At 38.4% G+C, this 260348-nt stretch overlaps 11 protein-coding genes and 2 non-coding genes across 15 annotated transcripts; 9 read left to right on the top strand and 4 right to left on the bottom strand.

The window, feature by feature from the left end:
- Window positions 1-9160: 9160 nt before the first annotated feature.
- On the top strand, window positions 9161-12226 carry LOC145774862 (C-type lectin mannose-binding isoform-like). The gene is made up of 3 exons (XM_082586194.1): window positions 9161-9487; window positions 10756-10912; window positions 11725-12226. Exons 1-3 carry the CDS (start codon window positions 9217-9219, stop codon window positions 11975-11977), a joined length of 681 nt encoding a protein of 226 aa, XP_082442320.1. The 5' UTR covers window positions 9161-9216; the 3' UTR covers window positions 11978-12226.
- A 22579-nt stretch (window positions 12227-34805) lies between these two features.
- Window positions 34806-35153, bottom strand: LOC145773915 (protein GVQW3-like). Its single transcript, XM_082585040.1, has one exon. The coding sequence runs from the start codon at window positions 35151-35153 to the stop codon at window positions 34806-34808; it is 348 nt and encodes a 115-aa protein (XP_082441166.1).
- A 15016-nt stretch (window positions 35154-50169) lies between these two features.
- Window positions 50170-77679, top strand: LOC145774647 (potassium/sodium hyperpolarization-activated cyclic nucleotide-gated channel 3-like). The gene is made up of 15 exons (XM_082585939.1): window positions 50170-50291; window positions 50641-50775; window positions 62168-62327; window positions 65580-65711; window positions 66463-66624; window positions 68998-69130; window positions 69451-69536; window positions 70387-70533; window positions 70744-70864; window positions 71973-72098; window positions 72649-72813; window positions 73231-73340; window positions 75328-75404; window positions 75959-76040; window positions 76946-77679. The coding sequence occupies exons 1-15, from the start codon at window positions 50170-50172 to the stop codon at window positions 77558-77560; spliced, it is 2373 nt and encodes a 790-aa protein (XP_082442065.1). The 3' UTR covers window positions 77561-77679.
- Window positions 77680-93638: 15959 nt separating this feature from the next.
- Window positions 93639-116036, top strand: LOC145774880 (uncharacterized). Of its 3 annotated transcripts, none has more exons than XM_082586211.1 (22): window positions 93639-94805; window positions 95123-95274; window positions 95556-95676; window positions 96099-96266; window positions 96975-97127; window positions 97431-97577; window positions 98374-98499; window positions 98718-98888; window positions 99181-99273; window positions 100000-100119; window positions 100452-100643; window positions 102131-102222; window positions 104093-104192; window positions 104785-104928; window positions 105054-105203; window positions 105567-105869; window positions 106231-106389; window positions 106875-107033; window positions 107938-108123; window positions 108492-108609; window positions 109138-109238; window positions 109598-116036. In XM_082586211.1, exons 1-22 carry the CDS (start codon window positions 94511-94513, stop codon window positions 109612-109614), a joined length of 3267 nt encoding a protein of 1088 aa, XP_082442337.1. In that variant the 5' UTR covers window positions 93639-94510; the 3' UTR covers window positions 109615-116036. The 3 variants fall into 3 exon arrangements, with proteins under 3 accessions (XP_082442337.1, XP_082442338.1, XP_082442336.1); XM_082586212.1 differs by having other exon boundaries at window positions 100449-100643; window positions 105054-105191; XM_082586210.1 differs by having other exon boundaries at window positions 100449-100643.
- A 2219-nt stretch (window positions 116037-118255) lies between these two features.
- Window positions 118256-122813, top strand: LOC145774379 (uncharacterized). Its single transcript, XM_082585617.1, has 3 exons — window positions 118256-118440; window positions 119304-119594; window positions 120959-122813. The coding sequence occupies exons 1-3, from the start codon at window positions 118375-118377 to the stop codon at window positions 121202-121204; spliced, it is 603 nt and encodes a 200-aa protein (XP_082441743.1). The 5' UTR covers window positions 118256-118374; the 3' UTR covers window positions 121205-122813.
- A 5703-nt stretch (window positions 122814-128516) lies between these two features.
- Window positions 128517-145813, top strand: LOC145774544 (uncharacterized). Its single transcript, XM_082585809.1, has 12 exons — window positions 128517-128615; window positions 129073-129159; window positions 129255-129346; window positions 130185-130275; window positions 130931-131011; window positions 132258-132563; window positions 133144-133181; window positions 134131-134283; window positions 137693-137892; window positions 138063-138098; window positions 143652-143756; window positions 144957-145813. The coding sequence occupies exons 1-12, from the start codon at window positions 128547-128549 to the stop codon at window positions 145019-145021; spliced, it is 1323 nt and encodes a 440-aa protein (XP_082441935.1). The 5' UTR covers window positions 128517-128546; the 3' UTR covers window positions 145022-145813.
- Window positions 145814-148054: 2241 nt separating this feature from the next.
- On the top strand, window positions 148055-160497 carry LOC145774565 (somatomedin-B and thrombospondin type-1 domain-containing protein-like). The gene is made up of 5 exons (XM_082585832.1): window positions 148055-148445; window positions 156361-156540; window positions 156750-156852; window positions 157429-157565; window positions 158916-160497. The coding sequence occupies exons 1-5, from the start codon at window positions 148193-148195 to the stop codon at window positions 159050-159052; spliced, it is 810 nt and encodes a 269-aa protein (XP_082441958.1). The 5' UTR covers window positions 148055-148192; the 3' UTR covers window positions 159053-160497.
- Window positions 160498-162860: 2363 nt separating this feature from the next.
- LOC145774912 (U5 spliceosomal RNA) lies at window positions 162861-162972 on the top strand. The gene has a single exon (XR_014290085.1). It is a non-coding gene; the product is annotated as a U5 spliceosomal RNA (small nuclear RNA).
- Window positions 162973-168894: 5922 nt separating this feature from the next.
- On the bottom strand, window positions 168895-195568 carry LOC145773914 (uncharacterized). Its single transcript, XM_082585039.1, has 17 exons — window positions 195305-195568; window positions 192086-192207; window positions 191676-191809; window positions 190169-190334; window positions 189589-189762; window positions 187631-187728; window positions 185556-185770; window positions 184131-184252; window positions 183262-183364; window positions 180119-180220; window positions 178816-178884; window positions 178452-178617; window positions 175667-175821; window positions 173714-173868; window positions 173107-173272; window positions 170462-170640; window positions 168895-170057 (listed from the first exon to the last, which is right to left on the bottom strand). The coding sequence occupies exons 1-17, from the start codon at window positions 195549-195551 to the stop codon at window positions 169641-169643; spliced, it is 2790 nt and encodes a 929-aa protein (XP_082441165.1). The 5' UTR covers window positions 195552-195568; the 3' UTR covers window positions 168895-169640.
- LOC145774909 (U5 spliceosomal RNA) lies at window positions 176832-176943 on the bottom strand. Its single transcript, XR_014290083.1, has one exon. It is a non-coding gene; the product is annotated as a U5 spliceosomal RNA (small nuclear RNA).
- Window positions 195569-213137: 17569 nt separating the features above from the next.
- Window positions 213138-236411, top strand: LOC145774694 (uncharacterized). Its single transcript, XM_082585986.1, has 28 exons — window positions 213138-213231; window positions 213387-213447; window positions 214388-214514; window positions 214774-214884; window positions 215270-215345; window positions 215909-215988; window positions 216223-216360; window positions 218536-218666; window positions 219293-219382; window positions 220253-220330; window positions 221319-221442; window positions 221688-221797; window positions 222379-222532; window positions 223355-223631; window positions 224258-224397; window positions 225467-225578; window positions 226509-226581; window positions 228085-228319; window positions 228956-229028; window positions 229614-229740; window positions 230267-230445; window positions 231080-231243; window positions 231986-232118; window positions 232441-232567; window positions 232851-232946; window positions 233450-233525; window positions 234285-234431; window positions 235022-236411. The coding sequence occupies exons 1-28, from the start codon at window positions 213179-213181 to the stop codon at window positions 235051-235053; spliced, it is 3324 nt and encodes a 1107-aa protein (XP_082442112.1). The 5' UTR covers window positions 213138-213178; the 3' UTR covers window positions 235054-236411.
- Window positions 236412-241360: 4949 nt separating this feature from the next.
- On the top strand, window positions 241361-251272 carry LOC145774654 (protein dcd1B-like). Its single transcript, XM_082585950.1, has 12 exons — window positions 241361-241494; window positions 241907-242039; window positions 243322-243419; window positions 243719-243792; window positions 244703-244811; window positions 245316-245445; window positions 246773-246877; window positions 247304-247419; window positions 248269-248379; window positions 248802-248919; window positions 249631-249847; window positions 250347-251272. The coding sequence occupies exons 1-12, from the start codon at window positions 241429-241431 to the stop codon at window positions 250399-250401; spliced, it is 1332 nt and encodes a 443-aa protein (XP_082442076.1). The 5' UTR covers window positions 241361-241428; the 3' UTR covers window positions 250402-251272.
- Window positions 251273-253443: 2171 nt separating this feature from the next.
- LOC145773913 (galanin receptor type 1-like) lies at window positions 253444-258762 on the bottom strand. Its single transcript, XM_082585038.1, has 6 exons — window positions 258615-258762; window positions 258142-258365; window positions 256171-256468; window positions 255483-255675; window positions 254921-255035; window positions 253444-254275 (listed from the first exon to the last, which is right to left on the bottom strand). Exons 1-6 carry the CDS (start codon window positions 258691-258693, stop codon window positions 253901-253903), a joined length of 1284 nt encoding a protein of 427 aa, XP_082441164.1. The 5' UTR covers window positions 258694-258762; the 3' UTR covers window positions 253444-253900.
- Between the last annotated feature and the right edge of the window lie 1586 nt (window positions 258763-260348).

Below are 260348 nucleotides of genomic sequence, written 5' to 3'. Positions count from 1 at the left end.
AGCTGTAGGCTACTACAAAACTTTCTGCAATTTTAAAAAGAATCGCGTGTTTAACGCGCTACAAACAACCGCCCTGGTAGTGTCATCAGAATAAGACGGTCGCTGCGAGCCTTCGTATCCCCTTCTCTAGATATCCCTGGGCTGGGTATATAAACGAAAAACTGATCATGGGAATGCTTCTTTGGAACTTCAATACAATGCCAATTCCTTTTGCCGATAGCTCCAGTGACTGCGATTTAAGTGATACAGAAATTGTAGAAGGAGACTTCACTGTAGTAAATATTACCGGAAAATCGAGAGTAGTTCCATATATCGCGAGGATCGACTCTTTTGAAGATGGCGAATACGAGGGAGTATTTTTGAAGAAAATGCAGTGCTTACCAGGAAATTTTGAAAAGTTTCTCTTTGTAATTGATGAAGATGATAGTGCTTCATTCACAAGGTGTTAGAAATGGTTTTGAGAAAAAAGCTTGACTTTGCTCCAAAACATTACTGAAGGTATTGAGGTTACTCTCAGTCATGCCTGTTTTCCTATTGTTTCAAGCAAATCACTACTTGAAACAAGAGAGGGCAAACAAAAAACAGAAATAGCAACGTCCTCGCAATGACTGCCTTGCACATTCCATGTAAACATGATGTTCCAACTTCCTTCGAACATGCTCACCGTACAGAAGTATCAATTTTCATGGTGATTCCACGGCTCTGTTTATGCCATGGCACTCTGAGCTTCTTAGCCTTGAGCACAGAAACGGGTTTGAGTGCAATGTTTGCATACTTTAGGAGGAACCCAGGACTTATCTTGATCACCCAGTTTCATGTCAAAGTAATAATACCGTAATGCTTGTTTTTATATAGCAAAATTTATGTAGCGGTATCTATCGCAGAATGCGTTGCCTCATGCAGCAAAATATATCTGGGTTGTTTGTACAGCATCCTACTTGTCAAAGGCATTTTTTATTAGCCTATACGTCATTTATTTAGCCTATAGACCAGAAAAAAAACTTCTTGCAGCAAAGACTTGGCCTTAGCAAAGGCTTAGAAAAAAAATTTCATTTGTACAGTATCCATTTCAGTAGGCCTACTGTCACAATCAAGGTGCAATGCCTCGCGATGGCTTGCTTTGTATCTTCAACGAGCGTGTTGTTTTGGTTGTAGAATTCTGGTGCGATGTGTTATTATCGGTTATGACCTGAAGTAACCTCTGATTACGAAATCTGTATTATGTAAAATGTGTTTTCTGGAATCATTTTTCCCTACGTGACATTCTAGAGACTTCTGTTGTTTACATTTAAATGCTGCTTGATAGAACAATGGTTCTTTATGATGTAACCTTACGTAACCTTCTCGAAGTTACTGGACTGAACAACCAACTATAAGTAGTGGTGTAGTTTGTGTAATGTTTATTATTATTATGATGATTATTATTATGAGTTGATTATGAGAGTTGTGCTATGAGTTGTGGATTGGTAGTTGATGCAGAAATTATTGGTGATTGAGACTTGAAGTAATTGAATACAAGTAGATGAGAATTGGTGCTGATATAAATTGAGTTCGAAATTAGAGTTATTTGAGAAGCCGTTCGTTAAAGTTCTTCAAGAAGTCAGATTATTATTTCACTAGTAGAATTATTCGACATTTAATTGACTGCTTTTCGGTTTGACCCATTAAACTACGTCACTGAACCTTTCCAAGTCTTTTTCCTGGTAAGAGATAGAAAGAAATCGTGACACCTACCTTTTCTATATAAAGCTGCGTTCATAAACACATGACTTTCTGGATATTTTTCTTGTGATGTAGGCCTACTGATTCACAACTGTTTTCATTGAATATTTATGTCTCCCTTACATTAAACACAGTTCATTTCAACCTTTGCTTGCGTTTTGAACTTCAATATGAACCAATTGAACTAGACAAGTGGCCGAGTGGTTAGTGCGTTGGGCTCGCAGTCGAGAGCCTGCATGTTCGACTCCAGCCACCCGTACCTGCTGTTGTTTCTCTGGGCAAGAAACTTTACGATAATTGCCTCTATCCAGTGATCGATTTCAAGTAATGGGTAGTACCAAATTTAAGTCATAAGTAGAGTAGACAACCGGAAACAGACATTGCCGTCAGCTGCAGCGTGGGTCAGGTGTATGCCGGAAGGCGTACACCGATGCATAGCGCTCAAGTCCGCTTTCCCGCAATGCAGGATAAAGATAAACAAACAAACAAAACAAACAATGATGACATCATAATGGTAAACAGGGCTGAAAATAAGTAATTTGCTAATTGAAAGCTTTTGAGTAACGACTTCAAAAATATGTTCATTGTCGAATATCTCGAAAACTAGAGCCAATTCGAAAAAACTAAGTGCATTTTCGGAATCAGGGGCCCTGAAATACTCTAAAGTGACTCTCATCTTTTGTGCCAAAAATTTTTGTTGGTCTATATATGTTATAGATTCAATGACTGCGAAAAGGCTGTAAAATCAACTGAAATGACACTAAAAGCATGCACTATTAGTGACTCTCATACTTGGAGTAGGGTGAAGATGTTCCACGTGGAAGTTAACAGAGGAAGTGACGTCAAAATCACATGGTCAAATTTTGAGAAATCCCCTCTTGATACCACTTCGAAATTTACTAATTTTTCAGAAAAATTCAGAATTTCTCCTTGGGTGAACCAGGGTCAAAAGTCAAAACCCAACAAAAATTTTTGGTTTGCAAATATCAGTGAGCAAAATTGAACATTATTCCAAACTGACAAAAATTTTAAAGAACATCAAGGAAAATGAGCCACCCTAGTGATCATCTTGCCCCAGTACCGGGGGCAACTTTCTAAAAGGTACCATTAAAAAATCCCTTTTAAGCAACAAAGGAAAAAGGCAAATAATAGCATAAATTAACTCATCAGTTTGCCACTGCCTGACTTAGCGCAGAGGGTTAGGGCGGTGGTAGTCATTGCATTCACGTGGGTTTGATTCCCACCACTGCTATGCTCATTTTTCTTCCGTAATTACCAAAACAACTTCGAAGGGGATTTTTTAATGGTACCTTTTCAAAACTTGCGTACCGGGGCAAGTTGATCATCTTGTCCACATTTTTTCAAAAGGCTATAGATTCTAATGCTGTTGGCTTATAATGCAAAGCATGTTACCATTAGATGTGCTGATGAACACATACTTTTGTAATGCTAAGAATTTGTAAATATTTTTTAAACTTTGAATTTTATGGAGATTTTAACCTTACGATGATCATCTTGCCCCACCTTCCCCCTACGGTCTGCCGAAGCAAGTACAAGTTGAGTGAAAAAAAAAATCGATAATGAAAACGACTTCAGTCGCGTTCTGCGCAGTGAGAGCGATTGTTTTGAATGACTATACTTGTGATACCCATTCAGGTTAAGGTAAGTTGAGCTGAACTTTCATGTAACCAATATATATGTTTGACTGTTTGTCGATCAATTAGAAGCCTTCTTTGTTATGTAATAGTGACTTCTATGATGATCATACAATCTTAATTGTGCATGTTGTGAGTAAAGAATTTATGAAAATTTCAATTTGAATTGTTATAGAAGCGATGTAAAGACATTACGAAGACAGCATGTCAATGAAAAAGTAAGTAAATTGTATGGCAACACACACAACACAACTTCTCGTAAAACGTTGCCACTTTGACTTTCACAATCGTGGCTCCGTGATCCATTAAGTGCCAGCAAAGCATATTTGGCTAATTGTAAAGTGCCGTTAAACACGTACCACCTATCTTCAGCTTTCCACAATGTCATATCGTGACAGAGAACACAGCAGTTATGAATCACTGCGCATTTATCTCTGACAGTGCAACCTACTGTATAGGCCTACGTGCTGTACATTGTAAGCTACATGGTTGATGTTTTCAATTTTGCTTGCTGAAACGTTATAAAGCTAATGCAATGTTGAGTCACAAATGTTTCTTTGTTCGGCAATATTGGCTCAGTTTCAACCCGGAACAAATCACTAAAGCATTTCCGTTCCATTTGATGTTTTTTCTTCCGTTTTATGTGATGTGTAGTACTGCATTAGTTTCTTTATGATTTCCGACGCTGGATGAAAAATACAAAATTGTGCCAACTAATGGAAACTCTTTTACTTTAGTTTTAAAGCCATCTAACGTTGTAACGCAATAAGGAATTGTGTTGCATTGAAAGAAAAAGTGCAGTTGACACGTGACGTCAATAGTAAAAAGGCAATATTTCAGATTCGTTCATTCAGAATTGGCTTACGTTTGGATAGCAACGTTACATATTTGTTGATTTCCAAAACGTTAAATTCTTAAGAAAACATGTTTGGTTTAAATAAGAACACTGATCTACAAATTTCAACTTTTTTTTCAGGTTTGGGTTTTGACAACTGATTTTGGCTAATTTTGGGGCGCTGAATCCGAAAATGAACTCAGATTTTCTCTATCACATCAAGTTTTCTTTCTATCGTTGCCATTATTTTATAAAATTGACCAATTTTTACCCTTTTTAGTGCGGTAAAATGTCAAATATAATTATTTTCTGACAGCTATAAACTTTCAAACATAGAGATATTTTTACACTAAATTCATAAATTGGTTCAGATTTCCTCTAAAATAAAAAAAAATTCCTGTTGTGATAATCGTAATAGGACATAGTTGAGATTGGTAGCGTTGAGTTTTTCCATGCTGGCTTGAACTCCCTGTCTTGGCTTCTCAGGCGTTATCTGTGGGTCAGCTGCTATCTCTGTGCACTGGTGCAGAAGGAATATCTTAGGAAGACAACTGGTGGGAGTAGATTTGACTTAGTAATAAATTCATTTCGATTCAAAAATTTCATTTCATTTCGATTGGAAATTCATTTTAATAAATTCAAAAATGCTTGTTTAGTAAGGAAGATTTATTTAGAAGTTTCATAAAGCACATATACATTGTACAGACCAACATCAGAGTTCAAGCTGAAAAGTGGTTTGAAGAAGGAAAAGGTATTTTCATACTTTATGAGTTTGAGTTCAAGTCGGTTAGAGTTTTTGGTATAGTGGTGTTTCTGTGGAAAAACTTGCTCTTAGAAAACTACCAACAAAGAAAGGTTATATTTGATCTCAAGCTATGTCTGCTTCCAGCAAAAGAAGAAAATATTGCAATGATCCGGATATATTTTGTTACATTTGTGGATGCTTCATGTTGAAGTCTCAACAATGCAATATTACCACGTTTGTAAAAAGGGCATATCTTGCTTACTTTAAAGTCAAGTAGGGGGACCAGGACAAAAGCTGGGCTCCTCATAAAGTGTGCAAGACCTGCGTTGAATGTTTGAGAATTTGGTTGCAAGGAAAAGGTTCACAAATGAAATTTGGAATACCCATGATTTGGCGAGAGCAACGAAATCATGTTGACAATTGTTATTTTTGTCTTGTTAGTGTGAAAGGGTATAACAAAAAGAGTAAACATCGTTTGAAATATCCAAATCTGGATTTGGCATTGCGGCCAGTTCCTCACAGTGATGAAAAGCCATTGCCAGTATTTACATCACTTCCACAACTACACCAAGAGGTTATTTCTTCTTCAGAAGCATCGTTTAGTGAAGGAGAAAGTGAAAATTTTCAACCAGCACCCGAGGATCTGTCAGACAAGCCTTCCCAGTTTCAGATGGAATTAAATGATTTAGTGAGAAATTTGTATTTGCCTAAGCAATCTGCGGAGTTATTGGCATCAAGGCTACAGGAAAGGAAACTTCTCAAAGCTGGTACAAGCGTGACATTTTATCGCAAACGAGAAAAACTGCTTCCATATTTTGCTTCCCACAATGATTTCGTTTATTGCAACAATATAGAAGGGCTTCTTCTAGAAATGGGGTTACCACAGTATGATGCAGACGAATGGAGACTTTTCATTGATAGCTCCAAACGAAGTTTGAAGTGTGTTCTACTTCACAATGGTAACGTGTATGGTTCTATTCCGATAGGACATTCGGTGACAATGAAAGAAGAGTATCAGAACATCAAAACCGTTCTTGAAAAGTTAAAGTACCATGAGCATTGTTGGCTCATCTGTCTAGATTTACAAATGGTGAACTTTTTGCTGGGGCAACAAAGTGGCTACACCAAATACCTATGTTTCCTATGCTACTGGGACAGCAGGGCCAAGGATCAGCACTGGAACAAAGAAGAGTGGCTTCCAAGGCTCACCTTGACACCTGGAAACAAAAATATCATACGTGATCAGTTAGTTGATATCAAAAAGATCCTCTTGCCTCCTCTTCACATCAAACTTGGTCTCATGAAACAATATGTAAAAGCTTTGGATCATGAAGGAGAGTGTTTTAAGTATATATGTTATGCTTTTCCTGGTCTCAGTGAAGAGAAAAAAAGAGCTGGGATTTTCAATGGACCACAAATCAGGCAATTGTTAAATGATGAAAATTTTCTAAAATCAATGTTGCCATTCGAGGCTAGAGCTTGGAGTGCTTTCGGTGCTGTTGTGAGAAATTTTTTGGGAAACAGAAAAGCAGAAAATTATAAAGATCTCTTAAGGGAGCTACTGCTTAGTTTTGAAGATTTGGGATGCAGGATGAGCATCAAAGTTCACTATTTGAAGAGCCATGCGGATGAGTTTCCAGAAAACCTTGGGAAAGTTATTGAAGAACTGGGTGAACGTTTCCACCAGGATATTAAAATTATGGAGGAACGTTTAAGTTATTTTGGCAGCCGATTGTAGCATCGAATAGACAGCGATAGACACGTGTAGACCTGCTACACATAGACCTACACATAGACCTACACATAGACACATAGACCTACACATAGACACATAGACCTGCTGGTTTTGTTGGCTCTTTCTTTCCACAAAGATAAGAGTTAAACTGACTGGTAAAGCGGCGGTCGATTACTCAAGTGGCGAGCCTCTGCTCCACATTTTTATTGAATATTCGTCTGCCACGAGAGCCAAATTATCCTTAAATGGTTCGACTCTCTTCCTCGTGGGAGACCCCAATTTTATCCGCTCTGCCTACTGGCAGACCGGGTATAAGAGTCAAAGTACCTGCGCGAGGACGCGTGAAGGAGACGTGGGCGCTGCCCGGCGGTCAATTACTGCCGGTTCCAGCGTCCACACACGACGGGTCGCCCGGTTCGTCGCAGGGCTTCTTTCTGGGCTATGCAGAAAGAGCCTGTCTCCCTGGCCCGCTCCGCCATTCTAAATTTGCGGACGGGCCATATAGTTTTTCGATCCACACTCTCCCTCCACAGGTACCTCGACTCCCCAGCCTGGCCCTCGCGACCTAAGCTGGTGGACTTAACCCTCCGGGTGCATCGTCACCCCATAAATCACGCCGCTCCCCGCCGCCGCGGGGTGTGGCAGGCCGGTTTCTTAAAGTCTTCGACCTGGCTATGTTTGTTTGTGCTCTCTCGTCGTGTCAATTATTTGTACCCGTGCGCTGTTGATGCAAATAAAACAGTTTAACACATACGGTGCGATACTGATGAGCCCAGCCTCATGGGCGAAACACGTGTCTATCGCTGTCTATTCGATGCTACAATCGGCTGCCAAAATAACTTAAACGTTTAATTGGAGGTCTCAATGGCTGGCGTGGAAGCTACACCTGGTTAGCGAAGCGTCACTGCAGCTCGCTGTGCTAGTGAGTAATCAGCCTTGTGCTGATAGCCGGGAAGAACGCCTTTCTTCACATTATGGAGGAACGTTATCAAGGTCGGTGGGATTGTCATATGATGGCCGACTATTGCTGGAGTTTTAAAAGAGAAATTCCAGATGCTGCTCATAAAAGAAAGTCCATCAAAAGAGCATTTTAAAGCTTATAAGCTTATATTTTTAAGCGTTCATATTTTATGAAAACTCTTTTTTTGACTGTTTCTGAACTCGCCCTGCCCTTTGAGTCAATCTTTATTTTGGCACTTTGCTATTTCTGTGTGTGTCTTCAGAATTTCTGCACTCCATTGGAATGTCTATGTGCATATTGTGTGAACTGTAGGCTATAATTTAGATAATACCTTGTCACTGTCCTATCGACATGTTCGTCAGCATAATGTAGCGTTTGATGTTATTATGGTTGCTCTTTTGCATGCCTATTTTTTATTCCAAGGCATAAAATTTTAATAAAGACAACGCAAATTTGTGTGAATATAATATAGAATGCTTGTTTGCTAATTAAAGCTAGATTATTGCAGGTAAAACAGTGTTTATTGCATCAGAATTCCTTGTTTTGACAACAGAGGGGGGGCAAACATTGATTTTTTTCAAAAATAAGGGATATTTCATATCTCAAAAACGTGATGTGATAGAGAAAATCTGAGTTCATTTTCGGATTCAGCGCCCCAAAATTAGCTAAATTGAGTTGTCAAAATCCAAACCTGAAATTTTGTGTAGACCAGTGGAATCTTTGGAAAATAAACGGTTTCCTTTATGAAATTAGATTAAAAAAGATAATGGGTGGGACGCTCTATGTTTTTCTACCTTATCTAGCATTCGAAGCATGGAGATAAGCAATAGTTAGTGCGTTCACATTCTAAAATACCATTTTATTAGGAGCAATATAGCGTAGCCTACTATAGCAGTCGTTTGAAATTCGTCTTTACCGTAGGCTACTAGTTCTTACAATATACTGTAATTTTGATCAATCAAGGGCATCCGCTACTTCGAAAGTGACGTGCTTCCGCTACAATATGCTAAAAGAGCGACGTTCCCGCTACTCGCTACCAGTCGATGAAAAGCAACGCGCTACCGCTGCTCCTATGTTCCCGCTACGCGCTACCGCTGAACAAAATTAGCGCTGGCTGACATTGCTTCTAAGTGTGACATATCTTCTAAGCGCGACTAATATCTTCAGCTAACACTGGAAAGTTAAAGTCAGGCACCTTGTGAAGTCAAAATGATCTTGAAAATGAGTGATATCACGTTTCAGTACTTCATTCGCTCACTACTATTTCAAATAAAACACGTATCATGTGAAATTTTATTCATATGCTCCAATGTTTCCATCCAAAATTGTTAAAAAAGTATTTATTTTTTGTACTTTTAAATTGGAAAGTAGCGAATAGCGGAAGCACAACTGAAATAATGCAACGCCTATTTGCTACCGCTACATTGGGAAAAAAAGTAGTGTCGCTACTGCAATCGATACTCTAACCAAAAAACTCTTGTTATTGCTACCAAAAATTAGGGGCACCACAAAAGTAGCGCGTTATTGCTTCTCTTTGATGTTGATCATTAAAAGCTTGAAGTGATGATTAATATGAAAACTATTATTTTCTCTGCAATTTCATCTATTTCAATCTTTGGTTGCGCATCTTCCATTGGAGAATCCGATGAAGTCTATTTGGCTGTGAAACGTGTCTCTAATGATGCAGTAATCACCCAAGGACGCCCTGGAAAGCAAGGAGTGGCGGGACCAATCGGACCTGCTGGAACAAAGGGAGAGAGGGGAGATGTTGGAAGATGCACTTGCGATCTATCAGAAGTGATGGAGCTGAAACAACAAATTCAAGCACTCAGAGGTATGAACAATCTAGAAGTAGACTTGTGATGTTTAGCCATAAACATCGCTTGTCCTAGTGTTGTTCATCCGGCTGTAATTTTACACTGATATAAATAATGCGAAAGATGCTGCTAGATTCAACCATTCCTTCTTCCTATTTTTATACCGCGCGTCAAACATGATATAATAGTAAAGCGAGTTGCCGCAAGCGTTTTTAGTATTATTTTTAGGGATGCATAAAGAATGCATAATTCCAGCAAAGAATTCATTTCTCTTGTTTGTTTTGTTTATCAGAGGCGCTGTAGAGATCACAGTAGTTACAAGTGTTTGATTGGATATGGCTTAATATTGTCATTCGTTTGATTGTCTTCGTATGAGCTTTTGTGGCCGACAGTCGAACATTTTACTATCCATGTATATGATGCTTTTCGGACTACACAGAGACGCTACTGGAGAGCAACCAACAAGCCCGTTGAGAGTATAATTTGGACCTGGTGCCAATAAAATCCTCAACCCCTAAATCAAGACACTTTGTATAAAAAAACATTATAAAAAAACCACTAAAAAAACATTAAAAAAACATTAAAAATTCATTAAAAAAACATTAAAAAACCATTAAAAAACATTAAAAAACCATTATATACAAAGAACACGAGGTGGTTTGTTCAAGTTCCCGGGCCCTTTGGAAAGCTTACAAGCCCCTAAAATCATCTGCTTGATGGGAACAAAATTACCACCTGCATCCCCTTATCAGCGCTACTGGCAATCAGCCTTCACCTTTCTACTTCATGACACCCCCTTCTGGTCCAGTTGATGAACGCTATATTGTAGAGTCATAAATGATGAGATCTCCGGTAGCGCAGCGTGACCATTTTTGGGGGTGTTCACTTTTTTTAGTAAACTTTAGTCTTCTTGTACTTTAAAAGCCTTGGGTGTGGTTCAAACGAGCCACCTCCATTGTTTTTTTAATGCACGTAGACTATACGTGCTTAAACTTTTCTGAAAAAGTAAACACCCAAAAAAATGGTCACACTGCGCTACTGCTGATCTGTTTCTTAACACTACGCGCGTAGAAAGAAGACTGTAGTTATTTTTACCCCACCTGAATTGTTACCACGTTGATTAAGATTCTTTATGTCACTTCCTGTTTTGTTTTGTATCACCAAGAATTCAACTAAATAACACGATAAAGCATTGATGGTTAGATTTTGACCTATCCTTCACGCTTGATGACATAAATCTTATTCTTCATTAGCCCTTTGTAGCATGACATGTTTCTATTCTCAGATCAACTCTTACCAGACGAAGGTTGGTTTGCACCAGGAAATGGTCACCAATATCTGATAACATCATCCACACAGAACTGGAACGACAGTCGATCATTGTGTCAAAGCATGGGAGGTGATCTAGCGACAGTTGGAGTGCGAAACTATGATACACGAGTGTAAGAGTAGAAAAAATACTTTTAAATATTGTTTTAAAATTTTAACACTATCGTTTCGTTTGCAACATCGATCTCACTCACAAAACACATCGTTGATGTAAAATTGACGTTCTGGACATGATAATGAAATACATTTGCTTGATGACCTCATCACTTTGCTCATAAGCAAAGTCAGTGTGGAAAGCTGAGTTGGTTAGCGCGTGGAAGAAGCTAAAGATCAAGCGGCGCTGGTTCGACTCTCGGGATGTGCGCTTGAGCAACGCATTCTTCGGACTGCTCTCCATTCAGCGGCATCTAATAGATGGAATAATTCTCCAACAACAGCACTGCAACAATCGGAAACTTCACTCTGTCAATCTCGGTAACCGGCCAGTTTCAAAGGCCTCTATAAGTATGTGAAACTACCAGGAATAACATATCAAGGCTTTGGTTTGTTTGTTTGTCGTATCCAGGCTTACACCCGGTGGTTGAAGGTTTAAATTAAGTGGAAGGGAAGGCAAAGAAGCCAATCTTCGTGACCACCTTCAGGCATGCCTTTAAGTGTCCTGCCACAGACACAGCCGCATGCTCGAGCGGTGTCGAACCGGCTTTGGTAGTAAGAGGATAAACGGACACAAAAGGAGTACCGGTAGGTGAAATCCTTCTCGTTTCGACGGTTACTTGTTAAACTGGGCCCATCCATTTTTAGCTTACTATAAATGTTGTATTTGCTTGAAAACATTGCAGATAACATCAAAATATTGCAGTAGTTGCATGATCTTCTCCTTTCATAGGGCAAGGTAGCCTACACATTAAGGGTAACTTATGTTTAGCATCATACTTCGTTCCTATCGACGTAATGCGTTACCTTGGATTGGACTAAATGACTTCGCGAGTGACAGGACCTTTGTGTGGATTGATGGAGTAGCAGCAACTCCTGAAAACATCCATTGGTATAGACAGCCAGACGATTATGCGGGTCGTAAGGATTGTGTGCACTTGTTAGGTGGTCACTACCATTTTAAGTCTATTGCTAAGCCTTGTGACCTCTCCATCCACGCAATGTGTGAGAAGAGACTTGGCTAAAGCTTAAATGTAAATTCTTTTGTTTAGTCATGTTTGGTCACCTGAGTTTTCAACTGTTTATCATAAATAAACAAAAACTGTATTCAGTACAAGAGCTGTAACTTTCGTGTTGCATGCGTAATAGCTTGTTGCATGTTTGTGATTTCGCATAATTCAAATGCTGCTTCTTAAATTTTGTGGTTTTTATATGTGTTGTTTAATCGTAGTCATTAAATTTAAAGTCTCACAGTAAACAAATGATCGACACCACTTTAATTGTGTTGAATAACGTGACATCAACTAATGTTACAACGAAACCACAGAAAGATGAATAGAATTATGAAACACTCCCACATGGAAAGACGAATCCATCAAGTAGCCTTAGGGTAGACAATTTCAATAAAACACTATGTTGTGTAGGTCTACATTAATCCGACCTTGAAAATAGGTTATTCAACTATAGCAGGCTTAGTTGTTATTACATTGGTTTTATGTAGATATTACATCAAGTGAATTGACATTCTTTGATTTTACGAATCGTTATCTTCGGACAGTGATATATTTAGTGATGGTAGCCCAGCATAATAATAGTTGTAAATTTAATCTACATACAGAACTTACGACAAAAAAATTATAAGATTCATCACTTGACACATGATGCTTATAATCCTAAGACGTGGTTTTAATTTTCTTTTTCGTACCGTAGTTTCAAAGATTTAGCAAAGTGCTTTTTTAACCTGTAGTTTCTTTTTAGATCAAATAAGTTTACAAATATTATAGCAACACGAGTCGATGACAAATTGGTTTAGAATCAGGGGTTCCCAACCTTTTTTGCTGCTCGTACCCCTTTGTCAGGTCAGAGCATTCTTCGTACCCCCCAAAAAATTCGGATTGAATTTTTCAGGTATACATTGCTAAATTAAATTGCTTTTTAAGCTCAATTAAACGTTAAACCACACAAAAATATTTCACACAAATATGCAAAAATTACCAAAATAAATTAAACGTCAGTTATTTTGTTTGTCACTTCTCAGTGAGATAATTGTTGCTGCTTCATTGATAAAATTCGCTCAAACGATGGTTCAATTTTACTCAAGGCAACACGTAAATCATCTTCCAGTTGCAGACGATTTCTGTACTTATTCTTGATATTCATCATGGTCGAAAAGCCACTTTCACAGTAATACGTTGTTGAGAAAAGAATTAACACTGCCATGGCTTCCATAGCAAGACATGGGAAGGCTTCATAGCAACAAACCAAAAATCTTCTATTTTTGATTTGTCAAATAGCAGTTTCAATTTTTGGCAGCTTTTCATTTCGATGATGTTCTCCTTTAAATTATCCTCATCCGACATTTTTGTTAGGTCAAAAAGAAATGGATTTATTATAATCCAATGCTGGAAATAATTCAGTTCACCAGCAAAAAAGTAACTATCGAAAGAATCAACCAGCATCTTTACATGGGAAATAATTTCACTTTTGACATTATCAAACTCTGCCTGACAGGCGATGACCGCAAGGCGATATTAGAAACGTTACGATTGAGATCGGGTCGGCCTACATATGGCAGCCGTCTTAACAAGTCGATCGTCCCGTAACGCTCTCTAAGTCCCCGCATGCAACCTACGACTCACAATGTAGTGTTATGTGTGTTTTATTGATTCGTTGTAGGCTATATGGCGCTGTTGAAACAAATAATTTAATTTATCATCGCTCCAAACATTTCAAAGTTTAAATCGTGGCTATACATGAATCGGTGGCATTTAATATGCTACAGGCCTTAATGTACCGTGCAAAGTTTGCATTTGAAGGCTGACTTGTTAGCCGGTGGTCTTGAGTTGGAGTTGACAAACATAGTCTTTGACTACCGTATATTTTATGTATTTCATGAAAGATAAAACCAAAGTTTTCTAGTGAATGAAGCACTGAGTCTATTTTTGGTCTGGTTTTTCATAACTACCGTTTTGAAGAAATATAAAGTAACTTAGGCTACATGTAGGCCAACCGGTAGTCAAAACGCCATCAACCTTCAGTGAGTATGCTATCACAGTCTGACACGCGGGGAAGGCTTTAACTTTTACGAAAGTGTTGAACACTTTGAGATTCCAATGAATTTCCGTTGGACTCCCATCGAAAACACGTGGCACGAAACTTATTAAAGTTAAGAATAATGGTTTCGTGGTGAGAATATTTATCCTTGGGATTCATTTTTCGCATACTTGCAGAGGGTTTAATCTACCGTACGGTAGGCTACTAACCAAGTTTAAACTTTTTTTCAAAATTTTCAGTCCATATACAAGTTTTCCCAAACGAATTTCGAAAAAGCACACCCACTTACAATATAGCAGCAACTTCTGGACTGCTTCTGCGGCGTTGCAGTCTGGAAGTTCCTGTCAGTCTAAAAGTTACCAGGGGTGCCCAGTGTTTTCGCAATCGATAGAAAAGCGAAAATTGTTTTAACTAAGTGTAACGATTCATTGCTCTCAAACTAATGCAAGCTTTTCAGTTAACATTACAAAATACTTATAATTATTAATCTGACCTTTTGAGAAGAAATTTAATTATTTTTTAAAACAAAATTACATAAAATTTAAATGAAATATTTGGCAACCCTTGTAACTTTTGGCCTGCAGTAACTCTTGGACTGCTACACCGGAACGACTGACAGTCTCACCACCAGAAATTAACCCAACGCTCTGTCATCCTACATAGCCAACTTGACTTCAAAAATGAAAAGTTCTTCTTGAGTGAGTGAGAAAAAGACTGAGACCGGGAAAAAAATTACATAAACACAAAGAAAAAATTAGTTACATAAAAAGGGCCTTAGTCTTGATTTGAAAAACGCAACTGTAAGCACTGCAATAGCTAAACACAACCACACAATGTAACATAACGGCAAGTCTACGTGTGTATGAACACTAGTAAGAATGCGATTAGGCATTCTTACAAAATTCAGTGCTTACAATCCCCTAAATTCAATTCCCTCGATTTTTAAGCGAGACGCAGAATTGCACTAAAGGCCCGCCTATTTGTACAAACTGTGCGTGACGTCAGAGAAAGTTTTTCGGACGCTACACGTCTCAACGATTTACAAAGCAGGCAGCGCAGCCGTAGGCTATAGAGGCGCAGCCAAATTGGCTTTGAATCAGACCAATTCAAAACCGATTATCTTGAATCTTTTTTTTTGTTTTGAGTGCCAAAAAACAAGCATTAGTAGGCCTATCAGCAGGGGCGCCTGAAGCGGGAGGACAAGAGAGCGGATGCCCTCCTGCCCTCAATTTTTCTGTGGATGGAGGAGAGGGGGCAATGATGCCCTTTTGAGGTTATGTAAGCTACTGCACATTTTGCAATAGGCTATAACAATTTCTGCTATTCGCTTTTAACCTAATTGTAATCTTTCATTTTTACCTTTTTTACCTGGCTTTTCCGCTCAACCATGCACCAATGGGGAATGGCCTCTTCTCCGCCTGTGAATGTGGTGCCGAGGAACAGACCGCGGACCACATCATCAATGAATGCTCCATCTTCAAGCCGCCTAGCGGAGTGGAAGGTCTGCGTGTCATGGATGATGAAACCAAAGACTGGCTGCTCTCTAGTAGCCTTCCAGTGTAGTTCGGGAACGTCGTGAATCTGGGGTGGTAAAAGGATAGACCCACGGCCCCAGCTGCTCACACGACGACGACGACGATTTTTACCTCAAACTAATATTCACGACACAAAATTCTGTACCACAGTCCACAGTATAGGTTACATCATTATTACATAGCATGATGCCCTTCCGTGCCATTGTTCTTTCTATACCGGACACTTGCATTATTACTCGATAATGAGCTGATAGATGAGCATTATCGCTGTATGTTATCTTAAAACTTAAATAAAATGGGCTTTTCAGCAAAAAAAAGCTCTTTTTTCATAATCCTGCCTCCCAGTCAAAAATTGTTCCGGCGCTCATATGCCTATCAGTCTATCGCTTTTAAAAAGATTTGCCATGACCCGATATGGGCATCGAACCTATGCTTAGCTACCGATTCAGAGCCGAACCACACTGAGTCATCGAGCCGGTTTACAATAAAATAACAAAACCAGTGAAATAACAATATAACAGCAAAATAACAAAACAAGAAGCAAAAACATAAAGACCGGGGTCAAAAAGATAAACAAATATCCATAGTCATTAACTGGCTACAAAAAAATACCCCTTGAAGTTGGCAGTATGTTAGATTTGAATGTTCAGTTCAGTTGTTTTTACTTCTGACCATCACAGCAAAAACAATACACGTCAACATAGCAATGGTCAAAAAAAGGTAGAAGCGACAACACGCGAACGTAAAAACGTGCTTGTGACCGAAGTAAATTATAAGTTGAGAAATTATTTGGCTCGGGCTTAACACATTCAGAAAAATTTAAGTCATAATGACATTATAAATTTGTCATGGTCAACCAATGAGAGCCAGCAGGATATTTATTTTCCATGATTTACGAAGATATGGGAATATTTGCGAAGAAGATTTAATCTTTTAGCTCAGTGGTTGCGCGCCCGGCTCACGATCACGCGGCGCAAGTTCGACTCTCGGTGTGTGCGCTTGAGCAACGCTCCTTAAGGACTGTTCTCCATTCAGCGGCACCTAGTGAATGGAATAATGTTACGGACAATTTTCATTTCAAACGTCATATAAAACCGTTCAGGTCTACTGAATCTTGGCGTTTGACGTAATGGACTATTGCAAAAAATGAGCAGATTGCAGAGTCGTTTGCAAGACCTGTAAAACATTGCAGCTGCAGATCACATCATCGTTGAATCTTTAATTACGAAACAGCTATAGACCAGCCTTGAACAGGTGTAGGCCGAACTTGAACAGATGTTGGCCAGGCTTGAACAGGTGCTTGAATAACTTATCATTGCTTATGGATTATTACGTCACATAATTGCTTACGTGCCTTTGAAATATCGTAATTTATTCTCGTCATTTTAAAATTGTTGATTCGAAGGTCGGTCGCATATTTAACTGTTTGCTTGGTGCTTGCTGGCTGGACAAAATATCCGTCTTTATCTAAGTAGTTTGTTCTGTAGTGACAAGTTTTAGTGGTGTACGGTGTTGCATCCCGATATTCGATAGCCGCGGGCTAATTTTACAGAAATACAATTCTCGAATAGACGTTTCGGTGGAGTGTTTCTTTTCGGTCATTACATACAGATGAACTGATTCGGGAATCTTATGTTACAATTTTCCCACGAAGAGATTATGGTTTGCCGCTGTGACCATAAATAATAAAGACGTTGATTGTTAGTTGGAAGGCCAAGAAGCACATAAATAATAAAGACGTGGCTTGTTAGTTGGTAGGCCAAGAAGCACTTAGAAGCATCTATAATAAAGACGTTGTTGTCAGTTGGAACTTAGAAGCACAAAGAATAATAAAGAAAATTGTTGTTGGTTGGTGTCTACAGAAGCAAAAGATTAAAGTCGTTTTCTTCTCAGTTGGTGCAGAAGAATTAAAGTACAAGAAAATTAAAGACTTTTCTCGGTTGGTACTGAAGAACTTCAACCAAAAAATTAAAAAAAAACAACATTGACATTCATTGGCAAGATAGAAGATTAAAGACAATCGATCTGTGCTTGAGATTCAAGTGGACGAATCCAAGCAAGTTTTGTGGAACTTTAGGACTTCATATACCCGTACAACTACGGTATCGTGCATTTAAATTCTTTTTGTATTTTTATGGTCTTTTGCAGTTAATGTTTTATAACTACTGTTATAATTTTGTGTGTTTGTGTAACTTAATTTTTTTAATTGTTAAATTTAGCCCAATATTTAATATGTCTACACTCGGTGGCGACAGGGACTCGGCCGCCGTCGACTCGACTGAGTTTAGGCCTGATGATGTTCTTTGCGGTCGGGCAGGCCATTCTGGGGAGGGACCCAGTAACGATGAGGCTGTCAGTTCGAGAGGCCCGGCATCTTAGAAGGGATATTTTGACTCAAATTGGAGAACTTTCTGTAGCCCTAGGTTCTTTGGGTGATAAGCAAGAATTGTTAATTTTTAGATCAAAGTTATCTACTTTAGAAAAGGAATTACGGCATTTCGATGCTTTTTTGAGTAAAATTTTTAACACTGCAATTTTGGCAGAACTTCGTGATAGGGTAGATCCCGAATTTAACTCCTTAAAAAATAACTTCGAACAAAAAGAAAGTGAGTACTCCGAAATGTTGAATGCTGACATACATCCTGAGGATAGCGCCTCAAATGTAAGCACTAGGATGTCTAAGAGCTCGTCACGGAAAGTTGCACAAATCAACCTGCAGCTAAGACGAGAGGAGCTCCAGATACAAGCTGAGGCCGAAGCAAGAGCTGCTGAGGCCATGGCGAGAGCTGAGGCCATACGAGCAGAGGCTGCCGCGAGAGCTGAGGCCAAAGCGAGAGTTGCTGAGGCCGCGAGAGCTGAGGTCATACGAGCTGAGGCTGCCGCGAGAGCTGAGGCCGAAACGAGAGCTGCTGAGGCCGCTGCGAGAGCCGAAGCTAGAGCTGCTGAGTTCGCACTCAAAGACGCTCAGTTGAGGGCTGAACAACGTAAAGAGGTAGTTTTAGCTGAATATCGTTCAGAGTTGGGCTCCCGGCGTAGTTCTAAGAAGGGCTCTTCTAGGCATTCCAGAAGTGAACATCAATCGCAGTTAAATTTACATAACCTTTTCCAGACGCCCGTTCAATCTGTAAGTGGACCAGTACAATCCACATGTTTTCAAGCTATTTCAGGAGGTCTCGGGGCCGCAGCTAAGGATCTTCCGAAGAATCTAAAGCCAAGGCCTGCAAATTATCACCGAACTCCTCCCCCAGAGCGTACAGGTCACGGGGCCGCCATTAGCACTAATGCTTTGCCCTCTTCACAGTTTTCTGCGCCGCTAGTTTTTGATCGCCCAGCTATACGTAATTTGCGTGATTGTGAGAGGCGTATCGCGTCTCCTGATTTTAACATGTGTGAGGATCGTGATCGGGCTGTGCATGTGACTCAGCCCCCTCAGCCCCTTAAGGGATATAGCTTGTCTTCTCCCGCTAAATTGAGTTCTCAACAGCAGGATTGCTTTTTTGAATACCAAAATAGTAGGACGTTTTTCGATAAGGCGGCCTTGATTGGTTACGATGGTAATAATATGCCATTTGTCTTCTTTAAAAATCGTATTACGGCCTTGATGGCAGCTTCGCCCTTTAAGGGGACTCGTTTGACTTTGTTACAAGCAGCTTGTGTTAGAACAGCTGCGCAAACGATTGCTAATTTGGTTTCCGACACTCCTGGCTTGTCAGAGGAAAACAGTACAGAAATGTCGTTAGCTCGCTTGTCCCAACGTTTTGGAGTTCGTGGAGGTCTTTTCGCCGAACCGGAAATTAGAAAGTATCGCTATGGTAGCAAATTGAATTCAATCTCTTCCAATGATTTGAAAGAGTTTAAAGATGAATTGTCGCAGTGTTTGCTTTACGCGCAAGCTTATGGTCAGCGTGATAAATTAGAAGGACGTTTTGTTTTCGATTTGGCTAAGCGACTCCCGTTTGACGCTAAGCAGCGTTATCTTGACTTTTTAGGTGATCAGTGTAGTGGCACTGATGAGCCTACTTTTCAGAGTTTGTTTGAATTTGTAGTACGGGAGGAAACGCGTAAGTCGACTGATTTTAGCATTATGCTAATGGGCGATTCTGGTGAGTCGCAGCATTTTAAAAAGTTTGGCAAAGGAAAATTGCCTTCATGTCCGGTTAGGCAGACGTCGGTAAAACCCCATGATGATGTGGTGTCGGGGAGTTCGCAGTACTCGACTGCTGTTGGCGCACCGCGCGGTGGTGTGGCCAGACGTAGAGACATGCCGGCATGCATTTGTTGTTCGTCACGTGGTCAAGTTGAATATCATTTTTGTCTAACTGTAAAGAATTTTTGCGCTTGACACCTAAAGATCGGAGAGATGTTATTGTGAAATCTGGAAAATGCTTGAATTGTTTGCGCCAGCATATATGTTAGAGACTGTAATCATGCAAACAACTGTCGTCAATGTGGGCCTAACAACGATAGGAAACACTATTTTCTTCTGCATGATTTTTATGTGACGTCACGTGATTCTCTGGATTCGATCGGCAAAGATGATGCTGGTGCCAGAGTTCCTGTGCGTAATGTTAAGATTGGAAATGTTAAAGCAGCTTTTAACCGCATTACTGCTGCTTGTGTTTTGAATCCAATGACTGGCAAATCGAAGTTGGTGTATTGTCAGCATGATCCTGGTTCGCAGTTGACGTTTGTTTCGAGTGATTTGGTGTGCAAACTTGGCCTTAAACCGTATGATAAAGCGTCGTTTAAGATGGATACTCTGGCTGGTCAGAAACCTACTTGTGCTAACCTTGTCAAACTCAACACCCAGTCGTTAGAGACAAATGGACTGTTTTGTGATATAACTTCGGTGGTTAACCCAGCTTGGGCTGACGATGTTAAAACTTTACCACATAAGCAGGATTTAAGTGGTTTCCGTCATTTTCATGACGTGAATATGTTTCATTTGAATGATTGTGGTACTGTAGATGTACTGATTGGTAACGACAACGCTTATTTGATGTGGGCAAAAGAAGAACGTGTTGGTGAAAATCGTAGTGAACCGCATGCTTTACTCACTCCTCTCGGTTGGTTGGCTTGTGGTGGTAAGTCACCCTTAGTTGAAAGCGTTGCTAAAGTGTGCAGAGTGCAGACGTCTTCAGAGTCGGATGTCATCTTTGGCTTTCAGAGTAAAATTGAGCCTCGTGATATGGAAATAGCAGACCTGAATAAAGTCATTCAGGATTTGACGTTGCAAAATGAAACCTGTGAATTGTCTCGCAATGACAATTTGGCTAGAGAACTTGTTGAACCGAATATTGAGTTGAAAGATGGTCGATTTGAGATACCTGTTCCGTTGAAGGAAGATATTGATCTACCTAACAATTTTGTGTTGGCGTCAGATAGAGCTGCTGCTTTAAGGAAGAAAGCTTTAAAACAACCTGAACTTCGTGATTTTCTTACTGACACCATGAAAGATCTTAAATCTAATGGTTATATTGAGCGTGCTGGTGAAGCAGAAAATGTAAAGGGTTTTCAGTGGTATTTACCATACTTTGTGACGTCACAATTAAAAAAGCGCATTGTTTACGATGGCAAGTCTGAATTTCGAGGAACTTGTGTTAATGATGTAATGTTTTCGGGTCCTGATTTGTTAAACCCTCTGGCAGATCTCTTGGCTAGATTTCAGCTGGAAAGGTTTGGTTTCATGGCTGATGTGATTAAATACTTTTTTCACATTTTGGACTCTTCAGTACGCAAGCCCAATTTCATTAAACTGCTTACGTACACAGGCAGTGCCGTTCGGATCGTGGACGAACGCCCTTTGGTACCTTTGAGTGACGACCCTAGGGATTTTAATGTCATCACCCCTGCTTCACTTTTGACCCCATACTTAGACCCATACTGTGCTGTTGGGCAACCACATGATCGTGACCAACTAAGAAGGGATTATCGGTTCAATTTGTCACTTTCTCAGCAGTTTTGGAGTAAATGGATCGATTTTTACTTGCCAGGGCTTCAGGGCCGGAAAAAATGGTTAAAAATGGCCGAGAATTTGGAGCCTGGTCAACTTGCAGTGGTAGGTTCTCTCCAAGACATTGGTAAACGTGGGAAGTATCAACTTGGGAGGGTGCATGAGGTGGTCCCACAAATTAGGAAAGGGAAGCCTGTGGTTCGTAGAGCTAAAGTTGCCGTCTGCAACTATGATGAGAGTACGGGGAAAGTGAAAGTAGACTACGTGTTGAGGGATATTTCGTGCCTCGCCCCCGTAAAGAACACTTAAGTGTTAGGGTTTGAGCCTGGTTTTGTCTGCGGTGGCCGAAACTTGTCTGAGCCCAGAACAGTCGGTTATTATCGCAACTATTGTATATAGCGTCATTTTAGCGTGTACCTATGGTACCAATTTCATGTATCGTCGTGTTTATTCTTATTGCTGTTCATTCTTTGCATGCCTTAGTATTTGCGTATTAACTTAAACGTGAGTGACTCAAACAATTTGTGTATCGTGTGTTTTATTCATTGGCTCATGATTGTCCTTAAATTTATTTTAGTTATGCCATGTTAGACTGTCATAACTAGGGTCCGCTATGTTACGGACAATTTTCATTTCAAACGTCATATAAAACCGTTCAGGTCTACTGAATCTAGGCGTTTGGCGTAATGGACTATTGCAAAAAATGAGCAGATTGCAGAGTCGTTTGCAAGACCTGTAAAACATTGCAGCTGCAGATCACATCATCGTTGAATCTTTAATTACGAAACAGCTGTAGACCAGCCTTGAACAGGTGTAGGCCGAACTTGAACAGATGTTGGCCAGGCTTGAACAGGTGCTTGAATAACTTATCATTGCTTATGGATTATTACGTCACATAATTGCTTACGTGCCTTTGAAATATCGTAATTTATTCTCGTCATTTTAAAATTGTTGATTCGAAGGTCGGTCGCATATTTAACTGTTTGCTTGGTGCTTGCTGGCTGGACAAAATATCCGTCTTTATCTAAGTAGTTTGTTCTGTAGTGACAAGTTTTAGTGGTGTACGGCGTTGCATCCCGATATTCGATAGCCGCAGGCTAATTTTACAGAAATACAATTCTCGAATAGACGTTTCGGAGGAGTGTTTCTTTTCGGTCATTACATACAGATGAACTGATTCGGGAATCTTATGTTACAATTTTCCCACGAAGAGATTATGGTTTACCGCTGTGACCAAATAATTCCCAGCAACAACACTTCAACAATCGCAAAACTTCACTCTGTCAATCTCGGTAACCGGCCTTGTGTCAAGATCCTCTACATGAGTATAGGCTACAAGTATGCGAAACTACCAGGTATAACCAATCAAGGCTTTGTCAGTCCGAGGATAAAGATTCAAAACCAACCAACCATATATAACAGTGGTCTCCAACCTGTGGGTCGCGACCCCAAATGGGGTCGCCTTAATTTTTCCTGGGGTCTCCAAAACTCACCATATTGAATTTATTACCGAAAAAAAAAGACTACGATGCTAGTTTAGATTAACTTTTTGTTATTCATGGTGACTCTAGAACGAGCGAATAGTTATTTATGCAGGTGTAGTGTGCAGACATTTCATCGGCTGTTTTTGGTTTGCTTTGCAGTTAGTAATGGTAATTTGTAGCTAGTAAGTATAGCTAAATGTTATACAAAAATTGCAGCAAAAAATACCATAAAAAAATGCTATGACGAGGCTTTTTTAAAACTTGGTTTTACTGATTCAAATCGCAAACCAAAGTGTCATAAAGTTCTCGCAGAAGAATCGATGAAGAAAAATAAACTTAAACGTCATTTTGAAAAAAAATCATCCAGGCTGCTTGCATGGATAAACCATCTGAGTTTTTTGAACGTAAATTGCAATCTCTTGAATTCAATTTCACTATCAGTAAAACGTAGGATTGAAGATATGTCCAATGACGTTCTTGACCAAATTGAAATCATCGCATTAACAGTGCAAATTAAATGTTGAAACAAATTGACAATTTTGTGTTCGTGAAATCACGTTCATGTGTTATGTAAAACTTCTTAAAAACAATCATTTGGAATACTTTTGTGTAGCCACATTTCTATGTAATTCTGCAAACTTACTCGTATTAGGCCTATTTAGTTTCAGCATTACTTAAAATATTTTTCTCCGTATTGGAAAATTGTTTCTCTGGGCAAGAAACTTTACGATAATTGCCTTTACCCAGTGATCGATTTCGAGTAATGGGTAGTACCAAATTTAAGTCATAAGTAGAGTAGACAACCGGAAACAGACATTGCAGTCGGCTGCAGCGTGGGTCAGGTGTACGTCGGAAGGCGTACAGCGATGCATAGCGCTCAAGTCGCTTTCTCTCAATGCAGGATAAAGATAAGAAAAATAAACAAAAACAAAAATGGGGTCTCATGTAAATGCTGATTTCGTTTTCGCTTAAATTGGGGTCGCTTCTTAAAAAGGTTGGAGACCACTGATATATAAGACTCCATTGTACAGTAATTTGTTGCCAAGCTTAGGTAGCCTCTCCTGAAGCTTTGGAGAGCATGCTTGATGCTTCATGGAAGATTTCGATAAGTTTCAGCTGGAAAAAGCTTTGCTCGCCGTATCAAATCACTCTCAAGGCAAACCAGGCCTACACTTAGCTACATCTAGCTTAGCCTACAGTTGTGTTTATGAAAAGAAATCATGCCCCTCAGATTAAAACTACAGTAGACTATATGGAGCTGCTGTATGAATTGCAATAGGCTGCATATAATTAGCCTACATTACTGGTGTGTTCTTCAGTTTAGTTCAATTTATTTTTATTCAGGGCATCACAAAAAAAAACAAATATACCGTAGCCTATATAAGTTATCAAACATAGCAATGGATCTAAAAAAGTAGTAGGCTAACGACCAATCACAAAGGTTACAAGGTGTTTTGAGACCAAAGCAGGATAATCAGTTCAAAATTTATACCTTTTTTATTAAATTTTGTTATGTGTTTGTTTCCTCATAAATTTGTAGCTTTGGGCTACATATTGTAAACATTTTTCATGAGTGTAGTCTACGACACACACATGTGATGAAGTGGTAAAATGAAGGAGCGGCAATTTGTACGATATCTATCCGATAGCGGAAGATGGTGCTGCTGCGACATCATTGTGACTGCTTTTCGTTGATCAGCAATGGGTCAGTGAAAAGCCAAACAAGGGGCAATATAGAGACAATGGAATACCAGTAAATATGGAAAGTTTAAAAATCTTTTGTCACTTGATTTTGAGGCCATTGTTACTGCCAATTTTCTTAAGTTAAGCCCTCTGCATTCATTTGTGACTCGTTCGTTAATTATTTGGCTTTTTCCTCATTTGCAAGTCTACTGTACTAAAAAAGCCACCTGTTTTATAATGTTTTGGCCTCTGTCGCACCTGTGTTTTGCACGTGTGGTTTCTTTTCGTTAAATCAATAACTTATTAGTCAACGATATAACGTCAGTTTTTATTGAATTATGCTACCATTATGACCTATTCGTTTTTCAATAATTGCCAATCCTTGAGAAAGAGAATTTGTAATTTGTACTGTCAATCGTTTTGTTTCATTCTTAAATTTGCTATTCTCAAGAGTCAAGACGGTCAGAAAGTAAAACTAATTCTCAAAGTTACCTGTTTATGAGATTGTCTAAAAATGCACATTAAAAGAACACGTGAAAACCAATTCAAATTCATGTGTCGTGTTGTTGGAAGCAATCCAGGCAGAAGAAACTGACCAGGCAGTTCAATAGAGCAAAGGTCAACAATAAATAAAATTCGTCACTGTAACGTCGCAAACAAAATAAACAAAGCGGGCGTTACAGCCATGTCTAAAGCAACGAAATGGGAACCTATCTAATTTTTATGGAACTGTGAAGATTTCATAGAGTCATTTAAGACCCCGACTAAAATTGAAGACGCGAGACTCTGGCTTGGGATCATCAGTGGCACATATCTACGTTGTCTTGAGCGGGAATCAAGCTTCTAACTTCATGGAAATTGAAATCGATCCTCCGTCGAGATTTTACTTCGGTGCCCAGTGTGCGTTCACTTACCACGTCTCAACACAATGAAGTTGTTAACTTTAGTCTTTATGTTACGTTTGCATGAGACGCAGGGATACCAGATATATTTTTAGATATCCCTGATGGGAGGATATCTGAATTTTCAAGTACGCAGAGCCGCATGAACATGCTTATAACTCTACCTACGCGAGGTCATTACAACTAATAGACAGTGACGATCGGTGAGGGAAAGCAAGGAAAGCAGTGCTTACCTGAGCGAAAACTATGCAAAGTATAATGACTGAATTCTAGGTTTAACTTCTTATTATTTTTATCATGTCTATTTTAACTTGAAAATTACTGTATTCGTGACTAGAATTACTCGTAACGCTTGTGAGTAGTCTAAATCCTCACCAAACCGCATGTCTTGCCTATAAATGCCAATTAACGCAAATGCTCCTGTCAGAAACAATCACTGAGGCTCCAAGGTAAGCAACTATCAAAGTTGCTTACCCAGATTCAAAAATGTCAAAAAACGCCTTCGTTTTATCCAATCATCACTCGTTTTGCAAAACGTCACCAGCTGCTTAGCCAATCAGATGTGTTATGGTGAGACCAGGTGAGTCTTGCTTTCCCAGTGACGTCAATGCATACATTCGCTAGAGCGGCTATAAACTAACTCGTCAGAATGGTGTCTTGTCACGGTACACAGCACAAGCATCATAATGCCGAAATAATTGTTGCTGTTTTTTGATGTCTCCTCGCCATGTAGCCTACTGTACTTTAGCCTACTAGCTTTCATAGTCATGCCTTTGCCCTTTTTACAGCGTTGATGTAACGTTACTTCGCCAATGAACGTTCAGGTGCGGATGCAATATTTAGTTTGTTAAGCTTCTATACGCAGGAGGCAAACTTATCCAGCTTTTTGTACAAATTGCTTGCGGTTGTAATGTTTAGACCTAAGTGTTAGTTTTTGTAGTGTAGGCCTAACTGAATATCTCAGAATGAACATTCATGACGAATTAAATATTTAGACAACTATTATTCCATGTCTAACACTGGATTTTGGTCCTGCAACGTTAAAATTAAGATTGTTCATGACTTCTAAACATTAAATGGATGTATGATCACGACATAGGCGAAGCACAATTTGACAGATTTTTATGTTTAATTTGTTTTGAAAATACTCTCAGAGCGCACCAAATTGGAAGTGTTTTTCAAAAATTTCTGGGGGAGGCCCCCCAGACCCCCCGCTGGAAGTGTTGCCTTCGGCAATTGCGTTACGCCCTTCGTGCCTAGGCCTACTACCTTGCTGCAGCATATTTACAAGTTGCTTTCCCAACGGTTTAAGCCACCGAACGTCACTGCTAATAGAGTAATAGTCTACTTAATTTTTTGCCTCGGTTTATTCATCTTTCTTTTGTCGAGTTGCTATTTCTATAGCCTATAGCTTAGTGGTTAGTTCAGCCTCAGTGGTTACGCGCCCGGCTCAAGATCACGTGGCGCTGGTTCGGCTCTCGGGGTGTGCGCTTGAGCAACGCATTTCAGGGCTGCTCTCCATTCATCGGCATCTAGTGAATAGAATAATTTCCCTGACAACAACACTTCAACAATCGAAAAACTTCACTCTGTCAATCTCGGTAACCGAACCTTAGTCAAAAGCCTCTACAAGTATGCGAAACTACCAGGATTAACCTATCAAGGCTTTGTCAGTCCGAGGATAAAGATTCAAAACCAACCAACCAAGCTTACAGCATTTAAAACAAAAAAAAATTCACAGAAAAACAGTTTAAAAAAACTGCGATATGCTATACTGATACATTTAAAAAGTGAGATCAACGTCCCTTGAAAGCTGCGACCCATACGGATGCCTTAATTGTTTGCCTCATAGATGCTGATCCATCTTGCTTTTTAATTTATCGATATCGCAGCTTTTTTAAAACTATTTTTCTGTGACTAATTTTGTAAGCCTCTGGGTGTAATAAGACCCATAGTGTCTCATACTTGACGCTAGGTGTATGATGAAATCTTTGCCTTTTTGTGTTTTTCTTTCACCGCAATCCGTTTAATATTTTGCTTTAAAGCTTACAAATAACACTTGAGATGAGTTGGTGCGCTTTCCAGTTTATATTTATTAAAACATAATTGTAATCTCAAGCAAAGAGGACTTTTAAAAATAAATTCATTAAAACCTGATTTTAAAATTCGCTTCCCTTTTTCGGTTTTCACTCAATGATGCTAGTCCGCTTCGATAGCTCGGTTAGCGCGTGACTTCTTGAACGAAGCAGCTTCAAGATCAAGCGGCGCTGGTTCGACTCTCGGGGTGTGCGCTTGAGCAACGCATTCTAAGGACTGCTCTCCATTCAGAAGTAGCCTAACCAATGGATGGAATAATTCCTTGGCAACAACATTTCAACAATCGGAAACTTCACTCTGTCAATCTCGGTAACCGGCCCTGCGTCAAAAGCCTCTACAGTCTACAAGTATGCGAAACTACCAGGAATAACCAATCAAGGCTTTGTCAGTCCGAGGATAAAGATTCAAAACCAACCAGGTAAACCTCGTCAATCCACTTGCTTTGCAATGCACAAAAGCAAGTAGGAAGTAGCCTTGGTCAAAATAACGAGGTCAAACTGTATGAAGACGTCGACCAAGTCTTACCACAATAATCATCACTTTTATCATGCCACATCAACGTCTAAAGAAGTCAAAATGATGTGATACCGACATCTTTGTAAGAAGCATTAAAAGAAGATTTTCATTTATTATCGACTGATGCCTTTCTTGCGTGAAATTACTTTGAACCTAGACGACATAAGGAAAAGCGTTCAATAACTCGGTGACAGCAACAATTGCAATACGTCCACTCTTTATCCAATTGACTCAAGGTTAAAAGCCTTTTATCTTATCACAAAAAGACACTGAATGTATTTGAACTGAATGCATTTTACTGAAGAATTGTATCGATTTTTAAAATGCTTTTTTGAGATAAAGATAAGCTATGTCTGACAAAAGAAGTATCGGTTGATGAAGATTCATTTATACAAAAAAATCAAGTAAGCTTGTTCCAATGCAATGGAAACAAGGCTTAGTTGCCGTGATTGCTGATGGTTATGTCATTGTGTGAAGAAACTTGGATTAATGTTTAGTGGTAGGTAGTATAGCCTACAACAGTTTTTAATATTTTAGAGCTATAATGCCCACTCTGGAGCCGTAGAAAGTTTTAAATGAATGCATCAATGCATTATGCGAAGAAACATTAAAAGTTTCAACAATATAGCCTACAGTTAAACTAGTAGCAGGGGCGCTGAAACAATTTTTGACTGGGGGGGAGGGGGGGGCAAGATTATGAAAAAAGGGCACTTTTGTTTCTGAAAGGCCACTTTTTTTTAAAGTTTTAAGATATATAAGATATGGGCTAGCGACAATGCTCATCTGTCAGCTCATTATCGAGTATTGATACAAGTGTCCGGTATACGAAGAACAGTGGCACGGAAGGGAATCATGCTATGATATAATGATGTAACCTATTGTGATACAGAATTTTGTGTCGGGAATATTAATTATTTTGAGGCAAAAATGAAAGATTACAGTGTAATTAGGCTAAAAGCGAATAGCAGAAAATGCTATATCGCAAAATGTGCAGTAGCTTACTTGACCTCATAGGGCACCATTGCCCCCCCTGCCCCCTTCACAGAAACATTGAGGGCAGGGGGGCATTTTGCCCCCTGCCCCCCCCCCCCGCTTCCGGCGCCCCTGACTAGTAGGCTATTAAAATCGTTTAAGCCAACTCATTTTGATACATATTTTAGCAATTTTGCAAAGTTTTTACCCAGGGTCGGTCGGTGACAATCAAAAGTGTGGGAACCATTGTTTTAGAAAGCAATAAATGATAAATATTTGTACGGTAATTCTGGGTTTCTGGATTATAAAATCATTCAGTGAAAATATGTGATACTTCAAGCATTTGTTACCGAAGATCTGCTGAACAAGTTTGAGCAGCACCTTAATCAGGTCTGTGGACTTGTGGAGTCGAGCATAAAACTACACGATTTCGACTCCTCTATTTTCAATTGGTCGACTCCGACTAAAGTGTTGCCATTTGTTTTTTAATTTTTGTCCTTTTTTATTTTTTTGAAATTTATTTCTCTTAAGTTGTGATCGAAGTTGAAAAGGCAACTTTCACAAAAACTGACAAGAACAAAAACTTCTATTTTCTGCTATCGTTGTAGAGCGCAACACGGAGAACAAGCAACAAAATTTAAAAAAAGACTGCAAACAAAATTTTTATTGTTCATCGTTTTACTGTATATCAAGCCGAAGTCAGAGTCGGTCTTCTTTTTAACAACTTCGACTCCGGATACGCAAAAACTCCTCCTATTCTACAGCTCTGAGTTTACCGTCGAGTAGTTATGTTATATAACCATAACTTAGTGTTCTTCATTGTGTGTGAAAAAAAAAATAACCATATAGTTAGCCCATGTATATAACACCGTCTTTACGATATAAAAGAAACAAACTAGTAATCAATTTTTTGTTTGTTTACGGTTTGTTTGTAGAATTGATTTTATTACTTTTGTGCTTCTCATAGATGGGTGAGATAAAACGCAGTGTTTCCCAAACTCGATTTGACGAAAACAACATTCTTGCAATAAACCACACCGAAAGTTAAAAAAGAAAACAGGGCATCTGAGGCAGCAGCTAGGTGAGTCGCTGTAAAGTTGTCATATTTATAAAGTATAGGCTAGGCCTATCTGGAAGCATTGAGTCAAACAAAAATTTAAGTAGATTTACACAGAATAAATGACACGGGCTGCATAAAAGCCAGAGCATGCACTGAGAGAGCGCTCGAGGTTCCGATTATTATTGTTTGACAATGATAATAAGTTATTTCGTAAAACTAACACATCAAACCTGCTCATCTGCTTCAGTAAACAAGGGGTTCCGTTGACAAAATGAGAAATCGTTTTGCTGCATTTTGTAAGAGTAGCCTATTAGCTTGTTGTGAGAAACCAGAAAAACTTGTTGGAAGACGTGCTTACTTTTTATAATAACCACTTAGGTTACAAAGCTGCTTGTGGGGGTTTTATTTCTTTTGTCAATGGCCATCTCTCTGTGACAATGGTTTTACGATGGAAGTAACATAGGGTTTGTGTTTTAGAACTCTAGTCATTACAATGTTGTTTCTGTTTTGGAATAAAAAAGTCATTTGATAAATTGTGACATAACTAATGATAAGAGACGGCGTGTCGCGAAGGATGCGTTTAATTTATTATCGATTGCAAGGTAGGCTATGCTACCGTTCTAGTGTTACGCAACTTCGAATAACTACTGCTTTGCTTCGAAGCAAAATAACTTATCGATTAGGCTGACGATTGCATTTCGGACACAAGCTATTCCACGAACTCAGTGGTTTTCAACCTGGGCTCGCAACCCCTGTGAGGGTCGCCACTGATTTTTCTAGGGTCGCGAGGCGTCTTAAAATCCAATGTGTTGTTTTCATTTTGTTTGGCAGAAAAGATTAAACATCGTGTTTTTTTGCAATCGACCATTCCTCGACCTGATGTTATCGTTTAATCTTTCAGACGTTGCAAGGCTTCAACAATAGGAAAGCACTTGATATTTTTCACCGAGTTCTTGTACCTTGCTTTGTGAAGGCTACATTGATTGCTCTGAGAGGGTCGCGGTGGAAAAAAGCTTGATTCATTTTTTCTTGATTTTATTATTTTATTAATTTCGATTTATTTTTTGCAATATCTTCAAAAAATGATACACATCACAATCTTTCAAAGAGATAGTCTGCCCGCATTTAGAGGTGAGACCGGGACATAACAAGGGATCACTAAATCCCCTGGGTGAGAGCAAAAGTAGAAGATATAGAATTTTAATTTTGCTTTGGTTGTAACGCTTCACATAGTTAGGCTACCGTACTTTTAAAAATAACCCAGCAGTGAGCAACAATTGTCAGAATAGCAAATGTTTCAATTCATCACAAAATGAGACTTGGAGGTCGAAGTAGAGAATTGAAATATGATTTGCTTTGGCCAGTCAACGGTTTTACGCCACAACCTATTTGACACGCGTCAATGATCATTGTTGTGAACTTGCTGCCCTTTCTTTTTATGACATCACTTATCCAAAAGTCGATTTAGTTTAAGGGACCAGAGAAAGCTCTGCAAGAGTACAAACATTTTATGGGCAAAAATTGTATTTTCAAAAGCTTTTGATTTTTTTTTCAAAAGGATCTCGTTGTACTATTATGGAAGCTACGGGCCTCTCTGATCCCTGGTTTCAGCACCTTTCCAGGGAGCTATTTTTTTTCACACCAATTGAAAAGGAAGACGTAAAAACCGCTATGCGTACTGCGTAGCCTATAGTATTTATTTTCTATCAAAATGCACTGTTGTTTCCTATGACACGCAGCAACAAAAATAACAGTATTTAGTTTTTCATCATGGTAGCTTCCGGAATGTTAGCCGGTCGCCAATTCGGAGTGGTTTAACCACTTTTACGAACCTGCTTTTCCTCTTCACAAGTTTTCGTAGCCTATTGGATACACTATTACCGCGATTGGATTAAAATTTTCGGAAAATGATAACAGCAGTCGTGTCTAGAAAGTTTGAAATCATTTCTGATAATTTGGATAAGAGCTCAGGCTCAGTTCAGTTGTTCAGTTCAGTTCAGTTGTTTTTTTATTTCTGACCATCATATCAAAACAATACACGTCAACATAGCAAAGGTCAAGAAAAAGGTAGAAGCGACAAAACGCGAACGTTAAAACGTGCTTGTGATCGAAGTAAGTTATTGAGTTGAAAAAAATTTGGCACGGTCGCAACACCTTCAGAAAAATTTAAGATATAAAGGGAAAATAAAAAAATAAAAAATGTTACAAAACAAATAAACATATATAGGCTATAACTTTATTAGCCTACATAACTTTAGCTGATATATTGAAGATTTGTATGGACAGTTGCTGTGAAGATCGGCCATGGTGCGTTATCAAGAGTGCTGATGGTCGTAAGGGGAACACGTCTTGATGCGTTTAGCTCATAGCAAAGAGCAAGGCAGGCAAAGAAAACCCCACAAAGAAATCCTACCACGGGCAAAGCCATTTCAAGCGCAACGCACCAGGCCTTGCACGACTTACAAAATAGATAGGCTATAACTTGACGACATGAAACAATGACAAAAAACAAATAAATCAAACTAGCAAAAAACAACATCATCATCTTGCGGAAATTCAATTATACCCAGGGAAGTTATGTCTTAAAGATATCAAGCGTGCTTTGATAAAAGTTGCGTTGATAAAGCGATAATTTTAGACCCTAGTCAGCTAAACTCGCCACTTCCACATCTATCCAACGTTGGCTAACGTTGTATTAATGCAAAAATGACAGGCATCGCCAGCTGGGATGTAGTAGGGGTATGCCCCAGTAATATGATAAATTTGGGTTACCGTATGTTTTACACGTTAAACCATATTAAAGTGACAAAAAATATCCAATTTGGCATATTACGTTAAAAAAATAAATAAACAATCAGACAATAGCATGACGATCCAGTCCAAGATATTGAAATAAAACAACTGGTTGGAGCACATGGCCACCGCTTCACCGAAAGATGGAGATTGGTCAAAAAGGATGGAAAAACTTCTGCAGACTCTGTAGAACTTCTGTGGACAAAAAACACAAGAACCAGAAGGCCAGTAGGAGTACTTACAATCTTACTATTTTGCTAATAAATCTACACACATTGGCTTATCATTGCTGGGCAATAAAAAAAAAATATTAGTATGTTTGGTGCATGATGTAAATGTAATGCTTAGATGGGATTATTTCAAGGAAGATTTAGCTTGTTTATTTTTGATTTAAAGCCTTTTACAGTTTTACATTCATTTCTTATAGTAAGGGAGACTGGGGTAAAGTGTGCAATGGGGTAAGATGAGCAACCCCTGTTTTTGGAAAAACGAGTCGGCGGAATTATTATTTTTTTATTCTGGATATATCACTCATAATACCACTTCATTCAATGTATTTGTTATGTCCACTGCGAGTTGCATTTTACAATGGCACGCAATTATATTGTTTATAATAAAAACAGAGAGAGACTGTTCACCAGGCATTTGGTAATAAAATTAATTTGCGTTCTTCTGGTGACTATTTACTAGGTTACCTCGTGATGTTAAAGATGATAACTAGCTTTTTTTCCGACGTTTCGTCAGTCAGCACGACTGACTTTATCAAGGTGGCTAAAACAGGTTAATACAACCTGTTCAGCAACGATGGCACAACACAAAAACATACTGATAAAATGAGTAAAGTAAAGCAGCAAGAATCAGAATTAAAACACGCAACAAGATACCTAGAGGTTAAACTAAATGCAGTGAATGCCTAAAACCAGTAGGCTACTTCCCGCAGCATAAATTTATCTATCTATTGGGCCACTGTCAAGAAACGTTGAAAAGACATCAGACAAGACAGAAAGCAATGGGATTAGCAATAACAATGGTACATAAACCAGAAGGCACAACATGCTCTTAACCAAAAAGATGGTCAGAATTTCCCCTCTGTGTACAACAAATTACTTTAACTTTAGCTTCACCTTTTCCATTCTCAGTGCGTCTTCTCTACCATTGTTATTGCTAATCCCATTGCTTTCTGTCTTGTCTGATGTCTTTTCAACGTTTCTTGACAGTGGCCCAATAGATAGATAAATTTACGCTGCGGGAAGTAGCCTACTGGTTTTAGGCATTCACTGCATTTAGTTTAACCTCTAGGTATCTTGTTGCGTGTTTTAATTCTGATTCTTGCTGCTTTACTTTACTCATTTTATCAGTATGTTTTTGTGTTGTGCCATCGTTGCTGAACAGGTTGTACGAGGTCCGGCTAAAAAGAAACGAGACTGGTGAATTTTAAAGTTTATTAAAACCCATAGCAAGTGAAGTTCACTTTGAATACGAAGTACAACTCTAATGTGACCTCTAACAGTCACCTTCAAAATATTTGCCATCGGCTTCCACGCACTTTGTCATTCTTCTTAACCATGCCCTGAAGCATTCTTCAAATTCCCCTTTTTCTATGGATTTGATGTGTGCCATCACGTTAGTTTTGATATCATCAACCCCTTCAAAGCGTGTTCCCTTTATTATCCCCTTCAATTTAGGAAACGGAAAAAAATCACAAGGAGCAAGGTATGGAGAGTAAGGTAGATGGTACAATGTGGTGATTTGCTTGGAGACCAAAAATTGCTTCACCATGAGGGATGTGTGAGCAAGTGCAGTGTCATGGTGCATTGTCAATGCCCAACTTTTCTACCAAAATGCTTCGGACTGTTTCTTTGTCAAGTCCAAGTTCGCCAGCCATAATTTGAATAGTGAGCCGGCGGTCACTGCAAACCAACTGACGAACCTTTTCGATGTTTGCATCTGTCTTGGAAGTGGAAGACCTTCCTGATTTGGGATCATCATCCACATCCTCCCTGCCCTCCACAAATCGCTTGTGCCATTCAAACACTCTTGCTCTCGACATGCAAGAATCACCATAAGCCTCACGCAACATCTTCAAAGTCTCTGTTGCTGTTTTTCCAAGTTTAACACAAAATTTGATGTTGATTCTTTGTTCAGTTGTCATTTTGCAAAATTGAAAACAAAATCACTTTATTCAATAAAAAAGTTTAATGGAAATTGTTGACAGATACTTTACCACCTTCACTTAACTTTCCCTAAAAACAAACGCAACAATATCATGGTGACAACACATCTGTTGAACACTTAACAGATGTTATGAAACTCTGTGAAAGCATTGCTTCGAGTGAGACTTTTGTATTAGACAATATGTGGCAACAGTCTCGTTTCTTTTTAGCCGGACCTCGTATTAACCTGTTTTAGCCACCTTGATAAAGTCAGTCGTGCTGACTGACGAAACGTCGGAAAAAAAGCTAGTTATCATCTTTAACATCACGAGGTAACCTAGTAAATAGTCACCAGAAGAACGCAAATTAATTTTATTATATTGTTTATGTCGAAAAATCGAAATTTTTATTTTTTTGCCAAAAACTGAATAACTTTATTGTTACACTATGTAAATCAAATCTGTTTTTTTGTATTGGTAAGTATAAAGTGTGAGAATATTCAATAAAACCTTCAGGTTGGTTAGTCTTGTAGTTTTTTAAATATTTGTAATTTTGTCAAAAAAATCATGATGGGGTAAAATGTGCAATGCTAGTTGACGTATCTTGGAGCAGTTGCTCAACTTACCCCAAAAGAAATAGCCTTAGCTTATTTAATGTTTGAACTGCTGAATTTGTGTCTTTTTAGGTTCGTATTCGATAAAAAAGCAGTGTTGTGTTGTAAAGCATAATGCCTCGTAATAATACAAACAAACTGACAGGGGAATGCTTCAACTTAATCGAATTGCACAACTTACCCCAGGTCATTGCTCAATTTACCCCATACAATTTATGCCGGGGTAAGTTGAGCAACACGCAAATAAGTATCAATATAAAAAAATATAAAAATCGCAAGGTGATAAAACTCAATTTAAAATGTAGCTGATTCATTAGTGCTTTAAGTTCACCTTCTTAAAATTTTCCAAAACAAACCGTTCTTTTGTAAAAGTGACTTAAGCAAAAAGCTGCTCATCTTACCCCACCCTCCCCTAGTTGGAAGCTTGTTCCAAACTGTTGGCCCCATGTAGCGTATTGATTGTTTGCAAGTGTTAATTCTACAATATATCGGAATATAAGGAGAATTACTTCTTGTTGTTAGGCTACTTGATTGTTTACACATAATTATATCATTGAATGTTGTGGGAAGCAGCTTTTTTGAATATTTAAACATGAAAGTTGCAATCTCTGTAGTTTTCATGTGGTTAATTGATTTTAAATTATTGAGTTCCATTACACCTTTTATGCTTTCTCTGCGGTCAATGTCAAATACAGTACGAAGAAAGTTATTGCATGTACGTTGTAGCTTTTGCAATGTAGTTTTGTTTTCATGACACCATGTTAAGATACAATATAATATGACCATCATAGCAAAAACAATACACGTCAATATAGCGACAAAACGCAAACGCTAAACGTGCTTGTGACCAGATTCCAAACGCTCCTGAACAAACTTCCAATTGAAATGAATTTGAGTTTGTTTAATCATATACTGGTAACTATAACTATGTGCAACATATTTAGTTCTGAAAGTATGATGCTTTTGCAGTTTAACTTCAACCTGCGAAGAAATTAAGTCTACTTAAAAACAACTAAGAAAAAGAATGAAATAGCTGCCTTCCCAATCCCAGTTAGATTGACTTGGGTTAACTTAATCAAGTTCAAATTTCCTCCAGAAATTTGTTTTTCTTAATTGGAAATCGGTTTTTCTTATTGATCGGCGGTCAGGCAACCCGCAATCAAGGTTGAGATGGCAGACAAACTGGATAATCCCAGTTGGTTTCTGCTGCAGTATAAGAAAGATGGAAAAGACTTGTTAGTGAATTTCTGAGTCGCCTCGTTACAGAAAGTTGTAGAAATAACTTCTTAAAGTGCAATGTGCTGTTGGAGACGACGAAACCGTTTTAGGACCGCAAGACCTGCACTTGGAATGCTAGCATGGTAAGGATTTTAAATTTGTTGTCCCTCCACATCAAGTTTAAGACAACAATCTCAGAATTGTTAATCTTTTTAAAAAAGTATTTTTATTTCTATGATAATTATTAAATGCAGTTGAATGGCAAAAAATATTGAAAGAGAGCCAATCTTTAAATACAGTTAAAACTTTCATTTTGATTAAATCTGTTTAAAAAGTTTACATTGATAGACCATTTAACTAGAAATCTGTTTAAAAAATAAAGAACATACGACAGCCTACCCTTTCTTGTTACGGCCATAGCATCGCGAAACACAGGCCGGATTTAGGGGGGCAGAGGGTGCAGGTGCCCCGGGCCCTCCGACTTTTGAAGGGCCCCCTACGCGGAAAAAATGTAATTTTGTGTTATTTTTTCTTTCTTTCAGCCTTTGAAGTTTCTGAAAAATGCTGTGCAGTACTGGATTAATGCTACTGTAGACGTAGAGGTGGGTTTTCGCGCCGTAGACGCAAAAATTTTTTTTGCACCGGGGCCACCATTAGCTAAATCCGGCCCTGGCGAAACATATCAATTGTTTCAAGCTTCTTTAAAAGTTGATTAAATATCAATTTTAATTTGAGAACAGCATCAGCAGTACAAACCAGTCAGAAAATGTAATATTCTTCATTGTGTTTTAATAATCGCCTGTTGCTTTTGCCCAATTGGCGCTGGAAATCGACAAAAAGTAGACTCAAAACTATTTCAAATATGGACAAAAATTGAAAACGATTTTCCCGCGTTGATTATGAAAATACAAAATTTACAACTGTCTCAGACCTTTATGGTTGCTGCAAAAGCTTGTAGCCTAGCTTACAAACCATGTCGTTGATTCATGCATTTATTTGATTGACACAAAATGAAAGTAAAGGGGCTTGGGGGGCTTAGGGAATTTCTTTTTTAGAGGATTTTAGTTTTTCGTGGGTGAGATACTCCCGCTATCTCGCCTGTAATTATTGTGCAATTTTTGCTGTAGCACAGGGTTACTCAACTAATCTTAACAAAGATCCAGTTTGACAAGTTGAATATTTTTAGCGGTCCGGTGAATAAGTTATTTCACACACAACCACGAAAGTTAAACTATCTGCACCAAACCATTTTTTTTTTTTTGTAAAATGTAGAATTGGATTTCTGAGAAAGTGTTGGGGAGTGTGGGAGTCGAAGCCCCCCAGAAATTAGGATAATCACAGTAAAAATTGCTTTCTCCCAGTAGAAATCTGTAGAAGCCCTGAAACGTGGCATGAGGTTATTCTTCCAAAAGCTCAAGGTCCACCACCAACACCCAGAAGGTACGGATTCGGACCGCGGTCCGCCAGTTGAGTAGCCCTGCTGTAGCGTATTCAATGCAAAACCAACAAAGGCCCATAAAATAATAAAAGAGTAAACTTTAATTTCAAAATAATTCTGACGTTCTTGTACAATTATATGATTTTTGCAAGATGCAGGGTCCTTTTCTTTGTGATGTTATTGAATAAATAATTTATATCATTAAGCGCAGGATAAAAGTTGTCTGGCCAGAGGAAAAGTTTGCAGAATGGTATCACATTAATCATTACCCAAACAGTAAAATCCGTCATTTTTACATTGATTTAATGTTTTCAGACATTAACTGCAATATCTGCAGATATTGAATCAATGTAAAAATGACGAGTTTTGCTTTCTAGATATGCTTGCTTGCTGCCTCTGTAGCCTTGCTGCACATCACAATTAAACGTAAATCAAGGAATGATTTATTAGATATCTTAGTGCGCTAGGTTCATTAAATTAAAATTAAATCAGTAAAACGTAGTCGCTTTTGTTTTACAATTTAAGTTTCTTATACATTAAACTTTTGAAAGTTAGATAAAGAAATGCAGGTCATTGTAGAAGCAAAAAAGTGTAGGTTTAGTCTACAGGCTTTCTAAGTAGGCTATAGGTGTGGTTAAAATAGGTATTTAGATCGCTCATCACATCTTTTAGTGAACTAGTATCTAATCTTGATGTAGCCTAATTCGCTCTGCTTCGCTTTTCTCTTGGCATTGAGCAATTTTTGTCGTATTAATAGTATTTATTGTTTAGATTGCTCAATGAATTTTTTTAGATTTTTAATCCGTTTATGATATTTCGATACCACTATAGCCCACTGAGAGTTTGTGCGGTGAAAATCAAGATATGTTTTCAAAATAAAAACGTTCTACAAAATTTTTTAAGAGTTCCTGAGAAATTTATGATATGTGACAAAGTTGTTTTTTTTAAGTTATTTGAGAAGCTTTTTTTAAGTTATTAAAAACTTCAAAACACAATACATGCGGTAGTCAGAGCAGCATACGTTCAAAGTAATGCTTTCTGTCGAGAAAGAAAGGAAAGAAAGAAATGAGCTTGCATTCTTCTTTGTTGTGAAATGTTATTTTTGGGCTACTAAACACAAGGCAGCCTAATCATCCTTTCAAAGGTAATCGATCGCTCTGCCTTCGTTAGCAAGGTGTTGCCATTAATTTGTCTTCTTTTGGGCTACCAGATGTTCCTGTTAAATTGCTGTTTTCCTCATTGTTAATTTAGTTTTGCATTCCCAAAACCTAAAGCAACGTCGCGAACTACCGCAAACGCAGCAAGGTTAGATCTGAGCAGTTCCAAGTTTGTCTTAGTACGTATCAAGCTCGCAGCCTATCAACAAATTTCAAAGGCGACAGATGGAAAAGATACGTTGAGATTTGCTTTAATTAACACAAATGTTACTGCAATGTAGCTAACAGTGTAGGCCGACCTATTAAACTTTAAAGGCAATTGAAGAATATACTGTGTCCAGTGATGGGCATTATCGGCGATAATTTATCGGCGATAATTATCGGCGATAAATTTTTATCGCTTATCGTTATCGCTCAATCATTTTTTCAGTTATCGTTTATCGTTATCGCCAAAGGCAATATTTGATTATCGCCGATAATTAATCGCCGATAAATTTTATTTCGGATCAACGCACAAGTGGAAAGACCATGAAAAGTAATACTTTTACTAGCCACCTAGTTAATGAAACTAAAATTAAAACCAGTTCTTCTTCAGTGCCTGACGTGTATGTGCATAGGTCGTTGTCAAGGGAGGGGGCACGCCCCCTGCAGCGACGGCCCTCACAACACAATAATTTTTGGAGTTGCAAATTGCAATGCAATGAAATGCATGCAACAAGTCTCTTGTTGTTTTGCTGCAATCAGCAATCGCGAGTGAATTTTACAATTAAAATGTAAGCGCACAGACAGCACAGATTCCTTTGAAGGGAAGCGAAAGAAATTGGCAAGTGGTTTGTGAAAGTGTCGCAATGCGAGGCCGCTTTTACATCGGAAACATGGTCTTTCGCGCCACCTCACGATCAACTATTGTATTCTTGTGTTTTCTTTTTTCGTTGGAAGTGTTAGTTTTTAGTAATTGTCGTAAAAAAATAAAATCCCTCTCGTCAAAACATGAAACTTACTGTTTTAAGCGCGTTAAATCTTTAGATGAGTAGATTAACTAAAATTGCAAGAACTTGCCTTGAGACTTGCGATTACGTCACAAACTCAGTTTAAAAGACAAAATTCACACACAATAACAACACAAGATCGGTTATAGACTATAAGATCGATTTTTTTCTAGCTTGGCGATATAACTTTAATCCAAAAATAATAACCAAATTCCTAAGTGCCATTTAACTTATAAAGTTAACCCATTTGTGCCGAAAGTGAAAGTACTTAAAAATGTTTTCGGAAAATTTAAATATTGCATAATTATGACCTAAAGAACATATCACAATTATTTTTTTCCTAATTGTGTTTGTACTTTTTGAGAAAAAAAACGTCCTATGACGCTTGGCAAATCCGTTAACAAATTTCACAAGTTTCTTGTGCGTAATGCGCGTTATTACATTTTACTTATCGCTCAAAGCATAGTTAATATTATTAACTATGCTCAAAGTGATAAATGGGAAATGTCTTGTTCATGTCTTGTCATGTCATTATTGTCATCAAGCATTTTATTAAAATGAAAGTTCAAAAAATATGAAGATGAAAATTAGCAAAGTAACACAATATCACTGAAACAAGTCATTGCGGAATATGATATTGCTTGAAGCATTTAACATGCAGACCGACATCACATTTTTGCATCTTGTAGTAGTTTTTGCATGACAATAGGCCAGGTATATCTAAAGAAGGGGATACGAAGGCTTTTATTACGTCTGACAATAGAAGGGCTTTTGTTTATCGTAAATAATCTCTGTTTATCGTAAAATGACAATTGGCACCGATAGTAGTTTAATAAATCTTGTTATGATAACTTGCATTGCGTTATTAGAATCAGGCCTGGATATTCACAGCATGCTCATGGTTGCTTGTTAATTCAACTACCCATATACTTGCTTTACATCTAGCCTACTGCAAAGATTTTGTTAAAAAAAAACAGCTAGCTGGTAACTTTTCAACTGTCTTTGTAAACAAGTATTCTTTAAATATGCTCTACGCAGTGTTGTACGCGTCATTGAAATAATTTGACGGCGTCAGCGTCAGCGCGAATTGCCTAAAAACTTTACGGCGTAAAGGACTGCGTAAGCTCTTGAAGAAATTGACGGCGTCAGCGTCAGCGCTAATTTCTAGCGCTATTTTTTGCCAGCGTCTCATAAAACGGAAATATTTCAACCAAGTTCAGGCTAACAATAGCTATAAATAAAGAGCAGGTAGCCTATTATGTTTTGAGACTGTATTGTAATTAGCTGCTCAGCCTATTAGTTATTTCCTTGCAGAAAAACAAGCATTTCAAAACGTTTGTCTGACAATCTGCTGCGTTTAGGACGCATATTCAGGGGCGCCGGAGCGATTTTTGACTGGAGGGGCAAGAGTATGAAAAAGGGCACTTTTGTTGCTGAAAGGCCAATTTGTTTTTAAGTTTTAAGATAAGATATAGCGATGATGCTCATCTATCAGCTCATTATCGAGTAATGATACAAGTATCCGGTATACAAAGAACAATGGCACGGAAGGGCATCATGCTATTTTATAATGATGTAATATAACTTACTGTGATGGAGAATTTTGTGTCGTGAATATTATTTTGAGGCAAAAATAGAACATTATAATTAGACTAAAAGCGAATAGCATAAATTGTTATATTGCAAAGTGTGCAGTAGCTTACATGACCTTAAAAGGGCACCATTGCCCCCTCTTCCCTTCCCATCCACAGAAATTTGAGTGCAGGGGGGCATCCGCTCCCCCCCCCCGCTTCCGGCGCCCCTGCGCATATTGTCCTTTCCAAGTGAAAACATGCGTTCCACAGCAGCGCTGCTGGTTTGGTATTGGTGTGTTGTATTTCCAAAACAAGTTGAAAACGTTTAGTCGGAAAAGTAGGCTGTCACTGTTCCAAGCGTGCTGTGATAGTTTAGCATGTATAAATCTTTTAACGAGGTCCACTGCACCAACATCGCTCTTTTCAGGGGCATAGAGCTCTTGAAATAAAGTATATTCAACGTCCGCGATGCCATTCATGGATTTTTCGCTTTCTGTCTCTGATCCCTCGTTCTCAATACATGGGTGATCACCATTTGGCGAACTTCTTCCGCATGTATTCCAGGAAGCCATTCCAACCAACGCCAAAGCCAGTAATTCGGATGAGTCGCGCTGGCCAGAATATATTGTGAAACTCTTATTGTGAAACGAGATTTTCCATGAAAACAAAAAATGACGCTTAGCGCTTGACGCTTAAAATCGGCAAAATATTTGACGGCGCCATCATTTCCGTCAACTGAAAAATAAATTGACGGCGCTAGCCTCAGCGTCAACAAAAAGTTGACGCCGTCAAATGACGCCGTCAAATTGACGGCGTCAACGTACAACACTGGCTCTACGTAACATTTGCTAACTGTCTTTTGTAGCTCATTGCACCAGCTGCACTACAAAACTTTCTAAGATTTAAAAAAGAACAACAAGTTTAAAGCACTATACAAACTACCGCCCTGGTAGTGTCATGAGAATAAGGCAATCGCTGCGAGCCTTCATATCCCCTTCTCTAGATATCCCTGCAATAGGCGCATCGAGTTGCGTGGTAAAATTATGCTAAATACAGTATAACTAGGGATTGTAGATCATAGGGATGCGAAACTTCATCCGCTTTTGGCTTATACGCAACACTAGAAGGGTTACGTTTTTTTCTAATTTACAAAATATTTTACTTTTTATGGGTTATAAACTTATAAGAAGAGTTAAGTTGGTTTTAAAGTAATTTAAGGTTTTTAGTTGAAAGCAAGCCTGCAGTAAAGCGTAAAAAAAATGTTAAATTGGCAATTGACCCTTCTAATGTTGAAGGAACAACGGAGTTGCGCGTCCCGTAATGTACCGTCCCTAAGTATAACCTTTCTCATTTACCTATGCGACCTAGCCTACCTCAATCAAATTATTTTTATTCTCACTAATACAGTGCCTATATTGTAATTCTTATCTCAACAACTCAGCGTTCTGCCATTGCTTTAATGAAGGTGTTCACAAAGAAAGCAAAAAAAATTATCTGAAATTATCAGTAAATTACGATAATTATGTTATTGTTCTTAAACAAACACGACTAATTTGACAAGCTTGATGGATTTCACAGTATGCACATTTTTACTACCAATAACGTTTAAGATTACTGATAAATTTTCAAGCATTTTGCGTTTTTAGGAATTTTTTCAATTATTGCTAAATTTGCTGTAAACAGCCCTTTAAGCAGGAAGCAAAATACAAAGCTTGGAATTTTTTATGGTATATTCATTTGATTTAATTATTTTTCCTACTGCACGTAAGCGGCAGTGTAACTCAATTGATAAAAGCATCCAACTGGTATCTGAAGGTATAATTAAATCAAATATAGTTATTACTACCTGAAGCCTTTACAAATTGTTTCACCTAACGGATCATCAGAAGGTCTTATTCAAATAGAATGAAGGTATAATTATTCAAATAGAATGAAGGTATAATTATAAGCACGGCGGTTACCTCAGTGGTTTGATTCTGGATCAAGAGGTTGAAGATTAGATACCTACTGCCGCTGTTGCGATTCTATTCATGCATAACTTACAAAAAGTTTTGTCCCTTTACAGTATATTATGTTCGATTTTTCGTCATGTTGATGAAAACAGTTCGTGCTGCATGGGATGGGGCAGCGCTAATCAAGAAAAAAAAATTATCGTTATCGGACATTATCGGCGATAATTTATCGCTTATCGTTATCGCTTAACTTTTTTTTGATTTATCGTTTATCGTTATCGCTTTAGGCATTTTTCGTTTATCGATTATCGTTATCGCTTAACTGAAAAATGAGTTATCGCGCCCAACACTGACTGTGTCAGGAATGCCAGTAGCTCGACAGAAACAACTGTCAGTTGTAATTCACTTCGCTCCCTTATTCTTCACTTAAACTCCTAATTTTCTAATATTTGAGAGCCTTCCAAGTTGTGACTTGTAGATTTAATTCATAAATACGACGAAAGGAATTAAAACACGGAAAAATTAAAGCTAAAAAAATACCAGTGCATGCTTTCAGCAACTTTTTCAAGTTTCAACAGTTGCTGTCTCAAACGATTTGTCTCTGACTGATATGATATGAAATGTGATGCAAAATTGAAATTTTTAATATTTATTTACATCGGACAAAGCTGTCCATATCCAAAAAAAATGAAATAATGTACAAACTGCAAATGCACAAAGATCACAAAGAACCATTTTAGATGTCGTCAGTTTAAGAGCTGACTGAACATCTATGGTTACAAACAGTGGCATAGAGTGACTCATTTGATTGCATGGGGGGGCTGGGGGGCAATCCGGAAGCATAAATATTTAACTCGACATGAAAAATTAGCTACAGGCAATTCTTAGTAGCCTATGTCACATTCCAAATTTTACCCATTATCCAATAAATGCGTTTGTAATAAACCTGGCCATTTTCCTTTTTCTAATTTAACCTACAGTATTTGCAATAATACTGGGCTATATGCAATTTTGCTCATAATAGACAAAAATGAAGACATATGCGAAATTCCTCACGGTTTCTTGATTTGCGTAATTTGGCAAACGGGTTTTGAAAGGTGAATTGCTTTGAAATTATAAATTTTCAATGATGTGAAGATCAGAACTATCATGGTCACTCTGCAGCAGAAACAAATCTGGGATTTCAAAAGTTAAAAATGTAGGCTTGTAATTATGCTCATGATCAGAGCTGCTAAATTGTTCATTGAATCTAACCGAACTTACGTTTTTTGTTAAAGATATTCGTAAACTTTCTTTGGTTCTGTAAGCAATGTAGCTTACAGGCTGAGAATACAATTCACTGTCCACAAATATTTTATCGCACGCGGTATTTGGTGGTCTTTCCTGTGGAGCAGCCTACAAAAAGAATTCTCATTGGTGTTAGGATAAGATTACATCACAAATCTTGTTGGAGTGATCGGTTAACTTCTTTTACTCTGTGTCAGAGCGAAAAATATAGTTTAATGATGATATTAACTTTTGCAAATATCTTACAGTTTTACACCCTTGTTGATACAGCGTTTTTTGACTGCTCATGTCAAATTGTTAACCAGTATTAGACTACGAAATGGTTTTTTCAACAATATTACAGATATACCTTCAATAATTTGAACAAGCATCCTCATTGGAAACAACGCAATCAAATCAACAAATATTCACGGGCAAAATTAATTTGGATCGAACTGATCCATAGGCGTAGCCAGGGGGGGGGGGGGGGGGGGCGAAAGGGGCCATGCCCCCCCCCCCAAATTTTTAAATTTGGATTCCGAAGTTGAGCCCTTTGTTGTAAATATAATAAAGTTTGTAGAAATTTATAACGTTTTCCAAGACATCTGGCCATTAACACCCCCAAGGACTTGTTTTAGACACACAGAAAGACATCAATAAATTTTGCAAATTTTAGAATGGCTTACTTTGTTGGGTTTTTGTGTAGTTATTGAGTTTTTGTGTAGCTGAGTTTTTGGTGTTCTCTAATTTTAGACGCAGTTTTTGCCCGTTTGTGTGTAAGAGCTACCTTTAATAAGTTGATAGCTATTTATCTGCTAATAAATTTCATACAAATATCACCCAAAAAGTGTTTCCAGAAAGCGCTATTATGCATTATTTGAGTGTAAATTTGCAAAAAAATTCCGGGGGAGCATGCCCCCGGACTCCCTTAAAGTATGCGTGCCTTCGGCACGCTCTAACCTCCCACCACTGCACATCAGGTGGCGATGGCTTAATCAAACACTTCGTCGTTCTCATCATTTCACGAAATATTTGGCCCTCCCCCAAATTTTTTTCTGGCTACGCTACTGAACTGATCTACAATTTTACTATATGTGAAGTTCGTTGAAAACAAAATTTGATTGCTTTTGCTGAAATGTGATGAAATCGCTATAAACTAGAGGTGTTTGAGGCAAATCGGCCAAAGAACTTTATTTCGTATGAGAAGTTTAACTCGAAAAGAAAATCAATGCCTAGGAATTAAAAACAGAGAGAGACTGCAAATCTATGGTAAACTATGGTTCACCAGGCATTTGATAATTAAAGTAATTTGCATTCTTCTGGTGACTATTTACTAGGTTACCTCCTGATGTTAAAGATGATAACTAGCTTTTTGTATTTCCGACGTTTCGTCAATCAGCACGACTGACTTTATCCAGGTGGCTAAAACAGGTTAACACAACCTGTTCCGCAACGATGGCATAACACAAAAACATACTGATAAAATGAATAAAGTAAAGCAGCAAGAATCAGAGTTAAAACACGCCACAAGACACCTAGAGGTTAAACTGAATAAAGTGAATGCTTAAAACCAGTAGGCTACTTTCCAACGGCGTAAATTTATCATCTTTAAGGCCACCGTCAAGAAACGTAGAAAAGACATCAGACAAGACAGAAAAAAAGGGCATTAGCAATTACAATGATAGAGAAAAAGCACAACAGAAATGAAGCAGAAGTTTGAAAGGAACCATATTTTTCTTAAAACACCCCCACACGAAAGTATTGTGCATACCGTGTCCGTATGCCTTGACTAAGCAGTAAGCACTTTATTTATACGCAAGCTCGCTCAATTTTCACTTCATAAATCGTTCTGCGTTGAAACATTCTCCTGCATTTCATATTTTTTTTCAAGCGCGCAGCAAAACCAACTTGCTAAGATTTTGAGATGGAAGACAAAGATATTTCCGACTTCATAAAATGACATTATGTATTAAAAACTTTTTACATAAAAGTAGACCTAATAGCTAACTCACCCAAATCAAATCGCATTGAAAATCCAAGTTTGTCGCTAAATCAAAGCGAGTGTACCTAATATAAGCTATGTGAAAACTGCAGTCTATTAAAATTAGATTAGCATAGCCCATGAATAGCCACCAGTGAAAAATAGACCATGTCAGTCAATTCAAATCGGTTGGTTTGCCTGGATCGATGTTAGCCTAGTTTGCTTCATGCAGCCCAACTATGGTTAATGTAGGCACAAAATGGAAATTTTGGTACTAGCTAGTATCTTTTTTGTATGACATCAAATTTTGTATAGGCCTAACGTCAAATTTTGTGTAACGTCAAACTGATTGGGGGGGACACGTGCCCGTGCCTCTTAGACGCTACCCTAGTGCTTACAAATTCAAATACAATGAGCGTTGGAAGAATTAAAAGTATTTAAAAAAAAAAAACGAAATTGTTCAATCTTACTCCTCTTTTAATAAAAAACTTTGTTTCGTCTCAAAAATTAAAAAAAATGTTGTTATTCTGGTTTCTTGGTTTAGACTAGTAGGCCTAAGCTTGTTTCAAAAAGAAAAAAACTTCAGTCAGGCATGTCCAACCCGTGGCCCGCGTTGGACACCCCTGACTTAAGCTAACATGACTTTGCTTTTGCGTGATCGCAGTGATTGGATTTAGTTTGTCACTATAAATCAGTTGTTAACTGTCCTTGCCTATTGATACTGTTTCTTTCTGACTTGATTTCGGTCCATGCTCAATGCTCAGGTCATTCCAAAGATTTTTAGAGTTGTTTTGATTGCACTTTTACAAAAAAAAATGGAATAAATTTGGGACAAACATGAGTTTGCGTCATCGACTAAACAATGACTCAGAATTGAAACCGTAAGTTGCTGAAAACTCTTAGAAATTTACTGATGGAAAAGGGGTTTTGAAAATTAAGTCTGGCAATAGCTTTGACAGGGGAATCCAGGGGGTACTTTTGGACCCGGGATAATTTCAAGGGCCCAAAACCTTTTCAAAGGGCCCCGGAAACATGAGAAACCAGTGGTCACAGCGGTAAACCATAATCTCTTTGTGGGAAAATTGTAACATAAGATTCCCGAATCCGTTCGTCTGTATGTATCGACCGAGAAAGAAACACTTCTTGAAACGTCTATTCTTAAAGTGTATTCCTGTAAAATTAGCCCGCGGCTATCGAAATCGAAATGCAACGCCGTACACCTCTAAAACTGTCACTACGGTACAGATTACTTGGATAAAAGACGGAGAATTTGTCCAGCTAGCAAGCACCAAATAAACCAGTTAAATGTGCGACCGACTTCCAACAAACAACTTCGAGAATGAATCAGAAAAATTTGTGATAACTCAAAGGCACGCCAGCAGTAGCGCGACGCAGCATTTCATGTCCAAACAGTATTCAACTGAAACAGGTTTAAACAGGTTTGACACGAGTCTTACGGACGATGGTGCAATTTTGGCTCATGTTTTAGGAATTTCCATGACGTAATATTCAGTAGACCCGAACGGTTTCTACATGACGTTTGACCAGGCGAACAACCGTCTGGAACAACCAGAGCGAATTCTTTTTTCTTATAAAATGTCTTGATTTGAGGAAAGGATCTCATTGGTAGGCTACCTGGCCAAAATATCGCCTCAATGGCCCTGAACTTTAATAGCCTTGAGTTTGTGTCGAAGAGGGAAAACGAGTTGAAAGGGTCACTGACCATATTCATGACACAAATGCAATAGTTTTATACCTCACTCGATGGCCTGAACCGTTGGATGGACCTTCCCCGCCGACTTGAGTAAAGCTAACTAAAATTAGAACAAGAGTTGAACGTTTCCTTTCTAATATGCACAAACAGGCCCGGATTTAGGGGGCAGAAGGTGCAGGTGCCCCGGGCGCCGAAAATGTGGTAAGTTATGGAAAAATGTGGTTTTGTGTTTTTTTTCAGTCTTTGAAGTTCCTGAAAAATGCTGTGCAGTGGTGGATTAATGCTACTGTAGACGTAGAGGTGGTTGTTCTCACGGGGGCCCCTATCTAAAAGTGCCCCGGGCCCCCATCAGCAGTGTGCACAAGTTGGATTTGGTTTGCTCAACGGCCTATGAATGCGGCGCGGAGGATCAAACTCCTGATCATGTAGCTGTTGAATGTCTCATTAAAAGGCGCCAAATGGAATGCATGATATAGCAGCACTGGATGAAGCTACACTCGCCTGGCTTCCCCTTATGACCTCTGAAATCTAAATAATTAGTCTCATACGAATAGAGAGTTGGTTGGTTTGGTTTTGAATCTTTATTCTGGGACTGACAAAGCCTTGATCGGTAATTCCTAGTAGTTTTGCATAGGCTACTTGTAGAGGCTCTTGACGCAGGGCCGGTTACCGAGATTGGCAGAGTGAAGTTTTCCGATTGTTGAAGTGCTGTTGCCAGGGAATTATTCCATTCACTAGGTGCCGCTGAATGGAGAGCAGCCCTGAACATGCGTTGCTCAAGCGCACACCCCGAGAGTCGAACCAGCGCCGCGTGATCTTGAGCCGTGCGCGCAACCACTGAGCTATTGGGGCGGAGAGTCATTTTGCATAAGCACGACTACACCTCTAGGGATTAAACAATATAGCCTAATATTCACCATAACTTTATTTCACAATCAGTCTATCGACTTTTACGAGGCCTATTTATAAAACAACTGGGCCTGTAGGCTAGTAGCTTCGCATCATATCAGCTGTAATGTCTTCGTTACGGTATTTTAAATTTCCGGAATAAGTGTTCCAATTGGTATCAATCGAATTGCTTAACTGTCACAATTTCTTAGGACCTCAAGTTCAATGTCAGTGCCAGTGACGCGGTTTTCCATGAAAATGTATGGCAGCCAAATAGCTGTGGAAAAGGAGCAGGAAAGACAGGAAAACACGAGCAAATGGGTCATTCATCCTTATTCCAACATGAGGTAAATGATGACAAAACAATAAGTACGTTAATGAAACAATGTTTAAACATGTGTTCCTCTAATTTCACAATAATTGCATCCATTATTGTGAAATAATGTTACAAGTAGATTTCTTGTTAATCTTAGAGCTTATAAATATAATGTACATCAACAGACCTTTCCCGCAGCTCTGTGCAATGAAGCGTGACGTGGAAAACAATTACCCTGGCTGCTTCATTGATGGCTTTTGCTATCCTTTTGACATGGCTTTTGCTATCCTTTTATCAAATAGCCAACAATGCAACTAGCCCACACCAACTTCTTTTGCTTGCTTTGCTGTAGGACAAAAAGGTAACCTGGTTCTTTTCAGATTTTATTGGGATCTCGTCAGTCTGATCCTGTTAATCATCAGTATGCTGACGATCCCGATAGCGATCACATTCTTCAACGAAGAAATGACGTCACATTGGCCGTGGGTCGTGTTCAACCTTTGCTTGGATTGTTGGTGAGTTTCAATAAAAAGCTCTCTGCTAAAGAAGTAATAATTAATCAGTCTAACTTCAACTCGGTTTTCAGCAGCTTAGCTAATCGGTGACACCCCAGACAGTAAAATTCGCTACTTTTGCATTCATTCAACGTCTGGAGACGTTAAATCGATGTAAAACGACAGATTTTGCTGTTTTGAACTTGCTTGGCTTAGCTTGCCATGACACTCGAAAAGGCGCCGGTTCGAAACCGTTCAAAAGTACACGGCAGTGTCCTCGGCAGGACAATTAACTGAAATTGCGCCCAATGTTGCAGAGGAGATACACTTCACTTTAACCCTGCAGTAGATTATTAGATCATTTAACGGTAACTAACGTTTAATTAACATTAACGGACGATATTTTTATAAATCATTCTATATGAAAACAAAACAATTGACAAAGATTTTCAAAAGCATACGATAATGAAACATTGAAACAACGTAACGAACAAACTACGATGAAAGCAAGTTTGCAATCATTAAAATAATTTTAGTGTAATTGCTTGATAAGATCTGTCATTGAACATTCGTATCCCCTTGAATTGGAGTTTTTATTGTAGGCTATTGTATTTTTTGTAGGGTCATCAAATCCTCAATACATGACATAGCACATAATATCGAGTTGTTTTTGTAAATCAATTTGTCAAATTATATGTTGTTCAGAAGAAAAGTCAAGCAAGAGTGAATTCATTTATAACTGTACTTTGATTGTATTCATCTTACTGACATAAGTCCATTCATCAGTTGATGGATCGTGCTTTTTAACACTGTTCAGCCGAGTATCAGCACTTTTATCAGCTTGCCTACCAACTGGATAAATGAAACCTTTACAGCAAACAACTGGTAGCCATAGTTCTCATTTGTCAGGCGATTGTCTATTTTGTTTCAAAATTTTGCAAACATTTGACAGAAAATCAACATTCAACAACCAGCAATCTTTGTAGCCTACACTACAAGTTCATTACCATATACTGATCCTTGTTGGAATAGAGGCATGCTTTTCCATGAATTGAAAACTGATGAATAATATTTATCCAGTCGGAGTCCTTTGTCACAGACAACAACTAGATTTCCATCAAAAACAGTTGCTCCTCCGATTGCAGACCTTATGCCGTTCATCAACTTGATTTATTCCCATTTCACCTTCTGTTCAGATAAGTTCATTCACCAAACAGTAGAAGTTATTTTGGTTTCTGACAAGTCTTTACCAATATGAATATGATACAGACAATATCAGATTGACAAAGCAACCACACCATTGACCATCTGCAAGATCAGGATAACTTTTTGCAGATTTATTCAAGTCACGTAATTGTAAACTTCAAAAACTTTAGGCAAGGGGTTCTGGCAACCCAAATTCAATATTTTGGTACCAATCTCCCAGTCATTTCTTTCCAACCTCCATTTTTTTAAATAAGCTAATACATTCAACAATATGTTTGAGCAGTTGGTGAGTTGCAGCAAATGAAGAAAGTTTTTGACACGATTTTGTTGATCCAACCTACCACAGCATTGTAGAGATGTCATTGCGTGTGCCTTGTTTCTCTTGCTCTTAAATGCCATGTTTCCAATACTTCTTTATTCAACAGATGTTGCAGCTTGAAATTCATCAACAACTTATGTTTCTCCATTAAATTGTCTTCATAATAATTATCTCTGTTAAGCAATACGAAGAAACTGTTAGGTGTTCGAGGTTCAAGCTTTAACAAGACTGCAAATAAAACTGTTCTTGATGTTCACGACATGCAATGCAGATAAAAAATCACAAATATTGTCCTGGTTGATTACTTTTAATGTTGCCAGAATTAATGAAATTGATGATGCTCTACATGGATGGACAATCCAGGTTTTCTTTTCTATCTGTACAGATTCCTGATATTAACCATTCTTTTGATCCAAAAACAGGTTTTCAAAGAATTTCGAAAAACATGATAACACCATTCAGTTGGTCTCGAGGCAGTGATCCCCACAGTAAATGAGTACGGTACATTGTTGAAAAACCCTGATCTTTGTTTGTGTGTAATGAAGTAGACTAGTGATCTCTTCTCTTTTTCTTGAAACTTCTTTTACATTCATTCTATTTTCACACTAAAAACCGTTTTTAATGATTTAGTTTACAGCAACTAATTATTTTAACAATGTAGTTATAATCTGCAAACCAAATTGTAAAATCAGAATAGCCTATTATGAGTTTGTTTAAGCTATTAGCTTAAAAAAGCGCTTTCGGGCAATATCGAACTCATATCCTTGGGAATACCAGCCCAATAAACATCGTACACGCCACTGTTCAGTTGAAAAAAAGTTGTTGAATTTAGAATTTATATAGGCACCTTTTTTGTTTGTTCTCCTCTTGTTTTTTGTTTTGAAAAAGAAGGGGACAGAAAAGAATATGTCATGCTTAAGTGGACGACGTGTGCATATAGCCTCTTAGGCCTAAGAGACTATATGGACAATCTGGGGTTTTTTTTTCGGTCATTGACCGATTTTTTAGCAAAATATCCGAAAAAAAATAGAGTCAAATCGGTCAAAATGTCTGAAAAAAATAGTCAATTTGGTCAAAATGTCCAAAAAAAATTTTCTCAGATAAAACACGACGTTTCTCAGCGAAACTTAATGTTGTAGCTAACCAGGAAGTGCAAATGTTGGTTTGTATCAGTTACTTGAAAGGAAATACTGTATTTTCATCAGAAAAAATGACCGAAATAAAAAAAAAATGATCGAATTTTTTCAAGTCATTTCGAACAATTGACCGAAAAGTCTCAGCAAAAAAAAAAAAACGCAGTGGACAATATATGGTAAGAATGGGCAGTGGGCACTGCATACAATAATAACGCAGTATGTATTACATTGTCAATTACGGTACATGTGCATTGTGCAACACCTGCCATGCCAGGCCTGCGAGTAAGTGTGAGACCAGAGTTGCCAGACCCAAAATTCAAAAAGTCCCAATAAGCAAGGGTGAGTATCGTACTCAATACAAAATTGAGCATTGTGATTTGCTAACCAATTAACCATACAAACATTGCCTCAAAGATAGCCATGAAGACTTTTCTAATCAACAAATGTTTCTCAATGAAGTGCACCAAAAGTTAAAACACACATGTTTCGCCCTTGACACTGCCATATCAGTACATATGACCTCACTAATTCATGCCAAAGAGCTCTCGACCGCTGCTACACTGTGATTGAGTCGAGTTTTATCAGCAAAAATTGTGTCTATCGCTGATCATTTTTGTTAAACTCGACTATCGAAAAACATTTGTTACATACAAAAGTATTATACAGTATATACGGCTACACCGGCAGGCTATATAGTCATCAATTGACTAAAACAATAAATACAATTAATACTACAAAGAGCTCAATGCCAAGTAAAAAGTCAGGCAGAGCAAATTACATCAAATATAGAACTACTACAGTATGGTACTCTATAAAATCTCTGCAGCCTGTTTCACCTTAAAAATAGGATCATGACTCATGAGAATGTCCTTATTCACTTGATGACCACCTTTTTAGGGTTAAACAGGCTGTAGAGGTTTTAGAGAGTAGTAACTATATTTAATGTAGTCATCGACTTGATGTTTCAATTATTTTGGCATGCCATTTAGTTCTCGAGATGCCATTTTACCATGTCGAGACCTTCTCACCACTCGGCCAAGCAGCTGAGCAGTGACCATGATATAGCCTACAGGTGCCATCCTCTGCACACTTGGTACCAGGGTTGCCAGATGTTTTCAAAATTTCCAGCCCAAAAGCAATTTCAAACTAGCCCAAAATAGCCCAATATTGTTGCTTGTATAAACTATCCCAAAATTAGAAGAATTCGTTCACAAAATCAGTCCAAATTGACGAAACACAATCAATCATCAAAGATCTTATTTCTCACACTTAAAAAAACACCTAAACAGCAAGGCACAGTCCTAAATGTGCAATAATGCAAGATATATATATACAATAAGGATTTAAAATTAATTGTATCAAGAAACAACAAAAACGTTGCCCAAAAAAAACAATGATGAAGGGAACATTGAAACTATTTTTTCATTCTGTTTACTTCTGCCTAATTGCTTGTACCACTAAATGATTGTTCAACAGATTAGTTGCTGGAATATTATGTTGTTTGATGCTACCTTCGAGTCTTCGACCTTTGTATTAAATACTGTAAAAGTAACGATTTACACTCAAACTGCAATAAATGCAACGATTTACACTCAAACTAACACATTAAATTGTTACACTTTGGAAATCACATCAGCAGTTCAAAAACAGTGTCTGCATTAGTTTCTAAATCACTAGTGTTAGCTTGGGAGTCGCTTTCAATGGTGTACATATCCAAGGTAAACAAACAATACATGGCTCGTGTCGGTTGAAATTTGTTGCAACAAACACCACAACGAGCCATGTAACCCCAAATACCCCAATGCGTTCCACTGCTGCATTGCTGAAGGGCAATGGAAGCAGGGAGAGAACAAATTGTGCCACTCTGGTAGTAGACAGTAAGACAGAGCACTGGGAGCAGGTAATAATTAATAGATCAAACAAGCAGCCATACCATTCCTCCTTCACAGTGCCGGATTAACTATAGTAGTAGATGTAGCAGGTGCTACGGGCCCCGCGCTTGGTGAGCAAAACATTTGTTTTTGCAAAAAAGCTGTCGAACATAGTTGGTAAGTAATTTTTGGCTTGCGAACTGGAATGGCATGGGAGAATATTATAGTTGTAGGATTAAATTACTTAGTCCCAACGTCTTATCCCTTCCTAATTATTGTAAACTTTAAAAACTGGTAATTTCCGCTGGAGGCAACTGCCTGTTCTGATCAACCTTCTATACAACATCTAACTACAGTATTTCACTTCGATTAAAGAAAACAACATTGACACCACGTTTCCTAACTGACAATTTGTTATGCATTTATCTATGTATGATGGTATACTAATTGTAGGCTACAGGAAAGAGATCATTTTCAAAATTGAAGTTGATTAAAAACTAGCCTATCTGCGAAACACGATGGGGCAAGAGCGGCTACACTATAATCAAAAAGTATCAAATCTATAAAATATTTAATTACTTTCCAGTCATTATCTGTACATCAAATCAATCTGCTACAGGCCCGGCACTTGTTTAATCCGGCACTGCTCCTTTACGTGACGTTTTCGTCACTTTTCCGCTAAGGCGCTACGTAATCCAGTTTAACAGAAAAAAGTTCACCTAAAATTCACTCTGATTCATTCACTGTAAAGCGAAATTTATAGAATTTCATTGAAAACTGTTGTGATTTTTTGCTATCTTATGCTTAATATTGCACCAAAAACAAGCCCAAAAACCCGCAGTAAAAAACAAAAACAAGCCCAAAAACCCGCAACCCGCGACTACTCAATTTTTCCCGCACCTCTTCAACCAAACTAGCCCAATTCCGCGGGAAAACCGCGGACCTGGCAACCTTGCTTGGTACCTTAAAAAAATTTGGCAGTGGCTATTTGACCGGTGCCGGTCTTTGAATCTGAAACACTATTTAACCGGTCATGACGTCACTATATACAGCTACCGCAAAATGACTTCGGACCTTTCCAAATTTTCAAGAAAAACTAACATTTTGTATACAATGAAACCTTTCAATAAAAACAATTGATCATTCTTAATAATTTGTTATTATTAAAATCTTCTTCACATTTTTCACAATCTTTGCATTGTTTGTCATCATTGCTTAATGTTAGTCGTATGATCTGATGTAAAACGCACAGCTACAAACTGGCATAAATTTTGCTGTACGTAAAAAGGTCCGAAGTCATTTTGCGGTAGCTGTAGGCATTCTTTTTCTTTTTCAACGCAAAAGACGAGAAGAGTGCCAATATAAGTTCTAAATTCAACACTTATGTTCAACTGATTCTGTGGCGCGTAGGATATGTATCGGGCTGGTGCTCCAGAAGGAATGAGTTTAATACTACGCGGAAGCGTTTTTTTTTACAAAAAATGTAATGCGTCAAATGTAATGCGTAAAAATGTAATTACAAAAATGTAATGCGTCGTTCGGCAAACACGGTCACATCCTCTTATGACGAACGGAAAATTATCCAGAGAAATTCTTAAATGTAAGAAAATTAAAAAACTCTAACTTTATTACTCATATCATATTTGAAAAGACATAAAAAATTGGGCTGTAGGCTACTCAAATTAAAAATTGACCACAAAAATGCAGAAGCCTAATGAATGAGTCACTTCGGGTCAAAATTTAGTTAAAAATTAAAAAAAAAAACGCTTCGGCGAAGTATCGAACTCATTCCCTCTGGAGCATCAGTCCGATACGTATCCTACGCGCCACAGAATCAGTTGAACATAAGTGTTGAATTTAGAACTTATATAGGCACTCTTCTCGTCTTTTGATTTGAAAGAGAAAAAGAAAAAAATGCCTATATAGTGACGTCATGACCGGTCAAATAGTGTTTCAGATTCAAAGACCGGCGCCGGTCAAATAGCCACTGCCAAAAAATTAACAAACGCTTTATCAGCATCTTCACCTGAGCTTTTACTATAGTAGTTATACAAGATCAGTTACTTTTTGTTTATTGACTCAATATATTGAACATATTATTTTTTTAACTGTTTGCTGGTAGGGGAAGGTCGGGTTAGTTGAGCCACTGGGTTAGTTGATCCACCCCTTTTAATTCTTAAATGTGGTGAGGTAACCACGGTCTCTCATCTGGTTTGAGTTGACGATTGATATTATATGTGGTGCTGAAGTGAAAAAGTTGTGTTTTGACCTTGGAAAGTAGATTTTGAAAATAGAGCTATGTCCAATAATATTTTTTATAGGCTACTTGGTTACTGAGACAGTTTCATTTAATTTGTTTGGTAGCTTACCAAACAAGCTACGTTCTGAATAAAAATCGGCATAGTGTGCCATGAAGTTTGGCTGTAGTTTTAACATTGGCTCAACTAACCCTTACCGTGGTGTTAGTTGAGCCATTTGACTACTAGTTTTTATACACCTGTGGATCCGGTTGTCGTTGTTCGATAAGGCTTGTATTTCCTACAAATATTGTTTAATATACCCAGAAGGTAGAGCACTGTAAATGAAGAAATAAAAGCAACTCATATAAAAAAAATTGCAAAAATGCAAAAAGTGGCTCAACTAACCCGACCTTCCCCTACTGTATTTATAAGCAAAATATTTGCTTTTTGGCATGTAGGCTATCTTTGCTTTAGCCTATGCCTTAACAACCAACAGGGGCTTACAAATAAAATCAGCTAGGCTATCAGCAAATGATGGTGTTGACTATTGAAAAATATCAGCTCAAAATGTTAGCACATGAGTTTGTGAATAAAGGGCTTCAAGATCAAGCAATGCTTGTTCGACTCTTGGGCTGTGCACTTGAGAAACACATTCTAAGGACTGCTCTCTATTCAGTGACATCTAATCATAAATGGATAGAATAATTCCCCGGCAACAAGACTTCAACGATCAGAAACTTCACTCTGTCAATTTCGGTAACTGGCCCTGTGTCAAAAGCCTCTGCAAGTATGCAAAACCACCAGGAATAACCTATCAAGGCTTTGTCAGTCCGGCTCCCAGGATAAAGATTCAAAACCAACCAACAGAATTTGGAAAGAAAAGACTGCCTGTAAAAATTAAAAATGCCTAATTTCTCGAATTTAGCAATAAAAGCGTCAACGAGGCAACCAACCATGTGTGAGACAACTGAACTAAGGCTACGTTTACATGACGTTTCATTGCGCCCGAAATGAAAGATTTCCATTTCGGTTCGTTTGGTGGACGCGTAATCTGTTTACACGCGGCGACCAAAGTGAGATTCATGGCGGTCTGGCTTTCACATCGGTAGTTTTGACAGAAATGAAACCGATATCAAGTGGTTGCGGCTATGTAAACACGCCGCAATGAGATCCTAGCAATGAAATTAGCCCCAGTAGTTTGATTATAGTCAGTTAACTGGTAGTGTAATAATCTGTAGTGTAACACGTAAAAAGAACTTGAATATAACATAAATAAAATAGTTTTGTTTTTGAAGTCATAATAATAGAATTTTTCCACTGGTTTAGAATGTTGGTTGCGCTTTGGAACCAGCCATCTGCATGATATACCGGTAGCCTACATTTTCAACTGGGACTAGTCTAGAATGTTGGCTGTTTTTTAGACTGAACACAAAGACTTATTGTCAATGTCATCTGTAATCATTTGAGACATGCATTGGACTGGTGCACTAGTAAAGAGCAAATAATTAGTCAATAAATTAAGCTAGTCCATTCTTGAAGAACACAAGTAAATTATTGGCTCTGAACTTGTGATGTCAGTCTATTGACCCAAAAGAATTTTGAAAATACTTGTGATATTTCAGTAGTGGTTAATGTACCCTTCCCCTTTGGAATTGCACGTTTTATTGTAGAATCTATGTTGTTGCTTTTTTGGTGGAAGAACTAGCTTTATTTTCAGCGTACCCAGTTAGCCTAGTTACAGCATACAGCCAGGCGCGAAAATCACTCATGCGTAGAGGCTGTATTTCTTTCGCCCGAAATCAAAAGGAGCCGCAATGAGATGGCATGTGAACAAAACTTTTTTCACGCCGCTTTGAGATTTCATTTCGGTCATTTTCATTTCGCCTATCATGTAAACGTAGCCTAACACTAAGACAAGACTGCAGGGTTGTCAGATTATCCTGATGAATCTCAGACAGTGTTCAGTTCAGTTTACTATTATTTCTGATGAAAAACTATATATGCCAAACATAACAGAGGTCTAGACTCTAGATAAAAGTAGAATCGATAAAAGGAAGACGTTATAATGTGTATGATAAAGCAGGACTATGAAATAAAAATATGGCACGATCGCAAAACCTTGGTAGAATTTTGAAAAACAAAGAAAGAGAAAAATGGTATTTGTTTGTGTGAAAATTCAGACATTTTGAGACAAATAGTTAAAAAATGCTTTATTTATGTTCTAACAATTCCTTGGTCTCATAGGAAGTGAAATATTGGCACAAAATAATGTGTTAAGGACTTTTCGTTGTTGGACTTGGACACAGCATGCGAATATTATGAAATGTCCTAATTTTATGCTAACTGGCAACTCTCGACAAGAATACTCCCGCGGTTGTAGCAGAGCAGTGCTTTCCAACATTTCTCAACTTTTGTTTTACCCAATCTTTATACGAGCTGTTTTCGTACGCGGAAAGCACGTCACGAAAACTAGGGAGGCACGGAGGCTATCTTAGCTCCGTGCTAATTTAATCACTAATAACGGGAGCTATGAATATGGGTGTTCAATTTCGATTTTCGATTTCGATTAAGGTGATATTCGAAATTCGTTTTTCGTATCGGACATATTCGAAATTATAGCCGCCTTTTCGGCTGAACGAGGTTGAAAGTAACGCGAGTGGCGCGAAAGCTGTCTTGTCGGATTTTGCAAGGGAAAAAAGACTTCGACACATGCGCATCGTCTATCACGTAACTATCACATCACACGCTCTCGCGGGTCCAACCATGGTCCAACGGCCAGTCCTGCACCAGGGATGCCAGGTTGGCATTTTTAATGCCAAATTTCACAAATTTCTCTCAAGAATGAAGATAGCTAGGTTGTGCAATAGCAGAAAGTGTAGGCTGAGCTTTGTCGCAGTTTTATCCATTTTTTACCGAATCCATAGGCGCCTAAGCCGTGTCGTGGGAGCAGGGCCGTTGCCAGACCGCAGAGCAAGGGGTAGCCATACCGCAGAGCAAGGGGGGGCAACTTTTTTTTAGGGGGGGGGGGGCAAAAAAATTGATATGGGCAAAATTATTATTATTGCAGCTGTTTCCCGAGAATGTTAAGATTTTGCCAAGAGGGGGGCGAAAATTTTTTCAGGGGGGCGAGGCCCCCCTGGCTACGAGCCTGCGTGGGGGCCTGGCCCCTACGCATATTTCTGTGTGAGGGCAACTTTTTATGCTGTATTGATACATAAAACAATAGATGAACTAGCGATCGGCAGTAGGAAAACACTTTTTGAATGCAAACCGCAACAGCTTCGCGATAAATAATCACTAGAACGAGTTGCGATGCTACAATCCAACACCAGACAACAAAATCTGTCATTTTTACATTGATTTAATGTCGGCAAACGTTGAATCAATGTAAAAATGACTGATTTTGCTGCCTGGGACATAGCAAAAATCAACCATTTTGTGTTGATTCAATGTCATCAGATGTTGAATGCACCCAAAAACAACATAATTTGCTACGTAGACGGAGCGTGCGTTTAGCTTTATGCGCTTGCAAACATACTCGATGTCACTTTCGAGTCGAAACCTCTGCACTCTGCAGTAAAATGTTGCGGCAGTGAATCGCTCGCTGTGAAAATGAACTTGAAGTGTTTGGGATCCCAGCAACCTCGGCTGCAGCGGAGCGATCGTTTTCAAAAGCTGGCCTGACCGTCACGAAGCTGAGATCCCGACTGACGGGTGACCATGTCGATCAGCTTGTGTTCATAAACACCAACATGGGCCTGGAGCTGTAGACGTTATTTTGTGTTCTTTTTTCGCAAATTTTCATGGCTTTTGTTTGCGTTTTCTAGCGAATTTTCATGTCGTTTCTTTCAATAAAATCACATTTTGCAGTTTGGTGAATAGTTGTGATATTCGAAATCGAAATTCGAAAATCGAAAATAAATTGAATTTCGAATTTCGAATATTCAAATAATCGAAATTGAACACCCCTAGCTATGAATGATTTCAACGATGTGTAACATTGAGTCGCTTTCAGAAGACAATCTTTAAATTCTTATGAATTTTTTTATGATACAATAATAGCCTACCTTAGTAATTTGACTTTCCTCATTTCGTTTTGCTCTTTTTTACATGTTACTCAAACCTGCAAGTAGTCATACTTTGTTGGGTCCGTTTCCCAAGGCTCGGCCCGAGTCGGCCGCCTATAGAAAAGCTATTCCGAAGCATCCAATAGCTTGCTACGCCACTACACCGGCTACACTAAAATTCATGGGACTTTATTATCTTGAATTATCAACGCATTTTAGATTGTACATACTATAATAGCCCAGGAGCGTTGGCAGAAAGGTCCAGGGGGTACTTTTGGATGCGTACTCGGCATGATTTTAGGCGCCCGTAAGTAGGCTAACCTTTTCATTAGGCGCGGGACTTTGAAAAACCTCCTCATTCTTTGGATATGATGCATTTTTCTGATAAGTGTTTTATGCTAATCTGGGGCCAAAAAATGTAATTGATACGGTAGCTTACCGGGTCTGTTGCCCTGTAATAGCCTAAACGTATTTACGTTAAAAGCAAGTTGTAGTGTAGCCTACGGTAACTAAAGATAGATTTTGTAGCCTATTTGAAATTTTTACTTTTAATAATTTCATATCATTATTCCAGGTTTTTGTTGGATATTCTACTAAACTTTCACACTGGAATCATAATGGACAATGGAGAAACTGACATCTTACTTGACTTGGACAGGATCAGAATTAAATATTTTAAGTCGTGGTTTGTGATCGATCTCCTCTCCACATTGCCTATAGACTATATTCTTCAGGTTAGTGCAAAGGACATTGTCTCGACACCAGGTGGGGTATAAAGGTGTTGTATGGCCTACAATGGCAAACGCGATTTTTTTTTTCAATAAAGCAAATGAGCCCGCCCCGTTAGCTCAGTGGTTACGCGCCCGGCTCAAGATCACGCGGCGCAAGTTCGACTCTCGGGGTGTGCGCTTGAGCAACGCACTTCAGGACTGCTCTCCATTCAGCGGCCATTAGTGAATGGAATAATTTCCTGGCAACAGCACTTCAACAATCAGAATACTTCACTCTGCCAATCTTCGTAACCGGCCCTGCGTCAAGCATGCGAAACTACCAGAAATAACCAATCAAGGCTTTGTCAGTCCGAGGATAAAGATTCAAATCCAACCAATCCAAATGAGATGACTTAGTTTTTATGATGCGTCCAAACACATTTGATAAAATTACGTGAAATAGGTTTTAAAATGTTTAGTCAATGTATAGGCTAAAAGACGGACTTTTAAGTACGGTACATTTGTGCCCAACTGAATGATTGTGCAGTGCACTAATCTGGCACAATAGTAGCCTAGTCCATCAAGCATTGTGACGCTACAAAGATAATTCTGTCATTGACAATACACCGTTTTACTGAGTGGTCAGTATCTTCTGGCGTTTTTAAAAGTCGAAAATAAAATTATTCAAATCTAAGTTAGCAGCTCACAAGGAATCAACTCATCTCAGTTAAGCAAAATACTGTAGAAACTGTTGGTGTTATAAGACTTAGGCCTGCACTGCAGAGAAGGTTTCATTATCGAGCTCCTCATTGGTTGTCGACCATCGGAGTTTTTATGACGCAACATCGTTTTATTTCAGAATAAGATTTCATGAGCGACTCATTCAATTAAAATGGTTTTCTATCCATGCTTGGCACAGCAGTGGCGTAGCTAGGGAATGTGCCGCCCGGGGCGGATTCAGATTTTGCCGCCCCTTCAAGAAAAAGCATGTGAAAATGAAATGCGTTTTTTTATCAGATTATAATCAAAATCAAAAATCTTATTTATGGGCCAATCCTATAGATGTTTGCTGGTACACCCCTTCATTTTCTTTGAATTTTTATACTTATATGTGCCGCTTGTATCTAATTTCTTGCATTTTAGATCCATCTCAGATGATTGTTATGTCTTAGCTCAGTTGCAAATTCTTGTCTTTTTTTCTAGTTTTTATTTTTAACAAATTCCAGTCATTCCTTAGCACAAATTCTCTCAAAAAAATCACACCTTCCAATAGGCTGTAAAATTAGGCTACGTTTCGCTCGAGTCCGAAATTAAAAATTAAATCCAGTCACATTGTCTCACAACAATCACTCAAGTTTCAAATCATCATCTCAACCAACGCTTCAAGACAACTTTCCACTTTCACTTTTACTACGCTGAAGAGATCGGAAGATCGAAACACTGGCCTTTGTCCGTAGTTACTTTTCATAATGTCTTTTTAGACATTCTTTTTCGGTTAATAATGTTTTTTTAGACATTACTTTTAAAGAAATAAAAAAGAGTCAAAAGGCATGTAAATTTCACTCTGTGTGGAGCTACATGTACTTGAGAGGTTAACTGTTATTTTTTTTATTCACTTGTTGATTCATTCATATCAGTTTGTATCCTCTGTGGATCCTTCTCTAGTATCATGGGCCAATCCTATAGATGTTTGCTGGTACACCCCTTCATTTTCTTTGAATTTTTTTAAAAAATCTTAGTCTGATAGTAGGCTACCGCCCCCAGACGTGCCGTCCGGGGCGGTCCCCCCCGCCCCTCTAGCTACGCCACTGTGGCATAGGAATGATTGCTTTGAGTTTGTGCTTTTGAACTGTCATATCTTGTTTGTTTAATTTTTTGTAAAGTTTTGTGTAAAGGATTTAGCCTACTTCACAAAAGTTGGTCGAAGCACATTTTTCAATGCCTCGGCAAATGCAGCTAAACTTTTCGCAGAAGTTCGAAACATATCCATTTAATCAAGATATCTCGGCTAATTCTCTAGCGCAGGGGTTCTTAACCTTTTTTGTCTCGTTTCCCCTTGCCGAATGAAAAAAGTAAAATTTACCCCGACCATTTTGGTGGCCCCTTGTGATGTCATCGTGTCCAGTCAACCATGCGAAGAAATGCAAAACATCCTGTTTTGTCTGGATTTACCTTGGCAAATATCAAAAACAAGCTGTTTATTTGCCATCTAGAGTTGCAATCCACTTTGTGGTCGAAGTCCTAATTAGGTCGTGTACAGTAAAAATGTAGCATACATACGCTGCTGAAATGAAACTGGTAGTCTACTTGCGTGGAGATAATAGACAAAGACGAAAACTTACATTAAGCATAAATTTGAATTAAAATCGAGTGCAGCACTACCAGTTTTTTAATAACTGAAAAAATGAAGTTTGCTTTAATTTATGATTCAGTAAATTTACCCCCTCAGTAGGTGAAATTTATCCCCGGACCCGGTTAAGAACCCCTGCTCTAACCTATACCGTACTGTATATTTACAGGCGTAGCATCAACCAAACAACACCTTTAAGTTTGTTTGGCGATTGCCTACATGCACTCTAATTAAAAAAGACCTAATTCGCCATCAATTATTTAACTCCCTAATTTCTTGAGCTGGATCTTGCTCAAAGAAGCAGCAAGTCTTTACACCAAACGAAGTGAATATAAAATGATCGTTGCAGCACACGAAGAGGGAAAAATCCATATTTGCGCATTATTCAACTCATGTCAACACAAAAAACTACATTTCACGTTAGACCTTTGCACCATTTCGGCACTCGTTAAATCAATATCAAAACAACAGATTTTACGAGCTGGGTTTGCTGAGTTCAAGGAGGTTTATCATAATAGGCTTAGGCTACTATAGCCTACCATAAAGGGATGAGCGACTAATCTATTTTCTTCTTCCTGTTTCTCTTGATAATCATGAAAACTGATTGTCTATAGCAAGGAAACAAGACTTCGACAATCGGAAAACTTCACTCTACCAATCTCGGTAACCGGCCCTGCGTAAAGAGCCTCTACAAGTAGCCTATGCAAAAAAAAGTATGCAAAACTACGAGGAATAACCTATCAAGGCTTTGTCAGTCCGAGGATGAAGATTCACAACCAACCGACCAACCATATCGCTAAATGACTAGCCGTTAAAATACATTGTAGCCTACAACTTTCCTGGATATGTAGGCTACAGTAGGCCACCTACCGAAAAAGCTTCTTTCGGATTTCCTGTCCTTAGGCTATTTATTGCCTGTTACGTAGGTGACAAGCGGGGAATCCCCTTCCGGAAACGCGTCAAGAGCGGTAAAGTTGTTTCGTTTTTTGAAGCTGATCAGTCTTCTGCGTCTGCTCCGTTTCTCAAGACTTGTGCGCTACGTACACCAATGGGAACAAGTAGGCGAACAACTTTGTCTTAGATTTATTTTAAATTTAGTTAGGATTAACATAGCCTACTGTAGTTTCGGTAGAGGGTAGCCATTACAAGGCATTTCATGTGTGGATGCTTTTGTAAATTGACTTTGTTAAATTGACATAAACAAAAATTCAGAAAATGACTTTCTCCTGAAATTTATTTACGTTGTTCTTTTAAGAAATGGGCAAAAAATAATAATTTTCTCCTGTTTTTTTTTTATTTTGTTATAAACAGAAAAAGATGTTAGCGAGACTCCATAACATGATACAGTTTTGTAAAACTTTTGAACATTCTCTATTTTCCATTGAATGCAATTCAATATTATTCTTCGTATCAAACTTTATCTTCTTCGCCACTCCAGGGGTAGAGAGGCTTTGCCTTTTAGGCTTCCACACTCAAGCAGTGGCGGCGCCTCGGTCTAGATCAGGGGTTCTTAACCAGGGATGCACGCACCACTAAGGGATGCGAAACCTGGGCCTATAGGCGGTACGGGGATGCTAAATTATCAAGGTTTGTTATAATATGACGTAAAAAGCAAAGTTGTTTTACCAGGTTTCAACAAAAATTTCGAACTGTAGGCGACTATTAGCTTTCAGCCAATCCTAGGAGGGGGTGCGAGAACTGGTTGGTAATTTTAAGGTGGTGCCGACAAGGCGAAAGGTTAAGAACCCCTGGTCTAGATGTTTGGACAATACTTTGTGCAGTACTAAAACTTTGGTCTCGTTTTCACAGATAGTGGGAATGCAATACGACTTGGCCGTTTCGGCTGTGAGAATTTTTAATCTGGTTTGTTTAATGCTATTGATTGGCCACTGGAACGGTTGCCTCCAATTCCTTGTTCCGATGCTTTACGGATTTCCAGATGATTCCTGGATCATCCTCGACCAATTACTGGTGATTTTCTAATATTTGGTTTCTAAATGCACATACTTGTCAGCAGTGATGTACGCGCATACAAAAAATATTGATGCCGTCAGCGTAAACGCAAACGTTCGAAAAACCATACGCATATGCGTCAACGTAACTTGTAAAAAAAGTTGGCGGCGTCAGCGCATACACTAGCGTAAACTCATTTTGTTTGCTAGGTGCCAAACATTCACACGGTATAAACCACTCGAAACAAACAAGTTTTATTTTAAATTTCCACGAAGAAACACAAGCATCTGAAAGTGTTCATCTGACATTTTGCTGCGTTTTGGTTTCAATATGTCTTTGCCCATTGAAAACATTCTTTCAACTGCAGCGCTGGAAGGTATTGGCGTGTTGTAGCTAAAAAATACATTAAAAAGTATGCGTTGACGCTATGCGCTAAACAATCGCGAAAACTTTACGGCGTAGCCTCAAGCGACAACTATCCAAAAAAATGTGGCCGTAAGCGTTAGCGCAAACAAAAAGTCTACTCCGCAAGTCTTACGCCGTAGAATTTGCAGCGTATAGGATACGTACATCTCTGCTTGTCAGTTAGTAGCCGATTATGGGAATTTTGGTCAAATAAGTAACTAGCCTACTCAGTGACGTGCGGTGAGGTTCCTAGATGGTGAGGCACCAATTTTTTCAAGTCACTTTTACAATAAAATTTTTTAACAACAAAAATGGTATCATACTAATCAAAAAAATTAGCAGCATGCTTTCACATTTATTAAAAATAAAATCCATGCGCCTATCTTTTTGGACTAAAACATTTGTGTCTTTGTTGTATAAACCCTTCTTTAGTCCTAATATTATCACTAGATATTGAAAATACTGTATTGAAAACAAGAGACAGAGAAAGCAGAAAAGGCGATTTTTAAAGCATAGCCACACAGCCACTTCTTTTTTGAGCAGCAATCTCTTTGAAAGTTGCAAGTTATTTTTTTTTTTGTTCAGTCGTTTGATGCAAACCTTATAAATTTAGAACCGGTCTTCCTTTATTTATGACTTCAACTTTGGATTGAAAGTTTATTTTTTAAAAATCTCTCAGATTTGATACTAAATCTTCCTTCATTTTTTAGTTAAATTTTATAAGAAACAATCCTTTACACTGCAAGAAGTCACATACCACGTACTATGCGGGCATTCCAGCTGGACGAAAAAGGTTTCATGCTGTGACGTCACTTTTGAGGCAAGCCTCAAATCGTAGCTAAATCGTTCAGGATGATTTCTGGGCGAGTTTGCGAAAGAAAAAGGCACGCATAATGCAGTGTATGGAAGTTTTCTGATCTGAAGTGAGGCAAGGCTTGGCGTTGCCTCTCCTCGCGTATTTCAACGATTTTGACCACGTGAACGCTCGATATGAATATGGCCACAGAAACAGAAAAAATTAAAGCACAGTTTGGGTGTAGAAACGTAAAATCTGGGGGAAAGGGGGCACGACTACAGCAATTCACACAAATAAATGCACCTAAAAACGTGCAATATTTACTACTTTTAACAAATAATATTTATTCTGTGATAACCATATCTTTGATATAACTTTTGCTTTGCCAGATGTTGGCAGGTGAGGCACTGCCTCACCTGCCTCCCCTGACTGCACGTCCCTGAGCCTACTGTACATAGTAATTTGAATAATAATAGTAAAAACAATGACGATTATTATCTTTATTATCAAGTTCTATCTGACGGATTCATAATAGCCCCAGGCAAAAACAATTAGGCCTACCTGTTGTTTTCAAATTTTAAATTATCAAAATTAGCATACGCTTAAAAGATAGTGATCAACAGGCCAGCTGGTCTACATAGAAGTATATAGGCCACATGGAAGGTCTGCGTGTCTTGGATGATGAAATCGAAGATCGTCTGCTCTTTAGTAGCCTTCCAGTAATGTAGCCCGGGAATATCGTGAATCTGGGGCTGTTAGAGGATGTACTCTCGGCTTCAGAAACTTATGCGACAAAGAAGAACACTACCTCTTTAATGTGCAAATTATGGAAGCTACTCAGATATTGATTCGGTGTGTTTGTGTCGAGAGTGAATTCTTACGGTGACTATAAAGACGCCTGTCTGGTGCCTCTTATCGCGAGCATGCGGGTGTGTCTTTGGCAAGACACTTAATGACATGCCCGAGAGTACAAGTTGGATTCACTTGATCATCTCGTTCACTTGATCTCGATCATCTCATTGGAGAATGTTCTTCAATCCAATTACTTTGTCACCATAATAGGCTACAATAAAATAACTCCTTTCCAAAATTTTACACTACTTTTCTTTTCCATTTTTTTTACGTCGACTATATTCAAAACAAGTTTGACAACAGTGTAAAACAATTATTAAACTTGGTCTTCATTGCAGGATAAGAACTGGTTCGATCAGTATTCTTGGTCTGTATTTAAAGCAATGTCTCATATGCTGTGCATCGGGTATGGCCAAACTGCTCCTAAGAATCTCATGGATCTCTGGATGACAATGCTTTCGATGGTATCAGGTAATCCCAAATTATTATCAATGTAAATTAAGTAACCCAAAAGTTGTAACTTGTAAGCATCGATTTGCTTGTATCAGATCTTGCCCTCCTTGTCTTCTCCAGAACTGACTATGATATGAATTAAGTTGAAGCAGTCTGCATTGCTTGTTTAAGTTGGTTAGCAAGTGGGCGTAGCATACTTCGTTAGGCGATGATGTTTTTTTTTCAAGCCAGGAGCTTAACTTTTAGTTCTAATTTTGTTAGAATTAAGTTTGTTCCTGAAGCTCTTCTTCCATAAGATTGAGATGAGTCTTTACATCTTGCTCCGATTCCTCTTGCAGGAGCAGTGTGCTTCGCTATGTTTATCGGCCACGCCACGGCATTGATCCAATCCATGGACTCTTCAAAACGGCAATACAAAGAAAAGGCAAGTGGTGTATCCTAATTATAGATAATATGTCTCCTGCATACATCTTCCATGGTAAAGTTTTTTTCATGTAGGAGTTTTACCTTTCTCATAGTATTTTTTTCTGGAGAGCTTCTATTGTACTGTGGGAGGATTTTTATTTTAGTAGATTTTCACTTTCCAAGGTGTTTGTATTTTTTTGTACAAGAATTTTTTTATTATAATTGTTTTGAAATATTTTTGATGCAATGTGGTACTTGTAACCTACCGTGTCATTGTAGACTATGTAGAGATGTAGCCTATACATCTTTGACACTTCTTTTATACAACTGAGTAGCAAGACGTTGAAAACACAACAGGTCGCCACTTTCCACATGTAATGGTAACTAACCTAATAACAGTTATCGGAATAACAAAAAAGCTCGATGCATAAATACAATTTATAAGCTGGTGATTGATGATAAAGATTAGGATATATAGCTTTCAGCTGCATAGCCGAGTGGTGAGAGCCTTGGTTTGACGTTCGAATGGGCGCCGGCTCGACACCGCTTCAGAGCATATGGCCGTGTGCCCGTGTCTATGGCAAGACACTTTAGGCATGCCGTCGATTGGAAGCGGCTGTGTCTTTGACAAGACACTTAATGGGAGTGCCGTGTCGTCGATTGCTCTTCGACTATACCCCTTGACGTCTCTCATGATAATACACAGAACGCTGCTCTAAAGAGAAATGCCTACAGCCTTTCTCGGGCCTATGGTCTGCTGAACAGACATGAACATCTTTGCTGATGTATGAGCTGATGATGATTGTGCAAATGATGATGATCAGCCAGCAAGTAGCGTATAAACCTAGCGTCGTGTTATTGTGCTGCAGTACATGCAAGTGAAAGAATACATGAGATATCGTCGCCTGCCAAAAGTTCTTCGGGATCGAGTCTACAAATATTACGAGAATCGTTTCCAAGGGAAGATGTTTAATGAGCAAGGAATTCTAGATGAACTATCAACCAATCTACGAGAAGTAAAATAAATTTTTATAATTTTGTGTTTTGTCCGCAACCATAAAAAAGTTGTCATTTTTTCTTGAAGTAATGTTGTGTCATGGATGCTGTCAAGAAAACATTATTGCTAAAGGCAAAATTAATTAATTTTAAAACTGTGACAATCTTGTCATGACAATAAAGCTAAAACAATAATCAAAAAACACAAATTTTAAAGCCATTTTCTGCAGGACCTGGTAAATTACAATTGTCGCCACCTGGTAGCTTCGGTTCCTTTCTTTAAAGGGGTGGATTCTGATTTTGTAACAGAAGTTGTTCAAAAGCTTAAGTTTGAAGTTTTTCAACCGGAAGGTAAGTTATTAAAACTTTTATAAAATTAAATTATTATAACTTTTATTAAAACCTTTCCTAAAGCAAAAACGTAAAATGCAAGTTACGTTAATTCATAATGTAGATCACTGTTAGATAACTTTTTATTGAAAATTTCAAAGGCATCACAAAATTATAAGCCAAATGTTGTAATTCAAACCAAAAGTAGGATCTACAATTTTGTCGTATCCGGGCTTACGCCCAGATTTAAATTAAGTATATGGGAAGGCACGGAAGCCACTCTTCGTGTCCACCTTCAGGCATGTCTTTAAGTGTCTTTCTGAACACACACTCACACAGTCATATGCTCTTGAGCGGTGTCGAACCGGCGCCCTTCCGAACGTCGAGCCAGGGCTTTCACCGCTTGGCTTTGCACAGCAGGTTACTACAGCAGCGTTGAAAAGAGGGTGTTCGGGGGTGCACGAACTTGCAGAAACTACAATGCATTTTTCAGATATAATGCTTCATATGAAATGCACTTTTTAGAAACAACTTTCTGATTTTTGACGAGAAACTCTATCTTATTTTTTAATGTTATTAACATTTTTTCTACATTTTTCGTTCTTGAGTTTGTACTATCGAAACGATTTCATTCACCACAGCAGATCGTCTTCCTCAATTTAAACATCCCTACATGTTTTTTAACCACAATCATTCAATCAATTATTATTTCTTTAATTCCAACCATACGCCTCCTTTTCAGTTTTGTCTTTTTATCATGCTTTTGCATAATGTAAAAGTAAACGCATTTTTATATTTTCTTTTGCAATCCTGAGTGGCACTGGCTTTGCGTTAACTGAGTGATCATCTTTTCCAAAGGAAAGTGTCTTTTGTTTGACCGATAGAGCCGGTGTTGCGTCACGGGTTTGATTGGAATCGCGCTGTTAAGCTAAAATCGATGATTTCACGCGGTGACGAATTACAGTAAAGCCAAATTTATTTTTTTGCAACTTCATATCATAAATCATTGTTCAAAAAGAAAAATTATTCCCAGAAACGCTTTGCGATATTTAAAAAGAGTTAAAATGTTTAATGAAGAAATCTACAAGTTTCAGCATATTCAAATAAACACTGACCGTTGCAACAACAGATGTCATAATAAAGGAAGGAACATATGGAAAGAAGATGTATTTCATCCAACATGGCTCAGTAGAAGTGAGGAATGTGGAAAAGAAGAAGTTTGCAAAAACTCTTCAAGATGGATCATACTTTGGAGGTGAATAGAAAGTATGCTTGGTGTTGTTTCGTATCCAGACTTTCTCCCGATTGTTAAAGATTTAGCTGAGGAAGCCAATCTTCGTGTCCACATGAAGGCCTTTAAGTGCCTTGCCAAAGACCCAGCCCTATGCTCTTGAGCGGTGTTGAACTGATGCCCTTCCGAACGACGAGCAAGGTTTAATAAGAGGTGAATAGAAAATATGCTTGTTTTGTATCCAGGTTTACGCCCGGTAATTGTAGATTTAGATTAAGTGAACGGGAAGGCAAGGAATCCAATCTTTGCTTCCACCTTCAAGCATGCCTTTAAGTGTCTATCAAAAGGGTTAGGGGTACTTTTGGACCCGACCCGGGATGATGTTAGGGGACTGTAAACTTTCCAAGGGGTGGGTAACTTGAAGAAACTACCGCGTGTCGTTGGACATAGTGCGTTTTTCTTAGAAATGTTTTGATTCGGAGACCGAAGACCATTTTGGTACTGGACCAATGTTATTCTCTCAACGACCCAGCATATTACACACAAATGTACGTTCGAATTTGCTCAATTTTAGAAATTTGCCTCCTCATCCACGAGCGCAGAGTTGCATCAGTTATTGCCAAAGGTTACTGTCAGATATATTCACTTCACGTTGACGACTTCAATGCTATTCTTGAGCAACATCCAATGATGAGGAGGACGTTGGAAGAAGTTGCAGCAGAAAGATTAAGTGTGATTGGTGAGATTTTTTTATTTCTTTGTAACGTATTGCAACTGAAATAGAACGATAGAGGCGGAATTTGCGTATTGTCACTTCTACCTTTTTCCAGACCTCTGCTATGGTAAAAGACATTGTTTTTTTTGCTTTGATTGTCTGAAATAAAGACATGATGATGTTGAAGTCTGAAGCAGTCTAGTGTATTTGTAGGTGGGGTCAGTATCGGGTAACTTATGGTCTAACTCCAAAAGTTTGTTGAAAGTTATAATTTGTCCGAGTACGGTTCAAAATCCACCTAGCCTACTTTCGTCATAGAGATTTTGTTTAACAGTTGAAATTCTCTCGTGCAGACATCTCGACTACGTGCCTAGTTAATGGGTATGTTAATCCGTTCAAGTTTTATTCACTTTTTATATCATATGAAACAATATTTTTCAGGCAAGCAAAGTGAACAACTGAAAAAAAAGCTCGGGGAAACCGATGATAGTTCGTCTGGAGCGAAGAACCTTGCAGCAAGAATTGTCCAACACGACGAAACACAAGAAAAAGTAAACACTCATTGTTATATTTAGGACCGACTTTGCCAACCCAAAATTGCCAATGTGTCTTCGGTCGCATCTTTCGAAAAGGTACCGTTAAAAATTCTCTTATAAAAAAATTGGACCAATCAGAACGGCGCTACTCAGTGGAGTGTGATATGTTGTTTGCAAATGAAATCAACAAGCGTGACGCCAAAGTGTTGAAACGTTGGGCTCCTGCTGTTCAACTACTAAGAGCAAAAACATATCATGCCCCACTGATCAATCAGCGCCGCTCTGGTCAAAGTTCAGCCTAGGAGAATTTGTGATGATGTCTTTTCGAAAGTTGCTTCTCGGACTACTGCAAGAAGCTAGCCTACTTGACAGCAGCCTATTGTGATCTCATCTTACTGACAATGCTCTTTTCTGCAGGCCGGTAGCCAGACATTTTCAAGGGGGTTTCCAAAATCCAAAAATACGGACCTTTTGAAAAACACTTTCTTCTTGGCGTGTCCACAAGCAGGCAATCAAAATATAAGAAGCTGAAGTACATAATATATATAAGCCTACCAACAAACAAAGCAAACTTCAAATTGTCAACATTACAAATACGAAATAAATACCGGTACAAACAATTTTCGTATTAACAATAGCATATCCACAGTGGAACTGACAGGGGCGCCGGAAGTGGGAGGGAAAGATGCCCTGTTAAGGTCATGTAAGCTACTGCACAATTTGCAATATAACAATTTGCGCCACTGGTGGTCCACCAGGAATGTTTAGTGGTCCAAAGAGATTTTTTAATGTTGAAAAGTCACCATCAACTTCAAGCCACCATAAGCCATAGCCCACTTTGTTGGTTCACATAATGGACATCAGCTGCAATGGTCTATGGAATTTTTTTCTTAAAAAAAAAGGTCCATGGGACAATGGGATTAATACATGTAAGTTTCAGCGAATTTCACTGTAATTCAGCATAAAGTATATCTCACACTATCCACTAACTAAACCAATATACGTCCACAATTCCGTTGCCTGTTCTCACTTCAACTACCTTTTCCCACGAGAACTGTATTCATATTTATAAGATGTTACCAATAGAATTATCCAGAAGGTAGAATGCAAGAAAGATTAACTATTATGTAAACTCTGTAACCGAGAAAATACAAGTTAAACGACTTACGTCAAATTCGCTAGAGCAACACAAGGCATTACGACGCAGCAATGATCAAATTTTAAGACTTTACTATTGCACAATCAATCATTTTATTTTTCGTCATTAACGCGTCCGAGACGAAAATGTTTTCAATCTTCCAGAAACCTTTTATTTAGAACTATATGCAAGGTTTCAGCTGATCCTGTGATCGTATGTATACTACACCTTCTCCAAAATGTGGACCTTTTCAGCTCAAGGGGGGGTTCTCGGGAACCCTGAGAACCCCCCTGGCTACGGGCCTGTTTCTGTATCCGAAACTGGCGTGACAAGCTATGAATGGATCTATCAACACGCAGATCTTCTGGAACGTTTGGTTGACAAAAGACAGTGCTTTCGGTGATAATATCGTCTGTGGTCTATCCCTCACTAAAGAATAGACTATTTTTTGAGAATTTGTTATTGAAATTAAATCAAACTACAGTGATTATAAACTCAAACAGCAACCACTACGTTTCAACAAGAGGAGAGCCGTCTTTGCTCTGTGTGCATACAAAGCGTGGAGCCATCGTATGCTTATGTTGTTCTCAGTCCTATTCTATGCTTACTGTCATTCAGTTGATTTTGAAGTTAATTAAGTTTTCAGCTTCCAAACAAAGCTGAAAACTTATGACGTTTTTAAGTGATTGCGTAGCTTATGTAATAGACCCTTGATTGGATAGTCTATTTACAAAAGTACAGCTGAACAAAAACCATGAGCTAACCATTTAAGTACTTTAATTGAGAAAATTCAAAGGGCAAATGCTCTTAAAGTCAATTCAATAAATTATATTTTACTTATTAAATACCTTTTTAATTATTTAGAAAACTCCCAGACCCAAGCGAAACGTGAAGCAAAGAAACAAGTTTTTCGATTTCGACAAGTCGCTGTTGAGACACAGGTTTGTTAACAAGTAAGTTACGACAATGTAACGTAAGAATAACGTACATGTGATATTTCTAACTACCTTGCAAATTCGATCTTTTTTACGTTAAAGAGTGAATTACACAAAATTGCAACCTGGAATAGGAAAAGGTGTTTGCGTAACGCGCATGACAAACGATTAAACAAGGGAAAAACCAAGCATTCATAGATTCACATTTAAATCAGCTACCTCCAGCAACCTGACATTGTAGATGCTTCTCCAAGAGGCTATAATTTTTGAAACTATGGTCGCTTTTGTACATAATTAGTGTGTTTATGATGATATCCCTGCTTGCGTATTCGCAAAGCACACTCTGTTTATTTTTTGTTTGTAAGCTATGTTGACTGTTACATCAATTAGCGCCTGTTCCAAATAAACTAACGAAAGTCTTCGTTGAGCCATTCAAATGGTGCAATGCTCCATGTCTTGTATGTACTTCATAATTTTTTTTCCAATTATGTGAAATTATTGTGCTTGTACATTAGTTTTGTTTTATCAAGACTAATGATTTAGTGAGTTTTCTATCGCAGAAAATCACTGGCTTCCTTTGCAAGGTCAGCATCTTATCAAAGTCAGTCTTCTGCCAACGCGTCAAAAGCCGGACCAGCTAATGTACGTACATAGCATATAGCATACGAAGATGTATCGTGTGAGCCGCCATTTAGGACAGCTGCGTTTGTCACGCTAAACACACACATACATCTTTTAACAAAATCGATAGTGCACTGTAATGGAGTTGAGGCTAAAACGAATGTATCGTTGGTCTTCAAATAAGCAAATAGTTTCTGTACTTCTCGCAAAATAGCAACTTTTACACAGGCAGCAAATCAGTTTTACGCTTATTTAACGTTTGTCATCATTGTTGTTTGTACTCAATGTCTGCATACGTTGAATCAACATAAAAAGGACTGATTTCTTGGATGGCTAACCACTTATAAAATGATTTTCCTTTTTTTTACTTTATGGTTGCCATTAAAGCCACGTGTTGTCTACCGCATGTACGTCATTTATAAAATAATCAATATATTTAGATAAATGTGGATTAATATACATGCAATCTATTACTTTTGATAATGTTTATTTAGACAATATACGCAATGCCATTGGAATTTACTTTTATCAAAACACACGTGGTTTTATCCATCAGCAGCAGCTTAAGATATTTAGGGTGGCAATAAAAATAGAATGATTATCCAATAGATTGAGTTAGCTTTTAGCAGCATTATTGATGTTGAATGATCATTGTTTTGCAAGGACAAAAGCCATGTTTAATTTTGTTTTGCAAAAACAACATTTTACTCTAAAACCGAAATCTCTAAAAAACGGGCTGAGTTTTTTCATAATGTGGAATACAATTGCTTTGAATTAGGTTAACATTGATTTTTGATTTATTTAATTTTTGTTTGCTTTTGGATTACTTTTTCCTGGTAGCTGACAAGGTTATGAATTGTTTTATAAATCTTCAAATTACCGAGACAAATTTGCACAAGCTTCACAGATTAATCTATTGCTATCAGACCAATAAAGACCACGATGGGGAATCACCAGCTTTTGGTTCATCTGCAAATGCTACATCATCTGAACATCACATCATCCCTCCCTGCAACAGTCGGTTGTGCTTGGAGAAGAAAAAACAAAGGAGGATGTCCAGGCCAAAATTGCTGCATTTTGGTTTCACAAAGAAGTTTTCAAAACGCTGTAACGAATCCATTCCGCAAAAGTCTCAGCTCTCAAAAAGATCACTGTCAACTCCTGACAGTCAGTTCATGAACTTGGCAGCAGTTAACAATAGCGACCAGATGCCCCGGTCCGCTACCCCTGGCATAAAGAGGATAGACCGCCCGTGCGACGAGAAAAACCAAGAAAATTGTGATGACGTCTTGTTTCCAACGTCAGAAGAAAGAACAACTTTCTATGACAACAGTAAAGGAAATGGTAATGCTTACAACAATAAAGAATATATTGTGATGATGCCTATTTCCGAAAACAGAGTCTTTGAAAGTTTTAAAGATACCAACGTTGCACTGCCCTCTTGCGATGAAAATGATCAGTCTCCTAGCAACAGGTCAACATCATCCCCATGGCAACATCAAGATCCTAGAAATGATTTTGTCATAAACCATTTAGTCTGAAAGTAAACAAAATACTTTTTAGTTAAAGTTCTCAAGTTGTAGGTCAAAAATGCATTACAGATATATTGTACACTGCCATATGAACAACAAATGTCTGAAGTTTTAAATAAGGTTGTGAAGTAGGTTTAAAATTGTTCTAGTCTGTGATTTTCAGGGGTGGACACCTGGCTTGGATCAACTGTAATTTGTATTTGAGCTAAATGTAATAGATTAAATTTTTCATGTAATTGTAATTAAAGTATTTTTATTTTGTGTAAGTGTAATTTCCTAAAATGTTTGCCTAGTTAACCTTTCAATTATATTGAGACCTGACAGGCACAACATGAAATATTGACATTTTATATTGACGTCATTGCTTATTCACTAGTGCTTGGCAAGCTAAAGAGCGACATGCTTGCAATTCTAGCTAAGCATTATTTGGGAAGTAGTCCTCGCTTATTAAATCCACGGTAAAGAGACCCACCCGCTTTTTAACCCAATTCGGTCCAGTCCGAAAGTACTGCTATTCGTTGTTATTATGATCTATTACAAAGAAGAACATCTGCCGATGAAGCAGATGTCCGATTAAGTAGCTTAATTCGCGGACTAACTTTTTTAAACAGAGCACCAACCGATATTCGCTGATTAAAATGACCGATTAGCCTACTGACCTCCTGAAATAAACTTCACGCAAACTGATCCTCAATTAGCTTATAAGACGATTGACTGATGAAAATGTTTTTTCTCGGACTGAGGAAGCTTTTTTGAGAGCCTAATCTAGGCAGTTTCCATACTTGATAGAGGCTTTGAATCATGGACGTGTCGTTTTCTGTGAGCTATTTCATTCATTAGGTGCCGCTGATTGGAGAGCAGTCTTTGAATGTGTTGCTCAAACGCACACCTCGAGAATCTGAAAGTCCAACTCCGAATCTTCAACTTCAGTTGGGACACTTTCCTCTTCAAATTTTAGCCTTTTGGCTACGGTACTTTTAACCTTGACAGTTTAATGTCTAAATGTTAATTTCGCTTGTAGGCTTACTGTAAAGTTAAAGAAATTTAACTGTTTGTAATATTCACAATGTTGGCTTTCATTGCAAAATGAGATGGATTTGAAATTCCAGATGTATTTGTACAAAGTTTCATTTATTTTAGGTAGAAAAGAATTCCATCATAGAGGTTTGGCATTTGGAAACATTCCATTTTTAGCCTATACACTCCAAAAACTTTACTACATCCAGTCCTGAATACCATTTCAAACTGAAACTTTAAGATAACAGTAGAATTGAGGAGGAAAACGGGAGAGCAAGATAACAGGTTACCACATACGAAAACCATTAATTACGAAGTGAAGCGAACAGTGTAGGCTGCACAACTGCCACCGAAAACGGAGTTTCTTTCCATCAGACCCCAGGGGTGAACCCTGGAAATAGCAGTTGAGGCGACCGCTGCGTAGAGCGCTGCATACTTCGCCAATATGCGTTGCTTTCAGCGCTTTACAAACCAAATAGTATAGTCTTAACTTGAACACGCCGAGTTATTTAAAAAAAAATTGATATAGTAGAATAGCCTAGAGATACATTTAGATTCGAAGTAGCTGACTAATCTAAGTTAGTCTTTCGCTGCTTCCTGTCTGTTCAAGAATCTAGATTGATATGGTGCTATTTTATTCGCATTTTTTATTTGGTGTGGTGTCTCGTTGTTTGGTGTAGAGGACGAAGAGCTTCAAGTTTATGCAGATACTTTTATAAATATTCCTGATCAATTAGATCGTTCAATATTGCTCCTGACCAGGATAGGCTACGAACTGTTCATTTCTTGAAAATTTCCGAAATGGCATGATCCAATTTTTCTAAGGTGTTTAGACCCTCTTCCAGTTCGATGCGAGGTTGCTCATGAATTGTGTTTATTTCAGTTGGTGGAAAACTTTTTTTCGTGCCTGTTAAAACGTCAAAACAAAATAATTATGACGGCTCTTCCCTCTGTCTCCAAACAAGTAGGCTACTCTTAGTAGGCTAAGCGGGTCACATTTGAGCGCAGTCTGTAGTGGAGGTAGTGGGCATTGAGCCATAGATTTGGTATTTGCTTAATCCATAACATGTTATTTGCTTTGACAGTGTTATCCACAAGATGTTAAATGCCGTACTACTTCGTTAAACTACTGCATTTTTTTTTAAATGGGAGGGACAGCTCAATGCCCCTCCCCCCGACGTACGTCACTGTTTGAGGGTATTCTAAGGGGACACTCCTGATGGAAAAAATTTATTATTTTCTGATAATTGATTATTTTATTTATTATTTAAACATTTATTATTTTTTAGAAAAATTTTTCAAAAATTTTTTTGTATCTAAAAAGGAATAAATTTCATCAGGATTCTGAATATGATAAAATTTTGAGTCTATTCAATGTCTGTGTGTTAAAACTTGGGCTACTTAGAAATAAAGCACTCGACATTCTTCAATGAAAAGTTGCTAGAAAAATCAGTCCAGTTTACAATCATTATTTTCAATTTCCTTCCGGAAAAATATTAATATAAAAGAAAAACATGTAGCCTACCAGGCCAAGAATGGCATTTTAATTCTTCAATTAGCTGTAGCCTACTCCAGAAAAAAAAGTTAGATAGAATTAAGGCTACTACATAATTTTTCAGGTTTGGTGGCCGTGCTTAACTATATTTATTGATGCATATACCGCAATATTAGATCCTTTCACGCACGTCTTAAACCATTGAGGTTTTGCCACCTTTTCCTTTTGTTAGTTTTGTTACTGTATTTCTTTTTCTCAATATCATTTCTTTTGCATTCTGACAAAGAAAAATAAATTGAATTGAATTGAATTGAATTGAAACATTTCAGGACCAATCTTTGATAAATATGATTAGCCTAATGTAGTTTGTGTTTTAATGGGTATTTTTCAAATGCTGTTTTTTTTTTCGAAAGTCATTTTGATGTTTTCTAGTACTCAATATACAACTACTCATTTATTTCTTGTCAGAAAGGCATGAAATTTCGCAGGCATCACCAATATACAGTATACTGAAGAGGTGATAGGATTTTTGTTCTTTTTGTGTATTTTCACTTAAAATTAAAAAACCATTACAAATACATCAAGTTTTTCTAATACATAAATTCAAAATTCATTTATTTCTTAAATATACACCAGTGGAAGAAAATGTAGGCTATCATTATATCGGTAAGGAATGGCGACTATGCCAGCAAAAAGTTAGGAATGATTTAAGTTTTCCCTTGAGAGTTGTTAATTTTTTTACCTGTGGTAAAAGTTAAAAAAAAAAGGAAAAAATTTTTGCAGTTTTCATATTTTTTCCAAAGATATAATATGTAGGCTTTTCTACAAGTTAAGCACATTTTTTTACCAATTTATTAAGGGCAGTGCTAAAATTGATATTCCATCTGAAGTTTCCTCTTAGGCTATATGACTTAACTTGATTAAGTTGTTTGTAAAGATCACCTAAGGTCCAATAGCCTAATTGATCTTTTTTAAATTAACATAGAAAGAGAAAACTATTTGATGTAAAAAGGAGTGAAACTCGCTTACCAAGACTTTCAGCCAAAGCTACTTCCAGTAGACGAATGTCTGTGTCGTCTTTATTTTCATTAGATGTTCGGACTTGTTGTTGTGAACTACCACTACAAACAGTAACTACAAACACTACAAACAAAAACGTAACATGTAAAATTAAACAAAAGAAAAAACAAAAGAGTCTATAACTTTTATCAAATAAAGTAAAAGATAACTAATAAGTTATTTCACTGTAGATTCGACATTCAAGAAATAAAAGATTTAAAAAAATTGAGGAATTTTATCTCTATTTTTGCTCTTGACATGATCATACTGAGGATGCTGTCATAGCGAAATCAATTTATGATTAAAAAATGAGGCTGGTAAACTGTTTGTTGCTTTGAGTAACAAGTCAAGTCAGTTATAACACAATCCATTAGGTTAGCTTTCAGTGAAAATTTCATGCAAGATCGTCAAAAAAAATTAGGTGAAAACTGAAATTGTTTGTTTTGAATCTTTATCCTCGAACTGGCAAAGTGTTTGATAGGTTATTCCTGGTAGTTTCGCATACTTGTAGAGGTTTTTAACGTAGGTCCGGTTCCGGGGTCCGGTTACCGAGATTAGCAGAGTGGAGTTTCCTATTGTTGAAATGTTGTTGCCTGGAAATTATTCCATCCACTAAGTGTCACTGTATGGAGAGCAGTCTCGAATTGCGTTTTTCAAGCGCACACCCCGAGAGCCAAACCAGCGTCACTTGATCTTGAGTTGAGCGCATAACCATTAACCACTGAGCTAACGGGGCGGACGGAGCAGTTAAAAGTGAGTCTCATACTTGAATGCAAGCATCGAGGAAGAGAGGATAAGGTTCAGCCTTTGGCACTAACGAGAGTAGAGTGGCAAGTTCCTTTCTCTATGCCATCTTTCCTCCAGCAACCACGCCCACCCTGGGTAGAGGTGGGCGGTGTTTTTCAACAACCAGCTTAAACAGGGAGTCGAACCAGGATTGCATGATGTGAAAACGATCGCTTTTTGCGCTGCTCTCTCATCGCCAAAAATCTCATATAAGAAATAAATTATATTTTTGCATTTACAAATTGAACAATCTTACTCGGAATTGTTTTCCTCCGGACTTGACACGAATCGCAATGATTTCTGCGATTCTTCAGCCATTTCAGGAAATAGATGTTTTGAAATTCACCTTCATAGAAAAAGAATTGATTGTAGGCCTAAGCAAGTCAAGTAAAGTCAAGTCAATTTATTTTGTTTCAACAGCGCCATATATTAACAAGCAAAGTCAATGTAATTGTCAAAACAATGCATTGTACAACTGTTGGTTAGATTATGACACAATCAGGATGGTAGCGAAAGACCATAAGCAGTCATCTAAGCCACCACCCCATCACAGTAAATCTAACTAGCCTACACATTAATACACGCAGGTGTGCAGAGGCAGGCACACTACTATAAGTAAGTCACAAATCCACTATAACCGGTCATAACTCATAAGCCATGACCATGCGTGACTTAGGCCCATGAGATTCGGATTACATGCTAGGGTTACTGGGCCTACACGATTCTCTTGAAGATTCAAAACTTGTAAAAGTAAACAAAATCTGTAGTATTTTGTAAACAGTGGCTTACACTCCTACATCCTACAAGCGTTAACGGATAGGAAGCACTTTGTCACGAGTTTTTTTCCAAAATTACTTTGATGACAAGCTCCTGAAGAGAGTCAGAAAAAACGCACTGCAGCTTCTCGCAACATTAAAAAGTCACTGTGCCGACAACAATCCAAATTTTATGAAAAATACATTCTCCAAACCTCTAAACACATACACAAGTCCTTTTTGCGTTGAGGGAACGAACTCGTCTTCCGATTTATTCATAAGTTTCAGAAGATTTATTCTTAATGTATTTATAGATTTATTCTAAATATTTATTCTTAAGATAAGATTTATTCATTAGATTTATTCTTTAGCTTGTTCGATTGAAATCAAAAACTAGAATAGGCTACCGGTATATCAAAAGTTTTAAAATGAATTTCTTACCTGAAAGAAAACAACCTTTCTTTTGAAGCAAAAAACAACTCAATTGACATGGAGCGTTGAATATTTCAACTTTGTTCACTGCCGCTGAGACGCGGGTTGTCACGAGGCATATTGTTACAAATCAACGTCTCTCGAAAACCTGAACATTTGCCAGTTGCTTCAATTTCAGAAGAAACAAGCTCATTGTCGTTTTAAAAAACACTATTGAAATTGACAAATTTATTTTGCTATCAGCAGTGTGGCGAAGGAGTGAGTAACTATGCCCTATACAGTATATGAGGTTGCTTTTGCTAACGATTCCAGGTCCACTGATAAGCCGAGGTTCGACTCCAGGTAGGGTAATACAAAACTAGAAAAATTAGGCCAACTGCGTTTTGTCTAGCGGCGGTTAGAACAACCGGGCAGTTTTAACACATATTTATGTAAGAGAATAACTTTGATACCCACCTGCTGACATGGCAACTGATGAAATATGAAGTCGCTAGTAGGCGCTAGTGGCACAAAATCTGGATTCTGAAACTGCACATTCCTGCCTCGACTAAAGTCAAATGATTCACTTTTATTTAATCATTGGGCCTCCCTGTGGAGAGACTCTCCAGATTTTCTTTTTAATGCTTTAAAATTGTGCATCTGAGAGTCTTTTCAACCCAAATGAAGAGTGGGCTAAAACTTTCTCAAATGATGTTGCAGTAAAGGGTAAAAATTATATGAGTTACATAAAACCAAACCAGCTGCAAGAATAAGTATTGGTTGGTTCAGTGGTAGCCTTCGGTTTGTCAATAAATATCTTCTGCACAAAATACAGCAAGTAGGCTACTTATCTAATGTTCGCATTATGTCTGAGGTGTAGGTGATTGGGATTGCTGTTTTGTTTATTTTCATCATTGCGAGACCTGACACTGACTGTCTATCAATATCTATCCTCCAATACATCAAAAGTATGGTTGTTGAAAAGGAGCGATCTTCCTGGCGTCAGCACTACCTGACTACTCACTATAGAACAGCGAGCATTGTGTTTCGCTAACCATACCGATGTAGCCTCCACACTAGCCATCAAGACTTTTCCAAAAACATGTGTTTCTCGGCTATCGCTGGGTTCCTGCTGCACTCGACTGCCGAGAAACACATCAAAAGTATGTTAGTCGGCGCATATATAGAAATATTTCGGAGACAATTGCCCCCTTTGTCCCCTTAACTACGGCCCTGTAGGCAAGATACATTTTACCTCACACTCCTATTGAAAGTGAAACTGATTAGGGTACCGTAATAAATGTTAAGTAGTTGAGTGTGCAACGTATTTATTTCGGAAAAGCAAAGACACATGGTGTGCACATCACATATGTGGTGCATATGAGGTTTCAACCAGTGTTTGAAAATATCGTCACTTGCGTGTACTGCTCCATATCCGCCATTGATTTTGATGGCTGGGCAATCCAGGGTTGCTGAAAGTGTCTTAGCTGGATAGTGGTTGGGCAGTGATGGCTTGTTTGCATATTTTCCTATTGGTTGTTACCCATTCTTGTGCTTATTTCTGTGTGGGATCCTGGAAGAGCCGTTGTTGGGTCGGTGATGATGTCTCATCCCATTGATAAGGCTGCGTGCCTGTATTGGCCCAATTCATGATGGGAAGAAAAATTGCTGTAGCTGACAATTTTAGTGTAGATGGGTTTTCCTGATTTAAATCGATTGCTTTTAGGGCTTGTTGAATTATTTTTGGATGGGTGTATGTTTTGGTAAAAGGTGAGGTCTTTCTGTCGTCTTTGCTGTTGTAGCTTTTTTTTCTGATATGATCATATGAGGGGGGTTATATTGCTCATAGTAGAAGCTTTTCTCTCTTATATCCACTACTGTAACCACCAGTGCCCGTGATATAGGCTAAGTTATTGTGATTTTATCCTTCTTCAAAGTGATACTTTTTATTTTGTTACGGTTTTAAGAGGTCTCGTGTTATTGTTTATTATGGGGTCTTTTATTGTTTCCTTCAAAAGTTTTGCTTTTTCTTGTTCAAAGAGGTGTATTGTTTTGGGAGCGTGGAGATCTCATCCGTACCGGCTCAAATTATCTTCTCAAAGACCTTACAGCCTTGTTAAAATCTTTCAATTTTTATGAAGTAAATCATTGTTTTGGACGGGTTACTGCCAGTGCTTGTGAATGACGTAGCCTATTGATCAAGCTTTCGTGTTTTGAATGCAAGGCACAGTCATACTATTCATAATATTTGTATGCTGTTGACTGAAAAAATTCACGAATTTTACTTTTCAATACACCAACCACTTCAGTTTTATCATGAGTTTGTGAATTTGGTAAATCTAGCAATGGCATACACCAAACTGCGAAATAGAGCTTGGGTTATTAATAGCCCATTCTCTCACGTTTCTAAGTCTTTGCTTGCTGGATAGTTTTCTGAATAATAAACACCACAAGATAATGCAATCAAGCTGCTTTATAGCGACAAACTACGGAAATTGCTGTCGAATCACAATACTGTATATCTGACAACAACAGGGTTTGGCACGCAGCAATGCTCTGAATGGCGCAAAAGTATCAGATTTGATTAACAGCTGCTGGCCAGAGAAGTATGAAAGAGGAACCAACTCCGACTGGATTAAAAAAACACAAAACAAAGTATACTGAACATAATCTACGTCGCATCACGTTAGTTCTACGTTGTGGAAACTTTTTAACGCGATCCTATGACGACCAAGCTTGAAGCTGACAAGGTCGATTGTCAGCTAGTTAAGCCCGTGTTTTTACATTGATTCAACGTCTGTAGACGAATTACACTAACTTGCTACTGAACAATCTTCTTTGGCTGGTTTATTATGGCAATTAAGCCCCGAGGCAACAGCACCAAGTCCGACCAAATACAGATTGGGCTTGAAAGTCCATTTAACATACTGCTTTGAGACTAATAAAAATCAATGCCAGGCGAATGCCAAATTGTTGTATCTGGGAAAAATTTTTCGGATTAATTACATTAAAAAGCTTACATTTGACGTTTTTGAAGTACGAGGTTTTTTTTTCTACTTGAGCTGTTGGATATTTGTACTTTGTTGATTGCCGGCTACGTGGTTGAGTGGTGAGATGGTCTACATGACGTACCAAAGAACGTGGGTTCGACACCGCTCCAAAGCGCGCGGCAGTGTCTTGGCGAAGACACTTAAATGGCATGCCAACATAATGGGAGCAGCTGACTCGAAGACTATATGTCTCTTCCCTGCTTCCTGTTATCTGTTGTATCGCATCTGTGATCACAGTGTAGGCTACTTCACGTTTTCGCAATGGGCGGAAAAAAACATAAGTTTTTATTAGTGAATCCACTTATTGACACATTGGCTAACATCCTCCAGCCATTTGATATTGGTAGGCTACGGTTCGATTCCAGGTCGAAACACACTAAAAACCTTGAGTGGAAAAATTGTTCAGCATCGAACATCAAAAAATGCAAGTGACAGAGATTGTGCTCTTTCTTGCACAAAGCAGTGTCAAATTGAAATGATTTAATGACGTAGTAGCAATATTATAATGCAAAGTTGAAAATTGTCACCAAAAACTTTTATGGTAGAGGATTTAGAAATAAACCACAGGACAGCATAAATACTTAATATCACTATTATTAAAATTTTACCAAAGCCTAATACTCTTATAATTGGGTAAAAAGAGTTCTATAATTAAACAAAAGGGCATTGTATCAAACATTTGCATTTCGCTTGTTAGCAAGTTAACTTGAATATACAGAATAAGTGCTTTAGTATAAAATCACAAGCATCAATTAAATACTTAATTGAGGTAGAGAATGGCCAAAAGCGACACTTTTGAGCTAACACCTGGGTGCTAGCTGCTACAACTGTACATACAGGCTACACTAACAGTATGTTTACTCACATAATTCTTCCGTACCCTCACCAACCATAGGCCACAGCCGAATTGGACGTTTTACATCGTTTCAACGTATTATGGTGTAAAGGCAGATGTTGAGTCAATGTAAAAATGACCAATTTGCTGTCTAGTGACTAATTGAGCAAAACTCCAATGACTGATTTTTAGACCACTTGTAAAAGTAAATGCTTTATTGAAGTGCATTGGCATATTTGTAGATTTGACTGCATCTGATAAGGGGTGGGGATAAAGAATTGTTTTTAAATCCAAAGCGTTACTCTGATCTCTATTATTATGGCATCAGAGTAATATTGCAGTACGCACTGCCAGTAAAATATCTTGTTTTTTGAAAGCTATAAAATTTAAATAAAACTCAAATTTTGGATGAAAAGAAAACCTTGCGCAATCCCCCTGTTCGAACGTTTTTGCCTTCTCTTTAAAACTTGAACCGGAACAGGCGTGTCCGCGGGTGTTTTGAAATCTCGAAAGTTGTTGTGAGAAATTTGTGTAAACAAAAAGAAAGCGGAAGGTACACTCGGAGAAACGGATTGTATTTCATTGTCTTGCCGTTTCAACCGGTACACAAGCTTTCTTGTTGAAGCGGGTTTGGAATTTGGATCATAGCTGGGTTACAAAAAGACAATGAAATATTTCTAAGAGGATGCTCAAATCAAGCTTTTCCTGATGACGAAACTTGACTTTAAGGGAGAGATGTTTGGAAAAATCATGAAGTTTTTAGGCTAGTTTTGTATTCATTGATCTGTAAATAAAGGAATACAGTGTAGAACACTTCTTTTATATGGTCGGTAATCGGTATGTTCATCATTCTGCAATTTTTCTCGCTTGGGTGAGGGTCAATATAGGCCTATCTTTTATTGGTTTCATAAATCATATGCATTCTCAAAAACTGCAAGCTTCTGGCGCTTCTTATGACTGTTTTCTTGTAGATTGTTGAGTGAAGGACCCGGTGACGGAAGATATACCACCGTAGGTTACACGGGGCCGGTTAGAGGATAATTTGGGCCTTATACCAAGGGAGATCTTAGGGCTTAAAATGAAGACACATCTAAGACAAACGCACTCTGTAGAATACGCTATGGTTTCTTAAGTTTCCAAGTCCCTTGAAAAGGTTGCTGGCCCATGAAATCAACCATGGCCTAACCCCTTGGACCCCTTTGCCAACGCTACTGGCCGTACAGTTTTAATCTAAAGCTTGAAAAATTGTTAGTTTGGCAAAGATGTAGAGCAAGCGATTTCGTTTTAGCAAAACAGCGACACGTGGACACAACACGAACACATTTGAAATTGAACCCGACACAATACACAATGCATAGGCTACCCTTCACTTGTTTTGGCAAGAACGAATACTATATCGGTGCCACTTGCAGGGCCGTTGAGAGGATAATTTAAACCCGATACCAATGTGATCTTCGGGTTCCTAATCAAGACACTTCTAAGAAAAAACGAACTATGTAGAAATAATACGCTATGCAGTGGTTTCTTCTAACTCCTAGGTCTTTTGAAAAGGGCCTCGCTACACATCCCTAAAGTCATCCCAAACCTGGGTTCAAAGATACCTCATGGACCCTTCTGTGAACAATACTGGTCATTTGCAAAGTATCTTTTTCAGCTCGACTTGGAATCGAACTCAGGCCTATCAGAAGAAGAAGTTGAAACATCAATCAATCTGCCACTGTGTGCATATTTGGAGATAACATTTCAATTAGCGGGCTACACTAGATTTGACAGAATTGTAGCCACCTTCGTACGACCAAACTATCTACCACCATCAAGTGAACTTGAAGACAAAACATGACAGCTTAGAAATATATTGCAGTAATTTTGTGTGTTTTCGACCACTTGCATTTTTGTAAGCAGAAAGTCAGAGAAAAAATAAGCTACTTCTTTTTGTGTTGTGTCCACTAATCACTATCAACAATCATATATTTCATGTAAGCAGGTTAGGTTTGGCTTCCAAGGTTAGAAGATGATCTTATCATTGAGAAAGTATCATATATCACAAGAAAGTCATTGGAAAGGTATGCCATACAATCATACATCATGTTGGGTTGAAGTGGCGTAACAGAAGACTTGAAATGCAAAGAATTGTGAGTCATCGCATGCACACCCACCAGTGTGTGTGTACACGCGTCTAAATTAGTCTTTGTGTATGTGCGAGCACTTAGTACCAGGGACTGCACCATTCTGGATTCTCTGGAAAGTTGTTCTTCGAGAAGCTGACTGCCGAGTGCCCAGATAATTGCCTGAAAACTGTTGCATCGGTGTTGAAAACTGAAGCAGGAAACGCATCAACCAAGTTTATTTGTAGCACACCAGTTGTAGCTTTTGGAGTTCTTCGAAACGATTTTTTGATCGTAATGAAATTTTAAACTTGAAGTTAAATAACGACAAATCATTTGGGTTTTGAAAGAAACAAAATTTCAAAAGGCTATCTATTTGTGTTGAACATGTGAACCTGTATGACTGGCAGGCCGTTTCGTTTCGAATCAAAATAAGATCAGACCAAGATCGAGAACAAGCGAACTTCAGAGGAAAAGCCCTAGTAGTCCACTATCATCATTGATTCATTGTCATCATTCATTGAGGCGACTCGAACACCATTAAGTTGGTTCTTTCTGGCATCCAGATCCTTCGTCAAACTTGGCCGTTCGTGTATCTGTACTCCAGTGTCCTATTTTTATTGATGAAGAAAAATTTGTAATGCCATGGTTCAGTTCCCAAAGAAAAATATTAGAATTTTTTGTTAACCTCTCAAGTAGTGACCTACAAGCTGTAATCTTCGTCTTTTGATGGCGTCAGTGATAGGTGGCAGGTCACAGTAGAGATTTTTATTGGTAAAGTGTGGCAGTTTGCGATAACATTTTCCTCGAAACGATACTATGCAGGCTAAATTAAGATATAGGTTTACTGGTTTTTGTCCACTGTTCCTCGTAATCCCATAGGAAGCCTCTGCCGAACTGCATGTGTTCTTGTTTTGCATTCTTTTGATGTCGCCAGACGTTGAAACGATGCAAAAATCGAACTTATGCTAGCTGCTATTGATTTAATGTGCGGCGTGGACTCGTTTCAAACGTTCAAACAGGCGTTTGCGCATAGATCAGTGCCACCAAACAATGGACGAAAGACTAAAGAGGGTTTTGTTTTGCAGTCCCTGAGCTCAATTTAGGCAATAGAACAAAGTGAATTGGAATGGATTCTTTGCTTTGAAAAATACTACAAGCTTCAACGTAAAACGACAAAAAACTAACACAAATCGATTAACGGCTGTCTCAAAGAAACCTCCACTCAGTTGACTGTTGTTAATGGTCGTTCAGAAACCGGAGTTTGTTTTTCGGTTAATCAATGTTAAATTACGTTTAGTCAAATTAAACTTTTTGATTATTATTGATCGGAGTGCCAACCGTGTGTTTCTCGGCAGTCCAGTGTAGCAAGAATTGACAGCGATAGACACCGTGTTTCGCCCATGAGGCTGGGCTCATCAGTATCGCACCACATAGTTCTCAGCCGCTGCTTTTGCCATTCAATTGAATCCTTAACTTAGCTGAAGGAAAGCAACTAAACTAACTGTCGCCAAGGATATGCACAGTTGAGAAGGAGCAATATTCCTGGCGTCAGCATTACATGACTACTCACTATTACTATAGCAGAGGTTCTGTGAAACGCCTTTGTTAGTTATTGTTATTACAGCCCATATTTACCAGGACTATTCGAAACGACTTTTTCATTGAAACGAAACAAAAATCTTTTGAGACGAAACTGAACAAAAACAGAAGAGTTAATTTTGAACAGATCCAAAATAAAGCATCTCACTGTACTAGTGAGTGCTCAGCTTTGTGCTGATGGCCGGGAAGAACGCTCCTTTCGTCACCATGTTTTATAATTATATTACTTTTGTTCTGGCAAGCTTTGTGGTCCACAGCCATAAATCAAAGGCAACTCAATTTTTCTCAGATATGGTCCTCTCAGCACTCAGCAGGCTATGTAAATCAGATGCAGATTTGTGCAAACGTTGACAAAAGGTGTTGTAGTTTTGTTAATGCAGTTTTTGCACAACATATTTCATGAATAAATAAAAAAAAATTCAGCAGAAAATACTAGTTAAAATATTGTTTCATGACTTTGGAATGTAAACTGACAGCTTTATTTTGTTCCTCTTTTGCCAGTTGGTAGCAAATTGCATACATAGCTCGCAATTGAAATACTTTTTTTCAAATTCATGAATAATTCTACGAAACATTAAATTTCACAACGAATACCGACTGCCCTTTGATTTAAACTGGAAAAACCAGCGACGCACATTTTTACGAACGCAGATTTTAACAAACAAACGAGCAAACAAACTTGCTCTGTCGCGCCCAGACTTAACACGAGGCATGTTAAAAAAGATAATAAAGAGAAAGAAATTATCGCTCATTCCTCCTATTATGAAATAAAAGAGAAAAGCTTTCAAACGGTTGAGTCTTTTGTCACGTGACCATGACAAGCACGTATGTGTTGTCTGTCACTAGGTGGACATTTTCCATGACATCAGTCAATGATGGAAGGGCGTACTGATCGCAATCTAACCAGTTTGCAGGTCAGGTTTTTGTGCTAAATTTGAACTGAAATGCAGAAATAAGGTCAATTGCTTTCAGAAATGTAAGTGATAAAATGTGCATGCTTGTGTTCATTTTTTATTGAAGCAATCTTTGCCATTTGCGGAAATATACTTCATCATTTTGAATTCCCGTTTTTAAAAATGGCGTCGCGTTTGATGAAGTGCATTAATTGCGGTTTTTTAACAAGTGCTTAACGTGAAGACTGTAATTATTTCACGAATTCAGATTACTGTGATTATTTTGAAAATTTGAAAACATAACATACTGAAGATGCAGATAAATGTAGTTTAGCAGTTTGATGCAAAATGAGTGTTCATTTGCATTATAAAGAATAGTACGGTACTGTAGGCCAGCAGTTAGCACAGTAGTTGGAAAATTTGTGAAAAAGGTTGTTTAACTCGTATTGCACAATAATTTAAAATTTAGATCTTGTTAGCTCAATAAGTAAAGTTCATTTTCACATGTCTTACCTTCAATTTGTAGTTTTAACTGTTAAGTATAATAGGTTTGTGTTGTCCTATTTTTTCTATAAAAGAAAACGTATTACAAATTTAGGGCATAGAGGAAAGTCAAGCCAGGGTAGCTATTGCCAGCACCTAACTTCAACAGACCAGGCTGCTCATTATTTCATGCTGGTGTCTATCTGCTAAGCTTAGTCAAAAAGGAACCACTATGCACTAGGTTGGGAAAAAAGGGTGCAACCTAGTTCGTACCCTGAACAGTTCGTACCCTCAGTTCGTACCCTGAAAAGATTGAGAGAAAACATTCAAAAAAGCCGAAGTTGCTGATCGCAGTTTAATAGCACAAAGCCGAAGTCGCTGATCGGAGTTTCCGCAAACAAACTCGAGTCGAGGGTTAGGGTTAGCGGAAACTGCGGTTAGCGGAAACTACGGAAAAATATTTGCAAAAACTGCGATCTAGGGACGGTACATTACGGGACGCGCAACTCCGTTGTTTCTTCAACATTAGAATGGTCAATTGCCAATTTAACATTTTTTTTACGCTTTACTGCAGGCTTGCTTTCAACTAAAAACCTTAAATTACTTTAAAACCAACTTAACTCTTCTTATATAACCCATAAAAAGTAAAGTATTTTGTAAATTAGAAAAAAACGTAACCCTTCTAGTGTTGCGGATAAGCCAAAAGCGGATGAAGTTTCGCATCCCCATGATCTACAATCCCTACTGCGATCAGCGAGGATTAGAGAGCATAGATTACTCGATGGTTAGGGTTAGCGGAAACTGCGGAAAAATGTTTGCAAAAACTGCGATCGGCGAGGGTTAGAGCATGGTTAGAGTTAGGGTAAAGGTTAGTGGAAACTGCGGTTAGCACAAACTGCGGAAAAATGTTTGCGGAAACTGCGATCAGCGAGGGTTAGGATTAGAGCATGGATTAGCCTATGGTTAGAGTTAGGGTTAGCGGAAACTGCGGAAAAATGTTTGCTGAAACTGCGATGAGCGAGGGTTAGCGGAAACTGCGATCAGCGACTTCGGCTTTGTGCTATCTTTCTCTCGACCTTTTCAGAGGGAAAATTTAAAAATGTTTGCGGAAACTGCGATCAGCGACTTCCGCTTTTTTTAAATTTTTTCTCTCGATCTTTTCAGGGTACGAACTGAGGGTACGAACTGTTCAGGGTCCGAACTAGGTTGCATCCGGGGAAAAAGATCCAAAGCTCTTGTTGCATGCAAAACTTTACATCCCACCTTGAGAATCTTCTTTACGATTTAGTCAAGTCACCTTTTCCAAGTGCCAAACATGCTCCAATTGCTCCATAAAAAGCACATTAACCAGATTTTTCTAATGATCATGTCGAAACATCTGGTAAATAGGTCATACAAGTAACCGATTTTTTTCTACTTACCAACAAACTCCCAAATTATTTAAATACAAAGTAAAGACTCACAGGAACTGTTATCAAAATGTGGCATACTGTTGTTTTAATATTTTAAGCAATGTGACTAGGCTATGACCTTAGTAGGCTACAGCTTAGCCTGATCATCTATTATACTTTTATTGTTTGCATTTCAGCAATAAGTTGTAGTGTAATCTTGCTTTTTCTGCTTTGAAGGCAAGTCTTTGCAGTTTAAAGTTTTCTTTGAGGAAGCAAAAACATCCTGCTGGTTGAAAATTTTGTTACATTTCAAGCACTTTTCTTCAGTGACACGTCTCATGATCCGCCGCCAAAGAGAGCATCTGCAATAGTTCTCTTTGGACTGCATAGCAAGTTGCACTTTTATATTTAAAGTGCATTTGAGTTGTTTGACTCGGCCACTTAAACATTCTTGTCTTTTATTGTGTAGTATACTTCATTCACTAGTGTGATTTTCATATTTTCTGTATTTTAAAAACTACCCCCTTTTTAACACTGTGGTTTCCATTTGCTGCCAATTCGTCTTTTTTGCTCGCTTATTTTTTGTTCATTTTATCGCTTGGGAAGTGCAGTGTTCCTTCCTGGTTTTTGTCTTCCCAGCATATGTGTGTTTTGTTAATCTCGTGTTCTCTTTAATGCTGTAAGTCTTGATACAACCTTCGTATAATCTTAAGATTTTATCAAGAATAACTTCACTCAGGTTATTCTTCTTTGTTTAGTGTAGGTACTACATATTTTTGGGACAAAGTTTGAAAATACACTGTTTTTTTCTTCGGTCGTAGCACATCCGTACATCAGGTATTGTACTATAGCCGCCTTATTTATGTATTTTTTCTCTACATGCAATGATACGACTGTGTTGAGTATTTTTGAGTGCATTGAAATTTTTGCATTACGCATTTGCTAGCTTTCGTGTGACATCTTCAAAGAAGATAACCTTTTCGCTTTGAACAAAAAAAGAAACACAAAACATTGTTTCGAACATTCTACCCTTACCACTGATAGCACTGTGCAAATTTGGTGCTTTAGCATTATTACATGAAGAACAATAACTTTAACACGATGAGATCCGACTATCCGCCGCTTCCAACTTTACCTATGCCAACATCAAGAGCAGACCCATCAAAGAGACTGATTGTTGCTGAACTTTTAAAAGAACCAGGCAATGAGTTATGTGCTGACTGCAGTGCTGCCATTAACATGGAAAATGCATGGGCAGTGTTGTCTTATGGAATACTTGTTTGCGATGACTGCAAGCTCGTTCATATTGAGCATCAAAATCACTACAAATCACCAGATGTCAATGATACCTCTGCTGATGCTTCAACAAGTGGTAAGAAACAAGATTTGTAGGCTTCTTGGACATAATTAGTCTTGCTCTGGCTTTTTAGATTGTATATATTTAGGATGGGAGTAAATCAGTTTTTTTGACAAATTTACTTTGAGACAGGTAAAAAAATTACTGCAACACACTTTGGCATTTGGTTTAAGTTTAGAAAATTAATATCGTATTTTATAAGATGTGGTTATCAGCTGTTATTTTCGCAGCACGTGGCGGGTTAGCAGACTTATTATTCATATTTTTCAACCAGCAATTATACATATACACAATGCTTTATATGATACTAAGTTTTTCTTTTTAATTTTAAGGAATCTTATCCACACAATTTGCTCATGTTTGGGAAGAAAAAGATGTTGCACAAATCAAAAATAATGGAAACAAAAAAACAAATGCAACTTTGTTGAAGAACTCTCCAGTTTGGCAATATCGACCCTCTGCTAATGATGGCATCAAATTGAAGGTATGGTATTTGTGATGAATTTGCTTTGATAAAGGTATGTACAACAAGTTTCACTGAAGTCTTACAAAAGCATTGATCAGATTAAGATGAAATTTTCTGAGGTTAAAGTAAACCACAAAAGCAACCTGTCTATGTTGGTAGCAGATAACTGAGTCTGCAAACAATCTTTTTGCTTTCGAAAAGTAGCTTCCATCAATGCTCAACAAGAGTAAAGTTTAATGTGTTGTGGATTGGCGACAACTTTTTCTCAAGAGGGTTCTTGTAAAACTGCTGTATTTCAGGAGCATTGGATCAAATGTAAATACAGTGGAAATGCGGGCGAAGCTGCAGAAAATCCAGCTAAAATGGCGAGCAAGAAGCAATTTATTGGATACCAATTCATTAGACCTACTCCAAAAGGAGGTATGAAATACAGTACTGTATTGTTATTACTAAAGCATTTGATCAAGTCATCATTAATTATATAGACCACCAAAAAAATAAAATCAGATTGATTTGGAATCAGTGTGGAAAATACCTGTGTTTTTGTTCAAAAACTAAAGTAAATTTTGTTCGCCAGAGTTGTTTAAAAGTTCTTCAACTTAACTTATTTTGGAAATTTGAAAAAATAGACATTTCCAATAAGGATGTTTTGTTCAACATGCCAATTTTGTTTACAACTTGGGAGATATGGTTTACTAACTTTACTCAATATCTTTTAGTGAACTGTCATTATTGAGACTGAGCAAATTGTTGTTAAGAGTTTAATTATGAGACTTATGGGAAGTGGAGCATGTTGTGGGAAATGAAAAGCTACTGATTGATAAAACCTTTCCTGTTTTCAGAAACATATCACTGCTGTGTGGTAATACAAAATGACACGCTTTATCTCACCTCTGACAAAGGCAATGAAGAAATACCTGTTGAGTGTATTGAGACAGTGGTAGTCAACTCAAAAAGAATTGGCCATGAAAACGGACTGCAACTAACCTACAGGGTCAGCAGTGGCAAAGGTTAGTATAATGTTAGCAACTTATCTAAGCAAATATAGTGCCATTGTATTTGATCATGGTATGTCATTTTCTTATATATTAAAAGTATATATCCTGGCTTTAACACTTATTTGCAATAACCAAATAAATAATTGATAAGCATAAGCAATAAGCAAGTCATTCCACCATCTGGGTTTGACCAATGAAGTGGGCCTATTGCTTTTTTTCAACCATAATTCAAAGTACACTGTCATTGTTTGTCATTGCTTATCATGTGGTGAAACACTAATCACATAACAGTAAAATCGGCACAGATTTAACGTCTACCGACATTGGTGCAACATCTGCAGATGTTGAATCTATGTAAAACTGATTTTTGCTGTCTGGATTCAGCTTAAGTGGCTACTTGGCTGATAAAAGTTTATCTCTTTTTAACGTCTGGAAATGTTGGGCTGATGTAAAATGATTAACTTGTATTTGCTGAAACCTTATCAACAGTGAGTGTAAGTTTCTAGTGTGCCCTTTCTAGCCCTATGAAAGTCATCATCATCATAATCCATCGTCGGTTTGTTTTGGGGTGGCTTTGGATACATAATTTTATAATTTAAAGCAAATTAGCGTGGATGGAAATAGAAAGTATGCTTGCCATTGTGGAACCTCACTTCTTTTGCATTAGTTTTATTGTTCGGTATACTGCATTTTTAACACATTGTTATCTAAATTTTGCAGATGGGAATACTGTTGCCTTCACATACTTGCAACACGACACAATGGAAACAGTAATGAATTGGGTTAATCTTGTGCTTTACACTAAGTACACTGTCCTCAAACGAAAGTATCCAACCATGATAGATGAAAATATTGCCAAGATACTGAATTGTGGTGAGTGCCAAATAAAGTCATTAGCTTTAAAAGTGTTGTAATGCTTTTCGTTCTAATATAATTATCAAGTAACCTTTCAAAACACTTGCTTATTATCACAAGACTTATTGACCAAACCAATTCAGGTTAATATTCTTCTTGTCGATTGTGTTTTTTTCATTGTAATGTCGATTGTAGTGAGTTGTTGCTGTAGAATGTAGAGTTGTCAGTTGTCACACCAACTTGCAATTTTATCAATCAAGTAACTGTTTGAAGTCCACACATTGAACTGCACTTGCTTACAATCATTTACATCTCATCCAGGAATGGTGAAAGAGTCTTACATGCACGTGACAGGGAAAGGACTGATCTATCTCAGTTTAAGTGAAGCACGGTTAACTTGCTTCCAGCACCACCTGGACGATGTGCCGTTGTTCCAAATTGCCGTCAGCTCTGTCATGAACCTAACCGGTAATAACATTTAAATGTACCCTGGTAGTTAAGTCATTTTCAATCTTATTTCACGTTATTCTACCACATTTAATTGTCACGTTCAGAATTTTGGTATTAGCTGCACCCAATGTCTTTAAGTTGTACTGTACCGTATTATAATGGAGGTAACCTTTCAGAGGTGTGTTTGACTTTCTTTTCGCCAAGGTATGGTCCTTTCAATCTACCTACCATTCTATTCTTAACCAATGTACCTAGTGATGTCAAATACTAAACCACTTGTTACAGTTTTCATCTTTCAGCAGCTTATGACTTTTGTTAATCTTTCTGATTGGTTTGCCATTGAAAATTAATTGTAGTGCACACTCATTGTACGCATTGCCCACTTTACAAGGCTTTATCAAACGACGAATTGTTGGTTCATTCCACTAAAATGCAGGCTGCAGCCAACGTTACCAAAGGATGTAGAGATTTTCAAGTAATTAGATTTTCTTTTCTATGCCTTTGTTTCAAAGCCGGAATGGCCCGTTTCGGTGAGTCCGATCCCTTAACGGGGGATTTTTTCAATTTTTTTTTTTAATTATTGGGTACTGTAGCCTAATTATCATTGCCGTTTTAGGGTTTGGGGTTAGGGTTAGAGGTTAGGAACTCACCGAATCAGGCTCACCGAATCGGACTCACCGAATAGTAGCAGACCCTTTCAAAGCAATGTGTTTCATCCGAGATAGCAAACATTACTATTTTCACACATTTGCTGACGTTGAAACGACCTAACCTATAATAACCAAATATTAAGTCCAAATCTTTACTTGTACAGCGAGCCAGTACCTTGACGCCGTGGCTTGCTTTTTCGACATTGAAGCGAACAAGATTCTCAGCTATGGGGACTGGTTTAATGCTCTGGAGTTTGTACTGAAGACGGACAAGATAGGAGCCATGCCAGGTATGCATGATTAAATCGAAGCATGAGCTTTCTTAATTCTTATGTTACAAAACAGTAAACATGCCTCGTGCAGTTATAGTTTTAACATTATCAGATCTTTATTGAATAATGCAAAGTTTAGATGCTCATAACGATTATTTCCTTTTGGCAATAGAAGCGGTGATATACATAAGTTATCCCACTCGTCCGAGCGTCTAACAGCCGATGATTGTTTGCAGATGACGTTCCCAAGCCCACGTTTCCGTTTTCACTTTTGAAGAAACCCGAAACTCCATCAGCCCCTGTGGAAACATCCGAGCCAGCTCCACCAAAGGACAAGCTGCTCCCTGTTTCCATTGCTTCCCCAACGACAAACAGTACACCCCTAAACAACAACCCTCCTCCGAAAAGTAAGCGTTTTTATTTTTAATGTTATGGGTGTCTTGTCTGGTACACTTGATGTATTTTGGGCTGATTAAAGGAGTTCTCTCCACTAGGCTACACCGCAGAAGGTTGTTATGAAGCATAATCTCAATCACCAATCACTATAGCAATAGCATTGTTCAAAATCAATTTCGAACAAATGAATACCAAATGATCGAATTAGCTTTTGTATGAATTGTGTGAGCAACCAAGGGAGAAGTCACTCCAGAAAATTGTGATTACCTGGAGTTCTAGACGACTTAAGATTTGCTTTCTCAGATGACGCTGACAAGGACGGCGAGAAAAAACCTGGCAGTTACGAGTGCTACCCGCCCATTGGACCGATGGGTGAAATGGGAAAAGTCTTTAGAGGTTTGTGCTACCATACTTAATGTTTCTACTTCCATTCTTCCTAAACTTTCTATGCTTGCATCACAGTGATAGGATGGCTGAACTAAAATGTTCTTATTTATAAAATTGAAAAGTTCCACGCTACCTTCGTTGGTTGTATTCATATGCAGTTGTTTTGATCTTTGCCTTGCACCGCAGTTATTAAAATGAGGGTCTGCTACTATTCGGTGAGTCCGATTTGGTGAGTTCCTAACCTCTAACCCCTAACCCTAAAACGGCAATGATAATCAGGCTACGGTACCCGATAATTTAAAAAATAAAATTGAAAAAATCACCGAATAGGGATCGGACTCACCGAAACGGGCCATTCAGTTAAAATGACACGATGACAATGAGCTTTCTCAAAGAAATGGTCTATTCATTGCAGTATTACAATTGAATCTGTTGGAAATTTCCAGTTTTTTAAACATTACTCTACTAAAAGTTAACAAAAATGTTACTAGCGCTACTCAAAAGTAACTTTTTGGTTTGTAACTAAAATTGGCAATAGTGCTGAATGTTAATCATGATGCCTTCCAAAGTTCCAACTTAAACCGTCTACCCAACAATATTTGATTTGTCACCCTCAAGAGCCTTGATATTGTTGGTATTATAAGAGTCGTCCGGTTATCTGTAGAGAGGCTATGCTATATTTTACTTTAACATTGGCATCATCAATAGTTCAATTATGACATCTCCTCCCTGTAGGTGAACTTCCACCAGACGCCATAAAACCTCCTCCACCCAAGAACGACATCTCACGGATTGGGATCTTTGGGGAATACCTCCCCCAGATACCTGCAGCTCATGTCCAACTGCCGATCAAGTGTAGGTTTTATTTTTAATCATCACGAAACCTTTATTTCACTTACTTGTGTAAGCTTAAGAATTCTTGTAGGTTTAATGGTAGGATGAAATGAAAAGAAAATGAAGTATTCACTCAATTTAAGAAAATTGTCGGAGGTACCGGATTGTTATGAAGTGGCCGAGAGTCGGACCCCACTTTACTCTGATTTCACTTGATAATGTCAGATCCCTGTTTTTGTGCCGAAGCGCTTTCTATAGTTTGTTACGCTTAGCAGCAAGCATCACAACAGTAAACTATGGATCGGTCTTGTGAGCAGAAGCTTAATTGCTAATGATGTTATTATACACAGCAGCCAGTTACAGCGACTTGATGAATCAGGGTCTTGCCACCACATTGAATCCAGCAACCAACCCAGCCATAATGAACCCAGCTATGCCCAAAGACGCAATGAGCTGCTACCCTCCCATCGGAGGTCCTCCTCAAAGTCGCAAAATACGTTGTGATCTCTCAACACTGACCAATACGCAAGTCGCTCAACTACGAAGTAAGTTGGGTGTTTTTCTACTTTCCTTATGCCAACAGAACAATCACATATTCTGAACATCAATAAAATTAAAAGGTATGATGTTTTCTTGTCACTGGTCACTGCACTTAGCGTGTAGTCAATGTTTCTGCAACGCAGTCTACACATCACAAAGGCTGTAGCCCCGTTAGCAACTCAGTCCATGTTTACATGATATTTAACGCCTGCTGGGTGTGGTAATTAATTTATTGAAGTCGACAATGTCATTTTGCTTCTGAGTGGACGCTGATAAAACCTTAATCACGCAGTTTACTGTAAACATGTTGGCAAATGTCCGCACGCTTCCTTAGTTCCTTGCCAGCGCCTTATTTCTGTTTGGTCTCTTTTCCGTTGGTACAGCCTGCTAGTTGTAACAGAAACTCTCATCTCTTCATCCGTCGTACGATGACGCATTGCAATATGTTCAAAAGTAAACACTATCTCAGTGCAGGTCAGCACACGGTAGGTCGGTGTGACGCTATTCGTTCCAATCCACTGTTGCATTTGGCCATATTTGTATGAGCTCTCGCCAGACAGCAAATCAGTCGTTTTTAACATGGATTTGACATCTGCAGACGTTGAATCAATGTAAAAAACTACTGATTTGCTTTCTGGCTATACAGTTTTTATTTGAGATCAATTAAGGCCCAAGAAAATGCCTTTGTTCGCGCACCAACGCCTAAACAGCTGTTGCGCCATTCTGGAATGTCTATCGCTTTCGATGACGCAATGTCATTTGAATACCGCCCGAGTATGTCGCCGTGACGTCACATTGCATTCGAGAAGCATCGAGAACGAAGGTTCGCGCAATACTTGGTGGTTGGTCGTTGTGCTTCGTGATGTTACTTTGGCACGCGGTTATTGATTGTCCGTTGCAGAAGAGTTGCAGTTTGTGCAAACGACTTGCAACAGTAGCATGTTTCTTGACTTGTCCAGACAGCAAAATCCGCCATTTTTACATTGAACGTTGAATCAATATAACAAATGACGGATTTTCTGGCTTGCAAGACGCAATGTCTCTCTACGTCATAATTTTGTGTTACTGTGGTTGCGACAACACGAGCGCCGTCTCTTCTGTCAACGACTCCTGTACAGCCAGTTCGTGACTAGTTTTAGCTTTGTCTTTACGACACCATCATGTTTACACGTTAAGTTATCCTATCTAACAAGATCCATCTTTTTCGCAATGAGTTGATGTTTGTTAACGTTGAATAGGTGTAGAAAAAAACATTTTATGAAGCAACTTGCAGAATCGGTCTTTTTCAAAATTGATTCACCGTCAGACATCAGTTCTTTTTAACATCAATTCAACGTCTGCTGACGTTGATACAATGTCAAAAATGACTGATTTGCTTGCTGGATCATGCCTAGTCTTGTTGCATACCTTTCTACAGTCTTTGTATTTCTGCTAGTCACAAAGTGAAACAAAATAGTTGCTGCAATTTGCATAATCTTGTTATTTCTTGCAGAGCAAGAAGCATTGGAAGAGCTTCGTGGTGGTTCCGCTTCAATGACTCACAGCTCCATTCTTCTCTCGCAACTCGCCCAAAAGCAGCAAAGCGTAAGTCTTCACCATTGGCTACGGCATGTTTTCATTGAATTGAAACAGCGTTGATACTATGCAAAGCTGAATGAAATATCAGCCGTGGTGAACGGTGTTTGAGGAAGCTTTTGCTTTAGAATACTAATCAGTGAACGGGAAACTGTGGGTTACCGCCCACACGCTTGCTTTGTGATACTTTCAATGAGCCAGACCGTCAGCTCTTTTTACAGTGTCGAGTGCAGACTGCAGGTAGACTCGACTTGCATAGGCGGCTAACGGCTATTTTATGTTGATGCAACGTTTGTGTACATTGAATCTATTGTCAAAGTGACAGATTTTTTTGCAAGCTGGGGTACACACCCCGAAATATTTTGGGTTTCTGTTGCCTCCATATCCTCAATGCACATCTCCAATTGTCACCCAACAACCTAAGAGCTTTGCATTGTTTCACCGCGAATGCAAGGCGCGCTGCTTGCTCGTCGGAAATGAAGGAAGTCGTCGATGTCGTGTTATGTTCCCTGGCTTGCAGCATTGTCAGGAAACGTTTTCTCCAGATCGCCAGGCATCTGCGAAAAAGCGCCTTCAAATATTTTCACTTTGTTTGCCACTGCAGAGTTGAATGAGGCGACTGTACGTTTAATATTTTAATGTCACGTCGGCTGCGTCACATTTCCTCGCCCATACCTATCGCTGCACTACGATTTTTTTACTGGCTTATCACAGCAGGCACATCAGCGTTCAATTTATTATGATACTGTCAAAACTAGCTGAAAATATGAGCCTTGCGGTAAGCTAGCACTTGGAAATTCTTGTAAAATATGGGACTGATTATCTTTGATCAGTCGTTGTTATCCGCTTTGAGACCTTCGAGTTATAAACAAGTCTTTCTGCTCGAAAATCTATTCAGAAGTTCGCGTAGTTCTTAATAATAAATTGGATGCTCTTTGTTCAAACGATTTCAACTCATGAAAAAAAGACCACAGCGCTTTACCGTGGTTATTTTGCCCAGCAACAGCAATGTTACGAAATTTTCCCCGGCTTCGCACCATCAGCAAAAATCCAAAGTTTTCCACTGCGTCTTCAAACGGTCTGGGCAAGCGGTTTCGTAGCAACGGCAAAGCGCGCTGTTCCCAATACGCTCCATGTGTCTTATCAACATGTCATATTCTTAAAATTTGTATCTACTGTCGTCGAGGAATACGTACTATTGAAAAGAATCTCACAATAGCAATTGTGTGCTGGCATTGGGTCCGTCAGGTTTCAGCATAAACGCTTATTATCTTAATTTGTGGTTAATCTTCCTAATACAATTATAAATGCTTGATCATCGACGCGCTGTGTAACCATGCAGCAAGAGGTCACACAAGTGGTTTGTTTACTGGAAGCAAACTGTGCTTGATATAAACCAGCTAACTTTGCTCACTGTAAGCTCTCGTGTGTTGATTCGGTATCCGGTCATTTGGTCGACAGGACGTTTGATGGACAGGCATTTGGTCTACAGGACGTTAGGTCGACAGAACGATTTATTTTAGGGTTAGGGTTAGTTAACTAACCTTAACCCTAACCTAACTCTAACCCTAACCTTAAAATAAATCGTTCTGTCGACCTAACGTCCTGTCGACCAAACGACCGTACACCGGTTGATTCATGGTTGATTATTCAGTTTGTGCGAGATATTTGTCCCTTGCACTTAATTTAATCGGACCCTAGCAAGTCCAACAGCACAAAGCGCAATGTTTACAATTCAGATTTATCAATGCGAACACTCTTCGATTTAAGACACTCATTTTCTTTGGTATTCTTTCTACGGCAAACAGAAGCATTGTTCTTAAAAATAGAATGCTGTCATGTTACGTTGAAAATATCCATTAATTTATGTTATCCGCAGCTCTTCGATCAAGCGCGCATTCCCAGCAATCTCATCTCAGGAGGAAGATTTGCTGATGCTGATCCTCAGCTCGCAGCCCAAGCCATCAATTTCTCCCAATGTAAGTTCATTAGGAACATGATTTTGCACTAGGCTAACATTAATATAACTTGCAAAGCTTTATAAATATTCCGAAGCATAATCGTAGGGGTTAAAAAATAGCCTTTAAAAATGTTTGATTCAACGTATGCAGATGTTGAATCGATGAAAAATGAGTGAATTTTGCAAGGTGATTATACGCGTTGTTGTGGTTTATGGATTACTGATTAACAAATGTATTCTACTCAAGTGTTTGTATAAAGACCGTTGCCACCTACCCACGCCACAAGCAAAACTCGTTTCTTATTGACGTAGTTGTATCTTTCAAACAAACCTTCATACTTGCCTCAATGATCGAGTGTAGGTTCCTCAATGTATGTTAATGACTAGCAGCACTGGCTGTCGTCTGTCAGCTCATTAATCGCATGCCAGCAGACGCCGTGGCAACAGCTAATCATCACTAGCATCGATGTAGTTATTATTGCGATTTTGATCTAGCATAGTAGTTCATCAACCATTTTTGCAGAAGTGGTCAAGTCAGTACGAGGTTAAATCTTCGAGGTGAAACCAGGAAGAGACAATGTGCATTTGATTCTTATTTTCTGTCATTCCAGACCCAGGGTGGGGAGATGCATCCACTGAGAACATTCTCACCATGCCTTGGAAGAACACGTCCAATGGCTACGAGCCAGCACGGGCTCTATCCACTGCTAGCGCGCAGGACATGTGGAATGTTGCCGCGGCCACTAAAATGCAAAGTAAGTATCTTGGCTATATTTAGGTTTGATCGTGAACGTTTGTAAGTCCAGGCGATGCATTGTAACAACGGGTCACAACTCTCACTGTCAAGTGTCAATCTAACATCATTGCAACGTTATTTTAGCATTGAATGGTGACCGCAGTCTGCTTGCGTCTCAACAAGGGAAGGGTTTGCCATTCACGTCTTGGAACGCCCGTTCCCCCTCTGTGGACCTGTCCCAACAAACACCAGGCCTGGCCAGGAACCAAACATGGGGTTCCGGTATGTCGTCAGGTACCTTTAAGGATTTTTTTAACTTTTTAAAATCATAATTCTACTGCGGAGGCTTCTACGTTTCGTCTGTGGCTGTGCAGATGCAGTAATAATCAAAGGCTGTGAAAAACTTCTGGTTTGCGTCAGAATGTTTTGGCTAATGAATTTGGCGAATGTTTTTTGTATCAATTAAAAACTAATAAGCAAATTCTGTCTAACATTGAATCAATGTAAACATAATAAAAGATTACTATCTTGAATTTTATTTTTTCTTGTGCCTTGCATGCAACGCCAAATCGAAGTCACGATTCTCCGAAAGCATCAGGTTTTAAAACTCGGTTTTTTCTATGATTCTTTTTAATTGACCGATTGATATATTTTTAGCTGGAATCGACCAATGGCCCAACAAGTCGCCCACGAGCCCCATTGACGCATTCATGGCCCCCAATAACCGCGACGTGCGTGGGCCTGTCCCCACAGGGATGTTTGGCGCCGCTGGCAGCGGAAATCGTGGCCTGGTTCTCAACGGGAAAATGGGGCAACGTACCGAGTCCCCAGGTTCCTCCAGCAGCAACCAGCAAAACATGATCATCGACAACTTGCTCCGGCAATGGAAGTCGGCCGAGCAGCGGTTGCTCGGCCTCATCCACAATAGCTACGTGCCTGCCTCTGATATGTCGCCTGCAGGTAGGCTGCTAACTGCATGTCTGTTCAGCAGCAAACCAGACCTCTTTTTACATTGATTCAACGCTAGTAGACGTTGAATCAATGTACAAAACTGGTTTGATGTCTCGAGTCTTGTTCCTCGGTTAAATTCCTTTTCTTGTGTTGGCTTTACTTTTTTTTAGAAGTGAGTAATTAAATGATCTGAATTTTTCATCCCAATAAAACTGCATCTAATATCTGCAATAGTTTCGTTAAAACTCATCCTGCAAATCTTTGTTATATAATATAATAAGCAATGTAAGCAATAGTTGAGTGGAGGACGGTGATTCTGCTGCATTTCATTTGCATCTATGGTATAATCGCATAACCTTGTTTGCTGCAGGATTGGACAAAGACAGTGCTGAGCACGCCTACACCTGTGTGTCTGAGCTGTTCGAACTATTGTGGAAACAACGCTACGATCTGGCCTTGTCTTTCCTTAGAGGATTTCGAGAGGTCTTCGCTAATTCGATCCACTCCGAGATTAGGAACCTCTTCATCGGTACTTTTCTTGTGTCATGATTTTTGCAACCTAACTGATTTTCAACTGGCGGAACCAGTCACTTAACACGCGTGTTATGGATGATAAAATCAAAGACTGGCTGCTCTCTAGTAGCCTTCCAGTGCAGTCCGGGAACATCGTGAATCTGGGGTGGTAAAAGGATAGACCCTCGACCCAAAAGGCTCATACGACGACTCAACGTGACGTGCCTACTAGTTATCAGTCGGTTAGAGATTGTTTACCCCTGGCGTGATTTGTACAGTTTTCACTTGTCTTTCTCGTTTTGCACTATCCTAAAGGCGTCTTTCGAGGATGAGAAACAAATCCTCTCTGCTTGTTGTTTGTATTTACTTTTAATTAATTGCAAGTGTTATTTCCTTGACAGCATCGTCGCATATGTTGAAGCTCTTGTACTTTCCTGAAGAATTCAAATATATATAAAATTTAGCGTAAAATCATTCAAAGTTTTTCAATATTTCTTTCAGGAGTTGGAGAACTCGACACCATGAAGCAGATCTTCCTCCAGCAAGGAAAAGAAAAGTTCTTCTCTGGTTCCTCTGGAGGCCCAGTGACCTGGAAATCGCCCACCACACCTCAACCTGCGCAGAGTTCGCCATTTGACAGCGGCTGGCAATCCAGCAGTGGTAAGATCTTCGGTTTCGTAGGCTGAGAAGCCATTCAGTTTTCTGAAATGTACTCGGTGCTTTATATTTCACACCTAACCGAAGTTGGTTAACAAAAACCACTCACCTCTTCCCAGGGTGCAATAAATTGTATGGACGTAGTTGCTGAAGGAAAGGCGGCCAAGGGAAAGGAGCTGACCAGTTTTTTTTTAAGGTGTTTTGGGGGACCGAAACGGTCCCCCAAATTTCTCCAGCGGTTTCCCAAAATTTGGACTTGCAACTACAGTAGAAAAGTAACGGTTGTTTCTCGCTATGTCTTGTCGATAATACGAATATAGCCTACGATCAATAGTTCACGTTTGGAAAAAAGAATAAGTGGAGGTACAGCTAACAGCTGAATCAAAGAGTTATTCACAAAAGAAGTGCACCTTCGATACTCGTCAATGTTTATTTCTGATTTATGGCGCATAATGATCAGTTTTTACTTGTGGAAACATAACAAGCAGAAGCCAACAAGCACACTTTGTTTGATTGTGCAGCAAACTTGTTTGGCGGCCGTGTTGGGCAGGCTGTTTGGTCGCTGTCACAATCATTTAAGCTGTGCCTTGTCGAATAATTTATTTGATGTTGCGTTGATTGTATGTAGTTATGGCTATTTTTTGGTATTTAAATGAAACACTTGCGGTCTCTTAAAACTACTTAGCGGTCAACCAAACCTTAAAAAAAAACCTGGAGCTGACCATTCTGCTTTCATTAATACCGATGACTTAGTGTGATGAGACTGTAATCTTTTCATCCCCGAAGTTCAGTAACTGAGTATGGGACCACCACCAGTCCACCACCCTTATATTTCACAATGTCTTCCGTGTCTGTTAAATAAGATGTTACCCCCTGTAAGTACTCTCATACATGATATATTTATCAGCTGCATCTTCTATTCTCTCCGGAGAATCTTCGACGACTGATTTTTCACCATGGGGTAATGTGGTTACTCCCTCCTCATCAATGACTCCTGATCCGTGGTCGCTGTCCACCAGGTCTTCCACAAGATCAACATCAATGAGCTCTGATCCTTGGAACACTAGCACTTCAATCTTCAACAACCCCACCAGTAAGTATAACCCGACTCCACTAGTACATGTGTTTACAAATAATTTAAACTGTCGTAAATTTTAGTTATTGTTGATTTCAGCAACATGGTCTTGTGTTTTGCCATGCTAGACAGGTAGCAGCTACCTGGTCTAGCTCCCTGAAAAAGTCAGTCGCGTCTGATGGACGAAACGTTGGAATAAAAGCAGATTATCACTTTATACATCGTGTGATAGTTTAGCTTAATCTGCACCAGTAGAACGCATCATGTTATTTAACTAAATGCCTGGGTGAACAACCTCATGGTAAGCAGCAAGCAGCAGCAGAAGCTGTTACTTGTTAATGCTGTTAAACTTAATGCTCCTGATGACAGTTTATTGTAAATTACAGGTTCCATCGCTGGGCCATCGTTTAATCGGGCTCCTAGCCGACCCTCTCAGACTCACGCCCCAAGCTTTGGTGACCACTCGCCAACCGGGTCAGCATTTGGCTCGAAAACCTCTTCTGAGTGAGTTAACTTTGACTCGGGAATTGCCATTACCTATTGTGGCATACCACAGATGGCGTTGTATCTTCATCTTTACGATCTAAAACAATCTTTTGGTGGCGAAGGACCTATCCCACCCAGCTTATCAGTGTTCTGTTGCTATTTCATTCTTTGTTATCGCTTGCAGTTGCATAATTGTTTGTTTTGTTCCTGTTTGGTTTTAGCTAAACTACTGTGCTGTGGACTTGAGGCTACCCCATTAGGTTTAATGTGGTTGCTATTGCATAAACCGACGAAGCATGTATGTTTAATTGTTTATGTCGAACATGTGATTGGTAAAATATTAACTGGTCTTGAGGGGTTATCGTCGATTGTAAGCGCCTGATCGATAATTATTGATAGATCACAACTCACAATGCATTGTCGCATACCAATCGTTTTTTATGCTGATTCAAGGACTGCAGACATTTAATCCTGATGAAAAACTGACTGGTTTTCTGGCTGGATGTTTCTTTGTTTCTCGCTAAAACTGGACTTGCTTATTTTCAGTTCTCAATCGCCACGTGTGGTGACCCCGCCAACAACAACCTATGAGCCACTGAATGCCGCTGTTTTCAGTGGACTTGAGTCCACTCTCAAGAACATACTCTGTGAGTAGACTTTATCGACACCGTTCTTTTCAAACCACTTGACTGCAGAAACAAGTTGTGCCACCTTTGTAAGCAGAGCAAATGCCAAGTCGGAGCGAACGTTGTTGGTAGTGGCTATCTAGCTGTGCGTTGACTATTGGGCTATTTGATGGAAAATAAGCTCGAGTTTCCAATGCATTATATTATATAATTATATAGCCAAGTAGTTAAAGCATAGATTCAAATTGCAACAGTTTGGCAAACCAGTTGTGGTTTCTTGGTTCAATAGTTTAGCTTTCATGCTCAAGGATCAAGAGTTGCGTTGCCGAACTTAGCGTATTGTTTGGCTTCCATCTTACGTTGTTTTTTTTTTGTCACAGTGAATGAAAATAACTGAATGGACTATGGCAACCCCCAACACACCGTCTTCTGTCGAATTCCTGTGCTAGTGGTGAAACCTTTTGTTGCAGTGTTTGGTAATGTAGCCCCATCGACCATACCACCTTCTACATCCATCCCGCATCTGCAGTGTTTCAATTACGTTTATTTTTGCGCCATTTTTGTTCTGTGTTCTGTATCCACCATTGAACCTGCTGTTGCCCGACAACGTGATAGTATTATTTCTGTCTCTTGTGTAGGAATAGTGCAGTCTCAAAGCTAAATTGCAAACTATAACGTCGTTTAGACATCTTCAAACGCAATTTAGACCTAAACTAATGGTCCTTGCTCGCTTTTTTTAAGTTTGTACATTCAAGACGCGGTGACAATGTAAGCATAATTTCACTTGTGACAAAATAGCAAACACAATGATACCCACCACCCCATCTTGCCCGGTAGTTCAAGAGCTTCATTACTCAATTCCTTCAACTTCTCCAAACAATTCTGTGTTGGATAAATGCGTCTTTTTTGCAGCAGTAATCTTAACGTTTTTGTTGTTGAATTTTTGTTAAAAACCTGACTTAGACACCAAGACAATCAAAGCCTCTTCATACAACACATTTTCTTCACCACTCTCTTTTCAAAGTGAGATTTTTTACCTACGCAAGGTTTGCCGATATGTGGACTTATTACACATTAAATGTGACGTCACTGCACGCGGCATCAGAGCAGCGATGACGTCATTTCCCATTTCACTTTGTCAACATTCCGTTTTGTTAACTTCGTGACGTCACGAACGCTTCGTTCTCACATACGTTCCTGTTGAGTCGTGACGTTCAGAGTAATATCGCACATCAATCGTTGTGTATTTAATTGCTGTCTTATTGTTTAGGGCGCTTTGTACGTGCCCGAAATGATTTCTTTTTCGCCATTTTTACGTTTATAAGACATTTGAAGACGTTGGAAATCAACGTGACTGGAATTTAGCCAGTTTGTGCTAATGTTGTTGTAATATCTTGCCACTTGTTTTTGTTGCAAAGTTCTGACTGTACGACATAAAGTAAGGTGTTCCTTGGTTGCTCACAACCCAGATAATAAATCAACCGTTTTTTTACATTGATTCAACGTCTGCAGATGTGGAATCAATGTAAAAAACAGTTGATTTGCTATCTGGGATTCAACATGGAAAAATCCACCATTTTTTACGTTCGTTCTATGTAAGATGCTGGTTTTTCTACGTTGGACTTTTTGGCAATTTCTTTTTTAAGTTGTGTATAGCGAACAAGTTCTTTTACTGAATTTTAACTAAACCCAGCAGACAAGTTCAAAAATAGCAAATCTTGCATTTTCATCGTCACAGCAATGACCAAGAAAATTCTAGATTTCTATTGAACCCTTTTAGCCTTTCCATAGACTAACAGAGCCTGATTTAAGGTGCTACAACAGTGGTGATATAGCTGACAAACCAAACAAGCAAGCATATCAAAATCACCTCTTTAAAGTATTTTACCTTCATCATAGCATTCTTTTATAATTCTACATTTTCTGTAGGAACAAATAACTTTTGCTCAGACATTGCTTGAAAATGTCTTACTTGCAAATGAAGCAGCACTTGTGCTACCTAGCGGTAGGCATTGATCGTGTTTAATGACCGGTTGTGTCACTTAGGAGTGGGTTACTGCCATTGATTTTTCCCCCTCTTGTTTATTTAAACTAAGCACCTTTCCTATGCAATATTGATCTAACAGCAACGTGCAAGCTATGTAAGGGTTTGTCGATGTCATCCAATGTTATTTCAACGTAAAAAGTAACCACTTTTCTACACTAAATCCTTGTCGACAATGTCACAGACTTATCTCAACTTGCTGCCTGTTGGTTGGCCTGGGCTCTTGCACAACTATTTCATGTTGGTCGAGATTATCATCATAGAGTAATTTCAACGAGCAAAACATTGCAGTATCAAAATTTTTAAAACCCAAAAAGCATCCTCTTCACCAGGCTGTTACCTTGCTGACTACTTGTCCATTTGTGGACGGCCGTTTTCTTTTTTGCACAACTACAGGTGGTGTTGACAAACGATTTTCTTAGATTGAACCAAGTTGATTTGAACTTTCTGCACACAACACGGCGCTTTGCATCAGTTACTGAAAGTCATAATGAATATTTTCACTTGAAAGACATTTTCTCATTTTTTGGTGTAGAGATGTTATGGCTGTCCTATGTTGGTCATTTGTCTCGTTCAATTGTACAAATATAGGTTGTGATATCTGTGCAATAGACTGGAGGTTCGATTCCCGGCCGCAGCACACCGAACAATGGGTTTTCGGTGCCCGTCTTTCTAAAACATTGTGTAATTGTGCCTTTCGCTTCATAAAAAAAACAAAAAAAAATTTTAACTGTGAGTTTACTTTTGTTCGTATGTTTATTTTTCGAATCGGAACTTGCATCTATGTGTTCAGTTGTAGGAGCTTGTCTTTTGCGACCGCCTATCGCAATCCTCAATTTTGTTAACAGCCAATCGGGCCAAGAATGCGTTTTAAAAATCCTGAAATTTCAACTGGCAGCCGGCGACTCTAGGTCAATTGACAATGCTGCCCTCTGGTGGTTGCCTGCTGTTGTGGACGCGCATCACGTCATCAAAACAGGTTTTTCATGTTTTATTTTAAAACCTTAATGCGTGGTTCAGCTGAGACGAATACAGGCTTTCCTTGCCTGGCTTAGCGTACCTCTTGCACGACGCCATTTTCAAGTGTTTTTCGTATTCTGGTGTTTGTACGTATCGACGCAAGACTAACAGAAAGCTTCTTTAAAAAAAAATCAAAGAAAAATGTAGTTTGTAGTGTTTAGTGGTACGTTTTAAGGGGTTGTCTCTTTGTATGAATGATGTGCTGGACTATTTGCACCCCCTTGTCTTTGTAGCTCCCTCGGTACAGCGCTGTAATTGCAGTCGGACTCATGCTCCTTTTCAAAAGCAATACTTGAAAAAAAGATATTCATAATACTTGATATTATTTGTAGGGTAACCGAGTGACTGTTTTTTTTCTGTAGAATATTCATTCTTGTACGCGTCTGTGACGTCATTGAAAGCGCTGAAGCCATGCACGTGTCGATGATGACGTCACGTTTAACCAGTGTCTTCATTTTCTTGTGAGATTATCACGTGATATTTCTGTATGCGAAGACTGTACCCCGCCAAATTGCCTTGTGTTGTATTGCTTGTTCAGTTGATATTGCAGAATTGTTGCCGCGTAAAATCACTGTTCTATTGAAGGTGTTGTATTTGCTAGCCCCCCTCCCCCTTGCTGCTTCCTGGGGGCCCCTCTGGTCAAAGAAGCCTTCGCCTTGACAAGTCATAGTTGACCTTCGAAATGAGCCCAGCACAGCGGCGGTCTGGGCCGTTCATTCAAAACGTACTTCACACGCTCTGTCCAAGGAGGAGGAACAAAAAAATTATCCCAAAAAGCCTCCCCCCAGACGAGCTCCGTGCAATTGCATTTCCCGTTTTTCACCATGTCCGCTTTCCCCACAATCACTTTGTCATCAGCAACACTTATTATGCTTCCACGCGTCAATTGCTTTGGTCGTTTTGTGTGCCAAAATGTGACGTCACGAGCGTTGCGTCACCCTGCGATGAGGTCAAGATTGCGTCATTTTTGCCAGGATCCTATGCACGCCCCTCCTCTTTAATGCACGACACACAACGAAGACTAGCGAACCACACACCACGCCTGAGAGCTTGTCATTCAATCTTTTTTAATAATCTTGGCTAACACTCGTTTTCGATTTCTTTCAACTCCGGCCAGCTTTTGTCCGCTCTCTCTCTCACTGTGGATTGTCAATTCGCTCAAAATCTTAGTCTTCTCGAAGTTAGCTCCGCAATGTACACTGTAGAATTCCAGAAAGAAAAAAAATGAAGTTTTGTACTAAAAGTATAAAAAAATTGTTCTTTTCGGTTGTGTTTGTAAGGTGAACATATTTTTGTTGAAAAGAGATAAACAACGATTCATAGCTTTTAGAAACTACGCGTCTTTGCTGTTTTGAGAAATCGGCCATTGGGAAATCTTTGATACTTTCAACTGGAAACGTGGACGTGTGGTGTATTGACATTTTCTTTGTTTTCTTTGGTGCGGTTTTATTTTATAAGGTTCGTATTCATCTTACCCGTCACCAATACCATGACAAGTGTGTTCACAATAGAATAAGCTGTTAAACAACGTTTGTAAACGTCTCAACACCTCAAATAAAAGTACAACAAAAACTTATTTTGAAACAAAAACGCTTCGCCACAACAGACGTTGCTATTTGGCCAAAGACCAGGCTGTTACGTAATGCAGATGCCCTGCATTCCCGAATCCGCAGTAGCATTCAAGCACTGTTATTATTTTCTTCTATCGTTATTTTTCGATTTCGCCCATCCTCCAGCTAAAAAGTTTCACAATTTTGCGTTGTTTATCACCCATTCTGGTGGTCAGTCAACATGAAATGGTTGAGTTTTTTTGCTGAGGCCAATATGATGAATGCAACTTGTATTTTGCCGTGTGATATCTTATAGTCATAAAAAAAACAAAAAAAATATAAAAAATTAAAACAAAAAAAAATATAATTTTTGTTCCAGTGTTTTAATTTGACGCTATGCATTGTACCTGCTCGTATAGCCCCTTAAAATTGTATGCATGAGAAGGCTTGTGCAGTTAACCGGAACGTTACCTTGAGATGTGACTCAGCATTTCCTTAAAACCAGTCGTAACAATTTTGTTCAAGCGGCTAAGATATGGCGGACACAGCTACACAGTATAACCCGGTATTTATGTTCACTTCATATGTTGCTGGTACCCGATGTGTTTTGGTTGTGTTTGTTAAGCTCTGTTTGGTGTAATTCTTGTAGTAGAGTAACGTGTTCCCCCCCCCCCCCCTACCGTTGTTTAGTAGCAAATTTATTTTTATCAATGATTTTTGGTAATTATGAACAATCACTCTGATTTTCTGCCGTTTTTATTGTTGCCCCTATAATCCACTACGGTTCATAAATACTATTAGCCTTTCATAAATTTTTATTAAAAAAAGTTAATTTTAGAATAAAAATCTGGAAATTGTGCATTTGAACGTTCACACCATGTTATGTCATCTTCAAACTTTTGATACGGTCAAAAAACGAGATCCATCGATTGGGCCATCAACACACTTTTCTCTCTGGTGTAACAAATGCTTCAATCTTATCTTTGGTGCTTGTAAAAATCTCATATACATAGTCGAGTCCCGTTGCACATAGCAGTATTTTGACCTGGCTTTTTCGACTTGTGCTCTTAGCGGTGCATTCTTCAAGCTTGCTGCAAATCTTCAAACTTTACGTCATCATGTGCTCGCTTTCTAGCGCCCTCGCGCGCCTGAGCCTCACATTCCATGGCGACAGAAAGTGGTCGCCCTTTGGAGCTTAGCCCAGAGTGTCCCACTGTTTCCATAAACTTGGTACAATAACTTGTTACGTGTCTTTATTTCTTCTTGGTTCGTTTTAATTATGTAGTGATCGATTGTAAGGGTTTATACTGGCAATTGCACGCCGGTTTAAAGAATAATGTGTTTGCAAGTTGTTTTTTGTTTTGTTTTTTGATATAAAAGAAAACTGATAAAGAAGCACTTCAAACCCAACAAATCCCCTCATTGATTACATAGTGCATTTCATCAGTCTCGAGTTTACCACAAAATGAAGATTCATCCGCCAGTGTTCTGTGCAATGCCATTGTACTCATCTTGCTGTGTACCATTGCTGACTCCGCCAAGAAGAAGCCAAGACTTTACCTCAATCTGATGAAGGTGTGATGTAAAGTCTTGGCTTTTTGGCTGGTTTTGTGTTATCAAAGCAATACACTTTCGTGGGTAGTTATCAATTGTTTCTATGCTCGCTCGTGACATGTTCCCTTAATACATTGACGTCACAGCGTCGTGGCGTCATAAATGGGTAGTTCTTTTCGCGGGTCGGTACTTGTGGCCTAACCCCAAGGTGCCCACCCTTTTTTTTCTGTATCGTGTTTGTAATGACCAATGCAAGTTGTATTCCGTGATGCTTGTGTCGCTTGTACATAGTTTTGCGTGTCATGCTTTATATATCGTACTTGATAATAATTGAAGGCCATTTCTGCGCCTGATGCAACTCTCACGCAGTTGCTGAGAAAAATCTTAAGTTTTGCTCAAAACAGCATTCCCATCAACTAAACATAATTTTTAAGTTTTTACTAGATCTTTCTCATAAATTTATAACAACCCAGTCTCAAAATGCCAACTAAATTGGAAGAGAAATTTTGCCGAAGCTTCTGTGGTTGGTGCATTGTTCCAGTGATATTGTACATAATGGATTTCTGATCATTATCCTTCAACTTTTGATGCTTGTGTATGTACAGTGTTGTGTTAGTAGTTGGCTTTAGTAGAATAAAATTATACAGCACATCCGCGTATTGTCTTTCATGCAATTTTGGGACAGAAATCTTCAAGAAGATCCAGTGTCTGGTTTAAAAATGGACATTGACCCTCGAAAGGTCAATGACCGAAAGTAACCTTAAATGACTGGGTATGTCAGCAAGTATCGAATGTCAAGCGGAGCAATACCTCAGCAACTACATTTTCTTTATAAAGTTTCAATGTCCGGCTACGTTGAAAAGATGTAAAAAGTTGTGTTTGTTGCGCAGGTGTGTTACACCAAAGTGTAGAAAATAGCACAGGCATGTGTTGAGCAGAGGATTAGAACATTATCTACACACGTTTTCAAAATATTGAAAGTTTGATATCATTGCGTTCGTGTGGATCGTTGTGAATGGTTGTTATGGGCATAAACGACCAATCACAGTGCTTCAATAATAGGAGTGTTCCGTGCCGATCGATTTAGTAAACAAGACACACACAGTACAATCGTTTGCAGACGTTGAGTCAATGTAAAAATGACAGGTTTTGCTGTCTCAGAACATAACAACAACTTGTGATTACCAATCAGGACTCTTCGAAACGATTTGTGTTAGTCGAAATGTTTTGTTTCGAAGTAAGTTTTGCGGGAAAATATTATATAGTGTCATTGTGGTGAAAACGAGGGGTCTGCTACTATTCGGTGAGTCCAATTCGCTGAGTTCCTAACCCTTGACCCCTAACCTCTAACCCTTCAACGGCAATGATAATTAGGCTACGGTACCCGATAATTACAAAAAAAAAATCAAAAAATCACCGAATAGGGAATCGGACTCACTGAATTGGACTCACCGAAACGGGCCATTCCTGACAAGGGGTGTAGGGTCCAGGGATCAGATTTTTATATTATAACATGTAATTGATGCATGGTATTTTATCTGAGGCAATTATGTGTTACTACAAAAGTTGCAGTTATTTTTCATTTGGAGAAATCGAAAGTTGATCGGGCCAGGGCCGGGTTGATTTTAGGGGTCCGAAACATTTCCGTGTGGCCTGGGAGTTTGAAAACACGTTCCATATTGGTACTGGGGTCAAAATAGGGGCATGCACCGATTTATTGCAATGGTCCACAATTCTTATGATACTTAAGACAGAAAAATTTAACAACTTATCAAATCAATTTTATAAATTCTTATTTATTTTAGAGTTAGACTCACAATCAATATGCGTAGCCTATTGAGTAAATGATGAGTGAGATATGTGATGTTGTCGCTCTAGGTAGTTTTCCAATGTCAGCTTTGACAGAAGAGGCATCAATACTGAGCCACGTCAGTCTATGTGGGCCACGTGTTGCACGCCTCAGATTTAAAACATCATTTTCATCAAAACGTGTGGTTTTATCAAATTCGTTGCTATACTTTGATGTCGTACCACGATTGAACACAAAATAATCTTAAATCACTTCGACCACATAACAGTGACCCGTTTGCTAGCCTTCTACGTGACATTGAAGTAGTCATTGTCAACAACGGTAATTACGATGGAAGTAGTGGAGCAATTGCTGAGAGGCCTCAGGATGTGGTTAAAGGAGGAACGTACGTAGCCACGGGGAAGGGGGGGACTTGAAAGACGATCGTTTCCCCAGAACTTTATGCTGTATAAAAAACTGGACTACTACATTATCACTTAATTTCCCGCTGAAAAAAAGGAAAACTTTCCTTGAAGTGTACTGCCTAAGAGTTGAACCAGCAACCAGCGTTACTTGGTCTTATGATGATTTTGTAGCAGAGAAGGTTGTTTATCCATTGAAAGGTCTCGGCGGACAAATGACTGCTGTATAAGCAAAACCACAAAAACAACTTCGAAATAACCTCAAACAAAGATCTTGTGTTTCTGATGAATATACAAGTTGAAAATACGTAAAGGTAACATACTGTCTTGCTGAAAGGGAATAAATATCAAAACAGAAAGACGTTGTTGTACACATTGCAACTTCAATCGAAACATGGAGATTTGGAAGTGTTCTTGTTTTCAACAAAAGGCTTGTTTTATTATTGTGCTTGGTGACAGTGAATCACAGACCAGCAACCAGCCGCTTCAAAGTACTTGAATCAGAGTGAAAGTTCCTCTCACTTGTTTACAACTATAGATATGTGCTTTGTGATACTCTTTGACGTCATAGTTGAAAGACAATAGGGCAAAAAGAATGAGAGTCCTTGATAGAAAGCAAAATGTGAAAACAATTTCACTACACAGTGAAATCCGATAAGCCACCGAAAGCTCGTCGTCAAACGTTTCTGTTAAATTGAGCGCTAAATTTCAGAAATTTTATCGTTTTTTACAATTTTAGGGAACAGTAATAGTTTTATTTCAAAACAATTATTGTGAAATGACAAAAGATGCAACAGAGAAGATGAGACAGTCAAGTCAACCTATACCTATACCTGGACTACAAGTAAGTAGGTTGAAACACGCTGATTGCTAGTAAATAATATGTGTAGTTGGTTGGGAAAGTTGTTTTGACCACAAATTTTGTTGAGCAAAAATACCTTTTGATTTAAATTTCATATATCTGCTCTGTTTAATTTTACATCCTTGCCATCGAAGGTTCTCAAACACGGGGTGTGTGGCCGCAGTGACTCTATATGCGGCCTGCAATACTTATTCATGGAGTAAACCTGACGATTAAACACTTATAATAGTTACGGTTATTACTCTTGGCACAAAACTCATACCTGTCAAATTACGACTGTGCAGAAGGTGTGAAACAGTATTCGAAAACCCATTAGACAGGGGTTCCCAACCTTTCTTAGTCACGGTCTTAATGTATAACCCACTTCTACTACTGCGGGATATTTCTTCTTGTAATATCGCATACACACAGCAGCCGGATCTAAACAAATTTTGAGGGCGCCACATTTTCAATGACAAAACATTCCATATATATTTATAAGCACGCGATTCATGTGCCATTGGTGATAAGGAAATGAAATGTAATTGAGCAAACTTTTTTTGTAAAAATGGGTAAAAATTACTTGTTTTTTCACAATCTTGTTGGGGAAGATGCCCTGGATCCGCTACTGAATAAACATGACAGCCGCTGGTAACTAACACACTTCATTTCATTAAAATAATTTTAAATGATTGTAACTATGGCAACGATTGTGTAAAAATAGCCACTTCGAACAAACAATCGGTTACAAACTAGAACGTTGGCTGAGTGGTCCAAGTGGTAAGGCTAGAGCACTTTTAGACCTAGGCGAAATTAATTAGCCCCGGTCCGAATTGAATTAAATTATTATTTGATTATATTTGCAGGTTCCACGCGTGAAAATTACTACGGCAGAAGATTCTGTCGCTTCTTTCAACAGCAGCCCCTTAAATTCGGTCGGGGGTGCTGCTTACGACTCTCCCCAGCTTCCTCGTTCTTCCAACGACTTCAACCGTGTGATGGTCAACCTCAAAGTGCATGGCGACATCAAGCGGGTAGCCAGCTGTGATGACGTGACTGAGATGAACAGCGATGAAGAATCTTGCTCAAGATCCTATCCAATTTCTTGCTCCCTCCCTACGGAAGCATTAGACATCCGAGAGAGGAAATGCAGAAAAGTAAATAAAAAAGATTCTTAATTTAACCCTGTAACGCCCTATGTTGTATATATGCAGCATAAATTTTGAGGCAGTATACGTTGACTTCGAGGGGGTCTTTGTGCAAAAAATAACACAATTTTTTCTAGACCTAGCCCAATCCTGAAAATTTGCAACAAGCTACACTGCTGAATATACTTTGTTGGTTGAACCACATTTTTCCAAATGAAAAGTCTTAGAATGACGAATTTATAGATGCGATTAGTGACTGCATGAGAGATTTGGAAATTCTCTCAGCGGATTAGGCCTTATGCAATAGGCTACAAAAACGTGCAAAACTTTCATCATCATTTTGTTCCTTCCTTGTATGGAGGGTTGGATACAATGCGCCATTGTTCTCGACCATGAGCTGTGCATACTGCACATTCATAAATTAATTTTGTCCATCTTGTGATGTTTGTTGTCCAAATCATTCTTGGTCTGCCTTTACTTCTTTTACCGTTTATCTTCCCTTCTATTAATGATCTTTGTAATGAATTTTGCCTTATTGTGTGTCCGAAATACTTCAATTTTCTTCCTTTGACTGTTTGTAAGAGCATTTTGCTTGAATTGAATTTGGAGAGTACTTCATCGTTAGTGATCTTTTGTTTCCATGAAATTTTTAACATTTGCCTGTATGTCCATTGTCCAGAGCTCGAAGGCATCGATCCGTTTCTCCATTTTTTGTGACATTGTCCAAGTTTCAGAATTGTATAATAGGGTCGACCAGATATAGCATTTTAAGATCCTGAGACGAGTTGATAAATTTAAACGTTGATTGGTTAAAATATTTTTCATTTTTCCAAATGTAGTTCTTGCAATTTCTATCTGTCTAAGAATTTCATGGTCACACCTCCCATCTTCAGTTTGAAAAAAGTTTTCTCAGTCCCTAAATGCAACCAAATCTATTTGACTGTCTACGTCATCTCAAAATTCATCGAACCGCAGCGAGAAGAAACTTTTTCGAATTGGATGGGGCCTATCTTCAAGCCAAAATAATGGGTCAGTTGACTTGATGACTACGTATCCCTTTGCTGCTTGCTGTTGTTTGTGGTGTTGCATCCGCAATAGCGGTGCAGGTCTTCTGTAATCTGCATGTTATTTTTATCATCATCATGGTGACGTTCATATTAAGGGGTTCAAAATAAAACTTTATCATTGCTATTCAATAAAATTGATACAAAATCTCAAAAAACTGTGAAGTTGTTTTTTAGAATGTTTAAAGTTTTCTTTGAAATAGAGGCATTAAGCCTGGCTTTGCTATGCTCATACACTTGACGTATAATATTTTCATAGCTTTTTTTCTGCAATTCTTAAAAATAATCACTAGTCTTTGTGCATTGTAGGTGAGATTTGATGAAACAACAATAACCCTAGCTGCTGATTTGGGAGAGTCTGCTGCACGATTTCGGGCCCAGTGGCGAAAAAAGAAAGGGCTCCTTAACAAGTCAATGCGGTTTGTTGAAAGTAAAAACATCATCATACACCATGACGACTCAGAAGAAATTCCCTCCCCGCAATTGGAACGCACAAATAAAAATAAATCGATATTTGACGCATGTAATTATTCTCCTTACGGGAGCTACATGTAACTTGAGAAATTCTGTACTTTGTGCGCTTGGCAACCCACCAAAGAGCAGAGAAGACGAACCGGGGTGTGCGGTTGGCTTGGAGACGACGAAATCAACTGAACGATTTCAAATCAAGATCAAGTTACTTATTTATTTTTCATCTACCTCAAAAAAAGTTTTTTAATTTTTTTTTATTGAAAAAAAAACAAAAAAACTCAGAGACATCAGTTCTTTTTTACGGACACCAGAAGAGATGAGTTTCAAGAGAATGTAAACTTGACTTGTTGCCAAGTGGTGCATCTTCAAAATATGATGTAGGTCAAGGCAACCAGAGGGCCTCCACCACGCGCCGATACCCACGAAGAAAACTGTAATTCTTTTCAATGATGGGTTTTGGTAGAAGCAAATATGGCACTTGCCTTGAACCGCCTCTTGGAAGCCCCATAATCAGTTTACGCGCTTTGAATTTACACTTTTTTTCACACATTTATCTTCAAGCAAAGTAGCCTAGTTGGAAATGCTATTTTTTATAAATCCCTGTTTGATGGTTCCAAAATTTTCTTCATGGCAATATTTAATTTACATGGTAAAGTGGGCCTCCCATAAAATTTTGGCTCTGACCTTCAAATCTAAATCTATCACTGGTTGTTTGGACGCTTTGGACTGCGTCGATAAATTGCACTAGTCTGCCTATTGAGCGACTGGTTTGTCGAAATATCCCTCCCTTGAATCGACCGACAGTGCGAAAAGGTTTCGTCCCTATTACAGCAAATCCAGAACTGTAAAATCGCAGATTTTAGGGCCTGAATGGGGATTTTTTGGAATGACCTGTTTGCAACTTAGTCTCAGATTTAGTGTATACTATAGGCTACAAGCACTGTTGCGTTGTTAAAGATAGTAGATATTTTGTTAAAGATAATTCAGGAGATGCCACTATTCCTTCTGTTATTTTATGGGATTTGAATTTCAGTCTCATTCCGATAAAAACGTTTTTCCTATTTTTACTACGTAAAACCCACCACAAGCAGTGTTGCCATTTTTTGTTTCGTACATTTAATTTTTACATTGCGTTTTTGTATGTTATGATTACATGTTTTGTTGTACGCTAAGATGTTGTAAAAATGCTGCAGATATACCTCTTTATGACGATTGAGGGAATGATGATGCTTGCTTTGGTTTCAAACGAAGAGTAGTTTTTCTTTTGGCTTGAATTCAACGATAAATTGCCGCCATGAACATAAACTCATAACTTTTAACTAAGGCTGCCAAGTTCGACTAAACTTGATTCCTGAAAACTAATTAGAACAAGTTTTAAAATACCGATTCCGACTTTGAAATACCTTCGACCTCACAAGCCTGCATAAAGCTATACATTTTGCGTTTTTTCAAAATTTAATAGTTAAAATAATTTTCACTGAATTACGACAACTTATTTTAATGTTTGAAAAAAACTTTGTCATAAGATTGGCTTGGAAATGTAATTGAACGTATGGTTTCAATTGTTAAGGAATCATATTTTTAAAATTAGAATTGCAAAATTCGAGCAATTGTGTGTTAGGTTTGTTTATATTTGATTACTCTTAAATATAAATGTGCTATTCTAACCACTGTTTTCTAAAATAAAACTGTTTTCAATAACTTTTCAGGTGATATTCAATGGCATTGTTTGCACTATCCAAGCTAATGCTCTTTGGTTAGAGATTTTGATTTAAGCTAACCGGAAGTCAAGGAAGCCAATCTTTGCATTCATCTTCAAGCACGTTATGTTGGTTTGGTTTTGAATATTTATCCGCGGACTGACAAAGCCTTGATAGGTTATTCCAGGTATTTTCGCATACTTGTAGAGGCTCTTGACGCAGGGCCGGTTGCCGAGATTGGCAGAGTGAAGTTTTCCGATTGTTGAAGTGTTGTTGCCAAGGAATTACTCCATTCATAAGGTGCCGTTGAATGGAGAGCAGTCCTTAGAATGCGTTGCTCAAGCGCACACCTTGAGAGTCGAACCAGCGACGCTTGATTTTTTAGCCAGGCGCGTAACCACTGAGCTAAAGAGGCGGACCAAGTGTCTTAGCAAGAACAGAACTCCACGTGCAGTCGTGCACTCGACAATTTAATGTTAAAGGTAGGCACTTTGACATGGGACAGTTTTCCTTGCGAATCAGCTGATTTCAGTCATGCGACTCAGCATGTGATATTCTGACCGACCTACTCGAAAGATTTTTCATAGAAAGAAAATTAAGTGAATGTATCGCCACAAGCAGCGTGGCCTAATGGGTTAAGGTTAGGGCAAGGGAATAGTCATTTCGATTGCGTGGGTTCGATTCCCACCCTCTGCTAATGTTCTTTTTTCTTCTGCAACTGAAGGGTCTTAATGACTGTAATCAATTGAGTTTATAAGGAAAATTGTCCTACCTTTCTTAACCAATGCGCCGCGGCGCAATGGTGGTAGCTGGTTCGCACGGAAAATTGTCGAATGTTAAAGTGCCTACCAATGTTAAACCGAGGTCCTTCGGAACGTTGTACCACGGTTGTAATCACAACACTATTGCAACGGACGTTGTTTGCAGTGAGGAAGGCTCCTCTAATCATTACAACTGTATTGCACAAGCTTAAAAGTTGGGGCGTTTTTTGGTGTTACTTGGGCTAGAAATAGGCTAAAAAAACAGAAAAAGCGCAGTTCCGAAATGTTGTGCCTCAAAAACCAGGCAATCATTGTCATCCACTTTTAGGACGAGTCACTTCGCAAAGTCATGTGCACAGCTTGCTTGACACGCTGAAGCACGAACGACTCCGCTGCGTGTTAGTGCAGTGCGCCGGAGCAAACATCCAACCACATCATCTTTGGGTGTCTCATCCATTCCCCTCCCAATGGAATAATAGGCCTCCACACACTTGACGATCTGACGAAAAGTTGGTTCCAAGTCCTTCCTTTCGGCTGGCCACAAACTTTCTGGTTCATACAAACGACGACGACGATCTACAGAACTTTAACGAACCAATATCTGTATCTGTAGGCTGCATAGCCGTACGAGACCAAACCATTTTGGGGGGCAGAACGTAAGTTTTCCCAAATCTGCACGCTTTTATACAAATTGCCCAAATATAATGTATGCGGTGCATGATAACAGTGAAAAACTAACATAACAAGATCACCAGCTAGCTAGAATTTCTTACTCAAGTAATCAAGATAGAACAACTGAATTCATCTTTGAATATACCTTGTTTGTGCATTGCTCGATACTTCTGCACTTTGGCATTGTAGGCTAGGTATAGGAGTAACATTTCGGAGTACGTATTATATACTTCAGCAGTAGCATTTTAAATGTTGGTGAAATTAACATGACACAGTTGCATATACAAACTAAATATTAATCTAATATACATCATTTTAATTCGGGTAGTTTTATAAAAGTAACCAAACAAAGCTAAGCAACAACATTAACATTACATTTAATAAGTACAGTAGGCTATAACATTTTTTCGTTAAATGTTGTGGTGTTGCTTAGCTATGTCCGTTTATGGTTGAAAAAGTACTGTAACCTTTTCACTCGAATTGTTTTATAAAAGTATTCTCCAGATTTATATAAATTCATATTTTGTAGTTTCCCAAATCAAGATGATGCATTTATGGATATTAGGCCTATGAAAAAAAATTAATGACTTTGTAAATTTTGATGCGGAGGCAACTGCATCATGCCAATTTGGGCAGTTTTATAAATAGACTATGATCAAGATAATTTCATATTTTTTTGTCGGCCAAATCTAAACGATACAGTTATGTAAATGGGAAAAATTAATGAATTTGTTCATTTTGGGGAAACTGCCTCACGCTAATTTGGGCAGTTGCATAAACACAGACTAATCAGATAATGTCATGTTTTCAGCTGCCCAAATCAACACGATACATTTGTGAAAATTAATAAAATTAGCTATATAGCAAATTTTGTGTTTTGATTTGGGCAGATTCGCAAAAGTATTAGAGACATATTTTGGTGGCTGCCCAAATTGGCATGATGCAGTTGATTAAATGCATTTCGTACTACAGTTTGATCATCATACAACACATCAATACGGGTGTGCCAAACGAAAATTTTGCGGCATATTTCTTGTGCAAATAAGAGGCTGTACTTAGTTTGATAGGTAAAAGATATTAATTTGTAGTTTTTCTTAATTCATGCAATTTTGAAGCTTTTCATATAGCAATTTTTGCCCTAATAATTGCAAAATTTTGCCCGAATTCGACTTTGAAACAAATTCGCATTCGACTTTGAAAGACTTTTGAATTCGTTTTGAAACAACAGGAGGGGCAGCTGCCCCCCTGCCCCCCTGGCTCGTACGGCTATGGTAGGCTGTAACTGATAGTAGATAATGATATAGTGTAGTAAGTGTTCAGTGGTAAGGAGCTCGCATTAACAGTTAGACGTCTCCATAGGAAGTTTTTTAATCGACAGTTTAAGGTAATCGTCTGATTAATTGATCGGGAATCAGCTTACGAAAAGTTTATCAATGAAGTAGCAATCGGTTATTGCTTTTACAAAATACTGTTGATGCATAATAAGAAATATGCTGCATATAAAGGTGCTTAATCGGTTGATTTGCTTAATCGTTAAATCAGGGGTTCTTAACCAGGAGTACGCGTACCCTATGGGGGTACAAAGCACCAAAGCAGGGGTACGACAGGCAGTGAGAAATTATACTCCATTTAGGCATATATGTGAAGAATGCGTAACAAGTCACTTTTGTACATGTCTATATAGCCTACTGCAGAGGTTTCTACTTCTCAGGGATGGATGCAAGACCCATTTATTTTCAGCCTACATTCTATGGTGATAGTGACCAAATGAAAGACGATCCTATTGAGATGAAAGCCAGTAATAAAATTAAAATAGAGTTTGATCCAATGCAGTTGCATGCCTTCTGTTGATGATGCCTTCAAGACACCACTCGGTTACGCAGCCGACTAAAACCGTCTGGTATTAAACCGAGGAACAAATCAATCACAAATTACGTGATCAACATCCTTCAATTGTTCCCTTTTTGTCTGCCACCATCACAGATGAACATTTGGTCAACAAGCAAACCTATAGGTATCCTTGGGAGCCAATGACCGGTTATTTAAACTTCTTTGTGAGTTTTAGTCATCTAAAAAGTAACTTTCGGCTTCATTACGAGGTCAGAGTCGACCAGACCAATCAACGTTTTAGAGGCCGAGTTAAAAAGTTTCACATCTGGGCCTGGATAAGGTTTAATATGTAAGACCTTTTTCGACCTCTGCGATGGCATATACACAACCCTTGCTTTACTTCGCTGAAAATTGCAATTCCATTGATGACAAAATAGCATTGAATCGTTAGGATTTAAAGAAATTTAACAATAAATCAGAACAACGAAATGTTTTTTTGTTTTTGTTATTTCACTTCATCATGCCGCTAGATGACAGTATGCACTTTTTAAATCTGGCCTGAAGTGATTTCGAAGTCAGTGCTGGTGAATTAGTTCGTGAAAGAAATTTGCAATGGAATGGTTGGAATGTTTTTCGGCTTTTCTTATTCCAGGAAAGTCGAAATCCGTTCTGCTTTCCAATGCCACTGAGAATATCTTTAATTTTTTTTTTTTAATAATATTAAAGTAAATATTTACTTTTATTTTAAACTTTGGTAAACAGTCTTATTGAAAAATAATGAGCATTTGTATCGCAATTGTACATGAAATTTACTGAAAAAAATATAATCACAAATCTGTCACATCACATTTTGATTTGGATTGTTCTTTTCGCAATAAATTTAGGAGCAAGCTTTTAAATTTATTACTATTTGCTTATCTTCGTAAAGCAAACAGCAAAAAGAAACTGATTTACTCTTTTTTCAAACAAATTATTCAAATGCTGTTAATTATTGAAGTGGCTGTTTGCTTAGGATGTCTGGTGACATTTCAGCTGGGGGTTAAATCCTTTTTTAGATTGATTTAACATTTTCAGACATTGAATCAATGTAACATATACCAATATACTGATTGACTGGGCAAACTCCACAACAATACTTCGTACTTAGCTGCGACGGGAGTAAATTCCGACTACTCCATCAGCACAACATCCCTGTTGCTGCTTTTACATTTTTCAAGTTCTAGCGATGTTGAGACAATGTAGAAACGTAACTTTTTCTGACTAGGTACTTTTTCAAACTTTACACTTGGGCAAGGTCAAGTAATTATTAACCACCCAAAACGCTTGTGTAGTTTACATGAGAATCTGCCCAATATCATATGTGTAGACAGCCAAGCGCGACCGTGCAAAGTCAGAAGTTGATAACTGTGACCGCATGTCGTTAGACCGTGTCGCTTTAGAGAGGTTGCACTGCTTCCAAAATATGCCATGCATATTTTTGTAAAATTTTATTAGTTTAGTAGGAGGTCAATTTTAACTGAAGAAATAAGAGACGGCTGTCGTAATGTAACTGAAGAAATAAGAGACGGTTGTCGTAATGTAACTTTATCCGTATTGCGTAATAGAGGAAAGGAAAAACACTTCAGACGTCTCAGGATTTTTCAGTTTCTTTTTTGCAAATATTTCTGTTGGTGTGGGGTCTTGACGTTGTAAAAGTTCAGGCAGCGCTGGTTTGACTCTCGGGATGTGTATTGTTGTGTAACGCTCTTTAAGACAGCTCTTTAATACCGACAAGACCGCATCAACAAGAGAAAGTTTTACTATCAATTTTATTGACAGAATCATCGTCATTAGGCTTCTCAGTCCGAGGATAAAGATTCCAAAAAAAAATCAATCCAAGCTATACATGACAGTGTAATTAAAATAGTTAATGACAGCTGAAAGTAAAATGCATGTAACAAACTAGGAGGTAGGCTACTTGTTTTGGAAAATAGAAACTTTTAGGCTAATCTACAATGGTAAATAAACCGCCAGACACCGGTTTTCAATTTTTACTACATAAAACTTAATTTCAAACGTCAGTTTCAGCTTTGTTTTTTATTTCTGACCATCACAACAAAAAACAATATATGCCAAACATAGCAAAGGTCTTGAATAAGGCAGAAGCCACAAAATGACATCATGACACTTACTTATTGGGTATTAACCAATGCACAGAAACCTTCCCCTGAACTTTTGACAGCAAACAAATGACAATACAAGTGTTTCCAGTTTTATTTGACGGTGTTGACAAAACCTTTTCCGGTGGCTCGGTATCGATTGTTAATCTTTTCAAATTTGTCTGGTCCAATTCATTCTCTGAGCGAAGTTTTTATAGGGTTAGCAGCTTTGCATACCATCACAATCAGTAGCCTATCTTGTTACAGAAACGAAGCAGCCAAGTATTAACTAAATATTTTGTAAATTAATCACTAAGTACTCCAGATGGCGGCAAAAAAGCGAGACCGTGGCAACTACATAGAAGGATCGATTAATGTGAAGGCCCGGACGACCGTGAGTTGTAACCACCTAGATGAGTCTACCAAGGCACATGGCTCACAGAGAAATTCCATATTTCCATTTTAACTTCAACTTTTCGAAATAGTTTTTGTACTGTTCCGTTGTTGCGACAAACTTATAAGAATGTGATGTTTTCTATGTTAGAGAAGTAATAAAGTTTTTAGAATGACTAAAAAATATTAACGCCCACAAAAACATTATCTATTTTATACATTTTCTAAATGTAACATGGCAAAATTTATTATTCTTTTTAATTCCAGACCACATTCTGGTATTTGAAAAGGTAAATTAAGTGAACAGAAAAGCAAAAAGTCAACCTTTGTGTGTCCAACTTGAAGCATACTTTTTAACGTGTCACCAAGTGTGTGCTCTCGTGGCTTCAAACTGCAAACGACTTGCCAGACTACTGTGTAAGCTACAGAACATTCATTTTCCTGTTTGTTTGTTTTAGAATAACGGTTACAAGCTGTTCAATGGTCAACTGAAACAGCAACAGCTCCATTTATATCCTTCTGAACCTACTCATGTTCAAGCAAAAGTAAGTGACTAATCAGCAGCTACCATTAAACAGTCTTTTTTTACTGTACGTCGATACAACGTCTGCAGATTGTTATAGCAGTTTCATTTTTACAGGCTGAACAAATTATTTCATTGTTGGAAGTTCAAAGCGTTGCCAAAGACGATGGAAGAAAAGCTGCTTTTCCTACAATTGTTGTAAAATACAGGTAGCAGTCTTTCAAAAAAAGATTTTACCATTACATTTCTTTATGAGTTACCATGTTTTAAATTATGTTTCTATTTCTATGAAATACTTGTGATTTAACCTTTTAACAGTTAAGAAATTGCCAAGCTTTCAAGTAGGCCCAATTTACAAATTTCATTAACTTTATCACTGTTTGCAATTGGAAATACCTAGCACGTTTTTCGAATTGATGCAATGAAACTGTTAAAATGGTGAAACCCTACTTTGCAAATACACCTCGAATAAAGCTACATTTCCGTTTTTAGGGGCCTGGGAGAAATCGGCCCATTCGCCACCCCTAGGTGCGTTACTGTTTGCACAACTAGGCTAGCAGTAACAAGTCTGTCCAGAGATTGTTCTTAGAAACAAGAAACCAGAATAAATATTTGTCCACTCAACACAATGAATATCTTTAATTGATTTTTATTTCGCTGCCAATAGTTGAACAACAACAACAATAAGTGCGTTGCCTGATCTGAAAAGTTTGGTTTCGAAAAATGAAACGGTTCTTGGAACAAATTTGAGTTTCAGGCTTGGTACACACAGGGTCGGATTTAGCTGAAGGGGAACCCGGGGCACCTGCACCATCTGCTCCCTCTAAATCCGAGCCCGGGTATACATCTGTCAAGAGGAACTGGGTTGGACTTAGACAGATCTGTGTTTGATCACAAATCGATGAGCAAACCCAAAAACAAATTTTTTATTTTACTTTTGTGAGCAGGTGATGGACTAGAATTTCTCACAACTCTGTCAGAAGTTTATGGTTGAACCTAAACAATATATTACAAATCGTACGAAAAATCTTCTACTTTTTTTTTCAGAAATAAAACATCCACAAACGATGTGAGGATAAGAGCGCCCCAGCAACAATTACAAGAGAAATGGTTCAATTACATTTACACAGTTTCCATGGTAATTTTTTTTTCTTTCTGACTGTGTTCATAAAGTTTATAGCTAACTAGGAACCGGTCTCCTCATAAAAATGATGACCTATTGTCCTTTGGTTGATCTCTATCTCATGTGTTAAAAATTCCATACGGTAGATCTTGTGTTGACACACGCGCGTTTTTGCAAATATTTTCTCTTCATGTGCAGTCTACATGTAAAGTTTCCAATCGCATTGCACGATTTCATTTGCAGAAATATAAATGGGTTGAGGTTAAATTTTCGAAATATACTTTCTCTTTTTCTCATTTTACCGTTTTTTTGCAATTGACAAAACACAAAACCAACATTGTGATCCTTTCATATTTTTTTCGCGAGTTGTTTTTCAACAACAGATTTCTTTCTTGACAGCACATGACTTTTTTTGGTTTACAAATTTTGAAATGTAGTCTAGTTGCTTCAAGCTGCAATATATCAAAGGAAAAAAATCTCAGTAAAACTTTATTTCATTAGTATTTATGCCACAGGAGTCTGAGATGCGTAGCCAGTACTTATTCAAACAGAAAACTGAAGATTACAAAACAATCCGTATTGAAACTTTCGCTATTTGGTCGTTTCGTTAATTACTTTGTTGTCAACGTCTTCAACAGGGACACCAGATTAACTTGCTTTGTATTTTTAGTTAAAAATTCCTGCAAACATCAGTTCGCTTCTCCCTGGCCAAGTGCAAGAGCTGAAAGATATTGCAGAAAGCCTTCAACAAGTAAGTAACGTTTTTTACTTAGTTATTGTTTGTCGTATCCAAGCCAACGCATAAGTATACAGCAGGGCTACACAACTGGCGGACCGCGGTCCGAGTCCGGACCTTCTGGGTGTTGAAAGCGGACCTCGGGCTTCTGGAAGAATAACTTCATTGCAGCACTTTAGGGCCTCTTTAAACAGATTTCCATTAGGGAAAAGCATTTTTTTTTGTGATTATCCAAGGAGCTGGGGGCTTCGCCCCCAGACCTCCAACGTTTTGTCGTCTTCTCTGATGTGCGATCCACACAGCTACACTACAAAGAAACACAATACATTTTTTCCTTTTTTATGTCTTTGTTTGTGTCAGACAAAAATCCAAGTCGTGTTACATACTACCTGAAAAGTGTTCGGTGCTCGTACTGGTTGTTTCATTTTCGTGGTTGCATGTGAAATATTCACCGGACCTCAGAAATAATCAACTTGTCAAAATGGACCTTTGCCAACATTAGTTGAGTAGCCCTGGTATACAGGAAGGCATGGATGGCAAACATCAGTGTGCATCATTTCCTCTTCGCTTTGGAAAATCAACTTGTGCCATTGCAAAATTCTGAGCAATCTTGGTCAAATTTAACCAAAATCATAAGGGATCACCAGACTCCCCTACCACCACTCCTGAACCCCTTTAAATTCGGTTTTGCAAAATTTCTATAATTGAAAAACTTAAAAAGATAACACATAGTGTTTGGTATTGGATTCGTTGAAACTAATATATATCATAAAAAATTTGAGAATTAGATAAATCTGACTATGCCTTGTAGCCTACTGTCACTGCCTTGTACTGTCACACGTGCTCGTGTTCTCATCAGGAATCATTTTATATCTATAACATACATAAAAATGAGAATAATTTCTGCTGAGGACACAAGTAGGTGTCGAAAACGTTTGCAGTGACAGTAGCCTACAGTGCGTAAAAATATCTAGTTAAAAAATTTAAATCAACTAAAAAAAATTAAAGTTGCCTATTTCCGGTGTGGTTTAAAAATTTTAAACCAACATTTCGTTACGTTTCAATGTTAGCATCGCTTCACAGTTGACCCCACTGTGAAAGCAATTATTTTGTGTAATAATCGTTTCACATTATTACACAAAATAATTGCTTTCACAGTGGGGTCAACAACCCCAAAAAGGTGAAAAAGTGTTAAGGAAATTGTAAGTGACTTTTTGTGGTGAAGAAGATGTAAAAAATTCAAATGTTGTTGCAATTTCAGCCCACCTACTTGGAAATAAAAGAGCCTCAATTGAATAAGTCTGAGGAAAGAAGAAGGATGTCCTATGACTGTGCAAACAATTTTACTCCAGCAAATCACCAACCACAACCCTTTAAATTACCTCAGCCCGGCCAAATGAACGGTTTGAATAGCACCCCCAAAACACAACTTCGACCTGTAGGCCCTATTTTTTCAAAGCATACCCCAACTGTCAAATCCCCCCCACTGTCTCCGAAACCTGTCAAGTACCTACCTGGGAATTCTCTCAACAATCAACTCTCTGGATCTAAATCCACTTCACCACAAGTATGTCAAGTCGTTTTCTTTAATTTAAAACATGGATTTTTTTATTACGAGCCAGCTTTATAAAATCAATTCATTATTGAAATATTTGACGTTTAACTAGGAAATTTCTTTAAGCTTATTTGTAATAGTTTTCCTTACGTAAAGAGTTGAAATGTGCATAGACAAAGAAATCGTAACAAGGACATACATTAACATTATGCAATAATGCCAACCGCTTACGTTGGTCACAACTAAACCAAAAAGATTTATCAGTAGGCTAATGCATCAGATAAATTCTTAGACTTATATATATTTTCTAGACTAGAGCAATACTTGAAATGTTGCATCGGATTAAAATTTACAAGGATTGCCAGACAATTTATGACAGAAAAACTTCCACATTCAAGAACCTGTTGTGCGGTATTCCGCACAAGTATCGGGCAACCTTCATATATTAATTGTGGTGTTGCAAAGTTATATATTTTTATGGAAATTAATGAATAAATTCGGCAACGCTGTAACTTTTGAACAATTGTGAGGCCATAACCGATTTATAGAACCACATCTAAAACTAATACGATCTTCTGTTTTATGTCTTCAGCTATCACGATCTTCCTCAGCATCTCGAGATTGCCCCAGGTAAGAATATAAAACTTCTCAAGTTTGAACAAATGTAATTTCCAATAATTACATAGTTTTCTATTCTAAAAATAATTAATAATTTTTTCGAAAAGTATACGCAGTGGTCCCCACCTGGAATGAAACTGCAAGGGGCCTGTGAATACTATTGGGGTCTGTGAATAATATTGGGGTCTGTGAATACTCCTAATTAGTTAAAAACTATTCAAGTGATCTGTAGCTTTGTTATAAAGTGAATTTTTATGTTACTGATTTTAAAGGAAATAAATTCGCAAGAAGCGAAATCACATTTTTCATTTAGGTTGAATTCATTGTGATATTCCAGTCTTGATTTAGACTTAAAATAATATAATCAATATGTTGCGATCGTCCAAATCCCTGTACTTAGTATATAATTTTGTACTTCCTATCGTTCGAATTATGTCGCTTTTACCTTTTTAAGACCTTTGTGATGATATTCCAAGTAGTACTTTTCACTTTGATGGCCCGAAATAAAAATGAACTAAGCTGAATCCGCCCCGTTAGCTAAGTGGTTATGCGCCCGATTCAAGATCACACGGCGCTGGTTCGGCTCTCAGGGTGTGCGCTTGAGCAACACATTTCAGGACTGCTCTCCATTTAGCGGCACCTAATGGATGAAATAGTTTCTCGGCAACAACACTTAAACAATCGGGAACTTTGTCAGTTTCGGTGACCGGCCCTGCGTGAGTAGTTCAAGGCCTCGCTCTACAGTCTACAAGTATGCGAAACTGTTAGGATTAAGCTCTTAAAGAAAATTTCTCCGACTGAATATAAAGGTTCCCACAATCAATGCAACGAAGCTCACAATACACGATCCAATGAGACGACAACATTACTGCCAATATGACGTCATCTTTATTGTCTACGAAAAGATTTTAAATGTTTTTGCAAGTTTAAATTAATCAAAACTCTTTTTTATTTTGTTTAGCTGGCTTTTTGAGGATGAAATTGGACGTCAGGAAGTAGAAAAATTATTGACTAACAAAAGCAGTCTTGGAAACCTTGTCATTAGGAGGAGAACAAGCAAACCAAGTGATTTATGGCAATATGCGGTCTCTATAAAGATGACGGGCTCCTCACCGTAAGCGATTATCAGTGGCGGATGGTGATAACTTTTTGGGTGTTCACTTTTTCTCAGCAGGCTTGAAATTTGCAGTTTGTTCAATGGCTGTTCAGATCATATCATGTGATTTTATATAAAGACTAACTTTGGAAAACAAGCACTTGTTTGAAAATTAAAAACCAAAATTATAGCCTACACCCAGCAACATGGTCCTCGTACGCTACTGGTGCTTACTTCTATTTTGCATTTGAATGTCCGATCTTAAGAACTACTTATGCTTGACCAATCATCGGCTCACATTTAAATTTTTAAGTCAATGCTAAAATTAATGCTAGACAAAAAGGTCTATCATCTTGAACAGTAACGGAAGACCTAAATTATTACACAAGAAGGCTGTACAGTGGTCTCAGCAAGTTCTCAAGCAAAACTTCGTCTTAAAAACAATTTTATTTCACTAACACCCAGGGCCGTTGACAGGATTTCTCGGGCCCGGTACCCATTTGTTTTCGGGCCCCCTTCATAGACAATGTTATGAATATAATAATATCAGGTTGTGTAGAAACGTTTGTTGATGTGCTGTTAAAACGAGGATAACACATGCCGTTCAAAGTAGAAAATTAAGAGGAATGTCATTTATGTATTCTCAAAGATTTGTTGTATCCACGAATTTCCCAACTGTGCAATTACGCATTAGGGATTTCTCCAGAAACCCCAAATCCTTGCTCGCAATCACGATTTTCGTCAGTATGTTTAAAATTGTTGGAGTTTTCGGCTAAAATTAATTCTTTGTAAAGTAGAGTAGCCGTAGAAGAGTAGGCTAAAACATTTGGGGGGGGAGGGGCGAACATAATTTGCCCAAATTTTGTCTTTGCGTATATATTTTCAAAAATACTAAATTACTCACAATCTCTGAGAGTCATCAACTTGGCTGTGTACGAAACACAAGCAAAAAAAAATTGTAGGCTATAGCCTATACAACAGCAAAACAAGACTGAACTTACTTTAATCTACTTTCATAGACCTGTATGTGTCCCATTTAAATAAACCATCAAATTAAAACATTCTTGTGTATCATAAAAAAATATTTAGTAGGCTATATTAAGCCTAACTGGATTCAAAAAAATTTGAACTGAGACTTCACCAATAACTCGATAACAATAATTGCTGAATATTCATATCACCAGATTATATGAAAATCTCCAGCCCAACTTCAATAAAAGGCTTGACCAAAAGTAGCTCAATCTTTTCAATTCAAAGATAGTCCAAAGATTCAATATTTGTACATTTGCATAGAAAAAAACTAAAATGACAATCCGTTCACTTATCAAACCAGTAACATTACTTAATCCATGCTGCTTCAAACCCTACAGCCTGAAAAGAATTGGACAGTTTACCATGCTATGTGCATCAAACTTCCACCTTTGAACAAAACTAATTTTGATACCAAAAATGTTAATATTATATTACAATGAAATAGTCATAGTCAATAGTCAATCTTTTTTCAGAAGATCATTACAAAGATAATCTTACTTCACAATGAAGCAGCTAGGCCTACTACTCAAATCACAAGCACTGAAGAAAAACCACTCCGAGATAATAACTTCAAACTCAAGCGTTGCCACAAAATACAGACCACATTACCAAAACATGACACAAAAATAGCACTGTTTACATTGCCTGATATATTAACTGCATGAATTGGATGACAAAATAACATAACATGTGTCTTTATATTTGATTGCTGTTGCTCTAATACTGTGTCATAGGTAGTAAATAACTGAGCATATCAACCTTGGGACTGGCAAAGACAAACAGCAGTTTATAATATACAAAAAAATTCAATGCTGAAAACAGTTAAACCATAGCTCACAAAAACATGAAATTAAATACAGGAAAATTCACAAGTTGTTTTCATTTAATATACTTTTTCACTTTGTACATAACTATAGTTAGTGGCCGGGATCAATGCTCACAAAAGTGGTGTATATGTGGCCTCACATTGCTCACAACTGTTGATTATTAATGTTTATAACAAATACTTATTTTGTTTGACCATATCTAAAAATGATAAGCTATCTTTGTAGTATTTAAGTCAAGTTTTGCGAGCATAGCATAACTCATGGTAAAATTGACTTATCCAATAATTGGATATTTTTACTCAAATATTTTTACAAAGTTCAACTACAATAGTGGGATATAGAGAAAAAACAAAAACTTCATAAGCTCACCAGAACCCAGCAAGGTTTCAAAATTCTACTAATGAAGAAATGTAGGCTAGTGTGATGATATTCTAATGAACATCTGTAATAAGCTTATCTCAGCTTGTTGAAGCATTATTTTCTGCAAAACTGAATCGAAACTTAACATTCTGCCCAAATTTAATACCAAATATAAAAGTTTTCAAAATCGTTGATACTCTGTTTTACATTCAAAGCAAAATGTTTTTTATACAAAATGCAACACTATAAAGTTACTAAACTGGTAGAATGTTGAAATCTTATGGTAAGAATTGATTTGTCCAAATAACTAGACATTTTTGCCCTAATGATTTTTATAATCAACTACATTAGTAGGATATTGAGAAAAAACAAAAAATCGCATAAAGTTACCAGTAACCAGTAGGCTTTTAAATCTTACCCATGAAGAAATGCAGCCTACATGTTAGTGAATATCAGTAATAAGCTTACCTCTGTTTCCCAACTGTGCTTTTTTACAGTTCTATTTTGCAGTTGTCAAATCGAAACTTATCATTCTGCCCAGATTGCAGTACCACATGCAACAGTTTTCAAAGTCGGTGATAATACATTTACATTCATTGGAAAATATAAATGCATCTCATAAATTACAACAATTATCATATGTAAAGTTTCTAAACAGGTGAGGCGTCGAAACATTGTGGTAAGATTGATTTGCCCAAATAACTGGAAATTTTTGCAACATTTTTTTTTCAGCGGGGGAGCGACTGCCCCCCCCCCCCATCTCCTACGGCTATGAATTGTAGATGCAAGTAGCTAGAAGTGATTACCACCAAAAATATATATATATTCAGAATTAAAGAGTGGGAAGAAAAATATTTCGTGTTTTTGAAAAAAACTCGTGGTTAGGGAAATCACTAGGCTATACCCGGAAGGGGCCCGGTACTTTACCATCTGACGGGCTGTTTTAACCTCTGGTCGCAATTCCTTTAGATCTGATTATAGTAAGATCTTGATAATGTTTGAAGTCGCGGGGAATCTTTTAAATCCGGGCCCCCTAAATATTCCGGGCCCGGGTCCAAAAGTACCACCTAGACCCCCCTGTCAACGCCCCTGCTAACACCCACCGCAGTGTTCTTACATTTAAGTTAAAAAGTTATTGTAGTTTTTTCTTCCAAGGATTTGCTGGTGACGTAACAAAAGAGAATCCAAATTCTTTATATTTTTTACAGGCCTAGTCAGTTCAAACACTACAAAGTGCAGAAGAAAACGGAATATGGAAAGACAACGTACTTGATTAGTCTTGCTGATTCTCAGCCTGCTTTCTCTTCATTTGAAGACATTGTAAACTATTTTGTCGGCATCGATTCAAACAAGTACAAGCCAATGGGGATACTTGACGACAGCAACGATACGTATGACGACACAGTCCGTAAGTCTCAATTGTAGTTAGGCTAATGGAAGCCGGAAGTCTTATAAAACGTAAATTAACAAATTTGGGTTTTGAGTAAGATAATAAAAATGGTTCGAACGCCTAGTCAATCTAACCAAAAATGAAGAGCTCAAAATGTAGATATTGAAACTTCTCTTGTTACATTTCAGAACCTGGGCTTTACACTGTGGTGGAAGGAAGTGACGGTAAGTCTATATCAGTATTATTGCATAAAGATAACTACAACTGTACTAGAATCTAAACCAGCAATGTTTATTTTGAGCGAAATATATTGCCCCAAAATTCACCCATTTTACCCAACTTTACCCATTTTACCCAACTTTACCCATTTCACTCAACTTTTTTCAATCTTGCGATAATTTCTTCACTTTTGCACACATGCTATTGCTATACCACTTACAAGAACTGACATTGGTAGACCTAACACGTGCAGCTAAGTCAACAGCTTAGTGTGAAAGTTTCTGGCACTACGGTTTCCTAAGGAATATTTCGGTTTAATCATCTGCTGAGTGGATTCGGGGTAAATGTGGTGATCTTGTTTGATAAAGAGGTAGAATGCGCGAAAAAGCGTAAGAACTATACACTGAGTATACTGAACTGTTATGATTTTGTAAGTAATTCACAGTTAATCATATTTTCAACCGCAAAATGCACCACAATATGTTTAAATACCTTTGATACATCTTCAACATTGATCACTTCAAATTTGTGCTTTATCATTTCATGAGCTCACCCCTCAAAACATGACTCAGCAAGAAATGTGTGTCAAACAGATGTTGCCCCTTTACTGTTGCTCAAGATATTTCTGGTTTACTCTTAGCCTACAGGCTTGTTAACCAGGTATCGCAACATAGCGAGATTTCAGGCAACCGAAATCTTTATCGAGAAATGGGGAACTTGAACTGTAGCGTAGGATTTTTGATGATGAATTTGCACCGCATCCACTTTTTTACAAACAATCCTCGGCTTCTTGGGTGAAAACTATCTTTATCCTCGATGATTTTACTTGTAGTAGAGTCATTTTCAGAGGATCCGTGACCGTGTTGAGGATACCAAAGTTTCTCAGTGGATTTAACAACGGCAACTGATACTAAAAAAAATAAGCTCCCATATACCTCGCGAAAATGGCGGGAAAGTTGTTATTTTTGACGTTTTTCAAAATGGCCGCCACCGCCATCTTGGAAAACTGATAAAGTTCTATTTCTTGACGTGGATGGCCAAAAATGACAATTTAGATGTCAATTCCCACTAATTTTGGTGTCAGAAACACAATGGGATGGCATAATTCATGATTCAGAGCCTTCTTGACCTCAAAATCTAAGATGGCAGACATATGCGGTCTCCTACTGTTTTAAGATTCACTATCATTGCCGGACAAATATGATGCACAGCTGTCAGAATCACTTTCGCTATTATCATCGCTGTTCCCTATATATAGATGACTTAGAGTTGTTGGAAGTTCCAGGGATGGTGGAAGTGCAGGATAGCGTACTGGGAGGCATATGCCATTTACAAGGTGCCATCCATGGCCAATTAGTGATGGATGATTCTGAAGCTGGAAGTTCTTCTGCAGATATGTGAGGTAATTGGTGCGCTCTAAGTGTGGTCGTAGACTGTCAAAATCAGGTACCAGTCTGATGATCGTCTTTTTCTTGAGTACTGACCACTTTGCTGCTCTCACCTCTCCCAGTGTCTTGTGTTTGTTGTCACGATAGATGTACCGGATAACAAATTTCTGTAAGTCATTGAGGATTTCTTGTGTGACCGGGAGGATTGTGCCACAACTCTTAAGGAGGTTGTGAGCTTCTGACGATTGTTCTACACGGTCAACAATAGTTTTCTTGCCTACTCCATAAAAGCCGGAGTTATGATCGCATCCGGTAAGAACATGAAGTGGGATCAAAGAATCCGCCATTGCCTTATCACACAAACATCGAGCACTTATCAGCTGAGATTTGCGTTTCAAGCACAAAAGTCCTGATAGTTGCCGAGCCACATAGGCTGCCTGAACATAGTTATCGGTATCTTCAGTGTCTATGACAACCGCTTCTGAATACCCCTCGGATCGCAGTTTACCATAGAGTGTGAACAGAGCTGTGTCTGCTTCTGCATGGGCGCATGTGAGATTCTGCAATACTTCATCTGTGGTGAGATTCCTTGCTGGTTTGCCAACAACACAATATATGAGCTGAGTAGTGATTGTAAATGCCCTTCTTTTGAAGGCAGCCTCGATGAATGCTTGAAGGCGAACTTTATTTTCTGGCTTACTAAGAAGAGCATGGAAGTCTCTACTAGAAGGAAATTTGTCCTCTGACTTCATAAACACATTGCGAATGGACTGATTTTTTTGACGGTGTTGTCGTTCACTATCTTTGATGGAGAAGTCTTGCTCGTACGAGTCATTCACCAAGATAATACGTTCTGCATCCGTATGTCGGTTCAGGACAAAGTTCACAAGTTTCTCACCATACTCTCCCCACGTTAACTTGGTTCCATCTGCTTTTTCTCTGTCTTCAGTAGTAGGGGTTGTTAGACGCCATATTAGTCCAATATCTACTATTGATGTGTAAACATCAGGGTAAGGCATGGATGTCATTGTCAGCTTTTCTTGTAGCTTACTCTTCTGCGTTTTGCGCATAGTACCATTTGCATTAAATATTGAAAGGCACTCATCTGTTACTCGATGCTGCATTAAGTCTTCGATGTTTAAGCCATCACTTGCCTCAACAAGTTTGATGACAGAGGAAAATGCCTTACTCTGCATTTCTTCAGTTGCCTGTTTCAGGTTTTCACTTCCTGTCTTCTCGATTTCTTGAGTTGCAAAATTACCTCTTTTACTACGTGGTATTCGAGCAGTGAGAGACTTTGTTTTGGAATAGACTCTTTCATTTAGAAATTCTTCCACTCTCCTTTCTCCATCGGCCTTTGCAGACTTCAGATCAGCAAAAAGAGCTGGAGAGGCTTGAATTCCAGATTGTAGGGATCTTAGTGTCTGATCTGACTGGTCAAATGGATCACCATGGAACTCGGTGAGACATGCACTGATATCCTGCACAGATTGTTCATCTATCTTCATCTTACTTGGGGCACAATCTGCATGCTTTCTTGAACCAATCCTCTTGTGATTTGCGTGACGATGGACACAGACTCTTATCCGGTTGACGTTATTAACATTCCGCGTGTTTGACAGCAGTTGCTTTTCATTCTTGAGAATAGCCAACCATCCAGACTTAAGCTTGGATCCTTTATTCATCGTTGACTCTATCTATATGTCTAGGGCAACACATGAGTAGGGTTTACCAGTCATTGACTGTGCAAACATGCCACTCTCCATGAATTGTGCTTGGATATGGGGAAGACTTTCGAGGACTGCAATGAAATCTAGAAGATGACGTCCATATCTATCGTTATCATAGATACGCATCCAAGGAAGCATCAACTTCAGTGAGGACTTGAACTCCATCCAGTTTCTTGTCCTTATAGCGTGGATATTTTGAGTAAGTATCTCTACCATCTCCAAGAATGAAATCCAGAAATCTGCTTGTGGAGCACCATCTAAGTTCTCGAATAGGGAGTCAACAAGCACCTTGAGATCGGCATTGTTCTCTAACTCAGCATTTGCATCATGAAGTTCTTGTTGGTCTGCTGAACAGCGTAACTTACTGAGAGATGCCTGGATCTCTTCAGACAGAGTGGAACCTTCCAAACGTTTGTCTAGTACATGGTGGACTAAAGCCTCGTAGAAGAGTCGAAGGCAACGCACACCGCGGTTGAAGTGTTTTCCACGCAGAGCTTGATCTACGGATCCATCTTATTAGGTAACTGGATCTCAAAATAGATGCAATTGATCTGACTGGGGGCGTGTCATCGACTTCAGACTTAGTGGGATGCTTTAACCAAGTGATGAGCTTCAAGAGGAGATCATTTAGGTCTTCATTTTTTAACTCATGTATGTATGGAGGCCAAGGAATAGTTCTTGTTTTGATGATCTGACTTCTGAGTCTCCCAGCTACATTCTTCACCAGGTTATCGTCGCTTACACCTAGAGAGGATATTGCAGCCTCAAGATATGAACCTGCAGCTCTCGTATCATATACCAGTTCACTCACATTCTTCTGACCTCGTTCATGAAATGCTATGTCATTTTCGAATTCCTTGATCAGAATTTCCTTCAAGAAACTGGACTTTGCTGTGGAGTAGTACCCATAATTTGAAGTAATGCGTTTGTAATCCATTAGTAGACCTTGCAGTGTACGGATTTCATGATTTTCAAAGATAACTTGACGGACATGATGAAAGAAGATTGCTTGAGCCTCTCGAAGATTAACCTGTTGCAAATGCTCTGCATTTTCATCAGACAAAGACTTCTTCAGAGGGTTGCTGACATAATTGCGCCAACATCCACGATGATAACGAATTTCCAATCCAAAAGCCGTTCGACTGTCTGGGATAGATGCGAGTAGGGTATTCAATCTTTCTCTTATAAGCTCATCTAACAGACAAACTGTATGCAATTTGAACCGGTTCCATGCGTCTTCTGTTGACAGAAGCAAAAGTTTGGATTTGCCAGGATTACTGATTTTTTGTGGTCCCTTCATACACCACACACAGAGATTCTTATCATGAACCACTCCAGTACTAGAACGAAGCTTTTTAGGCACATTTCCTGGCAGGTGTTGACTTGAAGTTGATGCTTGAGCTTCTTCTTTCTGTTCAGATTTCGGTTTACGATTCTGTGCTTGCTGAATGTAGCGATTACTGCTGACCTGGATGTAACATTTACTATGCATGTACAGGCCTTTACGCCCCTTGTTCCATTCCACTGCTGCATAGGCATGCTGAAATTTATCAAGTTCCTTACACCTAAAAGTCTTGCTCTTCAGATTCTCCCACTTTGTATCAGATGCATTGTCCATACGATCATCAGCTATACACGGTTGTTGACATAATATGCATTTTAATTCAAGCACTGGGTTAGGCACATCACTATCTCTACTATCCATGCTTAATGAATCTTAAGCAATAGACCTGCAAAAAGTAAACAGAAATCTTGATCAGTCAGCATTCTTGGTTTACATTTTAGTTTCAGAAGATCCGTGACCGTGTTTACGATACCAAAGTTTTTCAGTGAATTTGAAAGCATCACATTTGTCCGGCAGTGATAGTGAATCTTAATACAGTAGGGGACCGCATATGTCTGCCATCTTGAATTTTGAGGTCAAGGGGACTCTGAATCATGAATTATGTCATCCCATTGTGTTTCTGACACCAAAATTAGTGGGAATTGACATCTAAATTGTCATTTTTGGCCATCCACGTCAAGAAATAGAACTTTATCAGTTTTCCAAGATGGCGGTGGCGGCCATTTTGAAAAACGTCAAAAATAACAACTTTCCCGCCATTTTCGCGAGGTATATGGGAGCTTATTTTTTTTAGTATCAGTTGCCGTTGTTAAATCCACTGAGAAACTTTGGTATCCTCAACACGGTCACGGATCCTCTGAAAATGACTCTACTATTGTATTTAAATTTCGTCTCTGTATTTTGCAAGTGGTTTTTTCTTGGGGTATAGAGATCGCATTGATATAATTAGGCCAAATTATGCTATGAACGGCCTTGCTTATGTGACCTAAACGGCTAAAGCGAGTATTTTCTGCTGCCATTCGTTACACACATCGATAGCTTGTGTGTCAATGTGCCTTGAACCGAATGGTTTGAAAATGAAGTTTTTATTTGCAGCTTACCAGAATGAGACTTTCGATCAAGACTACAATAATGTCACGTGTGATGTAAGAGACGCTTCTCGCAAAAGCTCCACCTTGCCTCAGATTGGAAGAACTGGAAGTATGTGAGGTTCTCGTTAAGTTTAGAGCAGAAGGGCACTTCTAACGCATATTGCTTTGCATTCACCTTCATTATGAAGTTTATTTTTATTGTTTTTGTTTAATCAAAACGTTTGGAAAGTATGAGGTTGTTTTTACTATGTGTAAAATATTGGAAATTCTAAAGTCTTCCAATAATAAGAACTTTTATCAATATTTATAAGCAGGTTATAAGTTGGATTTTGTGTCACTGCCAAGAAACTGACATTCTGCGCTGCACTACTGAAGCGCCTGGCAGGCTCTAGCTGGGGGGTGAGGGCTGAGACTTTGTGAATAGCAGCCTTAGCCCTTGTCTACTCTTCTGCAGAGTACTGTGCACCTGTCTGGTGCCGCAGTGCTCACTGCCACAACATCGACACTGCCATAAACAGCGCCCTGCGCACAGTGACCGGATGCCTGCGTCCCACACCATTGGACAATCTCCCCATTCTCACTGGCATCCAACCTGCTGAGCTTCGTCGCGAAGAAGCCACTCTGTCCCTCGGTCGACGGGCACTGGAGCCTAACCATCTTCTCCACCACAAGATCTCTGCCTTCCCAAACGGGCACCCCCGCCGACTAAAATCAAGACACCTATTCGTGCCAGCCGCTCGGCTTCTGATCAACGAAGCTGATGAACAAGACATCTCTGCGGCTACTTGGGCAGACCATAAATGGAATTCTGAATGGAGGTCAAGCACCACCAGACTCCATTCATTCATCCCCGACGCCGACACACGCCCCATCGGCCTGACACTACAGAAACAGGCATGGGTGCGCCTCAACCGTCTCCGTACGGGCGTCGGGCTTTTCCGCTCAACCATGCACCAATGGGGAATGGCTTCTTCATCCTCCTGTGAATGTGGTGCCGAGGAACAGACCGCAGACCACATCATCAATGACTGTACCATCTTCAAGCCACCTAACGGAGTGGAAGGTCTGCGCGTCATGGATGATGAAACTAACGACTGGCTGCACTCTAGCAGCCTTCCAGTGTAGTCCGGAAACATCGTGAATCTGGGGTGGTAAAAGGATAGACCCTCGGCCCCAGAAGCTCAGACGACAACGACGACGACGAGTTGGATTTTAACAAAGTATATGTTTTTCTTCAACCAATCGTTGTTATTAAGAACATTTGTCGTGATAATATTTATTTTAACTTTCATTAATTTCTTTTATGTAGATTACCCTCCTCCCATAATGCCTCGGCGTCCATCTGCTCCAGTTTCTTCAACAACTCGCAAGTAGAAAAAAAAATTTCGATACCCGTTAAGTGGAGCTAAAGAGCCGGTTGGCTCTTCACCTCTTGAGTTGGTTAGATGGTTCTGCACTGTTCAGTTTTTCTGCAAGTTGAAGCGATTTGATAATATTGTTCTATGGAGATATTTACCAGACCACAGACCGGGAAAGGGCTTCCAATGACGAAACATTGAAAAGTTTTCCTAACAATCAAGTGTTTTTCGTATTTTCTGCATTTTATGTGTAGACAGTGTAGGCTATGGCATGAGTATAGGCTACTATAAATATTTTTCGGGTTGAATTTGTTTGTAAGCTTATCACGATCAATGACGGATCCATAATAAATCCAGCTCTCCCCATGAACCACACAAGAATAACTTATTTAAGGTGCATTTGCAAGGTCGGGTTTATGAAGATCTACACATCATTGTGTTTGTTGAAATTGCCCCTTCCCTTTAAGGGTACTTGCTGGGTGATGGACCTTCTCTTTATCATGAAGCAGCCTATAAATACCGACACCCTTCGTAGATACAGTGTTTTACTTTGTTTGTTTAAAATTACATTTAATGTTGGCTGACTTACATAGATGCGATCAATGCTGTTTCGTTTATAATTTTTTTCCTTCTTTGTAACAATATGATTTGTAGTCCGCACTAGGATAGAAGCTCGCAGTTGTCCGAGTCTCTGGGACCGATAATTTATCTTTTAACCATCCCAGGTCACGGACACGAGGCTGTCTGTGCGTTGCGTAGCACATCACTAAATCATGTTAAAGATGGTCTCGGCCGCCACTGGATATCACTCAATTGTTTGTCGTATCCAGGCTTACACCCAGTGGTTGAAGATTTAGATCAAGTGAACGGGAAGACCAGGAGACAAATCTTCGTGTCCCCCTTCAGTCCTTCAGGCATGCCTTTAAGTGTCCTGCCAAAGACAGAGCCGCATGCTCTTGAGTGGTATCGAACCGGATTGCCGTTTTTCAGCTGGTTTTCCGCTGGAACAGCAATCGGAATTTCGATTGCCCTTCCAGCGGCTATGCAGGCGGCTGCAGGACTCAATTAAACAGGAAGATATAGCAAGCCTGTTGTTGAGTTTGAAAACATTACAGCTGAAACCACGCAGTGGAAGCTACACCTGTATGGTTAGCGAAATGTTGGCTGATTAGTTCTTGTGCGGATGCCTTGTGAACAAATTCTTTCTCTCATTTGTTGTTTTCTTATTTTTCAATTAAAACAACTTGTATTTAAGTGATTTTACTTTGAAAATACCGCTTTGCGCTTGATAGCCTATGTTTCTATACATAAATATGCAAAGACTAAAGTCAGAAAACTTGCTTCTATCTGTGACATTCCAGAGTCGATAAAATATAATAACTCTTAATTGGTTTACATTAAGATCGAGGTTCTTGACCTGAAGTCTCTAGACCTCCAAGAGATGTGTAGAAAGTTTTTCAAAGGGTCCTTTAACGTGTTCAACTCAGGGATATTATGAGTCTTTGATTCAACTTAAACAAAAATACTAGGCTGTGAGTAGAAAATCATATAATTTTAAAACAATTTTCAAAGTGCTTGCTTAGTTTGACTTATAAAAGTTTAAGGAACAGTAACATGATATTTCTTTAATAGCAAAAGGTTAGAAGACACTGCTGCAAGACAATACAAGGCAAAGAAAAGGATATTACATCTTGTGTTATGAAGGAGGAATAAAATATTGAGTGGATCTACCGACTATAGTTGGGTTCTAGGCTACCAAATATAGTTACCAACTATAGTTGGGTAATCGACGGTATACCGTCGATTGCGCCAACTAAATCGCTCCTACAGTATATAAACTGACAATGTATTCTGTATATCATGCAACAATACTTTGCTCATCGAAAAGCAATTGAGCAGTGGTTGTTCCTAATGACTCAAGATGTTAGAAATCTCTACTGCAGCAGCAGCTGGCCTACCATCAAGCCTCACGATCACGAGTCAACTGTGCTTTCTTATGACGAAACGAGACCGCCTTTTTCGTCAATCGCGGACGCCAGTTTTTTACGTTTGCTAAGAGTTATTGGGTGTAGTGGCCGTAATTGGGTTGGCGTAGTTGCTAAAGTAAAGGCGGTCGAGAGAAAGGTACTGGCCACTCTACTCTCGTTAGTGCCGAAGGCTCTGTAATGAGAACCTTATCTTCTCATCCCCCAATGCTTAGATTTAAGTATGGGACTCACCTTTTACCCTAAGAGTTGGTGCGAGGGTTCAAGTGCTGTAGCTAGAATGCCAGGCGCAGTTGAGGTTAATTTTATAGAAGGTTATTACAAATTTCTTCTTCCCAGGCAACCACTTTATCTAGTCCAGATCATTACTAATACTAGATCGGGTACCGATCTGACAAGATCTTTACGAGTTTTGGCCTAGACAATTACGTTGCTTGAAGAGCTATAGAAGAGAATTCAAACTTACTTTATTTGCACCAAATTCCAAACAAGTTATATAGCCTATCCATAGGCTGACACGCCAAAGTGGCATATGTCCCTGTTGTAAAGAGACATGTTGTCTCATGTTGTAAATGACAAAAAAAACGGTAGTTCTTATATGAAATTGCCCAAATCAAAAGGATGTAGTTGACCCAAATTCAACACAATCTTTAATTTTGGTTTATTCACACAGCTGGGGCGTGGGAGTAGCTCCTGAAATAGATTATTTAAATCCAATCAATCTGCCCATACAACTTCCCAAAGCAACATGATGCTGCTTGTGCAGAAAATACATCTTTTAAATTATCAGAATTAGTCTATTGCATCTGAAGGTAGGTTCTCTACAAAGGAATTAGTACGCTATTGCATAAACTAAAACAACAGAGTCGCCGCTCAAAAGAACGCCGGTTCGACGCCGCTCAAAAGTAGTGGCTGTGTTGACACTTAAAGGGTATGTCAGACATGAGACGGTAGACACAAAGAATAGACTATCCTTTTTGTTTGTTTATAATGTATACAGTAAGTTCATTAACGAGACGACAAAAAATCGTTACTGTTTTTTTTATAATTTTACAGTGTTTTAGTATTGATTACTAAATTTGTGAAAGTTAAAAAAAGCTATTAAAATATCTGACCTGGAAACGGTTTTACAAAGTTGTGCAAACAAGAGATTATAATCGCAAGAGATAAGGTTTGAGAAAAGTTTAAACTTGTTTCTTTGAATGCGAATATTGAAAATGAAGATGCAGTGTTTCCTCTTTTTATTTTCCACAATTCTGATGTGCATCTGTTTCATCGAAAACCCTGTGGAAGCGGGTTGTGCCGATCTCCGCCGATGCTGCCCTGGCAAAGCGTCGACTTGTAAATACAAATACGGAAATGAAGAGAGATTCACAAGAGCCTGCTACTGCGATGAATTCTGTCTCAAATCTGGAGATTGCTGTGATGACTACAAGGATCACTGCATGAACAGAGGTGAATTTGATTGTTACGTAATGTTGGTTAGTTAGTTAATGTTAGTTAATGTTGGTTAGTTAAACTCGTCATAACCTGAAAACCTTGTTTTATTTAAGAATTGTTATTATTATGATTGTATATTATTGTTATTAGCATGGGTTGTAATTGCTTTTAAACCTCAGAAAGAAACAATCTGAAATAAAAACATGCTACTATCGATTCAAAAAATTGTGTCATTTGATTACGGTTGTAATTTGTTTAATTGCATCATTGGTCAATAAAAGAATCCCAAAGACGTTACCTGACACGCGTGGCCAGCTCTCTCTATTCCTGATAAGAAATTTACCTACTTAGGTTTGGTAAAGATGGCGAGCCATTAAAATTGTTTCCATCCCGTAGAGAGATAAGATAAAAGAGCAATAAAGTAGCTTAAAGTTTACTTATTGCATTTTGTTATAAGTTAATAACAAGTTAAGTAGCTCATATGACTTGTACTACTTGTCCACTACCAGTTTTATTAATAACCCTGAAAAGCTTTTGGCTCCAAACAATAAAGAAACCAATCAGTTCCACGATAATTCATCCAGTAAAATATATTGTTCATCATCACTCAGCATTAAGAAAACATCATCTTTTTGGCTTGATTAACTTAGATGATAATCTTCCACAAGATAATCTTATGCATTTAAATTTACATTTAAATAATGTCAATATGATTATGTGAAAACCATTAACTTTATGATTTCGTGGATGCGAATGTATCGAGAACGCAAAAACATCTTTTCGAGATTGTAAAAGTTATGCAGGGGATGTGTACCCGGTAGCGGGGGCAAGTAGGTCAAGGGGGTACTTTTGGACCAGGAACCGGAATGAATTTAGGGGCCAAGGTACTTTCCAAGGGGCCTGGAATATTGAAAAAAAACGGGCATTCTCAGGATATAGTACATTTTTTTAAAAGTGTCTTCATTCGGGGCCTCTGTCTGAGAATTTCACTGGTACCGGTCCCAAACTATTCTCTCAACGACCCTATGTGTACCGCACAGCAGATGTCATGTTTGTGAAATTGACTTCCTCTCAAAATAAAACCTATTTTTTTCGAACGATTTTGCTATAATTTTTTCCTGGTTTTCCTGAGCTGACGTTGTCAACGTGGACTTAAATTAAGAAACAATGTGATGTCTTAAAGCCAAGGTTAAATTATTTAAAACTTTTTTTTAATTTTTAGTTGAAGCTTTTTCTTGCGATTATGTTGAAGTCACTTTCTACTGCAAAGCTGACATTATCTTAACGTTTAACTTTTTTATTCATGAAGGATAAAAAAAACAATTGATCGTTTAATACGTTAATGTGCTTGAGCCTGATTTCCGGATATAAATAAACTAAACTATAAACTTAAACACCATAATAAACTATGTCAGTCAAAAAAAAGCGAATGTTCAAAGAACCCAGCAGTAAGTCAACATATTAATGTTATAAACGATTCCTACTTCATCTTTGGTTTTTTGTTTTACTGTATTTGATTGTAAAAAGCTTCTCGTATGTTGCTTTGCTTCTAATGGTGTCACTTATCAAGGTCAATCCAGCCAGCAAATCACACTATTTTAAATTGAATCAATGTCTGTGGAAGTTAAATCAACGTAAACAAAGGATTTATTAGCTGGTTGGGATGTTTAGTTTTCTTTGCCTTGCTTGACCCATACTTATGTATTTGAATTTCAGCAGGAAAACTTTAATTCCAGCTCTAGGTATTATGGAAATCCATTATATATAAGTTGGCTGTTCAAGAAACGAATTTAAAAATTAAAATACATTAAGAATCTGGCAAATTGCCGCTTACATAACGTTTGGCAACGTTAAACCGATGTTGTTCTTAAGTGGATGGCTACAGCTAGGCCACATCATAAAGGACTTTCCAGGTCAACATCGTAGTTCATGACTTATGAACTTTACAGTTCAGAGTTATAAACAAGCTTCTAAGTTGTCAAATGGTTAGGCATTCATCTGTTGTTGAAGAATTTGTATTTTTATCCTAACAGTGACTTTTCAATTCTTTCATGAATGTTGCTTTCTTAACATTTAGCCAGGCCGTGAAGTCTTGTAATCTGTTAAGCGTTTTGCAAAATAGAATGTTTTCTCAGTTTGAATATTTTTTTGTATATTTATGTTCCAAGAAATCTCTATGCTGCATGCTCAACAATTCAAGGGGGTGCTACATAAATGCGCCATATCTGTGCAACATTTGTATCTTTCTTCTTGGCTATCATGTGACGGGAAAGGCCGATAGGATAAAACGCTTGTTTTCGAATCATGCAAACCTGTTTCGACTCCAATAGCGCAGGCTACTTCATGTTGCCATTTTTTGGGTGTTCACTTTTTCAGCAGGTTTGAAACACAAAGCACACAAGTTTGCAGTTTGCTCAATAGCTGTTCAGATCATATCAACATAGACTGAAGTGATATGATATAAAGAGTCAGTGTGCAAATCAAGCATGTGTTTGAAATTTTCTAAAAAACGTGGACAGCCAAATAATGGCAACCCTACGCCATTGTTCGACATCCAGTTATACCAGACGTTAAAATGCACAGCTCACCTCTATCAAAAAATTGGGTGGTATGAAAAAACTGGCCACCGTACTCCCTCAGCAATGTTATAGGTGTCCCATTTAACAAATGAGATGTTTTACGTTAATTTAGCCACTGCCGACGTTAATTCAATGTGAAAAGACAGAATGTTTTTGGCTGCAAGTTTAATGAGTTTCCTTTGGTGCCTGAATATGAGACCACCTTTGCTCAACTGACAAAACAAAGCTAGTCTGACTGCTCAATGTAGTAGGAATCCGATCGTGATTATTACCTTTGCTTGAAAGTGGTTGTGAAGAACCCTGCTCACAAAATCCATCTTTTTGCATAGATTCAACGTCTGCAGATGGAAAAATGATGGCAACGTAACGCTTTTCATTACGTTAGACAAATGCATATCTTTTAATGTATTTTATCAGTTGCTATAAAAACATGAATGCTATACATCGGTTTCACGGCTTAACTGCTTCTTGCGTTCACAAAGCGTAATTTGACAAAATCAAAGCGTTAACAAGTTTTACTGATAACCGGCACATCAGTACTTCATTTGTGGAAAAGTTTATTAGTTTGAGACAAATAAAGCTAAAGCTTTAGTAGAGAATTTGCTTTTTTGAACCACGGACAAGCAAAACAAAGTAACTCTAGCGGGTTTAGCATAATGCATTACACACTAAACAAAATATATAACATTTTGCTTTTTTGCTTAGCATTGAGCACTTTTTTGTAGTATTGATAGTTTTCATTGTTTTAACATTATAATAATATATAATATAATAACAAAATATATAACATAGTAAAGTTTATGTGTTTAACGTAAGGAGATATTTTTGAAAAGCGCCGCAGAATTATTTTTAGGTTATCAGTTTGTAAATTTGCAGCTTTATGTTTGGTTGGGAATGGTGGATTTTACAAATTAATTTCAGTTTTCTTATTTCCAAGTGGTAAAATTGGCTTTTTTTACATTGATTCAACAGTAGCAGACATTGAATCAATGCAAAAATGATGGAATTTGATGTTGACGTACTTGGCATTACTGAAAACTGACCAAAAATTGCATTATCATCATCATCGATATCGTCTTTTGAATTGTGTCTACAACAGAAGAGGTAGTAAAATACTTAAATGATTATATCCGTTCAATTGTTTGACTTCTATGTCCACTGACCAGGTACTAAAATTTCCTTCAATTGGGAAACAAAGTCAGAAGATCTGGTGGAGAGTTCTGCAAATTCCATGAAATCGCATTGAAATTTATGACGTAGATTTTTGGTTTGAAATTACAACTTCACACGTATTTTATCTTTGTCATGTCAAAACGTGTGAAGAATGACACTCGCTTTGTGGCATGAAAGAAAAGTGATGACATCAAACATGACCTTTCATATTTGGGTTCATAATGTATAAATACATTGCTGGTAATTGCAGTTTTGTGCATGAAAAGGTTGACAGCAAACAGATTTACACAAAAAGACTTTTTGTATTAGGCTATATTTGTTCAAGCAATTTTCGTGCTATCGAATTTGAATCTTTTGCCATCGATTGTATGCAGCTGCGTTTAATCTTTGGTAATAGGATTAAATGGATTTTTGCAACCTATATACTTTTATTTGTTGAAATAGATTGTCTTGGCATTTGTCTCATGTCAGTTGTGCCTGGTCTTTTGAAGTAAAATTACACCAAAAGTATAGATTTATTGTCAGGCGAGCGTGACAAGATCAAAAGATGAGATAAATCATTCTTTTGTGCAAAAGAATTTACGTAAAGTTCCAGGAATATCTCCAGAGTTCAGGCCATATTGCAAGGTGGTTTGCATTTAACTTTCGGTTTCTTAAATCCTTGCAACTTATTTCTAATTAAAGCTACGAATCGAATGTCTCCTCCCTTACCAGGCTACAAAAGTTTCTATATTTGCATTATGTTAACGTCTGGAAATGTTAAAACGATGTAAAAACGGAAACGTTTGCTGACTCGAGGACGCGTACTGATGATGACGTAATGATTATAAGCTGTTTGGGCACTGAGCTGGTGTGAAGACTTTTTCATCATTTTGTGTTGACAGATAATGTCTCTGATAAATATTAAATTAGTCAAGACATTTGCTTCTTGTGATCGATCTCAGCAGCTGACTAGAAAATAAAGAAAACTACAACTCGTCCTGTCGTCCAAGTTGGCTGACATATTAAACTTGCGCTGCGTTTGCATCAATGTAACGCATATTTTCCTTCGCTCAGGTCAAAAGTTGGTTTCCTACATTCAGGGTTGTGATTTCTGAAAAACATGTCGCAGCATCAAGAAGTCCACATGTTTTATGTTGTGTTTGCAGCGACAAAAACATCAAATAAATCACGTTTCATGTGTAACGTTTTCCTACATTCCAAGTTTCTGATCATGATACACCAAGTTTTCAAACCTGGCTATTTTGTTTACTTCCCAGACTGCAAAATCCATAATTTTAACATTGATCGAATCAATTCAAAGCAACAATTACAAGTTTTGCAGTCTGGATTCATAGAAACATTGTCAGCAAACGTTTCTCTTCTTCCCAGGCCCGGATTTAGGGGGTAGAGAGTGCAGGTGCCCCGGGCCCCCCTTTTGAAGGGCTCCCCGACGTGGAAAAAATGTCATCTTGTGTTAGGGTATTATTTTTTTTCGTTCAGCTTTTGAAGTTTCTGCAAAATGCTGTGCAGTGCTGGATTAATGCTACTGTAGACGTAGAGGTGGTTTTTCGCGTCGTGGACGAGAAATTTTTTATTGCACGGGGGACCCTCGATCTAAAAGTGCCCCGGGCCCCCTATTAGTTAAATCCGGCCCTGCTTCTTCCAGCCGTGCTACGTCATGCCCCCAACTCGGTGGCGTGTGTGAAGCATGTCAAGAATGAAATGTCCAAGAGTTTGTTATTTCACCCTACAATCGCAAGTCACTGAGGAAGAAGAACCGCTAATTGTCTAATCAGACAACACAACGCAGCCTAAGCTTAAACTTTATTATGATGATATGCACAATTCACATGTAGACGAGAAAAGTTCCATAACACCACCTGGCAATTCAAACCGGATGGCCTGGAACAAATGCTAGGATAGATCATTATGCCACTCTTTTTCTGTTTTTTTACATTACTTGTGAAAAACCCGGGTTTGATTGGTTTGGTTGACTATAGATAGGGGCTGACCCAATTGATATGCAAATAAGGTCACAAATTTGTTTTAAACGGAACGTTTTAAGACGAATAGCCGCGACCAAGTTGGCAAGGTTATCCAAATGCCTTTGCAATTTGTCAGCTTTTGGGTAAATATTGCGACAGATCCATTATGAATGCCAATTATGAAGTCCAGAGGTACCAACTCCATTTAGTAAACCAGTACTCTTTTGCATTGATTCAACGTGGGCAGACATTACGTCTTTAATCAAAAGAACTAATTTCTTAGTGGGATTCTCATGGGGATGTCTGGTATGTCATATGACGTAAGCTGACTGTAATTCAGCAATGTGGTTGCGGAAACTCAGTTGGTTGTTCGCAACGTTTTCGTCAACTTATTTGACGAAAAGAAAATGCGATGCTTTGTTGACGTGATTGTTGGTGAACAAGGATGATCTTCGGTTGAAGCTCAACTTTGGTCAATTTGTACGCTTCTGATGTTGAACTATGAGGAGTCAACGTTGAATGTCACTGTGATTGCATAAAGTCACAACAATTCAATGTGACTTTAGACCTTCTGACGTCATAGTGGTTAGGCCTCGGAAGATGTAGTTTCAACGCAATAAAAGTCCCGAGTTTGCAAATGCTGGCCTGGACAACAAATCAACCGTTTTTTTTACATGGATTCAACGTCTAGTAGATGTTGAATCAATGTAAAAAATGGTTGATTTGCTGTCTGGGGGAAGGCTTCTTCATTTCCTCTACACTTACAGCAATGAGCCTGAGGTATTGAACTTTTAGAGATTTAATGACATTAGAGAGAAACTTTAATGACATTAGAGAGAAAAATTTAATGACGCTATTTCAAATGCAATGGTCTCATGACGAACCGCAGTCAATCCTCAGTCGTGTTCGTCGGAATGAAGGAAACATTTAACCACTGACAAACACAACGTAAGCCCACTGGCCAAGTGTGGCCTTCTGACGCTGAGTTTCTAAAGGGGATTAAAACAAAGCTTTGTTAAAAACTTTGCAAAAATACAATTTTGCTTCCTCACGAAATTCCTTTGTGCCGATTTCGTTTCTGGTGTTTCGAAATTAAAGCAATTTCATTTCGTTATGGGCTCGAAAAGAAAATGAAGCGCACAAAAACAGCTTGCACTTTCTCTTTTGATACCTTGACTTGGAATCGAAGACATTAGACCTGCTCAAAATCAAAATTTTTCATATTTTTTCGCCTTTCACATCGTTTTCCATGATTTTGACCATGAGGAATTCGAAAATCTGAACCATTTTTCTTTCAGATAATGAGCAACGTTTTATCTCTAAAAAACAGTTTGTCGCTATTTTGATAGCCGTGCATCAGGCGGATTCTTCACCTTACGAGCGTCCTCTTGAGAATAGCGAGCTTGATGATGATCGATGCGACCACTGTGAAACATTTGTTTCTGATGTGGTTAGTCTTGCATTGATTGTAGCCTACTTTCTATTGATGCTGCTTTTTGCCTCCCAGCAGTCAGCATACGTTGCCGTTTTCGCCGTCTTGCAACGTTAAAAAGATGTAAAAACATAAAAATTTTGCTGAATGGGATTAACTTTGATCTCAGTTAGAAACTTTGTCATTGTTTTGCATGTAGTCAACGTTAAATGACAAAAATGACTGAGTTTTTCACATGCTTCAAAGTTGGCTTATTCCAAACATGGTTCTGATCTGATTCAATTATGATTTGCAAAATTTCACTGATTTATGCTTGAATTCAACAGATTTCATAAATCTTCATATTGCCTGCTTCATAACTTGTTGCATTCTAAAAATTAAACTTCCGGACTGTTTCGAAGAAGTATATTCTCATATTTGACTTTATATTGTCGTGTCCGGGCCTAAAGTATAGAACAAAATTGTTTCAGTGACAACTTTTAATCCTTGAAGATTAGGAAACTAGAGATAGTGAACATTTGTTGACCAAACGGTCGATTACCGTGTTTTCCTACTACCCGGTGCAAATCTGAAAAGTCGAATTTCTTTCACGGCATTCCATTTCTTTCTATCCTAAATAATTTCACAACCTTGTTAAAGCATCATTTCACAAAGTAGTCAATCAGTTTGGAAAATCTATGCTATTATATTATGACTTATTTGTTTTTCATTTTGCATTAGCAGAAGACCACCTTTCAACTTTCTTTAGAGAAATAAAATAGCTTGATTTATTACCTCAGCACAAGATTGCATTATGACGTATTGGAGTTCCTGGAGTCGATGCAATGCTCGATGTGGTCCGGGAATAAGGGAACGCAGGAGACGGATACACGTGGCGCCGTCCAACGGCGGAAAGCCTTGCGGGCCAAAACGGCAAACTCAAGGCTGTTACCATAACAACAAAAGATGCCGCAATAATGGTGATTATCCTACTCAAATTAAAATATATTTTGTTGTCGTATCCAAGCTTGCGGTAAGACAAGGAAGCCAATTTTTGTGTTCACCTTCCGACATGGCATTAAGGATTAGATGTAGCCTACGAACAGTTCTACGTCATGCATATATTTTATAATTACAACTAATTATCATGATTTATGATTTATATAAATATCACTATCATGAAATGCAGAGATTGCTCAAATTCTTCCCTCCCGACTGAACAGAAAACGAAATGCAGAAGATAGATATGCTCGGCCGAGCGTGAGAAAGATCATGGCAAAGCGACGAAGCAGGTTAGAAATGGCTTTGGAAAGACTTTAACAAACTGTTGCCCTTCTAGTTAAAAGCACCCGAATTCCACTCTTTGCCCAGCTTCGATGATTTAAATTTTCAACAAGCCATTTCTTGATAGAAGTTTAACCGGTAAGCTAGGCAGTATGTTACCGAATTCGACACAACGCAATCTGATTGGCTGACAAATAGAAGCTTGACATTTGACAAATAGAAGAATGACGTTTTTAGACAAAATGTAGGCCTATATTAATCTTTGTCACTGTTCTCATTACCCCTAATTGTTCTTCATGCAATTAAGGCCCCGATCCAACTAAAAGGAAGATGCCATACTCGATTTTCATCCTTGTTTGGGTGACAATTCGAATATGACGTCTTCCATTTTCATTCGATCGGTGCCTTAATTACTTCAACAAATCTCTACATTTCCATAATTTTTTTTTATGTCTTGAATTGGCTACCTACGTTACCCACTGTCCAGACCCACTTTCGATAGATTTTTCTTTTCTGATGACTTGACTACAAAATTGTAGAAACTAAACAGACGAAGGTATAAATCCGATCTTGTTTATATACAGTTATTGCATCAACTACCGGATAGCGCATTTGTCTTGGTATTGCCGCTACGTGTCGCCATATCACGTGCTCAACGTTGGCTCGATGGTTTGTGTGGAGTGCCACGACACCGCCATGGACCAGGAAGGACATTGCCGAGGTATTTTCATGAGTCATTCTATCGTTCTGTTAAAACATAGTGAAAGATATTTTATCATGCGTTTGCTTTTAATCATTGGATTTGTCCTTCTCAAGTAATATCATACAGCAGGGGTCACCAAACTACGGCCCGCGGGCCGAAACCGGCCCGCGAAATGATTTCATCCGGCCCGCCACATGCTGGCTGCGGAAATAACAGCTGCACTACAACTGTTAAGAAAAAAGTTACCAAAATTTTTGTAAAGGACTGACGTTGCTGTTTATCATTAGGCCACCACAAATGGGGACAGCTTAGGCCAACTTTGGAAAGATGTAATTTTTTTCAAGAGCATGATGCCCTGTAGTGTATCACAGCAGGGGATAATTTTTTCAGCAACCTTTCGATTTTCATCACAACTTTGCTATTCCACCGCTGACTTTGTTATTTATTGTGCTCAATTCAAGTCAATAGAGATTCTAAATAGTTGTATATCTTTTCGCACTTTGCATCCGGCTCGCAGCTGTTAATCTCGCAGCAATCCGGCCCTCAGAGAAAAAAGTTTGGTGACCCCTGTCATACAGTAATATCTGTAGCATGGGATAGAACATAATTATGATGCTACAGCAATATCAACATAGGTAATAGCACGGCAATGAACGAGAAATGGTAACAAAATCTCATAAAGTTGAAAACCTGCAAAAATAGCATGAACCAAAAACCACAACATAACAAATACAAAGGACTGTTTTAATGTTACTGCCTGAAATAAGATTACTCTACTTGAATAAGCTTAACTGAAGATGCTCCAGCTGCCAGCTGATCGAAATCGATTTTTAGCTGTTTATGATTGAACTGACTCGTGTGAAAATAAATTCCTTTGTATTTCTGCCTGAAATGATTTTTTTTCCAACTTGGATATTTGTGAAGGTATGAGATCATCAGAGCTTTCCCACTCCAAACATAGAAATTCTTACAAACAATCAATCAGCGCAAAAAAGCAGATTAATATTTGTGATAAAAATAATAAAAAAATCTAGGTGAAATGCTTAAAAAACTAACACCGTAAGGTCACGAATCACGATGGTAGCAAAAGCACTGGTCGCCTCTACTCAGATTCCTTAAAAATGGATCCGTGCAATTGTGGAAGAATAAGCGTCTAATATGAAACTATAACATACACACAGCCACCCTGCTCTTATTTGCGGCTAAAAATTATGAAAATATTTCTTTTCTTTGTTGATTAATCAGAAATTAGACTCATCCATTTTCTACAGTATCATAGATGTATCTACGGTGCTTTGTGTCATGTATTTGCTTGTACACGCTTGATTGTACAGCTAAAGTTGTTATAAGTTAGCTGTTTCCTTTCAGGAGCAAACATGGGTGTGCTTAGCCGCTGGAGGGCGATGGCTGGTAATTCGTGCTACGGATCGTGGGAAAGTAAAGGGGAAATGATCAAAGATTGCAGATGTGGAGAAACCATGGGAAAAGACTTCATTTTTGTGTGATGTCAGTTTGTAAACTTTGCGAAAGTTGAAAAGAGTTTGAACATTATTTCAACAGCTTTTCTACAAGCATTTTTGCTCCCAATTAAAAATAGGTGTTTTCAAAATTCGCGATCTCCGGAACTTTTCAGTTAGGTATTGTGCATTCATCAACATTTCAGAGGTCTATTGGCCTAAGGTTTTTCATTCATTGCACAGAAAAACAAAACAAGCCGTCCCACTAAGGCTTCATGCTGATGTGAATTCAGCAGAAATTTATGTAAATCTTGGCTATTGTTCCTTTACAAATTTCACGCATTTAAAAATTTAACCTTTCTTGTGTCAGACTTATATTTTTTGAGCCTGCTTAAACTGTGCGCTTGGATCAAGCCATTTTTCTTTCTCAAACCGTAGGCCTACTGTTTATTTTTTCAGCTATAGCTGGCAACTTTCAACAATTTTGCGACATTGAATTGAGACATTTTTGTTTAGTTTTAGTTAACACAATCATAATCATTAAAATATTGTCTCCTGGACCTAATCTTGTAAAATCCCATATAAAATTATTTAATAGCCATGTAATATTTTACTGACAGTTACAAAAGGAAATTTAATCCAGTCTGATACGTTGATAGGGGGGTGGGGGGAGGTCCAGGAGGTACTTTTAGTTCCTGGATGATTTTAAGGACCTGTAACATTTCCAAGGGGTCTGGAAACTTCAAGAAATTACCCCACATTGTTTGGATTGGGTTTTTCTAAGAAGTACCCTATTTAGGGCCCAATTATTTTATTGGTGCCTAAATTATCCTTCTCAACGGCCCTTAAAAAACACCTCCAACTTTTTTATATAGGCTATATAGGCCTACTGCTATAGTCTCATCAATGTCGAGTCGGCTGCATTACCGAGTGACGAGAACCCTGGAACGGCAATCGAAAGGGCGCCGGTTCGACACTGCTCAAGAGCATGCGGATACGATATGATACGACAAACAACATCAATGAAAACTTTTGCCTTGACACAGTCCAGCCAAAAAAACTTGTCGATTTTACACTACAGTAATTCCACGTTTGCATAAGGCCATAAGCAAAATACGTCAAACTGTTTAAAAATTACATGACGCGTTTAGAGGAGAAGGGCTCAGAACTGCCTATTTCTATTGTCTACTATCTCACCAAACAACTGGAGTATGGTCCAAAGGGATTTGTTGCTAAAGACCTTTTTTTAGATTTATAACATCCACCTGCATAGGAGTTCGTCTGTACAGTATTATGTCGTTTACTATCACCGCTTTGCACTAAAACTAAACGATGATAAACTTGCATTCTGCAATGTTGCATGTGTGTATCCTATTGAATTGACTTACCTTTAGTTTTGAGCAATGTGTTTGTTTTTTGTCATCAGCATATTATAATTCATCAGTGCACTGCTTTTCATCACTAAATCGACATTAAATTTCTGTTAAATGACACATGCTGTCTTTCTAATCGGAAACTTCACTCTGTCAATATTGGTAACCGAGCCTGTGTCAGTGGTTCAAAGGCTGTACACATGTAAAACTGCCAGGAATTACCTAACAGAGGCTTTCTTAGTACGAGAATACATTTAAATTTTAAACCAACCAACCAACACTTTGTAGTTTTGTAAAAGTAAAAGACGCAGCACTGGATGAAAAGCGCCTGGGGCTTTCCAAATCGCACTTGGTCATCCGTGATGTTGAACAAGTTTTAAAGTGCCCCTGACAGGTTGGATCCAAGCAAAGTAACTTTTTTAAGCATTTCCGAGCGCAGAGTTATGCTTTATAGCGAATTTTTTAATCTTAACCTCGAAGCTCGATTGGTTAGGGCGTAATTTATATCAAACGACTGCTCCGCAGCACCACCACAAGCGAAACTCCATATTCCACTGCTCTAGGACGACTTTGGTGGTGTTAGCCTACGTCATCCTAAGTAGGCGTCTTTAGCGACGGATGAAACAAATGTTTCCTGGATGTAATTGGTGGATCACAGTTTGGTCGGAGTTGGTACAAGCGATTGCTTTTTTCAAAGATTTATTGTTTTTGCAGTTTAATAAAACTGTATTGGGATACGTTCCTACAAAACCTAAAATATACTTAAAGTGAAAAATGAAGAAATCGTACAAATCATTATTCATATTCACTATTCATAAATAAATAAAAGTTCGCTCTCTCTCTCTCATAATGTGCCTTCCGTTGGCCATTGAAATCAGGTGTAACGGCCATCTGGATCTGGAAAATTGTTTCGGATTAGCCAAACAATGCATGACGGCAGCACAATCCGATTGTTGCTTCCGAGAGCATTACCTTATAGCAGTGGTTCCCAACCGGGGAGGAATTCCTCCCTAGGGAAGAATTTCATGAGTTCAGGGGAGGAATTTCAGTTTTTGTCCGTTAGTGTGCAAGAGCTACCTTTAATAAGTTAATAGCTGTTTATTTGCTAATAAATTTCATACAAATATTACCCTAAAAGTGTTTCCAGAAAGCGCTATATTCCATTATTTTAGTGTAATTTTGCAAAAATTTTCCGGGGGAGCATGCCCCCAGACCCCCCTAGAATATGCGTGCCTTCGGCACGCTCTAACCCCCCACCAGTTTTATTGCTTCCCTTGCTCAACCCACCAGGATACGCCACTGCACATGAGGTAGCGATGTCTTTAATCAAACACTTTGTCGTTCTCTTCGATCCATCAAATATTTGACCCCCCCCAAAAAAACATTTCTGGCTACGCCACTAAAAGACCTTCACATACCTTGGGTTCCGCTTGCGCAGAATGAGGATGATCGACACGATGGTTTTAATAAGCCAAACCAAAAACTGACTTATCCGGTAATTTTTATAGACCGCCGGCTGTGCGGTCCCTGATCCCGTTTTTACTTCCGATCGGAATGAGGAAAGAGTCTTAGAACCCTAACATAATGGTGTCTATTACAATCTGGGGGAATTGTAGAGAAACCATTTTAGTTAAAATTCTAGGGTTTCTAAAATTTAAGACTCCCTTTTTTGTTTTTAGTAATATGGGGAGGAATGAATAGTTCCAAAATAGGCAAAGGGAGGAACGCAACAAAAAAGGTTGGGAACCACTGCCTTATAGTATCCACTCCAATACATGCCTGTAGGCAACTAACCGATACTGCCTGCAAGAAAATAAAATCACTTCTTTTAGTGTGCATTCATTAGCGTTTAGGGTATTTTTTTAAAGATTAAAGCAAGATCAAGCGGCGCTGGTTCGGCTCTCGGGCTGTGCGCTTGAGCAACGCATTCTAAGGACTGCTCTCCATTCAGCGGTACCTAATGAATGGAAGAATTCCCCGGCAACAACACTTCAACAATCAAAAAACTTCACTCTGTCAATCTCGTAACCGGCCTGCGTCAAAAGCTTGTAAAAGGTAAAGGTGGTCCCATACTTGATTCAAGTGTCGGGTATGAGAAGATAAGGCTCTTATTGTACTAACAAAGCCATCGGCACTAAGAAGAGTAGGGTGCCCAGCTCCTTTCTCTCGGGAACTGGCCAGCCTATTTCATGGCTACACCACGGAGAACAGTCTATTTACTTCGCTCACTCCTTGACCACAAAGCCGACTAAAGTTTGGTAACAACAGTTGCCCATTCCGTTTTCGTTAATGTTCCTCCTTTTATTCGAACTAACAGCATATAACCAAGGCCAAGAAGCATCAATACTTGCAGGAATGCAGGAGTAGGTGAATGGTAAGATTGTGGGCCCGCTCAGCTACAATTGATTTTTTATTTGTTACGAACCACACATGAGAGTGCAAACTTGGAGGTGACTTTGGATGCACGGAATAAAATACCTAACGCACTCTGGCTTCTCCACACAGAACAAATCTATCGCCTTTTACTAAAGATTTCCGTGAGAAGGAGCACTACAATGAGTCTTAACTGATTTTTCCACCTCGCTTTGGCGAGGCTCTGTCATTAATGAAGTGCCTTTAGCTTGATGGCTGATGCAGATCTGGGTTGCCAGCTTCAAATTAATACAAAATGTCAAATCGACATTAAATTTCTATTAAATGGCACAGTCTTTATTGTTATAAATCTAAACGCTGTCTTCTTCACTAATCGGAAACTTCACTCTGTCAATATCGGTAACCGAACCTGTGTCAAAGGTTCTACACATGTGAAACTGCCAGGAATTACCTAACAGAAGCTTTCTTAGTGCGAGGATACATTTAAATCAACCAACCAAACCTTTGTAGTTTTGCCTTGTAAAAGACGCAGCACTGGAAGGAAAGCGACGTGATCGACTGGATGAAAGTTGAAAAGCGTCCGGGGCTTTTCATCCCAGGTAGCTAAATTAGGTTTTTTCACGCCGCTGGTTGAACTGATGGTCAAGTTCAACTTCCAATTTTTTCGAAAGATGAAGCCACTTTTCCAACTCGTACTTGTCATCTCTGATTCCCTGATGTTGAACAAGTTTAAAGTCCATAGTAATAATGCGCAGCGGTGTATCCACTGCAGTTATGTATTGTTTTCAGCGCTTTCCAAGACTGTTTCAGCCCCGCCTTTCAGTCACAGACGATATAGCCTACTCTAATGTTATTCCCTTCATGTTATGATCCAGCAGGTATGAAATTCAGTGCCATTTTAAAATACCTTTTACATGACCCGACAGGGTATCAAACCCAAACCCGACCAACTAACAACGTTCATGTATGCAGGCGTTATAGGCACGCAGCTTATCGGCAGTTTGTGCGGTGGCTGTGGGGTCAGGGTCACCTTGGTCGTTCAATTCGTGTACCTGTGCCAGCATATGTGATCAACAAAGTGAGGAGAAGTTTTCGAGGTAAGTTTATGTTGGATTCAAGTATCCGGACCTTCAATAAGATATTGTTGCATGAAATCGAATTTCATTTACTTTGAAATAGTAGTCTAAAGTACGGATTGGTATACAGCAAATAAGCCTTCAAAATATTTCTGAGTTCCCAAATGAAAAACTTGGCTCTGAGCAATGAGCATTCCGGGTGCCCTACCTGCATTTCAATATTATTACCGATAATATTTTGTTTCATTCAACGTACGTCTTTGCACTATGGGATTGTTATAACGGTTATTTTTTTAATGGAGTTGGCAGTGGCACTTACGCGATCAGAAAAGTTTGACATCATACCGAGCTGAGTGGGAGAGTATATCTGTAACCAAACGCTGATGCTCTGAATTTTCACGACCAGACCCCATTGATGCGGCTGCGTTATGCCTTTCTGGGTTTTCCGCTCCAAAACTCTCCTATTTTGTTTGATAAGTCCATAGTTCTTGTTGCTACTTTTACCATTATCTTGAAAACACAAACAGCACTATATAGCCCATGCATAATTTTTTATACATCTTTTCATGGGGAAAATACCTTTTAATGAAATGCATTAAACGTAGTGGAAACATCAAACTTGAAGTTTGAAAAATGCATGACAAGTAGGCTATTCTACATGTTTAAAATTTGTCGATTAATAGAGACTAAATTACGATTTTTGCTTTTTTATTATTGTTTTTCTTGACCTGATATTGCAGTTACAGAAGACAAATTTTTGCCTGTTGCTGTCAATGCTTTACTAGTATTTTTATGTGACCACTGACCAGTTATTTTTTGGCATGCAGATGCAGGTGTTTTCAATGAATCGGCTTGGAACATCACAGCACAGCTTGTTCAGCATTTTCAGAAACTGCTCGATACATCAATTTTATCACCAACGTTTGGAAAGTAATGTCTTTTAAAACTTGCTTTAAAGGTATGTACAGTCTGTGGAGGTCAAAGACACAAGCAGTATAGTGCAGATATATTAAATTTTGGTAATTTTTTCAGGAGAGAAAGAAAGAGATCACAGTGTTCATGTTATTAAGCATCAGCCATGTCCTGGACGACGAGACTGTTGAGTGGCTGGTGATTTCCTACCCTCCAATCTAGCCTGGAAAGATCAGCTCATACACCGATGGTGAGCATCAGCCATGAAAAATCATGTCGGGTTGCTTTTTTATGAAGGAGGAAACAAAAATTTTGAAGAATGTCGTGTTTGTGGAATGGCTGGGCTTTCGAACGAGACATTCACAGCTTGCATTCAGTCCATGGGAGCAGTAGTTGAACTTTCCACCTACCTTCAAATCAATCATGGTTTTGATTATCTGCTTTTAGGCAAGATTATGTGCAAGTATTACTGTGTAATCGCCAAGTCAGGTTTTTCGTTTTAAGAAAAAATAATTTTTTTGTTTCAAAGTTCTAAAAATCCACATTTTCAACTGCTTAAAATTTTTTGTCCTGAAAACACCAGGAATGGCATTTTAGAGCATATAAAAGTGCAAAATTTTCTGGGGGTGCATGCCCCCAGACCCCCCTAGGAGGCTCGCGCCTTCGGCGCTCGTCCGTTCCTGTTACTTTATGACGTCATATTTAACATCACCATTTACAGCACCCACATGGCCAAAAGTCACGAGCCGCCACTGCCGACCATGCTTCGATACAAGTGGAGGAAAATTTTGTCTTGCTTTGGGCGGTTTTTGACTTCTCAAAAAAGTTTCTTCTTGCTTATGAGGCAGAAATTCAGGCAACATCTCTCAACTGCTGCAACCAGTGTACTTCCTCAGTGTTGGGGTCTATTAGGGCCACATGTCCAGTAGGTCGGAAAATTTCACAATGATGTGAAATCTTCACATGATTGTGACAATTTAAAAACAAATATTAAATTAAAATAAAAATTTTTCACATGATGTGAAAATTAAATTAAAACAAAGAGCTGTTCAACTATAATATGACGTCATTTCACTGCTTTTTTCACTCCCTTTTGACGACAATATGACGTTTGTCATCAACATGACGTATTAGGTTGATTCTGATAATGCTAAACCTATGACGTCATATCATAACACCCTGAACTATTGCAAGCTTCTTCCTCTGCTGGCCAAATCAATCATTTTTACATTGATGCGACGTGTTTGGTATTGGGCGGGATTTGTTGGCTGGGTCAAGAGTCAAGACAGAGTCTGCTGACTATTTACACTCTGTTTTGCACAATCGATTTTTGGTGGCTGTCTACAAATAAGGACACAATAAGCAAAATTATCAGACAAAACATTATATTTAGGCTACGAGTTCAATTGAATAAAATTAACACTGATACTCCAGTAATTTGTACAATCATGACACGCGATAATCTCAGTCACCAAATCAGCCATTTCAACGTTTTCGAACAAAAAAAGATTCAACGTTTGAATTGAATCGTTTGAATTGAACGTTTGAATTGAAACATTGAATCAATGTAAAAAAACGGCTGATTTGTTATCTTGTAGTAATTTCTTGGCAAATTAGGCCATTCGTCAACTGTGGATTACAAGCAGCAAATGCAAAGTTTAGTTTTTATAAATCTCATCAAAAAGATCAACCAAGAAATTATCCACAATCCCGTCACTAGGAACGACAGAGAGCATGCCGTAGATAGCCGAGTTCCCCTGCTTGGAATCAGCACCATGTTCCTGCGCAAAAAATCAATTATTTTACTCGCGCTCACCAGTTCGCACTTTCCAAAAGGTACCATAAAAAATACCCTACTTTGACCAATCAGAGTCGCCCGGATTAGTAGGGTAGGCACTTTAACATTTATTACTTTGAACTTTGTTTGGTAGCCTAATTACAGAGGAAAAAAGAGCAATAGCAGTGGAGAGAATCAAACCCACATCAATGAAATGACTACCATCGCCCTAACCCTCTGCGCCAAGTCAGCAGATGGCAAACCGATGACTTAATTTAACTACGATTTGCGTTTTCCTTTGCTCTTCCGAAGTTTCAACATAGGGGATTTTTTATGATACCTTTTGGAAAGTTGCCACCAACTAACATTCATTATTAGTATCGAAATATGTTGACCTCGGTTATATTTTATTCCTTTCAATATTCTGTGGGTGATAAAAACAACTTGAATTGAAACATAAAAATGGTAGCATTAGGGCTGTTTATATTGAAGTTTTGTGAAAGACATGAAGAATAACGAAATTTTACTTCAATAACGTGATTTGAAGTAACCGAAAGGAAAATTATTTGGAAAAAGTTATCGAAACGAAATCACGACATGGGAATTATTTTGCTGAAACAAAATTTCGTTTTGTTCCAAGAGTTGTTTTCTTTTTTACACACGCAACCATGAACATCGCTAATTCACCGAAAAACATAGCACAAAATCACAGCAACACCTTTGCATATAGGCTACTAATAGTAGGTAACAACAAGTACTCTCCAACTTACCCTCACGTGTTGCACAGCTGCCTCCAAATCAATCAACCATTGGTCCGAACTTTTGATATGCCCTGGCAATATGGTGCAGTGGACGGACTCTGGATTACGCTGGACTTCAATTTTCCACCCTGTGAAAACAAAGCCGCGCATGTCTTCATATAAACTATGGACAACCTCATGTGGAAAAGAGGCGTAACAGAAGACCAGCTAAAACAGGACCTTTCTGGTTAGATCTTGCGTAATAAACAGCATTTGTGACGAAATTGTGATCAGTAAATGCAGTTTATCTGAGTTTGATCCTATAGTAAGAAAGGTAGTTAGTTACGCCAATGGGAACAGGACACGCTCAACTCAGCTATCTACAGTTTTACGGAATCCAGAAGGGAAATATGAAACTAACGCTTTTCTACTTGTTTCTCTTCCTTCTGCTGCTGAATTTGTTTGGTAGTGTCATGGCCACCTGGAGTTGCGGCCTGATTTGTCACATTTTGCAGATTTTGATTACCGCTACTGCTAGTGTTTGACTGACATTTTCTGAGGTGTTTTTACTTTTTGCTGTCTCTTAATGATATAAAAGCTTTTTGTTGCCTTGGGGAAGCAATAGCAAATGAGAAAAATTAAGTTAAAAAACGCTAAATTAGACTGTTATTGAAAAAGTAACAGACTGATTAAAATCTTCGAAATTAAATTTTCTTTGTTTTTCAAAATCTGATGATGTTAAAACCTATTGTGTCATCTGGGAAAAACAGTAAAGGCAAAAAAATACAAATTTTAGAAAAATTCATTTAAACAGTCGCCCAAAGTTGGTAAAATCTGGAAATTTCTGCAAAATGTGACAAATCAGGCCGTATCTTTAGGTAGCCATGGTAGTGCACGATAAGAAATTATGGTCAAACTATGTGCGTTTTTTGAAATGATCTATTTGGCTCAAAATAATCCCCAAAGCCCGTGTAGCCAAGTAACCTAAACTTACGTCTTGATTATATTAAGCATGTCCTGCTATTTTGTTAAAAAACGTCGGAAGTGGTTGCCATGACGTATTGAATTCTATGGCACGCAGGTATTAACCAAACAGCAAGGTACAATTCTGCTAACCCATCCACTAAAGATAGAAATGGTTGCATGGGTAGTTTATATAGCCTGCTCCCCTCAGCCTAAGTTGGTATATTTAATTTTTACCACCACTATGATTAGGCCTACTGCAGCAAAAAACTACAATGTCATGTCATTACATGGATAATTGGATAAAAGTAGCCTAACTTAAGGTTAGGCCTATCTTTATGGAAAAAGCTCACCTTTTAAAGTTGTTTGCAAAAACACAAAAATCAATTGACATGACATTTTCCAACATCATATTACAAAAAAAATTCTGGAGCAGCAAACCTCTGCTTGCAAATTCATTAACTAATTAGCATATGCTCGTGGTTGAGAGGTGGTTTCGTGGCCTATTGTAAGTTAACGGACTAAACTAACTTGTAGCCTTTACAGACAGTTAATAACTTTAAAAGAATCTGACCCTGGAAGCTGGTGTAGTGTCGCAGGCAGGTAACTAAACGACAAATAACTTATCATTTCTTTCCTAAAACATAGACCTGAAACCACGCGATGCAAAGCATCCTTGTGAAAAGAAACACAAACTTATTCAAGGTGATATTGCGGAGTTGCAGAATAACGAATGAAACACATGAAAAGTAGACTCTAAAGTGAATAATAGCCTACACCTTGAAAGGATGCGAAAAAGCTGTGACCTATGCTCAAAGATTGAATCTTGGAGAGGAAGGCATGGAAGCATGTGACTCACATGGTGAAGGGCAGAAGGCGGTAAGATAGTGGTTTTTGCCCACTTTGTTTATATACCGCGTCGGCCCGTTTGCTACAGCTTGGGCAGGGGTGCCTTTCAATGTATATTTTAACGAGTGCAATATTGAATTTAAAACTGCTCGATGCATTGATAAAGAAATAGCAGCATATCAACAATGCAATTCATGATTGGCGGTCTACATATTGCCACAAACAAGCAATAATGACGACATAATAACCCCGCTCTACACCAACAGTAGTAGAATTGTTTCTTGTGCCGGCAAAGAAGTCATTGATAAAATTCCTTGTTAGATAACAACATTGTCGAATCAGCATGCAGCCTTGTTTCAGTATGCAGATTGCAGACCCTTTTCTTCTTTATGAATCTGTCGCAAGCATTGATGATACGTCGACATGGTGAGTGGTATTTTGACGTCACAAACCTTCAGTGTTACGTCATCGTTTGGTTTGCTGACGATATGAGTGTGACGTAACACATTGTTGAATTGATTCCAAGCATGACGCGACAGAGAATCTTCCTCGATCCCATCACAAGCAGCCGCTTCAAAAGAAGCTCTGCATGTCCAGCCCAGAGTCTGGAGAACTGGGAACTTGTACAACATAGTCACTGATGCTCTTAAGACTCTGGTTCTGGGCAACCTTCGAATGCAATATCTTTGGCAAGCTCGTCGTTCGTGGCAACGCGACGTAATCGGTGACGTCATTCACAAGCGATGATGTTTCGCTTTCGGGTGCGCACACAACAACGTAATCGTTGTTATTAGACAAGTGGTTATTGCTGTCTACCAAACCACCGTCGTCCTCCGTCGCGGAAGACTTCGAATTGAGTTGAACAACTTCGCTTGTGACATCAGCATTTGATTCGTTCTCTGGTGAGACAACGCGGAACATAGTCACCTGCTCAACGTCGGCCACTGAAGGATATTTATTCAAATCAGGGCAGTCTTTCATGGTGGTAGTCTGAAAAAATTAGTTTTAATACATAAGTGGGTAAAGCAGTGATAAATATGACTAGCCAAAGCAAAACCACAACGTTAACCTTTGCAAACTAATAAATTGTCTTTATTTGATTGCAATGTGTGGCCTGTCATGACAACAGTTTCACGCTCTAATGCTTTCAGAGAAACCAGCTCTGTGGACAACTTTTAGGTGTTCGGCTGAGCACTGGGTAGACCCAGCATCGATTCCAACACAAAGGACTTTAAGAATGCTACAGCTTACGTTTGCTAGCGTAAAACAATGGGGAAAACATGAAAACGTGGGCTTCAGGCTTTACAATGATGATATGCAGGCTGAGTCAATGAACAGTGGGACAATGAATTAACCCCGATATCATGATAATTACATTGTCAAATAATACATACCAGGCTTTCTGGTATCTTCCGGTCATCCTTAGGATTCAAGTACTTCATGAAGCTCCTCCATCCCAACAAAAATGCTTTGACAAAGACACAGGCTAGCAAGACACCAAAGACTCCGACAAAAACAAAGAGCACTGTGTGATTGGTTAAATGGAGTGGATGCACTTTAGGGTTGTTCTCATCTGTCGAAAAGAGCAAAGAAAAGTCGAAAAGAGCTTAACTCTATCATCCTTATGTAAGTTATGTTCTTATTTCAACTGAATTTCCAGGTGGATCTGATTCAGCATCAAGTTTAAACGCTTACAACTATTTTATTACAAAATGGTTATACAATTATAACATGGTTATCTTTTCACAAAAAGTAGGAAAATTTTAGCAAGTAGCTGTAAAAGCATGCATAAGGGAAAGTCTTACATGGTGCCATAGTGGAAAAACCACAGAGGGGTAACTGTTTTCAATTGTAATTTTTGGGTTTTTCAAATAAATTTACCCCTGCAACAAATCTTTAATTTAATCAATGTTTCATACCAAAGAATTTATCAGAACGACAAACAAATCGTGATCCTGATTTCCATTTAGCATTGAAATCATAGTTTTGGAATGATACTGCATTACGTGGCTTTGAGGCTGCATCAAAACTGTTTGTATTATAAAACGTTTAAGTAGCCTGTGCTATAAATGCATTGCTTGATAACACACACTGTTATTACCATTATTATACAGTCACATTCGCACAGAACCATTGCATAACTTGCAGACCTAGCATCTGCAATCAATGTGCAAAATCGTAGGATAATCACGAGAATTAACGTAAATATGGTTTGTTTTGATTTTGTGCAAAAAATAATCAGAGTTTGTTTACGAACAACCTCAACAAACAAAGATTTTTGCTCGTTTTTCAAATCAGAGATGCCAGAGACAACTTTGTTATTTCCGGCCTCATCTTGCCTGGCCTCATAACGTGACTGATCGCAACCGTACACAATGCAGTTGCATTTGAAGTTTGCAACAAATGTTGTCCTATCTTAGGAAGCATGTTCAATGAGGTGGCCTACAATGGTTTGATTGGCAAACCGGTTTTAGTACCGACTAGAAAAGGGCTTCCCAAACTGGGGGTCGCGACCCCCCAATGGGTCGCGTAACGAACTTCAGGAGTCGCCGAAAGTATACCAATTTGCACAAGGTATGGTATTGCATATTAACACTTCTGTGCGAGATGCTGTGACAGTTATTAAGTTGTGAGTCGCGCACTCCATTAGGCTGTCCATATTTTTGAAAATTTATGAGGTGAAATGGAATCGGAGTTAAAGACTCTTCTACTGCATCGTGAAGTGAGGTGGCTTTCAAAAGTCAAAGCTTTAAAATGGCTAGCCAATTAACGTTGAAAACCGAAATCGTGATTTTTCCAACAGAATAAAACTCAGTCTTGGTCCACCATTTTCGCAATGACATCTAGCTTTTGGAATTATGCCAAATGTCAGATGTGCTTGAAAAACTGAATGAATTTAATTTGTCCCTCCTAGGAGAAAACATCAATATTTTGAAATGAAATCTAAAATTGATGCGTTCATCAAAAAATTGAACATCTGGAAACCAAAACCTCAAAATGATTTATCTGAAATGTTCTCACTTCGCCTACCGTTCCAGCCTAAGCAACATTGAAACCGCCTTGAGACCTGCATCAATAAACACTGAACCATGCCTGAACTTGCTTTGTGGCAAAAGCAGTCACGCCCTTCACACCGGATAAATGTGTTTACTTTTTTGTTTTGTTTCCAGTAGGCTACCCATAGGCTTCGTTGTGATGGTCAGAAATAAATAAAAAATAAAAACAAACTGAACTGAGTGCCGGTAAATTGTTTTTGGTTTTCGTTTGATCATAGTTAATGGTTTGATCTAAGCTTTTCAATAAATATCACAAATGTATATTTTGCACTGTTTATTATTTTAATCGTAAGGGGTCGCAAAAATTTTTAGAAGAATAAAAGGGGTCGCGAGCAAAAAACTTTGGGAAGCCCTGGACTAGAAGATATATGCCTCTCTACGTGCGCAGAGCGGCAGATTCCAATGATAACTTCCTTTTGCGGCATCCATTAGATAGATTCCTCTACACTTCCACTGTGAGCAAGGACATCAAAAATTCAACTGCTGTGACCGGACTTGTGTCAGTAGTTCAATGCTTCCACACAAAATCTAAAAGAAACCAAAGATCGAAATTGTCTCTTCTTCCTTCGATAGTTTAGATGGCTTGTTCAGATTCACTCATAAGTCACTAAACGAAGGAAATATCCCATTCACCTGTTTTTTCCATTTGCCATTCTCATTATTTGATGTCATCCGATGATGAAAACGTTTTTGTACTTGCTGTCCGTCTCACACTTTCTATCAGGCCTCTTGGTTCTATTTGCGGTTTTTACGATGGTATCCCGTACCAATTCACCACCCCCACTTCTCAAAATGTCCTTAGTCCATTTTGTCTTGGTCCTCCAGATAGTCATGATTGACACCCACTACCAAATTATAAGTCTCACTGACAATAGGTTGGTTCTTGGTTGTTATTCTTCAATGTTCAGCTTCAGTCGAGATTTCGCATCATTACTTCAACCAATCATGAAAATTATCTTAATAAACTGCCCGTCTCGCGTTACCTGTAGCGCACACCGCGTTTGAATATCCAGCAGAGTAGAAAGATGTTTCTGCACACAGTTTCATACGGAGACACACTGTTTCACTGGCTCTTTTCTTAACAGGAATGTGAATGATTGACAAGTCAGCAGAACGTATTGCTGTCTGAGCTGTTACTTGTCCTTTTTCCTGCAAGGAAATAATTGAAAATTTCAACATTGCAGCAGATTTTGTTTAATTTTGAACGTAGAAGTGTTAGAGCATTTCTGATAGCATACAGAGCAAATCAATTGCATAATTGAATCAAATTGAACCTCAGCAATCTAGTGAAATAAACTTACCGAAAGTACTTATCCCCACTGCTACAAAAACAAGTGAGCAAGTATGATAATTTACAATGACACAAAAGGTTCTCTTGACCCTCATTAGGTCGTAAGTTTGAATGTCATTGAGAGAAAGACACTTAAAGAAATGATGAAAGATCCATACTCCGACTTTGTGTGACACTTTGTTTATTGGGTCTAATATCTTTATTACCTGGCCTAAATCACAATAAAACAAAATAGCTTAACACAATAAAACAAAAAATACTTTAAAGAAAACACGAAAATCCGTCATAAATTGTTTCACCTTTATCCAGTACTGGATCTCGTACGTCAATGCGTCATCCTGCAATACGTCACTAAGCAATGCCGTCGACCAATAAGCACGAGGAGGGTCAGGAATTTCAATTGTGACGTTACTCTGATTAACGGTCACCGTAAAGTTTGGGGCATGGAGGTATTCTGTAACAATAATAATCTTTGAAATATTCATGGCTGAGTGGAAATGTGGCCTGAGTTGTCATATTTTGTCGGTGGAGGCTAACAGTCGAACTGAATTTTCTAGTAATTGCGTTTTGTCATCTTTTCCGAGATGGTAATGATATAATTCCCTATATGTCGCCTAGGCAGGCAGTGAAGATACGAAAATTAAAAATTTTGCTCAACCTGTTCGCAAGAGTCCGGCAAAATGTTATGAATCAAGTTGCCAAGCAATATTTCTCGGCATTTCCTCCAAAACTAAATTCAAAAAAATACAAAACTCAATAATACTCTAAAACAAGTAATAAATAGATATTTTTTAAAACCATAGATAGACAAGCAAGGCCGTCGACATTTGTAAGATAAAAAAATATGTCATGTTAATTAATACAGCGCACTGGCGTTGGCTGCATCCGTGATCTGTGAGTGTGGCAAGGTGGAACAAAGCGCAGACTACACTATGTACAACTGCACCATTTACCATGCGCCAAATGGTGTGCGTGAACTGAATGACGAATCTATTCATTGGCTGCTTGACATCTTCCCCAACATCTAGACCAGTGTTTCCCAACCTTTTTCAAGCCGTTACCCAAATAAACGTAGCGATTATGGAATAATACGCTTAATATTTCACTTTGTAATAGAAGAGAGAGAGAGAGAAACCTTTTATTTTGTCTGTTGCGAGAAAAGTATACGGTACAAAATATAGACAATGCAAATAAAATAGCACCATAACTAGAATCTACAACAGACAGGAAGCAGCGAAAGACTATATTAGTCATCGAGTCAGCTGCTTCCGGTGTTTTTAATGTGACAAATGTCAAACATCGGCATTACGTTGAAACCAAGATATGCGTTAACAGGATAAGCTTAAGTTCCGTAAAAAATGAAAACAAATAGTTGTTTACTGCTGCGACAGTCGACATATTTTTTTTTTCTTTTTTTTTTTCTTCGCGCAACGCTCAGAGTTCAAGATGGATACCACTACATCTTGCAGGTTTACAAATTGTCCATATGGAATGGATTTGTTTCCTGTCTCATCATTAGTGCGTCCGCTCCGGGAGCCGTCCACACACCCAAACACTCAGCAGGCACACCATACTTACATGGAAGATACCTACCAGGGAGGCGAGGGACTCACTACGACCGAAGGGACCCACCGCGGTACTTAACTATTAACTTAACTATTATGCTCATAGCTGTGTTGTTTTATTCATTACTTTTCAGTAAGTTTTTAGAAACAAACACTGCTAGAAAAAATATCGGTTTCAGTGTGTTCTGTCCCAATTTCGCGGGAAAACAGCACAACTGGCAACTCTGGTAACTAGCCCAGTGGAATACAGTATGCCACAAAAATACAGAATGCATTGTGACGTCACAAACGAAAAACAAAAACCTTTTGTGTGGCCTGCCACTGGTGGCAACCATTGTTTGTTACTGTACTGTAGCTCGCACTTCAAAGGAAAAAAAATTGGATTGAGGATTGATCACTCGTAATTGAGAACATTTATTTTTTAAAGTGGTTGTGGTGCCGCGTTACCACCTGAAGTATTGCATATTAATCCCGGGGGTAATTTACCCCCAGGTTTGGAACCACTGATCTAAACCGAAACGCCGCCACTGCCCAAGGGTGGTAAAAGGCAGAGCCCCTCGACTCCTAAAGTGATGAAGAAGGTTCACACGAAGAAGAGGACCTAATCATTGTAAAAGAAATCAACTCATGTTGCATTTAAGGTCTCCAAGCACCAAATAACTGGGGAATGCGATTACTATAACTTACCATCAAGGTAAGGCGCGTACTGGCAAGTAGAAAAGCCATGAGACATATTCATAACTTCACTTTGAACTTTAAAATGGTTTCTTTGAAATGGACGCAGTTTTGTCAACCGGCATTGCGTCTGCTCTATGTGGACACAGTTGGGCATGGGTTTCCATCTATAAAAGAACACAATCAGAAAAGAGCAGCAAAAATTCCTCGAATATAACGCCAGAATGCTAGGTCGACTTAAAGGAGCGAGTAATACTCTTCTAGCACCATCTAACTAAACAGTGCTATAGATTTAAAATCGCCACTTGATTGATAAAAACAGCTGCATGTTAATTTTACATATAAAAAAGCATCCAGCAACATTATCTGACAATGCACTTGTTTGTCGATTAACTTTCTAATTCGATCGCTAGTCCCCACGACCCACCTGGGCGAACCTGCCTCAACGTCTAGCCAGTGCACATCCGTGCTCGTTGGTTCAACGTCAACACTTTTCCAGCAAGTAAAGCATACAATATATTCCCACATATCTTCTTTTTTTTACACCAATTAATTGAGCCTTTGCTCCAGATTTTATATAATTTTTGTCTCCCACGAGTATTCAAATCGTCCTTGTAGCTAAGCTTCTCTTTCTCGTGGGAGACCCCAAAGTTTATCCGCTCTGCCTACGGGCAGACTGGGTATAGGAGTCAAACGTACCTGTGTTACGGTCACGTGATGGAGACGTGGGCGCTGCCTGGCTTTATAATACTTCTGTCGCCCGGCCCGTCGTGAGCTGACCTTTTTGCGTTTGCAGAAAGCTAAGCCCGTCTCCCTGGCCCGTTCCGCCATTCTAACTTTTGCGGACAAGTCGCACAAAATTCTCGATCCACACTTTCCTTCCACAGGTACCTAGACTCCCCAGCGACCTAAGCTGGTGTCCCTTCTGGGTGCATCGCCACCCCATAATCACGCCGCTCCCCGCCTCCACAGGGCGTGGCAGGCCGGTTCTTTAAAGTCTCTGACCTGGCTATGTTTATTGTGTTCTTCTCGCCGTGTCAATTATTTTGTATATTTTGTACTCGTGCGTCGTTGATCAAAATAAAACAGTTTATCAAATAATATTTGACATTTTGTCTTAGTTTGGAGCTGGCAACCCTGATCTGCATGTAGCCAAAAATACTTCGTTCATGAAAGAGCCTCGCCATAGCGAGGTGGAAAAATCAGTTAAGACTCATTGTAGTGCTCCTTCTCACGGAAATCTATAGTAAAAGGCGATAGATTTGTTCTGTGTGGAGAAGCCAGAGTAAAGTAGGCGTTCCGTGCATCCAATCTGACTTCCAAGTTTGCACTCTCATTTGTGGTTCGTAACGAATAAAAAACCTAATTCACGTACTTCTGCAAGTACAGTATTGACGCTTATCGGCCTTAGTTTTAAATTTCTTTTCTTGATATGCTGTTATTTCGAATAAACGGAGTATGGGCAACTGTCGTCATATTGATGTGTGGTGACATTTATTTGTTACCAAACTTTAGTCAGTTATGTGGCCAAGAAGTGATTCAAGTAAATAGACTGTTGTCCGTGATGTAGCCATGAAATAGGCACAATGATCACAAGTGTTTACAAAACGCGTTATTTTTAACAAAAACTATACAAGAAATGAAAGGCTCCGGCACATTTTGCTTGTAAGAAAGTGTGGCTGCCCGGCAGTGGCGTAGCTAGGGAATGTGCCGCCCGGGGCAGATTCAGATTTTGCCGCCCCTTGAAGAAAAAGCATGTGAAAATGAAATGCGTTTTTTATCAGATTATAATCAAAATCAAAAATCGTAGTCTGAAAGTGCCGCCCCCAGACGAGCCGCCCGGGGCGATCCACTCCCCCCTTAGCTACGCCACTGCTGCCCGGTGCCCCTCTGCAGGAAACGCCTCTGGATACTCTAATTGCAAAAACTTTAATGCTCACTTCCACCTCATCAAATGAGGTAAGTAGCCTACATCCCATTTATTCAATTTGCCTTACGACCAATCTGGTTTGCAATTGATTGAGTTTCGCTTTTAGCAACATGATCGTTGCTTACTTCACAATGTAGATATTAATGACCTGTTTTAGCCTGATGCGGCGAGTTCGCTGTGGTAATAGCTAATTGCACTAACTTTCGGAACACAGATTGTTCCCTAGTCATGTGCTATGACGAACCTGGTTTGGTTTTAATTTTCTATCCTCGGACTGACAAAGCCTTGACAGGTTATTCCTGGTACTTTTACATGCTTATATATACTTACAGGCTTGTAAAGGCGGCCGAGAGAAAGGAACTGGCCACCCTACACTTGTGACTTCTTAGTGCCTTCTCATTGTTGAAGTCTTGTTGCCGGGGAATTATTCCATCCATTAGGTGCCGCTGAATGAAAAGCAGTCTCCAGAATCCGTTGCTCAAACGCACAACCCGAGAGTCGAACCAGCGCCACTTGATCTGGAAGCTTCTTCGTTCACGAAGTCAAGCTCTAACCAACTGAGCTATCGGGGCTGGGAAACCCTTTTGGGAGCAGTTAGTTCCGGCCAATACAGCTCTAGAGGTTGCTGAGCTGTCAACCAGCTCTCCCAAAGGATCTTAAATGTCCCAAATGCAACCAACTTTAAAAGCCAGGATTGGACTCATTAGTCATTCAAGAACTCATCGTTAGCGTTTGGTGTGAAGACCATCATCCTAGACCAGGGATGGCCATCATTCAATTTGCCATGGCACTAATAGCGATGGCGTAACTTTTAGTTGACATCATAAAACACTTTAGATTTTGAGTTTTTTTGTAATGGCGTCATACCTCCAACCCGTGTCATCGATATCCATGTCACGATATTTCACTGTGTACGTCACTGTTTTGCTATCGTTTACGTCACCCCATGACGTGTTGATTACGACAGGATTCCATTGCAGCAAATCATTTAAATTGTAAGGCAGAACGGACAAGCCCGTCGGTGAAGGAACATCTATAAATAGATTTAAGATGTTTGATGAAAGTGACACAAAAGTATGGTCAATAATGTTATCTGCAACTTCAATATTTTGACAGGCACAAACTCAAATATGAAAATAAATGACAAGATCATGAGACTATCCTTCGGTACAAGAAGTGCAGTTTAACAAAATATGCCAAAAAGTTTTATTTTGGTTGCATCCAAACTTACCCCTGAGGTTGAGGGTTTGGAACGATGGGACAGAATCAGGAGGGCAGGGGAATCGGTTTCCGTGTCCTCCTTTAAACATGTCAATATTTTAAAGGTGTCACAAAGGAGGGCCACATGCTCTCGAAGGGTGTTGAACGGACGGGTGTCCAAAGGTTGGCATATGTTTTGTACTTAGTACGATAAAGCTTTGGCAGAGTGTTTGTCTTAGTGCACCACAAAGTAAAGTTTAAAAAATTATTTCATCATTTTTAGGTATATTTGTATTAAACTAAAACCAAGCAAAAAAAAACATTGGCGTTGCGCAAAAACAGAAAAAAAACATTGGCAGTTCAAGATATTTATTTTTAAACAAGAGCGATTAACATTGTAATAAAGATTAACATGGTAGATTTTCAATACATCATTGTGTCTTCATTAAGAATACCAATGATAAAATCTAGCTATATCAAAGTTATATGTAGTTGCCTTACATGTGGCTATGGAGTTTCTTTTCGTGTTGAGTTTAAAAATGAATATGTTGATGTTACTTGGTTTTGTTGAACCATAGGCATACGAAGCCGAGCAACGTAATCAAGTTTAACATATTCAAGTTTATCTCTCATACCAACACCTTTTGATGTAGTTACCTATGATTCTCGTAGAGCCTATATCGTTAAGTTTGAGCTAGTCAGAAGTACTGTGCAGTTTTGTTTTTTTCCAGTTTGTAGTTATAATAACTATTGTATTTTATTCAGATGTCATTAAATTGTATATATGTTATTCCTGAAAAGGACGTCTTGTGATGACGAAAACATTCGATATTTCGTTTGTTGCACAGTTTTATGTTTCTGTAAATGTAATAAACTTGAATATGTTAAACTTGATAACGTTGCTCGGCTTCGTATGCCTATGGTTCAACAAAACAAACTCTCTACCGAAGCTCTATCATTACTTGGTTTTATATGTGCATAATACAAATATAAGGAAATATAAAGAATACAAGGAAATAAGCTTATAAGAATATACGAATATAAGGAAAAAAAATTAAAATGTGTTTATATCAACAAACTGCTGTAATGAAGTCATATTGCATTAACTTACATCAGAAAATTTATTGTTTCAAATTAGGTTGTCCATAAAAGACGTCCGCAGTCAAGGGGGGGTTGCAACAAATTGCGGCTTTTTCTATGACAGAGTGCGGAGATTTTGAGGATATGGAGAAGCGGAAGGTCATTTTTTGCAATTTTATGAAGCCGGCTTTTATGGACAGCCCCTTACACTGTGAAGTCAATGGACAGTTCCTATCAACAACAATTTTTCTCACCTTCACAACGGGTGGCTTGGATGGAAAGAAAAATCAACAATGTCCGGTAAAAAGACACCATCCCTCCGACAGCTTTCACCTTGACGCTCATATAAGACTTCACTTAGAGTACAACTACCACAAGTCTAAGCTTAATGCACTGGTGCTGTCTTTCTGTCGTATGGTGTCAAAATTCCTGTTTTAACACTCAGTTTGAAGTTTGTTTATTACTATGCACATAACTCAGTCTAAGGAAAGCACAAATGGTTCAAGATGTGGCTCGCTGCCGATCAGCTTAATCTAATCTACCGTTTAGCTACATAAGGCATTGGTAGCGCAATTCCGCTGCGGTATCCAGCCAGACGAATACAATCTTAGTAAGTTCAAACATCTACTTCACTGGTGAATCGGGAGATCGTTTTGATCTCCGACCACCTTTCTAAAAAATAAACTAAAAATTTGTTTGAATTTAAAGCTATAAAGTGCAGTTGAAAATCTGATTGATTCGATGAAAAGTTACCTATCCATATTTTTGGAAAAGCTGTTATAATACCATCACAAAAACACTAAAATTTTGCATGAAATGCCTGAAAAAAACAAAACAAAATGCATCTAACCGATAAAATCTCCTTAATCTTGTACCGCTGAATGCGAAATGAAACGAATTTGTTCTGCATTGCAGCAACAGTCTTGATCTGAACACGCGTCCGAAGAAACAGGATGTGAAAACATGACAGTATTTTGAAAGTAATTCTACATGTTTGGCGTCGTACACGAAGTTGCTTGAGTTGAATTTGACAAATTGCTTTCAGTTGTCCGTATGCGAAGAGAAACAAGAGCAAAATGACATGCACAACATTTTGCTGCTTCTGCAAGATGAGTTGCAATTCATGGAACAATCTGCTTTTGCTTTGTGTCTTCACGCGTACGTTGTATAAACGCAATAGATAAAAACAAGGATAAAAATCCGAAGGAAGTGTTTGTTTCAGTGATGACGTATTGTAGCCTACATAGCAAATCGGTGGCCAATCGATGGCCTGGTACAAATAGAGGTTGTTTATAACGAAAGAAACTCACTGTGTTTTTGACATAGGATAACACTACGCTTGTTGAAAACGTGCAATTTATCTGCGATGCAATAATGCCACGACGATGATTGCAAACAAACGAGTTCTAGGAGCCGGGAGCGTAGACTATAGTTTAAAAATTTGAATTCCACTAAAGTAAGGTAACGTAACACATCGTAACACATCCTGTATGGCAAAAAGCTCTGCAAGTTTTCGACAGTTTCCAGATTTCTGGTCTGTGAGCGGCCGCAATACTCCGGACCCTTGCAATTCCGGTAGAGGGCTAGCCACCAACACAGGAAACAGATGGCAAATGTATTCGGCAGCCAAGCAGAGCAACAATTTTTAGCGGTAGGCACGTGTTTCGGTTATCAGATTAATCTCAGCGGCATAACGCCACTAGCACAGTATTTCCTCAACTTTCGTCCATATTCATGCCACCATCATTGTGAACCCTTATAGGCAGTAGCGTAGCCAGGAATTTTGAAAGGGGGGGTTTTGACGACCCAGCGGCGGGGGGTCTGGGGGGCCTCCCCTAGAAAATTTTGAAAAATTACTTTGAATTTGGTGCATTCTGAAAACGTTTTCAACAAAAATGTGGGTATGAATATTCCTGTAAAATGGTGCTGTCCGGTGGCATAGCAAAAGGATAAGATCATGTTTTCTTCGGCATTTTTCGGAAATAAAGCTAAGTCTCTATGTTTTCTTGTTGCTAATTCCTGGCTGAGATGTTTGAATGTTTGGTATTGGCAAAACTCGCTCTTTTAATGCAGTTTTGTATAAAATTAGGCAATATTTTTTTTAGACTGAAAGCATCATTCTCAATATCGTGACGTCACACGCGTGCCAAAGGGGGGGTCGTAACCTCCAAACCCCCCCCCCCCCCCTGGCTACGCCACCGCTTATAGGCGCAACATCGCCATCTATTGCTGTCAGATCTGGCTGCACTTGGCTACCAGCACAATTTGGTCATGTGATTGGATCAAAAAGCAAATCAATAGCTTTTTGCATTGATTCAACGTCTACAGACGAAAATGTAATCAATGTTAAATCTATCAATGCAATAAAATGTCTAATTTGCTCTCTGGGTTCTGTATCTGAATTAGATCAGTTTTTACCTAGTTGCCCTGGACAGTGTTTTTTCAGTTTGATTCAACATCGCTTCTATTGTATAAGAATGTAAGATTTTCATTAACGGAATATTCTGCGGCAGTTCAAAACCTTTCTACTTAGCAAGGTTGCAGTTTCCTGTGCAAAAACACATCAAGACAGAATAAGCCAACCGATCAGACTTATATCAGAAAGATCATTTTCTTGGAAAATCTTGCAGTTTCTTAAAAACTGCGAAGTGCAACCGCCATAGCCTAGTCAACAAACGTTGCTGTTTTCTGCATCATGTCAATGCCTGACAACGTTGAAACGACATGAAAAGCGTTGTGGTAGACAAGTCTTCTCACTGTTTCAGCATGGTTGATGGAAGAGTGAAAATAAATCTCTCCCTCCCGGAAATCAAACTACCCAATACAGCAAATCAACCGTTTTTTACATTGGTTCAACGTCTGCAGACAATGTAAAAACTGTTGATTTGCTGCCTGGGACAACATAGCTTACATACACAGACGACAAAATCCGTCGGACGTTGAATCAACGTAAAAATGACAGATTTTGTCGTCTGGGTAGTGTGAATAACAAATTCAGAAAAGCATTAGACAAGCTTCGCGAATGAGACACAATCTTGGAAATATATAACCATCGCCCACACGACAGAGGCTTCAACCACATTCAACGCAGTAACAAAACATGCAAATTCTTTTTTCATGGAAAACCCACATTAGTGTTTGTGTTGCAAAACTAAAAAATGGAAAAACTCAGTCAACTAAAAAAAGTAACTTTTTATCCAAAATTTATATTTTGTCAAAAATAAATATTCGACATAGTTTGCCAGACAAAACCAAGCAACCACACGGCATTTAACATAATAATACATTAAAGTGAACATAAACTATAAACTACAAACGTTTTCGGCCATACACATGTTAGCCCTTTTCAAGTAACAAAAAATAACTTTTTTTAATAAAAATTATTAAACGTCACTACCTTTTTTATCCATGACGTCTGCCACAGCAAAGATGCTGATTTTTTTGTCGTTCGAGCCAAATCCGAAAGCCGTCATCAAGGGTTGTCCCAACACTTGTAAGCCCTGTGAACCACGCTATTATGAATGGTCCAGTTTTCACGGCAACACTCTACTACACGTCATCATTGATGATGTCATTGCCATAAAACTTTTTTAAAGTCAGTTTCAGTAAGACATAAACTAAATTTTGATTTATTCGACAAAATTGTTCAAAGTAGAAAAGAGTGAAATTCTTAAATAAGAGATGATGGAACAAGAAAGGGGAATAACATTGATAAAAGGAGGAAGGTTAAAGAAGGTAGATAAGTGAAAAAATGAAAAAGACAAAAGTATTCAATTAATAGCATACTGCATATGAGCAATTACTAGTAATACGTCAGTGAAGCAATAAATCAACCTGTTTGTCGTTGCTTTCACTTTCATCAAATGAACGTTGCAACTAGTGCTAGAAACGATAGATTAGGTTTGTCGCTTCTACCATTTTCCTAGATCTCTGCTATGTTTGGCGTATATTGTTTTTCGTTGTGGTGGTCAGAAATAAAACCAAACCGAACCGAGGCTACCCATAAGAGCCTGCTACACAAACTTTCGTTTGCAAAGAATACTTTCATCACTTTCTATGAGGCCATAAACGCGTGTGCTAGAGCAAATACGAATAAAGCTTACTGAAAAGCGATGCAGTAAATATCCACCTTGCTTTCCAATAACCTTAGAAAGCTTCTTATTGACAATGGAGTCGGCTGAGCAAGATAGAGTTTCTGAAGGAGTATACTATAAAGGTAACAATAAGCAAAAGAGTTATCAAGGTCAATTTTATTGACACTTTCACCTTGATACTATTTATTCCTTTCTTCATCTTCGTGGCAGTGTCCATAAGTTTTTTGGCCATATCCATGTAACCGTCCTGTCCCATTGCTCGAAGAGCTACCCATGCACCCGCTAGATGGCCACCTAAAGAAAAAGTTTGCTTCAAAATTTTTTGATTGAAAATCCATTAAAAAGCGCACGTACAGCAATGTTCGGACGGCAAAAAAGAAAGACTAGACTCCTGTCCTGCCGCTGTCCGGTGCAGGTCCGTAAGGAATTTGTTAGTGGGCGGTGTAAAGTTGCAATTTTTTTTTATCAACCGGGCTAGTGCTAAAACACAAATTTTATTTTTAGCAACTAGTAATAGTTTGCTGATAAAAATACTCAAAAAAAAAACAAACAAGACTTTTATAAGTTTTCCTTCAAAACCAGCAAAACAATAGCAAACAATAAGACAAAATTTCAAAGTAGGGTGGACACAATAAACACACTGCGCGGTTAAATCCCATAATCCCTGGGTGGGAGCAGCTAATTGCTACAAAACAAGCCCAGGGCTTTCAGCGATATGGCGACTAAATGAGTTTGTAATGTAATATGACGAACAAATCATGATTTATATTTAGCATTGTAATCATAGTTTTGGAATTTGGTTTGGTTTTGAATTTTTATCCTTGGGCTGACAAAGCCTTGATAGGTTAATCCTGGTAGTTTCGCATACTTGTAGAGGCTCTTGACGCAGAGCCAGTGAGCGAGATTAATAGAGTGAAGTTTCCGATTATTGAAATGTTATTGCCAGGGAATTATTCAATCCAATAGGTGCCGCTGAATGGAGAGCATTTCTTAGAATGCATTGCTCAAGCGCACACCACGAGAGGCGAACCGGCACCGCTTGATGTTGAAGCTTCTGCATTCACGAAGTCACGCGCTAACCAACTGAGCAATTGGAAATATCATAGGATTGGGGTAGGGGCGAAGTGTTGCCGACCCCCTGTCCTACACAAAGAAACATTCACCAACCATCACGCGTCGTAGGTTGCAGCCGGACGAACACATATCAAATTGATTGACATGCGTGGTCTGACAGTTTGGTGGCAAAAAGTTTTACACTTTTGTGTGATTTCTTTTGAAAAACACCACAAAAAAAGAAAATTTTGTTCATAAAAACTGCCACAAAGTGAAACATCATTCTTACACAAAGAAAAACCTTAAAAAGATAGAAAGTCTGCAAACGAAAGAATATAGAAACTGTGGGTTTGAAAGAAGATAAGTATGATCGACCACTATAGAATAAACTAAAAAATCCGGCATCCCCAGATTAAAGCCACAAAAAAGATGATTCATGCTAATAAAAATTTAGACATTACCATAAATCATCATATCTAATAATAAAAATATACGTATGAAGCGTTTGAGTTTCTTTGTTACATCATAAATTATCAAAAATGACCTGGTCTTGTCCCAGCCATAGTTGGAGAGGCAAACAGACCGCCTGACCAGCCAGAGTAAGCAAAGAACTGAAACTTTCTGATGCTGCTGTCTCGGTAGCAAACCACGCTAGCTCCTTTAGTAGCGAATCCATACTTGTGCAAATCAGCTGTGATTGACGTCACACCCGGAAGTCGAAAGTCCCACGGTGGAATTTCGAAACCAAGTTTTTCAACCCTGAAAATCAAATATTAAGAACCGTTTTTATAACTGGTGCAGCAAAAACATATGCACGAATATTTGAGAAATTTCCTTAAACCTAGAGTCCTGGACAAGTTTAATTATAATGTGATGACGATGGTTACTTGTGAAATGACACAACGCGTAAACAAAAATGAAACAACGCTTTCTATTTCAAAGAAAATGAAGGGGTGTACCAGCAAACATATTCAAGATTGGCCTAGAGATGGTAAAAGCAAGGGATTGCTCTCTAAAAAAAGTGGACAACAAGAGAGTCATATTCATAGCATTATGACAAAATTTAGTGCAACTACAGCTTGAGGTCTACTGCCATATGTCACATACTCAAGTGCAGTTTATATGACCTGTCCACGTGTGTACAAAGTGTGTATCGCAAAAATAAATATAAGAGATTTGTGATGTCATGTTTTATTTAACAGTATTCAAGTCATTATAACGCAGGGGTAGACTTCAAACAACGGCAGTATAATGGTAGATAACTTCACACTGCCGTAGTAAGGTTCTGCAGATGTTCTAGCACCAAAATTTCAAGCAAAACATAGCAATTTATTTAATGAGAATGAATTTACGTAACAGCAAAAAAAAATTTGCACAGTTTTGCTAATTTTTGAAGTTCTTAATGACCCCCCAGCTGTCCATTTCGCAAGAAAAATCAGTAAGTGAGCCGTTCCGGTAAGGATTGGCCCATGATACAAGAGATGGAGCCACAGATAATACAAACTGATATGCAGAAATCAACAAGTGAAGAAAAAATACCAGTAAGTAGTACACGTAGCATTGTAGCTCTATAGTCTACAGAAAGAGAAAATTACATGCCTTTATAGAAATTCTTTTTTTTATTTCTTTAAAGATAATGTGAGACATTAGTAACTGCGGACAGTGGCCAATGTTTTGTGCCGCAGTTAACAATGTCCTTTTAAACATAATCTTTAAAAAAGAAGAAGTCAGAAGTCATGTAATTTTCACTTTGTGTGCAGCTACATCCTATATGTAGGCTACTTAAGAGGTTACTGATATTTCCTTATTCAAAAGTTTTCTGTGTCTAAGTTCACAGTATGTGTCTACATTACTAAGTTTTATATATATGTCTATAGTAGCTTACAACAACTCGTAAAACACTTCAAAATTGTTAAATTGGGCATTTTTTTAAGTGTTAAAAATACATAAAATACGTGTAGTAGGCCTAATGTGCAAGCAAATAATAAAAGTATCAAACCATTTCTTTCCAAACATATACCACAACCGCGAGATAAAGGCAAGCAATGTATTGTATTGTATGGTGTCCGGTAATTTCATCGCAGTAATTTCATCGTGGTAATATCATCGTGGTAATTTCATCGCATGGTAATTACCTCGCAGTATATCACATCGTCAGGTAATTACATCGCAGTATGAGAGCTGCGTAGGCTACCAGCAGGGTTAGGGTTAGGTAGTCAACGATTTTGAAAATCGCGAAATTCTGGATTTCTTAAGAGGAATTGCACATAACTTGTCGTTTTGATTAAAAAGCAACTGTCTCAGATATTTTTAATACGATAACTTCATTTTAATTTGCTTATTACAACAACTTTGAATTTTAATGGGTTTCATTTACTTTATCATCCGCCTTTTCACTTTAAAAAAAATGGGTGGACGTTGACGAAGACCATTAAATTACTGACGATGTGGTGTCTTGCGATGTAATTACAATGCGATGACAATGTATGCGATGTAATTACCATGTGATGAAATTTACTGCGATGAAATTACCACGATGAAATTACCGCGATGAGATTAAAGTGAATCGTATTGTATTGCATGCAGAGGTTTAAATAAATGCGTCACAAATGTTATTACCATGGCAACATGAAGCCTCCAAAGCAAGCGTCGACGTGGAAAGGTAAGTTATGACGTAGTGCGACACCTGATATGGCCTGAATGGGATCGAGTATAGCCTGAGGATGAAAACAGGGTTCTGAAGTTTCTTGGGAAAATGAAAAGAAGAAAAACTGATGGCGTCGTTTATGCCACAATCGATCAAGTATGAAACAATATTTAGAAAGCCAAATTACAAGTGTTGCACTAAAGCTACTACACAGTGGTTCTTAACCTTTTAACAGTGGGGGACCGGCAAAATTTTAAAAAAAATGTTCGCGGACCGGCAACCAAAGATCGTAGTGAATAGAATGAATATTTGTAACGTTTTGTTAACCAAAGTTGTCGTTGCGCGCCATAATGCAAGGTTTTAGCATATGATTTGTATTCAGGACGAAAATTAGAATAAAACGGCAATCAAATCAACTCAAACAGAAAAATGTCAATCCCTTTCCATACAAAATCAATGTCAGTGGGAAATTTGCTACTGTTACGCTGCCATTAGCCTACAGTATGTGAGGAAAACGAGATATCAAAGAAGTTTCTAAAACACGTAGCTCTGTTTCGCATCCAGGCGATTTCTTTGCTTTGTAAAAGCCAGACATGAAAAAGAACTGTCGTTTCTAAATACTGTAGCAGGTTGAAACAATTACCATCAAATCCATTGTTTTGAAAGTTAGGGACGAATTGGTTTGCAAGAGATAACCAGAAGTGTGACGATGATGTTTTTCGAATCTGGACTGCAAAGTAGAAGCGTAACATATTGTAATTCAATCAGACTTTCTTTTTCATGAAGATTAAGGTCGCATGTGTTGACATCATCGATGCATGGATTCATCATCATCATAATCCATCGTCGGTTTGTTCCCCACTAGTGGGGGTGGCCGATTGTTTCCGCGCAGCAATTGTTTTAATCCCTTTTCTCCATTTCACTCATGGATTGTTTATCCAAAAGTTTCTATGTCGAGGATCTTCATGTTACGCGAAATGAATCGTTAAAATTGTTAGCCAACTCTTTCAATTGCTAACTCACAACGCTCAGCACCTCTTTTTACTTTTTTCACAACTCCATTTCACCAGCATTTTCCACAGCAAATCGGCTTGTCTTCATTCCATTCTTTGAAAAACAAGATCTTTGCTTTCTCAAACTCCGGTTCTGGCAAATTTCCATTGCAGGCCTAACTTTATCCCGGAACTTCAAACTTATCTAATTTCAAATTTTCGTCTCCAACAACTTTGAAATATTTCAAAATCAAGGACAAAATTCCCCATTTTTGTCCTTGATTATGTATTTCTGTGTTTCAAAAGTTTCTGCAAACTATTATGCAATTTGTCACAAAAACATTATCAACGGCACAGAATTAGGTCATCAAAAAGTTCACCTTTATTATCAAACAATTTTACGTGGAGATATGTCAGTTTTACAGCTGTGCAGTGTGCATGTTTCACAGTGCGATCACAATTTTACAATATGCTAATGACTCCACATTAAAATAAGCTTTGCAGAAAGTAAGATCTTTTGCGGACCGGCAAAAAAATTACACGGACCGGCACCGGTCCGAGGACCGGCGGTTAAGAACCACTGTACTACAACACCTTCTATTAATTACCCGAGCAAGCCAGTATTGCGTAATTTATCTGTTGATTATTCTTCTCAGTCAGGTTATTAAAAACTTCAGAATATGTACGGGCAGGGTCGGCGCTGCAGAATACTATAGAATAGACTTGCGCCTGCCCTGTGTAACGAACGAGTTTTTATTTAAAATTAGTTAAAGCTGGCTTTAGATTGGGTAATCTGGGATATTATTGAACGTGGGGTAAGTTGAGAGAACCTTTCACTGCCGTGGCTGGGAGTATAAACTCCGTTTACTACGCCCCAATCACAAGTATGCAGAATATCTTTATTTTTTATCATCAAGTGTAGGCTAATTGACACGTACTTGTGGATATGATGGTGCAGACGCTAGCAACAGTATTGTGTTGGAGTCAATCGCATCTTTGTACGCTTCTATGTCACAAACGAACGTTGTTTGATTGACAGGTATGTGCTTGATGGTCAAGTTGAAGTAATGAGCTGCCTTCTCGAATGCTGGATGGATCGTAGAAGGAGCAATCTGTGGGTGGGATCTTGTTTTACTGACAGCTCCACAATAATCGAGCAATTATGTTAAAATATTAATCTTTTAAAGAGAAAATAAAGCAAATTTTTATTTTGTTTACTGTGAGAATAGTACGGTACAAGAACAAAATCAAGGCAAAAGAAAACTGGCGCCATCAAAAACTCAATTTCACAACAGACAGAAAGTAGCGAAAGTGCATTAGAACATTGTGATAACATTGAAGAAATTGGAGATTACAAATATACTTATGTAAAGAAACGCAGTGACAGAGAGTAGAATAACGTAAAAAGATGATTTACGAGGTAACTTTTTTTTTAAATGGTTTAACTCTAAGGTGTAAAATCATGGATCAAAATCAAATTACTGTTAAACTTCAAATGCACACCCCTTGCCTACCCACCACATTTGGGTTCGTTATGTTTGGCTTCATGCTTCTGGCCCGGTCTCTGTAAGTCTTCATCGCCATTAGAATGCTTTCTGTACCACCAGAGGTCACGCTTCCAACCACGTGACCGTTGCCATGCAACATGCTTGCAGTCATAGCAACAATTTCGTTTTCAAATTTTCTGCAATCAATCGACAATTTAATCGATAGCCAATGCACGCAAAAAACTTGTTAGCCTCGGTGAAGGGTGATTTAGTTAGTTTCTGTTTTCATTTTATTTCTTCTTTATCACACTCCTTGTTCTTCACAAAATCCACTCCTTTTTTTACTCTTCGTCTTGTTCCTTTTTGCAGCCGGTATCAATTACATTTATTAATATCTCATTATGACGTCAGCGTAAACGAAATTCTTTGACGCTGAAATTTAATTTTTGCATAACATGCTTTCTTTCTCAAAGAAGTGTAAGGTATTGAAATTAAATGCAGCAGGGCTACTCAACTAATGTTAGCAAAGGTCCATTTTGACAAGTTGAATATTTTTGCGGCCCGGTGAATATTTCATATGCAACCACGGAAATTAAACAACCAGTAGCCTACGAGCACCGAAACGCTTTTCAGGTAGTTTGTAACACGACTTGGATTTTTGTCAGACACAAACAAAAAAATAAAAAAGAAAAACATGTATTTGTGTTTTTTGTAGTGTAGCTGTGTGGATCGCACATCAGAGAAGACGGCAAAGCGTTGGGGGTGTGGAGGAGAAGCACCCAGCTCCTTAAATAATCACAAAAAATTGCTTTTCCCTAATGGAAATCTGTTTAAAGAGACCCTAAAATGTGGTAATGAAGTTATTCTTCAAGAAGCCCGAGGTCCACCTTCAACACCCAGAAGGTCCGGACTCGGACCGCGGTCCGTCAGTTGAGTAGCCCTGAAATACAGCATAAATGGTATCCGGTCGGGAAACCTACCGCCCGCAATGCGCCCTTTTAGCCAAGAATATCAAGGTCTTTAGATATGGGATACCAAAACCAATCCGCTTTTGATTTATTCAAGCACTAAAAGATATATTTTAACTGATTTCCTACTGTGTTTTGCGAATGCACCTTTTCATAAGCTATATCATGTGAACAGAGTTTCAAAACAATACAACGTTATGCAGATGCAGCTTAGCAAACTATAGCCCTAAGAAGGGCCGTAGGTATTTCTCTCTACAGTGTTAATGTTCACAATCATAAGAGAAATCAATGGTTATAGTCGAAAGAGTGCCACTCCCAATCGACGACACTCCATTGAGTGTCTTGTCAAAAACACATGCTCTTGAGCGGAGTCGAACCGGCGCCCTATCGAACGTCGAACCACGGCTCACACCACTCGGCTAAGCAGCCGGCTAAAAAAGTGTTCAGTTCAAGAAAAACTTGCGACGAACTAGTCGGACTATAATTAATTCATTAATTCACGGTTCTATAGGGAGTACGACAGATATACAAGGTTTTTATGACACGTGTTCCAATAAAATAGCCACTGACCTCAAATACGGAAAAATCAACGGGTTGAGAGCGTTGTCATGCATGAACGCTTCTAGATAGGTTTGCACAATACCGACGTGATCTTCATTTACACCGGACAGAGATAAATCGGTGAACATCTTGAAAGCTTCTTTCTGAATAAAAGAAAAGTAAAAATAATATTGCGAACGACAAAAAGTGATGTGATCAGGGCCGTTGAGAGGATAATTTGGGCCCGCACCAATGTAGTCTTCGGGCCCTAAACATGCACTATATCCAAAGAATACGTGGTGGTTTCTTCAAGTTCCTGGGTCCCCTAAAAAGGCTACGGGGCCCGAATATCATTCTGGGCCTGGGTCAAAAAGTACCCTCAGGAATCCAGAGTCTGGATCCTCGTGTCAACGGAACTGCTTATGGCAACTTTAACTCACTTGAAGTTCCAACCTTGGTCCTTCTGCAGTATATACGTAAGCAAATAACCTTCCATCTTCCACGAGGTTGTTGCCGGATTTCAAGTTGTCAATTTCCTTCTTCAAGTCGTCGGTTGGAATGCCTTGTTAAAAAGTGAAAAAATTGCAATCACCAAACAATCTTGCACGCTTCGTAGGGTATTCAGACAACGAATCAACCGTTTTTTGCATTGATTCAACGTCTGCAGAAGGTAAAAAGGGTTGATTTGCTGTTTAGTTAATGAAGAAGGAATTGAAGGCTAAGCCTTTTTTACTTGAGGACAGAACTATCGTCGATTTTTTCCAAATCCTTTGTACAGAATCGTAGTGTGCAGACGACTTCAATATTTTGCAGCATATGCAAGTCTACAAGAATATTTTTGTATAACGTTAGCCTATCACACTCGTCAAGTGCAAGTTGATAATGACACTGAATGATAACCACTTGCAAGTTAGGTTGTCAGCTGTGCTCACATCCCTTATTCAACTTACTTCAGACAATTTCAAACCAAAACGACATCAAACATGACGTCAATCTTGTGTCATTATTATAAACTTTCAATTTGATTAAAGCTTCACAAATTAACAGACATGAAATGGAATTATTAGTAGAAAATTATTACAGCTAGCGCAGACCTTGCAGAATTTGATTATGGCCACGGCTAAGAAAAGTTGCCGACCTCTGGTTGCATGGTTTGATGTTGATCTTGTTATTGTTCAACTGGTAACTGGGCGTTAGAAGTGCAGTGCAAATTTACTACCAAGTTGCCATGCAAACGTTCGATTTACAAATCAAAAAATTTGTGCAGTGTGCGCTGCAGGCCCGCAACCAGGGGGGGGCATTGGGGGCATTTGCCCCCCCCGAAATTTTTTGAAAAAACTTTAAGCGTTCTATGCAGTATGAAATGTACTATGAATAGACGTACGTCGTACACATAAAGCCATACTATCGAAACCGAAAGTAGGCTACGCTGGTTGGAAGCCATGCTAACGATTTTGTTCGATAAACTAGGCTGGCATCCTCATTATCTGTTACTCAAATTCCAAGCGCGGAATTGGTGTTAAACGAACTTACCAAACCAAGTAGAAAGTTAGACATTATGCTCTAAATTAAAATGTCATTTTGCATTTGCAAAATCAACTTCTTTGGGCCTACAAACATAAAAGCTTGTTGAGCCCACAAAATGTTTCAGGATTGTAATTTGTAATTATCGTGTTGAGTTTATTCATATGTATCTGTTTGTTTATGTTGATGTAAATATATGTTATTGATTAATTTATGACTCCAGTCGTGCCAATGCAGTTCGTAGCCTACAGATGTTGTGTTTTATTTGTAATCGACTGAACACATTACTGTAATATCGTAATTTTCTTCCTCGGGTAGTCATAGCTAAATGAGAAAAGGTTACAAAGGCTAGTTTCCTTTAATGCTGTACTAAACAAAAACGTGATTGACATAAGTTATGACCATTGAACCGTAACATGGTAGTGTCACACATAGGCGTAACCGGGGGGGGGGGGGGGGGGGCGAAAAGGGCCATGGCTGTTGAACCCTTTATTGAAAATATAATATAATTTGTAGAAATTTATATCGTTTTTCAAGACATCTGGCTATTAACACCCCCCAGGACTTGTTTTAGGCACACAGAAAGACACTAATAAATTTTGCAAATCGTAAATCGCGCAAAATTTACGCGATTTACGCTTCTTTTAACTGATCTGTTGAAGCAATTTCAGAATCGCTTAGCTACACAAAAACCCAACAGAGTAGCCTGAGTTTTTCGTGTTCTCTAATTTTAGCCGCAGTTTTTGCCCGTTCGTGTGTAATAGCTACCTTTAATAAATTAATAGCTGTTTATCTGCTAATAAATTTGATACAAATATTACCCTGAAAGTGTTTCCAGAAAGCGCTATAATCCATTATTTGAGTGTAATTTTGCAAAATTTGTCCGGGGGAGTATGCCCCCGGACCCCCTAGAATACGCGTGCCTTCGGCACGCTCTAACCTCCCACCAGCTTTATTGCTTCCCTTGCCCCACCAGGATACATCACTGCACATCAGGTGGCAATGTTTTAAATCAAACACTTTGTTGTTCTCTTCAATTCATCAAATATTTGGCCCCCCCAATTTTTGTTTGTGGCAACGCCACTGGTGTCACACACTCTTGTCCCTTATCAATCGGCGTGGACATTAACATAAAAATGTCACAATGCATCATTTTAATGTTTGTTCTTTGATAAAAATTAAATGCCCCCCCCGAAAATATTTGCTGGTTGCGGGCCTGGTGCGCTGTCACTTAAAAAGGAATCGTAGCACTGATCAAAGCTGCAATTATTTTTATACGAAGCACAGTTGATCTGTAACTGTTGATGTCAATAAAAAGTGCAAGCGCTAATATAACCGTTAGTCAGCAAAATTAAATCGGTTACTTTTTAACTTTTTGCTCCATGAACGCAGCCGATTGGTTAACGATTACCAGCGAGGACGGCTCGATACAAAACTGTTCCAAATTTTCGAAATAGTTGTTGTTCTTTTTTAAAATTTCTTTCTCTTTGTGTCGATCGGCTATTTTTTTATTTTTTTTTCCTTAAATGAAACTTCATTTTGAATTTATGTCTATGACACCAGTTCCAGATAGGTTTATGCATAGATTTCTTAGCTTATGGGCTATGCAGCAGTTGCGATTTAGAATTCTACAATGGTAAGGCTGGTCTAGACTTCTCTCGAAGGCTACATTTTGCGTAGCCTACGGTTTTATTTATTGTCCCTCTGCAAAAGCGAAAGTCTTTTAGCGACAGGACTCATTTTTAATTTTATATCCGGTTTACGATATCATCATATTATTACCCAGCTTATCCTTACTTTACTGCGTTGTGCAGGAAAGAACACAATCGGTACCGTTTTTAAAGTATTCGGTTTGATCCGACCTGGAATCGATCTCAGATCTAAGAGCACCAGAGCCGAAACCACTCGGCAACTGAGCTGGTGAGGCTACATTTTGCAGGCTCTCTGCCAACTTTAGTTCATGAGGATGGCTGCTAGCTACTTGCAGAATATAACGGTAAATTCCCTAAAAATCTCTCACTTGCTCGGATTAATCTACCATCTTAAACATCGCTTACCTCGCCTTTGCTTCAGCCTTCAGCTGTCAACCAAAATCAATTAAAACATTTGTAGGCTAATGCAACAAAAGCACTTACCCTTTTCAGGTATTGCTATTAGATTTCTTGCCACAGGGTCTTTGCTGAAAGATTGAGCAACGAAGGAATTAACTTCTTTCTTGATAAACGTCTTTATCAGGTAATCTACGCCTGGCAACAAGGTTACAAAGCTGCCTACAGACCGAAACAGTCCTTTTGCCCCATTATGCAGAAAAACATCAACCAAATGAATAGCGACCAGTGTAGTTATCAGGTAAGACAACGCTGAAGCTATTTCGAACAACATGTTGGCAGAGAGATCAATTCTTGTGCGGATTACTGACTGATCTAAAATGTTTGTAGCGAAAAGCGAACGCACTGTTTGCATTGCACGCTTGATTGCTCTTTTGCTGAGACAGTGTTTCAATGTGGCGGGGTGCAGGTGGATATAGCGCCTTTGGGACTGGTTTTGTGATATCCGGGTTTCATTTCAGGTCGGGTCACGTACAAGACTTTTACAACTAGTAGCCCCCTATTGATCGCGTTTTTTCAGGGCTGTGAAGTCGGGGGAAAATATACGACTTCAACTCCTCGGTTTATTACTGGACGACTCCGACTTCGGACATGCCAAAATCCTTCTGACTGCGACTCAGTGTTGGACTTCACAGTCCTTTTTTTCTTTTTTGTAAAATAGAGTTGTCCCATAGCAGATAAAACAAACAATTTAAACCAAAGAAAAAACATTAACCATTGAAGAGCCAAGAGCGACAAAAATGTAAATTGTATTAAAATATTCTCTTTTCTAGCAATAATTGCAATGTTTATTTGATAAATGCTAAAGCAAAAACATAGGCTATGTACAGTAGCGTATTTAGAGGGGAGGATAAAGGGCGATGGTCGATGGCCCCCTCTAATGATCAGGTAAACAAAATATAAATTTTGCAAAAAAAGTTGTAGCGCAAGATATAATTGCTTGGATGATTCATCTTAGCGCAAAGGGGAGTATACTTTTTGCAATGTAATTTGTCAATAATATTCTGAGTGTCACTATTCGAATATTGCACAAGTATTATTTGAGGTCCGCGGACCCCCGGTTGAGAACCACTGATGTACGGTACCGAGAAAGAAAATGGAAGATTAATAAAACTCATGTAAGAATGCAGCACTGTATAATAAATAAACCGCTGACACATAATAATACAATCATAAATAAGGAAAGATACACCTGTAATTGACATGGAAATTCTACAAACAATTAAAACACGAAAATTGAAATATTTTGGCCATACGATTTGCAACAATTTTATAAAAAGACAACTACTGGAAGAAAAAACGAATGCAAAAAGAAATAGCGTAAGTGCACACCACCCAAAATTTGGACTAATGATATTAAAGACTGGTCAGACTTGATTACCAAACTCCGACAGAAAAATCTCACGACAGAGACACTTAGTGGTTCATTGCTCCCAACCCTCGACGAGAGAAATAAACTTGATGATGATGATGCTTAATAGATAAACAATAATGCTGGAGATTGCACAAGTAAAAATACAGTAGTTTATATCATGTAAAGTCATAAACGACAGTAAAGGCTGTGGCTATCTCATTTTTAATAAAGTTAAATCACTAAAAGTCGTACATTTTTTATATTGATCATAAGTAATTTGTTTTGTTTCAGTAAAAAGTACAGAGCCCAAAAACCTTAACCAAGCGTTCCTAACAAAGTCTTGCATTCAGATCAAAACGACTGAGTTGGTGTTTGATGTGACATCATTCGAGAGCAAATTCTCTTACCAGCTTTCTAGTTGATCGCTTTTGGCATTTCATCTTGTGCAACATTTCAATAGTCACAGATAAGACAAATTGTTTGTTTCTTTATTTTAAGCAATTAACTAATTTATTGTTTAGATGAATTCTCGAGAGTAATGATTAAAAAAGCGCGCCGGAAGAGATGAGAGTTAATGTTTCAGTCTTTCGGCTTACAATTCAGTTGGAAAAAGACAAAAGTTACTGCATTTTGAAAAATGATTGGAATCTTCAACAACAATAAAGCTCTGCAAAAGATTTTGGTAAGTACAATACAAGCAATTACTTTTTGTAGCCAGTTGAACGACCCATTGATTGGTATTATTTGCAATGTTTTTACAATTTTATCTACAGTAGCCCGAAGCACTTAGCCTTTGTAGTTAGAGAGTAGTAAAGAACTACACTTTTACGAATGCACTTTTTAAAATGTGAGAAATTGAAGTCTTTTACTTTAGTTGATGAGTTTTTTGACAAAATTGTATTCTTTGGTCGCAGAGGGTTAGGTAAACCAAATTCAAAAATACTTTTCAAATCTGTTCGGTTGCCTTCAGTTTTTTATCTCGAACTGAACCTTCATTAAGAACAGTGATTCCGACAACTTATGTGCAGCATAAAATTTCCAAGTGTGTCTTTAAACATTTCTGTTCGTCAAACATGGCTACGGAATTATTGTGGCCTGGTTTGTTACATTTTGCAGATTTTGATTATCGCTACTGCTAGAGTCTGATTGAACTTTTCAAAGTTTCTTTTTACTTTTTGCTGACTCTTAATGGTAATGGTAATCTTAACGGTATAAAAGCTTTTTGTTGCCTTGGAGAAGCAGTAGAAAAACGCTCAATGAGACTGCTTGTTTAAAAGCGATTAGCAATCTGACAAAAATTTCGAAATCAAATTGTCTGTTTTTCAACGCCCGATGATGTTAAAACCCATTGTTGTCACCTGAGAAAGACCACAAGGAAGACTTTAAAATAGCCTACAATTTTTAGAAAATTTCGTTCAGACAGACATCAAAAAATGGAAATTTCTGCAGAATGTGACAAATCAGGCCATATCTCTTGGCAGCCATGGCCAAAGGTATTTGCTTGCGCTTTTAGGTTGGTACTGTGAGATAAATTCAACGGATTGATTTTGATCATCGTCTTCAAACTGTAGCCTATAAATAAATGCTCCTACCAGGGTAGACAAGCTTAAACTTTTGTGAAGTAATCATAATTCCGCAGTGAATAAAGAGGACTGCAGAAAGGACCACGTAAGGAACATTGCTCTTTGGACAATACTAGTTCTTTCATTGTACTTGTAAAGATTCTTTTTATCGGTTTTAATTTTGAATAATCATATTGATTTTATTTGCAGATATTGGAGTTTCCTTTTCACGTCATTGATAGACGCAAAGTAGGCTACATTGAAATATGTTCATATTAAGTATCCGTGATGGAATTTTTGCTAAAGCGATGAAATTGTAAAATTTGAAACCCAAAGGAACTGTATGTCACATAGTAAGTATGATTTTCCCACAGCACCTTGTTCAAGTCAATAACCAATTAAAAACAACATTAAAACCATGTTTACACATTTTCCATATAGGCCTAACGTGTATCCGGCTTTACCGCTCAACTTTTGTCCGAAACTATGGCCAGCTTCAACCCCTGGATGGATTCAGGGGTGATGTCTGCTTATTTTATTGGTGTCATCTGTTTCAAGTTGTCCACGACTGTGCTCAGACGCCCGAGATGGCTGAAAGACATCCGAGGCTTTCTTTGGACATCCGAAGCTTTCGCAAGGCGTCCGAGACGTTGTCCAGGTGTCCGAGACTGTTGAAGATGTTGGAGACTTTCGAAAGACGTCCGAGGCTTTCGAAAGACATCCGAGACTTTTATAAGACGTCCGAGACTGTTATACGACGTCCGAGGCTGTCATGGATTAACGTCCGTGGCAGTCGTAGACAGTCGTCCGAGACAGTTGTAGACAGATGTCTGAGATTGTTGAAAGATGTCTGAGATTGTATTAAGATGTCCTAGATTGTTGTAAGACGTTGGAGACTTTCTTAGACAGACATCTGTGACCGTTGTAAGGCACCCGAGAAAGTTGCACGATCTCTGAGACTGTTGTAAGATGTCTGAGGCTTTTGTAGACAGGGGTCTGAGATGGTCTCAGACGACGTTTGGGACGGTGCACCATCACTACTTAGTTACTGCTAAATTGGCCAAGTCCGTTGTTTCCTCGTGACTCGAATTAAGGTGGTAACGCGCCTTCGAGTGCCGATCCTTACTCGAATTCAGTCCCTGGTCTCAATGGTCTTGTTAGTGCGGAATTCAAAGCTGCGTGTAAAGCCGGTGCCTCAAGAAATACAAAAAGGCAATAACCTATCATCACCAAACAGCTTTACAATTTGCACGTTTGAATTTCAACTTTGCACGAGTGTAGATTTGAACATGTGTTTTAATTCACCATATCTGTATCGTGTTTGTATTTCTGTCTTACTAATGTTGTTGTTCAGGTTTCTTCAGTATTTTTACACCAGATGGTGAACAAACCTATCTTTATGTCAATTATACATATCATGTTTCCAAACTGTATAATTTTACATGGGATGTTTTTTGCGCTGGGTTTCTTTCAGTTATTTTACGTCACTTTATATCATTCATGGCTGGGTAGCAATGTGGCAGGAGCACTATTGCGGCATGTCATTTGTCTCCCAAACACTGTTAAAAGCCTTTTTTCAGAGTCATTGTCAATGATGACATTGACATGTATTTGTGGCACAACAGTGCATATTATCACTTGACTTAAGCTTTCGGTTTTGTAACGTAATTGCCAGATACAGGTTCATATGGAGGAGTGACATAGCAGATACATTCATTGCCAAAAAATAGTCTTGGAAATAAAATGATTGTGATATTTTAGCGTCCTGCTACTTGGTCTTGTTCCGAATTTCCAAGTCATTCGTTCGAATGAGGATACAGGTGAGCAACTGACAATCAAAGACTACATAATCAGTCAAACAATTAGCCTAACTAACTACATAACCGACTAACAAAGATTGAATAACTACCTAACCGACCATCAAGGTCTAACTTACTACCTAACCGACCATCAAAGTCAAACTTACTACCTAACCGACTATCAAGGTCTAACTTACTACCTAACCGACCATCAAGGTCTAACTTACTACCTAACCGACCATCAAGGTCTAACTTACTACCTAACCGACCATCAAGGTCTAACTTACTACCTAACCGACCATCAAGGTATAACTTACTATCTAACCGACCATCAAGGTCTAACTTACTACCTAACCGACCATCAAGGTATAACTTACTACCTAACCGACCATCCAGGTCTAACTAACTGCCTAACCGACCATCAAGGTCTAATTTACTACCTAACCGACCATCCGGGTCTACCTAACTGCCTAACCAACCATCAAGGTCTAACTTTCTACCTAACCGACTATCAAGGTCTAACTAACTGCCTAACCGACCATCAAGGTCTAACTAACTGCCTAACCGACCATCAAGGTCTAACTTACTACCTAACCGACCTTCAAGGTCTAACTTACTACCTAACCGACCTTCAAGGTCTAACTTACTACCTAACCGACCATCAAGGTCTAACTTACTACCTAACCGACCATCATGGTCTAACTAACTGCCTAACCGACCATCAAGGTCTAACTAACTGCCTAACCAAAAATCAAGGTTTAACTAACTGCTTAACCAACAATCAAGGTCTTAGCCTACTTACTACCTAACCGACCATCAAGGTTTAACTAACTAACTACCTAACCGACCATCAAGATCTAATTAACTAACTATCTAACCGACCATCAAGATCTAACTAACTAACCGACCATCAAGGTCTAATTAACTAACTATCTAACCGACCATCAAGGTCTAATTAACTAACTATCTAACCGACCATCAAGGTCTAACTAACTATCTAACCAACTGTCAAGGTCTAACTAACTATCTAACCAACTGTCAAGGTTTAACTAGCTATTTAACCGACTGTCAAGGTCTAACTTACTACCTAACCAACTGTCAAGGTCTAAAACTAACTACCTAGCCGACTGTCAAGGTCCTAACTAACTACCTAGCCGACCAACTAAGTGCCTAACACCCTAATACATGATTGAGATGTGTCACCAGTTTCTTAAAACTTAAAACAATGAAAAAAAAAAAAAACTTGTGACTTTCTGGGCAACACTCAATCTTGCGGGATTCATGTCATCTACCTCCACGTGGTGAATCCTGGTAACTGGAAACTTTTTCAGGCTAATGATGACAACCAAAAGCAGAAACTCCAAAAACTGCAGGTCACAGACAAAAAAGTCTGATGTGCGTGACTCCTCTCCTGAGCATGTGCCCTTGTTAGGGCAGGTATATTCTAACACCGTAAGGGAAAGCATCACTCTGCTACAGCTAAATGTAGAAGTCCTATCAACAGCCAAAATTTCAGTTTGCTTCATACGATATACATACTTTTATAGCAGGTGGCCAAGAAACAATCTGTTTTGATTGAAAATACTGTAGCAGTGAAGCGATACCAAAATATTGCCAACACCAAACTAGACACCAGTTGCACTCAGGCAAGCACAAAAATGCTGGTGAGATGTTTTAGCTCAGGACAAGCTTTGTCGTTAGCTTGCGCATACGGTTAAAGATCAATCGCTTGGCTTAAAATCATAACTTTTGAAATCACGCCTCGTGGTAGAATCGGATTCTGCTTAGCAATGCCATGTAAAGTTCACATGGCACTGATTTCCGCGTTGGTAAGATCGTCTTTGGTCAGTTTGTTTCTACCTCAAATAAGGATAGGAATCCATTGCATTGTTTCCAAAGCGCAAGGACCAAATACTTGCTGACACAACAAGGCAAAATTATGTAAGTCTGTACACAGAACCAAGCAGCTTTTATTATGCAAACACTGGCGGTTATGGGGCTACTTCACGTCCGGTTGGAATATATGTTTATCTCAAAAAGTTGCACAAAACCGACCTCAATTGTCTTAAGGGTGGCAGAGTTCTTCAAGAGGTCATTTCCTGTTATAAACTTGAACAGCAAATGGCCCTTTGACCGGCCCAGTTTCAAAGGCCGTGTGTCAAACATGCTTTACTTTCCGGTAGGTGACCACTCTCGCGTATTGCGCAAACACTCTATCTAGCGCAAACACTCTATTTTTCGCACCTTGCCTTTCTACCATATCATGTGATCTGTTTAACACCTTTTGATGCAGTTACCTTTGATTCTCGTGGAGCCTATATCGTTGAGTCAGAAGTACTGTGCAGTTTTTTGTCTTTTTCTGTTTATAGATTTAGTTAACCATTGTATTTTTTTCAGATGTAGTTAATTTGTATGTATATTATTCCTGAAGAGGACATCTTGTGATGTCGAAAACGTTCGATACTTAATTTGTTGCGTAGTTTTATGTTTATGTAAATGTAATAAACTTGAAGATGTTAAACTTGATCACGTTGCTCGGCTTCGTATGCCTATGGTTCAACAAGACAAACTCTCTACCGAAGCTCTATCACTCTATCTATTATTCCAAATTTATGTCCGCTTTTTGAGAATAGGCCTAAATGTGGCAAGAATCGGCCACAACTCTATGTGGTCTGTGTCATATTCTGTCTGTTTACTGGTGTATTATATACAGAAATAACATGCACTTCTACTTTGATTAATTACTGACAACAGAATGTACTTCCGGGATACTTGCCAGGGTTGCCAAAAGATATTCTGGTAACCGGTCATAAGCATAACATAATAATCACATTTCAATACACTACATCCCTTCCTTCTCGGATTAAAACGTAGTTTTCAAAGGCATTACTTATTTGGATAAAACTCATTTTACATTAAATGATTATTAAGCTACAGGTGATGAAAACCATGAGCACTTGAACCAAACGACGCATCATCATTAGGTTTCGTTTACGTAAGCATCATTCATGCAATCTATGGTATACACAGATTAACTTTAAGTACCAACATTTACTGTCAAAAGCAATATAGCCATACACCAAAGATCATGATTAGCCTAATACGTTTGCTTCTACTTTTCACACTTTGATCTTGAAATTGTAGTGACGAACAATTAAATAGATTACCACTCAATTGACATGACATTTAAGTAAATAGACATGCGTTCCAGAGCTAGTCTTTATAACGAAAGAACAAAAGGAATCATAGACATACAAGTCTGCATTCTAGTCACTTCAAGTTACATAATCGTTAAAGCGAGCAGGTTTACTGACATTACGTGTCGGACGAGTACGTACAGGTATTGAGGACTCATTCAAATCAGCGTTCACGGTCATGTCAGCAGGAGGTGAGTTTACATTTTCATCACTGGTGTTCAATTTTTTAAAAAACGACGAATTTCGTGTCAATTGAACCCCTTCATTGTTTTGTACTGTCACTTCCCCCCTTTCCTTCCTAACTACCTGTTGGGTAGCGCTATCAAAATTTGCAGAAAGTTTATTTGATTTTTGACTTTTAACCAAAACTTCATCTCCAACCCGAATATCTGAGTCGACAGCACGTCGCTTAAAGTCAGTATATAGTTTACCGTCTATTTTACCCTTCCAGTCTCTGTCTCGAATCCCTTCATCAAAGATCTGAGGTTCTCGGCACAGTTCAGGTAATTTAGACTTCATTTCTCTGCGAAACATCATATAATAAGGAGTAGAACCTGTAGAAACTTGCGGAGTTGAACGATATGCCATTAGAAATTTGTTGATCTCATACCGCCAATCTTTCTTTTCAACTTGAGCAACTTTGATTGCCTTTAACAATGTTCGATTTTGTCGTTCCACCTCACCGTTTGCTTGAGGCCATAATGGTGTTGTTTTGCGGTGTATTACTCCATATTCTTCAAGAAAATTCTCAAAATCATTCGATACAAATTGTGGACCATTATCAGTTCGCAATGAGTAAGGTACTCCAAACCTTGAAAACATGGGCAGAATCGCTTGAATCAATTTTTCGCTTGTGATTGATTTCAAGATTGCAATTTCGTAAAAACGACTAAAGTAATCTACCACTACTAAAATGTTCTCACCACTTGGTAATGGACCAAGAATATCTGCCGCACAATCTTGCCAAGGCCCACTTGGTGGCAATACCCGAGCAATTGGTTCTGGTCTGCAAAAGTCACTGGTGACTTGACATCCGTGACAAAGTTTACACATCTTTTCTGCATCAGCATCGATCTTTGGCCACCACACCTTTGTGCGTAATCGATTCTTTGTCTTGACAATGCCTTGGTGACCCTCGTGTGCCAAATTGAGCACCTTTTTACGCAACGTAGCAGGTATAACGAGTCTTGTCCCTCTGAGCAACAAGTTTCCATATGTACACAGTTCATTTTTTACATGCAAAAAGCTTGTGTCTGTACACTTGGACCAATTTCCTGAATGAATATAGTCCCTAATTTCTGACAACTGTGGATCAGCAGCTGATTCTTGTTCAAGTTCTTTTGTAGATAAAGCGACTGGCATACTTTGCAGAACAATAGATCTCACATAATCATAAGGTTCTGTCAAATCTTTGCTTTCTTCATAGGGCTCTTTATTTAGCCTTGACAATGCATCAGCAATGTTAGTTTTCCCTGGACGATAGATAACACTAAAATCAAACGATTGTAAACGCAATACCCAGCGTTCTATTCTTGCTGATGGTCTTGATTTCTTCGTGTAAATGTATTGCAGGGGCTTATGATCTGTTTCAAGTTCAAAATGTCTTCCAAATACATACAAATTGAATCTTTCACAAGACCAAACCAACCCTAGAGCTTCTTTTTCCGTTTGGCTGTACTTCTTTTCCACATCTGACAAACTTCGAGATGCATAAGAAATGACTCTCCACATTCCATCTTGTAACTGAGTCAACACAGCACCTAGACCAACTGGAGATGCATCTGTCACAATTCTTGTCTTACAGTCATTCCGATAATATGCCAATGTATCAACCTTTGTGATCGCTGCTTTTAATTTCAAAAATGCATCTTGGTGTGCTTTATGCCATTGAAACTTTGCAGTCTTTTTGGTCAAGTCTAGTATAGGCCTTGCAATGGTTGCTAAATTTGGGATAAACTTAGCTGAAAACTGAACAAGACCCATGAATGATCTGACTTCACTAGCTGAAGTTGGAGGTTGTGCTTTTTGAATAGCTGCAATTTTCTCTGCACTGGGACTTACCCCTTGTTGGTGCAAGTCATGTCCAAAAAATGTAAGCTTTGACATTCTAAACTGACATTTTGTTTTATTCAAAGTCAATCCAGATTTTAACAACTTTTCCAGTACCACATGTAATCGACTGTCATGTTCTGTCCTGTCTTTTCCATAAATGACAATGTCATCTGCAATGTTAGCAACACCATCGCAGTTCTTCAATAAATCCCAAATAATTTTCTGATATTTTTCAGGAGCAGAACTCAGTCCAAACATTAGCCTTTTATATCTGTATAGACCTCGATGTGTAACAAATGTTGTAACATGGCGGCTCGTTTCATCCAACATTATCTGATGAAAGCCCCATTTTAAATCCAACTTACTGAAAACAGTACTACCATTGAGTTGATACAACAGTTCTTCAACAGTGGGAATTGGATGTCTCTCTCTAACTATAGCCTGATTGGCTTGTCGCATATCAACACAAATGCGAATGTCACCATCACTCTTAGGTATGACTACCAATGGAGAGATCCAACTTGATGGTCCTTCTGGGACTTCTTCTATAATATCAGCATCAAGCAATTCATGTAACTTCACATCTACCTTTTCTCTCAGCGGAAATGGTATTCTTCGAACAGGTTGGGCTACTGGCTTAAGAGAATCATCAATATGCAATTTTAACTCATAATCTTTTAACAAGCCAACACCAGTAAATAAACCATCATACTTAGACACAATGTCATTATCAACTCGAGGTTCAACATTATTAGCACCAGATTTAACACCATTTACATGTATTGGACCAACATGCAACAAACCTAAAGTCTCTGCGGTGTCTTTGCCCAATAGTCTGTGTCCATCGGTATCTGCTACCACAAAGTCAGCAACACATACTTTTTGTGTAACTTTTGATTCAACTTTTGCCGTAAATGTTCCTAATGTTGGAATTGGCTTCTTACTTCCATACGCGTACAATGTTTTAGCAGATTTTCTTGTTGTTGCATTAATATTACATGTCTTCAGCCATTCCCAAGTTTGCTTGTTCACAATGTTGCATGATGCACCGGAATCAACTAACATGTCTCCCACAGACACACCACCAATGTTTAAACTTACTCTGCACAGCCCATGTGTTGAACTTTTCATTGAAAAGACATTAGTTGATGCTCCAAATTCATTTTCACCCAATCCTGAATTATCTATTTGATTGGCATTAGATTTTAAAAAGGTTTTAGATTTTGCATTTCTTTGTTGATAAAACTGTGTTGTATTCCTTACTTTTGATCTGCATTTCTTTTGAAAATGTCCCAGATTTCCACATTTGTGACACTTCTTCCCTCTTGCAGGGCACTGCCTGTCAAGTTTGAAATGACCAAATAATCCACATGCAAAACACTCTTGTGTGTCTTTTCCCTGTTTTGACTTAATGTTACTCTTTCTTTGTATAGGAACTGAATTTACTTCATGCTGCATGCTTGGTTCTAATGATTTTCTTTCCATCATCTTAACCTGTGAATTAACTGCTTCATGTGCTCTAGCAATAGCTAATATATCATTTAACTGCACATCTCCTTTTTCCAAAAACTTTCGTCGTAAATGATTGGAATGACATTTATCAATTACTTGATCACGAAGTTGGGTATCCAATGAATCACCAAATTCACACATAGCTGCCTGTTGTCGCAGTCTGCAAACAAATTTGTTCACCGGCTCATCATGTTTTTGCATCAATTGCCTAAAAACATGGCGTTCAAAAGGTACATTAGCCTTAGGAAGAAAATGATCATCCAACAATGTTAAAGTCTCTTGAAGAGTTTTACCTTCAGTTTCTGGAACCAAAGAAAAGTAAATTTCTTGCACATCTACACCAGCAGTGTGCAGCAGCAGAGCCTGTTTTTGTTCATCACTGGTGACACCTTTTCCAGTGATATACAATGAAAACGCCCGTTTCCATCGCTTCCAACGTTGTCCCTGGCTTTGTGCATCACCATTGACATCAAAGGGTAATACAGCTGACACCTCGCAGGTAACTGCAGCTCCATTCATGATGCTCACTAGTAGTTTGGACAACACGATAAGAACAATTCACTGTCTGCTTGGACCTCTTGAACTAATAGGCTACAGATTTTAATTATTTTCCTCGTCGCCAAATGTCATATTCTGTCTGTTTACTGGTGTATTATATACAGAAATAACATGCACTTCTACTTTGATTAATTACTGACAACAGAATGTACTTCCGGGATACTTGCCAGGGTTGCCAAAAGATATTCTGGTAACCGGTCATAAGCATAACATAATAATCACATTTCAATACACTACAGTCTGTACCATAGTAGCCTATATTACCTATAACAGAAACAATGAATAATAAAAATAAAAACTTTTTGGAAACACTAATTGAGATATACTCAGGCTGGCTTGACAATATGCAGTCTGACAAATATTTACTACATCATTCTTTACTGGTTAGGGCTACCATATGTCCTCTTTTTTGAAGAAAAATAAATTGTCCTCCGAGGACACCCAAAAATGCTCGAATGTCCTCTTTTTTACATTTTCAGTTTTCTTGCTCATGTTTTCAACAGGATTTCATTGTTATGTGACTTTTTCGCAATTTCCAACCATTTCTGTACCAATGCAACATACTTTTTTCAAAAAAATGTTGACGTACTATTTGATCTGCTGTTCTAAGTAGCCAAAGTGGTCAACGATGAGTGCGAGTGGAACTGCGAATCCAATGCAACAATTGTGAGGCAATTTCCTCATTTGAGGAGATCTGATCAACAAATTTATGACAATAAAAAATTGGGACAAAATCAAAAAAATGGAGTAGGCTAAATCACAAAGAAATAAATCATTAAAACACTTGCAAAAGATTTCAAATATTTACATTTTAAGCTTCTCACACTTTTACAATAAATTATTGTTTTACCCAGATCTATTTTGTATTGATTCAGCGCTTGTAGACGTTGCTGATTACCGACATAGGCTAATAGTTTGGTTAATTTGTCAAGGAAGCAAATCGAAAAAATATCCAATGTGCACTGTGCAATAACATAAATATTTATTTTTCAAATAAATCGTGACGTGGGTGCTTACAACTTATGTGGGTGCAAATGTAGAATGAATTTAATCTATGATGCAGTCACAATAGTACAAGGAAGGTAACAGCCTTTTAGTTGAGCCTGTCCTTAGCATCTCATTAACAGCTGTAGGCCTATACAACTTCAATTCTATTTCAAGCAAGTAATTTCATGATTTCGTTAAAGCTGATCCTTTTTTTCTAAAAAAAGTTAAGGTATGGCTACCTGCAAATGCTGCCTGATTTCTCACATTTTATTACATCACATTTTTATTTTGTCGCAACAAATCGGCTTGCGAAAAACAAATTTGTCTGGGTTTTTTGTGTCTGTTTTTTTGCTGTAACTTTTCCTGTATACGCCTATATAATCAAAAAAGATGTAAAAATGTCTTCATACGTAGGCTAACATTCTAGGCTACTTGTACTTTACCCGCTGGCGAAACGTGTCCTCTTTTTAGGCGATGAAAATATGGTAGGCCTATTACTGGTATATTGATAGCTTTGTGCCTTCCTCCACGACCTGGATTGTCACGTTGTCGGCGTGTGGGGGCTTGCGAGCATTGATGATTCCCGTCAGGCGAGACCAACGCAAGGTTTTCCATGTTGGAACGGCTGCGGACGAGATGCCAGACAAGAACAATCCAAACCCGACGCGATGATTTTACAACCAAAACAACTTTATGCTATATTGCCAACATGCGTGGAACTGTGGTGGGCTTATGTATCACAATGAGAGTTGTCATTTGAACAGAAGTGAAACCATGTGCTGTCGTATGCATTTTCAATAAGTTGTTTGTGAAATCTAAGTACAAAACATTGCAGCGACGGTTATTTTTTTTGTCGTGATCTAAGGTTGGATAGAACTGACTAGACTACTAGCTATGTAGGTTACTTTTTATCACGGAAGCAATGAAACAGCTTGTAGGGTAGGCTGTAGCCTATGTTTTTGCTTGTACCGTACTTTCGCATTCATCATATCAACGTTGGAAATTGATTGATAGAATTTTTATCCTCAGACTGGGAAAGCTTCTTGCAGAGCATAATCCTGCCAGGTTCGCATACTTGTAGAGGCTTTGAATCACTGACGCAGGCCCGGTCGCGAATTTTTTTCCCACGAACTTTCTGTTACCGTACTTCGCATAGAGTTTATATTTATACCGTGTGAATGCAAACGTTTTTCGTTGGCGCGTTTGGTTCAGTGGTTTCGTCTTTTGCCTGAGGACATCGGTTCGACGCCTATCAAAGTCAATTTTTTTTCTTTACATTAATTTTTGCGGTGCACAAAAGCTTTTCATAAAAAGTAAGGTTAGGGTTAATTCTTAATCAATTCGGAGAATCTTACTTTTAGACTAGTAGTGACCAGAATCTATTTCTTTTCTCAACCTTTTTAAACTTGACTAGATGTGTCTCCAGGCTACGTTTTTTTTCAAGTTCAATTTTTAGATTTGGACCTGGAGCGTGAGTATCGGTTGCTGTGAGGGCGAAAATCGGTAAAAACAGTTACGCGCGCCTCGCGGTAACCAGCAATGGCTACACTTACAGAAACATGCAAATGAGACAGAAAGTTCGTGGGAAAAATTTTCGCGGCCCGGTCACCGAGATTAGCAGAGTGAAGTTTCCGATTGTTGAAGTCATGTTGCTGGGAAATTATTCCTTTCACCAGGTGCCGCTGAATGGAGAGCAGTCCTTAACGTGCATTGTTCAAGTGCACACCCCGAGAGTCGAACCAGCGTAGCTTGATCTTGAAGCTTCTTCGTTCCAGAAGTGACGCGCTAACCAACTGAGCTATCGGGGCGGAATCTTGATGAACACCTGAACTTTTTAGTAGGCTATTTCTCGTGACAGGAAGATTGCCCGTCGGATAATTTCCCGCCGGAAAGTTTCCCGTGTGGGAATATTGCCCTCCGGAAACTTGCCCGTGTGGGAAGATTGCCGTCGAGAAAATGGCCCGTCTTTGAATAAGAAATAGCTGCGAAAAAATCCAGCTGTGAGTCTGTATTGAACCATTGCTCCTCAAATCGTTTAAACTTAGCACCCTTGCAACCAGCTTGGTGCGACGAGGTTTAATTATCACGTTTTGACACTGATCTTTGTCATGTAGGCTATTAAGCGAAATTCATGAAGTAGCCTACTTTAATCTGTAGCAAACTTGAAAATGTAGCTACATTAGGTAATTCGCAGGAATAAAGGCACATTATAAATTTATCATTTAGACCAGGGATGTCCAACCTTTTATTATAGTGGGCCGCATTGTTACTTGAAATAATTCAATGGGCCGCAGAACCTATTAAATTTCAAGAAAATGGGTATATAAAGAAACAATTAAAAACCATTAATTTCATCTTTGAAAATTAGGAACAAATAATACACACACAAAAAGAAACAAAAATTTATTTCTACAATAATTTTGACATTGTTTTTCAGCTAAGATGTTACATTTGCATTAAAGGGCGTTGTCTTGATTCTTAGTATGTTTGCTAAGTGTTTGTCGGTCAGTCTGTTTCTTTCTGCAGTTTTTCATGGATGAAAATAACTGCTCGCAACAATATGTGCTGCCCCACATGCACAATAACTTTCTGGACAAAGTACAAAAACTGATTTATTAAATTCATTACATGAATGTAATTCTTCATAAAATAAAGGAAGAGTGTGTTTTCTGTGGAAAGTTTTCAAACTTTCTCGACTTTGCAGTTCAATTAGTTCAAGTTGGAATTCGGGTGGCGCTTTATCACACACTGAAATGAAACTGGGTCACTGAATAATTTTAATTCAATTGCAAGCTTTTTGAAGTCAGAAAATCTGACTGTAAATTATTTCAGCAAATCTTCAATTCTACAAGCAAACCAGCAATTCACATAACTTAGCATACTTTTCATAGTTTACAGAACAATCTTGAGCTCTTTCAGATAGACTACGAAATACGAAAATATACAATTGCGCCAGCTGTCAGTTGTGCTATGAAAAGTTTTAATTTCCTGGTAAAGCTACTTATACGCTCGAACATTGAACTACACAACTGACCCTTCCCTTGTAAATGCAAATGAGCTCAGCTAGCATTTTTGTGATGTCGATTAAAAAAGACAAATTATTATTCGACTATTCTTCATTTTCTATCAAGTTCATATTTTGTTTCTTTTTCTCCATGAACTGTTTGATTTTGGGTACCGTAACAATAATTGGAATCTTTTTAAGGTGGCTGCTCTACTGAGCCATCGGAATTTAGATATAGTCGGACTTATATATAATCCTGTTACTCCCATACTATAATACTATTACCAGAGCCACAGTGACTCTGCTATTACTACGCCCTTAAAACTGACTGGTACATTTTAATTAGGCTAAGATTCAAAGTTCAAAATACTACTTGAAGTGAAAAGGATTAGCTGGCCGCACAAAAATCTCAGGTGGGCCGCAGGTTGGACATCCCTGATTTAGACATTGAAAGTAGCAACAACTTTCATGCGAGAATGACAAGTAGGCTATGGGGAAGGTTTATTTGATTTCAAAAATTTATGCTCACGGAATCTGAAAGTAGACTGTCCTCAGAACTCAATGTAAAGCTGTATACTTTTGTCGGTACGAGATAGGCTAGAGAGTTGATATTTATATTTCCCAGAAGCATTTTTTCATTTAGTTTGGCATTTGCAGATTAAAATTTATCACGCCTTTCATCACAGCTGGGTGCTAAGTTTAAACTATTAGAGGAACAATGGTTCAATACAGACTCACAATTGGACTTTTTTCGCAGCTGTTTCTTACTCAAAGACGGGCAGTTTTCCGGGTGGCAATTTTCTCGACGGCAATCTTCCCACACGGGCAATTTTCTGGCGGGCAATATTCCCACACGGGCAATTTTCCGGCGGGCAATTATCCGACGGGCAATTTTCCTAGTGCACTTTGTAAACTTGCTTGGCCAGCTTCTGCAAAGAAGTGACGTAGTCAAACAGAAGCAATTTTTAGTTTATTACAGCTTCATGCTTTACACTTGTCTTGTAGGCCTATTGTACTTCACGAATTTTTCTTATTCTGGCAAAATATTTGCAGTGCTGACTAACTATTTTTGAGTATTAAAAAATACTTTAAGCTTTTCTTTTATCATGAAAATAGTATTTGCAATTTTGCATAATATAGTTGGAAAGTATAAAAAAAACGAATTAAAAATGGGAGGATTGTGGCTCGCAGTTTAATCACGTGACTCTATAAATTCTCCGCATGACTGCCTTCCCTTGTAAACAAACTGCGCTTGGTAGTTGGTACAAACACGGCAGATCACCAAAGACCGATTTGATTTATTTTGTAGTGATCAATCATTGATTTTGTTTTTGAAGTTGAATTGAACTTATGCTACCGATGAAGATCGGATTTATTACTTTTATGCATGGTTAAATTTGTAACCATGACTGTGTAGATAGAAGATTCGCAAGTGTATGGCAGATAGTAGGCTATAGCCTACCCCATGTTGAGCTTTAGGCCTACTAGGAATACTTGTTGCTAGTTGCACTTTGTTGCTAGTATAGAAAGCTTATTGAGCATAAACATTGTGCTACTTCATATCTTCTTGTTACTTCTTTGCAGCAACGGTATTATTGAACAGCTAGTTCTCAACTGCAGGCTGTAGGCTACTGAAGTGCAGTGGGCATTGCATTTCCAACAAAGTTTGAACAAATTCAAGCCAAAGTTGTTGCATCATGTCAGTTCAATATGCAAACTACAAAAACCAAGTTTTTTAATTCAGCAAATTACAACAATCCACAATATCTGTAATGGTAAAGACAATAAAGTGACTAAGGTATGATACAAGATAATATTGCGTTTCTAACAGGATTTTTATCAAGCACTTTTTAGCGTATCAAACAAAGTGTTTCAAATGTATACAAAAGATGTTTTATGGACTACTGGAGGAGACGGAAAAGTGCTAAGGTGAGGCATTGGACATAATTATGTGTGAATTGGTTAGCTTTTTACTACAAATCTGAACAATATAACTTACAAATCCAATAAAATAATTTTCATAATCACAAAATACTTGTCTGCCAAGGTCATAACAATTATATGTTTGTGTTTTATAAAATCAGGATACTGTCATATGACAATGGTGCCTCTATGCTATATTCATGGAAACCATACAAAAAAAATGTGAGTTGCTCTGAATTATTATACAATTTATTGAAACTTGTTTCACTAAAACTGCTGCTATACTGAAAGATGTGCAAATTAACAAATTGATGAAACTAAATGCACCTTGTGCTTACAGATGTAATATGTTATGCAATAATTTGCCTATGTATCTGTACTATCACCTAGATTATTTAATGATTTGTAAGTTGTAACTATCCAGCAGTAACAACAATTCAACAACAAGAAAATGTCCCTCTGTCAATCTCAATGATTGGACCTGTGTCAGTGGTGAAAAGTATTTAAAACTACCAGAATTAAGCTCCCAAAGAGGCTTTCTCACTCCAAAGATAAGTATATATTTCCACAATTGCAATTAATCAAAGGCTATTTGCTTTGGATATTTTCCGAAATGGAAGCGGCTGACTTAATTCGACTGTTGTGTAGTTTTTTGCTACTCTGTTACGGTACCTGAAGTGTTGTATCTACTTCTTTGTTAATGTTATTATTATCGTTTATTTGCATCAAACAATAATGTCCATTATCAAATGACAAAAAAAAGTAATATATACAATATACATATACTAAAATAAAAGGTATACAGTAATATACAAACAATTGCGGTGCAAATGTAATTGAAAGGAAATTACGAGCTCATTTTGTTCAAACAACCAACCAGTAAAATTTAATGTCATCTAACGATGAATGTTGATATTTTGTGTAGTATATTGCATTAGGGCATTAGTTTGCTTCAAGGCTTTGGCCCGACTAGGCTATAGCTTGATACCTGTCCACTAAACATTGTTGATCTGTGCAACATATTTGACTTAGGGATATTTTAGACGGAGTTATTATGAATTGACATGTATTGTTTCATTGTTTGTTGCTTCATTGTTTTTTTCTATGCAATTACACAAACGCTGTATACTGTATTTCCACATACTGTATATGATATGTTTAGGAAGCAAGAACTGTGGTTTATATTCGTCACTTTAATCCTAACACTGAGGAAGATAAAGTTGTACTGATTTCTAAAAGTTTTGGAGAGTTTGTGAATGCTTCGATTTCAAAAGACCATTGTGCGATAGGTAGGCAGCAAGGTCTTAACAATTGATATTTGCACTATTATTGTTTCTAAGTAGGCTACTTCAACTATTGAATTTATAAAATTTGCTTATTAAACTACTAAATGTCAACTATTTTTCTATGATTTGTTGAAGAATAAGTTGTACCATTGTATTTTTAGTCATGTCGTTTTGAATGGTGTAGTTCTACAGTGCATGCATTTTCCAGGATTTTTGTTTCTGTAAGAAAGTAACCATGTGAATGATTTAAGTATAATTGCAGCCTTTACCGTTTGGATTGATCATGAAACTGCAGAAACAAGATCGAAACAATTTCAAGTTATCACAACACACAATCCACAAGTTTCTGAATACTACACTCAAGAAATTATTGGTAAAAAATAAACCTGGAATAATACCACTATGCATCACTAAAAGCTATCAAAATTAATACAAATTTACAATGTTATTTGATGCAATTCACCTCATTGTTTAGTTGAGTTTAACTATTATATAATAGCTAATATAATTGTTGCTTTCTTCAGATTTCAACGTCTTTATGGTTTTAAAGCTAAGTTTTTAAACTTCTTAAGGCTTTTGGGAGAGTAGCTACTATGTTTGCTTTATTTTGCTCTCTTTTTGCAAGGCATTAGACACTTTTCAATGATGACAATATTTGTGATATAGTTGATCTATGGTATTGTACTGAAGTGTGGTAGCTTGATGGAATTATAACATTATATTATATTATGTAAAGCACAATAACGCTTATATTGCAGATGCTTGCCCAATCAAGTCACATTTGCTTGGCTCAAGTAGATCTGTGCTAAGTGACAAGGATGTCATCCCAAAAAGGTAATTTTTCAGATTTCAAGTACTATTCTCAGCCTATCACATCGCAGCCTCTTCATTGAATTGATCTAAAAGCAGTAGTTTACTGATGGCGGTTACTTTTTAACATCAAGTCTAAACTTGAGCTTTGAACTTGTGGAGGCTTTGAAATTAAATTGGATTTGCCATTTACACGATTGAGGCTTGTAAACGGATTCTATATTTATTGGAAATGTCTTTCTGGACTGATTTGAATCAGTTGACACTTCAAGAAAACAATCTGTCTGTGTCAAATTCCATGGACCACAAAGTTGTTCAGGCTTATATTCCATTAGTAGGTGAAATATAATTACTTCATTGCAGTTCTATTCAATAGGCTACAACTCAGACAGCAAATCAACCATTTTTACTTTGATTCAACGACTGTAAGCGTTGAATCAATGTAAAAAACGGTTAACTTGCTGTCTGAGAACATGTGTCCTTTTTGAAAAATGAGAGTTTATGCAATATTTCAAAGGCACTGCAACTATGCTTTGTTGGATTCATCTCAGATTCCTTTCAAACTAGCTACCTTGTATTTTTCTTAGTTTGATAGGAGACACTACCATCCATGCAACATATCATCGGGGTATCTACAAATCCTATCTGGCTCAAGTTTTCCCTTCAGGTAATCTGGTGGTACTTCTTTTCAACGTCTGCCATTTTATGTCATCTGTTTTAATTTTTATGTTAAAAGCTATAAATTTGATTTTAAGCTGAAATAATTGGTTTTATATTAATTTGTGGGTATCGCCAGAAAGTCAGATATGTACAATGTGTAACATTAGGCTGATATTATCATCATTATCTTAACATTACGTCAATATGTTAGTTTGTTGATGTTTAATTTTATTGTTCCCAGATTGGTGTTGGAAGTTCGACACAGATCGGAAGTTAATTCAGCAAGTTATTTTCACAAACTTTCCTAAGCTACGAGCAAGTGGAGACATCCAGTTGACTCAATATGAAGTTGTTTTGATCATGCATAGGGAATCGATAGGTTTGATTGTAGCTTATTATATTTTACGTTGTAATTTGTGGCTTGGTAAGTTGTAAGAATTAATTATCTGACACATATCATCCAGCAACTTTCGGTTGAAGGATAGTTTGTTTCTGGTAAAAGCATGTAAAAGATAAAGAATAGTTAGAAAATAAGTGAACACCTGAAGTAAAAACACAGGAAAACAAAAAAAGACATGAAAAAGCACACAACATCCAACAAAGGAAAAACATGCAACTAAATGGAAATCACAGCTAACTCGATGACTAATATAGTCTTTCGCTGCTTCCTGTCTTTTGTTGAATATATTTGTATCGTATACTATTTTTCGCAACAGACAGAATAAAAGGTTTCTCTCTCTCACTCTCTCTCTTTTAAGCTGGGGTTCCAGCCGGGTTCCATTATCATTGCCGTTTTAGGGCTAGGGGTAAGAGTTGGGGTTAGAGGTTAGAAGTTAAGGGTTAGGGTTGGGGTTAGAGGCTAGGGTTAGGGGTTAGGATTGGGGTTAGGGTCTTATTTCAACGTTTAGCGACATTAAAACGATGTAAAAGCGGCAATGATAATTAGGCTACGGTACACGATAACTTAAAAAAAAAATAAAAAAATCGCCGAATAGGGCACTCGCCGGATAGGGCACTCGCCGAATCGGACTCACCGAATCGGACTCACCGAATTGGACTCGCCGAATCGGACTCACCGAATTGGACTCGCCGAATAGTAGCAGACACATACACAGCAGCTGCGCAGAAGTTTATTTTGCAGCAATGCGATGTATTTTGAAAGGCAGTGGCAGCCTACTGCTATTTTAATAACTGCTCCGCAGAAACCTTGAGATTTCTACAATATCCGAGAAACTTTCAAACCCCTCTGAAAATTCCAAGTAAGATTGTACCGCAACAAAATTTCGGCGTTCTTTACTTCCTTGCAAAACTTACATCCAGGCCCGTAATTATACATTTTAGCTTGGGGGGCTCAAAAGCTGTTGCGAAGTAAAAGGCTATGCATATAACATTTGTAGTTGCAATTAGTCTAATTTGCGGTTTTTCGGGCAAAGGCACGGCATATGTTATAAAGTCACAAAGTGCTAGATAGCAGTAATTTCGAATGATTGGGATAATTCCAGCCAAAACATGGGTAATTCCAGCCCAAATGATTGCAGAATAGAATAGATGCAATCAGTGGCGTAGCCAAGAATTTGTAAAGGGGGGTTTTTGACGACTCAGCGGCGGGGGGTCTGGGGGGCCTCCCCCAGAAAATTCTGAAAAATTGCTTTGAATTTGGTGCATTCTGAGAGCATTTTCAACAAAAATGTGGGTATGAATATTCCTGCAAAATTGTGCTGTCCAGTGGCATAGCCAAAGAATAAGATCATGTTTTCTTCGGCATTTTTCGGAAATAAAGCTAAGTCACTATGTTTTATTGTTGCTAAATCCTGGCTGAGATGTTTGAATGTTTGGTATTGACAAAACTCGCTCTTTTAATGCAGTTTTGCTTAAAATTAGGCAATTTCTTTTTAGACTGAAAGCATCACACGTGCCAAAGGGGGGGGGGGGGGGGGGTTGTAATCCCCACCCCCCCCCCCCCCCCCCCTGGCTACGCCACTGGATGCAATATTTTTAACACACAACTTTGTCAGGAATGACCCTCGTGACTTTGTTTGGTACAGGTCTCCACCAAACCAATTTATCCCCTTTGGGGTGTAATATTCGGCAGTAAACGTCAAAAAACACTAACAGCTATCCAAGCTGATACCAATGTTGATTTATTTGTTTTTAAGAGATATTCATGGACAATATTTCCAAAACCAGCATCTTACTCCATTGTAATTGCTTTTACCTGAGATGCCTTGCCAAAAAAACTCACCCAAATTTAAAAATCATTATCGTGCAATCTGTCTGGAATAACCCTATAACTATTACCCCACCAGTACATAACAACTACAAAATTACAAGCAAGATAATTGTACAAAGTGACATATGAGAATCAAAAAAAATTAAATATAGAAAGTCTTGGGTCTGGGATTACCGTAGGCTACTCATTTGGAATTGGAAAACCAAATGTAGCTTGCCTGGCAGAGTTTTTACTTTGAGCTTGGGGGGGCATTGCCCCCCCAAGCCCCCCCGGCAATTACGGGCCTGCTTACATCTCACCATAATTACGTATCTTGCATGGCAGGAGTGTACACTGTTGTGTTAGAGCACGACTTCCCTACGGTTGCTGGAGGAACCTCTTCTTTTGGTCAATCCACATCATCGTCTTCAACCAGCGAGCTACGATGTAGAGTGTTTGACAAACCATCATCAGAGGTACCGTAGTAAAACAATTCCAGCGTTTCGTCGGTTTACTTTTGATTTCACTAATTCAAAAATTAGAAATTCACCAATCAAACGTTACGAAAATTTCTTTTTTTGTCGTCGTTTAAGTTTTTAAAGCTTACGTTTGTGCTACTATTTCTATTATTTGTGGAGTGCTGACTGGTGATGAATAGGCACTAGCACTACACGATCAGCACTTAATATTATCGCGGTTTGAAGTTGGCAGTGGTGTTTAGGTGTGTTTTCTATCTCCGTCTAACGTTTGTATGCAGCGGTGTTCATGTCCTGCCTTTCAACTTGCTATTCCAGATAATGCTTTCTATCGTAATAGTCTGCATTCTGCGTGAAGCTCATATCTGGCAGGATTACACAGTATTCCTATTTGTACGTGACACCAGTGTGCGTTTAATAATTTTTGAAACAACTGTTGGTCATGCTTTATTTTTTTCCAACTTATATGTAAGTTACATTGGTCTATTGGTCTGTCATGTTAAGTTTAAAAATTAGTTTGTGATTATATTCTCTGTGCTTTTCTGTGGTCGTTCGCTTTGATTGTGGCATCACATATACTTCACGCAACAAATCAACTCTTGACGCTTGTGGTTATGTTTACCAAGGTGTTAACCGACAGAGAGATATGGTGTCAGTGGGACTCAGCCAACCAACGTCTCTACTACATCGCCCCAGCCAGGAAGTCTGCAAGCAATGTGAGATAATGCGTTTATTGAGAATGCGTTTTAATGCGTTTTAAAATAAGATTGCGTGCGTTTTATGCGTTTTAAAATAAGATTGTTACCAGTATTTACTACCATAGCCTACTTCCATATTGCTGAAAATGTATAATTTTCAGTAGTTAAAGCAAGGCAGCTACAATTGCTACTTTGCTGTTTGCAGCAGTGGAGTCACATGCTTTGTGCACTTGTTGGTATTTAGTGACACATTGGTTAATCATTTTTTAAAGCTTTAACTGCTCATAGAAAGAAGTTGACCTAAGCTTGTGTGATATCATACAATAAACATGTTAAATTTTAATACTGCTCGAAGTCGAAAAATAATTTTACTTTAGTAGTTCAGCTGTTGTTTTACATTTGTTCACGTGTCTAGCTAATGCGATTTGTATGATTATTACAGCACTGTTTGGGTTTGTTAATATTGCAATTATCGTTAAAGTTGTTGGTAAACAGTACATACACTCATACAGTAAGTGCACATTTAGCTTATTTGTGTCGCCATATTGGTTTGCATGCCACTTCCAGATCTAAGTGGATAAGCTCATATGATGACGTCAACAACAGCATTAAACTATAATAACCAGCAATTAATGCTTGTGATTGACTATATCTGAAAGCGTTTGGGAAAAGCGTAACATTAAACAAGCCAGCAAAATCCGTCATTTTTACATTGATGCAACGTCTGCAGACGTATTTTAACAACCTGCTGCTCTACTGCGGTGGACGAATGCATAAAGCTGTTGTAGCGTTGTAATGTAGCCAAATAACCTACATTTCATACCTTGTTTAGTAAAGACTATTAAGAAGTATCGTTTTTAGTTTCAATGAGATATTTATCTTCCACAGCCGAAATCGTCGTATTGCCAGCTGGTGTGCTACCAATTTTACGCGGGGTTGCCACGGCAACGCGTGCTCAACGTGTCGGTATGTAGATCATTACATCCAGGGGCGTAGCCAACTTAAAATATCGGGGGGATTAGTGTTTGTGCGTATGCGAGTGAGACCGGCAACGAGTCACCGAAAGCGAAGCAACCGTAGGAGGTTCTGGAAGGCCACCCCCAGAGAATTTAAAAAAAATACCTTAAATTTGCGCATTCTGACAGTACTTGCAATGTCAATCAATAGTAAAACTTTGTCAAATGATGCTGTAGCAGACTTTGAAATTTTTATTTAAAATATTTCGGAAAGGGGAGCAATTGTTCCCTTTGCCCTCTGACTACGCCCCTGATTACATCATAGTTGATAGCAGGAAATTCTCAAACCCACAGAATAATCAGTAGCCTGTTCTAAATTCCAAGACGTTACTTAAGATTTTGAAATAAAATTAGAATAGACTTTTAAAATCTATGTTTTTTTAGGTTGTGTAGTGGTTGCTTTTAGTTACTAAATTTATTATGATTATTGACTGCAGCACTCGATCTTTGATAAACATTAAATGTAAAGATTACTTGCATGTAACTTTTTAAACCTTGTTTTTAAAGTCGTTTTGCTAACTAAAGTGGAAAGAGATTTGGTGAATGACTGCCATGACTATTTCTACCACAGTCTTACATAATAATAATAATAATAATAATGTTATGGTTTTATTTATTGTCGCTCTACAACAGCTAAGGTCTTTCAGCGACAGGGCTCATTTTTAATTTATATCAGGTTTACGATGTTATCACATTATTACCCGACTCATTCTCACTGCGCTATGCAGGATAGAACACAATCGGTACCGTTTTTAAAGTCTTCGGTTTGACCCGACCTGGAATCGATCTCAGATCTACCAGCACCAGAGCCGAAGGCGAAACCACTCGGCCACTGAGCTGGTCACAGTCTTACATGTTGTGCTCGGAATTGTAGCACAGCGCAAAAGTTAATTTGTCAAAGGCTCAAAGCAAAACCTAACTCAGTCGTTAAATTTTAGTTAGATCTTGGCTTGTCTCGTTACGCTCTATTGAACAGGAGTTCATTGACCTTTCACCGCGAACTTGAACCCACCATAGCAAGCCGTGAACTGAATATCAGAATATGTGTTTTCAATGACACAGGTTTGTATTTTAAAGGGTTCTCTTGTGTAGCTGGTTCAATGCCACTCTTCTTGGTACGTCTCATAAAATAAATAAAGGTTTTTATGACATATTTGCTACAGCTCTGGTGGTAGATAATTGCTTGTTGCATGCTTTCAAGGTCTCTAGACGTTGAACCAATGTACAAAGGTGTGATTTTATGACTTGTGAAATTCCTGCTCAGTGAAATTTTTACTGCGCACATTCTCATGCAATAGTTTGTGCAGGAACAATGTGCCTGTGTTGGCAAGAGCTTCCTTCTCACAACGTCGTACCGCAGTGGGCCTACAGCATTGCCATTCTTACCAAGGACATCATCATCAGGCATAAATTTGTGGTATGACATCACTTTTGAAATGTTTTCTCACCTCAGAGTAGTGAGGCCTCTGCACTGCTCTTTGTCATGGGCATAGTTTTTGTGCATTATCTCCTGTAAAACATTTATCAAAAACAAATTTCAGCTGTTTATCGACCTTCTAAAGGGCATCAGTCGATACCCATGGAAGGCATTCCAGACTACAAAACCTTTCATTTTTACATTGATTCAACATCTGCAGACGTTGAATCAATGTAAAAACGAAAGGGGTTGCTTTCTGGGATGTGACTGGTGTCTTCACAAGACTCTAAAGACATGGTTGAGGTTGAAACGAAGATTTGCTTTCGCTTAACACAAATCTTCACCAGGCTTACTTACGTCACGATATGGAAAAAGTTCAAAGATTTTGATATGAAATTACATTTTGTTTTTATTATTGGGTTTCTTCTTCAACAGATTGATCAGCTGTGACCTCCCTTATGAAACTCTTCCGTTTCGTTTTGTCTTTTGTTTTTATTGATAATTCAGTCATGCTTTGCAGTCCCATTGTTTGCTTGACATTGTCAAAGTATTTCATTTTTGTCATCCTTTTGTTCTTTTAGGCTACTAGTTCAACAACTCCTGTCTCATTCTCCACGGTCGGTCCTAATCTTTTGGTGCAGTGTCCTGGCTCATATCTGCACCTTTATGACGTTGAAAGTATATGCTGTGAGCAAGAACGTATGTCCAACGGCCTTTACCACATGAGGTTGGCAGGTGAGGGCGGTCGGGATTGCGGAGGCTGACTACATTATAGTGATTACTTAACCACGAAGCTGCACTACCCTTGGATGTATGTCATGATATTTAGAATGTAGCCTGCATCAGTGCTTCTCAAACTTTTTAATTCAGCGTACCGGCAGAGGTCTTTTTGTCATTTGGCTTATCACAACATGCACAGTTTATGGACGACAAACTATAAGTGTCTCTGGTTTGAGGGAGTCAGAGGTAATAAAACGTGAGAAATTTACTGTCCCGCTTTGCCCCTCTTTCCCTATTTTTGATTTGAAAAGTGTTTATACTGTTGCTTTAATATTTAAAACTTATTTTCGACGTAAACACATGTTGAAAACTTCTCTTCCTGTAGTTTTGGTTATATTCTAATCTTGTAGATTCGAACTGACTAATGCCAGTATAAACTCAAATGATTGTTTGGTTTAAAATCATTATCTTCGGACTGACAAAGCCTCTGACAGGTTAATCCTGACAATTTCGCTGGCTTAGAGTGGCTTTGGAACACTGACGCATTTCTGGTTACAGAGATTGATAGAATAAAGTTTCCGATTATTGTTAAAGTGTTGTTGCTGGGAAAGTATTCCACCCACTAGATGCCGTTGAATAGAGGGCAGTGCTGACATAGCAGAAGCAAACCAGTGCCGCTTGATCTTGAGTCGGGCGCTTAACCACTGAGACAAGTAGCCACAGTCAGTGGCTTCACTCACAATCTGTGATGTTAGGATTTCACATATTTGGTATCCCAAATGTACACCTCATGCGAAACATACCTTCATTTCATCTTAACTGATGTATTTTAAATAGATAAACACTTCTCTTCTGTGGTCGATTCATCGATGGAGTTTCTTTTTCCTCTAACAAGCCTGGATGAATCAGTTAGACCCATGAACAAGTTTGAAGACAGCATCTTGAGCGACTCCATGGATTCCTTATCATCATCATCATCATTATCTTCTTCTGGAGGATTATGTGGCTCAACTGTTTGCTTTGATCGCTCAGCAAAGGCATTTGTCTCTCTTCAGTTTGATGTGGAGGAGTTTGGAAAGTTATTGTCTAGCCCGAACCTTTCAATCCAAAACAAGTTAGTGTTGAAAAAAAATTATCACAGGGATTAGTAGTACAGTAGTACCGTAGTGTCGTGTGGCATTTTCACACTTGAAGCTCTTCGTCTTTTAGACAGTTTTTAAATGTTTCCGCATTGGTAAACTGTATTGAAACCTACTGTGTAGTGCTGTCCAAGGACAGGCTAAAACCAAATTACCAACAGTTTTCCTTCCTTTTTTTTTCGCAATGTTGGCTAATTCGTTTGAGGGTGTCTTCAAGGATTGAACTCTCAGAACATGTTTCACCAAAAATTGTTGTTGTATTTTTTTCATGCCATAAACTTTGTTGTATTTGGCTGAACATTTTGGTTTTTTAAACGGAGGGCAATAAAGCCAATTTTGTGGCCTTGTTCAAGCATGTCATCACGGGTCTTGAAAAGATCCACTTGTGTGCTTTCGGCTGGTGTCGAAGCGATCGACGTCCTCGGTGACACACTCTCACAACTCCACCACGCAGCTAACAAAACTAAATGAAACTTTAAGAGAAACTGTTGGAAAAACGTCGTTGTCAATTAGATTGTAAAGAGATAAGTAAACCAGGGATGCAGATCGCACGCATGAGAGTTAGGAAGGAGTTTTTTTAAAACTTATCTTTTTTTTTCAGAATTTTTCTCACAAGGCAAGCTATATTGTCTACTAAAGGCCACGCTTCAGCAACCGGCGCGTTGGTCAAAGTCGTCGAAATCATCATGCAGGAGCCAACAGACCCAGGTGTGGCGGGAATTATAGCGCAACTTTTGATCGGTAAGTATGCTGAAAAGATTAACTTCCTTCTTTGTTCTAAACTTTATTATTTCATCACTACGTCACAATGGCAATATACCGGGAATTCGTAAGAAATCAAACGCATCTAAAAATAGAGGGTAGAAAGTTGCTTATAGCTCGAAGCTGCAGATTTTCGTCTGACTCTCTTCAGGAGCTGTCGTCAGAATAAAATAAACCTTTTGAATTACTCTGATCAGCCAAATTGTATTTTCTTTCTTGTACTACAAACACATCAATCAGAATACCGCGTGCTATGTCGGCAGCATGAAAGACTTCTGGAACTCTTTTAGCAGCGTGATGTCAGATTTATTCTGAACAATCACTGAAGCAAACATGTCCCAGACACTGAAGTCCTTCAACAGGCATATATCTCTAGCATAGAATCATCTCTTTTTAAAAGGACAACTCCGTTGGGTCGGCCATGTTTCCAGGATGGACAATCATAGACTCCCCAAGATCACCTTATTCGGAGAGCTTTCCACAGGCCACCGCAATGTTTTTTGCCCCCAGGAATCACTTCAAAGACTCTCTAAAAAATCACTGAAATTATGCAACTTGGACACTCGACATTGGATAAGCCTCGCAGAAGATAGAGACTCATGGAGACTCACTGTGCATGAGGCTGCCTCAAAGCATAAGGAAAAGTGCATCACCAACCAAGAGAAAAAGCGTCGCAATAAACAAAACCGTTGGAATTCTTCATCATCACCATTGGCAGGCTTTACACGTTATCGTTATGGTCGCGCCTGTCAGCTATGGACTGTTTAGTCATCGTAGGGCTTGCAAATGACGTAATTTTTAAACTACTATCTTTGTTCCAAGATACTGCCATACATACATTTAGGTTTATACAATTCTGATGACAGCTCCTGAAGAGATTCAGACGAAAACCTGCAGCTTCAAGCTATGTGCAAGTTTTCACACGCTATTATTAAGTTTTGCACCACAATCCACCAATCAACGCATCTAAAGATCGAGCTGGGAATCGAACCAAAGACTCATCAGTGCAACATCAAATCTCATACACTTTCATTCAAAACATATTTAGCAACGTCATGCATGGATTTGTGCGACCCCAAACACGGGATCCCCCCAGCGATGAGGTCATTGTTTCCCATCACCCTTCCTACGTCTGCGTTGGAGAAATTAACTTCGAAAACGTGAGTTGTGATTTTGGGATTCAGTGTCTCTGGTCTTCGTGCTGTGGCATTGGTGTTCAATCGTTATTGAATAGGTTAACAACTTTGAAGATTTCAATAATTTTTATTTCCCGTAAAGATTGCAAGATATCAAACACACGGCCGTCTTGACAAGATGCTAGATCTTCAAATAGAAGAAGCTGATATAAGAACTGTACGGTTTTCATTATGGTGCTCTTTGTTTTGAATTGTCGAAATGGGCATAAAATACGATGCTGATCATCGTTGTAAGAGAAAGAATTGTGCACCAACAAACTTTTGTCGAATTCTCTCATAATGCAAGCGAAAAACTCACAAAGGATAAGATGCTTATTATTATCATGACCTAATTTTTAAAATATTGACACAGACGACTTTCCTTAATCTTTCCATTCGTACCTCCTTATTTTCCTAGAGAAAATAAAGCACCTCAACTGTAGGCCTATCACTAGCGTTTGTTGAACTCAGTCGTGAGACAGTTAGTTCAGATTAGTAAACGTCATATCGACGATGTTCATCTCTGAGGATGTACGCTCCACACAGCAAAATAGTCTTTTTTTTCATTCTGCACACTTTGAATGAAAGTAAAAACGACTGATCTGCTGTCTGGGGGCTTGAGCAACGCATTTCAAAGACTGCTCTCCAATGCAGTGTCACGTGGAGTGTAGAATAATTCACATACAACAACGCTTCAACAAAGCATGAAACTTCACTTTGTCAATCTCGGTAACCCGCGCCTGCGTCACTGGTTTGAAGCACTTACAAGCATGCGGGACTGCCAGGATTAAGCTTTCAAAGAAGCTCTCTCAGTCCGCGAGCAAAGATTTCAAAAATCTATAAATTATGTCAGTAATAACGTACATCTATGTTTATACATTTATGGCATCTAAGTACATCTACGCCACCTTGCAGGGAGGAAGGAGACGGTGCAGTGAGCTACCACTATATCGACGTACGGCATAAGATTAAATCACAGATTAAAGAGGTAAGCACGTTTTGTCTGAAAAGATTGATTTTATACAGTTCATTGGTGATACACAGTTTGAAGATGGAGAGAGCAAGGTGGGTCAAGAGCAGGTTCATTGTTCAAAACTACTGCTGAATAATGAATTATCTGCATTTTAAAATAGGATTATAATAATTAAACTATTTTGTGGTTTTTACTGATCTGGTTGGAGTAAAACTTGACCGGCAGTTGACCTACAGACCCCACATCGAGTCACTCCGTGCCAAGGTTACCTCGCGAAATAACCTCTTGAGAAGCCTTGCAGGAACAGGATGGGGAGCCCGAGCATCAACCTTGCGTACAAGTGCACTAGCCTTGGTCTACAGCTCAGCCGAATATGCCTCAGCTGTGTGGAACCGCAGCAGACACACAAAAAGATGGATGTATGCATTAACGACACCTTCCTCATCATCACTGGCTGTCTCCGCCCGACACCTACTGCTTATCTGCCAACTTTGGCTGGCATTGCTCCTGCTCATGTCCGTAGGGAAGAAGCCTCTCACAAACTGGATTTGCATGCAAGACTCGATCCTCAACACCTTCTCTACAGTCACTCCCAAAGAAATGGACTAGTCAGACCCCAACGCCTATCATCAAGGCGCCCATTCCATCGATATGCTACACAGCTTGTGGATAAGAACGTCAGCTGCATGGAGACATGGGCCCAGGAATGGAACGAGCTGCCACATATCCCTCCCCAGTTTTCAGTTATACCAGCACTCTCCATCCTTCCTGGAGCAGATCTCTCAAGAAAGGCATGGGTCACATTGAACAGGATCAGATGTGACGTTGGCTGCACTGGAGCTAATCGGTTTAGGTGGGGGTTGCATAATACGCCGATATGTGTCTGCGGAGCGGTAGAACAAACAATGCAACACATACTTCACGAATGTTCCATCTTACGGCCCCCAAGTGGAATCATTGGTATTCGACAACTGGACCCAACTACCGTATCTTGGCTGCACGAGGAGGCATTGCCAATCTAAGCTACTACAAGTCAAACGAGAGAAGAAAAAGACTGATCTGGTTGTTAATTCAGTCAGTAAATCAGCCCTTTCTTTTTATTGTATTACAAAGGAGTGATTGCTAGATGGAAAGTTTTCGAGAAGTTCAGCTTATACCTCATTTCACAAGCGTTTCGTGCGTGTTTTTATTAGATCACAGCTGGCAGGAGCTGTCGGTGGCATAGCTGAGTAGCGAAAGTCCTTGTACGACACTTGGAGGGGCGCCGGTTCGACTCCGCTGAAGACCACGTGGCTATGGCAAGGCATGAAGACTGGCTTCCTTGCCTTTCCGTTCACTTAATTGAAGTCTTTAACCACCTGACGTTATAGTAGATCTCAGACAGCAAATCAGTCGTTTTTGTACATTGATTCAACGTCTGCAGAATCAATTTAGAAAGAACCTAATAATTTTCTCTGGGATGACAAGAGTTTAAAGTGTTACTTTAAACAAACCCGAAATCGTTTTGTAATTTTTCAGTACGTCGGCACCGTTAGCTTGATGCACAAGATGTCACCAACGGTGAGACGAGCCCATTCACAGGATCATGATTCGCTTCACGGGAACCCTCACGGCTCATCATCTGTTCACGAAATCAAAGATGCCTTGTGGTTCCGCACACTGAGTGCCTGTGATTCGGGAACTTTCACCGAATATGACTTGGGGTGCATAGGCGAAGAACTGACCATTCTAGAACGTTCTTTCAAACATCCGGGTGAATTCTGATTTGCCGAGCGTTCAACCCTTTATGTGGTCACTACGCAGACAGCAAAATTCGTCATTGTTACATTAACTCAACGTCTGCAGACGTTGAATCAATGTAAAAATGACAGATTTTGCCGTCTGGGTAGAAGATGGCCGTGCGTTTGTGCGATATTGCAAATATTTAAATGATGTTTCAAGTATTTTATTTGTTCCATAATGCTTTTGTATCGCTACTGTATTCTTGATTCGGTTTGTTTCTTGTCCGCCCCGATAGCTCAGTTGGTTAGCGCGTGGCTTAGTGCTTGAGCAACGCATTCTAAAACTGCTCTCCATTCAGCGGCACTTAGTGAATGGAATAATTCCCTGGCAATAACACTTCAACAATCGGAAACTCTACTCTGTCATTCTCAGTTACCAGCCCTGCGTCAAAAGCCTCTACAAGTATGCGAAACTACCAGGAATAACCTATCGAGGCTTTGTCAGTCCGAGGATAAAGATTCAAAAACTAAACCAAGCTCTTATAACTTGAGACTAAACACAAATGTTTGTACCAACATAAAGTCTGCCATGTTCTTTCATGGAACTCTCTTTTTGGATAATTCTCTTTGAACAAACAGGTGTTTAATTGTAATTGTTTGCAACTTAGGCAGCTTGAACACGGCACAGGTACCTCACCAATCAGCTATGCTTCTGGACCGACTCACCACCTTGTTCAGAAAGTGAGTTGTCCTCACTAATGTACTGTAGTGTAGCATCTTATGTTTCATCAGATAATGGCGTATTGTTTCATCTCCATGATCAGAGAGCAATGTTTTCGTGATGCTATAGATAATTATAACAGGCACTCTCTTTCTCTCTCCATTTTGCTTCGAAGAAGCCTGATCTTCATCCTGAAACATCAGGGTCGACCAAGTCTGCAGCGACTTCTCCACATCTCTTTGTGTTGTCATCTTCAATTTTTAAGTTTCTTTTTGTCAGGTCATCCTTCACTGTGTCTTCCCAAGTTTTCTTTTGTCTTCCCTTTTTCTTTACTAAAAGGCACTAACATGCCACCAAAAACTTTTCAAATGTGTTTTATTTGTCAAATCTTTGTCTCTTCAAAATTGTAATGTTTGATTATTCTGCTCCTGAACGAATCACAGTTACATGTTGAACAGACCATTATATCGAACACATGCGTGATAAATACTTGTATTGGGTATGTATGTGTGGTTGTGTACGTTTGCGTGTTAATAAGTTTTGTGAACCTTGAAAGCTATGTACCACACTATCTCTAAGTTTCAAGTTGAGGTATTTTTGCACAGAGATTTTCTACGAATAGCCTCATCAACTGAAGACTTGGAATCTAATGGCGGGCTCGTCACGGTTGAGTCACTTTCGTTTCTCAACGACAATGAAAGGGATAAAAAATCGGAGAACATAATGGTTTTGGTGAGACATGAATAAGCCTTTTTATCAACAGCTTTCACTGCAAAACAAGGCATGTGGCTTGTGGCATGTGGCCTGTATCTTTTTGTTTTATGAGAAATTGCTTTGTTGAAGATTTGCTGCGCACGTAAACAACAACTGACTTTCATATTCTTATTGTCTTGCTTGTTCAAAACCAAAAATTGTCAAGTGCAGCGGCCGAGTCGTGCGAAGAGACTCTGGTTCGACATCGTTGAAGAGTATACGGCTGTGACTTCAACATGAACATGCACAGCCAGTAGATCAATTTTTAACACCTTTCGATGTAAAAATAACAGATTTACTTTATGGGTAATGGCATGGCTGGAGCTGAACATTAAGGTTGGCTTCTTGGCCTTTCCATCTACTGCTTGATCTAAATGTTTAACAACCGAGCATTAACTTGGAAACGTTAAGAAAATATATCATTATAATAGGCCTATCTTGTAGTCATTTTAATAAATTGATCCAACTGTTATATAAGCTAACAACTCCTGCTTTATATTTTCAGACAAGCGAGAAATTATGCGACCACTTGAGTGCGCACGAGCGACTTGGTCCCGATCCAGTTACGTCACTCAACTTGGCGCAAATATCACGTGACTACGTACAAGCACAAGTACGTCAGGCGCGTCATAATCTCGCCCTTATAATGCTCAAGTCCGAGTTGGAAGATTTTGAAAGGCCGCTGTGAGTTGGACTACTGGGTTACGTTTCCATTCAAACATTTTTGTAGATTGAGTTTTGCCTCCAGCAGCATGGTCATAACTCATTCCACAGATGTGGTTAAAAGTTTCCTGTAGCCTAAACAATAAATACTATTAATCCTACAAAAAGTGCTCAATGCCAAGCAAAATGAGCAAATTACATCAAATATGGTTACTACTCCCTAAAACCTCTACAGCATGTTTCACCCTAAAAGGGGAATCATCAGAAGATCTTGAAAAATATGCAAAAGCAATAAATCGGCAAAGATATGAAATATTATAACCTTAATTTAATCTGCAAAAAATCATCAGAATTACAAATGGCTACCTCCATCGCCGTTTTTTTTCTCTATGTAAATTGTAGAGTCTTCTAGTCTAGAGATCATTACGCTCTTTTTCACCTAAATTTTAATACTTTTGCATCAAATGACTGTCATTGCGTTACGCCAACGAATAACTTTAAAGTTCTTCGAATAGGTTAGAATTAGTTTCTGTTGCTTTTAGAACTTTAAAATTACTCTGCTGAGTTAATTTAATTTTTGTTTCATTTACAGTACTTGGTTTTTCATTTGAACACCAATATTTTGTGCCATGAATTTATTTAATTAATCTTTTAGGTTCTCATCAGCTTCATCAAAAGAACAGGATCTTTTGCTTGCTTTAAACCAGTTTCAACTGGCTTGTAACATCACGTGTTTTCCATTACCCAATGGCTTTCATACTTTTGTCACGTGTTTGCTTTTTCGATGCTTATTGGCTCGCTTCAGCTATCCATGCGCAGGTAACGATCAGTTGCAAAGTGCCCCGTCACTAGTTCAGCTTTGAAAGCAGCTTCTTTACTGATATTGCATTCATAAGTAGTCTTGAAAAACATGGGTTCGATTTTCGGTCAAGTCATACCAAAGGGTGCAATAATAATACCACCGATTGTCTCTTTCTTGGATAAGTTATTTTTACATGAATTTCTTCACTTTAAAATTTTTCAAAACGCTACGATTGCGTCTAACCTTTGTTTCCTTATTAACGTAGGCCGTTTGTCGCTTCTATGTTTTTTCTAGAGTCCTGTTATGCTTTAGTCATTATTATTTTTTGCCTTGATTGCCAAAAACAACTTGAAATGCAGTAGCCCAATAGTAAGTTAGGGTAATAATAATGTGGTGGCACCCACGGGTGTAGCTAACTGGGGATAAAACGCTCCCTGGCGAATTACTTGTTTGAAGCGTTCGTTAACGTCGTTTGGAGGTCTGGGGCTGCGGATCCATCTTTTCACCACCCCAACTTGGCGATGCTTCCCAGGCCCGGGCTACACTGAAAGGCAGCCGGAGAGAGTAGCCAGTCTTTGACACCCTTAAAGATCGGGCCTTTGTATCAAGCTTTGATGATCAGTAGATTCTTCTGTTACGTTTAATTTCTGGCACAGATCTCTTCCTAAAGCGTTGTGCAAAGATCACTGACTGGAATTATTGCAAGCTGTAGAATGGCAGTGAATTATGCCATGACGTTGTTCTTTTGTGTCCCTTCAGATCATCGGAGGGAAGTTGATGTGTTGGTGTTGTCGGAACGGTTCTTTGATCACGTGGACAGGAACATGATTCAATTGACTGATGAATTTGTGGCAAGGATGCTGGAGGAGCTGGGAGATATTGAACCCTTCAGGTTGTTCATGCCATCAATTGATGATTTATTTCTTTTCTGACGGCAGTCGTTACAACGTTCATCTGATGAATGCCAAAGTAAAAACAGATGCATACGAGTTTCATTGCTTCACTGACGTTACGCGCACCATGAAAGTGGTGCGCATTATGACGACGGTGCGTGGTGCGCATAATCTGTTTGTTTCTGCTTTTACTTTCGCATCCATTAGATATGAACGTTACTGCTGTTAGAAATGACAATAATCGTGATGAACACCCACAATTTTCAATATTCGGTTTACTTCTTCATCTAGAAACTGAACTGAAACTTATTAATATCGCAGCATCATTGTTGAAGAAGTTTTGAAGCGAACCAGAGGCCTGGACAATGATGATGTGGCCACATTTGGCGGCTTGGAACAATGGCGACATCCAACGGCAAAAACACACCTCGCGAGAGCTCACTTGAAAGTAGGCTCAAGATTTGGAACTATCGTGCTATGTAACGTAATATGTTATTTCAACTTTGGTTCAACTTTCAACTTGTCATTAAAGTTTGGTGTATCGTCTAATCCAAAAACGTCGTTGTTACATAGTTTCAACGTTGCTAGACGTTGAAACAATGTATAAACAACAATGTAACTCTGCCTGGGCAATATTTCTGCCTTTGCTGATGGAAGTGTTTCGTGGGCTACAGTTTGCTCTTGTTATAAAAGCAGTCGAGATGTATATTATTGATGTGTAACAATCCCAGGGCCTGTACAAGACCAGTGGCGTGCTTCAATCTCCTGTTGACGCTGAAACACCAGAGGGCACCAAAAGGTCGCGATCGCATTCAGGAACTTCCACGGTGACTGACATGCACTTTATGCTATTTCTTACTTATAATAATTTTTTTAGAAACACCAAGGTTGCTTATCGCTTAAGATGTCGATTGTATTCACAAAAATGTGTTTTAACATTATAAGTAATGAGAAGCACTGGTACAACTCCCGAAAGGGTACCGGTTCGACACCGCTCAATAGCATGCGGCTGTATCTTTGGCAGGACACTTAAAGGCATGCCTGAAAATGGACACGAAGATTGGCTTCCTTGCCTTCCCGTCTCCAAACTAAATTTTTAAATCGCCTTGCAGTCCGAGAATAAAGATGCAAACCAAAATAACCAGTGTGCGCAAGCTTGGATACAAATTAAAAACAACTCAGTTATAAGCTTAATTTTCGGTTTCCATGGCAACCGTTGTGAAACATTTTGTGTTTCGGAAGCTTCACTGTTCAAGGCTGAAGCCTATTTGTTGTATCTACTTGACATGCGTACAAAATGGCTTCATCCGCACACATGTTCATCTCGCAGAAGGAACAGACCGTGCCTTCACTCCTAAAGGAAATGAAAAATACGTCATCAGGCCGTGTTCGTTCCGGATCGGCAGGTTTGTTATGACGTCATAGCAGGATATTGTAAGATTGTAATTAAAGTATAATTTTCAAAAGTGTTAAGATATGAAATTTTTTCTAGCAGGTATTGACGTGACGAATTATGGCGCATCCCCGTTTTTAACGCAACGTATTTTGACGCAATTTATAGGCAACTTTGTTATCCAGATCCAATGTTTTGCTTGACAGTGAGATTTTCTTATCGAAAGTAGAAGATCCAGAGGGGGAAGATTGCCCCCCTCCCAAAAACACAGAAAAGTAACTTTATTCGACGGTGTATTTGCAAGGTCGGATTAATGTAAACATTCACCTTTATTGTGTTTGCAAAAAAATTAAGTTTTTATCCCCACTCCAGACTCCATAAATCAAAATCAAAGGGGGCCATTTTAGAACTGATTGTGGCAGAAAGAGTCTAAAATATCATGGTATACCAATAACCAAGTAGGCTACATTCGATGCTATATTCGCTTCCCATGCATTGCTTTACTAAGATTGTGTCCAATCTCTAACCATTGTAAACGCCACCAAGCTCATGAATCACATTGAACTACAAACCGTGCAATCTTACATTGGTTTCGCTTTCGTGGAATGGCCCATACGTTCTTTAAAAGAGGCGACAATAATGTTTCCAAAGTGATAAAGGGGTGATGGAGCAAGAAAGTTAGAGAGTCATTGGCTTGAGCTCTGGCTGATAGCAAGTAGTATCATCAAAAGCTCATGTTGCTGTTGAAGATTTTGTTTTTTATTTATCGCAGGCTCTCAAAGACGAAAGAGTTTCATTCGTGAATTTAGGACAGGTTTTCCACCTCTGGATATCTTCCTTGACTTTGTGAGCCGGGCGGAAGTGTACTCCGTTGATGGCGGTAGAGCACATCGTACCAACGAAACCCTTCACGTTACAAGTTAGCAAGTTTTAAACATTTTCATCAAAAACTTGTCCTTTTGTTTTAAAACTATTTAGCTAGTTTATTTAAGCTGTCTCCAAATATCTTTAAGCACCGGACTGATAACTCATTGGTAAATGTTGATCAAGTTTGGTCGCAGATCTGAGAAAAAAAGATTTTTAAGTGTTCTTCTTCAACAGATTGATCATGTTTGATCAGCTGTGATCTCCTGTATGAACTGCCTCCATTTTGTTTTCTCTTTTTAAGTATATAACGTTCCTATCTCAAGCAAGCGCCAAACTGGTTCCACTTCTGGCCAATTATTAGCAGTGTCAGCATAATGTTTACAAACTTTCTGTTGTGCTTTTTGCATCTTCAAACGTTGCAAGACAAAATGTTTTACTGATGTTCCTGGAAGACAAATAAGTATTATGCTAAATGTGTTATGTGTACCTGGCAATCGCTGTTGCTAAAAAACTGAGCTTCATTATTTTTGTATTTTAGATCACTCCTGACATTTAGACACTACATTTAGATATCAGAAAAATACGTTAAAAGAACGTAATACATTACCGATTTTATCAGCTTTATTTTGCTTCCAACCGCAGATCTAGTTCGGGCAGCGGTTCTCAAGACATGACGTTGGTTGCGGGGAATGTTCACTTCGCTAGATTTGTCAGTGCGAGAGACACCAGTTCTACTCTCACATAGCTCCCGTGAAAGATGGTTGGCCTTATTTTATGCTGCTCATTGTCGCAAATCGTAAAGTGGCCTTTTCAATCCGTCAAACTAATGTCAACTTGGAACGTTGTAGCGCTATGAGAAGGGTGGTGATCTTCTATTGATTTAATTTCATTGTGGAAATATTGCTATTATTTGTGATAGTCAGGTTATTATTTGTGATGATGAACAAAAAACATTAGCCTGTGGCCAACTTACCTGCACTATTGTGAAGAAAGGGGCGTTCTTCCCGGCTATCAGCACAAGGCTGAGCACTCACTAGTAGGCTACAGCGAGCAGTTGCGATTCGCTAACCATAACGGTGTAGCTTCCACGCTAGCCATTCAGACCGTCCAATCAACAATATGTTTCTCGGCAGCCGATTTGTAGCAAGAATTGAATTGACTATCGCTGTCAATTCTTGCTACAAATCGGCTGCCGAGAAACTTACCTGCACTATTGTTGTGACAATTTTGTCCAGTGGTTGCAATATCTGTGTTTTTATTCATGATCTTAGTGTAATCGATGAATATTTATGTTTTAAGCCTATTATCTTGTAAGTGGCAAATTGCTGTTACAGTTTATCAATAAATGTGCGAAAAATGGTCAAATATGGCTGTTTGCAACCGCCATTGGCTCCGGGTCCATCGCAGTGTGTATCATATTTTCTCTAACACTCATTCAAAGTTGTTAACTTTGCCGAAATGAGGTTGTGATAGGTCTACATTTGGCCCCACGGCTAAGAAGGCCCGACTTTTTTCTCCATGTAAGTGCCAACCATGCTCCCCGGCCAAACTAACCTACTGGTGGTAATGCTGGTGTTACACATTAGATAGAATCCCATGTAGCAAATCAGTCGCAAAAACAGTTGCAAATCAAAAATGACTGATTGGCTGTGGGACATGAGTATGACTAAAGCCTACTTGGAACCTGAAAGTAGAGATGAACGTATACGCCGCAAATTATACGCCGTAGACTTGCGGCGTAGACTTTTGGTTTACGCTAAGTGCGCTTGCGGCCACATTTTTTTGGATAGTTGTCGCTTGAGGCTACGCCGTAAAGTTTTCGCGGTTTTTTAGCGCATAGCGTCAACGCATACTTTTTAATGTCTTAGCTGTTGTTTGCATTTTTTTTTATCAAACTTTCCAAATTTTGAATAAGTTGAAAGAATGTTTTCAATGGGCAAAGACATATCGGAACCAAAACGCAGCAAAATGTCAGATGAACACTTTCAGATGCTTGTGTTTCTTCGTGGAAATTAAAATAAAACTTATTTGTTTCGAGTGGTTTATACCGTGTGAATGTTTGGCACCTAGCAAACAAAATGAGTTTACGCTAGTGCAGGGGTCACCAACTGGCGGGCCGCATGCGGCCCGCCACGCTGTATCGCTGCGGCCCGCGGAAGGTATCAGCGTACAAGTATAACAAAAATACTTTTTTTGAGGAGTTAAAGAGCACGAAGGCAAAAAATACTTTCTGGAAAGCATAATTTCGCTTTGCATACGATTCCACCGACCGACCAATCAGATTATAGTTCTAGGTGGGGGTTGCTTAAAGCTATTTCAATGCGATGTCCTGCCACACTGTCCCAGTGGTTGATTAAAACGTCTGTTTTCGAATTTCGAAAATGTCTGTAAGCATAGGGTAGCTTATTTTAAGTTTGCAAATGTCATGTAAACTCTAGTGTGCGTTTCACCGTTATTGTGTTTCACAAGCAGTGTTCTCTTTATGCAAGTTTTTGTTGGCAAAATAGATCGGTGTGCCAACTCAATTAATAATAAATTGGCAAAATATTATGTATAAATTTAAAGACTTTTTCTGATTGTATTATGAAAATATTTAGCTTAGTAGTAGTACTGCAAAAAATCTTCTCTGTATCGTTCCAATTTTAGTATATCTCCTGCCGAAGTTCTGCAAAATGTTGTTAATCAACAAACTCTTGCCACGCTGATAAGCATCGCAAGTGACAGTTGTCTATAACAAAAGAAAGGCGGTTTTATAGACTCACAAAAAGGATGAAAAACCAACTCATTGCTTTTTTAAAGGGATGACTGTTCATGAATTACGATAGAACTACGATTTTTGGGTGATTTCCACAAGCATTTGTTTCATGGTGCCTGGTTTCTTTTTCCTTGTTATTAGAGCCTATTTTTCGCTGATATGTTTGCAGGTCACTATTGTTGCCTGTATTGCGATGTGTCAAACATTTCCTTGTTTACTGAAATTGTTAATTGCAAGATATCTTCTGTGAAGCGAAGTGACAACAACACTCTTGCTTGGCGATGAATATTCTGATGAAACCGCTCGCCTCGCTATAAGTGCGCAAAACAAGTGGCCTAGTTTATTAGGCATTGTTAAAAAAAAGTCAAAAGTGGTGTAAAAGGAGCTTGGCCTGGCAGTAGCGTTGTTCGATTAATTTTGTTGCTACGGTATTCTAACATAAATATGAACACCATGTAACACTAGATAGCCTACTGGGTACGAAATGCGTTCTTTTCTAGCATAAGAGTCAACCTACCTAAAATTTTATTAGTGCGGCCCGCCACAGCTCTCCTTAGTGCCAAAGTGGCCCGCATGCAAAAAAGGTTGGTGACCCCTGCGCTAGTGTATGCGCTGACGCCGCCAACTTTTTTTACCAGTTACGTTGACGCATACGACGTATGGTTTTTCGAACGTTTGCGTTTACGCTGACGGCGTCAATATTTTTTGTACGCGCGTAGGCTACATCACTGCCTGAAAGGATGTACCAGTAACATCATGCTTTGTGACTTCATAGACCACTCTGTTTCACCTGCAAAACTAATCCTGTCTTGACCCATTTCGGTTTAATCAACTTGTTGGTTGGTTGCAAACCAAGTGGGCCGCCAACATGTACAAATGAAGTCGACACTTCCAGGGGTTTGTGAGTTCAGTGCCCAAGAACCAACTGATCAGTTTTTGTTTTTTTTTTCTTCTGACCAACACAAAGAAAACTATATGCCAAACATAGAAGAGGTCTAGAAAAAGGTAGAAGCAACAAAACGCGAACGTTTGTTTGTCATATCTTTACCCTGCATTGCGGGAAAGCGAACTTGAGCGCTATGCATCGGTGTACGCCTTCCGACGTACACCTGACCCACGCTGCAGCCGACTGCAATGTCTGTTTCCGGTTGTCTACTCTACTTATGACTTAAATTTGGTACTACCCATTACTCGAAATCGATCACTGGGTAGAGGCAATTATCGTAAAGTTTCTTGCCCAGAGAAACAACAGCAAGTGCGGGTGGCTGGAGTCGAACATGCAGGCTCTCGACTGCGAGCCCAACGCGCTAACCACTCAGCCACAGCTGCCGACAGAAGGTGCTGGAGACCGAAACAGGATAATAAGTTTAAAATTTATCACGGTCACAACATCTTAAAAATGTTGATGCTGTTAAGGTGTTTACCATATCATCCTCTTGGCTTAGACCTAGTCATAGTGGTTAGGGTATCCGCCTCAGAATCAGTAGGCACAGGTTCGATGCCCTTTCTGGTCATACCAAAGACTTTTTAAAAGTGGTACTGAGTCTTGTTTCTGCTTGGCACCCAGCAAAAAGAAACAGATTCAGGATAATAATGTACTCGGCTGCGCCTCTTCTATACAATTACACCGACACTCTCTGCAAAGGGTAATGAGCAACGTAGCCTATATCTGCGATGGATAGGCTACAACGCTACATGAAACACACATCATGGACTCGTGGTTATTCTTGAGCACCCAAACGTCCTACCACTGAATGAGATGCTTTGTCTAACAGCAGCGGATAAAATTACTCTGGCTCAGGTTGCCATCAGTTTATAAGCTTTCTCGTGTTCTGACGTAGGATCTAACCCAAGGTTAGCAGGAACAAAAGCGAAGACATAGCCTACACTTGTTCTAACTCATGCAGTGAATTAAATTTATTTATTGACAATAATGCAAACAATTTGGAGAGCTGACATTAAATTTGGAGACCTGCTAATATCTTGTTTGCAGTGTAGGCCTGAAAATAGTCCGCCCCGATAGCTCAGCTGGTTAGTGCGTGATTTCGCGAACGAAGAAGCTTCAAGATCAAGCAGCGCTGGTTCGACTCTCGGGGTTTGCGCTTGAGCAACGCATTCTAAGGACTGCTCTCCATTCAGCGGCACCAAATGGATGAAAATTTCACTCTGTCAATCTCAGTAACCGGTCCTGCGTCAAAAGCCTCTACAAGTATGCAAAACTACCAAAAATAACTTATCAAGGCTTTGTCAGTCCGAGGATAAAGATTCAAAACCAAACCAACCAAATTTCTCTTCTTGGCTAGGCCTAGCCTACTCTTCAAAAAATATAAAAACTATTTTTTTTTTGTTAAGTGCTTGGCAATCACAAAAAAATAACAAGTAGCCTAAGTTATTCAATTCAATTTTTATTTTTATTTTTTTTCTTTGTCAGAATACAAAAGAAATGATATTGTGAAAAAGAAATACAGTAACAAAACCAACAAAAGGAAAAGGTGGCAAAACCATAATGGTTTAAGACGTGCATAAAAGCATCTAATATTGCGGTATATGCATCGATAAATATAGTCAAGCACGGCCACCAAACCTGATACATTAAAACAAGTAGATTCATTGTGCTTCATGATCATGTTCTCAGGTCTCTTGTCGAGGGTTGGAAGCAATGAAGCGCCAGGTGTTTGAGTTTGACCTACTTGAAAAAATATTTATTCAACTTTTGTTAATGTTCAACAGGGTATAAAAAATCAACTTAGCAAAACAATAGTTTGTTTGCTTTGCATTCTGTTGAAATATCTTTGCAAAAGTCACATGCAAGTAAAACAAATAAAGTAGCAAATCGTTTCCAGTAATTCGATCTACTAATCAGCGATGCTACTATAAATCATTATGCTAGTGTAGGAGGTCATATTCACAGACATGAAGTGAAGATATAGAAAAGTAGCAGAGGTCGACTAAGATTAACATAGTTTGATATCTTGAATCAATGGGCCACAGACACAACAGTCAAAACCAATGCTATTAGTATTACACGAATGTCATATGACAGAGAAGTTTAGAAGACTATGATCGCCATCGTCTGTAGGCTATCGTAAAGTCTATCACCATCGTCTGTAGGCTATCGTATCGTCTGTAGGCTATCGAAAGCTGTGCGCTCGTAGCATTGAATTGTGAGGTTTGCTTTTTTCAATGATTACAAAGCAAACCTTTCTAGTCGCCATGTAGGCTAATACTAATAGTCAGTGATGTACGCGCATACAAAAAATATTGACGCCGTCAGCGTATACGCAAACGTTCGAAAAATCATACGCCGCATGCGTTAACGCAACTTATCAAAATTTGGAAAGTTCGATAAAAAAAATGCAAACAACAGCTAAGACCATAAAAAGTATGCGTTGACGCTATGCGCTAAAAAACCGCGAAAACTTTACGGCGTAGCCTCAAGCGCAAACTATCCAAAAAAAATGTGGCGCAAGCGTTAACGCAAACAAAAAGTCTACGCCGCAAGTCTACGGCGTAGAATTTGCGGCGTATACGTACATCTCTGCTAATAGTTGATAGAATATACGCTTGGACAGCTCAGTCTGCACAAAAGCCCTAGGAAGCAAAATCTCTTGCATTTAGAATTTCTTGCATTTTCAGTGATGGAGTCCGAAAGTTTGTGTAAAGCCTAAAATAGATCCGCAAACGTATCTTGTGTAAATGAACTGCATTCACAAACAGTAGCGGGCTGGTGTAAAGTAGGTTGGTGGTAGGTCATACGAAACTGAAATGTGGAGAGAAAAGGGTGATTTAGAGTAGACCTGTGAATCAATTTCTTGCCATCTACCTGCAGGAAGTTTCACAAAAAATACTGAATGCAAACAGAAGTCTGGTCAGTTTGTTTTAATTAAAACTCAAACTCGTCAAGAGAACGGCCTATCTTATAATAAGCGAATGCTTTGAAGTGCTTGTAAAGAACCATTCGAACGACATTGAAAAGCAGTTGTACCTTACGAAAGCGTTTAGCAAAGCAGTGCAACAAATAAAAGTTTTTTGACAGACCAGATATATGATCCCTAAAGCTTGTCCAGTGAGAAAATGATCTTGTTACTTTTGAGGGGAAAGAGACCAGGCCTTTCACGCTTTCAATTTTGTTCTGAGATCATGAAAAGTTTTATTAAAACATAATGGAATTTGTGTTATCGCAGTTCAACGTATCTTAAACATAATCTTGTTTCTCAAAATAGCAAACCTGTTGATAAAGTAGTCAAAAATTTATGTTAATCGGCAAAGTAAGCTTCTTGACACTTGACCGAAGATGAAGATCATTGTTCTGATTTGTGCCTTGGCTATCATAAGCAACTCAGTTCTTGGCTGCGGAACGGTAAGTTATTAAGGAATGTGGCAATGTGAGAAGTCTTGTTTGGTTGCTTAGATAGTTTGCTTAGCTGTTGAAGGATGAAGATTTATATAAAAGCCCAATTTTGTGCACGAAAAGAACCTCAAGATCAAGTGATACAGGTTCGGCTCTCGGTGTGTACGCTTGAGCAATGCATTTTAAGGATAGGTTTCCATTAATTTAGCTGCACTCAGTGGATGGGATATTTCACAGACAATCGGAAACTTCACTCTGCCAATCTCGGTGACCGGTCTTGTGTCAAAAACCTCTGCATGTATGCGATGCTGCCAAGAATAACCTGCCAGAGGCTTTCTCAGTCCACACAAACAACGATTGTTTTGCAATAAATCCATGTACAGTATTTTCCAAAGATAACTTCTACTTATTGCTTCACCAGCCCGATCCAAATGCAAAACCGAACCTAAACCCAATAAAAACGGCTTCATTAAGCTTAGTTTCCACCGTGACGAATGGAAAGTTGTACTCAGTAGGAGAAGATAATCCAGCAATGAAAGTCTTGCATCTCTGGGGTGAGTTTAGGCTATTCAAAAGCCGGGTCCTAAAATAGACTACGCTCGTTTCCTAATAAGTGAGGCAAACCTGATTTGCCACATTTTGTAGTATTTTGCTAAAAATCTGACTGATTCTTTGATGATTATAATTTCTTATATTTCACAGTCTGATGGTGTAGATTTGTGTTGCCTGGGGAAGGCAATGATAGATGGGAATGATCTGTTGTAATGTCATTTCCGTGAAAATATTACCAGCAGTGAAATATTTGTAAAGTGCAACCTAATAGCTCACTTGGTTAAGGTCTTGACTTTGTGAATGAAGTAAGGACAGGATCAAGCGACGCTGGCTCGGCTTTCGGGATGTACGCTTGAGCAACGCATTTCAAAGACAACGTTCCATCTAGCTGAACCTAGTGGATGAAATAATTAAGGAATAACAACACTTTAACAATCGGAAAATCGGTGACCGAATCTGCGTCAGTGGTTTAAAGCCTTTGCAAGTAGGCTATACAAAACGGTCAGCATTAAGCTTCTAAAGAGTCTTTCTTAGATCGAAGACAAAGATTTCCACAATCAATCAATGTGACAAATCAGACCGGTATACTTCCAAGCACCTTATTGCACTTCACACCAAAGCACATAACTTTGTTAGATCAATTTCAATATGCTCCAAACGCTACAAAATTAAGAGGCTGTTTTATTAAAGATAAACACAACTTCAGATACATTGCAACTACTTCTTAATTCTATCTACCAGCTGCCAAATAAGTTCAGTCAATAGACACTAAAGTACGGTAAGTAAAGCAAAGTACATTGTTTCAACAAAACCAAACCAAAATACAGAACACAACCTAATGTGCGATACCGAAAAAGGAAATGAAGGTTTGAAGGTGCACATGCCTAACTATTCTTAAGACAAAAAAAATCCCATTTGCACGGCATAATATCCATTTTATAGAAGTCATCGTCGTCCATTAATGCAGATCTATTGTCAAGCAGGATTTGAAATAAACTTATAGAATGGTCATCATCATCATCATCATTAAGTTCCTTCCTCTCGTCGAGGGTTGGAGGCAATGAGACGCCAAGTTTCTCTGTTGTAGAAATAGTAAAGGAGATTCTGTTTATAGAATGGTAAAGGAGATTTTATAAAGAAAATAAAAGTTCTACTGAAACATTACTGACTCTAATGTTGGCATCACCATACCGTGTTTCTTTGCTTTTGCACCATAAATAGGCTACAGTGTTTATAACAATACGCTAAAGCTAAACTTGAATGTTTTTTTTGTTTTTTTTTCAGGTACGCCATACGAGATGGGGCATGCTCAAGGAACGTTGCTGAAGAAAGAAGCAGTTACGTTTATTACGGAAGTGTGGAAATACCTTGAAGATCAAGTTGTGAGAATGAGCAATTTTTTACTTTTGTTTCATATAAATAAAAAGTGCTCTTTACCTCAAAATTGTACTTTTTTTAAATCTGTTGCAAAGCATAAAAACACATGATAACGACCAGATTTTCCACATATTTTGATCCACTTAAAATAAAATCACGGATTTGCAACCATTGGTAACTAATCCAGTCCAAAGACAGTTCAAGGTCAAATGAACAATACTTTGCTTGCTTCTTTTTCAAATATAATAATTTGAAACCTCGTGTTTTGTACAAGTTGATTCTTTAACTTTATCGACCTTTTCAGGTTCAAGCCATCAACGGTTCCGCGTCCGCATATCACTTCCATGACTGGTTTTTAAGAGATGTCGCCAATTTAGGGTGAGAGATCTGATATGTCAACTGATGTGCCTTGATAGTAGAATTCTATCTTGTTTCTACCACTAAAGATTTCAATGCAATAGCAAAGATTTCGTTTTTAAAGTTTTTGGAATGGCCTGACCCTTAATCGAACCAAGGACTGCCAGGTGCAGCAGCAACCACACAAATCAGTTTATAATTAACCAATCCGCGTCGGCTCTTGCTCTTACGTCATCGTGACGTAACCATCGACTTTTTTTTGAAAAAAATTTGCCCGCTTATTGGCCTTGCTTTGGGCTTGTAAACTCATGTGAAACTACTTCAAACAGCAGATCTTGTACTTTAAACAGTAAATCAGCCTCTTTTACATAGATCCAACATATTCAGGCCTTCAATCAAAGCAAAACAACTTTTTTTAAAACTAATTGTAAACAAACAAGTTTTTGCCCACTTTTGAGACTCCTTCATTGCATGTGAACTCATGTGAAACGAATTCAGCTCGGCAATTCAGGTGGCATCGAGTAATCAGCTTCTTTTACATGAATCCAACGTGTCCAGCTCTTGAATCAATATGAAAAGACTCATTGAATAGCCAGTTTGAACAGACTTTTCTCAAAACTGCTTGCAAACAGACCTGCTTTTCGCTGAGAAAGCAGCACAATAATCATGATTTATTGAAACCAAACTATTTCTGATAGATAAAATAGAAGATTTAGTGAAATCACCCAAGCAATACAAGCCGTATGCGACCATCAACGCTGTTCCAATGTTACGCAACAAAACGTTACGTCTATTCACGCTTGATGATACTGGGCACGCAAACGTGCAGCGTCCATCTGCGCTTGCCGCAGCAAACTGGTTAAACCGGTGTTTATTGAAAAGAAACTTTTTACAAACAAGCAAACCATTATTTCATCGTTCTTTACTCCAGAGTGGAAGCCGCATGTGATCTTGAAATTCTCGCCACATCAAAGTTTAGTGGGAACTACTTTCTGGAAGAAATTAAAGGCTTGGCCGATGCGTCTGGACTTGACTACAAGGTAAAATAATTTTTGCAAAGCCTAAAGGGTTGAGAAATGTAGTCTTTTGCGTGTGTATAATTTTGGGTATAATCATGAGTAGGATATAGCCTATATAGTAAAGTGGGAAGGTTGTTATCAAATTTTACTTTAGCTCTGATTTCTGGATACAGCAGGACATCCTAAGATTTCTGGTGTAAGTTTTTAGTATTTCTTTCTAAATCCCATCTCTACTCCGAAAATTACCTTCCGGAAAGAATTTTATTTACAACGTAGTAACTTAGGCTAATAGGCTTATATTATACTTACGTCATTTTGTTTTATAGCATTTAATGATCAAATGGTATTTGCTGCTTCAAATTTATTCAGCTCTATACAAAGTTTTTGTTTTCACGATGTAACGTGTGCGCGTAATCATGCGTACAAATCATTACGACAACTTTTTCGTGTTTTGCGGTAAATCTTACCCCTGCAAAACTGTTTGCGGTGAATGATTTTGCTAGCTCGATGCTCTTGCATTTACAGATGCTCCAGCGTGTCCATATGCTTGGAGAACTAACCAAAGGCACTTGCTCGATGTTTGGTGCCTGGGACTCCGCACTGCCATCTGGCGAAGGTGTGCTGCAGCTTCGAGCCTTGGATTGGAACATGGATGGTGAGATCAGTGCTGTCATTTGTTTTTACAAAAAGTTAACTGTGGTTGTGTATTTTGCTGAACTTTCCAGTAAAGTGAGGTGATTCTGTATGAATCAGTGGTAACTGCACATTTGCACAATGCTCAAAAGAACACAGGCTTGACGCCCATTGAAAGCACGCGCCTGCCTTGAACAAGACACTTTGATGACGTTCTTAGAAGTGACGGGGCCGGGGAGTACTTAAACCCAAACTTAACAACCAAAAAAGCAATTAAAGAGCACATCGCCTCTTGTGAAACGTGCACTGACAATGTCTCGATTGACTAATTTTAAAACCATCTGTCAAGACAGATCTGAGTTTCAGACTAAGAAATCAAACGTAATAATCTGTCTCTCAACAGGCAGTTATTCGCCTGTGGCTCATCGTTCCTTTTGTGTGCGTTCTAATTGTTTGTCCAATGCCTGTATTTTACACCTCATGTGATCTGTTTCCCGCCGTATAATTAACTCATAATCATTCTTGTATCATTGTTCAGTTTGTGCTTTTCAGTCCCGTGTATCGTTACAATTATAGTGCATAGTCAGCTTTATCTTACAATTTTTATTTTACTGTATGTATATTGCAGATTAAGTAATTCCTGATGAGGACACACGTATGTGTCGAAAACGTTTGAGTTGATTTTTTTTAAATTATGTTATGTCTCTGCGTAATACAGCATGTTAAACCCGCTAAGGTTACTTTGTTTTGTTTGTCTATGATTCTTAGAATCGTAGTTGCTTCGTAGAACTACTTCGTACAACTACTTCGTAGAATCGTATTCTTAGATTCTTAGAAGTAGTTGTAAAAAATTAACTTTCTCGCCTTGACATCCACGAAATACAAATTCCCAAACAAAGGGTAGGAAACCAGAAATGACCAGATCAAGCGGCCATAGTTCGACTCTCGGTGCGCGCTTGAGCAACGCATTTCAATGCAACTCCCCATTCAGTGGCAACTAGTGGATGGAATAATTTACAGACAGCAATATTTCAACAGTTATCGGAAACTTCACTCTGTCAATCTCGGTGACAGGTGTCAGTGATTCAAAGCATCTACAAGTATACAAAACTACCAGGAATAACCTATATAGTCACCATTGGTCTGCCTTGTTTATTATTGGCTGTGACATTCAATGGTTATTCTATTGACGCTAGTTTGATATTAATTGATATCTTTTTGAAGACTGCACTGTATAATTGTCAAGTTTTAAATGTAGGCTACCAGAAAATGATCAACAGTGATGAAAGTACAAAAGTAACAAACATATAAAATCAATTGACTTACTTTATACAAACTTTCCCGCACAGGTCCTTTTCACAACTACCCTCAAGTTACCGTTTACCATCCTTCTACCAATCTCACTGATAAGAATGGCATGAAGGCAAAAGCATTTGTCAATGTCGGCTGGACAGGTGAAGTATAAAAGTATTGTTAGCAAAATAACTGCGGCAGCAATAGTTCGTGTTTGACTCGGCTTAACAAAGATTTACCATCCATTAGTTGTGACATAATTTATTTCCAAAATTGATTGTTAATTTTTTGTAATCAAGCTATCTTCTCATGTCATAGGTGTTTTTCAAGTCGTGATATGGTTCTATTAGTTTGGAGTTGCTTGCCCAGTTGCGGCGTGGTTTTAATTTTTTCTTTTCAAACAAATATTCAATTTAAAACATCACTTAATTTTAGTGATTGTTGTCAAAATTCTTTGCCAAAAATGAAAAAGTTATACTTGCACTTTTTTCATTTGCGTTACTTTTCCACGTTACAGGTACATCACTTTTCACTATAACATATTCTTATGTACATTATGCTACTAAGCGCATTTCATTCCTATCTAGGTTGGATTGGATCTATTACTGGAATGTCGGAGGCGAAACTTGCTATTTCGGAAATAGGAGTCGTGGACCCTGACCAGTCTTGGGGAGAAGAGTCGAGATTCGGAAATCCGTTCACAGTGAGTCATGAATGATTGACAGTGGGACCGTTGAGAAGGTGGTTTTGGTCCGGTACCAATGATATCCTTGGGTATCCAAACAATATGCGATAATTTCTTCAAACTTCCTGGCCCCTTGATGAAATTACTCATTCCTAAAATCAAGCCAAACCTGGTCAAAGTACTCCCTGCACTCTCCTGTCAAAGCTATTGATAAATGTTGGTAAAGATTTTCTTTAACCATCTGTCTTTGACCAACCTACAGATTGACAACAAATATCTTTTCAACTGCATATGTTCCGTATTTTGTAGCCTACTCTTCATTGTCAGATGCATGGGCGAGTGGTGGTCCTCATAAAGGAATGGGTTTGAAGCTGTTCCAGAGTAACAGCTTGCGTCACTGCAAGATAATGAGATGCTTAAATAATTGGGAGTAGTTGACTTGATGACTCTAAAGTCTTTTGCTGGTTTCAGTAACCTGTCATGTTGCATAATATGTACCATAATGAAATCTATGGCAATAGGTGCATAATACAAAAAATTATCATTATTATTATGAAAAATATTATCTTATTTTGTCAACAGGAAGCTTGGTCATTGACTTTGTACGGGGAACGGTTTAGTGGAATTCTTCAATACCATTCAGTTTTCCTATATTTAAAATCTGTACAACTGCACCCCATTTGTCACCCCTTAAAACCATACTGCAGTCTCTGAGTTTAGACTTTGGGCGCAGCTGCCTCGATGATTGATTAAACTTTTACTGCTATTAGTTGTCTGTTGTATTGTATCAACAGTACTAGTGTCCCATTGCAGTTTATGTTCACAGTGATAAGAAAATAAAATCATTCTTTACCTTTTTTATTTCAGTACATCCTGCGCGATATTCTTCAGTTTGATTACACGCTAGATGACGCTATTAATCGACTAGCAAATGCAGACAGAACGTGTAATCTCTTACTGGGTGTTGGAGATGGAAAAGTAAGAAGTTGTTGCCTTTATGTTACTAAGTTGTGGCAACCTGAAAAATGGTATTGGCTTTCTCGTTCTAAAAGTATAACAATTTAAAGAACTTTCATAGATTAAGCTAGATTTCATAGCTCAGCAGCACGATCAAGTAATCACGGTTCATTTCTCTGGCTGTGCGCTTCAACAATATACTTTTTATAACAGTTATTTTTTAAGCTGTACATAGTGGGTGAAATAATTTACGGACAACAACAGTAGAGAAGCCATTTTGAAAGTTAACTTTCATCAGGGCGTTCTCACACCAAGGTAAAAATTCCCGCAAATCAAAAATCAAAAAAATCTTTATAACTCACCAAAGCCTTTAAGTAATTTATTTAGCTGTCGCTTTAAACAGGTGGTTTTTGTTTGCATCGATTTCCATTTTCAATTTGTAGGAAGACAGGGGATTCCGAGGAGTTCAGTATTCCGCTTCGGTTGCAAACTTCTTTGACGATCAGAACATGCGCCCTGAACTTCCTTGGCATCCAAAGATTAAAGACGTGGTGTATTACAGTGAGTCAAGAAGAAAAATAATTATTACCCGGAACATTTCTAAGCTCAATGAAACTTTTAGTTTTTAACCGGAACTTACATCTTTAAACCCGGAAGTTTTGTTATAGGCTAAGGATGGTAGATATGGAATCCGAAATTTACCGCAAGAATTAGTGACTGACGTTTTAAAAATTATACTTTGCTCAAGTGTATTAGCAACGTGAGAGACTATTGAGTAACTCAGGAGACAATTTTTCTGACAGTGCATGCAAAAACTGAAAAGTCTTCTAGTTTTTTATGCATTCTTTAACTTACTCGTGCACTATAGCATTAGCATTGGCAGATCTTCTTCACATTGTTAATTTGTTATGACTTTTAGAAAGACAAATTGTGTTAACTAATTTTCACGATAGTTAATTGTGTGATGTGGTAAGTGTACAATATCTCCGTTGTATATTAACCTCACGGACAAGTTTTATAAAACGCATTTTTAGCATAGCCACAAGTTTTTCTACACAAACTTTTTACGTTGGTGACTGGTTTGTTGTCAAATTTTTAGCTGAGCTGAAAGCATTTTCCTTTGACTCAAAGGGCGGTACAAGTGTAGGCTAATGACCATTCCCCTGGCCCTGTTCACATAACAATTTCTGATAGATGTGTTCCTTGATGTACCTTCCCCCCAACTTCTCTGACAAACACATTTTTCCTTGCTGGCAATGTTTCTCTACACAGGTCTCGGATGGCTGTGTCACGGATATAGCGAGGTCTTGAGCACATTGCTGCAAAAATACCATGGGAACATCACCCCGGAAGTGACGGTACGAAATATTCTTCCCATCTTGCAAAGTGGCTCTACCCACATCGCCATTTATGACCTCACAAAGGACGTCATGTACGTGTCAGTGGCCCGGCCAGACTCACAAACGGGACCTGATGATGCCTATGACAGGTAAGATGTGACGTCACAGCTTAATTGTGTTGCCGTCTCAAATTTTCAAAAATAAAGAGTTGGTTTGTGGTAGCGTATGCCTTAAGAGTTTTGCTGGACAGACTGTTTAGCTTTATCCGTTCAGAATATTGGTTGGACTACAATTTAACATATTTACTATACACTATACAGTATTTAAATGTATGTGTCAATAAATGTGTAGGGGTCCTGGGGGTACTTTTGAATCGGTGTCAGAGTTAATTTTAGGGCTCCTAACCTTTCTAAGGGGTCTACAGTAGAAACTTGAAGATACCACCGCGTAATCTTTAATTGGACATAGACGGATAGTGCCTTTTTCTTAGAAGTGTCCGGATTTGGGGCCCGACTATCTCGTTGATAACGGGCCTAAATCTTTCTCTGAACAGCCCTAGAAAGATCAATGCAAGGTTAAGTGACATTGCTTCAGTAAAGAAGTCTTGCGTAAAAGTATAAAGTTTAATCCTCACTACTATTTTTTCAGGCCATTCCTTTCTTTCAACACTGATCAATTGTTTGCAGAAAAGGTGCCGAAGTAAAAGCGGTAAAAGAAACTTCTTTGCAACCCGGAACAACGTTGTGTTAGGATTAATTGTCACGTGCAATCATTGTTTGTTTACGTCATAGATTAAAAGAATGTATCTGTTCTTGAATTATTTTGCTTTATCCAAATCAACTCACATCTGGGAAAAGAATGTCCGCCCCTATAGCTCAATTGGTTAGCACTTGACTTCGTGAACGAAACAGCTTCAAGATCAAGTAGCGCTGGTTCGACTCTGGAGGTGTGCTCTTGAGCAACGCATTCTGAGGTCTGCTCTCCATTCAGCGGCACCTAACGAATGGAATAATTTCCGGTAACAACACTTCAACAATCGGAAACTTCATTCTGTCAATCTCGGTAACCGGCCTGTGTTGTAGGCCTAACTTGTATCTATTTTTGTCTTCATAACAATTGATTGGATTGGCACTACTGTTTTTAAAGATAATTTTCATCTGTGACGTTTTGACTTGATTTTTGTTTGTTGATTTATCATTATTCATATATATACATTTCCCGTGAAAAATGGAACTGGTTTAACGCTTCGGTAGAGAGTTCACCCCATTGTACCAAGAGCACTCAAAGTCGAATAACGCAATAACTGCTTTAAACCGGCAAAAGAATGTTTTCAAACTTGTAAATGTTCTAATCTTATAAATTCTACTTCCAAAGTGAAAAACTAGAGCAACCGAAGTTCAGCATTTCTTGATTGGTTTGAGAGATCTTATTGCTCTTGTCGTTCTTGCACTTCGGCACAATGAAAGATCCTTGCAGAACCCCTTATCAATATTGAAACATTAAATAAAATAGCTTGCTTGCTAAACTTGCTTGCTAAGCTTGAACAAATCTTACATTAAAATACAGTTTGAGCATTATGTAATCACAATATGTACTTGAAAGAGTTGACTGCAGAATAAGCGAAATTGATGACGAATAACGTTAGTAACAAAGCCAAAACATTGTAATATTTGACACCTGAAAGGCATTGCAAGCACGTCGGCACAATGAAAACATAAATACAGTCACATAAATGAGATGTGAATTTAATACGTTTTACCATTTGATCTCAAATTCAATTAGATTGACTGTCAAAGTCTTTGTTCTCCATTGAAGGCTGGTCTCATTGAAAGCTTAGTTCTGGCAGTATCACATACTTGTAGAGCATTGGTTTTCAACCGACACTAAATTTATCCTCTGGGAGTAAACGGCATGAATCAGAAAAAAAGCATAATAAAAACATGCTGGGTTCTGAGACGAAAAAACCTGATGAGAAAACAGTTACTGAGGGGAAATCGGCAAGGAGTAAACGAGAGTAATAAGGAAATCAGCATCTTGAGTAGGCCATGAATCGCTGAAGTAGGCTATTCATTGCTAATGATAATAAAATCCATCCCTAGTCAAGATAATCTTCATTGCAAGTTTCGTTTCAGTCCACACCTTATCTTTTTGCTTCCACATGCGCCAAGCCAAACGAACTAGCAGCACACATGGCGATTATCACTCATCAACTGTTAATTTCAATTTTCACAAATAACGTAGAGACTGTACAAGCGCGGATAGATAGCACTGATGGGTTTCCGGCCGAATTTCAAATGTTTTTCACCCAAAAGTACAATTACGCGTTAAACAATGTAAAGCAGTAAGCTAGTCATAGCTTAAAATTTCAGGGGTAATTGCAACACTTTTAACAACATCCAGAATCAAAAAATAACTTGAGGTTGTGCAGTGTAATAAATAAACCAGGTAGAAAAATATGATCAGAAATATACTAAACAACATTCAAAAGTTTAATGCAATCAAAGGTAGTTTTTAAACCTTTTAACCTATTAACGACTCAACGTCTTTTTTCGTCTGAGCCTCTGAGACCTAGGCTCTTTTTTTACCACGTTAAATTGTCGATGTTTGTCCAAACTACATTGATTTAAAAGGTTAGGCTACTAGAAAGTCAACTATTAAATACAATAAAACATAAACCTTCATTTAAACAGTAAATTTGAAAGCGTCCCAATAAGCATTCGTAGTTCAACACACGCAGTGGGCAAAGTTTAAAAAAAACAATTTATCCAACCAGAGCCACCAACTTTATGCTGTACAATAAACCATTCGTCTACGAAGGCTACGTTGACAAATGGCAACACCGTTTGGACAAACATTGACAAATGATTACAACTTCCATGTTGTTTAGCTCTGATACATTGCAATTTCTCTCTGAATATTTTGTCTTTCCTGAAATCTCTCTATATACAACATACAAAAGAAAGTAATATGGTGTTATGAAGCTATACAATATGGTGTTGAAAATGTCGTGTAAAAGCTTTCACAAGTAGCTTCACCACTATGTTATTCAACGTAACCAAAACCAACGTATCATCAGAGATGTACGTATACGCCGCAAATTCTACGCCGCAAGTATGCGGCGTAGACTTTTTGTTTGCGCTAACGCTTGCGGCCACATTTTTTTGGATAGTTTGCGCTTGAGGCTACGCCGTAATGTTTTCACGGTTTTTTAGCGCATAGCGTCAACGCATACTTTTTAATGTATTTTTTTCTCTACAACACGCCAATACCTTCCAGCGTTGAAGTTGAAAGAATGTTTTCAATGGCAAAGACATATTGGAACCAAAACACAGCAAAACGTCAGATGAACACTTAGATGCTTGTGTTTCTTCGTGGAAATTCAAAATAAAACTTGTTTGCTTCTAGTGGTTTATACCGTGTGAATGTTTGGCAACTAGCAAACAAAATTAGTTTACGCTAGTGTATGCGCTGACGTTGACGCCGCCAACTTTTTTTACAAGTTGCGTTGACGCATACGGCGTATGTTTTTTCGAACGTTTGCGTTTACGCTGACAGCGTCAATATTTTTTGTATGCGCGTACGTCACTGCGTATCATTAGCGGAAAGTAACAGTTTTCAAACTATGATTCAGATGCTTTTTTTAGAAAGCAACTGGTTTGTCGATCCCAGACAGCAAATCAACCGTTTTTTACAGTGATTCAACGAGACGTTGAATCAACGTAAAAAACGGTTGATTTGCTGTCTGGGTAAATATACCTCGCTTGCTTTAACAATTCTTTTGGAAGGTTTAATAACTTCCACTGGTGGCATGTCATATTTAAAATGTGTGTCCAATAAAGGAGCAAAAATTGATCGAGACAATATTGTATCGGGAGAATGCAGACCTGTGAAAGCTGATTTTAAAGCTTACGCCTGAATGTTTTTCATGTTTGTAAGCTTGTAGGGTTTTCTAACTTAGGTTACGCCAGATCAGGCAAGGCATTGACTGACTGGTGTTACACAGCTGCAACCGGAGCGACTTTTAGAAAGCATAAAAGTTAAAACGGAACAGACTCAAAGCAAAGTTATCAATCACGTGTTGTGATTTTACCTTGTCTTCTAAACGAAACAAGATTTAGGGCTCTGAGTACTGGATTTAAATCCTCTCTCAATATATCAACATCACGTACATAGGTACGTGATGCTCTCACACAATAGCATCGTCACGGTGTAACTATAATGAAGGCGTCTGTTGCAGATCTTGTTGAGCTTCTGTTAGCCAGGCTAGTAGAACCCGTCGAACTTGCTTGCTCCTGATTGGTAGCTGTTGACATCCAAGAGCTTTCGTTTCTTTGCTTCTCATTGGTCAAAGCGTATTTACAAAGATTGTGACAACATTGACAGGATGAATGGAAGCGAAGTTTGGAGTTGTTTCCACGGCGTCTTGACTCCGAGCAAAGACTTTTTCTCCATCCCGGCGCAGCAAAAGTGTAAATGATCGGGTTGATGCAAGCGTGCGCATACGAACAATACAATCCCACCATCTCCATTATCGCCCGCATTTTGGCGAAAGGATAGTCCACGTATTGTGGCAAGACCTGCAAAATATCCATCAATAATTAGTTCAACCTAGGTTTCACCCCACTCAATTAGACAACATAAAACTAAGCCACTTGCTTTACTGGCCCTGCTTTCTTTTGGTATGGTTAGGCCATGGTGGACTCCATTTGCTTATATAATCTCGATATGGTGTAAATTAGCGAGATACGTCTGTTTTGAGATTTTTCCAACAAACAAGATCTGTATTGCAGTCGAGAGTAGCCAACAAAGGAATCTAAACGCATCGCCCACATCCATTCTTACATTTTGTCAACTTATCCTTTTTTCTCAGAAAAAATGTTTGTCATTGTTTATTTCAAATGTTAGTTATTGTAAATATGTAGGTTATTTTGGTAAACAAAATATAAAAACTTTTTGATATTGAATAACTCAAATCATTTAATTATAGATATTTTGAGAAAACGTTATAAAAAGTCAAGAAAAAGCTCTGTTTAGCTAAACTATTATAATGCTATTATAAACAGTATTAAGTAAAAATATTTCTTTGTATAAAATAGCAACATATATAAATGTCATATATAAAACAGTTAATAATATAATCAGCAACGTTTCATTGCTATTTTATTCTATATTGCAATTATAAAATGCTATTATTAATATCATGTAATGTTATATTTTATTACGGAAATGATTTTGTAGAGATGATATGGGAACCAGCAAATGAGAAAGGCAAAAATTAAGAAAAATATCATCACTGTTGTTCTTATATATTCAGTTCTTTCTTCGTATTTTCCTTTCCTGGAAAGTAAGAATACATATTGGTGCCACTCAAAGAATCAATCTTACACCATGAGAAAACGTTGCTTTTACGGAGATGATTTTAAACCATTAGCATCACATTTATGCTTAAACTAGACACGAAAGACACAAATAAACTCTTCCTGTTGGTAAAGTGTCTTGTGGCTTCAAGATGTTTTCACTCACGCCCACTGAAGAAGAGACCCCTTCAAATGTTTCTGGCAAGAAAATTCACAAAATAAAAAAGAATTGATCTCGCCACTGTAGATTTGAGCCTTCATCCTTCGGGACCTACAACACTATGAAACATCTTCGATAACGTTGCCGTGACTGACGTCAGCAGTGACTGATGTCACCAATAGATTACGTCGTTACGTCGCTGACATCATCTTTAATTGGGCCAATCACAAGTTTATGAATTGCGCAACAACAGAATATAATTCTTACCTTTCCTTAAATGACTCTTTCCGTTGGAGGGATTGAATGCGCCTGGACTTGTCTCTCAAGGTTCTTCCGATGCAGATGTACAAACTCGTTACCAGGAGCATTGGAATAACGTAAGTGAACGTTAGCAGAACAATGCCATGCACCAGCTCAGGCTGGTTGTCACTGGCCAACCACGTACATTCGGTGACTATTTCTGTTTAAAAAATAATTGTATGAAAGGCGGCCGAGAGAAAGGAACTGGATACCCTACTCTCGTTAGTGCCGAAGGCTTAGTATAATGAGAACCTTATCTTCTCATCCCCCGATGCTTGGATCAAGTATGGGACTCACCTTTTATGTATGACTATGCAAGAATGAAAAAGTTAGGGATTCTTGTAATTTATATCTTTCAGCTCGTTTAGTAATTTGTTGTTCATATTGGAGTGAAGAATAAGAAAAAGTGACAAAAGGATATACGTGAATCAATGTTCGTGTTTCCTTGAAGCATGTCATCAAGTACTTTACGAAAACAAACCCACAGCTTTGTCATGGGTATCGAACCCGCAACCGTTTGTTTAGCAAATTTTTAAATACTCAGCTACGAAAGAAACAACCAAAAAACGAAGTCGTATGATATGATCTTGAAGAAAACCTCATATATTTTTGTTGAAAAAATAACTCAAAATTGTCGGAACTAATTTTCACTTGCCTTTTTCTTTTAAGGTTTCAGGGGTGTACATCACAATGGTTCTGTAAAAGATCCCAGTCGGAGCAGCAATGAGCGACGCCAGTATCCAGACCCCCAGAATGATGCAACATCCTGCTCTTTTTCCAGATGGGGAAATGATTTTTTTCATTTTAGAAGGCATCATGAGAGTCATAAAACGCATGATAGCCAAAGAACACATTGTGAAAATGCTCACAGTCATGGTCTGTATGTTCAAGAAGTGGAGGATAGGGCAAAAGTATGACCCATATTGCCACCCGGGAACGGAATAAGCCAAAATCTGAAAAAAAAAAGTTATCATTCTTTTTGTACTTTATCATCATTATACTTTACACTAGAGATGAAAAAGACTGTTGGGCAATAATTTGACTCTATTCAGTTTCCATCGGTCGTAGTCAATTTGTTTAAAATTGTGCGTTGAATAAAAGAAGAAAAAAAAACTTTTCACAAAAATGCAATCATATTTTGATATAATCAAACCAAGCAATCAAAAATGCATTTATGAGGGAAACAAATATTTGACTGACAACATCCGGGTTACCAAATATTGTGTTCTTTTGGGCAACCATCTTCCTGTCGAGCAAAAATTGCATTTTTTCCAAATCGACCCTATAACCTTGATCGCTCCACTTGTGATGCCATAATCAACAGACGATGCAAACCTCCAGTACTTTGCATTTATTTCAAATTTCAAACTAGTTCTTCGGAGGAAGCTCTACATTCGAAGTGTGACCTCACCGATCTGATTCTCTTCTGATCTGGCCACCCTCCTGCTCTACAAAGATGACTACATCTGATGGAGAAGAGAAAAGACCGCCGATGTCGTTTGTGTGATGAGGAAGAAGAGTCAGTAGAACATCTTTGGCTTCGGTGACCAGATCTGATGACGTACTATAATGATGACATACTATTGACAACTAGGTCTACCCATTGGAGAACTTTCTGGGCTCCCGAAAACATGCCTGACGCTACTGAAGATCATCCCAAGGAGGATTGAGTGCTAAGCAACAACGCACATTAACGAATTGATTTCCGTTTGCTTCTTGTAGACCCACTCAGTGAACATGGGATATCAGTGTCACTAAGGTATAAATACTTTGCCTTGTGTTCCTAGTTAGTTTTCTGCCTTTCCAGCGAGTCCACTACTCTTCTTTCTTTTACACATGTCTATCTTCTACGTTCCTGTTCATTTTACCACAACTAATTCCTTTCATGGCGAAGTTAAAGATTGTTATCATCAAGTTATATTTCATGGTACAAACGCTAAAGCGCTTATTTTCTTGGATAAAAGTTCTGGTTTGCTGCGAGTTCAATTTGGTTGCATATCGAAGAAAATAAAAAATGACGTAAAAAAACTGGTAGGCACCTAGTTGCTTTATGTCAATGCTTTCGCTAACACAAAAGTTTTTAAAGCTCTGATTTACGTAGCGTAAGGAACGTATGGTAGGCTATTTATCATATAATTTTATTTTTCGTCATTGACTTGTCCGTAACGAAAAAAATAGTACTAGCTATAATAAGCGGTATTCCAATCCAGCGCGTCAATGAACTGGAAGAGGTTGCAAAACCATAAAACGTAAAACGAAACTGCAAAACGCGTTGCGTAGTGCGGCAGCTTACACGGCTGTAGTTGGAATAGCCGCAAAGCCTAACATTTTTAGGAGATCAAAACTGGTTTTGTCTTCACTGTATTACCAGTAATGAGTTGCAAAATTCCAAATGGTTGTGCAACTGAAAATGTCATGCCGAAGTTTTTATACTACCCTGTGTTGAAAACGTTGTGATTTCGACAAGATCACCCTGTTTCTCGGCAGTCGAGTGTAGCAAGAATTGACAGCGATAGACACGTGTTTCGCCCATGAGGCTGGGCTCACCAGTATCGCACCACTGTAAGACCACCCTGTATTGAAAAAAATGTGACTTTGACAAGAGGAAAACGTATTTGAAGCATACCTGATAGGGAGCGCTGGATAGTAAGTAAATTAGGTCGGCAACCGCTAGATTTAAGACCAACATGCTGTGCACTGGATGTTTAATGATGCGTTGCGTGGTAGCGGAAGCCCAAATGACAAGAGTGTTGCCAATGAAACCAGCTGCCAACAACAATCCAATGATGACCGGAGTGATGACTCTGGTGACAGCATCTAGTCTTTTCATATCTTCCATGGCTTCCATAACTAAAATTAAACAATAATAATGAAGATAATGTCTCTGAAATGTTGCACCCACAATATGACAACTTAGAGCTGCGTAAGTAACAGTAATTTTGCAGCTGAGTGAAAATTGTTTTTCCTTCTTTAAATTAACTCATTTTAGCACGTAAGTCAAGTAATAGGTTTTACAGTGAGTTCTTCTGCGTTGGCCACGGAAACATTTTATATGGTTCCTAATCGACTACATTAAATGCACCAAATAAATATACTCACACGCATCCATGTCGAAGTCGTAGTAATCATAATAATCCTTTCCAGAATACTCCAAAGACACATTCATCGAATAATTCATGCTCGACAATGGAAGGAACACTAAATCTGCAAATCTTTGTTAAAAAATTGTATTTACTTTTAACTTACGGTACGCTGAAAATAAGCTTGATGTTTAAAATCTTGTGACATCATAAATCACGAGAAATAAATTTATGGTTGTACAAGCGATCAGGCAGCCTATTGTCTTCCTTAGTTTTCTCGGTTATTACAGTAAGTCATCCAATAGTTCAATACCTGCTGAAATAGTTTTGTTTTGAAAGTCTAAAATATAAAAAAAATGTTGTCAAAACAAAATTAGATTCGATTTATAAATTAATTATAAAATTATAAATTAGATTTTGTATTGTTGTATTAAATACCCTTAGTGTGTAGTCAACACTACAGAATCGCACTATTATAGAATACATTTACTTTGTTGTCAAAACTAATAGGCTTTAGGCCTACACGAAAAAGCAGAAGACAAAAATAACAGAGCCATTGCATGTTTTCTTTCCATTCTACGAATTATTCTACGTCTGCAGACGTTGAATCAATGTAAAAATGACGGATTTTGTTGTCTGGCTAGTTTGAAGTTGGGAAAGCAAACGCACTTTGAAATACTCTGCATTGCATGCTGCTGTTACTGTGCAGCAATGGTCTGATACAAAAAATCATAAAACCTTGTAAAAATTTACGTTAAATCTAGCTGCTTCAACGTTATTTTCAAGCATATGTTTCATGAAAGTGGTGCTGTGCTTTTTATTCGCCAAGTTTAGATCCAATGTTCATCTGACGTAAAACTAGGCAAATTGTTTTTGTGCTTATGTCAATAACCAATTATGACTCACAAAAGAGTCTTCGCAAATATTTACAATTAGAATAATAACAATTCCTGTTGTTCTGTCATTCTATCACTCAACACTGTACTTTGGATTATTACTGAGTTTGCTAAAAGCTCCATATTGTACGGAAATATTTACTGCATTATAGGTAATTATTATTATTATCATCATGTACCTTCCTCGTGTCAAGGGTTGGAGGCTATGCGCCGTTATTTACGATCATAAGCTTTGCGTATCGTACTTTTATAGTATTCGTCTATTAATGTTGGTTGTCAAAACCATTCTTGATCTGCCTTTGTTACTTTTTCCATTTATTTTACCTTCTGTTAATAATCTTTTTACCGCAGTTTAAGTCCAAAATATTTTAATTTTCTTATTTTAACTGTTTGTACGAAAATTTTGTCTGATATGCAAATGGATCTTATTTTATCGTTAGTGACATTTCTACGGAAATTGTTAACATTCCCCTTTATCTTCAGAGATCGAAGGTATACATCAGTTTCTCCATCTTTTTGAGAGCCTGTTTAAGTTTCAGAATTATACTGTATACTAACGTTGACCAGCCATAAAACTTAAATAGCATTTGACGGATTGGTAAATGTAATTTTGATTGATTAAAACATTTTTTCATTTTCTTAAATATAGTTCTTGCGATTTCTATCCGTTTCAGAATTTCATAATTACACCTTCTGTCCTCAATTACCAACTGCCCAAGATAATATTTTTCATTTTGTTTTTCTTGATCAATTATAATTTAGAGTAGCTATTAGAAAGACTGATGATTTTGATATTACAGTGTCATTGATTGATTCGTCTATTTTTATACTGGATTTTTTACCAATTGGTTGGTTGG

This window comes from Aplidium turbinatum, chromosome 7, assembly GCF_918807975.1.
Source record: "Aplidium turbinatum chromosome 7, kaAplTurb1.1, whole genome shotgun sequence".
Taxonomy (NCBI): Eukaryota; Metazoa; Chordata; class Ascidiacea; order Aplousobranchia; family Polyclinidae; genus Aplidium; species Aplidium turbinatum.
Note: the sequence above shows the minus strand (reverse complement) of the source record. Positions and strands in the feature narration are given on the sequence as shown.

Bases quoted from the DNA above. Each gene is read 5' to 3' on its own strand.
- LOC145774862 (XM_082586194.1), top strand. From the start codon at position 9,217: ATGATTAATATGAAAACTATTATTTTCTCTGCAATTTCATCTATTTCA. The intron at 9,488-10,755 runs GTATGAACAATC...TTCTATTCTCAG, and splicing joins ACAAATTCAAGCACTCAGAG to ATCAACTCTTACCAGACGAA. The intron at 10,913-11,724 runs GTAAGAGTAGAA...ACTTATGTTTAG, and splicing joins CGAAACTATGATACACGAGT to CATCATACTTCGTTCCTATC.
- LOC145773915 (XM_082585040.1), bottom strand. From the start codon at position 35,153: ATGACAACTGAACAAAGAATCAACATCAAATTTTGTGTTAAACTTGGA.
- LOC145774647 (XM_082585939.1), top strand. From the start codon at position 50,170: ATGTCAGTGCCAGTGACGCGGTTTTCCATGAAAATGTATGGCAGCCAA. The intron at 50,292-50,640 runs GTAAATGATGAC...GGTTCTTTTCAG, and splicing joins CATCCTTATTCCAACATGAG to ATTTTATTGGGATCTCGTCA. The intron at 70,534-70,743 runs GTAAAATAAATT...CATTTTCTGCAG, and splicing joins TATCAACCAATCTACGAGAA to GACCTGGTAAATTACAATTG.
- LOC145774880 (XM_082586210.1), top strand. From the start codon at position 94,511: ATGAAGAACAATAACTTTAACACGATGAGATCCGACTATCCGCCGCTT. The intron at 97,128-97,430 runs GTGAGTGCCAAA...CATCTCATCCAG, and splicing joins TGCCAAGATACTGAATTGTG to GAATGGTGAAAGAGTCTTAC. The intron at 100,644-102,130 runs GTAAGTTGGGTG...TATTTCTTGCAG, and splicing joins GCAAGTCGCTCAACTACGAA to AGCAAGAAGCATTGGAAGAG.
- LOC145774379 (XM_082585617.1), top strand. From the start codon at position 118,375: ATGACAAAAGATGCAACAGAGAAGATGAGACAGTCAAGTCAACCTATA. The intron at 118,441-119,303 runs GTAAGTAGGTTG...TTATATTTGCAG, and splicing joins TACCTATACCTGGACTACAA to GTTCCACGCGTGAAAATTAC. The intron at 119,595-120,958 runs GTAAATAAAAAA...TGTGCATTGTAG, and splicing joins GAGAGAGGAAATGCAGAAAA to GTGAGATTTGATGAAACAAC.
- LOC145774544 (XM_082585809.1), top strand. From the start codon at position 128,547: ATGGCGGCAAAAAAGCGAGACCGTGGCAACTACATAGAAGGATCGATT. The intron at 130,276-130,930 runs GTAATTTTTTTT...TTGTATTTTTAG, and splicing joins ACATTTACACAGTTTCCATG to TTAAAAATTCCTGCAAACAT. The intron at 133,182-134,130 runs GTAAGAATATAA...TATTTTGTTTAG, and splicing joins GCATCTCGAGATTGCCCCAG to CTGGCTTTTTGAGGATGAAA.
- LOC145774565 (XM_082585832.1), top strand. From the start codon at position 148,193: ATGCGAATATTGAAAATGAAGATGCAGTGTTTCCTCTTTTTATTTTCC. The intron at 148,446-156,360 runs GTGAATTTGATT...TTATTACCTCAG, and splicing joins GGATCACTGCATGAACAGAG to CACAAGATTGCATTATGACG. The intron at 156,541-156,749 runs GTGATTATCCTA...CATGAAATGCAG, and splicing joins CAAAAGATGCCGCAATAATG to AGATTGCTCAAATTCTTCCC.
- LOC145773914 (XM_082585039.1), bottom strand. From the start codon at position 195,551: ATGTTGTTCGAAATAGCTTCAGCGTTGTCTTACCTGATAACTACACTG. The intron at 183,365-184,130 runs GTGAAAGTGTCA...CGTGGTTCACAG, and splicing joins AAGGAATAAATAGTATCAAG to GGCTTACAAGTGTTGGGACA. The intron at 178,618-178,815 runs GTAAGTTTGGAT...ATCTATTTATAG, and splicing joins CCAAACCCTCAACCTCAGGG to ATGTTCCTTCACCGACGGGC.
- LOC145774694 (XM_082585986.1), top strand. From the start codon at position 213,179: ATGTATACAAAAGATGTTTTATGGACTACTGGAGGAGACGGAAAAGTG. The intron at 233,526-234,284 runs GTTTGTTATGAC...TATTTATCGCAG, and splicing joins TGTTCGTTCCGGATCGGCAG to GCTCTCAAAGACGAAAGAGT. The intron at 234,432-235,021 runs GTTAGCAAGTTT...TTCCAACCGCAG, and splicing joins CGAAACCCTTCACGTTACAA to ATCTAGTTCGGGCAGCGGTT.
- LOC145774654 (XM_082585950.1), top strand. From the start codon at position 241,429: ATGAAGATCATTGTTCTGATTTGTGCCTTGGCTATCATAAGCAACTCA. The intron at 243,793-244,702 runs GTGAGAGATCTG...TCTTTACTCCAG, and splicing joins AGAGATGTCGCCAATTTAGG to AGTGGAAGCCGCATGTGATC. The intron at 244,812-245,315 runs GTAAAATAATTT...TTGCATTTACAG, and splicing joins CGTCTGGACTTGACTACAAG to ATGCTCCAGCGTGTCCATAT.
- LOC145773913 (XM_082585038.1), bottom strand. From the start codon at position 258,693: ATGAATTATTCGATGAATGTGTCTTTGGAGTATTCTGGAAAGGATTAT. The intron at 255,036-255,482 runs GTAAGAATTATA...CTTACTTTCCAG, and splicing joins AAAGAGTCATTTAAGGAAAG to GAAAGGAAAATACGAAGAAA. The intron at 254,276-254,920 runs GTAATAAAATAT...GATATTTTGCAG, and splicing joins ATCTCTACAAAATCATTTCC to GTCTTGCCACAATACGTGGA.